This window comes from Meleagris gallopavo, chromosome 1 (assembly GCF_905368555.1).
Source record: "Meleagris gallopavo chromosome 1, MGAL_WU_HG_1.1, whole genome shotgun sequence".
In the NCBI taxonomy this organism is placed as follows: domain Eukaryota; kingdom Metazoa; phylum Chordata; class Aves; order Galliformes; family Phasianidae; genus Meleagris; species Meleagris gallopavo.
The window spans coordinates 49,724,953-50,011,169 of NC_139404.1; the positions used below are offsets into that span (position 1 = coordinate 49,724,953).

Consider the following 286,217-nt stretch of genomic DNA (forward strand, 5'->3'; position numbering starts at 1 on the left):
GTACCAACAGAAGAGCACAATCACTGTTTGCCCAATTTACGCTACTCCTGAAGACCTGGCCCACAGTTTTTAATGTTTGAAATGGAAGCATGAATAAGAAGAAAGTTCCCAGAAACATGAGGCAAGCCCTGGGTGCTCTTCCCTTGCTGTTTACCCCACTTCCCTCCATCCCACCCCGCTCTCCCACCCTCTTTAGTTCTGCATAGCACCTCCTCCAGCCCCCATTCGCTTGGTCCTCCTTAGCACTTTCAGAAATTCATAATCTCTCAGTAAAAAAAATAAATAAATTGATCTCTCTCTATATATGTATATGTATATAACTAAATGGCTGACAGGCAGAGGTTGCCTGGCTGGAGGGTCCTATCCCTCCCAGCCCCATGGCCTTTTCTTGTTGCTGTAGTCTCTGCAGTGATGGTCCAGGTCTTGCCCTAGGGCAGGACTGTTCCCGTATTGCTTGCATTCTCCCACGCCTCTGAGGTACAGTACCAGAGTATTTATTCTATATATATATATATATATTTATGTATATATATATATTTATAATTTTTTGTTTGCCTGGTTCTTTTTCCCCCAAATCCTTTGGAATCGCTGCTGGGGAGCAGCTGCCAAAATGTGCTCCCCGTGCCGGTGGCCAAAGACTCTGCACACCCCACGCCCCAGGGACCCTCATCTGTTCCTCTTGCTGACCCCATCGCCCAGCTCGGACGGCAGCGGGGAGCTACATTCCCCTGTTCCCAGTCTGCTGGGGCCGTCGGGCTCTGCTCCTTGCACTGGCGGAGGGGTGTCCTTGCAGAAGTCCGTCACCCAGGAGGGCATGGAGAGGAAGCCCTTGGGGTCAACGGTGTAGAAGGGCTTGGTGTGGTGGGCAGCGGGACGGCGGAGCGAAGGGCTGGCGTGGAGGCTGCTGGTGCTGCTGCACTTCTTCCCCAGCGTCAGCCCTGGTGGTGGGGGCGAGAAAAGGGAGGTCAGTGAGAGGCTGCTGAGGGTCTCCGAGGGCTCGCTGTTGTTGCCTCCACCCCGCAAACTGCTTCCTGCCCCCTCCTCATCCGAAGGGTCCATGGAGTCATGGTGGGTGCAACCAGGGCTGGTGCTCCCACCACTGCTGTGGCTGCGCTGGTGCCGACGAATGCTGCGCAGGGTGAAGAGCCCCCGGCCTCGTAGACCGCGGCGACGGGAAGTGGGGGACAGGGGGGCTGCCAGGGGTCTTTGGTCGCCAGCAGCCGGCATGGGGCACAGGGCCACTGGGAGGTCCAGGGTACACTGGGGAGAATCACTGAGGTTGAGGCTGTCCTCCAGTGTGGTCTGCAGGCTGCCCGCCGAGCTGCTGCTCCGACTGTCCAGTGACGTGTCGCTCTCAGGAGCCTGGGGGGTGAAAACACACCATGTTCAAATGGGAAGAGTAGCAAGACTATTTTTTCAAAATGATTTGAGTTATGAAAATAAACTCCAGTTCTTCTCTCACTCTCCTCTGGTGGGAATGGCAACTGTAATCCAACTGAAACCTGCTCCAAAGCAGCATGCCAAGGATGTTCCCTTCTGGGGGAGGAAAGTTTCTATATTTTGAGCTTTGATTCCATAGAATCACAGAATCATGGAATATCCTGAGTTGGAGCGGACTCCTAAGGATCACCAATTCCAACTCCGGGCTCCATACAGGACCACCAAAAAAATCAGAGCCTATGGCTAAGAGCATTTTTCATGCCTGTTGGTGCCTGTTGAACTTCTGCAAACTCAATGCCATGACCACTTGTTCCATGTCTACCACCCTCTCATTCTGCTCCAGGATGAACCTTCTCCTCTCCCCTGAAATGCTCCACCAGAGGGAAGGGATGCTGGGTCTGTGAGCTCTGCTGTCACTGCAGGAGGCAGCGGGACTACTTTGGTGTCCATGTAAACCTGCCACATGGACAGGCTGCAGGCACATCAAAATCATCAGCTGGCCAGAAAGCAGATAGGCTTCTGCGGAGACCTCAGGAAGCCTCCTCTCATTAAAAAAATCAGCAATATTTTGGGAGAGAAAAGAGATTTTTCTGACTAGCACAAGCAGAAGTGGCTGTATTTAGGGGAGAAAACTCAAATCTCCTTTCAGGAGGAAGGGAAAATTACCCTAATGTCCGTGTGACAGTACTTAGTTACTTAACCCACACTTCATTTGTTCTTAGGAAAGTGGTCTACATCATGAGATTTGCATGGGCCCACCTCTCAAGCTTGTGCAGGTCCCTGTGGATGGCACTGCTTCCTCCCAGCATATTGACTGCACCACTCACTTTTTAGTGTCATCTGATTTCCTGAACCATAGCTATTCTATACAGTCTATCTCACGTAATGAGAAGTTTACCAGTTTCTCCTTTACAGTGGCTCAGCACTTTTCCTTCAGTGCCATGCAATCTCCAGAGATCTTTTTCTTCATGTCTAAACTTATATGAGAAGTTTCAACACCACAACAAATCAATGGCCTCAGCTCAAGACTAAATTTATCCCTGATGAATTCATACACATTTGTATTGTGCTAACAGTGTCTATCACAGAAAACTGGATAACACATGATTTTATTTTATAGCTTGTCTGGAATAGAGTGTCCCTGGAAACAGGAATTGTTCATGGGGTGACTTCCAAGAACAATAAGAGGGATCACCGATGGACTCCAGTCTCTGTCTCCTCTGCAATTCAGAGACACTTGATCTTCCCTCAGTGCTTTTATTCTTCTTCTCAGTGAGAAATAGATGCCTTTTCAGAGGGAGAGACAGTGTCTTTCTGAGGTGCAAGAGCTGAGTGGCGAGGGGAAAACAGAGCTCAGAAACAGAGTGTGGATGTGATCCAGAGCCACAGCACCAGGAAAAATCGAGGAGGGCCACGAAGATGATCAGGGGACTGGAGCACCTCCCCTACAAAGACAGGCTGAGGGAGCTGGGCTTGTTCAGCTTGGAGAAAAGAAGGCTGCAGGGTGACCTCATTGCAGCCTTTCAGTACCTACAGGGAGCCTTCAGAGGGGAGGGGGAATGAACTCTTTGAAAGGGTTGATAACTGCAGGACAAGGGGAAATGGTTTTAAGTTGAGGGAGGGAAGATTTAGGTTGGACTAAATCAGGGGGAAGTTCTTTACAGAGAGAGTGGTGAGGTACTGGAACAGGCTGCCCAGAGAGGTTGTGGATCCCCATGCCTGAAGGTTTTCAAGGCCAGATTGGATGTGGTCCTGGGCAGCCTGGTCAAGCGTTGAATGGGGAGGTTGGTGGCCCTTCCTGTGGCAGGGGGGTTGGAGATTCATGATCCTTGAGGTCCCTTCCAACCCTGGCCATTCTGTGATTCTGTGATTCTGTGAAACCAAGGTGGTTGTGTGGCTGCCATCTCCCTGGCTCACACAGTGGCTGCTATGCATACAGGTAGCTGTAGTGCACTTGTTGCATGGGGCCCAGGGGCGAGCTAAAACATGATGTGATTCCATATTTACATGGTGCTAGCTGCAGCTGTCAGACTGCTTTTTGATCCAAAGCAGAAGAGTATGTAATTTCAGGGGGTAGAGCTATACAACCCTTCTTTGCTGTACAAAATTATCTCCTCCCCAGCCCTCCTACACACTGTGGTTCCCTATGCTCTTCCAAGTCAGATCAGAGTCACCCAGCCCCTGACCACAGCTGGCCTCTCTTCTTCGTCTGCCTTCCTCCCTATTCAGGCCTCTATTTTTGCATGTGATGTGGAAATCAAGGTTTCCAAGCAGAAGCAAGTAGGGTTCCTCACCTGGTGAAGAAGTGAACAGTTCACGCTCGGAGACCTCAGTGATGCCCATGAGCCTTGCAGAGAGATCTTAGGAAGGTTATGTGCACATGAGACCTTCTCAGGCCCTGTCTGGGCAGTAGAGATGGCTGGGTGGAAAAACTCTGCTGGTACAGGTAACAGAGGGCAAGATGTACCTGGAGAAAAGGGGCTGGGAGGGACTGAGAAAACACCAAAATAAATGGGGAAGAGAACACAAACAAGAAAAAAAAAAAGTTCAGGAGTCCTCCACCTTGATTTGGTGCCTTTGCTGCTGTTACACTAAGAGTCCTGCAAGTCCAGTGTATAGAGGATATCTGACAACATACACTCCTAGCCAAGAAGCCTCAGTCTAGAGTTCACACAATGAATCACAGTTTCTGCACAATAGCAAAAACCTGCATCAGACCCTATAGATCTAACACAGCTCAGAGCCGTAAAGCAACAGCCCAGCTTGCCTCTCTTGTTGCTGCTCTTGGAGAGAAAAGCTGAGCCATAAGGCTTTGATTCAGCCAGATATCATTGCCAGAGGGCTTTCATTCCAGATTCTGCAAAGCAGGGGATGAAGGGAGATAAATAAACTGGTGGCTTAAGAAACCTGTGCTCAGGAGTAGAACAGTGGGACTTCCACAAAGGGCAGATGTCTTAAATGTTCCCTTTGGTTTTATCCAAGGAGCTTGGTCTCATGGGATAGCAATAATCTACCCTGCAGAGCGAACACAGGTTACCCAGCTGGCACGTCACTGAAACCTGTGTCCCTTCGTCTCTTTGATACTCTGCTCTGACCACAGGCAGGTGCACTACTGCAAATAGGAAGCAGCTTTTTCATGATGCTTCACACTGGCAAGTCTGAAGGAGTGTGTAAGATCTACCAGCTGAAAAAGGAAATGATCTTCACTCTCGAGGACTGGTGAACTGAAATGAATTCTTTGTTAGTGTAACCCTGCCTCACATTACCTCCATTCCTCGCAGGAAGAAGGAAGATAAGCTGAACCAATCCACACAATCCTGGGGAATGATGAGAGCTGTTCTCACCTTTGGTACCTTCATGCTTTAGCCAAGACTGGACTGAGTTGAAAGGAGTTTTCTCTATTTCACACAGGTAACTGTCTGGGTTTGTGGAGCCATCTGTGCTGGATATTGAAAGCAAGCATTCCCCTAGATCTCCTGCCTCAGTGGAGTCAGGGCTGTCCTGGCCGTCCTGGAAAAAAAAAAAATAAAGACAAAACCTGGTGAAATTTAACGGCAAATCACAGAGCAGACTTGTCAGGAAAGGTCTCTGAAGGTTCCTATGAATTAGCTAAAACATGCTCATATTTCACACTCAAATCCTTTAAATTCAGGGTCATTCAAAGGCAGTTATTAATAGTGATGAAGAGAACATTCAAAAACATACATCCCTTTTTTGTCTTCTATGGAGAAACTCTTGAAAAGTGACCAACTTTTATATTCCTCAGCAGGGGCATACGGATGAACACAGAGCACTTCTGAGGAGCAGGGACAGAAATACAGTGCAACATGCCCATGAGCACCTGAGGCTAACCTTGGTCTCCTTAGGACTCAGCTGAGAAGTGCTGCGATTATCTGACTCATCTCCTAGAAGGATGGAAGAGGACTTGTCTGAATTGAGGGATAATGCTTCCATTTCAGCCAGCTGGACCTGCAGGAAGGGAAGGAGCTGTCATCAGATGTCTAGAGCCCACATTTCAAGCAGTCACACTGCTTATGAAGGATAAGAAAAAGCCTGTAGGCCCGAGATGAATTTTATGTTATATTCCTTGGATACATCAGGTTCTGCCTAACCCAAATTTGGGCTGGACAGAAGAATCCACTTTCTAAGGAAGCTTGAACACAGAATCTGCAAGCAGCCCATCTCCAATCCATGATCTCCTAATGCCAGTATTGTAGAAAGGAGTCCCGAATCTGTCCCAGGGCTCCCTCAGGTTGGTGACAAGGCAGTCTGCTCTATAGAGAGATGAGGAATAGACCCGTCTCTGAAGGTGCCAAGGACAGCCCTCTTCAACACAAAGATGCTTTCATTCCAGAGATAGTCATGCCTCTTGCAGTCCATGCCAGTATCATGCTTTTTGTGTTCTCTTACCTTCATCACTGAAATCCCACCTCCCTCCAGCCTCCCTGCATCTTCTATTTCATCTCTAATCTCAGCTAACACCACCCTCCCTCCTGTACTCCAACCCTAAATTAACCCCTCCAGCCCACTCTGTACTATTCTCTCTTGATTTCTGAAACCAAGTCTGACTATGCATCTTTCTCATCCATGAAACTCATCTTTGCTCTAGCCCTGTGCCTGAGCTTTCTCCATCATTTGGCCTGTCTCATACCACCACACCCCTCTCCCACCTTTCCTGCAAGCTTACAATTCCCCTCTGCCAGATCTTGTCTTACAATACTCCTTTTTCTAGTAGCCTAAGCAGCCACTCTATTTGTCTTGTGCTCAACTTACTGGACTAGATTATTTTAATGGTCTTTTCCAACCTTAATGCTTCTCTGACTTTCTGTAGCTGGTCTCTAAAGTCCCATCAGTTCCCACCACCAGCATCTGACTGAACAGCTATATTCCAGGTTGTCTCAATCAGGAGAGCTTTCTTCCTGGGCAGTAATTTTGTCCTTTCTTGTGTTTTTGTTCGCAAGAACTGGGTACAGCTTCTATGCTGTAAGAGCAGGTGGAATATTTGTAGACATGACTCCTTTGAGCTGGGAGTTTAATGGCTTGTGCCAGAGACTGGAAGAGTCTCCATCCTTGGATAAGGCATTTGGAATAAACAAAAGGGAAAAACAGAGCTGTATTTAAATAAAGGGCACAAACAGCATCCACATTTGGGATATTATTCTGACTCTCGATCGTGGTGTCACTCAACCATGCAGAGAGCTCAAAGTAACCAATGCTTGATGCTTGAGGTGCATACACACACCAGAGAACCTACAAGGATGTTATGTCAAGCACACTACACAGCCACCAGTCAGCAATTAATTGTGTATAGAAACACCATCTTCATCCAGTCCCATTTAAGGTGCATACTCATCCATTACTTGCATAAGTGCTTGTTACATCAGAACAGCCTTCAGCTTGTAGAAATGCGAAATTGAAATGTGACAACATCTGTGACTCCCTTCTCCATCCATAAAAAAGGGTTTCAACAAAAGCCAGAATTTGGCTGTTCTTCACTGAACCGCTTGCTCACAATTTCTGGCCAGCTTGGGATCTACACAAAAAGCACAATCAACAAAGTCAAGAGCAGATCAACTGTGTGTGTAGGAACACAGTTCACTGCTGCTCACTGGCTAAGTATGCCATCAGCCACTGATACACACATCTAACTGTCAACCAGCCCAAAAGTGAAAGGACAGAAATGACAGAAGAAGAGGTTAGTAATATTCTGTTATGTTCTTGTAGCTTCCATTCCTGGAGAATATTGAAAAATATTCTTAACTAAAGATGAAGAGAAAAAAAAAAAAGTGAAACAAATGGCAGTGCAGGGCTAATGGGATGTTCAGTAGAAGCATGAATTGCCTGAGACACCAACCACAGGCACTGAACCACATATCCCTTAGAAAATAACTCATTGCAGGTATAAGCTATCTTTTAAGCAGAGCCACGATTAGGAAAATCCTTAACTTCCAAATAATTGGTCTGAAAATAAGATGTCAGCAGTTTAACTCAGAAGGACACTGAGCACTTTGTACTCCACGCAATACAAAGCTTAACACATATTAAAAACTTGAGCATATGTTTAAGTGTTGCATTCATCCACTCTGCTCAGCATCTTCTCGGATTAAACTACAAATGAAATGGAAAAAAAAAACCTTTCTACTGATAATGTGATCACTTTCACAATGGCGAAGCTAAGGGTGATTTGGTGTGCAGCCAACATCCTGTTTTGTTAAAAAACACATGTACTGAAAAAGACAACATAAAAACAGTACAATTCCATGTGCACAATGTACATTCTGGCAGTGTACAACTGGTACTAATGCACAACTCTGCTTATGTTGATGCACCTGAGTATCCTCTGATTAATGAATGACTGTGTATTGCTGGTGTTAGTGCTGGGCTCAAGTCTAGCTGTGATTTTCTGTTGGAATTTCCTCATTGGTTTTCACACTGTGAAATACAAAGAGAAGATCACAATCAACCTATGACTTAAAATCCTGACCTTTCACTTTGATTCATATAATGAGAAATAAAATAACTACTCTTCACTATTGAAGTTATTCCTATGGATATAGATAATTTCATTTCAATTCCACATTTTAGATACAGTGAAATATCAATTTAGAAAATCAATTTATAGCTCTGTAATAACCATTAGAAAATTTGAACTAAGAATAATTATTTGGTAATGATTATTCTGTTAAACTCTTTGCTGTGGTTGTATTTGAAGATTTTGCCATCCAGTTTCCTAGCTGGGATGGTAAGAAAATTGATGTTGCCTTAATTCTCAAGCAGGATACTGAAGACTATCTGGAAGGTTTTCAAATGCAGCAAACTAGCTGCAAATGACTTGATTTGAGGGCAATCATTCTGGAATACCTTTGGAAGACTTATTTTTCTGAGAAGGCTGAGCATCAACTGCTGAAGATAAGGACTTATATAAAGGACTGGAAAGTGCAATGATTTGAAAACAGTTATTTGACAGTATTAATGCAGTATCCATGGTTAAGTGTTGCAGTATTGAGAAACTACAGCAATTTTCTCATTTTGATACTTCCAAATGGAAGCTATTGGGATAAGTAGATAGCTGAAAGACTGAAAAAATGTAAAGCATCAGAACTAGGGGTCCAAAGCCAAATGAAATATTGTCATCTTCAAATGTGGATATCTACCAATAAGAGCTCTCTTCTCAACTTTCCTGGTTTCCTTACAAGCAAGAGCAACGTATCAAGTTAGTTATGGGGAAGGAGATGGTGTAGACTGCCGTTGATGTAGTGATATACTGACAGATGAGAACAGCTACTGATATGAAACTAATCACGACCATAGTACTTAAATATAAGAAATTGATTTCAGAGAAAAAAATAATTATATTTCTCACCTAACATCTCCCAGGCTACTTTGCTGTGAAGCTTTATAACGTGAAAAGACAAATTGCTTATGAAGTGGTTCTCCAAAGTATCTACGGTCCTGCTCTTAGCAGCAACCCATTTGTCAACTAACAGGATCTACACCAGAAAAGAGGATCTAAAACTTTCTCAGTGGGCTCATTTTTGTTTAGTGTTTTTATCAAACTCATTAACCAGTTTTAACCACAAACCAATCCTGGCTCACAGACAGCAACTCTACTCAATAAAGCATGTAAGCATGCGCTTATAGCTCACTCTCCCCAGCGGGGAATAAGTAAACGCATGCTTCAAATGAAGATGCAACATGCTAGAATCTTCCTCTGAGTTGTCTCCAAGTGCTATTACTGGAGTGTGAACCTTCCAGTTCTTTCTACACCGTGAGCTCCAACCTCTGTTCTTCTTGCAGAACTGAACACAATGTTGTCTTCATCTACATCTCAGTCAGTCCCTCCTGACCTACACCATGGTACATCTCAGATTTCTACCACCTCCAACATCCCCCATGGCTAAGGAGGGCAGGCTCATACCAAAGGCAGTCTCAGCAGCACATGATAGATGACAAACACAGGCCAAGCCCTCTGCCTACACAAACTACAGCCAGGAGCACACACTGGATATCCTGCGGGCATGTGAATGTGGATGTGCAGGTCTTGGGGAAAGAGTCCCCTCACGCATCCTCGTACGCAGGTTACCTCTTGCTTGTCATGGTTACACTTCTCGCACATGGCCGGCGAGGAGTAATGATGGAAGACGGAGCCCGATAGGTTATCGATGATCATTAACTCCCCGTCGAAGGAGTCCTTAATAATTAAAGAGACACTGTCCAGCCATAAGTTCTCCTAGGGGACAAGAAAGGGGGGAGGATGGGAGAAATCATTTTCAGAATGCCGAGCTTTTGTTTCAAAGTTCCTTGTGAATTTGGGGCTGGATTCTCCACCCTGACTCATCTGGAGCAGTATCTTGTTCTGCAGGTACTTGCACAGGGTCACAGGGGGAGCATTTGCTCCTTAGGGTGTGTAAAGGTGCCAAAATCCAATGCAAAAAAGAAGGATGGACTGCCTTCACTCACTGTCAGCGCAGCCCAGCACTGCTCACACCTCCCTTCCAGCTCCGCTGGTGTGCTTCACTCCATCTGCCATTTCCCCTTCTCTTTTCTCCTGAGTTCCCCTCTCAAATTTGCTCCTAACACAGCTTCAGCTAATCTGCTCCATCCCTCTTCTGCTGACCCTCAGGATCCTACATTATGATGCCAGTGAGCTGCCGAGCAGTGCTACAGGACCTGCTGCTATTACATCCTTGCCTCCTCACAATGCTACCAACTCAAAAGTCTACTGCTGAAAGCAAATCTGTCACCCTGAAGTGGAAGAGTCTGCCTGCTACTGCTAAGCCCTCAAGCATCTAGGCCCCTTGGCTTCTCCCCACAGCCACTTGTTGCAGTCTGGTTGGTAAGCTCAAAGGTGTACCCACCTGGGCAGGAGAGTAGCATCTCGTGCACATACGTCCTTCAGGCTCTGTTCTTCCACCACCGCCTCCTGTTCCTGCTCCTTTTCCCTGCCTTGATTTGGAGGAGCCTGACTTGCGGGAGCACAGTCCATGCGCAAATTCCAGCTCAATCTCAGCATCCATCTCTGCATCCTCCTGGGCTTCCTTGTTGCTGTCATCCAGATGTTTCATGAGAACAGCTACCACCACATTGATGAGGACAAACTGGGCTGTGAGCACAAAGCTGACAAAGTACAGTGGGGAGATGAACTGCAGGTTGCTGAGGCAGCTCCGGTCATCATGGCTGCAGTCGCGTAAGGTATCCTTGAGAGGAAGTTGGGTTTGAGAGGGAACGATGGAAGGAAGGAAGGACTAAAGTAAGAATGCAAGCTTGTCTGATCTTTTTGTCAAAAAACACCAATGCCACTGGAAAGAGCAGAGCAGTGGTTCTATCACTTCACAGCCTCTAGAATCACGAAGTCCTCAAAGAATCAAGGACATTATCTGATCATGAGATGCAATTTGTGCTCTCTGCTTCAGAGCAAGTATGCCCAAAGGTCTACAGAATTAAGTCCTTCAGATCATTGCATTTTTCTGCCACTGTGGCCCCAGGTGTGTGAATTGATGCTGTGCAGTTCTGCCCTCTCACATCGCACTCAAAAGTACCATATATTTGCAGAGAACTTTCCTTCTATCTAGCAACTCAGTTCCTGTGCTCCTCCCCCTTTCCAACCAAAGCAACGAACACTGCTGATCTGAGCTCTGGTCAGAATTTCTCACACGTCCCCCTGACCAGTTACCTTCATGATTCCGTTCCAGTTGTCTCCCGTGGACACCTGGAAGAGTGTGAGGAAGGCCATCCCAAAGTTCTCAAAGGTAGCATGACGGCTCATTCCTTCACAGGGGTTCTCATCGTTGCATACTGTAAGAACGGGGATCACAGCTATCAACGGGGGACACACCACATGCTCTGAGATCAACAGCAGGAGCTGGGGAAGGGGACTTCAGGCTCCTCACAACCTGCAGGCCTAAGCTAACGGCCTCAGCACCATGCCAGTCAGTGGGCTGTTGCCCAACAACACTTGACTGCTGTCAAAAAATCACTACTGGTGGTGTAACTCAGTCGCTCTGGGTGACCTTCCCAACACATCACTGTGTTGCCTTTCTCCATGATCAATATTCCACAGCAAGAGACATGAGTAAGCTTTCACTGACTTCTTTTTGTAGCCTTACTGCATTACCCAAGAATGCAGTGAAGAAAAACTGAAGGTTTAAGAATGAAAGAAATACTAGAAACTACTTTTGTTCTTTTAAGCTGTTAGAACAATCACATTTTAGAAAGAAATTCTGCTTATGTCAAGTTCACAAAAAGGAGAATGAAGGACAATGAATAATTCAGTCCCTTTATTGAACGAGTACTGAGCTTGAAAAAACTCCCAGCAGATCTGTAGCTCACACCAGAGCACAGGCTGCTTGAGACTTACCCAGTTTTCCAAAGAGCTCCACTCCTAGAGCAGCATAGATGAAAAAGAGTAGCATGAAAAGCAGTCCAAGGTTCCCCACCTGAAAGCAAACAGCATAGTCAGCCTACCTCATCTGAACAGGCAAGCGTGAATTGCACTCACACTAGTTTCTGTCTTCCAAAGCCAGGAGAGTAGAGCTACAGATTCCCAGGATACAAATGCAACAAAACAATTGCTCAGTAACCTTGGAAATCACCAGCGACTATGCCATCCATGGAACAAGATCCGCCAGCACATTCAAAGGATGCTGTTTCTAGCCAGTACTGACCAAAGTGTACAATTGCTGGTCAGGTGAATGCAGGCATATTGGAGCAGGAGCTCAGAGAAATGAACCCATTTTGACTAAGTGAGAGTCAATCTATGGATAACAGCACACAGAAAGCTGCAGTGCTACATGCCCCACCACGCTGTGTAAATTCCCCAAGGTTATACTTGGAGCAGAGCTCCAGAGAGATGGAGACAGGGATACAACCCTCCATATGTGGAGGGCTGAGCAGGGCTTGGGGAGGGAGATGGGAAAGAAGATGGATAAAGAGCCTCTTTTAAATTGTGTGGAGAGGAGAGAAGGAGAAGAGACTACAAAAGAGTGAAGAGGGGAAGCAGAGCTTCTTCTGCATCCTGTGAAAAATGTAGCAAAACCTGATTTCTGGGCTTCCAGCATTTGATGTTTTAGAAACTCCACAATGGGAGGATTGCTGCTCCATGGTACACAAAAGTAGCAACCAACAATGTGCGCTGCCCCCATATTCTCACTTTCCAAAATCACTGCTCTGCCTCTGAATCTCCTGCATCCCAGCATGTGGGGCATATGAATTATATGTGGAGAGCAGTTTTAAAAGTGGCAGGCTGAAAATGCTAGTAACAATTAGCACATCACTAATGTGGGTGGGGCAAAGGGAGGTGGGGAATTAAGGACCTGGTATTCAGTGTTTTTTGAAACCTGAATAGTATCTGATCTGAATGCTTGTGAGTGCATGTGGTCGCTGGGCCTTTATTAGGATCATCTACTTCAGGAACCTAATTTAGTCATTGCAACTGCTGTGAAATCCAAATTCAGGCAAGAAATGAATGATTCAGCACACCCACTCCTCTGGGCTGCCAGATTCTGGCTCCCTACACATGCAGTAGAAGGAATTATTTCTGATGACTAAATTGGACACCATAGTAAATGCTCTGAACACACACCTTTGTGTCTGTGTCTATAGGGCATTAAAAGAAAGGAGGCTAATAAAATTTAGCTAAGGACTAAATTTCCAAAGGGCTCCAAAATTAAAGCTCTATTCAGTATTAAGAATTGTTGCAGTATAACAGAGAAAGGAAGAGAATTGGAACAGGACAACTGGAGATGCCTTATATGTCATTAGCAAGCCAAAATCCCTGGTGTGAGTCTGTGCTTTAGCAACACAAAGAGAAGGACTGAAATGAGGAAAAAGCACAAGGGAAAGGACAGCTTATTTTAAACTGCTTCTCTTGGCAAAGCCAATAAATCTTGGAGAATAATATTACAGATAATTCAGTTGTCCCCTGAAGACTCAGTGTGTAAAATATGGAGACAAAATGCAATTTTTAACAGTGAAAGTGGGGGATTTTAGCCCTGCTTTGTGTGCAGATTTTGACACAGGTTTAACTATGGAGTGATTTTTTGATCTATTGGTTATATAACTTTATTAAGTGAAAGCAAGCCATTATAGAAGGAAGCAAAATCCAGTCAATAGGAACTGGATTGGTCATAGGCTTTGATACTAGATAGCACTATTCACTTTTACCTTCCAGGAAATACCTAGAAGCCAGACCTTCAGACATATGTTTGTGAAGGATATCATGGCAGATATTAATGACCTCCAAAAGACAGATCATCTTGGTTAGAAAAGGGTCTGGAGGTGACTGTGAGGAAGAAAAGCAAGAATTTGTAAAGCATGGAAGAATATCCTTGTGGTTTGTGGCTCAGAGCAGGGTTTGAACTGAGTTCCAGCTGCACTCTTTGCCATCCTGAGAAAAACCCTTCAATGTCTGATGACTCTGCTTCTCTGCGTGACATGGATACAAACATTTTCATGAGATATGAACAGTTCCATGGAAGTTCGACTGGATGACCTTGAAAGGTCCCTTCTAACTCCAATGATTCTATCATTTCTCCCTCTCCTGTTTATTCACTATATTTTAAGGGTAGAAGTTGAGTTCTACCATTTAACTGCAAATATACCACAGAATCCTTTTACTGAGGGCTGAACACACTTCAGCCAGCTCGTACTATCTGTGTGTATTTATCCGGGCTGCAGAGCAAATGCACCACATCAGCAGATGTTGGATATTTGGAATTTTTTTTTCTTCCCTGAAACAGTGTGCTGCAGTGGCATGGGCTACCACCACCCCACCACCCGTAGAGGTATTCAAAACAAGGGGAGATGTCACATGAGTGACATTGTCTAGAGTGGTCACAGGGATGAGTTGATGGTTGGACTAGATGATCTTAGTGGTCCCTTCCAACCCAAAACATTCTATGATTCTGCGATTCTTTCCAGCCTTAATGGTTCTATGATTCTTCTTTGGATCTGGAGATCTGCTCCATTTCAGATCCTTGCCTGAGCTGAACAGTAGTTGTGGCTCCTGGAATGGAGAAGAGCAATTTGCAGAAGAACTGCACTGAGCCAGTCTAGCGCAGCGGAGCCAGAACTAATAAACTTCAGGGGCACCAAGCTGCCTCCAACAAGAACACTTCAATTTTTACATTGTTCAGTGTATCTCAGTTCCAAACTACCCTGGATGACAAAGGATGCTGTTATATAGCCTAGATGTGAGTTATATCATTAACATTCTACAAAAATACAAATTATTACTGTAAAATAAAAAAGACTGGGGAATCAGACAGTGCTCAGGATTCAGGAAAGATCACAGAATTTCCCCTGGATTTCATACTATAGGTTTTCTCTAATTCAGATTGACATCTCTGTCTGCCACTAACATCAGAGGTAAACTCCTTATGAAACTACTCATGCTGTTTTCAGATTGATTCTCAGCTCCTTGCCACTCATGGAGACTGGCACATTCGCTGATAAAGCAACTGACAAACCCCCGTACATTTTGATATCATGCAAGATAGCTGCCTGTTCAGGGCCTGCCAGGGAAATATCTGATGTGTGATCAGTAGAGAAACTTGGTGCCGTTAGTGCTTGCTTAACAATTGTCTCTCAAGGATCCCCAAGGAAAGGGAATAGTCTCCCAGGTCACTTCTCCATCACAAAGGATCCTCTCACTAGGCTCGAAGCCTATGTAAAGTCAGCATCTCATTCAGGAACAGCTGCTGCTCACAGCTCATGGAATCCTTCTGTCTAGCTGTCTTGTGGTAGACACTTAACCGCCGGCTGCGTGAGCCACAACAGAGCGCGTCACTGCTTCTCATACATGAGAGGCTCAGAATTGTGAAGGGATCCAGGAGGAGAAAGAAAGAAAAGAAAGCAGGAAGAGGGAAGCACTGGCTAAGAAAAGCAGTGACGGGAATGCATGTGAGAGAGAGGAGGGAATAGGGGGAACATGCAGAGAAGGGTGAGAAGGACAGAGACCTGTGTTCCTCCTGAAATGGCTGCCAGTTGCTCTCCCTTTCTTACAGACAACAAATGACAGACACTAGCTAGACATGGTGGGAAGAATCCTGCCCTTACCCAGGATCAAGATTTATTTCATTCACCCACTGGCAAACTGGGATGTGAGGTAAGCCGTATTCCCATGACTTAACACTAAAACTTGTGCATCCCTTTCAGGCAGGTACGTGTATGCCACAGTAAACCCAGAATCATAGAATCACCTAGGTTGAAAAAGACCTCTAAGATCATCTAGTCCAACTGTCCACCTACCACCAATATTGCCCACTAAAGGGCATTGCCTTTGAGAAACCAAGAGAATTGACCATTTGGGAAAAAAAAAAGTGCAGAAAGATTTTTGGGGGAAGCTTGTGGTTTTTACCTGTGGTAAGGCTTGAACGACTGTATCCAGCAATGCTCGCATTCCAGTGGCCATCTTCAACAGCTTCAGGACTGTCACAAGAAAAACATGAGAAGTGTCACTCAAACTCAGCTCAGAAGGTTCATCCTTTTGCATACCTTACTAATGGCAGTAGAACAAGACAGAAGCCTTGATTTCCTTTGCCCTTGAAAAATTGAAATGTACCCCTTGTCCCCACATTCCCACATCTTTGCAATTTATATTCCCAGTTCCTTCTCCTCCAGTCTATCTGCTCCTTGCTAAATACACTATTTCTGCCACCCATGCCTATCAGGCTTCTTCTTTACCCAGACACATTCTGGCCAAGATTCCTCTTTCTCCAAGCAATGTGTATCACAATTACTCCTTTCCATTCTCTGCTTCCAGGGCTGAGGACAGCAGGAGTGTGTGCCTCTACAGCCGCTGCTCAGTGAGTCACTGCTGTGGGTCCCACCCCATGGCCACCTCCATCCCTGCCTCCTGCCCGTGCCTCTCTCACCACGGGCGATGCGCAGCACTCTCATGATCCTGATGATAGTGGGGTTAATTGGGAGAGCCGCATTGATTTCAATCTCTTCCAGGGTAATGCCCATGACAGACAGCAGCACAATGGCCAGATCTAGCTGGTTCCACCTTAAGAAGAAAAATCAAAGAGAATATGGAAAAGAGGTTTTCCACTTCCCTGACAAATAAAGTGAATTGTTTTCACTTTAACCTAAACATTTCTTCACGTATAAATCCAAGGCCCCACTCTGAGTCAGCCTGTATGGGCTTTTGCAGACAAACAGAGATTCACTTTGCACACAGCCTGAGCAGCCAGAGGCAAACCAGCCTGATCTGAAAGCATGGAGCTGTGTTACTATGGTGCTATGCTTTGACTAATGGGCTCAGCTTTTTATGGCCTCACTACTTCGTATCAGCTTCATTATATACGTTCTGCTTCAGCATGTTCCCAGTTTGCCTGAAGGGCAGGAAAAAACTGGCAGTTTCTAAGCCCACCTACTTTGCTTTCTAGCCTAACTAGCAGATGCCAACAAAAAGACAGTTCTTGGACAAACCTTATTATTGCCCAGGCATTGTATCTCTGCTATGCAGAACTAGGAGATAGTTGGGACTGCTACTATATTCCAGATAGGGATTCATCCTCGAGGTCTCCTCCCAATGCCCAGCTGTCCCACAGAAATGTTTTACACAACCCTTTGCTCACCTGTCCTTGAAGAATCGACGTAGACCAAAGGCCACCAGCTTGAGAACTGCCTCCAACACAAACACAGTGGTGAACAGGTAGTTACAGTATTTAAGAGCAGTCTCCAGGGACTGTCAGCAGAAAGAAAGGGTGGAAGAATTGAGGCAAGAGCAACAACAAGTTCATAACCTGTGGGGTCTCTCTTGAGTGCCAGTGATTCGTTACAGGATGGGGAAAATGCCCCATGCTCCCTATACTTGAACATGGAGGCCTCCTACTGAAGGCAACCATCAGCAAGCCCCTCCACCCCATGTTGTTCTGGGGATCAGTTACTGCTCCTTTCTCCTACACTTCTCAGCATAATGGGAAGAAGGCGGCTATTGCAAGGAGATTCCACTGAGGTTTCATCAGCCTCCTCTTCAGCCAATAGCACACGTCATCTGGATGCCACCACATTAATGGCATTGGCCTAGCTATGGGCAAGGAGTGAGGCAGGAGGGTTGTTCTTCAGTCATGTATAAATGCCATCTCTAATGGGGGGAAGCTCCTGCGTGCCTTGTTCTGGGACTAACACGAGTCATCTTTCAGCTGTGAGCTTCTCCACCACCAGGGACCAGTGTGACCAATGGGCAGCACTGGTGGCACCTCATACTGGAATGGTTCAAAGAAGTTGGACAGGATTTATAAGCAGAGCCTGACTGTGTTACAGGGAAAGGAGCTGAGGAGTAAGAAAGGTCCAGTGACATGTTCTGACATAAGCAAAGGTCTGACACAAGGGTGGAAACAGATAAGGGCTGGAAGTTCCTGCAAAGTAAAACTGGGCACCACTAGGAGCGAGACAAAAGGTGGGCAAGAAACAGAGGAACTAGGCAACATATCTGAATGATAACAGATTCAGTTCCTGACCTACCTTAGACAGCATTTGTTCAGGTACTAGAAGTGTCATCTAAACTACGAGTCTCCTCAAAAGAAAACTGAAATGCCATTGTGCAAATATCGTAACGAATGCATTGTCTACATATAAAGGCAAAAAGCGTCTTTGATGTAAGCAGAATGCTTTTATTTTATCAGAAGCATCTAGGGCTTTGCCCACAACACTGAGAGGTACCTGGTCTTCTCCAGCCTACGTAAAAAACTCCTTTAGCTCACCATGTCCTTTGCTGGGAATCACACTCCTGAAGCTGAGAGAGGCTCTTTTCAGTGCTTTACCCCTTCAGCTCCTCTTACAGGAAAGAGGTGGCTGGGTGACCACACAACCAGCCAATCCAATCCTCACATCTCAGATCATATGGCAGGAGAACTGGAATTTCATTTTGAAATCTGATGCAAAGCCTGAAGCTCCCAGGGCACTGCTGCTTCCACCACACCTTTTGTTAGGGTCCGGGAAAACATACCAAGTAGACTAGGCAGTTAAATTTGGGTGACCCACTTATCTCATTAATAATGTAAAGCACAGAGACCTAATTATACAAAACTTTTTAGGGACCCTACTCTTGCTTATATATCTAATTTCTCTTCATTTCAGGTGATTACAGATATCTAAGTGGGGCTGCCTTTCTAAGCACATACCAAACTCTTCACATATCTCTGCCTACTACATTAACTCTTGCAACACTTCAACAGTATTTTTAGAGACACAAGCATCCTACCTCTTCTAGTATACAGTGAGCATTAGAGAGCTGCAGCAAAAGAGCATAATTACTCTCCATGATCTCACTCACCACAGGTTGGTTGTAGTGCTCCAAGGACATGGTGACCACGTTGAGGCAGATGATGAAAGTGATGAAGATGTCCAGATAGTGGCTCGTGCAGACCGAATGGATAAGGAGGCGTATGGGGCAGTAAGTAGCATAGTACGGCAAACGCTGCGCCTCTTCAGTGGAAAGAGGGAGATGGGAAGAGTTAGGAGGAAATTGGAAGAAAGAGAGAGATGGGTAAGAAACACTGAGGAGGAAGCAGGCATAAAAGTGGTAATAAATGTTAAAGACGAGGGAATGAAGGCAGGAGAGAGAAAGGACAGAAAAGCATAGGTAAAAGAGGGCATAGGAGAAAAATGAATCACAAAAAAAGAGGAAAGTAGAAGGAGGGAGAAAAATAAATGGAATAAAGAAAAGAAAACGAATGCTTAAAATCTGTCAGTCTGTGTTTGTGGGAATGGTGCTAAATCAGCATTTCATGCCTCAACAAATTAAGATCATAAATGATAAAAGGGAGCAGATGGTTCCAGGAGAGGCCCCAGGGTGTCACAAGAGAGAGGTAAAACTGGAGCAGAGGAAGGGAAAGCATGCCTATGGGCTGTGAATGGAAGAATACCATCAGTCTGGGGTAGTAGGGAAGATACCTAGGGGCAAGTATGCTTTTGCAATTTTTGTTTAAAAGTAATACAGAAGAGGACAGATAAACCAGGAAGAGGGCTTACTTCACTTTAGAGGGCCTGGGACTCCAAGAAGTAACACTGCAACACTAACGGAAAGAGCCAGGAACAAAACACAAGTGTCTTCCTCTTTTTTTTCCTCTCTCTTTTCTTGAAATTTTGGTTTAAACACAAAGGATAACTTCAGTCTTCTCCCTAACACTAGTTGAGGTTGCATGAAGCCCAGGAGGTCTACTGAACTGTGTATGTCCTGTGCTGACAGTGCATACCAGCATGTACACGGTATATTTTTGGTACACTTTATTTCCCTGGGGACTGGATGCTAAAACCTCATGGCTTCTCCAGCACCACAGCTTCCCAACAGACTTCATCAGCCACCCCCTCTTCCCCAGACCACTGGTGTGGTGCATAGCGGGGCGGCAGTGACGCAAGGAGGAAGGCTCAGAGCACGGCCACAAGCGATGCATTTTAGAGACCGGCCCATCAAGAAAGAAAAGGAAGAGGAGAAGGTTTTTCTCAGAAAACCTTGGCCTACGAACCAACCAAACATTTAGGCTGTGCCTTACTCCTTCGTTTCTTCTCCAGGCGCCGCAGGCGCTTCTCCTCTCGCCGGCGGGCCTCCTCAGCCTCCTGGTGCTGTCGGCACTTGTGGAAGTTCTCCACCACTACCCCCACAAACATGTTGAGCACGAAGAAGCTGACAATGAGGAGGAAGGAGATGAAGTAGAGGAGCATCCAGGGGTTGTTGTTGGTCACTGGCTGGAGAAGAACAGAAAGGCTATGATCAGATGGGTGTTGGTACAGAAATGATAGGGATGGGTACAGCCACGATGACTGGCTGCTGAGAAGGTGGGATGGAATTATGAAAATGAGAGGAGTGGGATGGGAAAAGCAAGAACTATGGACAGTAGTGCATTTTGTGCAGAGTTTCAGAGGTAAATAGAGCGTCAAATCCAAGGTTCAGGCCCACAGCTGTGCAGCCAATGGCAGATGCCTATACCAGCACTATCAAGATCATAGCCTTAGCAATGGAGGAGTAGTGTTATAGCAGGCAGCAGCCCAACAGTCTCTTCTTACGGGGTATTAAAGCAACCATCTGTGGGCCAGAAGGGAGTCAGCATGTTCAGAAACACATATGGCACTGTTGCTCTGTTGTTATAAAGACCTGCCATGTGATCCAGACTGGTTAGAGGGGTCAGAATTACTACAGACATTCACTACATGGTCATAGAATCATTAAGGTTGGAAAGATCATCTAGTCTAACCATCAGCCCATGCCTGTGGCCACTATAATCCATGTCTCTCAGTGCCACATCCACACAGTTCTGGAACACCTCCAGGAACAGTGACTCCACCACCTCCTTGGGCAGCCTGTGCCAGTGCAGCACTGGTCTTTCTGAAAAGAAATTTTTCCTGACATCCAACTTGAGGCCATTACAGTCACAGCTGTGCTTCACTGCATGGACTTGGCACAGCCTGGACCACTTGCAATGGGAAGAGCGAGGGATTGAGAAGGGCCCTAGAAGGAGAACCTGGCTAGAGGGAGGTGTCCAAAGCAAGATATTAGAGTACACTCTCACCTTACTAGCTACTAGCAGCAGGAAGTGAAAAAGGTCTTTTTACAAGGATGTATTCATACCTGCTGGTCAACAGCCACAGCATCTAGTCCATTATACATAATATTGACCCAGCCATCCTTGGAAGCCAGAACAAAGAGAGACATCAGGGCCTGCAATAAAAAAGCAAAGCAGATGTGGAGCAGGTGCATCTGGCAGACTGGGAAAAATAAGTGAGTTTTTACGCTCTAACACACACACTGTTGAAATACTCTTTCTGCCCGTGTCTCTGCACACATCAAAATCTGCTCCTTTTAGTGAGGAAGAGGGGGGTGGAGGGGGGGACAGGAAGCCAGATCGACCAGAGTGAAGAGGTCATGAAGAACATCTGCTTCACAGCATGAGCTAAACAAGAAAATCAAGCTCTCTGCTGCCACCCTTTTCTTTCCCCACTACCTGTACACATCATGCTGTTACTAAACCACCAGCAACAGGCTCTACATGGATACACATACCCAATAACTGCTCTTCCTAGCCCTAAGATCAGGCTTTTCGGGCACTCAGAGAGGTACGTATAGGAGGAGAGCTGAGTTCCCATCAGAGATGTGGGCTGCAGGCATACTCACCTGTCCCAGGTTGTCGAAGTTGTACTTGTGGTGCACCCACTTGTAGTTGGCAGCCACGCAGTCAGACCGGTTGGTGATGTTCCTGATGTCAACCCCTAGGCAGTGGTAGAACTTGCCCTTGAAGAGCTGTGGAAGGGGAGCAACTCCATCAGCCCCTTTCCCTCCAGGGCTCACCATGCACCTGGAATGTGCAGAAGCTCCCAAGAAAGTAGGTGGGCGGCAGGGCTTCCTCCAGGAGAGGAATGGGGGAACAACAGAGCATTACACAGCACTGGTTGATGCACTGGTAAGGAGACAGGGCCAATCCTGCAAATTCACATCTGGCTTTTCATCTTCCTGTATTGCTCCAGGCAGAAGTGACTGTAAGTCTTTGCTATCTGACAGCTGTTAGGGCAGTATTTGGGGGCCCAATTAAAGCCATTAGCCCAATAATCTTCTATTCGGCCACTAAGAGCAATCACCCCTCCCTGCTTCCCAGTTACCAAGAAAGCTGATGGGAAAGAAAATCATCTGTGGGTAAAGAACCAGAAAATACATCCCCTGCTTCTCAGATACTATTTTTTCCCACAAAGCTGCACTGCTCTATCTCTCTGCCCAGGGCTCCCTTCCCCATATGGAAGGTACTGGATTGTGCATTTGTACAGATGCATAAGAGCAGACTAAGTATAGCGCATTCCCTGAGATGGAAGTAACGCCCACACCCTCGCTCCTCTCACCAAAAATAAAGAGAATTAAATAAAAAAATAAAAGGAGGATGTGGGTGGACTTAGGGTTGATAGCAAGGGGGAGGAATGGAACTGGCTGGAGGCAGGGTTCGTGAAAGTAGGAATGGAGCTGCCTGCCCTTTCTGTGTGGCATAGATGTGCCCAGTGAGCCAGCTCTGGGCTCTCCCTGTAACACTGACCCAAACCCTGACTTGATCCTGCCATGCATGCACAAGCATTAACTCCTGTCTTGCACATTCAGCAATGTTTGCACTTGTTGAAGACCTGGATGCACTTGCCAAAGGCCATGGGGACACTTCAGAGGGAGACATTTCATGGGGCTGAGCAGCTGCAGAAGTTTCCCAGCTTGCTTGCTCCTCCTGCTTTGTTCAGTTTCCTGTGCCTGTTGTAGCTGGGGGTACAGGTGCCCATGGTAGGTATGGGAATGCCAGGGCTGTTTGAGGGCAATAGGAACCCTACCTGTACACCCAGGATGCCAAAGATGATGAAGAAAGCGCAGCAGATGAGGACAATGTTTCCTATGGGCTTGAGGGAAGAAATGAGTGTCTCCACCACCAGCTTGAGGCCAGGGGCTCGGCTGATGACTCTGGAAAGGAAGGAAAGGGAAGGGTGACAGACAGAGCAGGAGTGTTTGGCCACAGATGAGCGTTTTCAGCAGCAGAGGGTCCCTGCTCTCCCTGTGCAATTGCTTGTAATGGGAAACACTCCTACCAGGGCCCCCAGTGCTCTTTTATCCCATGGGTTGGATGTCTGATGAAATATCTCCATGGTCAGAGCCATATGACTAAGGTTTGTGGATTGTCAAAGACCACCTTTTGACCATTACAGTGGGGTCTGAATCCAGGACCCTTCCTGGGGGAACCAGTAAGAAGGAGGAGTAGAACAGAACATGGTGGGACTCTGACCGGAGTGGCCGTAAGGTGCGCAGCAGCCGGAGGACCCGCAGCACCCCTAGGATTTTGGCACCACCAGCAGAAGCCACTGAGACCACAATGTCAATGAGAGACACGAAGACCAAGAAGCCATCCAGGACATTCCAGCTGCTGCGGAGATAAGCTTGATCCCCAAAATACAGGCCTAGAGAGACCACCTGCAAGAGAAGGAAGAGGATGGAGTCTAAAGTGGTCCTCCATGTTGCTTGATAGAGGACATCCACAGAAGAAGGGAAGATTGGCAAATGGTTATCACCTCCTTGCTCCTAATGGAGCAGCAAGGACTCATTCTGAATCCTATAACCAGTCTCATCACCTTTTCCTTTTGAATGAAAGGTTATGAAGGAAAATGTCTTTGTCCAAAGTGGTGGCACCTAACACTAGAAAAAACAAGGCCAAGCTCTGGAGTAGCATTTCACTATGATTGCCATGGTGTCTTCTCACCTCTTCTCTGCATCCCTGAGCAACAGAACTCTGTAGAGGATGTTCCAATATCACATACCTCCCAGTACAGAGATCAATTTTGTTTTGAGAGCTAGAACCAGGAACTAAAACCCATACTTTGGCTACTAAAACACTCTAAAAATCACGCCAGTAGTTTAGGAATTAATTTTAGGGAGTTTTGCCTTAGGCTTCTAGTTTTGAGACTTACTTTCCCCAGTATTTAGTCTCTTTCCTCACCACAAGCGGATTAACCAGATTTCTCTATTGTTGCAGTGACACCTATTGAATAATTATCTCAACTAATGGCAATTCATTAATATTATTGTAATTATTCCTTCTCTTGTTCCAGGAGGAAGGGAATGGACTTTTGATATTATTACAGAATCCATAGCTGGAGACTAGCTATTCCTCCCAGATACCGAGATCCCTTTGGTTTTAAAGCTCAGGTTAAGCATCTCCTCCATGCACAACTAGAGGGGACTTAACTCCCCTTTACCAAAGCAGGGAGAAGGACTGGGACATCAAAAAAATGGAGAGATTTTGGAAAAGTGCCGAGCAAACATGAGCCATGGTATTCCTGACACTGGGGAAAGGCTCTGAGCCATTCATTTCCATTAACTTACCTTCAGTGTCATCTCAGCTACAAAAATTGCTGTGAAAATGTAGTTGGACACAGTGAGAAAGATTCTCTCCTAGAAAAAAAAAAAGAGAGAGAGAGAGAGAGAGAGAATGGCTTTAAATGTATCTTGACTTCTTGTTATTCCATGAGGCCCCTGTGGTGAACTTGATATCCTTTTCTTTCCTGTTAAGGGTCTGAAGCTTGGAAGAATAAAAGAAGCACTCCTGGCAAAGGTCAGCACTGACAGCTTTGGGCTCACAAGCCTCAGCTCTACCCCACGCCACAGCTGGCACAGGATGCCATACAGCTCTTGTGGATAGGATTTGCAGTGCAGAATACAAATCTGGTTCCTAGGTGCTTGCTGCATCACTCTGCCAGTGTTGCTCAGTCCTGATCTACTGCGCTGCCCTGGGACTCCTTCCCAAAGAGCTGCTGAGCACTGACTGACTGCTGAAGGGTGTGTAAGTGCCACAAAGTTGAGGGGTCAACTAAGGAAGAGATGCAAAAAAAATCACTTGTCAGCTCAGTTTCCTTTTTGACACGTCAGTCTGAGCCATCTCCAAAATAGCTCAAAAGCAGCATACATGATGACATACTGCACGTGAAAGGTACTTCTTTCATTTCCCAATCCCTGACCCTTTGGCAAATCATCTCTTAACCACGAGACTCCATCACTCCCCAAAAGGGAGCAAACTAGGATTACCCTATTATAAAGGAGGGTGACACATTATAAGACCCTGCAGGGGAAGAACATATGATGTAAATAGCTAATGCATGGACGTTTGAATGGATGAATTGGAGTTATGTTTAATGCTAAGTTATATCCAAAGACCATTATAGTACCAGGAGTGCCTACACACCTCTGTCAGACATTGTGTTAAAAGTTAGATGGGAGGGAACAGTGCTCACCGTGCTTCTGTGTTCAATCTGTGGTCTCTCCAGTGCAATGGTGATGCAATTCAGGAAGATGAAGGCCAACACAACGTAGTCAAAGAGTTTGTGAGCAATGATGGTTTGGCAGAGGAGGCGAAACCTGCAAAAGAGTTCCAGTAGGTACCTGTACCTTGAGGAATGAGAGGTTAGAAGCTAGAAGCACGGAAAATTGAGTGGTTGATAATGAGTTTCTGGTATAGCAAACCCTTCCAGATTCACACTAGCACAATGAGGCCACATCTTGAAAGCTGAGGAGGGGCAGGTAATTTGGCTGTCAGAACACAACTCTGCCTGCTCTGAAAGACACAGTGCCCAGGTGTCACATGGAGCAAAGAGCTCTCCTCCATAGGCTATAACAAAATTCCCTACTCCTCAAGAGGTAATGGCACTTTGGTGAGAATGCTGTTGGCTGGGGTATGTGGGCATTTTCTTCTGGTGGGAAGACCCTCTAAGCAGGAAGAATATATCTCTAAATACGTGTGGGGGTTTTTTTGTTTTGTTTTTAGTATGTGTGTGTGTTTGTTGTTGCTGCTGTTATTTTTCTTTTCCAGCAAAAAGATTTCTAATGTTACCCTAAAGGGTATGATATTGCTGATAAGTTGGCAGTGGGACTGAAAATGGAATGGAGAGGCTGTCCTGGTACCAAGGGAGAAAATATCAGTGTTACAGAGTCATTAGTAATATATTCCTTCTCCTTTTTGGTTTAATGTCAGTATTCCCTGCCTCACTTTGCTATAAATATTTATAGTTACACAAAAGAAAAACGGGATGTTCCAAAGGGAAGGAAAAGCACAACAGGCATTTAGGATTCTCGTCCTCCCTCTCATCTGCAGAATCAAGGAAGAGAAATGTTGTTTGACTGTAGAAGGAGAAACAAGGGAGAAGAAATACATTCCTAGATGCTGAGTTCAAAGTTACAATCTAACGTCCAGCTCAGGGAAAGCAAATGGCACAGCAACAAAATCTGTCCCATCTTCTCAACCCTTTTATGGAAAAAAAATGCACAAACCTGTTTTGTGGAGAGAAGAGATATATGGACCAGTCTTCCCGTAACTCACACCAGTCTGGCTTATAGACTTCCATCATCTTCCGGATGCGAAAACACAGGCTCTGGAGGGATGCAGGAGAAGCAAGTGTCACCAGTTGACTTCTCGTTACCTAACAGAGGCACTCTTACTTCCTCATGTGATCTCCAAGTACCACTATCAGGTGTTCCTCCCCATGTGAGCTACCTGCCTTTCTTTAGCACCTGGATGAGAGAATGGACCCAAAGAACAACACGCCACTATAGAGGAGGTAGGTACTTCTTTGCCAGGTCGTGTTCACCTCTCACCTTCAGATTTCCTCCTCGCATCATTAAAAATAAAACTGCTGGTCTCCTATCTACAGTTGGATGTTGCCCATAATAGGATCACTGGCTCTATTACATGAGTATGATGTTTCCTCAACACCTCAGCTGAATAAGAGGCAGGGACAGAATGGTCTTCTGCTGGCACTTGGACTCAGAGTTGATTTAATTTCATACACACTGTCTTCCACCCTTCGATATGCTCACAGATTAGGTATGGTGGTCTCCCGGGCTGGCACAGAAAAACACACTTGCCTTGTCTCTTATGCATCTATTTCCAAAGCAAAGCTCTTCCTTTTCACAAAGCCTGACCTTTTCTAACCTGTGACAATCACTGGCTGCAGTGCCCTGAAATAACAGCCCTCAAATGCCTGTGCATCATCTCTACTCTCTTCCCACCATCTATCTGCACGACTGCCTTGTGAGCAGCCTGACGATGTGGTGTGGGCTGTCTGGACCCACCTACATTCAGAGACATTCTCCACCTGTACTTATAGCACTTCTGCAAGCTCTCCCATCCATATGGCAGGGAGACTGAAACTTGAGGACGGAGTTGGGGTTTCCTACAGCACTGCATTGTAACCCCAGGTTCCCCACACCAAGTACTCACATAGTCTATCTCTTCATCATCCTCTCCCCGTTCCTTGCGGTTGTTCATTTTGGGGAAGATCTCTTTCGCAATACTGGGCATTTTGCCATTGCAGTCTTGATGCTCACTGCCCCCTGACGTTGTCCCTGGCCTACAGGTCCCTTTGTGGCCAGATGGGATGGAGGCCAACTCTAGCAGGTCGCAGGAGCCTTTGTTGTCCAGAGAAAGCGTCCGGCGGTGGTGAAACACTCTCTCTGTTCCATCCAGCTCCCTATCTCCTGTCCTGTGCCTCTCCCCAGACAGGAGGGACTCATGCTCGGCAGAGGGAGGTTTGTGCTTCAGGCTGTGTCCTCGGGCCAGGCTGTTCCAGCTGGAACGACGGCTCCCCCAGGCCCCGCTGCGGCCCCAGGCACCATAGTGGGAACTGCGAGAGCTGGACTGTAAGAGAGTGGGTTGGGACTCAGCCACACAGAATTATGGAGGGAAGGCACTGCTTTGTGGCAGACATCAGATACCCTCCAGGGGTCCTAAGCCATGTGCACCCTTTTTTACCCCTCAAAGAAGATGCATAGTGGGGATGTAGCTGTAATTGCTATAAATCTAACAACAAATTAATAATAAGCTAGCAGGGGTGTTGGCTGTGATCACTTTATAGCAGCATCTGTGTGCAAGGCACTTAAAGGGAAGGTAAATAAGGCTAGATGCCTGATGTTGTTACTTATATCAGCACAGAACAAGAATAAAGATTTCCAAAAATCTGATTGGCAGCATTTTACGCAGCCCTAGGGTAAAGAATAACACAAGGTACAGGGAGATGGATAATCTGACACAATACCTTTGAGCACAGTCTTCATAAAAAGAAGAAATGAGAGAAACAGGCTTGTTGGTTACAGTCTAGTTCAACAACATCAGCAAGTTATCATGTAGTACGTGGCTGTCAGCTCTCCCTTTTTAGAAATAACAGGGGCATGAATGCTTCTACTATCAATGCACTTCCTTCAAAACCCATGTGTGGTAGTGCGTAGGGGTCACAGAAGCTTACGTTACAAGGTGGACAAGTTTGAGATGTGTTGACTGGACAGCTAGCAGTGCTTGGAGAAGGACTGGGGGACAGCAGGACCTGATATGAGTAAGCTCCAAGCCAAGATTTCTCTATTCATTGTAACAAAAGCTTCCAGAAAATGCATCCACTATGAGACTCTGAAGTTTTGGCAGCACCTAGACCTTTCTATGCTCTCAGCTCGCTTTGGGCATGACTTTTTGTACTGGGCAAGAGGACAAAACATAGAATCACAGAATCATAGAATTCTGGAATCCTTATAGATGTAAGGGATATTTAAAGGTCATCTAGACCAACTATGTTGCAATGAATGGGGACATCCATAGCTAGATCAGGTTGTCTACAACCTGGCTAGCCTAGCCTTGAAAGTCTCCAAGGGCAGGGCATCCACAATGTCTCTGGGCAACCTGTTCCTGTGCCTCACCACCCTCACTGTAAAAGACTTTTTCTTTATATCTAACCTAAATCTCCTGTATTTTAGTTTGAAACCATTTCGCCTTGTCCTATCACAACAAACCCTATGAAAGAGTCTGTTCCCTTCTTTCCTGGTGCTCTCCTTTAGACACATCCACAGCTAGATCAGGTTGCCCAGAGCCTGGTCTCCCTAAAAGAAAAACTCTGTCCCCATGGTGTTCCCCATCTCTCCCCAGAAGAATATAAAAGCTGTAACCTACATTCAATGGAATACTGATCAATAACCTGCAAATATAGGTCAATAAGGTCAATAGATCACTCAGAGCAGTGGCACAGGCTGCCCAGAGACCTTCTGGATGCCTCATCCCTGAAGGTGTTTAAGGCCAGATTGGATGGGGTCCTGGGCAATCTAATCTAGTGGCTGGTAACCTGCCCATGGCAAGGGGGTTGGAACTGGATGATCTTTGAGGTCCTTTTCAACCCGAGCCATTCTATGATTGACTGATTGATCTAATCTGGAAATACAGATGAATTATATGAACTGGCTTCCTATGGGCAGGCAATGAGGTTGTGTTACAAGCCTATAGCAGCAATGCAGTTCTTCATAGTAATCCAACAGATGATGAGAGAAAGGCCCTTGAACTCCAAAAGAAGGATATGACACATGTTCCTACTCAGTCACTCACCAAGGATCGCTGATCATACGTCATTCTCCCCAGGGACATCACACTGCTCTTCCGGGAGCCAATAGCAACACGGATCTGGTCAGGCTGCAGGGAGTTGCGTGAGGAGTTGGAAACTCCCCCAGCAGCCACTGGGGCATTGGAAGAGGGCAAGGATGGGTCCAAGTGGCCATTTGGTGTCACAGAAATTGCACAAAGCTTGGGATCTGGGTGGAAAGATGGAAAAAGAGGGAAAATGAAGGAGGTTGGTTCCTCAGCACCCAGTGATTGTTTCAACATCCAAATTGTTAAGCATGTTAGCAGCTTAACAGCGTGTTAACTGTTTAGCATCAGTCAGCATTCATTTCTTTTGATTTAGAGTGTTATGGCAAAAGTAGTGCAATCTAGCAAGACTTTGAAATGTTCTCTTCATTCTCCAAAACTGGCAGTGGCTCTCCTTGAGGCTAGATGGTTGAGTAGAGTGCTGGTCAGGAAGAAAGGCAGAACAGAACAGCCTGTCCTATGCTGGGCCTCTTCAAATGACTGCTCATTGACCTTGAAGATTCAGGGCAGCTTCGAGGGCTGTGTTTGCTGCTGTGAAAAACCACTGACATTTGTCAAGATGGATGGAGAGGGTGGGATGCTGGCTTTTAACACCTGAAGGGACTGGAGCAATCATTTTTGTTTGACCTATTGCATAATGAAGGTCACATACCATTGCCTGCACTCAGCATCACTGTTGTGAGTACACCAACAGACTCCACAACCTTTCTTCTTTCTGCCCTTCTAGGATTTTAGCTGCCTACATTCAAGATAAGCCCTGGCACAGCGTAGCTATTCAATCCAGGATCATACTGCTGTGAAAAAAAAGCTAAATTGTGAGAATAGGCTGTGACAAGCAAACCTGGAGCCTCTGATCCTCAACACAGAAGATACATTCAAGCTCAGACCCATGCCTATGATCCTTGCCTGGGTTATGCTGTGAATATGCTTCCGCCCGTCCTTACACCTTATGGATGCTGACCTTGTCTTGCTGATTGAGCTTGTTGGCTCCCTGTTGACTTGCATGGCAGACTGTGAACCACTATTAGAACCTGGATACCATCAGCAAACGTGCCCTGCTCACGTGTGCAAGTCCTATGCCTTTGTTGGTGTGGTCCATGTCCTGCCAGCTTGGATGCTTCCCCCCGCTCCCGACTCACTATTCATACTCTTGCTGCTCCCTGCCACCAAGTCCTGCCTGAAGTATAATACCTTTTGCAGGAAGACCTGCAGTCTTCAAGGGGTGGAAACCTTACCCGGCAGCTTGTGGGCAGACTGTTTCAAGAGTTAATTATCCTTCCTTAAAAATATGTGGCTTTTTGCAGTCTGAGTTTGTCTAGCTTCAGCTTCCAACCTTTACAATCTCATTATGCTTTTTTCTGCTCAATTAAAGAGCCATCTACCATCAAAAATCTCTCCTTATGGCCGGCATTTACAGAGTATGTGATCAAGTTACTTCTCCAGTTTCTCTAAGCTTCATTAGCCTCACACTATGAGGCAGGGCTTCCAGATTTGCCTGAGTCCTTTTTAATGTGTTGGTATCCCCTCTCCAAATGGGGCCTCCAGATTTGGACACAGTGTTCCTGAAATGGTGCCCCCAAAGCTGAGCAGGAGTGCCATCTTCTCACTCCTCTTTGCTGTTTTTAGGCATTCAAAAACTGCTCCCTTTAGCTGTCACTTTTTCTCAGGATGCCAGTGCAGCTCCAAAATTTCCACATGTAACACCACAAACATTAAGTTCAAAATGAAAGTAAGTTCTGCCTTGGAGGTGGGAGCCAATTTTCTGCCAAATCTGCTTTCAGACTTCCCACTAAGCAGCAATGGGATGTGAGCAAATGAGATAGTTTGAGCTATCATACCTGAGCCTTCCTGGACCTCTTGGAACTGATCTAACTCCTCCACGTTTGACGAACTCTGATCTTCCTCTGAGTATGATCGGTTGGCATCACCCTGTAATAATCAAATCAAGAAGGTAGGAACTCAAACAGAAAAGGCCACTTTTTCTTGTATTTTGTTGTTGCCAATCTTCCTTGGCAGCCATGCGTTACCATGACCACTGGGGAGTCTAGTGTGACCTGTGACGGCTGAGATCCTGCATTCTTGCTTTAGGAGATGGAAAGGACTCACCTTAGCTGATGCAGCATGGGATGGAAATTGTGAATTACCTTCTGGAGGGTTTGTCTCTTTCACTGCAAGGATTAATACCGTCATCTGTTTTTTTAAAGAACTCCACCCTGAACTTAAGAAGGAGAACAGCAGAGGTGTGATACTTTGGGAGTTCTTCACTCCAGTACCTGCCAAGTATCTCAGAGGTCCCTTTTAAGTACCTCTCTTCCTCCTCTCCATAGGAGTAGCATTGTTGATGACTTACCTCAGCCTGGAACCCCTCCACGAGGATGGCAACCAGCAGATTGAAGAGCACGTAATTGCCAAATGTCATAAGAGCCACAAAGTAAAGGGATGCCCATGGTGATGTGGAGGCCATGCCATTATAGAGCACAACATTCCAGTCCTCCTGGGTTAATATCTGCAACCAGAAGCAGAAATGATGTAAACATGAAGGAAGAACACAAACAGTATTCCCAAAAAGGACACTGGAAGCATACACTTTAGAACACATTAGGCTTTTTAACCTCCCCATAATCACACAGCTACTACCCATTGCTATTGTCCAGTATGCTGATACTGCCCCAGTAATGCTAGCTGAACAAAAAAAAACAAGAACAAATATGAGGGCAGCCATGTTATAGGTGACAGTGTTAAACACAGGTGTTGTCCCAACAGAAGTGACCTTTGCAAACTTCCTATTAGGAAGGAAGGAGCCCCTCTGTCTGAGAGATACCAGTCACCACGTTACAATATACAATTGCTCTTCCTTTGATGTCACATACTGAAGCCTTCAGTGCCATTAGAAATTAATGAATAATCCACAATGAGAAAAAAAACTCATGATCCTGGTGATTGCTTTTTCCACCCATGAAGAACAAAGTGAGCTCACCTGGAAGACAGTGACAATGGCCCACAGCAGGGAGTCAAAATTTTTCCGATCAGGAACTGTATCACCTGTATCCGTCCTCAGGCTGAACTTGCAACCAAAGATATGCATTCCCAAGATACTGTTGGAATAGGAATTGGTGCCAAATTTAAATATCTCTGCCATCACAATAAACTTGTCAGAGTGACACTCCATGGCAATTAATCATAGAATTATTTGAGATGGAAGAGACCCTTAAAGGCCATCTAGCCCAAATCCCCTGCAATGAACAGGGACATCTACAGCTGATCAGGTTTCTCAGAGCCCTTACAACCTGACCTTGGATGTCTCCAGTGATGGGGCATCCACCACCACGCTAGGCAACATGTACCAGTGCTTCACCAACATTATAAAAAAAAAACATTTTCCTCATACCCAGTCTAAATCTCCCATCTTTTAGTTTGAAAGCAATTCCCCTTGTCCTATCCCAACAGTCCTTGCTAAAGAGTGTATCTCGTTCTTTCTTGTAGGCCCTTCTTTCTTACATAGCACACAGGTGCTAGAACAACACAGACCACTAGACTTATCCATAAAGAAAGAGCTTTGTGTTGCAACCCTTTAGCTTATCACAACTTCCTCACTTCTCATCTGCACTGCCTCAGAGCCCACTTAATGCCTTCAGACCTGCTTTCTCTATCATTCTCATTTGCTCTCATTTGTCTTCATCTCCCTACTAGTGCATCCATAAAGTCTGACAAATTTTCTTGGGTGCTTCCTGTGACCCTTCCACCAAATAGCTTCCAGGCTGAGCTCTTCCTGCAGATACTACTGATTGCCAAGAGACATCACCTGTCCTGCAATGGGACATTACGTTCAGCACACACATTTGGTGGCAGCATTTCTCTACCTCACCATAACAAGTCTTCAGCTACTGAAACCAATTTAGGAGAACAAGAGCCTCAAGCTCTTGAGCAAATGTCTGCCAATGATCCCCAAGCCTAGAGCCATAAACAAGATGAACCACGTGTTCACGCACTGATGTTCATAGCAATATGAATTGTGCAGTGCCTCCTCAAAACACTACAAGGCAACTGCCTCCTCACCTGAAAATGAAGATGAAAAGCATGAGAAGCATGCAGAAGGTGGCTACGTTGTCCATAGTCTTCATCAGCACCACAAGCTGGCGACGCAATGCAGGCATGAAACGTACCAATTTCAGCACACGCAGGAGACGGAATGTCCTCAGCACTGAGAGGCCCCCATCTGACTGACCAATGATCTCCCAGATGCTATGGCCAAGAGAGACCCAGAGAGCAAGAGGAACAAAATGAAGAAGAAGTGAACAAACAGCAGGGAGAAAATAACAATTCTGATCCAAATTATCAGCCCAGCATTGGCAGCATGTGTATGGAGGTCAGAGGGAAAATTTGTTTGAACAACATATAATTAGAAATATATACTAGAGGTTTGCACTTCTACTTTCTTGAAGCAGGAATGAGGGAAGGATTTCAGAACTAAGACCCAGCAAGACAGGTCCTTCCACCGCACATTAAATTTCTGTAATATCCTTCATTTGTGTAGTCTGAAAAATATTTTGCAACTAGTATTTGTTGTGGACTTGCAAGACAATCATGATGGCTTCCATCCAACATAAGTGAAAAGTGAGGGACAGAAGTGCTCAGGATTGTCAAAAGTATTGGGAATATGGTCTCTCAATCCTTCGCCTTATGTATCAGCTCATGCCCTTATTTTTCTGTTAAAGCTGCTAACTTTTTTTTTTAAAAGGCACATGAAAACATGCAAACTTTGTGATGCTCTCCTCTATATGTATTTCAGTTGATACCCAAGACCCTTATCACCTGATGATGACGATGATACTGTCAAAAATATTGTAGGGGTTGCGGAGGTAATCAAAGAGGCCAAAAGCAGCAAGTTTCAGGATCATCTCCAGGGCAAACATGCTTGTAAAGACAACGTTGCTGATCTCCAAGATGTTGGTCAGTTCCTCTGGCTGGGGAGAAGGCAAATTCAGAGTCAGAACTGAAAGAGCCCTGAAACTGTGGTAAATAAAATGCCAACATTCCCATGGGACAGGCTCAGTAGTGAATTGTGAAGAACCATCGGTGAGATAGAAATGAGGCTGGGCAGAGTCGCCTTTCTGCTCCAATTCCTTCCTACATTTACTACCCTTATCACAGATTATGTCCCTAACAAATTAGTTTGCAGCAGTCAGGGAACTACACAGCCATTCACATGAACCAACTTCTTCCACATCCTATTCTAAGCATTGCAGCACTGGTTAAAGGCTGTGTCACTGCGTGCAAAGAACTTCAGTATTTTTAAAGCAGGGCAAAAGTGGCTGATCTGTAGTTGGTCTCTTCCATCAAAGCTTTCCGTATACTTGGCACAATTGTTTTTTTGAAATTTTGAAAACAATTGAATGTCAGAACACAGTTTCCCATTCTCCTCTAAACCTCACTGTCCCTTTTCCACTGTTTTTTTTTTTCCTTTTCTTTCCTCATTTTCTCTCCCCTAGCTCCTCACTAAATCCTTGATATGTATTAGTTTCCTGGTCTTGTTTCAATAATTACCAAAGTGCATATCAAACTCTATGAGTAAAGTAATAGCAAGGCCGACAGTGCTAACACCTACCTATAAGGGATAGGAACAGCAAGACAACATGAGAAAAAGAGAGTGTAAGAGGAGAAAAACAGATGTACATGATGGAAATCTTCAGAGATGACACAAAATTACTGTGTTGAAAAAAGAGAAAGGAAAAGAAAAAACAAAACAAAACAAAAACACATAACCTGTCCCTGCCCCAGGTATTTTCTTCTGATGGATCTCTGACACATCTTTCAGCCCTTGTGAAATAGTCTCCTCCAGCAGAGAATGATGTGTTTGTGCATAAGGGAGAAAGTGTTTTAATGACTCCATCAATGAAACAAGTCTGAGCAAATTAAATTAGCCCTTCTTTTGTTTTCTGAATTAATGACTTTTTCTACACTGTGTGCAGCCCTGGAAACTTCCCTGACAAGGTTGGCAAAGGATCTACAACGTTTCCTCAGGAATGGTGAAATGCTGTTTTAGAAGGAGACAGAGGCTGCATCGATGTCATTCGTGAGGAATGCCAGGTTGTTGCTATCCTGCTGTGTGAAATAAAGGCATTCCCTGTGCTGAATTTGGGATAGAAGAAGCACCTCTCAGCAAAAGTCGAGGTCTGAACTTCTCCTGAGAGCTCCTCTGGTCCAATTTTCCATGTTTACCTTGGGGCAGGTCTTTCACACCCCATAGAAGGTTACATATTTGATGTTAACCTACAGTGCCACTGAACCCAAGATTCATGCCTCTGTGGTAGCAAACAGAAGTCTCTCTCTGGTTTGTTATCATAAGATCATAGAATCATTAAGGTTGGAAAGACCATTAAGATCATCTAGTCCTACTATCAACCCATGCCTGGGACTGCTTTAGACCATGTCACTGAGTGCAACATCTACACTTCTCCATGCCAAAATCATGGCCAAAGACTGATCTCTTTCTTCACAGTGATCTGAGCTATGCCTGGACATCAGGACAATGTTTTAATCATCACCTTCTGGTTTGGGATCTGAACCTCCCCCTAAATCTCGAGATTGCTCAGGGAGGACCCCCCAGAACCCTAAATCTGTTTGTTCTTCTTCCATATGAATAAGTAGATTGGAAGGTGCTTCTCACAGTGATGTTGTGTCTACCCTGCGTTCATTGGTAATTTCATGCATTCTTCAGTGCAGGTTTAATTGAAAAATTCAATTTCTTTTAAAAAAAAAAAAAAGGAGATAGCTCAATTTATACCAATAATTACATTTGAATAACAAAACCATCATGAAAATGAAGAAGAGAGGAGGGGAGATAAGAATTATGAGAGAGGAAGAATGAACAAGTGCACAAGGGAAGGGAGAGATGAAGATCACTTTACCGAGAGCCAGGCAGTAATGACACCAGCTGGGAACATGAGGCCCATATGCTAAGCAGAGATGCCAATTTCAGCCTGATTATGTCGGTGAGAATGAGGAATGCGAAAAAGCAACAGGCTATAATGGTGGATTATCCTTCTCTGCTGTCCATGCTTTCTCTCCTGTGCTGTCGTAGGGAGCAATTGATGTTTGAAAAGCCATGCTTGCATCTCACTTACGGAAAAGGTCACCTGTTCTCCCGTCTCTCCTTCCCTCCCTGACATCTGTTTCTCTAGTCGAGCCTCCACCTGTTAATCTTTCTTCTAATGGGCTATCAATCAGACCCAGAAAAGCATCCTTCTTAGATAGAGGAGCAGGAAGAACAGGGCAGGGAAAGAAAGGAAAGAGAGACACAGGCAGCAAAAAGAAACTGCAAAATGAGAAGGAAAAAAAAAAATAACATAATGGGTTCCAAAAAGAAGTAAAGAAGACACTGTTAAAAACGTAGTAGGAAAGAAATACCAGCTAGGGAGGGAAGAGAAACACAAAAGAAAGGCACTCAGGAAAAAGAAGGGAAAAAGAGAGAAGAGCCAGCTGGAGAGGCACAAGGCAACACACGCACAGGCGACAGGCAGATCCTGCACTGCAGCCATTTCTAGAGATACAGATAAAGAGGCAGAGTGAAAAAGCCATCAGCTAGGAGCTGGGGCTGCTGTTGGCAGGGCAGGGGCTGTGTTCTGCACAGGTATGCTTTCACATCTAGGTCAGCGTGGTCAAGAATGACAGTGGATGCTGCTGAAGTGGGAGACTCTGGCCGGAGAAATGTGAACTTGGTGAAGAGGGCAATTGGACAAGAAAAAAAACAGGAGAAAAATGTAATTATCTGACAGCAGCCAGAAAGGTGTACGTTATGGGAAAGGCTGAGAACATGCAGACCGCCCTGCAGGAGTTTATTCTAACCAGGAATAAATTGGCAACTCTCCTAAAAACAAAAGAGTAATTGATGTGATCTATGTAAACCAGCCCTACCAAACTCCACCTGCATTGTCACTCCCTTTGAGAACACGAGAGAGAAAAATACATACACAGGTCTCCCCATTCTGTCCATTTTTGACAATCAGAAGACTCACATAAATCAGCTATGAAACATACTGGCTAGCTTTTACTTTCTCTACCATCACCCCACAACCAGATAGGATTTCGTAATATTTTGTTATTCCCCAGTTTTACAAGACTGAAGTGATGTGGCTTCATCCAGCACCCTGGAGAGACTGTTCCATCATTTACTAAATGTCAGCATGATGAGCTGGCTTGGACACTTGCTGAATGTTTCTGACAAGCAGCAAATAGCAAAAAGAGAAGCAATAAGTGTAAAATATGAAGTAGTGGATCCAATAAATGCTGGTATAAAGGGAAATCATGCAGGCTAAAGGATGTGAAGGTGTCAGTACGTGAGGCTGGTTTAACTGGGAAACAAGTGATAGTTTCCTGATCCACACCTCATAAAGTATTGCTCTGATGCACAAAGGAATACTGGAAGTTGACACAACAGGAGGGAAATCAAGTTTCTCTGTAATTGTCTTAATGGCTACTAATGGCAAAGATGTGAAAGTCCAACAGGCTCAAAGAAATATATGAGAAAGGAGCCTGAAACATTCAGCTGGGAACAGCCTTTCATCCTTGTGCTGAATAAGGAGAAAAGCGAGCCGCACCAGATCCTCTGCAAATACCAACAAAAATTAAGGCTATTTAAAGGATCCTTCTGGACAGTCACAAGCATCTAACATCTTGATTTTCTACACTGGATTTTAAAAAGCAATTCTTCCAAGCAGAAGCAGATCTGAAGAACTGCAAAAAATATTTCAAGCAGGACTAAGCTTGAAATGATGGATTTTTGCCTGTGCCATGTCCCAGCAATATCTGAAGACCTAATACTAAGGGTATTATACGTTATAATGCACACTGATGGTTTTGTATAAACTAATCTGTTTACAAGTGATAACTTCTGATAAGCTTAAGGATTAAGAATGAGTCATAGCAATGCAGTTTGTCCCAAAATAATTGATTTCCCTCACAAGAAATGTATACAGAGATAGGAAGGTGCCTTGGCCACACAAGCAGAATGACAGAAAAGACTTGATGGATGAGCCCAATTTTAAGGTGATTTGGATGCTGAGGTTAAGTTTCCTGGCATAAAACAAACAAACACAACAAAACAAACAAACAAAAACAACCGCCAAACCAAGCCAAAACAAAATACAGTAAAAGCACCCTGTAAATATTAAAAAAAAATAGAATATGAACTGTAACAGAATTGCACAATGGTGGAGGTTGCAAGACACTTCTAGAGGTTGTCTGGTTCAAACGCCCCTCACTCAAAACAAACAGGTAATTCCAATTTATATTCTTCTTTCCGCTGGTCAGGAATCAAAAGTTAGACGTGCACATTGGCTCAGTCCTCAAGACACTTCTGATCCTGACCCCTCTGCCCAGTTCCTGCAATCTCCCCCATTAACCTGGTGGTTTGTGGGTCACAGAATCATAGAATCATAGAATCATTGAGCTGGAAGGGACCTCAATGTCCACCTGTCCCACCCCGTGCAGTGGGCAGGGCTGTCACCCAGCAGCTCAGGCAGCCCAGGCCCCATCCAACCTGGCCTTGAGCCTCCAGGGATGGGGCACCCACAGCTCTCTGTGCCAGCGCTTCACCACCCTCTGAGTAGAGAATTTCTTCCTAACATCTGACCAAAAATCCCTCTTTTAGTTTAAAGCCATTCCCCCTTGTCCTATCACTGTCTGCCCATTCAAGAAGTCCAAAAAGTTGTTTTCCCCCCCCCTTGCTTATGAGCTCCTTTCAAGTACTGGGACGACGTTCTTCATCTCTGGGCCACCTCATCTGTATAGTCCTTGAACAGCCAGAGCAACACAAAGCTGATGAACCAGACCACTCAAACCTGCAATACTTTCACACATCCCCTTTCCCAGACAGGTGTGTCCCTAGCAAGTGTCTGGGACTGTGATCTCTCATGCACCAGAAAATCTAAGCTTGAAGGGTCTTTATTTCCATTAACTCTCATCTGGGGGAGATTCACATGATGAAGTAGCTGAAGCAACCAAAACCACTTCAGTCATAGGATGGTGACAAGCTGCAAATCACAGATCTCTATAAGAAGAGGGGTTTTGCTGAATATTTTTCTGTGAAAATGTATTTTTCTAGAAAGAAAGCAACAGGAAAAAGAGAACGGAAGGAAGGAAAAAGAGGCAATGAAGCATCAGATTGAGCTATACCAACAGCAGGACTTGAGAAACATGGAAGAGCAAAGGGAAGTGTGTACATGCTTATGTAGTCTTGAGGTAACTTCTGACAGAAAAAGACCTGGAATTCATGTCAGAAGCTAAATATTCTTTTTAAAAGAATCTTGTGCTAGGTAAACAGAACTCAATGCACACATTTTAAATAAACAGCTGCACCACATTTTTCAGTTATGATCAATACAGTCAACTTTTTTTTTTTTTCATACTAGAAGCAGCCCACAGGGCTGTGAGCTCTTCCTAGATACTTCTAGATAAAAAGTGATAGCATAACTTTAAGGATGCGTCATTAATAACCAGCTACCAGAAACCCTGAGGCTGCAGGCAGACCCTGCTCTGCCGAGGGCTGTACAAACACAGCAGAGGTGGCCCAGAAGAGCTTAAATCTGCACACACAATAGTCAGAATGAATTTTCTACCTCTGGTTCAAATATTCCTCAGCTAAACTCTTAAATCATCCTGTCTCCAATAATGCAACATGAACAGTACCTCTCTCTACTTGGTGCCTGCATCTTCAAAACATCAGTGGGCAGTTTTCACATTGTCCTAGGTTTCAGCCCTTAGTCATCTCTCTGCTACATGATAAATACATCGCTCTTTTTTATCTGTTTTCATGAGTCAACCTCTCCAGTCTCTTCTTCATTCCCCCTTCTCTGAGCTTCCAACAGTATTTTTCCGTACTGGAGCATCCTAAGCAGTTTTGCATTCTGCGATCAAATTAAGGTTTCCCTTCCTTGTATCAGAAATCAGCTGGGCTTTGTAAAATGGTCTAATGCTTGCAGTGTGGGTGGGATCCAGGCATCTGAGGCTTCAAATATTGGCTCAGCCACTGAGTTGCCTCAAACAGGGAAATTCATATACTCTGGGGCTCAGGATATTGAACTAGATGATCTTAGAGGTCTTTTCCGACCTTTATGATTCTATGATATCTCCACCTTGATAGAGCACAGGGCAAGTTTAAGTGCCTGCTTAAACCACTCTCGTTGTCTGTTTCTTTGCTTCCTGAGATTGTATTTGTGGCTAAAATTTCCCTTGGCTGCAAAATTCCCTGATGTAGTTAGCATCTCTGCTGTGGGACAATCTCTTATTTTTTGTAATCTTGGCAGACAAGTGGGGTCAATCATGGCCACATTTAGACCAGCAGCACAGATTTGAAGCACAGATGTACATCTGTCCTTTAACTCAACATGCAATAGAACTATCAGCCAGCAATGCAGATGCAAGGCCATGGGTACACTGAACACCCTCTCAAGCCTGCTCTGTACATCACAAGATAGACATAGCTTCTGTTTCCCAGCTATAAAATGAGGGCATACCATCCTTCTCCATCTCACAAGTCTGTCGTTACGATAAAGTGCACTGCTGACTCAGAGATGCCTGCAAACTATTGGCGTGAAAAGCAGAACTGTCATCACACGTGCTATCTATGCCTTGACTTATCTATCACTTCTTGCTGTCAGAGTAAAGGAAAGGTTCAAGTCATACGAGCCCCCAAAATGACTGGAGGTGGGAGGTAGTGCCTTCTTGTGCAGTTAGACAGGCATCCCTTAATTAAGCTGGAAAGGCTAGCAAGCTGATGGATTTGAATTGAGATGCTAGTGAAGTGCCTGTGACATCCCGAGAGAGCACATTAAATTAACCAAATAGACTAAGGATTCAGTAAGCTAATGAAGAGAGAAATGAGAGAGATGAGGAAGATGGAAGAGGCAAGGGTGAAGGAGAGAGAAGCAGATGGAGAGAAAAGACAGAGAGAAAAAGAAAAATGGAGGGATAAAAGTGAGAAGGGAGAACGAAAAAAAGAGAGACTGAAAGAAACTGGGAAGAAAATACTCGGAGACAGTGAAAGTGATTAGGTGCAGGGATAGGCAGGAAAAGATCCTGCTATGTCCTCAGGTACAAATTACTCAGTCTCTGCCTCTAGCAGATTTTGCTGCTGTTTGACCAGACATTAACCCCAAGCATGACCCTCTGTACCCCAACCTACCTGCTCGTGGTGCTCGATGCCCATGCTGATAGTGTTCACAAGGATCGCGATCATGATCCCACGGTTGAAGTACTTGCTGTCCACGATCCCTCGAAGCTTCACCCTAACTTCCCGCCACATGTCACTACAGAGCTTCATCCTCCCACCTTCTTCCACCTCTTCTTCCTCTTTCTCCAGCGCTGAGGCACTCTGGTCACCTCTGCAGCCTTCTCCCTCTGCTTCACTGTCTCCTCCACCTTCCTGGTCTGAGTCAGCGCTGTCCAGGACAGACAGCCTTCGGGATGTGTCATGTTCCTCCCTATGGCATCGGGGGCAGTTGGTGAGATCAGAGGTTGCTGTCACAGCAATGGGCTGGACCAAGCCTTGAGGAGGGCAGTCAAGAGGGTTGTGCTGTTGGCAAATTCCTGGGGAGATAAATGATTGCGCTTAAAGGAGAAAGCTTTGTTCCCTCCAAAAAAATGCATCCAAGCTGGGTACTTTTTTGGCTTCTAGTTATTTAGACTCTGTAACTGGGCTTTTTAGCTGTAAGGATGACTAAACACTGGCAAATCATCTCAAGGGCAGAAATAAAAGCCACTGCCGCTGGGTGCTTTACACTGACTGGCTTTGTCACCAGAAGGCATGGTACTGCTCATCTGCCAGTGATTAGGCTCAGTGGGGGTTCATGAGGAAGAACTGTTTTGTCTGATGCAGGAATCATAGCTAGAGATTTAGACATTTGAATTAAGTGGGAACTGAGGGAAAAATGATCAAGAGGGCTGCAATTGGCCTAAACAGTTGCAAGTGGTGTCCAATAATCCAGATGCTGAACTCAACTCTCTAAGTGAGGGACACTATGTTAGCAAAGTATCTCAAGAAGCCAGAAAAACTAACATGAGAACGGTTCCTCCTGATAGTCAGTGTACTCTGAATGAGAACAATTTGATGACTTCAGTGAGAAAACCAAGTTCCTCAAACCTCCAGTTGTGCCTGGAAGATCAAACAGACACTGGAGGGATTAATCAATTAATTCATTAACTGCAGAAACCTTCTTCCTAGCAAGTAAAGAAAATGAAAGACTGAGCATGCAAGACTAGTTGAAGGAAAATCCATCTTTTCGCTTGTTAACTGAGAGAATTTCTTACGATAGGTATCAGCAGGCAGTTAATACTAACTCTATAATACCATTTTTACAGTCACTTTTCAGGCCAGGAATCCAATTTAAATGGTATCTCATGTCTAATTTTACACAACAGGATGTGCTCCCATCAAGAGAAATTGTCTCTATTGCCCTAGCACATCAAACTGACTTCAGTAATGCTCTTCTCCCTGGGCTCAGGGGACACTATTGCAATTCTACTCCCTTTACTTTTTACCTGTAAACTCACTTTTGGAGGAGAGCTCTGGGAGACATGCTGTGTCACTCAGCACAATCCTTAGTCACACTCCTTCATACTCCCTAATACATCTCTCTCCCCGGCTGTGATCATTCTGCTACCAGACCTGGAGCCCTTTCTAAGCCTCAGTCAGTGCCTTCAATATTGTCCATTATGGTTTCAGGTCTGAGTTTCCAGCATTTCTGATTGATCATCTCTGTTTCCATTCCCACTCTTGCTGGTCACTCCTGCCTTACTGGTCTGGTGCACTACCCATGACCTCAAGCTCATTTATCAGTATTAATTCTAACTCTTTGCTTTGTGGACCAAACTCCTTTGGAAATATAACACATGGAGATGCTCCCAGTTACGCACCCATTTCCACTATTGACATTTTCAGATTTACCCGTGCAATCCTTACTGTAGTGCCTGTGTTTTTTCCTGTTGGCACCTCGCTGGGCATCACTCGGCTCCACGTGGCCCTGGCGCCGGCTCTGTATGCTGTTGTACAGCCCAAGGGTGCGGCGTTTGGCTTTGCGCATGATGTGGCAGACATACTGGAAGATCTCCTCGTAGCAGTCTCCGGGCTCCATGTAGCTGGCGACGGTGCTGGAGGAAAGGTACCGGGCCCGCTGCTCCTGCATAAGCTGGTGCTCCCGCTGCTTGGTTTCTGAGAACTGTGTGGCGATGACCACCAGGCACAGATTGATCATGAAGAAGGAGCCCACCTAGGAGCAATGGAGAAAGAGGGACAGGTAATGTTGGTGTGAAGAACATGTGGGAGGAGGAAAGAAGGGAGAGGCGAGGAAGGAGAACAGGAACAAGAGCTAACACCAGTCTGTTATAGAGATGGGATTTCAGAGGGAGCCAGGACTGGCTGAGCTTGGTCTTGAGAGCTCCCTCAGTGTCACTTCCATGCAGAATTTAGACCTCTGAACTGAAATTCAGCGAACAGAAGCCCAATTTTTGGCTCTTTTGATGGGCTTTAGGAACTTTCACAAGTTGCTTAGAACTTACCTACAATGCATTTGATGAAAATTGGGCTTTTTCTTTCCCTCTCTTTTGTGTTAAACAGAACGTGGGAGATGGAGGATTGTATTGGTTTGCTTTCTCCTCTGCTTACTTTTTTACTACTGGAAAAATCATGTGTTGTTGTTTATTGCTTTGAGCTCTTGGAAGACACGTCAGTGTTCTCAGGGAATTTTATTTATTTCTGTTATTTACACTTTAATTCACTATACAGAGAGATTAACTTTGCTGAAATGAATGAGCTCTTGAAACCAGACAAGTTTGGAAAAACTAATGATTTTGATAAGGACACCAAACAATCTGTCAAAACAATACTTCTGATTCTTCTGTTACCAGGCATGTATTTTATATTATTTTGTCTTCCAGACCTTATCAGTTTTCCATTTAATGTACAAAAACAACCACAGCCCACTCTCCAGTTTCTCAGAAATAAAAAGCCCAAGATCTTGTTCTCCCCATGAAAGCCAAAAGTCTACCAGGCTTATTTTATACATTGGCAAGTTCCCCTTTAGCTTTCTTTGCCTCAGTTTTCCTAGCTGATAAACTGAGACAGTTCTTGGTGCTGAGAGATCTGGAAGTGAATATCTCTCTCTCCATGTATTATGAAATTATAGATTAACTCCCACTAGGAAATCTTTCCACTGCACTCAAATGTGATGATGCTATGATTGGTGGCCATTCCCTGCAGAGCTGTAAGTAGTATGGCATTGAGAAAATGTAGGGTGTAATTTCTGAACAAAGATCACACACCTGCATTGCTCTGATATGGGCCTTGTGGGGCAACTCCTAGGAGGAAAGGCAGCTCCACCTTGGGATTTCTGCATTCTCTGGATCAGCGGGTTTCTCTTCTAAGGGGTGTCTTTGCACTGTGCTTCTCCTGCATGACTTGCCCAGGACCCAGTTTCATCTCCATGTCTCTCCTTTCCAAGCATATAGCTCGGACTCAGGGCTGGACCCAGTCCTGCCTCTATCTTTTGACATGTGCCCTCCTTCATACAACCCTTCCAGCGAAGGGGAAAGGACAAGAAAGTTGGGTGATACAAAGATCCAAACTCTCAGGCATGGAAAAAGTGGTGTGTTTTGTTTTTTCCTGAAAGCACCCCAGCAAATTTTACCAATCCAAGAAGCCTTCCCCTCAGTGTATAGCCTTTGCCACTCTACCCACAAACCTGTCCCTTTGGACATCTTTTTCTCTTGCACACAGGTGCCTAGCAGCTCCAGCCAGAGGCTCAATACCTTGGCTCTTCGTATTTCAAAGAGGAGACATCTCTGCTAGTATCTGAATAAACCTTTCAAACATGAAGCCCTTACAACCAGATTCAGAATAAGGACAATAAATCATTTCAAAATAATGGCCTTTTTTTTATTCTCCTCCTCTCAACACCTTCAAAGCTGTTCTAATTCTGTTCCTCTTCATCACTGAGCCCTTCTCAGTGATGAAGCTTATTTTCCCTTCAGCTTCAGAACATGGCCTTGAAAAGGAAGACAACACCTCATTCTGATCCCTTCTCTTTCCCCCATGGATTCCTGTAGTCCATGATCTCTTGCCTGTTTTCACTGATGAGACTATAACTGGGAATGTGAATCCTCCTCCATTGTGCTCTCCTGCCCTCTTCTCCCTCAGCACTACATGACCCTCTCACAAGCTTCTCTCTTCTGTTATCTCCTCAGGCTTGCTCTGAGTGAAGTAGGGTTGGTTTGGGAGTTGGATGCTCGCTATGCATTTCTGAAATGCAAATTGTGACACTCCTGGTCACAATTTTGCATCTTCTTTGAGTCTTCCAGCACCTCCAGAAAAAAAACCAGCCGATTAAAGCTTGCAACATCTTCTCTCTAGGTGACAAGCAGAGAAGGCAAGTGCAACAAGATGACCTCAGCAGGGTCATGATGTAAGCCTGAGGTCGAATCCTGAGAGGAGTTCAGGTTTATATCACCAAGTCCTGTCCTCTCAGGAACTGTTTATTGTGATCTCCCACTGACAACAGGAAAGGGGAGGAGTGGGATGACTGGTTATAACAACGAGCCCCCATTCCTTGAACCTCTTAGCAAGAAACATCAGACACAAAGCAATAGAGCTTGCTTCATCCTTAAGATGACAAGCCAAGTCCACAAACTAATGTTCTGCTGAGCTTGACTCTCTCTCCAATTTAGCAAAGGGCAGGAAAGGTCCCAGATGGATTGTAATTGAGTGATCCATCTCAGCTAGCTGAGCAAAGAGATCACTAGTGTCTGATGTGGAGTCAGACAAAGTGTCTGACAGAACCAGAAGGGGACCACTGATTCAAAGCCCCACACAGTCATCTGGTTCAGCCCTGACACCAAGTCATACGTTGATTGAGCTGATCTTGGCTTTGTTCAGAGCAAGGCTTGATCCCTGTCTCTGCAGTATTTAATAAGAATTGACTGGTGCTAAAGATGCTAACTTACTTGCCCATTATTTTTATTGCTTATTGCTGAATAATTAGGTTGTCTTCTGAAGCCCACACATGTAAGCATTTAAGGAGGTCTGAGTATCCCTATGTGGATGAGAACCTAAGAAGAAGAGCCGGTAGTTCAGAAGCAATGCTAGTGGGCAAGTAATGGAGCAGTGACAAACAGAAAGCTTGTCTTCAAGGATGAAGACTGAAACGGATCATTGACTCAAGAAGGGAAAGTAAGCCTTCCTTGATGTCACCTCCCTGGTCTCCAGCAAAACCAGGGAGCTATTTCCTGAATACACAAATGTATTTACCAGATTGCTCTACAAGGCCCTTCTGAGTGCCAGGGTCAGCTGGTGCTCTTCTCTTCAGGGACTACATCAATGCAGGAGCCCTAGAAAATGATGTGAATACACCCAGGTGGTGGAGCTTTCTTCCTGTCTGATGTGCTTAACAGGTAGTGCCCTTATGCAGATGTTAGAAGGTGTATCTGTGAGGAAGGCAGAAGTCACCAATGAAAGCATAGCTCTAAGGAGGAGGCTGAGGAGATCTGGCCTCAGAAGAATGAGTTTGAGCCAAGGCTAAGCTGCATGTGGGAAAGCAAAGAGTCAAGACTTGAACTATGGCTGCCAGAGCAATCCTGTTTAGAGAGCAAGGCCTTTCAACTGTGGAGAAGGAGGGCAGGATGAAGACCACAAGGACTGTGCTTCAAAAGACTTGAAGAGGGAATGTCATTGCTATAAGACAGCTTGGAGGAGAAATGACACCAGGAGAAAGCAAGTTCACATTGTGGTTTTGCTAAGTGCTGCAACAGTATATGGGAAATATGGCATTACATGTGAAATAAAAGTAACAGAAATGCTAAATCTTTTCTTGGTGTAACTCCACCTAAGACGAAGGAAATATCCTACCTAAAGCTCCAATGTTCTGAGTGGTCCCCTTCTGAAGTTCTTGTGCTCTTGTGTTTGATGGAAATAAACCTACATGGCTTCTGCAAATGAGGAGGGCGTGTCTAGAAATGTCAATGACACTCCACAGTAAAATCTCAGGTGGAGTGTTTAATTGAGGGTTTTCAGCTGCCTGCAAATTCAGAGACAAAGTTTGAGTCACTGGAAATACACATGAGGTGAGCCAACACTAAAGGATACTCCTGTTTCCAATCCAAAAATATGCCATCAGAATTTATGTAATTTGGAGGTGGGGCCAGAGGGCACAGTTTTTGAAACTGGCCATCAGGAAATGGACATGCTCATCTCAAAGGTCAAACACTGGCTCTGGGAGAGATGGCATGTGAGGCTGGGAGTGAATTCTGCGCTGAACTACATGTTACAGAAATATAGGTCCTAAATATTAGTTGTGTAGTTGGAGATCTGAAGAAACTATAAGGGAAATAATGGTTTTCTGGATTCACAAAAAGCAGAGGATGTTTGGTTTGGCTCAGGGAAGAGAGCTGGAGAGAGCTCCCCACCCATCCTGTGCAATCATGTTTCTAGATTGTCCTCACTGGGACTCTCCAGACTCAAAGCAAAAGCAGCATTCTTCAAGGCATATTTCACCCTTGCTGTCCTGGCTCATGCTTCAACCCAAGGGAACAGGTGACCTTTCTGTTGTTCTCTTGTCTTTTCCTTGTGATAGTAGAAGATCAGGAGGTGGGGAGAAACAGGGGATACCACGAAGATTCAGCTTTTTCATAAAGCCTTCAACCTCAGTGGACCAGCAGATTTCTTCTTGTGCTGCTCCCCATACATCCAGTCTACAGAATTTCTCCCAGAAACTACTAAGGTTTGTTTGCTCTCAAATAATGACATATCAGTCTGAATTTAAACTAGATCCTAAGCCACGTAAGTCTGCTAATGTTATTGGGCAACTGCTCTAAAGATCTGTTTCTAGGAGATCATGACTATGTAGGACAAATAGTAGATGAAGAGAGCATCTAAGCCAGGTCCATTCAACAGTCCGTCCAAGAGCATGTAGGCTTTGGGGATGCACACTGAGGTCTTTAGTGGTGAAGTGACCTAGAACTGAACTGTGTTCACCATGTACATTTTAAACTTCCCACAATACATCCTGAGTTCTTCCTTTCTACTTTTAACTTTGGTCCCCATATAGGAAATTTAAAAGTGAAAAGTGCAAGTCTTCATAAATACGGGAAATTCTTCCTTGTTAGAAACATGGCATTTCTCCCAGGGAAATCTATTTACATGCGGGAAGAGGCCTGAGGAAGGGAAAAGGCAATGGCATCATGTTTGTCAGCTCTCCTTCCATGCACAAACAACAAATCTCCTTACAATAAAACAGCCATCTTCACCCTTCACATGTATAAATCCACAATGCTCACAAACTGCTTATGAAGTTCTCATCACTGATACACTGCTCTCCTTCCATCTCCTTCAGCCACAAATGATCTCACACAGCTAGTTTATGTTGGACTGATGTCACTTTGGGAGCAGCAGCTCCTTCTTGTTCATAGTGAGGAAGTAATTCAGCATGACAGACCCCAAACCTGACAAAATCTGAATTTGAGACCCTGAATCTGAAGAATCCAGGTGCTGCCAGAAGCCATAAAACAGGAATGACTCAAGCGCTTCAAATACACAAAAGAAAAAGTGGGAATAAAGATGAAGAAATGGTTTTCTCTACTTTTGGGTCCACTGTTTTGAGAGGAGATGTGTGGATGAGCACATTATCCTACACTGGTATTGATTTTCAATCCTGAGTATATTTCTTTGAGTGAATAGGAAGAATCTGGGTCACAAGTACATGATCCTGCCATAGAATCTTGGTGAGAAACCTCAAGCTGGATTCCTGAGGTTCCAAGAAGAAATCCAGATAGCCAGTATCTGTGTTGACCTAATGCCTGACTTTTGTAGGCTCTTAGCTTGCAATGCTGAGACACAGCAAGTCTTATACTTACAATTATCAGCAAGATAAAGTAGATAAAATTGTAGAATGAATGGGCATCCATCACATAGTACATGATCTCCACCCACCCTTCCAGTGTGATCACCTGCAAAATCAAGAAACAAAAAGAGAATCAGGAAGGAAGTGGGCATCCAGAGTTCTTTTCTCAGTATACACAGGCAGATACTGGCAAGGCTGTTGTATTCCAAGGAAGGTGAGAAACAAAAAGTCCTTTCAAGGAGGCCAAATTTCCATTCCAAGAAATCAGCGTGGTACTGCTTGGTGACACTGGCATACTGTCAAAGCCTGTGAGATCATGCTAGTCCACAGCAGGAATATTTCATTAAAATAGTTCATTTCCCTGGATCACAGCAGGGGAAAACCCACAGCAAGTTTTTGTGTCCCTTGTACTGGACACTGCGTACAGCAGGTGGAAAAGAAAAAAGGCAAGGATTTTAGCTCCCATCTGCAATGAGTGCTGGTAATTAAAGAAAAAAAAAAAAAACTCCTTTGCTACAGTGATCTGTATTGAAAACAGGTACACATCAGCCTGAAAGGCATAGCCCATTTCAGTGCCTGGAACAGTTCTATATCCCTACCTGTCTTCAGAAACACTTTGTGGTGAGCACTTGTTCTCACTTGCCAAAATAGTTGCAATGCCCCTTTCTCTCTGCAGCTGCATTACACCCTGTAGAAACCACCATGGGAACAAAGAAAGACTGGGCTGTAAAAAAAAAAAATAGCTTGAGCTTTGTTAGGAAGGTCTTACCTGAAATATCACAATCCAGGCATACCCAATGTTGTCAAAATTGATGGCACCCTTGTGCGGATTGGCATTGCCTGTACGGCACACGTTATAGTACTGGTTCCAGTTGACACACATGCCACTGACGTTGAACTCTTGCCGGACTGAGTTGTAGTAATAATAATCATCTTTGTCCAGACAACACTCGTGGCCCCGTTCCTTCAGAGGTGGGATCTCATGACAGCCCATGATTCCATTGTCTCCTGACAGTGAGCAGATAAAGGGCATCTCATCATCTTCCTCGGGCTGATAATACGGGGGCAGGACAATGTCACCTTGTCTGTAAAAATTTTTAAAAAGTCATAAACTTACTGTAGCAGATATTTTCTCACCAGTGATATTGGTGGAACTGGGAGCTGCGATTCTGACATAGGAACAGTAGCGAGTAAAGGATTTCCAGGTTTACTTCCTCAAGAAAATAGAAGGACAGAGCTCCTGGAAACCAGGGATTTTCCAGGGGTGAGTCCTCCATTTTCAGAGCTCTGTCCTCCACCAGACCACCCCACCCCAAATTACAAAATCTGCTTGCATGGAAATGAAGAGAAGTTGAAATGCAGGCATTTGCATTCTGATCACTCTCCCCACTAGCATCAAAGCTAAATCAGATGCAATGATATTAAGGACGTTCATGGGGCTTTAACATAGTGTGCTTGTGTATGTAACCACTGATGGACATGTTTTATAACATTTGGCTCTGAACCTTCTGTATTTCCAGCAAAGTTAAATAAAAAATCCAGTTCATGCATAATTAAGATTGCACAGCTATGCCTTAAAATCAGGAATTGCAGAGCTGAAGTTGACTTAATCTTAACTTTGACTCCTCCTTGACAGTTGGCATTATTGGTATAATGTTTAATGAGAAGTTCATGTGTTTTTTTCCAAATAATGCAGGCACCTTCCAAATGCTTGAATAATTAAAATCATCTATGCTTGCCTAGCTGGAGATGAGATGATGAGGATATGAAAGATGGAGATTTAAATTTTTCCATTAATCTCTATCTGGTGCACTTGCATTCCTTGCAGTGGTACAATACGCAGCCTTCACACTGCATGAATGCAGACTTTTTCACTGCGTATCATTGGAAGGGGACAGGTGTTGATGACAAAGAAGAGAGAAGAGGTCTCCCATTCTGAGCTAACTGGGACTAAACCACAAACTTCTGTCATTACACATCCACATCACTTGTGAACTGGCTGCCTGCAGACTTTGCTTCTCGAGTAATGGTCAGCCAAAGATTATTCAGTATCTGTCACTTTGCAGCCCGTAGCTCCAATCCATTTCTCAGTTACATCGACTCTGCTTGGATTTAATTACACTCATTAAAGTGGTACCACTCTGATTTACATAAAGGCCAATCATCCTAAACATTCCTTTCTCCCAGAGGAATATAAAAACACTGTAAATGCCTGCTTTAAGCAGCTCCTACTCCCCACCCCCATTGCTGTTCCACAGATCATGTTTTTGCACTGATTTTTTTTCCCCAATTTGAGATGGTCTAAAGCTTCATAACTATTTAATCCGTTTAAACTGATCTACAGCTTTTTTTAAAGCAGTCTAAAATGATCAAGAGTCTGGAATTAGTATGTGGTTTTAAGAAAACATTTTAAAGCCTGCAAGTCAACAGGAGGAGCTGTGTTCTGCTGAGGGATACCTCTCCCAGCAGATCTCCATCCTCTTCCATGGCTCTTCCCAATGGGAAGTCTACTGCTTTTCCAGTGATTTCCCCCACCTCCCTCCAGAGCATCTGGAGGTGAAGCACTATGTCCAAACAGTGACCTCAGCTCCAACCCAGAGGTGCCAAAGGTGTCCCTGGAGGCATTGGACAGCAGTACAGCTTTCTGTAAGATTGTTTGTCTTATGAAGAGGAGAAGGACAGCACAGCCTGTGTTCCTGAATATCAGCTATTTCTGGGATAAGGAGCATGTCTCTTCATAGCTGGAAGAGGCAATTTTGTTGACTTTTGCCTAGCCGAATCCCAGTGTGCCAAGGCATCTATGCACTGTGAAGATGAGCTAAAACCAGATGCTTCTGCCCTCCCTTCCTCTCCAATCACACTGCAAGACACAGCCAATGTTCTGCACTCTACCACCCTCTGTCTGTTTGGAGAAAGCAGTTTGCAGAGAGCCAGACAGCAGAAGCAGAGAGAGAAGGGAAGAAGAAAGAGAAACATCTTTGGGAGAAAAAAAGGGGACATCATCTCTCAGGCACTCACATTGTGAAGTTCTCCTCCATGAAGCAGCGGTTGCGGAGCAGCCCAGCCCACAGCTGCACCCCAATGATACCGAAGATGAAGAAGACAAAGAAGCAGAGCAGGAGGACGTTCCCCAGCATGGGCAAGGTGTCCAGGAGCAAATTCACAAGGATGCGCATGCCTGCGGGTGGAAGAGAACCAGAAGGAGCAAGTGTACGGCGGAGGGAGAGGGAGAAGAGGAAGGAAAGAGTAGGGAAGCAAGGAAAAATTTAGGAGACAAAAAAAAAAAAACTACATAAATACAAAAGCAGAGTGTTGGAAATTAATTACTGCCCAAGTTGGGCTAGATTTATGATCATTGCCCTTTCTTGTCCAAACCCCTGCTGATAGGCAGCCAGCAGAGCTGCTGAGATGCCGTGATCTCTTAACCCTAGGCCTCCATCTGCAACACTGAGAAGAAAAGGGAATGAGACATTCAGCATCATCAGCCACATAATTGATATTTCCCCCTCCCCTTTTCTCTGCAGAAAGGCAATGGAGTGAAAACACTGTCCCAAACGTGGACAGCAGCTCAGTGACCCCATTCTCAGAGTGTGATGACTGCATTGTGTAACCTGTGAGAATTGTGCTGGCCTAAGGCCAGCCTGCCCGGTGAGATGGACTTCTACAGCACACAGACTGGAATAAACTGGTCTTCTCGGTGGCAGTCTCATCAAACGCTCTCCTCTCTTGGCTAACCATCCTTCCCAAGCAGGGCTGATGCATACAGGCAGTAGACACAGCTCACCATCTGCCAGCATACCACCTCTGGCCAGTGCAAATGTTTCTAAAATCATCCCCTTTTTTCTTTTGTTAAATCATCTGATGAATTCTTTCTCTGGTTTTACTTCTTCCCCGGCTCTTCAGTTCATACAGCTAGAAGTAGGGGTGAGACAGACTTGTTTCTCCATGGTGCTAATGACTTTTCCACTGCTCTCCAGGGATGATAAAAGCCTAGAAATCCTTCCAAGCATCACTGTACCACCTTCACCCCTGCAGTTGTCTCTACTCTCCACCACAGAGGGGTTGCCAGGGAGTTCCTTCACTGAAGATGTTTCATGTAGGCCAGCCAATAATTAGCTAATTAGGTATTTATAACCAGTTCATTACTTCAGATGGCAGTGGAAGGGGAAAGAGGAGGGGAAGATAAGATTAGGCTTCACTGACAGCCCTTTGAGGCACAAGTTAATCCCCTCTGTATGCCCAGCATCAAGTAATTAGCCACATGATGCTGTGCATTAAGATGACTCCATTCTCCAGCTGCTCTTGTTGCAAACAGGGAAAGGAAAGAAAGGGAAGGGAAGGGAAGGGAAGGGAAGGGAAGGGAAGGGAAGGGAAGGGAAGGGAAGGGAAGGGAAGGGAAGGGAAGGGAAGGGAAGGGAAGGGAAGGGAAGGGAAGGGAAGGGAAGGGAAGGGAAGGGAAGGGAAGGGAAGGGAAGGGAAGGGAAGGGAAGGGAAGGGAAGGGAAGGGAAGGGAAGGGAAGGGAAGGGAAGGGAAGGGGTGTCTGTGAGGCATGTGCAGGCATAAGGTGGGAGAAAGAAAAGGTGCTTTGAAAGGGATGTCAGCCTGGTTTAGGTCAGGAGGGAATGTTTGGGGATGGGATAGGCAGGAGTGATATTTGCAAGAAGGTGATGTGTAGGCAGGAGAAAATGTTTAAGGATGGATTATGAAGGAGAAGAAGTGATGGTGTCAGTTCCTCCAAGGGATGGCTAAGGCCAGGCTATGGGGCAGCTGCTAAGTCCTGCTTGCCTGGCTGCCCAACTGTATGACCAGTCACCAGCTATGGCAGTTTCTAGACAGTACATCAATAACATCAGCAGTCCAGCCACTCGCTGGGGATCGCAGACATGTCATGAGTCACTGATGGCTTTCTGATCTATCACCATACAAAGCCCAACAGTACAGACACGGTGCTCTGCTGCTTATCCCCATGACCTCCCATGTTCTGCAGCAACACACCGTCACTGCAGTGCAGCATGTTACCAGCATTAACGCTGCTTCACAGCACAAGATCACCAGTTCCCATAAACTGCCCTGGTCAGTACATGAGGGAGAGCCAAGTAACACAGGAAGCTGTGCCAGTAACGCTGTAAGAGACAGTGATGTTTTTCAGAGCAGCTGATGCTAGCTCCATCTCATCTCAAGCAGAGGCAGTGGGAAGAATGAAATTGCCCTTCAGCTGAAATGCAGAGCAGACATCCCTCGGGGATATTACAGACAAACACGAATTGTATCAGGATTTGCTGATTTTGCAAAGATTGATTTTGTTTGTCAATGACTTGCAAAACTTGCATGCTTTTTCCTTGAAAGCATCCTGCCTAACCGTATATTCTTCTTTCTGACTCTCAGAGATTCTAGTGATGATACAGGACTGAGTTATCCATAGGTCCAGAATCACAGCCATTGCCCTCCTGCACCCTTTCCTGGGTCTACAGCCCAATTACCAGGCAGGTAACCCCAGCATTTGGCATCTTTTCCACATCACAAAGAATTTCAGCATTAATAGGTTCAATTCCTAAATCTAAACAAAACCCCATTTTCATTTGCCCATCCTTCCTTGCCCATCGACACTGACTGTGGATAGAAGAAAGAACACTGAACCTACACCCATCCAAGCAGAAATTGTAACTCTCCTTTGGACCACCAGCCTCTTGACAACTTACATTGCTTCACTTTGGGCAAAACCTTTTTCACTTCCTAAACTGCAGAACAATTGCTTTGGGAACCCATTTTGAGTCCCTTGGCCCTGCACAGGGGTGGACTGGTCTGGCAGCCATACAGGGCTGTCTGCTGTGGGTCTCCAAAGTGAGAGGCCCATTGCCAGGTGTCTCAGTGCTTCCACAGGAAGGAGGAGTCTGTACAACCTGACCAGGGTCCCTGCAAATGGTTCCTGGTCCCTCAAGCCCTCACAATGTGTGGGGAAAAGAGAGATAAAGGTTGAGGAGCCTAAGGATGGAACATGGTGATTTATTGGAGAACCTGCCTGAGACGACACTGTCTCCAAAGCAACCACAGAGCCATGGAAATTGACAAGGCAGGACGGCAGCACGTTTGTCAGCATAGCTTTGGGAGCACCCTGCCCTGGAGAACCACAGTGAGCTTGTTCTGGACAGCCCCCATCTATGGTGACATCAGTGTTTTCTGTGCAACAGCTTCTAGAAAGCACTGGAAAGCCAATTCTTCACAATTTTTTCAGCCAAGTCCTGCTGCTGCCTCTCCCCCTTTATCTTTCTGTGCTGTGAATACATCCCATCTCTGCCTGTCCACCACTCCACAGCACCCTTGCGCAGCAATCCCCGCCTGCCTTCCCCTCTCCCACTGCTGCCCTTCCCCACATCGCCATTTTTCCTTTACCATTGGCAGAGCAGAATACACGCTGGCTCACAGCAAGGAGGGAATATGAAAAGGACAATGACCTTTTCTGAAACAACCTTTACAAAAAAAAAAAAAAAGAAAGAAAGAAAAGAAACGTTCCTTGAGAAGAGAAAGGAATAAGGGGCCAGGCAGTCCAATGGAAAAGCAGGGAGAGAAAGCATTGATGAAGCAACATTCAGCGACCAAGAGGGCTCCCAGGGCATCAAATATGAAAAGGTTTTGCTCTTCGTGGAGAAGAAAAGCTAGAAACATGAAATATTCATGAGTACCAGGTGTGGGCTCTGAAAGGCCTTTTCTCCTCCATGCTCATCTTCACAAGGAAGCCAGTCGAAAGTAGGAAACAACACCGACATCAGCTGTAGGTATCTGAGGAAGGATCCTCACAGCCAGGTGTACATAAATGGGCCTCAGAAAACCCATCCCTGATGTCCTGTGCCCACAAACAAGTATGCGGAGTGGGGAAAGGAGTGTGATGCGACCCCTCCCCCATAGCAAGGCTATGAGGACAGCAGAGATGAGTTTGCAGCTCCAGCATGGCAGAGGGCATTGGTCCCAGGGGTGAGAAATAATAGGAGGGAGAGGAGTGCCGGCATCCAGAGACCCTTCCTACCAAATTCTGCAGATGCTACAGCAACTCTCACTCCCTCCAGACACTCACTGTCAGCTCTCATTAGCTCTGCTGCCACAGCTGAAGCTTCCCTAAGCAGACTCACCCAGCATATGGCAGGGCAGGGCTGGGGAGGAGGCAAGATCCCAGTAGGGCCACCAGCCCTGCATGTGCAGGTATGCCCAACTGCCCACTGCCCCTGTCCCAGCTCACTGTGCTTTGCCTTCTCTCCACCTGCCTCTTTGCTGGACTGAGGACCTGCAGTTTTCTTTCCATAGCACTAACTGCAGGTGCTCTGAATGATCTCAGCTCAGGATAGGGTGAGAAACCCAATTCTTTCAGAATTCTTTTACTCCACCCATCTCTGAGGATTCTGATACCTCCCTAGACAGTTTGATACAATCCTTCCTTGGATTAAACCAGACAGAGAAAAACACAATGCTCAGCACTGCTATCAATTTGAGGGCATTTGAGGAATGCCCTCAAGTTGTGCCAGGGGAGGTTCAGGTTGGATATGAGGAAAGACTTGTTCTCTGAAAGAGTGGTGCTGCAGTGGCACAGGCTGCCCAGGGAGGTGGTGCAGTCACCATCCCTGGAGGTGTTCCAGAACCGTGTGGATGTCGCACTGAGAACATGGTCAGTGGGCATGGTGGGGATGGGCTGGCCATTGGACTAGGTGATCCTAGAGGTCTGATGGTTCTGTGATTCTATGATCATTTGCATCATGGGCCAAGCCACCAATTGTCATTTTATCTAGAGCAAAAGCAAATCTGTTTCCATCAGTACTCATGATCATAATTGGCAGGACATTCTGCAGAGTGCCTGAAGCTTTGCTCTGTCCCTCAGCCAGGCAGCTTGCCCAAGCATGCCTCCTTTCCTTCCTCTCCACCCCAGGATGCATGGCAGTCCACCCAGATAGCATGAGGCTGGCAAGATTTCCCCATGCATAATCTCTGTGCACACAGTGCAAGCTGGTGCTCCAGCTTGTGGCCCTCCTCGCTGACTTCTTGCTGATCCTGCACTCAACACGTTGCTTTCATTTACATCAGTGAAAACACAGGTTTGAACCACTGCAAAGAGAAACTTATCAGCTGTACGAGCACTGCCAATTCCACCATCATCATAACCCATAGCTTCCCTTGCCAGCCAGGACATGCTCCCTTGGCTGCATTCCTCCTAATCGATGCTTCTCCTGCAAACACGTGTGAGTGAGAGGAGCTCAGCCACAATGATCAATGGGCAGCCCCACCAGATTTCTAACAGAACCACAGAATGGCTGAGGTTGGTAGAGACCTCTGTATCCATCTGGTCCAAACTCTGTTCCAACAGGGACACCCACAGCAGGGTATCCAGTGCCATGTCCACATGGGTTTTGGAGATCTCCAAGGAAGACACCCCACAGCCTCTAGGACTACCCCTGCCAGTGCTCTATCACCTGCACAGACACCAAGTGCTGCCTGGTATTTTCTTCTCAAGCTGTAAAAGCTTCACAAACACTGCAGACCATCACCCTCTGCTTTGTATCAGTGCTGCAGAGGACATGCTCAGATATCTGCCCTGACCCAGATAAAACAAACCCTAGATAATACACAATGTATTGGGTTGTGATGCACAACGTATTGGGTGTTCGTTAGCCAGCTCTGCTGCTAAGGAAAAGACAGTTGCCCTAGGCACAAATGTGAAGCATTGTCTGCATTTAGAGGTGACTAAAGTCACCTAATCAAACCATCAACCCATCCCCACCATGTTCACTAACCATGTCCCTCAGTGCCACATCCTCACAGTTCTGGAACACCTCCATGGACAATGACTCCACCACCTCCGTGGGAAGCCTGTTCCAATGCCTCACCACTCATTCTGAGAAGAAATTATTCCTAATATCCAGACAGAACCTCCCGTAAAGCTTGCCAGCATGACCTATGCTTTAGGAGTAGCACTAGGTCCCTCACCAATGCCCCGTTCCTGCTCTGACAACAAGCAAAGATTTCTTGCACCTCTGTCTGGCTTAGAGACCTCATCCCATTCAGCCTAAGCTCCAGTTATCCAAATCTTTGTACCTCCTCAGCTTGACCACAGACACAGAAAATATCAAAGCATGACATTTCCAGAACTTATAAAGCTTCAGCTGATATAAAAAGCTGCTGTTCGTTTTCTCAGCAGCATGGGCACATCAAGCCCTGTCTCCCCTAAGGATATTGCATCAAGTTCAAGCATTAAGTATCATTGCTCCTTACCTTTAAAGTACTCTTCAGCTTAAGCCTGAAGTAGCCAAAACAGAGACTAAAGCTGCCTAGCCACAATGCTCAGCACACTGGAGGGGCACAGGTGCCAGGGCTGAATCTTGATATTCTGAACCCCTTCATACCTGCCCATCAAATGACAGAGGCACGTCTGGGAAATAGGTCCCTCCTAGTGAGACTGAGTGTGCAGAAGTGTCAACAACCTTGAAAAAGCTAATTTCCTTTAGCATTATTAACATGACCCTACTGCACCTTCACACCATGATGGATGCTCTGAGCCCAGCTAAGGTTAGCAGACAGCAGTGAGCTCAGCACAAAGCCCTTCCACCACTGATACTCATATGCAAAAAGTGCCACCATAACATTGCCGGTAGCCACACAGCCAGTGACATAAGACATTCCAGTACTCGAAGGGAGCTTATAAGCAGGAGGGGGACTAACTTTTTACAGTCTAATAGTAACAGGACAAGGGGGAATGGCTTTAAACTAAAAGAGAGGGAGATTTAGGTTAGATGTTAGAGAGAAAGTCTTTACACAGAGTCTGGTTAGGCACAGGCTGCCCAGAGAGCTGTGGTGCCCCATCCCTGGAGGTCAAATCCAGGTTGGATGGGGCCCTGGGCAGCCTGAGCTGGTGGGTGGCAGCCCTGCCCATGACACAAGGTGTCCTTCAACCTAAGCCATGAGACCGTTGCATTCAGGAGACCATTTTTTGCCCCCTTATCTCGTTAACCTGTACAAGGTTTGGTCTCCATATTTTGGATAGCGATGCCAGCTGTGGGATTATTTCTAGAGAGGTGGCTCTGGGGGTTTGCTGCCATTCTGTTTCTTTTTCTACACTGCACGTCTAATAATCAACACCTACTACCACCTGCCACTGCTGATCACTCACTGATCAACTCTTTTTTTTTTTGTAGTTATAAATGCAATGATGACTACATTCAGTGTCAGCAAAAATTCCCTTAGAAATATACAGCTCCACCTTCTCTTTCCGAATTGCATGGGTCACACAACACTGGGGACAAAAATGAACTCTAGTGCTGTGGCTGCGAGCCTCTTTCTCATTCCTATAAATACCCTTAAGTTCTTACACGTATCCAGCATTGTATAAGTAGGACAGTATAATGCAAAAATATTATGTAAAGCAGTGGTAATGCAACTCCTGGTTAAGATTTAACAGCACTAATTTCCTCTTGCTGTCACTAGAGTGAATCATGTTCCTTTCTACTGCAGGCAGCGATGTGACATTAGGCGAAACGTGCACGAAGGGGAGAATCAGGCCCTAAGTACACAAAGATCAAGGAACTTCGGGCTGTGGTTGTAAATCACCCTGCCCACACACGCAGAGCGCAATCTGCATTAGTGCATGCGACGTTATCTTTTACCTGATAATACACTGTCATTACTGCTCACATTTCCATGGTATCCATCGCTTGATAGGTCCCATGGGACAGATTTTGCAAAACAGCTCAGCTCCCATTTAGGCAGCAAAATACGTGGCTGGGCTTTGGAGAGCACCGTGTCTCCTGAATGCTGAGCTTGTTTGAAAAGGCAACACAATTGGCACAAGGGGAGCTGTGCATTTTTTAAATTCTGTCTGTGCCAATTCCCTTGGAGGAGAAGGGAGAAACAAAGATTCCAGCGAAGCTCTCTTTATGACTGCTTTTTTGTTGTTGTTGTTGTTGTTTTGGAGTGTGTGTGGGTTTGTTTCTTTTTCTCCAAGTTTGCTTTACTTCCAGTAAACCCCAAAGTGCTGTTGTTAACTCTTGAGTTTTTTATCAGGAGTCTTGAGATGTGTGGCATTAACCTTCAGGCGTGAGATCTTGCTATGACTTGATAATCTCAGATCACATTAAAGAAGAGGTTTCTATTCCTCACTTCTATGGGGAGAAAGAGGAACACAGGATCTGAGTCACGGGGGTCTAAAGGTCTACAAACCACAGGAAAAATAAAAATAATCTGTGATTTTCTTATTCCTTTTATTCAGCTCTCTTTATTCTAAACCCAGATGACGAGTTAAAAAGGACACAATTTGTGTCTTTTGAATACTTGTTTATAATAACAGTGAAATTGAGCAGACTGGTTCAGAGAGGGAAAATTTACTTTCTCCCATGATCTGTGACCACAAAAAAACAAACAAACAAGAGAGGCTGAACATGTGGCACAGAACAAGGCTTTATCAGTTGTACATTCTGTGCACTTCAGTGTCCCCCACGTCTCTGCCATGATGTTAAATTAACACAGGTGTAATTTTCTTTTTGCTTTTACCCAAATTTACCTTGATTATCCATTAAAAAACACGGCAATATTCTGAACACTGTGGAAGACACATGAAAAATGATGTTGAGATCAGATCAAAAATAGATAAAATTGGAACCTGTTTTCAGGGCTTGAAGACTTCCTCCAGCACTACCACTAACCTGGTCAGTTGGTTAAGAAAGCCTCAGGCAAGCACTGATTTGCCCATTTATCAGGTGTATTCATCAACAGACTTCATAATAGTGCTTGCCCTTGTTTCACTTTTGATTCCTTGTCTTCTCCCCATGCTTAAGTTCTCCACACTGCCCTACACACAGAGGTGCACCACACCACACTAGGGTGCGAAAGCCTTCACATGCCATGCCCCCAAAACCCTGCTGCTTGCATCTCATGCATCTGTCCCACACCCCCAGCTCCTTTTCTGTCCTCACTCTGCTCTGTTCCCTCCCATGCTATTTTCCCATATCCTAAAAGTTTCTGTTGGATTTAGTCTTGATTGACTTGATAAAGAGCTGTGCTGCTCGAGGAACAGCGCACATGGGGGAAGTGTGGTTCTGAGTTACTTTTCCATCCCCAATCTGCCCCCTGTCTGAGGAAAGGCATTCTCTAATGGCCTGCTCCAGGCATAAATTGCATTGCTCTTTTCAGTGCTTCGCTCCATTTGGCTGTGAGATTGGGTTTGGAAGGGAAGAGATAGGCTGAGCTTGACCTCATCAGCACACCCCACACAACGTGGCAGCTTCATCCCTGGATGCATTTGAGTCACACATGTCCAACTAGGGCATAAAGAGGGCTTTGTGGCCTCTTAACTTCTGGGTATTGTCTGAGAGAAACATAGAATAATTTAGGTTGGAAAAGACTACTAAGATCCCTTAGTCCAAGTTCCAGCCCATCACCGCGGCACCCACTAATCATGTCCTCAGTGCCACATCCACACAGCTCTTGAATACCTCCAGGGATGGTGACTCCACCACCTCTGACATCACTCCTGTCCCAGAGCTGATCCTAATCAGGACGATGCATGTGTGTGGATAAACTTGCATGCGCACATTTGCACACTGTTGTAATTATGGTTTCTATGTCACTGAGATGTGATTATAAACAGTGTGTCTTATATGAATTGAGGATGGGTTAGGTTTAAGTATTTGGGAAATACAGTAACATCTGAGTTTCATTTACCTCTTCACAAAGGAAGTCATAAGAAGAAAAAAAACCCTCAAAAATAGTTAAATGAAACAATACAAGGTAATCAGTGTTGGAGGAGAACAAGTGACAGTCCTCTTTCAGAAAGACTGAGACATCTGAAGCAAAGGACTGGGTCTTAGAAGGGGATTCTCATAATCCCTTTGCATTTCCAACTTCTAGGGCAGGACTGTGTCCATCAAACGCTCTTGCCATTTTGTCTGATCTAGCTGTGAATGAGACTGTTTTACAGCCTAATATATCTCCATCAGAAGATAATTTCACACATGCTCATCAGTGAAATTAGTTCTTCAAAAACACATTTAGAGAAGTAAATGTCATCACTTTTCCCCTGTGCCAGGTATGGGGTTCAGAGCCAGATTGCTCCATCTCCAGCACGGTTACAGAACTGAACACAGGTAGCTCATTGTACAATCCGGATTCAAAGCACAAAATTTAAAACACCACCCTTTCCCACTCCAGAATTCAGCTGTTTCAGACTATTTCTATATTGCGGGATGAGCACAGGGCTAAGGAGGCATCAGCTGGATTCCTGATATCGCTGATGACACTCCCTGAGCCTCACTCACCCACTCTGAAGCATGAAGAAGATTAAACTAACAAGTCTTGGTTTATATTTCTGAGATCCGTAGAAGAAAAATAGAGAAATCTCATCTATTTGGACCCATGGAGCTACTGTAATAATAATAATAAAGAAAAATAGGGTTAGACCAAGAGTTTTGTACACAGCAGTTTTGCCGGTAAAAAATGCTATTTCATTTAAATGGAAACACTTCGGGTTGTGCTTTGTGACAGCTATGGTTCCTTTATCTGACAGAAGGAGCAGGAGGATGGTAGTAGGGGAAAGTGTTTTGATAAAGTTGAAATATTCTATTTCTATACTTCTAGAACGGAATGGTTGATGTTGTTTGTTTTGAAACTTCTTTGTCATAACTAAACATAAGAAGCAATCAGAAATCCAAACAAACCACCTAAAAATAGGCAGAGTAAAGCCTTATTAAAATGAATGGTAAATGCTTATTCTTGTTCTGAGGAAAAAAAAGAAAAAATAAAAAGCAGATCTTCCCACAAATCTGAAATTCTATTTCCTGCGCAGCTAGAAATAAGCATGTAACATTATATTTCTAATGCCTATACTTCCCCACTTAAGCATCACTGTGCTAACACCCCAAATATTAAGCACATGTATACACTTTCTATTCAATAAAGTTGCTATGCAACACTCTGCAACAGACTCCTTCACTTCCGCACAGTGTGCTCAGCTGAAGTAATCTGCTTCCAAATGATGAGTCGGTTACTAAATTGCAAGTGGGAACTGGAAGGCATCAAACACAATGCAAAGGCTATTCCTTGCATGAGATCAACGCAACAAGAACGAGCAAACCGAAGAGACATTTTCTGCTCCGACGTCGAAAAATGTAACAGCAGAAGTGAAAGAAATTCAAATGATCAGATGTGACTACAGACTCCCCGCTCTAAAGAGGGTAGAAATAAAACAAAAGCAGCCTTCCTCCAAACCTGGCACAGGCAGAAAGGCTACGGCTCACCTAGCAACCTGCCGCGCTGTTGCAAAAGGACAACAACAATAAATGGAGGTAGAATTTAACCCCAAGCCCAGGACACAGGCATGCTCAGAGCAAAAAGCCTCTGACACAGACCTGAAGGGTGTTTTGTTTCTTTACACTTGTTTAGTGGCTTGTCACATCAGCTAACTGCTACAAAATTGAATCACAAGGCAGCAGGACCAGAAGCAATCCATAATTTGTTGTTTCATGCATTTTCAGGCAAAACCCCTAAAGGCAGCACTCCTGGGGCTGTAGTCAGGAAAGCAAGAGATAAGGTGGAATGCTAATAAAGCTATGAGATATATTACAAAAAACAGGGCACTCATGTTTTCTCTAGTACCCTTTAAGTATACTTTGAGTGTAGGAATGATGAGGCAGGTCAGAGTAATAAACTGCTTCCACGAATCTGAAATGCTCAGTAGCACATCCTACTGAGAATTACAAGAAATGCAATTAATTGCTGATAATTGGCAGCTAAACATCAGCTCTGACCCTCAAGCAAAGGAGTCTGGAATTCAGAAGAGTCACTGTGTGAACACTCATCCCTTGGGCAATCCCCTTTTACTCACTGTGCCCACACTTAGTCTCGACCTGGGACTGGAAAGATTTCCCTGGCAGCAAGCTTCACAGTCTAATTATTAACTGGGTGGAGAACGTCTTCCTTAATGGACATTTGCCACAGTGCTGTATGATAATGGACATTACATTTGCCACTCTTTTGTTTACACACTCAATATCATTTTCTTCTTAGGTAAAAAAAAAATTAAATACAAAACCCTTTGAGATAGCCACTGGGGAATGCTAGGCCATGTTGTCCTATTGTGGTCACATGAAGATGGCTGTGTGTCTGCATTCGGGATTATCTCCTGCTCCTCCCCAAATATGTGGAATGCTTCCACCAAGACCTCAATCCCACTCTGCCTCCAGCTGTGTTATTTCCTCTTTCTTTGCTCACACCTGCAACTCCTCCAGTTTGGTATCATCAGCATGTCTCACTAATAGACTTAGCTCTTTCCTCAGATCAGTAATGAAGAACTTTAAAAAGACATTAAAAAAAGATTTGTGGCCAAAGGTCCTATTAATTATGTTTGCCGTATCCCGCTGGGCACCTTCTTCCAATGCAGCACATTCCCATTTATCATAAGACTTTGTTTACAGCCTCTTCACCAGTTTTCAACCCACAAGTAAATGCTTCCTTTCCCAGGGACTCTGATTTTTTTTTCTTTCTTTTCTTTTAATTAATAGCAGGATGTCTTTCTTCCAAAAACTTCTCTCCATATTACCACAGATTTATGTAGCGAGAAAGATACATAAAGGTTTAACCACAGAGTGGAAATTAAAACATCATCAATTTCACACAGGTGGAGCTTTATACCAATAAAAGGAGCAGACAGACAGCTTCATGGTCAGGACACTTGGGAAATTCAATGGCTTGCACTCCATGGAGGTCAGCCAAGATGATTGAAAGCCTCTCCGGGGCCTTCACATCTACAGAACAGGTCTCTTGTGGGCCAGTTCTGGTCTCGCCTACACCACTCCTCCCAGGCATAACACCTGTGAACAGAGGGTGTTCCAGGCTATGAATAAGAATAAAACATGCCGTTGGCTTTTTGTCAGTCAAGCTTTGCTCCTGACCACTGGTGCCCAGCAATTGACGTCTGCCTTTGGCAGACGTCTACAGGAGTCAGTTGGGTATCATTCAAGATGTTTCCACTCATCGTAAAGGTTAAGTCTACCCTGATAATAGGGATCAGCCTTGAAGTGATCTCTGAGCATAGACTCACAGGACTCCTTAGGAAGCAAGGAGGAAAGTGAACTGCACAATAGCAGGATGGAGCTGCCTTGACACAACCAGCTGTGCATCCCAGAGGGATGAATAAGCCATGCTTCCACAGCATTCCCCTCACCTCACCATCAGTTTCCCGGAGAAATGGTCCCATGTTGTCACCCCCATGGTGGAGATATTAAATGCTTGAGTGTGTGGTTAGTGCCCAAAACAGCTGCTTTTCCACCTGTTCTCTTTCTGCCACATTGGGTGAGCAGGACTGTGCCTCAGCTCCTCAGTCACACTTTGTAACGGTCTCTGTCCCTGGCTATTGTCAAGAAATAAAAACACACCCAACAAGAGGGACAAGACCACTTTCTAGATGGGCATTGCATGGAGCCACACATTCAGACATCTGTCTTCAAATAAATGTCATTGTGAAAGTGACTTTGGCACAAAGAAAAAGGTGTATAATACAAATCAGGAGGACAACTGTGCAAATTTCCCCAGATCGGGGAAAGAAAAGGGAGAGTCTGAGCTCAAGAAAAGGATTAGGAGAGCTCTGGCAAAGTCTTAGCCACTGCAGCCTGCCTGATTAAGGAGATTATGGGGAAGAGCAAAGAAACTTCCTGTCATTCTGTGAGACAGAAAAACGTATGGAAGAAATGCTGAAAGTCTCATCGCTGCACACGACAGCTGCTGTCTTTGAACAAAGAAGAACCAGAACATGGAGTGAAAGAGAAGGCTGAGGTCAGAGCTCCTACAGTCCCTGGACCGCAACAGCATGCAACCTGCCTACTGGCTCCCCTCCTCCCACTTGGATACAACCAAAGCCTTCATCGATACCTCCTGTGGTTAAATAACAGTGACAATGCCTGCTTACTCCCTCCGGGATACCAGTGAGAGCAATGCTGACTTGAGAAAAATGAGAGAGGCAGAAGAAGAAGGAATCAGGGTTCCCCCATGATGAGGAAAAGCCTGCACACACCATGCAGTACATTCATTTAGTATCTAAAGCCAGCATGGAGAACATCACCACACAGAGCCTTACTGGTCATGTATTCACCATGTACAATCCCAGCTGGCCATATATGAGAGGCAAGCATGACTTACTCGGCACACGGTTGATAGCTTTCAGGGGTCTCAGGACGCGGACAGTACGGATTGCAGACAAATTAATGTTTTGGAGATCCAGAGAGTACTCCACCATCCTGCAGAAGAAGAGAGAAAGAGTTTAAACAACCCAAAATCTTGGCTTGAAGTACAGGGTAGGGTTGTTCACACAGTCAGTGTGGTGCTGAATTTCAGTGCCACTCTGTAAAGCTCTTCTGTAGGTGTTCTGACAGTGCAGGATGAGGTCCCTGAAGGAGGCTCGTATTAACCTGTTCTACCTCACATAGAAGTGAAACCCTCTTCTTAAAGAGGTAACATTTTCAGCTAGATGGGATGGCTTCTCCCATAGCTGTGAATCACTCCTTTTTGTCAGCAACCAAAAGAGAACAATCCTAATTTTAGGACATATGCTAGACCTCGGTTTTTCTAACCCAACAGTATGCTCCCTAAATAACCTTGCATTGCAAATAACTATGACCAATGTGTTGGCTTTGCTGCGTGAGAAGCAGGTGCAGGTTACAGAAGTGACCTGGCTCAGCATCCCTTAGCCCAGTGCTCCTCTCCTTGCCCACTATGGCAAATGCCCAGGTAACTTGTCTATCTCTGGGAAACCACTAGGAGATGCTGGATTCTAATAACCATTTACCTTGGCCAGCAGAATCCACTTAAGGATCTCAAATTATTTTGCATGAAGAGTTAAAGTGATGCTGAGAGTAAAATGGGGGTAAAGTCACTCCATGAGAAATATCAGGGAGACAACTTGAGTGAAACTTTCGGATTGTGTGCATGCAGCCCTCTGTTCAGGGCAATCAGCTTTTCTTTCTCACAAGCACTGACTTCTCTCCTCTTTCAATTACAGACTGACTTTCTCACAGTCCTTCTGCGCATCTTGGCTCTTACATTTCTACAGACTGCAGCAGCGGACTGATCCTTCCATTGATCACCCTCTCGACTCAAAAGGACCTTGAAGAGCAAGTGTCAAGTTATCTGTCTACACCTTTCACAAAAGGGACTTGTCAGAGTGATAGATTTTCAAACACAAAAGGGTAAACCTGTCGAAGTGTTGTGATTATTCTCCCTCATGCTCTTTTTCTTTCTCTCTCTCATTTCTTTCACTCTATTCTCTCATAGACTTTTAGGGTAATTGCATGAAATAATTCTTCCTCTGAAATGCAGTGGCATTCATTTACCTCCCTGGAGCTGTCAGTTCCACATATACCGAATGCAGAAGCAGAGAGGAGGGATTCCATGTAAGTCACACACACAAGATGCAACCAAAAAGATACCAAATCCAGAAGAAAGACACAGATAGCCTACAGAAAATTTAGTGATAGACAGAGGCTCGGGATATGATCAGTTGAAACTGGGAAGTGAGTAATGAAAGGAGAAAGAATATGCAGTGTTATGCATACACATACACAACTACAGGGCATCACACAAAAGAGATGAGGTGTAAATGAGCACAGTGCAAAGGCTCTTGAGTGAACACTGATAGGCCTCTCTACAAAAGCATAACACAAGATTGCCTCATCAGTGAGATGTTGCTCCAAAATCAGACATATCTTCTGGAAGGATGGAACTACATTTAAAGGAGAGCAATGTACAGACTGGTTGTATTGCTCCCAGGACTTGAGCTAACACCTTGTCACAGCAACAGAGATCTGATATATTAAGGCAGCTTCATGGCTGAAGGAGTCTATGCTGTAGTCCCTTACAATAGGTAGATCCATGCACAGAAACATAAAGGTCTCCAAACTTGATGAGGTCTCACAATAGATTCTTCCCTCTCCTAGAAAGCCATGTCCCCAAAAGAATCAGATTGAGGTCAGAACTCAGTAGGAAACAGAAAAATCTGAACGTGTTCTGTCAGATACCAAATTAGCAAATCACCCCAAAATATGTCTAATTTTGAGAAGTGGTCATCTTTGAACTGCAAGTGACCAAATTAAAATTCCTGAGGAACATCATGACCCATATGAAACTGGAGCACAAGGGAACAGCACTGAGCTATTGAGAAAAGATCAGTGAGCAGAAGTAGTATCTTTCCTTAGAGTCAATAATGTACAGTTCAATTAAAGGTGTAACCTACATTTACAAATTGCGTGGGGTTTGCCCTCTTGTGGCTACAGCTGTGTTGCCGGTATTGTTATGGGAGAACCCTTAACCATGTGCATGTACTAACACTACCAAATGAAATGAGCTTGCCACCTATGTGACACAATCCATGTGTTACTGGAGAAGTGATAATCACCAAAATAACAGATGCAGATCCTTTTGAAGCAAGATAAATGTTGCCTCAGCTGCAACTGTTCAGTTCAGACAACTGGAGAGCCAACCTCCCAGATCCCTCGAGGCCTGCAGATTTGCTGCAGTTGTGTTCCTGTTTAGCTAGAAAAAGCGTGGAACAGTCAATCGCTCTGCAATGAAAACAGCAGGCAGTTCCCTAGGATGGGTCAGAGAAGGGCAACTCTTAAATTTTTCAGTGAGCAACTTCTAACAAAAATGAGTTCTACCTAGCAGGCCCCAGGACTTCTGCTCATTCAGCAGACCTTTTCTGCCTACAGTTCTTCCTATGCCTCTGGTCTTGGCTGTAATAATGGAAAGATATCCAAGATGCTTAAATCCCTGCAAATTGGTTATGCCTATCATAGCTATGTAAATCACATCCAGAACAACTCCAGTTCAAATCCATTGCAATGATTGCAGTAGGGTCATTCATTCTTGCCTTTTCATAGCGATACCTATGAGTCAGCTTACGCTCACGCTTACCTTTGCACAAGGGTAGCATGCTTGTACAACAGTAGACTGGGATGGCTCCAGCGATCAGCAAAACAAACAAACAAAGAATTCTCTCTGTAGGCAAAACCTATGAATCCAGATGTTACTTCCTTCCTCTATTGAAACAAGATCTCTGACTCTGGGCAACATTTCAGGAATTGTCAGCCCAGCAGCATTTGCTCCTGCCTTTCTCCAGTCAGCTCTCTGCTGCTTGGAAACTCAGTACGTACATGCAGCCTAAGACATGTGGGAGATGGCAATGGATAGACAGCAAGTTAAAAGTGGGTGTCACAAAAAGTGATCAGCCAGAAGCAGAGCAGGAGGGTCACATTTTCCCATGTTTGTGTCTCAAGATCTTGTGATAATAGAATCATAGAATCATTAAAGTTGGAAAAGACCTTTAAGTTCAACCATCAGCCCATCCCCACCATGCGCACTGACCATGTCCTCAGTGCCACATCCACACGGATCTGGATCACCTCCAGGGATGGTGACTGCACCACCTCCCTGGGAAGCCTGTTACAATGCCTCACCACTCCTTCTGAGAAGAAATTTTTCGTAATATCCCACCTGAACTTCCCACGGTGCAACTTGAGGCCATTACCTCTTGCCCTAAGTTGCAAGCCCATGGTGCTTATCTGGATTCTCAGGCAGGTGCCAAACTTTAGTGCTTCAATCTCTTATCACTCTAGCAACTCAAGGAACCACACGTTTACTGAGTGTTCACTAACCAAGAGCACAGCAGTGTTAAAGGCCATTCAAAACAGTTGCAACCTTATTAAATCACAGGAGATTTCCGGCCTCCTCATCCTCCTCACACCTGTGGAAACTTGGATTGGATATTAGGAAGAATTTCTCTGCAGAAGGAATGATGATGCATTGGAACAGGTTGCCAAGGGAGTCACTGTCCCTGGATATGTTTAAGGAAAGGGTGGGAAGAGTACTTAGAGACATGGTTTAGTGGACGATATTAATGATAGGTAGATAGTTGGGCTACATGAACTTAGAGCTCTTTACCAACCTTCATGATTCTATGCGTTCTCAGCATGGTGAGCAAGGGCAGACCCTATAATCTGACTGCCCCTCATCTCTTGTCCCCTGTTCCCTTGCTGCTTTAGGTACATTGTTTGTAAAAAGCTTCATTTCTTTTTGATTCAGAGGTAGCTGGACAAAGTCTTGGATGCAGAATGGCTTGTGTGGGTTGCGAGCTGTCCTTTCTTCTTATGGGGCAGAAGTGGAAAGCATCTCTCTCAAGGGAAATGGCAGCTCATTTCTAGCACCACTAAAGTATTTTGTGGCCTCTGGCGTGGGTTGGCGAGCACAGGGGCAGGTTAGGAAGCTGGAACTATGCTAAATTAGAGAGCAGCTCTTGATCTGTGATGGAATTTGAGCAGTGAGCTGTCAAGATAATTGAATTTATACAGTAATTCTTCTTTCCTCAGTAGAGATTTGCTTCTTCAAAACTTTCTGCAAGAAATTCTTCTGGAAGGAAGGAGGATTGAGACACTCACTGTCCCTGCACTGCACAGCTCAAGACTGATGCATGGTGAGAATGCTACCATAGTGGGGAATAGGACAGAGGCACCAGCTGTGTACATGGGATTCACCCCACAGAACAGGAGGATGTTTGGTGGGGAACACCTCTCCATTTAAACTCTGCCTCTCCTCATTCTCAAAGCATCCCACGCCCTCCCTTCCCCATCTCTCTGACTCATTCATACCTCCAACATTTCCACATTCTCCTTTTAATCCTTCTGACTCTCCTTAACTTCTAGCTTCTCTGTTTGACTTTCCCTCTTTTTTCTTTTTTCTTTTTTTTCTGCTTTACCTCATGTCCTTCAATTCCCTTGCCAATCCTTTATTTCCTTTCCAGTCTCCATCTTTGTTCCTTTTGCACCTTTTCCTACTGACCTTCTTAATGGGGCCTCCTTCTGCTTAGTCTCTGTCTTGCTGATAAACATTAGCCTATACCTCATCAGCTCTACTTAGCTGAATACACAGGAGACCTTGAGTTTAACTTAGATGAGTCCAAACTACCACAAGGGGACAAGCTAGCAATTTGTTAGCACAGTGACCCTGTACAGAAAGCACCTGGCCTTGAGTACCTCCATTCCATGCCAAGCAGTGGAGGAGACAGAAGGTACATGGGGAGCAAGGGGGCATGCACCCAGCACAGAATCACACCCACACTGCTCACAAGACCTCGACCAGAGCAGAAAAACTTCATTAGCCGCAGCTTGGCATATGCCAGCAGGTTTAGATCTGCCTTGGCACTCTGCTTCTTGCGCAGCGACAAAGCCCAGGAGAGAAGAGCAATGCTTGTTGCTCAACAGCAGCAGAATTGCTCAGCCAATGTGGCTCTGTGCCAGGCCAAGAGAATAGGCTGACCAACAGGACCAAGGAATAAATGTATTTTAAAGCAGACATAGAAAGAATATGAAAGCCACACGTGAGTTCCAGAAAATTCAGACTTTATCTTGCTGTACAGTAACCAAAGGTAATGTACTCATGCAGTGCCTTGCTAGCAGCTTCCCCACAATCACCTTCAGTGAAATCCATGATTAAAACAGTTCAAACATTACCATTTACCTCTTCATATTTACATCTCCTTACACCTTTATTATGTACTTATTATCTTTCTTAATCTTTGCTCTCGGACTTCTATTTGCTGATAATTAGCACCCAAAAATTAATATTTAAAATGAATTCTGAAAGCATTCATGAAAAATACCGAGGCAGTATTTTTCTTATGACACAAAACCAATATGTTTTTGTTAAATTCAAAAGCTGCCTAATTCCCCTTCTCTGATAGGGGTTTTCAATTGAAATCTAATTAACTGCAGTCTAATCAATTCATATTTCTTTGTCAAATAACTTCGGGTTTGGCACTGAAGCCAAAATCTTTATGGCTGTGTCTTCTGAGCTACAGCCTCCGGCTCACTGTGAGTCTTTGTGCAAAGAGAAACTCTCGTTGCCTGAGGACTTTGGCCATTTGTTCCTAGCATCTGTGAGCACTTGGGGCAACGAAGACAGAAGACAACTTGCTTGCTCCTCCCTGAATTCCTTCAGCTAAGTATGCTCAATTTTCCTGATTTTTTAGTACAGATATCAGCACCAAAATCTGCTCCATTTACCATGGCATTGCTCCTTTTACCCAGGTGCCCCCCAGCGCACAAGCCTATGGAGGTGGAGAATCCCACAGATCAATACCTCTGTACATTCTATAATAACTGCAGTTTGTGGGGGGATGATGGGAGGCAGGTATACCTCTAAACCTTCCTATGCTGTGTGAGGCACCAGAATGAGCTCTGGAAGGTCTGGGTATCTCTGCACTGGCTATATAACTGTGGCTGCAGTGCAGAAGTGGAGCAAAGTTGGTCTCATTCCCTTCTGATGGAAGGGGAATAAAAAACGCGTGCATTGCTAGAAGTCCAACCCTCCTGCTAAAGCATTTTCCCTATAATAGGTAGCACAGGAAAGCGCCCAGTTGGGTTTTGCACAGTTTGGTGCCTCTATGGCTCGCCTTGAACCTTCCTCCCCGCCAAACAGCTGAGTTGAAGTCCTTTCGTTACCTACTGCAGAAATTATGGGATAACATCACATGGGATGTGGCCAGACATTACACAGCAGGACCTTAAATTGCTCTGCAAATCGCAGTGCATTCAGCTAAGTAGTCCTGCTTATCTCTGTTAAAGTTAGAGCTCATCACGCTGCATAAAGACAACTCTCTGCTGACATAAAAGCTGGAAGTTAGAAGCAAAGGGGAAAAAAATGCCTTGCGAGTAAAATGAGGGCTGCAAAATTATATCTTCTTTTTTTCTCCCTTAAAAAAAAGTTAACGAGGCTGTAACTCTGTTAGCAAAAAGACATTTCTTCAGGGAGTAATAAATTACTAATTACACAGCTCTGGAGCTACAATGCTTAGTAATCTTTAAAAAGAAACAACAACCTGCAACCGTTCTCCTTGGTACAGAACTTTATTTTATGTTAAGTGTTTCTACCAACAGAAGCTTGCTGAAAGCTTGCAGAGCCTGTGAGACTGCTCCCTAGCTGCCTGGGATGTGATTATTTCACACCCCTGAACACTCAGAATTCTCTCCAAACTGAGCACTAAGAGAAAACGTCAGAGTTTCTTAACAGTTTCAGAGACATGATATGAAAAGACATAAGCAGGTTTTCACACTGTGATAAGAAAGCCAGAGGGACCGGGCGGGCTCAGATGACTGAAGACGAGTGATGGGGCTCGCTTCTGAAAACAAGGACTCTGAGCACAGCCTCCTAGGTCTGTGTTTCATCGCTTAGCCAAAAAATAAATGAAAAAAGAAAGGAAATAGAAGCATTTCTTGCTTGGTCCTGCAAGCTTCTGGTTGTGCCCACTTAATTTACTTTCGTAAAACCAAGGATTCATGCAGTAGGGAATCAGTTTTTAGGGAGGCGAAGCATTAGCAGTAATAATTGAGAGCTACACATAATGCACACGGGGTACCGTTGCCTCCTTGTTTTGATTCCTCTCTGCTGTGATTCATTTCGTTTTGATGACTCTTTTCATTTCAATATGTTGCACTTCTAAGGATAGTTTTACTAGGGGAAAGCAAATGAAATAATTAGTATCATTAAGGAGGAAAAAGTGAGCGCGTGTTGGTGGGGGAGGGCTGCAATTCTGATATTTCTGCCTCTGGTTAAGATGTTATTTATCCTGCTGCTCGCTGGTTTCCATCTTTCTCTGATCGCTGCTTGAAACACCTAATTGCTGTATTTATTACAGTTTTTCTTAACTTGCCATAATTTTATACAAACTTCCATTTGGCAGCGAAGATCAGCTGAGATTTTCTGACTACTCACTCTGTTTACACTGCTGCTAATAAGCATTTAATGGTCTGAGATTTTAAAGTCGTAACTATGCAAATTCTGGCCAGGTCCCCGAAGGATCACTGTTAATTAAAAGCAAAGAGAAAACAGAAGACTGGCAGCCCACTTCCCCATAATGCAAGATTAAGGCCTATCAGCATCTCAGGCACAGCAACATCTTCCCAGCTTGGACAACTTTTTTTCCTAGGCCTGGGTGGGCATTTGAAGAAAGGGACTGATACCTCTTGCCCTTCAGCCCCTTTACTTGGGCTGACATTCTGTGGGATGAACTTGCTGTCCCAGAAGTGTAAGTCAGGGTTTTTGAAGTAAGGAAAGAGTCACTGCTCAGATCTATATATGCATAGCATGGTCAAGAAGAAGGGAGAAAATTGCTCAGGAGAGTGGATTTCAATTTGGGAAGCAGCATCACTGCAGGTCTATGAAAGAAGGATTTAGAGGATGTAAAAATCTAAGACTATAGATAACCACTAGCAAGACAAAGTTCAAATAATGATAGTCACAGATTATCAGATAACACAGAGCAATGCATTCCAAGTCTCCAGCGTGGATGCTGCATAACTCATTTCTGAAGAACAAACTAGCTAAGAGGCCAGTGAGGAGAAATGTTCTGCTCAATCTAAGGGGCTACCAGGCAAGACCAAGATGGAATGTCAGATGTACAGAGATGCCAGAAAACCTCCTCCAAGGGCTATATAACTACACAGAATTGAATGGATGCTCTGGAAAGGAAATTCTGATACCATGAGAGCTGTGCTGCCATACTGTGACTGAAATGAGAGAGAGAAAAAAACAATCTTGGGAAGGTTTAGAAATTTCTGGGGCAATATTTCACCCATGATGTGTCTTGGAATTAACTGTCTTTCTTATCATGCTATGCCACAGGTAATAGACAATTTCTAGGGGATGGATAAAAAACTTAAGGAGCTCCAGCTGAGCTCCTTAAGCATCCTGAGCAGAAGTGAATGGAGAAGATGGAGGAATTTGGTAACAAACTACTGGCTGGGTCAGCAAGGTAGGATGACAGAGTTGCTAAAGCATTGAGTGACCCCTGGAGAAGCAGAAACATTAACCAGCATTTCATTAGAAATTAATACATTTTTAGGAAATTGAGAGATATACCAGTCAGTAGCTTGTTAAATGAAAAACCACAGGAAAAAAGTGATGAAATTAGGAAAAAACTTCATCCTTGCAGGGCCTCTGTCTCAAGAATAAAACTAATGAAGGCACTGAAAGATGTAGAGATAGAGAGGAGAGGGGGAAAAAAAAAAAAAAAGTATCATCTGTACAGCAGTGCCAGGGGCCGAGTAATAGAGAGAATAGGAATTGTTCATTTTATGAGCATAAACAGACTAAATGACATTAGAAAGGACTGGTGGGAAGATCTGCATGAAAGGAATATTAAAGTCAATGATTTTAACCTAGCTAGGAAGGCTGAAAAGGACAGAAAGGAAGGGGGAGTAGTGCTTTTTGTCAAAAAAGGCATTTTCAAGTACAGAATCAATGACAATTTTAAAATTAATAGTTAAATTGTGGACTAATTTCCTGTCATATAAAGAAGATAATTCCTTCTGGCTAGAGGGAATGGGCTGACAAACTTCATGGAGTTCACCAAAGACAAAGGTCCTGTACACAGGACAGAAAAATCCTCTCCCTCAGTGCTGCGTAGTGGCTCTGCTGTTAAGGACCTGGGTAACAGCAGGTAACCCATGTCCCACAGTGCAACTCCTGTAGCAAGGAAGGCTGATGCCATACCAGGCTGCACCAGCAGGAGCAAAGCCAGTGGATGACAAAAGGGATTATCCCTTTTGCTCTGCTTGCAGCTAATAACATAAAATGTCTTGGGTAGGACGGAAACTAAAAAACCATCTGATTCCAAACCCCCTGTTGTGGGAAGGGCTGCCAACCGCTACATCAGGTTACCAAGAGCCCCATCCAACCTGGCCTTGAATCTGGTTCAGGGAGCAGCACCTGCATCTTCTCTGGGCAACTTGAATCTAGAATAGCACATTCAACTTTGGACTCCCTTGATGAAAGTGGCAAATAGGATCAAGTTCAGCAGAGGGCCACCAAGATGTCCAGGGGCTGGACACAGCAGGCATAAATCTAGCAGGGAAATGGGGCTCAGACTAGATATACAGATAAATAAGTACTGCAGAAGCCTAGAGAGGTGGTTCAGTCTCCATCTGAAGGGTTTCAAGACCAGAGGACAATTCTCAACAACCTAACCTGTATTTGTTGTTTACCCTGCTCTGAGCAAGAGATTGGACTATAGGCCTCATAAGGTACTTTCCAACCCGAGTTATGCTCTGATCCTATGAATTTCTCTGGGCATGTCCAGATCACACTAGAAAACAGCTCTCCTGGTATTAGTCTGTAACTTATATTAAAAAAAAAACCTCCCCTTATCCATCCTGCTGGAGTTAGGTTAGGCCAATGTGCTGAGGACACCTAGATCTCCTTACAGCTTCTCAGCATTTACAGTGATATGCAGTGTAACTCAAAAATTGCATTTAAGGAACAAAGATACAGCAGTGGTTTTTGTTTTATTTGGTTGGTTGATTAGTTGGTTTGGGTTTGTTTGTTTTGTGATCAGTAAAATTAAATCTGGGACTACTTGATTATGTCTTATGTACACACCAAGTAAGGCCATCAGCACTACTAGATACACTTGGTGGAATAGAAAGGCCATATGCATGAAGCTGAAGACACATGGAAACAGCCATGTATCAAACAAGACAGGATAAAAAATTGTAGTCATGAACTCTGGGTGACAATCAAGTATTATTCAAAAAAATAGAGTCAAGAAAGCCAAACTGGTTAAAAAAGGAAGTAGAAAGTAAGCAAAAGCAGCAATATAGCGAAAGCAAGAGAGGGGAAGTTGGGAAAAATGAATACTAATTAGAGATGACATTGTAGAAAATTTGTAGGAGAACGGAAGGAACCCAAAATGGTACAACAAACAAGAAAACATAATTGTCGTGAACTGTTTAAAAAGGCAGAAACCTCAGTTAAAAAAAAAGTTTTATGGGGAAGGTCAGATGGTACATTTGTACTACAGATGATAATGAGCTGTTTTCAACTGCAGCTGTGATCAAGTATTTGCAGCTGTATCTATCAAAGTAGGGATATTCTAAGATAAGCAGGCCTGATCAACTTATATCCAAGAGTTTTAAAAGAGATGGCCAGAAAAGTCCTGCACCAGTGCAGTTGGTTTTTGATTAGTCTCAGAAAACTGGGAGAGCCTCCAAGGGCCAGAGAAATTCTGATGTTGTGCCAGTGCTTTGAAAAACACAGTGATCTCAGTAGACTGACTGGACTGATGCTGGTCACAGTACAGCAATGAAATCACCGATACGTGGCTTTGATAGATTACGGATTAAAAGTGGGTAATAAAATTAGCCATAATCAACACAGGTTTAAAGAAAAATAGACATCATCAAACTAATGTGCTATAATTTCTTATGAGATTACAAGTCTGGTTCACACAAGTAATTATGCTGATATGATTGGAATGATATGAAATCATCATGACATACATTAGAGAGAAACAGGCTAAGTAATAAGCCTCACATACAACAGTAAATGGGGACTTATTCGTGAGCAGTTGTACTGCAATACACAATTCTTGCCACACTGTTCCTTATTTATTTATCACAACCTAGCAGAAAAATTTAAAAAAAACATTAGTGATGGATTTTGCTGTTGAAGCTTATTTTTGAAAAAACAGAAAAGAAATGAAGAGGATAAGTCAGCAATACAGAACAGCATGAGCTGCTTTGGAAATGCAAATAACATGTATTCCAGTATGAACAAACCTAACACCACACATCTGGGAACAAAGTTTTCTGTCCCTATAATAGGAAGGGATTTTCCTTCTTTAGAAGAGGAGATTGTGAGGGGGGAAAAACCTACAATCAACATGACTTGGAGCACTGGAGAAAGGAGCTGAATGACTTAACAGGAAGATGCTGTGATAAGATGGGCTGCCACAATCCTTGGCTGTAGGAACAGGAAAATGTAAGGTTGGAAGAGATAGGCTGGATTACCACTGTATAATGCATTCAAATGACTACACAATGTAGTGTGCCTTACTCTGCTGTCCACTATGTTGTTTTTTTGTATTGTTGTTTGTTTGTTTTTTTTAATCTATTGAACAAGCCTGCAACTCTATCTTAAAATTACAAATTACACAAGTCATAGAATGACCTGGGTTGAAAAGCACCTCAAATATAATCTAGTTTCAATCCCCCTGCCATGGGCAGGGTTGCCGACCACTAGACCAGGCCGCCCAGAGCCACAGCCAGCCTGGCCCTGAATGCCTCCAGGGATGGAGCATGCCACTCCTCTTCAAAGGCAAGTTTGGGATAGGATTTGATCACAGTTTGCAAGACCTACATGGAAAGCTGTGGTATGATGGTGAAGAAGAGGCAAAGATGAGACATTCTGTGAAAGATATACCAGCCTCTTCTCAGATATTGAGCTAGTTAAAGAAAGACTTTGGATATATTCTACTCACAAACTTGTAATCCCCTGGCCATGCAGTGAAGATTTCTCCCCCTTAAACAACCTACAGTTTGTACAAGTATATTCCATACTAGAACATATCAAGGGGATGCTACAGAAGAGGTCAGAGACATTTCCTGCCTCTAATCACTAATTAAAGCACTTGGCTGAAAAGTACAAGAGAGGCCAAACAAGCAGTCACTGGTGGAATTGACATCCCAAGGCCAGGCAGGACCCTTAGGACAGAGTCATGTAAAGGGATGCCTCTTTCCCACACGGACACTGGCATCATCTCCAACCACATGTAAACGCAACTCCAGTTCACAGAGTAGAGCAAGCAGGAGAAATTGTTCACTCTTTGTTGCTAGAGAAATGCCTGATTTAAAAAGCTGATGAGCACCAGCCTAGAAATAATTGACATCTCCTAAATTCACACATGTAGAGATGCTGGCCTAAGTTTCCAGTGTCAGTGGTGTCCAGATGATCTCAGCTTTAGGAATCTGCCCCTTAAGTTGCTTCACAGCAAGCCCTCCAAAAGCACCCAGCACTGTGGGAAACAAATGATGACAGTCACAACCTAAACACAAATGCAGGGGAAGAGGGTCTTTCACCAAGAGAGCTGGTGACAAACACTGCCTGCATGAAATATCAGGGAACCTGCAACCTCCCATCAGCAGTGAGCAATGGGAACTAAAGTGTTTGCAAGCCAAACGTGAGCCCCTGTTGCTTGTGTGCACAAGAGATTGGCATTCAACCCAAATTACCCCTCTTGGTTTTAGGAGCACTGAGGGGAACAATGGAGAATGCTGAGATAGGACTTATTCGTTTGGGGGGTTTTGTGCGGTTTTTTTTTCCTAATCCTTACTGAAAAAACGTGTTGAGGGTTGTTGGGGGAGGGAGTGTGTGAGAGGGGAGAAAGTTCTGGTGATGTCAGCTCCTATTGCCATGGAAACTGAGCATTTTTAGTGACAATTGAGTCTTCCTCAAGCTGCTGGGTTGCGTGGGGGGCAGGGGCAAGCAGGGCAGGGGCACACAAGGGAATTTAGCTAACTAAAACTATAGCTTTCCAAGGAAGTGAGGAGAAACTACATATGAATGCCTGAACACATGGCTTACGTAACCAAAGCACCGTCTGGGGCAATAGCAGCAAATAATCATTATAATGATTATAATCATTATACTCTTTGATAAAACACACTGTCACACTGAAAGCCAGTGGAAGTACCTCAGGCACCCAGGACCACCCAACAGAAATATTCCTAACCTGCACTATGCTTTTCGAGGCTACAGTTCATCCTCCCAACCTTTGATGCTTTGCTTGGGGTGCTGCTGAAGTGTATATTTGGAAAGGGAGAAAGGCAGAATGAATTGGGAAGTACAGTCCCTTTCCTCAAATTTGAGAGATGTTCAAATGTCATCTAGGCAGTGCATTACTTTTCATCATCTGGATGTTTCTTAGGGGGTTGAATTTATGACCTCTCTTGCAGCCCACGAGAGCACAGGACCATGGAAAGGAGGAGGCCTTCAGAAAAATATTGATGAGCTTCTTTTCAGGATCTACCTCATCGGCACAGAGAAAATATGCAAGGCCTTATGCAGGAGGCTTTGAAGGCTAAGGCATAGTTTGGACTCAGAACAAGCTAATCCAGATGTGGGACCAATCAGGATGAAGCCTGGGGCTTAAATCTGAGGTTAAATAAAAGCCTATGTTCTGTACATAAGGGCAAATTTGAGCTTCTGCTTGGATTTGACTCAAGCAGTGCCAGCAATTTTAATGAAATTCAAAAAATAATGAATTAATAACCACAAGCTTTTATAACTCAAAATACATTATATAGTCATTAGTTCTATATAACTAAATGGGAAAATCTTTCTTTAGCAGATGAAGTCTTTTGAGATCAGATATTCTAATGAGATTACTATCATTTCAGCCTGACACCTCATGAGAACAATTGTATAGAAATCAGGAAACAAATTTCTTTCAGTTCTGGACCTGAAATGAAAAAATCCTCCGCAGTGATTATTTTATACCTAAGGAGTTGATTCTAAGTCTCCTTGGCACTGAAAGGAGTCCAGATATGAGCTTCATTTCTAATACTGCTATCAGATGTGCAAAAGACTCTCTTCTCAAATTTCTCCCAGCAATGATAGCAGAAGGTATAAATGGGTATAAAGATACAAATTTCTGATCTAGGTAGAGAGGATTTCACAGAATCACAGGCAGGCAGGGACTTCTGGGTCCACCTGGCCCAACCCCCGCACCAGCAGGGACACCTAGAGCAGGGTGCTTAAGGCAGTATCCAGGTGGGTTTTGGAGATCTCCAAGGAGGAGACCCCACAGCCCTAGGGCAACCTGTGGCAGTGCTCCACCATCTGCCCAGTAAGGAAATGTCTGATGTTCAGATGGAGCCTCCTATGGTGCAGTTTGTTTTGTGAAGGAAACAAGTGAAAGAGGTAAGCACAATTCCTTGTTTTCATTCAGCATTGCCCCACCAATTTCTTCATCATTCTAGACTACACTGCTTACACACCATGCTTGCAGGGATGCCAGGCAGAGAAATACCCCCCAGTTCCTAAGCCTTTCCTTCAGTGTGATGGCTGTCCATCACCCACCTGGAGCAGAGCTATCCTCTCATCCCATATGTGCAGCACATCCCAATGGAGGAGTACCATGGGCACTGAAGTCTCCTTTCCAAACAGTTCCCATAATGCAGGCCTCTTCTAAATCACATGCTAATCACAGCACTCAGCCACAAGACAGGTTCCCATCTCATGCACATTGCTTATGTTCACAAAAAGCTGCAGCTTTCATCTGCCCATCCTCCTTTCACATACAAGCCAGCTGAGGATCAGCCTTCACACTTTTACAACTGAACGGGGTTTGAAATTTTCAGCTCCCCCCAGAAGCAAACAGTTATACAGCCCTCCAGAGGAACGACTTCCAAATCTTTCTGTAGAACAACTGTGTCAGAAGCAAATGTAAAGACAGCGCTGCTCTGCACCTCAGGGAAAAGCTCTGCAAAGCGAGCTTGAACTCACTGTTGGCTCCTTCAGCAGTGCACTTGCAGGTGACAGCAAACGCTGGTAATGCTTTGGGGAGAGAGAGAGGTAAGTCGGGGAGGCTTCTCTGAAAAGATTTTCACCCATTTTCTGCAAGAACATTAATATTACATAATTTTTCTGACTTCTTTTATTATACCACAAGGCAATGTGATTGAAAATGGACAAATTCCAAAAAAACGCATGCCCACTGATATCACAGAGGGACGCTTTGCTGTGATTTAATAGCCAAATCCTGATAGGTTTTCCACTTCACACATGCAGAGGGGAAATCAGAGCTCCTCTATAGCAACTTTGTTGTAAAAAACACTCAAATGTCAGCTTGTTCCAGCAGTACCACAATTGAGGCCAATACAATACAAAGACAAAAGGACAAGAGTAAAAAAAAATATTATATATATATATATTTCTACACTGAAGCACTAGTGTTGGAAACAGAGAAGCTGGCTTAGCTCTGATAAAGGTTGTTCCTCCTCCACTAACAAAATCACATCTGGGCTAGCTCTTCAGCTAGTACAACTTAACACTCTCTACTGAAGTTGTGAGATAGACAGCTGCACACCAGCTAAGCTACCTAGCCTACTGTTTCTTCCCCAGGATGCCTCATTCAAGTTTTGCAAATTTACCACAGTAGGAGCAGACTGGAAACTTTTATATCAGTTGCATCATAGCAAATCAAAAGTAGCATTCACTGGCTTTGCAAGGATTTACTTTCACCCTGCCATCAGGATTTGAGGGGCTTAACCTGTCTTGGTACACTTGGGGAAAAACATGGACAGTTGCCAAAAACCTTCATTTGCTTTCAGATGGGGAGCACTTCTCAGTTTCAGAAAACATTTCAACAAAGAGAACAAATAAACACAAACTATCAACCTACCCAGCCATGACAATGAAGAAATCCAGGCGGTTCCAGGTATCTCCAAGGTAACATTTCTTGCCAAAGATCCCCAGGGCCACCATCTTTAACACCATTTCCATTGCAAAGAAAATGAAGATGAAATCATCAAATACCTGCCAAACAGAGAGCCAACAAGTGTGACACACATTCCCAGCTTGAAATTTTTCAGTGCAGATAGTGAAATAAACATGAATTTCAGTACTTCTGAAAACGAGTTAAAAACAAGGCTGGACAAGTTTCTTCTGTGCAGTGCTGGCATCATAGCTACCTGCTGTCAAAGCAAGGAAGCAGGGGCTCTATTTATTCCTCCTACATGAAGTACTTGATGTAGATTCACAGCCTCTTTGGATGGACCTGAAAGCAGGTGTTGGCTCAGCAACAGCAGGTCCTTCCTGTGTCAGGAAGACATGTTTTACTCACAGGATCAAGAGGATTAGCAGCTAGTCTGTATTGCCTGGTCACAAGTAGACTTCATTTAATCTCCCTCTCTAACCCCACATTCAACTCCTCAAAGCTATTTCTCCCCTTTTTTTACAGGAAGCTACTTTTCTGCCAGGGATGTTCTCACCAACCTTTTGGTAAGGTATTGACCACACACCGAAAGAAAACATGCATGAAATTCTGTGACTTGTACTAATGCACCATCATGACAGGAAGGAAGTCTGCTTACCTGCAAGATTTTACACCTGTCAGAAAGGCAGTCCATATCCTCACATGGTTGGTACATCCCCAGGGTGACACAGTTTAGCAAAATCACCATCATGCTGACACACTCAAACCAAGTGGAAAAGAGTCAAGGAAAACTGCTGCAGAAGTGTCAGGGCTGAGATAAGCTTCCTCGAGATTTGGGATGACAAAACAGGAAGATTAAGGGAAATAACTGCTGATAGGCTCATCTGTCATAACAAAATATAACAAATATACAAAACATTTGTTATGTTTTTCTCCTTCAGTTTCTCACTTCTTCGCTCTTTGGTAAAGCCCATTTTGTAAATGGGAAAGTGCAGGTAGCGGAAAACCTTAATACTTACACGAGTCAGACTGTTGCCAAACACAAGCAGGCTCAGACTCCTCTCCTGTTGGCTTATAGATCTCACAAATACAGTAGGGGGAAAAGAAAAAATAAATCCTTCCATGGTGCCCTAAACTCATATGCAGCAGAAATCTCTGGGATCTGGTGAAAGTCTATATTGAACACTATGACATTTACAGCTGGATCACTGCATGAGTTCAGTGAGTAGGACCCTTCTGAGAAGGCAGTAGAGCATAAGGCTAGAAGTCTCCTTCTTCACTTCTGAGAAGAGCTTGGAGATAAAGGCATGCCATATTGGAACAGGCCAATGGTCATCCAATCCATTATTCTGCTTCCAGCAGTAACCCATGCAGGATAGAACATCACCATGTGCCTAATTAAGTAATTCAGTAACCGTGGGGGGAAATTGTGTTTCTGACCCCAGCTGCTGTTCTGTTTGTGCCCTAGAGCATGAGGATTGATAGCCCTTGTAATTGTTTTCTCAGCTACAGTGGTGTCCCTGCAGATGCTTTGCTTATTCATTTGAATCCTTTGTCGAGAATCTTTCTAAAATAACTGCCTCAATAATAGCTGGCAGCCGTAAGCTACATTAGCTAATTATACTTTACATTAAGAAGTATTTCCTCCTATTTATTTTTAATTTGTTGCCTTTTAATTTCATCAAGTACCACTTTGATTATATGTTACAGAAGAGGGTAAAAACGGTGCATTTGAGGAACCTCTCTGTGCCCTTCGCAGCCTCTATCTGCCTCTTCCCTACCATCCCACTCTTTCAAATGAAGGAGGCTTAGGACTGATCCGCACTTACCCAGGATTCAATTACAGTGTTTTAGCTCTAAAACTGGGCACATGTTTCTGTGACTTTTTTCCAGCGTTCACATCGCAAACCAGTGATGTAGATCTAATGAGAACAGACCTCCAACCTCTGGCAGAAACATCACTCATGTAATTTCACATGCCTCCCAAACATCCCTGCCTGGTTTCCATTTTCAGACAAAGGTTGTTTTCCTTTTTTTGTTTGTTTGTTTGTTTTTAATTTAAACTAAGAGAGCTGAGAAAATACCTATTGAAAATACAACCTACTTTTCACTCCTCACAGAAATGAACCCAAAATGGCCGTCACTTCTGAAAGACACTCAAAATCCATGGTTTGTTCTGAGCAATTCTTCCTTGCTCATTCTGACAGTGATTCATGACTAACTCTGCACAATCTGATCTGGAAGATTATTAATTCTTTCTCTTCTCCTCCACCTGGTTTTCAGTGAGCTACCTTCAGTTGCAAAATCAGACAAGAACAAGACGCCAGTTCTACTGTGCCAATCATGCTATAAGGTGATTTCAAGAACACATTATCACTATCCCTTACAAAGTGAATCCAAGCGCTGTACAAAGTAAGCACATGGAGCCCACCCTCACTGTGGGCTGCAAAAACAGAGGCCTTGTCAGAAAAGGATAACCAAAATGGCATGAATGAAAAGACTGCCCTCCAAGGTCTATATGGCATAGCTTCAGTTTCCCACCTTTCTCTCTCTCTTTTATCTTTCTTTTATGAATCAATTCAAAGCCCACAGAAGCACTTAAAGAGGTCTTCATTAGCTCTCACAGGACTTTCAGGTAAGACTACAGCTCTTTTCTGGACTTTCCAAACTGTTTGTTGTTGTTGTTGTTTTAATCTTTCACAGAACCAAAGAATAGCTGATTCTGGATCTCCTCAATAGATATGAGGGTGATCTATGAGATCTGTCACCCCATTGACCACCAGGGGTGATTTGGCTGATCTGGCTGTCTAGGCGGGTGTCTCCTTCCTCTCTCACTGCTCCATATGCATCCCTTTCAAAGCTGCATGCTTGATTGAAGATGACCTTCCCTGATAGAGATGTACCATTAATAGGTATATGGTAGCTGCACTCCCCTTCTAGAACCTCCAAACAAGCTTGAGGTCCATTTGTAGGAGAATACAGAGTAGACAAGCTTCCAGGACTGTGGACACACCCATACAAAGCACTGCATGGGGCAGTGCCTGTAGGAATATTGTGGCAAAGTGAGTGTCGGCCTCTTCTCCCATGTAGCTAGCAATAGGACTAGAAGGAATGGCTTCAAATTACACCAGAGGAGATACAGGTTGGATGTTATGAAAAACTTCTCTCCAAGAGTGGTCAGGCTTTGTAACAGGACGTGGTGGAGTCATCAATGCTGGCGGTGTCCAAGAAATGCTTATGTGTTGTATTGCAGGACATGGTTTAGTGAAAAATATTGGTCATAGGTGAATGGTTGGACTGGATGATCTTGGAGGTCTCTTCCAACCTTGGTGATTCTATGACTCTCTGAGGATTTTTCAGTGTCTCCAGAGATGCATCTCCACTAGAACATCTCTGGGTAGCCTGCCTCCAGTGCTTGACTGCTTACTCAGTTTTCGTACATTTAAGCAATATTTCCCATATTTCAGTTTATGCCTGTTCCCGTCACCAGACACAACTGACTGTAGTCCAGCTCTGTCATCTGTAGTCCCTCAAGCATCTATTATTCCCATCAACACTCACAGCAGCCCTACCTGAAAAAAACACGTGCAAAACAAAAAGCAGAAATTGCTTTAAAAGCTGGAGTTTTTTCTTCAGCATACAGCTAGAAAATATGACATCAGAAACCTGATGGCACAGAGTACTCTCTAACCATGACTAGACTCAGGGAGTTGAGGAGAAAGGGCTTGAAGTCACATCTTTATATTTGTACAATCACAAAGGTTGGAAAAGACCTCCAAGATCATTCAAGTCCAACTGCCAGCTCATCCCCACCATGCCCACTAACCATGTCCCTCAGTGCCACATCCACACAGTTCTGGGACACCTCAAAGGATGGTGACTGTTCCAGCTCTCTGGGCAGCCTGTGCCACTGCAGCACTTCTCATTATAGGAAGAAAATGTTCCTAATAGTCAACCTGGACATTCATACATTTATACAAATCCATGTTTCTGTGCATATGCTTTGGCTGCAGCACAGCATACATGGCCAAGATGCTCGCATGTTACCCTTGCAGTAGCCTACCCTGGATCACACAGACATGGCAGGGCACCTGCAGGCAGCTGGTGAGATCCTGAGATTCACAACCTCCCAGACAGTCAGACAAAGCACTCCCTAAAACCTCGCAATTTAAACCAGAGGTACAAAGCCATGAATCTTCTTTCTCAGAAATCAGAGGCTGGCTGTACAGTTTCTCCTCCCCTGTTTTTCAAATACCAGCTTTGAGAGTTTGCCAGCGTTGTCCAGGCATTTGAGGACACTGCCGATTAAAGTGACATTAGGAAAAGCTTTCCTTCTGCCACCACCTTCTTTCAGGGCAGGTGGGGGCCCCCCAAGAATGCAGGTCCCACCTGTGACAGAGAGAAAAAAAGCATGAGGAGTAAATGAGAGCCTCTATATTGAGCTAGGAGGGAGGGCTGCCCGGTTGGGTCAGTGGAGGGGGTAATTCGAACTACCTGCTGCCTTTGATGTGTCACAGCTGTCAAATACCATGACTGCCTCTCATCACCACGGCAACAGCCTGGAGCCAGGTTTGTCATCATCCTTTCGGTGATGCCTCCCCCTCCCCGCATCCTTCTCCCCACCCCACTTCTCCCTGTGTCTGAGCCTGTAATTAATTTCAGCTGCTGACAAAGCCAGTCTTCACAATCTGCATCATTCAGTCAGAAGTTTCATTACTAATTAACTTCTTTCGAAGTTCAAGTGATTTAATTATGCAGCTTGAGCAGGGCCCATCCAGCTGCTGGCCAGAGGCAGCTGCTGTGTATCCATTGACCTTTCTCCATTTTTCCAGCAGGGATGGGTAGATACTCAAGGGGAATATGATAGAATCATCGAGGTTGGAAAAGACCTCTAAGATCACCCAGTCCAAACACCAACCCATCCACTCCATGCCCACTGACTGCGTCCCTTAGTGCCACATCCACACGGTTCTGGAACACCTCCAGGGACGGTGACTGCACCACTCCCTGGGCAGCCTGTGCTGCTGCAGCACTGCTCTTTCTGAGAAGAAATTTTTTGTAATATCCAACCTGAACCTCCCCTGGCACAACTTGAGACCATTCTCTCTCATCCTATCACTGTTACCTGGGAGAAGAGGCCAACCCCCACCTCACCACAACCTTCTTTCAGGTCAAGTCACTGTAGAGAGAAATACCAACCCCCACCTCCCCTGAACCTCCTCTTCTCCAGACTGAACTGAATGCCAGTTCCCTCTTACATTCCCTGTAACACCTGTGCTCCAGACCCTTCACCCAGCTTCATTGCCTTTCTCCAGACACACTAATGCATCACCAGCACACACATGGGATGAACTACCATCCACCTCAAACCATCTGAGATGGGCTCAGAGATGGAAGCCACAAGTTACTGGACAATTAAGGAGATATGCAGGTGTCTCTGAGACCTGGACACATTGCCACAGTGCTTGATAACATGACTACGCATAATGCGAGATGATGCACTCCTAAGGTAGAGCCTTGCCAACTCAGGTATTGAATACCCTGGGCCCATTTAACCTGCTGTAGAAATGCATTAGCTACCAAAGGACATACAACAGGAGGGAAAGGTCAGCTCACTCTGTGGTATAGGCAGTCAAGGCCCTATCCCAAAACAGAGAGCATGCCCTGAAGGAGAAAAGAATCTCAATGGCTGACACAGTAGCAGCAGGTTCACCCTCCCAAACTGCGTAAGCATAAATGATGAAACCACATGTGATGCTTCCCAGACAAACACTGGCCACCCATGCACACGTCTTCTTGGGGCCTCCCACCTCTGATCTAGCTCCAGGTGGGCATATCTGCAGTCATCCTGCAGATGAGACACCATGTTTGCATGATCATTCCTCCTTTTTCTTCCCGTCCTTTGGGATACTCTCTACCTCCTTCTTGTCTAAGCATGTTTTCCACCAGGTAGCTGGCCCTGCCCTGTCATTCCAGCTTGCAGTGACTGGATTTTCTTTCCCTGCTTTTGAAACAAGCTCTATGAGGGCTGCATTTCTTCCTTACTTTACTGCTTTGTGACCCTCCTAGCAAGAAGCAGTAGGATGCTGTAACTGCTGCACGACAGTTAATATTTCATTTATAATGGAAGGAGTGATTTGTGTTCTGAAGGGCAGAGACACAAGCAGCTCCAGGGAAAGAAGTTCTCATTTTCTCTTCCTCGGTGCTGTTGGCTTTTGCAGAAGCCCTCAGAGGTGAATCTCATTTTTAACTCCCTCCCACTTTTTTCTTAGCACTTACTACTTTTTCCCCCTTCTGTTATGTTAATGTATCTCAAAGCATCAGGATTTCATGGCCTTTTTTTTCCTATAAAACAAGCCGAGAGAAGCAACAGGCTTCCTTCTCTTCAGCCCCAATCTGCTAACCTAGCCCACTAGAAAAAGCTGAGTGAACATCAGATGTTACATTCAAAGGAAAATGCATCTCAAAACGTATTTGTGTTCAAATAGATCAAAACAATCAAAACATTCCTCAGAACAAAAAGCCTTAAAATCCTTTTTTTGGAAAGGCTGAAACATTTCTTCTTCAGCTTTTTATAGTGCAGAGTAACATTTCAACATCAGAGAAAAAAGACTGTGGGTTTTTGACCTGACTTAGAACTCTCCCTTTTTGAGTTCTGAGTAAACTGGAAATTAAATGCCAACACTAAATGTTGCAGTGCTGGGATTTCACTGCAGCCAAGCCATATAGGGCAAGTTATAGAGGCTTTTTTTGCAAGCCCTTAAGGTCAACATGCTCTAGGTCTTCCTGTGTCAGGCAATCTCTTGTACACGTTTGTTTTCGTCACATTGTCATATAAACACTCTTCACATGAAAGCAGGGCATCTAAACTTTAGATGACTGGCATATGCATGCTGAGGTCTTCAAATCTTTCACAGCATTGATGCCAAGGAAAGGACTGCAGTACTGCCAGAGCATGGCAGGGCTGTAACATTGATTTGAGAGGCATTAGGGAAGACTTACACAACCCGTGATGGTGATCCTGAGAGGAAAAGCGACAGAGCATGGAAGGAGGAGGAGAAGAGAGATTTCAAATGCTTGACAAATGCACCCATGTTGCTGTACTTTGGAAGGAGGTTTCCTCCAAAGCCACATTTATTGGAAGAGGAAAACCTCAGTCATATCCAGAATAAATGAGATAAAAACCAACAAAAGAAAGCACCACAGATGAGCATCTCTGATCAATCTAACATCCCAGGTTCACTCAAAAGGAGGTCCTGCATCAGGCTACATGGGCATCTGGCTGCATAACTCAAATTCAGAGCTGACTTAGAAACTAACAAAACCTAAGTCAGACGTATCTCATACACCATATCATATCCCCTATATATGCAATGAGCATGGAAGAGAGCTTTTGGAAAGGATTTTTTTTTATTCTGTTACAGAAACAAAACAACGAATTTCTCATTTCATAAAACTCTTTCCATAATGATTAATTTAGACCTGATAATTGAGTCCATTAAACACTTGAGTTCTGCAAAATGAAAACTAATAGAAAGAAATTTCACCTGTCAGGAAAAACATACGATTGAGATTAAGAGGCTAAGAAGGAATCTGAAGAGCAAATATGCAGAGGTATTAACACAATGAGACAAATCTTCTGATATTCTAGGAACAGAAAGAGGAAGGAAGAGCTCTTACCTAGCATAAGGCTGCCACAGGCTACTGAGGGCCCCTAATCAAATGTAGGGCTGCAGAGATAAAGAAAGATTTGTTTACAAAACTCTTCAACACAGCAAACACAGGAGAGCCCATCGCTCCTAAAGCCAGAGCAAGTCACACCAAAGATTCTGGCTGGCTGATCCCAACAATTAGATGAATATCTCAGTGTTCTAAAGCAACCTGTTGTTTTCTTCAGCAAATGTGTGCAGATGAGATTCATTATTCATTATTACTTATTCAAATACCTCACAAATACCATGCATCTTCATCAATGCTGCTACAGCTCTACTATCAACAGTTACATCCCACCTGAAGCTGCTGGACCCTATTGCTTCTCCACTTATAACTCATTACCCACCTCCAAATTGCATCTAACTCTTAGGAGGCAATGGAGCATCTGTTCAACAGTGTACAACATTCCTACAAAGCTCTTTACTATAGGAAGCGTGAAAAAAAATACAGCATCTAGGGGAAAAAAAAAAAACAACAAAACCCAATGATTTGTTTTTAGGTCAGAAGAAAGTAATTATCCAAATTTAAACTTGAGCAGGGTATTAGAGGTAATGACTGTTCCTGGAGAAAGAGATTTTTAATATCCTCAGATGGCTAGGACTGCCGTTGCATGTCTTTCCTGCCAGCAAAGCAATACTCCACCATGCTGTGGGATCAGTTCAGAACTGACTTGAGGAATTGCACCTCCTGCTGACCCCCAAATGGTGCCTCCCGCAGCATTCTGGCTCTGTCCTGGAGATCTTTGTCCAAAACCTGACCTGGCTTCATATTCAGAGCTTCAACAAGGTCACAGCAGGAGGGGATATGACTGCAGCTTGAAACATAATTATAATACAAGACAGTTGAAAGAACTGTGCTCTAAAATCTCCTAACAGAAGGTTCAGCAGCTGCTTTCCGCTGCAGCTGGATCTGCAGGGGTAACATGGTAGGGAAGGGCCACCAGAGAAAGCCCCCTCAACTCAAGCTGGGTTCCATACCTTAAAGCTCTTACTGCTTTTTAGATTTCACTCTGTAGAGTCGATTCTCTGCTGGAACCAGTGGTTAAGCAGACACCTTAATAGAGTTAGTCTTTATTTTTGCACTCAGCTGGAGAGAACTTCAACTTATGAGCAGGGCAGGCCAAGCCAAGGAGACTTTGCAATCCAGGAGCGATTTCCTCCAGAGTTACATAATTTGAATTTGAACTGAGCCGTGGAATGCTCTAAAACACAACCACATCGTGCTTGACCCTGGGAAGTGAGGAGACAGGTCGGAAAGTTTGGTAGTCACCATTCTCAAACCAAAGACAGATGCATAGTGGGTTTCTTCTGCTGACATTTTATCTGATTTAATCTGGATGTGGTCAGACTTATTTGGCAGAAAGTTCTTGCCAAAGTGTACAAATGTGAAATGCATTGGAAACAAATCCAAATCTCTCCTGCTCCTTCTCTTTGCTTCTGTACTTGATCTCCCTACCTCCCAGAAACACCATCCCAAGTCACAGAAGCCTTCGTCCAGCACCTTTCAAACTGATGTCACAGTCCTGATGTGTTTGGCAGTCCCTTCCATGGTTACAATAGGTTTACATGAGGTCTTTGCCTTTTGTGGGACCACTGGACACATCCACCAGATAAACATATCACTATAACAGCAGCGTCTATGCAACTAACCATCAAGAAAGAGAGAAGAAAGGAACCAGTGATAGATATAGAAGAAAACAATCAAAAAGAAGGAAAAAGAAGCATCACTCTTGAGATTTCACTCTGTAGATTTGATTCTCTACTGGCACCCGTGGTAAAGGTAGGCACCTTAGAAGAGTTGATGCTCCCTACCACTCCCAATGTTTTCAGTTTTTGTTTGTTTGTTTTTCCCTTCTGCCTTGCCTGGGTGTTCTCTTTTGCTTTCCAGAGCTCTCCCTACACTTGCACTAATGGAAAGTGATGCTGAAATGAAAAAGCGTAATGGAGTAATTGTTTCTTCAAGAACCATAGTGACAGGTTCTATAAGACTCTGGCCTGTAAGGATATACCAAAACTATTCTGTGGGACTTTTCCAGCATACCCATGCCTGCCTGCTGTTCATTTTTGTGATACCACGTTATGCTCCCCCAGCCTACCAGGGGGTCTGATGGCTCATGAAAGCAAATGGCTAATAGGTGGGCAATATTGGTGGTAGGTGAACAGCTGAACTAGATGATCTTAGTGATATTTTTCAACCTTAATGTTTCTCTGATTCTACACTCTACACTGTTTCTCTGATTCTGCACTCAACAACTTCCTGAAGGGAGGATGTGATGAGGAGAGTTTTGGCTTCTTCTCCCAGACAACAAACAGGACCTGAGGAAATGGCCGCAAGTTGAATCAGAGGAGGTTTAGGTTAGACATAAGGAAGAACTTTTTCTCTGAGAGAGTGGTCAGGCACTGGAATGGCCTACCCAGAGAGGTGGTGGAGTTGCCGTCCCTGGCTGTGTTCAAGAGGTGCCTGGATGAGAAACTACAAGATATGGTTTAGAGGCATAGTGGTAGCAGTGGTGATGGGAGGACAGTTGGACTAGATGATCTTGCAGATCATTTCCAACCTTACGATTCTATGATTCTATGAAAGGAGAATTCGTGTCAAGGGCAGCAGGAGTTAGCTGCAAAGTGCTGAGTGAAATCTAAGGATATGGATGAGGGGTAGTCAATTCCTTCCATTTCTGGCACACTGTTGTCTTCCCAGTAAAGAGATTTCTTCTCTGCTTCCTTCCTAGTGTTTTACGGGTGTGAAGTTTGTCCTCCCCTCCCAATTATGGGTGTTAGACACAGAGAGCCTTAGGAAATGTTCTGTGGAGCACAAGGTGGATATTTCAATGAACCTCCTGAAATGGACACTCAGGTCTGAAAGGTCAAGGCACTTTGGCAAAAAAAAAACCCTTTCCTTTGCAGGAGGAGCATGGAGAAGACAATAAAAGGATTATAGACCTTCTCACAGCTTTAATGGACAGTCTCTAGTCTCTGCAGGTAAGTGCACTGTACTCCAGAACATCACTTGAAAGATGCAGAAGTGAGCCAGTTTCCTCCTCTGACCAGCCAGTTTCCAAGGCTAATTGATCTTAGAGGATACTCTGACTTTGCTAGCATTCCTGAATTAGAGAGGAGGTAAGATGGAGTAAAGCCTCTTTGCCTTTTTCTCTTCTCCCAGCTAAGCAATGCTTTCAGTGGATACAGCATCGTGCAATCACGTGCTTGGTGCTTAGCTTAGCAGGCTTTGCTGAGGAGTGCTTCAGCACAGAAAAGAAAGTGATGTGGTGACACAGAGCTCTGCAGCAAAGCAAATAAAGATTAATTCAGAAATGCAAGGAGCGCTCAGTAAGGTCACTCTGAAGAAATTGCACACAGTCTGAGTGAAATGCAGAGCAGTAACAAAAAGAGCTGTGGATGAGCTGTTGTTAGTTTCAATGCATTCATTATTGGTTATAATTAAATAAAATTCATTATTTTCAGGATGTTATCCCCTCCACTTTGAATTCATTTCTTTTTCCTTCATGTTTTCCCGTTTTTTTTTTTTTTGTTTTGTTTTTTTTTTGTTTTTTTTGCAGGCTTGTAGCTGGATGCATCCCAGAGCCCTTCACAGTGGTTCCTGAGGGTATGCTGGGAGAGCTGGCACCAATAGTCTGTAGGACACGTGTCTGGAAGAAGGGCTGATTGCAAACAACCAAGCCAATCTGTCTCAGCAGATAACTGGAGGCCAGGAGCACGAGCCAGTTCGCAGCCACACAGGTTCACAGTGGTTGGTGGCACCTCCTCTAGGAGGAAAAAGAGCTGTATATAAAGATATCTATCTACCTATCTATATATAGATAGATACTATCTACCTGTCGATAGATATAGATGGCCTCCTGGAAAGGGAGACCCTCACAGGTACACGTGACAAAGGTATTTGTGAGGTGGGGATGATGCTAATTAAAGTTTCTTCTCATGTAAGAGGAAGGAACTCAACTCAGCCAAGAAAAATCACAGAATTATTAACGTCGTTGGAAAAGACCTCTGAGATCATCTGGTCCTACCATCCACCTACTGCCAATATAGCCCACTGAACCACATCCTTAAGTACAACATCTCCAATGCTCTGAGCACCAGGCTCACACTGCTTCAAATTCTGAAGTCCCTATTCAAAAAACAATACCCAGAGATCACACAGTTAATGGACACAGACTGCATTAAAATTCAGGTGTTCCTGATACCCAGGACGTATTCACTGAATGCCTCAGCTCTTTGGCCATCTGACAGATCACACCATGCCAGGGAAAGGAGCCAACGTGACTCATGCTCAATCACCGTGATGCCGATAGTATTGAGTGCTGTTTTAGGGGAGGTTAAATGCTGTGAATGCACTAAGCATTATCAATATTAAAATATTATTAGTATTATTTATGAGGTATCTCTACATGTCTTAGATGACAGTAGCTGAGATCAAATACAAATTATGCAAAATGTTACATAAACATGCGGAAAAAACAAGCTGCCTGCTCCAAAGAGTTTTTAATCTAACCAAACAGGACAGGCGAATGATGATTACAATCTCTGCTTTGCACACAAGAAGCCACAGCACAGAAAAATAAACAGATTTGCCCCAGGGCACCTAGGAGATGTGGGGCACAGCTGGGAACTGAGCAAGAGTCTCCCAATTTGTTCTCCACTGTCTTTGACCTAGGATCATTCTCCATCTCAACTATAACTGCATTTGATGAGGGTGGTACCCACGGGCAGAATCATTCTCCCATAAGTCTTTTTTGCAAACAAAAGGGGAAAAAATCTCTGTAAAGTAGAATTTTGAGGTAAGTAATGCATTGCATTTTAACTACTGTAAATGTAGGTCTTCTTTGCCCATTCAGAGCGATCTCTTGCCGTCTGGGTGCATAGCACACAGACTGACTGGAGCCAGAAGACCTGTGCTCTCTACTTCCATCTTCTGCCAATACATTCGTTGGGATCAAGATTAAATTAACCTATAGTTAGAATAACATAGCACTAAATCCAGCCTAATACTCATTCATCTCACTTCCCTCCCGCACCCCCCATCTGCCAAAGCATTTGCTATCTTCCAAGCACACTCCAGGTTCCTGCAATAGGAATGTGCTGTGTAAGCACAAATAATCAACACGTTTGACTGCAAAATGAACAGCTCAAAAAGGTGGTTCCTACACAGTACGATGCCAAAAGGACTGGCTAGCTGGAGCCTCCATCATCAGCACAGCGTATTTCAGCTACCTTATGCCTTTCTGCCCGTTGTATTCACCACTTCTCTTCAGATTTAGGACTAGTAGTACACTGCTTTTACTGCATTTATATTCCTGTGACCTATTTGCTTTCATATAGATTCATATTCACAATATTTTCTCAGAAGTTTCTGACAGCCTCTGGAAATATATGCCTCCTCCTCTTATTTACAGCCTGACTTATTTTTCCTGTCAGAAACTATGGACGTGCATTAATCTCATTTCAGTTTGGACATTCTGCTTGTAGCTTTGCTCCTTACTCCATCCTTCCCAGCCATGCCAAGTATCTCCCTTTCTCTTTTCAGAGCCCTTCCCATGAGCCTATTGTTGTTGGGTTTTTATTTTTAAACACCATTCCCACTTCTGTCACCCTGCAGGAGCTGTTCCTTTATTGAAATACTTTCCACTGTTTCAAAGTCATCCGTCTTCTAGTACATTAATTACCTAGCACCAAAGGACCACTTGTGTTTCCTTTCTCCCATGCAGGTTTCAGTGCCTCCTCTACTCATCAGCTACCTCCACATTCCTCCCTCCACCACAGTACATACACTGCTTAAATAGTCCCCACTTAACTACTTGATTTCCAGCAATTTATTTCCCTTTTGGTTTTAACAATAAAGTGTCATACTGTAAAGACAGCAGGGGAAAAAAAAAAGATTCTTTAGCTGGCAAAAAATGCCAGTAATCAGAACATAAAACCCATCCATCCCTGCCCCATAGGATGGGACTGAGGTAAGTCATGACCAGCCTGCAAAGACCCACAGGCAAGGCTGCTATGTGCTGTGGTTATTTCACCTCAGAATTAGTGATAATAGCGATAGGTGAAATGGCTTTAAAGTAAAAGAGAGGGAGATTTAGGTTAGATGTTAGGAAGAAATCTTTTACCCAGAGAGTGGTGAGTCACTGGCATAGCTGCCCGGATTGCTGTGGTGCCCATCCCTGGAGGTTCAAGGCCAGGTTGGATGGGGCCTTGGGCAGCCTGAGCTGCTGGGTGGCAGCCCTGCCCATGGAGCACGGATGGGGCTCAGTGATCTTTGAGGTCCCCTCCAACCCAACCGGTCTGTGATTCTATGAAATCTACCAGGTTAAAAGATTACCACTCAAAACTGTATTGCTTCGACTTTAACAGGAGACCCCAGATTACTGATATCCTGGCCCAATCAGCAAGCAGGGACAGTGCTGCTGGGTGGCTGCCAGCGGCCAGCTACCTGTGATAAATAGATTCTTCACACATTTGAACAGATGCTTTAGGCTCACTGCAGCCCTGCCAAGGGCCCGTCATATGCTGCTCTGTGAGATAACACACCCGCTACCACCAGGCTCAGGATACCTGCTGTTAGCAGACTCATCACCTGCTGCAAATTTATTCTCCCACCTCTTACATGCAGCGTATCCTTTCCCAAAAAGGTTTAGCACTGACTAACAAAGCTCAAGTCTTTTCTACACGGTCTTTTCATTCATCAGAGAGTAATTCTTCTTGTCTAGATGTGATCAAATACGAAGCCAGCAGTGTATTGGAAAAGAGGACCATAGAAATTTTAGCTTTACGCTTTCTTGCTAGTCATCTGCTCCTAGTTCATTTCTGAAGATTCTTATATCACTGATACCGAAATTCAACGAGACCATAGGCTCCTCCACAGCTGTTTCTAATGCACTTACGTGCCTCATGGGATATGACACCCTTGTATCTAGTTGGCAAATTATCTCACAGACCTCATGGTCATCACAGATCCAGCTGTCTGCACAGCAGACAACAGAATTATCCCCCTTCCCCATAGCCCATTTTACACAATATATGCTCTCAGCTTACACAACCAACATAGCAAGTATCAGACCCAAACCAGGAGCTGTCTGTGCTACTGCACAAGTTGATGCTTCTCAAACCTAGAATGCCACCTGGCTGGGAAAGCACTGCAGATGCAAAGCAGTACCAAGTGCATCTTCATCATCATCATCATCATCAAGGTGATGCTCAGCTCAATAGGCACTCTGGAGAAGAAAAAAATGACCATGGAATCACTTGAGTTGGAAGGAGTCATCTAGTCCAACTCCCTTGCAATGAGCAGGCACATAAACCAGGTTCCCAGAGTGGTGGCGGATGCTCCCATTTCTGGAGACGCTCAAGGCCAGGCTCTGAGCAACCTGTTCCAGTTCTTTACCACACTTACTGTAAAAAGCTTTTTCCTTATATTCAATCTAAAAATGGGTATAGAAGATGAAAGAGTCCCTTTCTCCAACTGGACACCTAATACTTGGCTGATTACCTACATGTGTTTCTCCAAGAGTGGTAGACCATAGCCCTTGGCTTGTTCCACTTCAGCTTATGAGTCAGCGATGACAGGACTTGAACAGGGACATGAGAAGAATGCAGAAAATATTAGTCTTCTTGGAAAGTCAAAACTATGAAAAAGGATTGGAGGTTGAGAAATCATTGCAGTGACCAGAGCCTCCAGATCCACTCATTTTGTGATGAAGGTATGCTTTGCTTCCCATGTCTGTTCCCAAGGGAAACAGAGAAGAACAAAGAAGAAAAAAACCCTTTGCATCACCCTTTTTTGGAAAAGAGGTTTCCGTGCCCATCAGCAGGAAGCATCTCTCCCTTCATGTGTGCACAGCCCAGCTCCTCTCAGTCGCGTTCTGAGAACCCACTTGGGTTCACTGTATTTAAAAAGCTTTCGTATTATTTAAAACAACAAGGAAGAAAAAGAGAAGCCAGAGATTAGGTTAGGATACTAAAGACAGCACAAGCATGCCTGGGAGAGCCAGCCACTGTGGACCTGCTGTAAATCTCGAAAAATGAGTGCAAATGAGCGCCCATCACTTTCCCAGAAAGAACAGCCTGTCCCTGCACCAGACCCACTCCCACCCCTCTGCTGCTGGGGAGGATGACAAATTGCCAGCCAAGGGCCAGGTGGCTGAGGTCCCATATCCCAGTGAGGAGAGGGATCCTGGCCAGGCAGGCAGCCAACATTGTGCCAGCACTGGTGTCAGCTATGCATCCCAGCCCTGCATGCTGCGTCAAGCTGATAAGGCATCCCTTCCTGCTCCCTTGCCCTGTGCCCTTCCCACCAGCTGCCACCATGGCTGTGAGCAAGGCAAGCATTACAAAACACAAAGGAGGAAAAGACGCACGTTTTCATCAGTATTTCTGCGTGGTGCCCCTTATTATCTTTTTTTTTTTTTTTTTCCTCAGCTCAGCTTCATTTCTCCAGTGTAATTAGTTCTAGTGACCCTTCAAACATACTTTCCAGCCGCACAGAGCCATAGATATCCAAGTGACAATCACCATACTGGGCTGTGCTGTCATGTATAAAGCTCTCTGTTTCTCTATCTCTCCATGAGCTTGAAAGCCTCTCCACATGCACATGGCTGATCCCTTCCTCCCCCAGTCACATCTTACACCCCTCCTTTCAGCTTTCTGGATGCTGCCTTTCAGGGTTTGGTTTGAAGATGTAGGAAAAAAAGTAAATGATAGACTTACATTGGCCCCGTTATAGGCTGTTGCTTGACAGCTTTCCAGAGAACGCATGCCAATGTATGTGTAACTTATAGAGCTATACAGACACATGCACGGGGCTGATACAGGGCTGTCATGGAGGAGGTGTGTACACTCAGGCATTTTGATAGTTTGTCTAGTGTTATTTCCTCACCTAGCATATCCAAGCTTTTTGATGACATATTTGATGCAAGTGGGTTGGTTTTTTTTTTTGAAGATGGTCAAAGTCCTCTATTTTAAGCTAGTCATATCTAATTAGACACAGTCTTCCTCTTAAGAAGGCTTTCTCTTACCTTGCTTAAGAATTCCCATAGTTTCTTTGATTAACCCTAATTTTTTAAAAAGGCAATAAAAGAGCTCATTATTCTCTATCCCTCCTTGCAATGAAGTCCTATGCCCTGTAGAAAGAACTTCTGTGAGCGATCCTTCAGCATCTTCCCTCATGTCAGCTACCATCAAGGTCTGAAATAAACCCACTGAAGTCAATAAACTCCTGAAGGCACCGCAGACAAGCTCCTGAGCAAAACAACTCCTTTTAGACCACAGCACTAAGACACTGAATGTCTCCAAGCACAGGGAAGACCTTCACAATTTGATGTGGGGCTATACGACAATTTCCAGCTCACCTTTCTAGGTCCTATCAAATCTTGGCAAGCATACCACTGGGGAAGACTGGAGCTATCTTCCAACCTCTAGATCCACATCGTGCCAGTACGTTGGGTTTTCATGTCTCAGTTCATGTCAGTGACCCCACGATGGTTTCACCACCAGGTTGGTGAGACATGAAGTAAGAACACATGAGACACAAAGCATTCCCAGGGAAACTCAGCAAGTCTGGAATCTGATCCAAGGAGTAAGCATTGCCCTCCCATGGAAAGGAGCCTCCCACTTTTGAGCCTCCCACTTTCTAGCAGTGCTTCTGGTTTCCCAATGGCTCTGAAATGGCTCAAAACATTGAAATAATAAAGCAGTTTAGCATTGGATCACGTCATAAAAAAGATGATGGCTCTTTCGAGCCCCATTAAAATGATTCTGATGGCAAATTACACACCTGACCCTGCCTGGCAGAGATGGAAGAAACAGCTGCAGGAAAAATCTGAATTCCCCAAACCCTTCCTCATGCAGCTGCTTTCTAACGTGCATTGGAGCATGTGGTGGTGTGATGGAAAGGTTTTATTAACACAGAACCTGTATAACTCAATTGTAAGTTTTAATCCATTCCAAATCATGTCAGTAAAGCTCATCTGCTTAATTCAGCCAGAATAGAAGAGGACAGTGGCTCAGCCTGAAGGAATATCCACTGAGACATTTCTAGGAGGGTTAATGGAGGGTTGTTTCTTTTTTTTTCAAAAAGGGCACTCTTGTTGCATCTGAGAAACAATAGCCTGCAAATCCATCAGTCACTAGGGCTCTCCAGCACGTTGTGTGTCTCAATTCACAATCTGCAGATTGCTATAGCAGAGTGACAAGTCCTGCTCAGTCCTTCTTGATGGCAAAGAGCCTCCAGGAGAGGGCCAAGGTGGAGAATGTGCATGCCATTTTACCCTCTTAGTGCTACATACAGGCAAGGCCACAGTCAAAAGAGCTCCAGTTTGTTAGTCCATCTACTAAGTCACCTGGACAACATACACAAATCACATTTTCTGTAATTCAAAACTAGCTTCATAGTTCCTCAGCCTGGTTCTGACGCCAAATACACACTGATGACTGCACAAAAACTTGCCTTGTAGTACGTATGGAAAAATGATCTCACATCTAAGAGAGCTCCCAGTGTTAAATGGAGAAACATCTAGCATGTGCTCTGTAGTAGGGAAGGGGAAGCCAGCTGGTAGATTTGAAAGACCTTTCTCAACTCTAAGACAGTGAGACAGGGGGTGATCTGTTGTAGAGACTAAAACTTGGGTGGATTTGGTGCTTGTGACAACATGATGGAGAGCACGCTAAAAATCCAGGGTAGGGCTTACAAGGCCCAATTCATTCACTCATCTCTGTCACTTCTAACTTCTGATTAAATCTTAATCTCTAACAGCACCTCCAGCTGGCTCAACCTTACACACAGACTGGCAAAATGTTTGATTGTGGATAGAGTTGCAATCCTAGGAAAAGCTGTCTTTGCTGCCAGGCCCCTTGTGCTGGTGTCCTGCATGCAGCATCTCTGCTGTCTTCACCTTGAGGTTGCTGTTTCTAGACTGCATAATTATATTATGAAGGATTATTTCTGAAAGCTCTCAGCTGTGGTACCATTTTATTTGTAGATGACCAAACCTAAGTAAAAAGAGAAAAGAAAAAAAAAGCAAAAAAAAAAAGCAGATTCCTATCACATTGCTGGATGTGTAGAGAGAGGGGAATTGTTTCTTTTTTCCTGACCCTTTAAAACAAATGTTTTCCTGTCTGGATTAGGAAAACATGTCACCTCTGAGTAAAATTTAACATGAATCTCCTTTCTGTTTTTTGTTGCTCTTGAAACAAGAAGTTTCAGGGGCTGCTTCACTGGTGAGGAAAAAAATGGATTTGGTTTATTTCAGGAGCGGAGGCTGTGCCTTGGTTCTCTCTGATATATGAAACATCTCCCGATTGTGCAAATGCATCCTGATGGTGTCTTTGTGTTCCTGTCACTCCTGATTTATGGGGGCCTTTTCTGCACTCAGAAGAAAAATTTGCATTTCAATTTCCATTACTCGTACCTCTCCCCACATTGCTCCAGCCCTGAGAGGGAGCTTGTGCCTCACATCACCCCAGCTACCCAATGCAGCACCAAGACAGTTGCAGGAGCAGGGGTGGAACAGATGATGCTCTTTGGAAACAAGCCTTGGCCACTGAGAATTCCAGCAACACCTTTTCTTGTGCCATGGGCACATTTTATCCTGTTTCTTAGCCCCTTGTAGAATGGTTTGGGTTGGAAGAGACTTTTAAGATCATCTAGTTCCATCATGTCAGAGCAATGGGGGAAGGCAGCAGTACCATGTCCTGCCTGTGTCATAGAATCATTAAGGCTGGAAGAGACCTCCAAGATCACCCAGTCCAACCACCAGCCCATCCCCACCATGCCCACTGACCATGTCCTCAGTGCCACATCCACATGGTTCTAGAACACTTCCAGGGACAGTGACTTCACCTCCTCCCTGGGCAGCCTGTGCTACAGCAGCAGTGGTCTTACTGAGAAAAAATTATTCCAAATATCCAACCTGAGCCTCCCCTGGTGCATCTTGTGGTCATTCCCTTTAATCTGTCATTGTTATCTGGGAGAAGAGGCCAGCCCCCAAACATGGCCTCCACATTGCCTCACTAACTCACTGCTCTCTATGAAACAGCAGAGAAAGAAATAATTTGTGTATGTTCAGTTTTTCCTTGGTAGGTCACTCACCTGCTACCTTCCCTATTCACTTGAGAGCAAGAAGATGAGCATGAAGACTACTCAGAGGCCTCATCCTTATCTCATGCAAGGTTGCCCCTGCTCTGACATCAAGAGCTTGCAGGCAGATGCCTACACCAAATAAACTGAGAGCAAAGGAAACATCTCAGAGCAGCAGAGGTCTGAGGCTTCGTCCTCATCCCTCTTGCATCCCTGGCAGTCATGAGAAGCTGATGTGTCTGCCCAGGCCACCCCCAGCCATACTCTGCCTCTTCTTGTGTATATAGTCTGGAGGTGCTGTCACAGGCAGCCTGAGCTCAAAATGAAGCCCGTGACTCTATGTGGATGTGGAGCCAGCAAAAAGAGCTGCGTTACAGACCCCACTATCCAACCTTAGAGAATTGTAGAACATCCTGAATTGCAAGGAACCCATAATGATCATCGAGTCCAGCCTTACAGCTCAGATCATGCGTGCATTGATGGACACTGTTCATGCCCAGCTAGAAAACTCCACAAGCCTTGAAAGAAAGGGAAAAATAGCTCCAGAAATGGAGGAGAGGTTGCCAGGACATATCAAGCTTCAAGGATGCGAGTCGCACAAACGCATTAAGGCTCCTTCTTCAGAGCTGTCAGCCTTGCAGCCGTCATGAGATTTGAACTCCATTAAAAAAAGAAACAAACTGAACTGTATTGAGCATTTGCATTAAGGCTGTGGACTTCTAGTAGGCTCTCAGAAGTCAGACATCCTGCCATGTGCCATAAGCCTGTGTCTTCCTAATTTGCAATGGCCTGAAATGATATATACACAAAGATAATCCAAACAAGTCAAAGCAAAGTATGTTTTTTGACCTAAAGGTTTTGACTATTGCCTGTTACCATGTAGACTTCTACATTATTACACAAACCAAAAGGAAACACTCTGAGCTGATTAAAACAAGCACATCGTTTCCAAAGGATAACAATTTATGTATGCTGATTACACCAAATCTGCAGTTTCTAACTGAAGCCTTTTCCAGGGCAAATATCTCCAGAAGCACCAGTAGGAACTCACGTGTGCTGTTCCCAGCACGCATCTGATGCATACATGGACAGACTCACACAACCAAGCTTGATCTTTTTCTCCATTGGCCTCCTTTTTGGCACCTAGAGTTTTTCCAGAGTGCTCAAAACCATTACATTCGGCAGTATCTGCCCTATTTACCTAGCTCACAGCTGGCTGCAGAAGAGCTTTCGTCAGTGGGTCTAAGCTCATGAATGCTGACACAGGATTATCTGCCCTGTGAAGGATGGTTTAACCAGATTAATCAGCAGGAGACCCCATCAGCCCCTTCCCTGCAGAGCCCTACAAGAAGAGGAAGTTATCCCAAATCCAAGGAAGGACCAGCTGGAAGGTGTGGAGGGGCATAATAGAATGGGGCAAGAGAAGACGCTTTGATTTCCTGCACCCTTTGGCAGCCCTGCAAGAACACAGCTTGCTATCCCCATGGATAAGCACTGGGGCTGATGTGCACTGGGATCCATGTGCAGCATGTGCTGAGATAGCAGGGCAGCCAAGTATGGGGACTGCCCTGGTAGCTAAGTTTGTGTTACAATGTGGGAAGCCACAGCAGTGGCACACAGAGCCCCACACTTATAGGGATGCAAAGCTCTCAGCCCCTTCAACCTACCAGGTTCAAGTGGCAGAGAGGAGGAAGGGGAGCTGTTATAGGTCCCACCTCACACGCCTGCTTACAGCTCACTTGCTTTCGTTACAGCAGATAAAAATGTAAACCCGTTAGCAGGCAAATGCAAGCCCAGAAATCACATTCCCTCACCAACTCACAGAGCTTCAGAGGAGACAGGAGCAGGAAAGACACATCAAGCTGCATCTTACATAGATTCTTAAATCAGGGAGGAAGGTTAGGCATTAACATTTCTACTACCGGCTTTTTCTTTTCCTCTTCTCACCAAGCCTGGCTTCAAACACTTCAAAATGGGCTGATTTTAAGGTGAACTAGAAATCCTGGTGATGGATGATGACTAATACGCTATGAATGACAGAAACTTGGTGGAACGCTAAAAAGCAAATGGGATATTATAATACCTGGCTGTAAGTCATAGAGAGAAGTGGGATTAAGCCAAAGGGTTGGAGGAGTAATGCAGTCTTTTAACTACCTCTGTGGAGTTAGCTCAGAAACCTTAGAACTCTTAAGGGGGAAAATTGGTAGTGCAGAGGATATCATCTCCTCTGTGCAGATTCACAAACTCATGAACTGTAATATCTTTATAATCCCACACTGCAGAGTTATCATTAGGGCTCCAGATAAAGACAACTGGGTGTGCAGTTTTGCAAGGAGCAGTGGCAAACTTTGACGAAATGAAAATGGGGAAATCCACCTGTAAGTTGGCACAAGGAGCACAACATCTTCTCAGTGCTTTAAGCAATTGCTTCTTGGAACAACTAATTCCAGCGCCCACGAGAAAAAGCAGCTATTCCTGACTTCATTTTCAGTAGCACGCAGAAACTAATTCACAAAGTGACAATAGCTGAGCCGTTAAGTAATAGGGTTCACAACATAATTAAGTGCAGCATCCGAGAGGGAGGCAGCGAGCGAGGAGATACACAAGCGACACTGGATTTTAGGAAAGTGTTTAGAGCACAAAAGACTCATTCAGAAGGACACTGGTTCAGAGCAAAGGAAGCAAGCGCTGTGCAGATGGTTTGAATAATATATGTGATGTGGGAAGGGAGTTCTTTGTGGGGTCACAGGATCTGCAGAAGGTACAAGTTATTTTGGGTAGGTCAGAACAGCCTCTCAAGACAAGAGAAGGCACTTGGGTATCAGAGTGAGACTTAACTAAGCAAGGCAGATGGCAAAGACAACGATAAGTGACACCACGTCAATAAAAACAAAGTGATTATCTCAGAAAGCCTGCATTGAAGCTATTCAAAGTCATCTCAGTGTGCCCAGGTGGCCGAGAAGGCCAACAGCATCCTGGCTTGTATCAGCAATAGCGCAGCCAGCAGGAGCAGGGAGGTGACCGTCCTTCTGTACTCATCTCCGGTGAGGCTGCGCTTCAAGTGCTGTGTTCAGTTCTGGGCCCCTCGCTAAAGACAGACATGGAGGCCCTGGAGTGTGTCCAGAGAAGGGCAGCGGAGCAGAACTGGGAGCATCAGACTTGGAGCACAGGTCTGATGGGGAGCAGCTGAGGGAACTGGGGTTGTTCAGTCCGGAGAAGAGGAGCTCAGGGGAGACCTCATCACTCTCTAGGACAAACTGAAAGGAGGTTGTGGTGTGGTAGGGGTCAGCCTTTTCTCCCAGGTAACGGTGATAGAATGAGAGAGAATGGCCCCAAGGTGCATCAGGGGAGATTCAGGTTGGATATTAGGTAAGATTTCTTTTCAGAAAGAGTGGTGCTGCACTGGCACAGGCTGCACAGGGAAGTTCCCTATAGTAGGTCACATGAGAAAGCACCCACGTGGGTCTTGAATAGCTCCAGGGAAGGAAACTCCACAACCTCTTTGGGCCCTTTTACTAAGGAAGTCCTCTCCCCTGACCTCCAATCACATCAACAGTACCTTTTGATTCCTCCTAAGACTGTTGCCACAGTGTATTATCCATCAACAATTTTGATCTGCCATTATGTAGGTCTCACATCTGCTGTAGAGAGCACAGAAATATTTCACAACCTCTGATGTAAGAGTACATTTCTAGTGGCCCATTCTGGTCTTAATAACATAGCGGCTGATGATTGCAGGGTGCTGGTTGAGGCAAGTCCAGCCGTCCCTCCCTTTCAGTCCTGAGCTTCTCTGGACAGAAATAGGACAGAAGTGTATTAAGCAGCACAGGTTTTTGGGGAACTTCTGTACTGTCAGTACAGGGCCAAGTGGATGCACAGAGGCTTTTGAAGATTACAAATCCAAAGCTGGCAGATGGAAAATATTCACTCCTCTCCTCTTCCCCATTTCAAGGTACATTTCCACAACAGAACTCGCTGCCACTGGAAAGAAGCAAGACCAGAATCCCATAACATGCAATGAGGAATTCATAGAGAAATGAAACCATAAACCACAGTTATCATTACTATAGAGGCTCAAAACCCCAGCACTTACATCAATCTCTAATGCACACCCTCGGGATTAGCCCACGTTGCCTGCAGCAGGGTCTGGATGCCTTCCTGGGAGGTACTCCCTGCCAGTTCATCACCAGCATCTATGCACCAATCAACCCCAGCCCAGTCATTCCTCTTTCATCCAAGCTAGTTTCATGCTAGGCTAGTACCCCAAAATGGTAGGGACAATTTCAGACAGCTGGCACCTTCTACACCAGTCACTGTCAAAGAAGTCAGAACAGCAATTCAGACTTACTGGAGATGCCTAACATTCTTATCCTCTTCACATCCATTTCTTCAATACAGACAGAGGAGAATTTGCTTTGCTCGGTGTCCAGGGAAGACGCGGCTACAAGACTATATTGCTCAGGGAAGCTGCAGTGACACAAGCCAGTTTCAGGATAAGTACATTGCTTTGCCAGCCAAATTTTTTGCAGAGTTTTATCTAGCTCAGTTTGCCAATGTGCCAAGTATCCAGGCACTCTCTGAGCTCCAAGCTCCTTTTCAGTCATGGCACTTGACCATCTTCTCTTTATGGATTGCCAGCCAATCTTAACAGCGCTCTCAATTCCTAATTAATTTGCTACTCATTTCCTTATCATTGAAAAAGCATGTGCATGCAGGATTGCAGCTTCCACGCATGCATTATGAGCAGCATGTGTCATTGCCTTTCAAAGTGAGATCATTCTAAATCTCAGCGATGCTGGTCCCTGCTTGCCATTGCCTTTAATTCCTCCCAGGCTATTGTTTATTCCTTCTCACATCTCTGAGAGCCTTCTTCATCTCTTGTTCCTTTTGCACTGCTTCCCACTCCTTCCATACCCCCTCTCCTCCCAAGCTCTCCTGCTCCTCCATTGCAACACTGAATTTCTTCTCTTCCATCACTCTTCCAAACCTTGCTAAAAGATACCACTACTCACACATTCTGCACATCCCCACCTTTGCCCTGACACATTCTCACTTAGCCACCTTCCCTCCTCTCAAGAAAGCAAGGGAAAAAAAATCCACTTTTCACTTTAATCTACAGTATGGACCTGGCCTGTTTTAGACCAAGCTCTGGCAGAGCCACAGCATTGAAGCTGCTTGGGATAGTTAATGATCTCATCTTCTGCAAACCATGAGCTTTTCTCTTGGCTTGTTCTCTTTGACCTTAGCACAGCCTTAAATATTGAGCTGCTGTGTCCTCCTGGAATTCAGCACTGACATTGCTTGCTCCTGCCTGGCTTCTCCTTGTTTGTGATACATCAACTCCTTTCTCTAGCGCTATTTTCAAACGTATTCTTGCCTGCCATGGCCTTCTGGTCACCTTTGTTTAAAAAGGAACTGTAAATGGCCCGTCCTGGATTGCAGCAACAGCTGGAAACCGCTGCTATCACTCGTGGGAGTACTCCAGACTCTGCCACTCCTGATGATTTGCACCCAGTTAAATCCAGGATACTCACAGAATGGTTGGGTTGGAAGGGACCTCAAAAATCATTAAGCTCCAGCCCTGTGCCGTCAGCAAGGCTGCTACCCACCAGCTCAGACTGCCCAGGGCTCCATCCAACCTGTTCTTGAATGTCTCCAGGAATGGGGTACCCACCATTTCTCTGGGCAGCCCGTGCCAGTGCCTCACTGCCCTCTAAGTGAGTGTTTCTCTCTAACATCTAACCTAAATCTCCTTTTTTTAGTTTAAAACCATTCCCTCTTGCCCTATCACTATCAGTGTAAAAAGTCCATCCTCCTCCTGCTTATAAGTTCTCTTCAAGTACTAGAAGGCCACAATGTGGTGAAGTATTTCTTTCCTGTCTATAGCCAAAATCCATACTAGGACTTCCAATCTGACTCTCTGATAATTGCCACACTCCTTAATTTTGTCCCTGAGCTGATGCTTCTCTCCTTGGGAATATAGGAGTCAGCAGTGACAGAGGCACACTCAGCAATCAGGCATTTTCTCTAGGCTCTTACCAGAAGGATCCTAGCAACGCTGTTCCTGGTGCATTTAGAGATGGGTTGCAAGTGTCACAAACCATGGGGCATCCATCAACTTAACAACTTCACAGGCACAAGGCTCTTTTGAATATTCAAAATAGTCTGTCCCTTTCCTCCATAAGCCTGCAGCATTTCTTACAGTCTTAAAGCAAATACTCTCCCTCCCCAGGAAAAGAAGCTTCCTGTTCTTATCAATTCCTTCCAGGTTCCCCCGAGTTGTTGCTAAGTTAAACAACCTACAGTTGGTACTTTTAATTTTTCCTGATGAAAATTCCTCGATCCCTCAAGACCATTCAGCACTTTTTCCCTTTTTCACCATTTCTCTTCCCCCTTTTCAGAATCATCCCTGAGCTCAGAGTAGTGCTCAATGTAAAGATCCCAGTCCCTTAGGAATAAATGGCATTTTGCATCAGGTCTACAGAGTGATGTCTTGTTCTACACTTGGACAAGAAGCTCCACACACCGTGTTGCACCACAACATTTTACTTCTTATGTTCTTCAACTTTTCACCCGCTCCAAGGTCTACATCCATTCCCCACTCCCTCTGGTATACCTCACTCATCATGCCATGCCCTACCAGCTCAGCAAGCTGAAAGCACCATGACTGCCCCTGTACTGCACCAAGAATGGATTGGGACTTGGTTTTGCCCATTCTTCTCCCTCCACCTACAACAGGTTATGAGATTAAAGTTGGCCAACAGGTTCTTCCAGAGGGCATCAATCACTTCCCCTTCTTCCCTTAGCAAAAGGAAGCAAAACATAACAGTAGCATAACACTAACAAAACAGCCCAAGATTGTGTTGAACTTCCCTGATGCATCCATTTATAACTTTGTGTCTCATCTACTTACCTTTATTACTTGTCGGAATCCCTAAGTGCATGCTGCATATCTGAGCTGCTTTCGGGATGTACAGATGGGAAATGTTATTTAGCAGAAGAACCTTATTAATCACTGGCACAGTTTCCGCGTCGCCCTTCACTACAGACTTCATCCACACTTTTATTTCCTCTCATCTTGACCCATTTCCCTACTTTGCCTCAAGTCCCACTTCACTTTAGCATGACCCCAATATCACTTACTGTTCACATTGTACAAGGAAAAGCTATCATGTTTCTTGCATTTCAATAACTCTATTAATCTTCAATTCATTTAAAAGGAGTTAGTTAAACATTTCCCCACATTACAGTTTCTGTCCCAGCTTCTTTTCCGCCTTCTCTACGTTCAAAGTGACACAATGCTGCTGAAGATTAAAGAGCCAAGAGAAGAGGCTCAGGAACAAACCTATATTGCTTAAAAATAAGCAAGCAAAGAAAAAAAAAAAAAAAAAAACCACCAAGATGCTACTTCTACGTAGAATGGCTTGGGTTGGAAGGGACCTCAATGATAATCTACTTCCAACCCCAGTGCTTCATAGATGGATCTCCAGATGACTTGCGACATGAGGCAACTCCATCACTTACAAATTTAGTCTGAACAACATCCAGACTGAAAATTAACATGTAGCAAAGGCCACACAGAATATTTGGCTTGAGATACTTTCCAATCCAGAGAGCACCAGACAAGGGAGTCTTCAATTCAGGCCCAGCAAATGGGATAAAACAACCTTTAAAAGCAGAGTACCATGACACCCAAAAGAAATATTCCTCTATAAACTATAGAAATATAGTTTCTATTCACAAACTATAGAATCATAGGTGTTTTTGTTTTTGTTTTTTTTTAATATATATGTAAACGCTAAAGAAAATCATGACTTACCAAACCCACAGAATATTTTCAAACATGACAACCTAGTGAATGAAACTGATCAATATATACACCTGGTAGAATTAAAAACCTTACTATGATAGTAAATTATTTTTGTGATTGATACAGTTTCATTTCTATGTTGTCATGTTATTTAAACGTACACACTCCAGAAAACATCACATGCAGTGAGTGACAAATTCGCAGGCAACACCAAGTTGTCTGAGGTACCCAAGACCAGAAGGAGCAGGGAGGAGCTTGAGTGAGATTTAAGTAAATAGACAATGTGATAATAAGTTATTCAATGCGGGTAAATGCAAATAATACCTCTGAAGAGGAGAAAACTGCACATTATTCACATATCTTTCAGATTTATGAAATAACTGTGTTAGGCGAAGAAAGGAATTGAAATGGCAATAGGAACAGCTGAATGCTGAGCTCAGCTCACTGTGCAGCTGTGCCAGAAAACTCAACCACAATGTCAGAACACAGCAGGAATGGAATAAAGGGACACAAAAACAGTGCTGAGCCCTCCATAGTTCAGGGTCAGGATCACACCCTGAATATCATGTATGGCATTTGGTCACCATCTCAGAAAGGAAAGAAATCAGACAGGGAAGTTGGGTAATACACTGCAATGAGCATGAGCATACTATACAGAGGAGATACACTGGCAGCTCTTGTTGGTACCATACCAGTCTGGCCTAAGTTCATTCCCCACATTCCTACCTTCACTGCATTTCAGGAAAACCAGTCATCTGGATTCCCCATACATCACTGTTTGCCAAGGTTTTTCAGGACCAGCCTGCAGGAATCAATCTTGCATTGAATTTAGCTCACATGAATATTAAAACTCTTAGCTGGAAACATCTCTTGTTTTTCCAGTGGTTGATTTCCCCTTCCCTCCACTGTTGCTATTATTGAATTCCCTACTTCTGTTATGTAAAGTAATTTGTGCTATTGTGTTCAGAGAATACGGCTAGTGCAGCAGATAGCACACAAAATAGGTTGATATTGTATCACTTATCTGAAAATCGGCGCTTACAGAGAGAAGAGGGGAGAAAGCATCTACAGGAACAGAAAGCAGGGGTTGGGCTGAAGGCATCAGGATCAGATTGATACTGGGGGGTGGGAGGGGCAGTGGCACTGCACATGCTGGTTGAACAAGTGACCCAGAGAGACCCTCTGGGAGAATGGCACCCGTGATCACAGGTCTTGTGTCACCACCATCCCAGGCACTGCTTGTCAGTGAGCAAAGCAGACACGCATAGCAAAAAGGGTCTCCAATCCTCCTTTCCCAATCCCTGGAAACTGCCTGCAGCAGCACAGGCTCTCAGCATTGCCAGCTACTGGCTCCTGCTCAGTGTATCCAAGAGAAGCTGTGGCAGAAATGATAAAGCTGTCCTCCATTTGGACGAAGGAAAGGATTTTGGAGCACACGGGTTTGCTTTGGCTAATTAAAAGCACAAGGCCATGCAGGAAAAGCAGTGCTCTAATCACTGAAAATAGCTGGAATTAAAACTAATCACAAGCATTTAGCAAGCCACAGATAAAGATATTTTAAAATCTTTCTATCGGGGGCTGCATGCTTCCTTGACATAGGTACAGGATAAAAGGTACAAAGACTGACACAGCATCACATAAGCCTGCTTGCCACCCTCCTCAGGGATTCCAGAGCCCTACCAGAAGGCAGAGAACCAGGGCTGCACTTCTCAAGCAAAGCTCAGTTTCCAACCTAAAAAAAATAAAGTCACCTCACTCCTGGCTCAAAAAGCACCTCCAGACAATGTATCAAAAAGGGGAAAGCAGGACACCCCCAACGACAGAGAACACCCTCCCCTATCAGCCCTTCCTTCTTCTTCACCATTCCTTGAACTCTGAGCAATGCTTCCAAGATCTTCCTCTCCTTGCACCCAACACTGGTGCTTTCTGCTCTGGAAGGTGATACCAAAGCAGCTCTGATAACAGTAGTCCTCCACTCTCTTAGCCAACCTTAAGAGACAATGTAAACGAAAATCCATTGCATTCACTGAAGTATCTGATAGGTGATTGCTTTGTAATATGGGCATGAACAAACTTGAAGCTCTTAACTCAACCAACTACACGAGAGAGCTTCCAGACTGCCAAGAGAGACCGCATACCTCCTGTTGCTGACAGAGTATGAACTGTTCATCTCCAACCACTTCCTACCATGAGGTGAAGCCTGACTCGCATTAACTCCCATCAACAAAACCCTGCTCTTTGATTTCCAGAATTAGAAGCACAAGCACACTCGTACTGTTCATCAGCCCTCAGACGGTCTACCTAACTCATCAGTGGAGCCATTCCTCTTGACGTGGTAGTAGATGAGATGCCTGCCTCCATTAGAGACTCTCCAAGGAACAAATAAAGAAAGAGCAGCTTCAGCAAGTCCTATCTCTGAGCTTTGAAGCACTTTAGGTTGCATCGCATTGGAAAGTGCAGCAACAACAGCAGAGTAACAAGGTCCTAGGCTGTGACAAGTGAGGATTTACTCAAATGCAACAGCCATGGGCATAGAAATAAAGGAAAGAAGCTACTTACCTTCAGAAGGTCTCAGATAGGCAGGGATCTCCAACAAGATACCCTTGCCTCCAGTGCCAACCCTTACATGAGGTCTGGGATGCAGCAAATCCTGGCCTTACTCCTTCCCATCACTCAGGTGCATTGCATGCAGCTGAGCTCTCCTGGGTTGACCCTGCCTTCCTACCAGGTGCTCAATCACTGCTTCAAGCCATGACTTAGCCTTGCTGCTACATAGGTCATCGATATAGTGCTTTTCCAGCTTCCTAGGAATTTCCTTCAGCTCTGTTTTCTAGTATCCTCCCACAGACCCTAATCATGAGTGATTTATAACCAAACTCATAAGAAAGGGTACTCGGCTTGCACTTCTACATGGCTTTCCCTTACAATATGTCTGTAATTCCTGTTGCTGAGTATCCACTATATTTTTCAATACTCAAACTGATTAGGAAATGCCCTGTAATTTACTAATATATGCTTTAGCTTTAGCTACTTACACTCAAAAATGCAGAACTGAATAATTCTAGCCCATAATATTTTTAAATTCCACTGCTGAACAAAATCAGCAATGGAAGTAAAACAGCTTTTGAACAGCTACTGCAAGTTGTATTTTCACAAGCCCATAGCCTCATCGGTCATGCCATGCCATGCCATGCAGGTTAGGAGAGCTGAATAGTTACAAGCACCCTTTGTGTGAATGGCAAAGGTCTGTCATGCTACATTGAAATTTAGAGTTTAAAGTCTTCTAGGGTCTGAATAAAGAGATTGTTTCAGTAGCGTTTTTTGCAGGTATGTTTTCTACTCTTAACCATGTTTAGAAAGGCCTGTGGCTACTGGAGGATGGCAATCGTTTAATCTGATCTCACATGTCAGAGATAGACATAACAGTGGCCTCATGGAACCAAGTGAGATACCAGTGGTTTAGCAGCGCCTAGTGGAACACATTCAGCCATGCGTAGAAACTCAGACTGCTGTGTTTCCAGTGTGTCAAAGTTAACAGATGCCAAAACTTCACTGTTTCCAACTGAGTGATTTTGAAAAGTTATTTTTGTTGCCTTTTCCCTAAAAGGAACAAGCTAGCCTTATTGAAGTTTCCCATTGCCCCTAGTACATACAGCCCCCTAGTACATACAAGATGGAACATATCTCCCTACTGCTGTACATAGTAGAATGTGGTCATTAAAGAAAACCAGAGGAAAAACCTTTTTCCTACGAAGGTAATTAAGATATGACAGGTGTTGCTAAGGGAGGTAGTGCAGTCTTCATCCTTAGAGATTTTCAAAGCCCAGCCAATGCCCTGAACAACCTGGTCTGAGTTCAGGGCTGACCTGGCTTTGAGCAGGAGGTTGGACTGGAGGTCGCTCCCAATTTGAAGGACTTGACAGTTTTTTTCCCCTCCAGAATTACAACACTCTCTTCATCTTTCCCATCCAGGCATTCAACAACAGTGGGTGAATCAGTAACCAAATAAAACAGGATGACTTTGAAAAATTAAATCTGTTCCTTAATCACAAAACGCAAAAGAATCAATAGAGAAATCAGTGGGAACCTTCCTTTCTCTCATCCTTCATGCAGGCAATGTCCCTCTGCCCTCTGCAGTGTCCTTTCCTGAGGATGGATGCTCCATTTACTCTTTCAATCTTGTTTATGAGATTACAGCTCTGCCACTAACTTTGCTTTAGGATTTTGCAGCCTTGTTAGCTTGCTGGGCAGGGAAAAAGTTTCTCTTCTCTGACATGGGGAGTGTCACTTTTGTATTCCTGTCGTTCTCCCCAGATGCGCATCATTCTCGGTCTCCAAGGGAATGTGCATATTCACACAAAGTTGGAAATGAAAATGCCTGGATCATCCCCCAGACCAGGCACGCATACACAGCCTGGTGCTAACACACCCACCCACTCAAAGATTAACTAAATTTTGACCTGATTGCATCCAATTAACCTGAATTTCTCACTTTCTTGCAAAGCAGTTTCCTTCACAAGCCCGTTGGCCTTTACCTTGTGGCTATATTATTAGTATGATGCCCTAGAAAAACTTGAAGGGAGAAGAAAGTAAGAAGTATGGAAGTAAAAAAAAAAAAAAACAAAAAAAAAAAACAAAAAACAAAAAACAATATAAGATGCCAGTATAGGAAAAAGACAAGAGAACATGAAATTATCAGGGGTATAATTTTCTTCCCCTATGTACAGTTGCTAAAACAACTATTTGTTTCATGCCTCCTCTCCTCTCTATATGCCTGTAATTCCAGCCATGGGACAAGTACTTCACCTTCTAATGCAACAGAAAATCATCTCCTGTTCTGCAGTTGCCTACTGAAGTACAGCAACATGCCAGGCAGACCCTGCAGCTCCATACAGGATGGGAATAAAATAAGCAGAATATTAATTGGAAGAAAAGACATGAAAAAAAGAAAAGAAATAGGAAAAAAAAAATCAGAAAAGAGAAATTAAAGCTAAGTAAGACTGGAGAATGAAAGAAGATGTGTATATATGGCTGGTGAAAGATGTGAGAGGAGCAGTGGTTAGGGTATGAGCAGCATTAAAATATGTTTAGATCAATAGAAAAAAGCTCCTGTCCCAAAGCAAAAACATCAAGCTGATTGGAAGAGAAAAAGATACAACAAAATATAGAGCAAAGTCTCACAGCCCACTGGCCCCTTCACTGTAGTGCAACTCAGGACAGACCCAGTCTCAGCTGGGGACACAGTGCCCCAAAATACATCCAGTAGTCACGGCAACATCACAGAGAATGGGGGCAGGTGGAGATGAAAAGGGAGAAAACCAAGAAAATTGGATGGAAATGAGACGATGGCCATTTGTCAAACTAAGCAGGAGGAAGAAATAGGGACTTATTTTTGGACAGTGCTTCTGAAGCGAGCAACCCTACCCCCTCCTGCCTGGTCCTGTACCCCAGCACCCTCCCTCAGTTCACTGCTCTATTTTGGGTTTAATTATATGCCACACACAGGGACTGCAAGACACAGTGATCATCCCTGGTGCAGAATTAAACTCTTCTGTTTTTATCTTTTTTCCCCTTTTTCATTTTGTGCATAAACTTATTAAAACAAGAAATTAAAAAAAATAATAATTCCTTTGTTTCTCAGAGGAACAGGAATACCATTTGTTTTCTCCCTCCTTCAATCACACTCATTCTCTGTGCGCTAGTGCCAAGAGAGTCCCGTCAATTATGAGCAAAGGTTTTATGGGGCAATTTTTTCTCCTTTCAAAAGGGAAGATAGCTTGAAAGGGGAAAAATGCAAACAACTGAGAAGTAGAACAAAGTGGACAGAGACAGAAAGGAAGAGAGAACGTTCATATTTTTTATAGAATAGTTGAATCGTTAAGATTAGAAAAAAGATTCTAAGATCACCCAGTCCAACCATTTATGTAAGAAAGCAAATGACCTCACCCAGATACAGACAACCATTTCTCCATTGTGGTCCCCTTTGGGGAGGTACACCCTAAACACCTGATTCCTGGATCTGGGAGTGTTAGTTGACAGCCAGCTGAACATGAGGCAGCAGTGTGTCCAGGAGGCCAAGGCCAACAGCATCCTGACTTGTATCAGAAATGGTGCAGCCAGCAGGAGCAGGGAGGTCATCGGCTCTAGTGAGGCCATACCTTGAATGCTGTGTTAAGATCTGGGGCCCCTCCAGAAGGACACTGAGACTCTGAAGCATGTCCAGAGAAGGGCAGTGAAGCTGTAAAGAGGTCTGGAGCACAATTCTGATGGGGAGCGGCTGAAGGAATGGGGTTTGTTCAGTCTGGAGAAGAGGAGCTCAGGGGAGACCTCATCACTCTCTATAATGACCTGAAAGGAGGTTGTGACAAGGTAAAGGTCGACCTCTTCTTCCAGGTAGCAGTGATAGGGTGAGAGGAAATAGCCTCACATGCACAAGAGAAGGTTCAGGTTGAATATTAGGAAAAGTTTCTTGGAAAGAGTGGTGCTGTACTGGCACTGGCTGCCCAGGGAGGTGGTGCAGTCACCATCCCTGGAGCTGTTCAGGAACCACGTGGATGTGGTGCTGAGAGACATGGTTAGTGGGCGTGGTGGGAATGGGCTGGCAGTTAGACTGGGTGATCCTAGTCGTGTCTTCCAGCCTTCATGACTGTATGATTCTACAGCAGAATATGCCAACCCTGGTGCCATTGTTTGCCACTAGGGGTGGGAGGTGATGTGGGGAAGGACCTGCAGCCAGCAATGTACCAGCCGTGAGGCTGAGCAGAGGTTACAGAGATGGGGATGGAAACTGTCTGGCAGTTGGGGAGCAAGAGTCTGCCTGCAGACCTCCTGCTGCCACCCTTTTCTCAAGGGAAACCCAACAACAGTACAGCTCTTTTGTTCAGAAGTCAGGACATTTTGTCCAGTCAGCCCACATTGAAGCATCCTCTGCTGCTTGAAAACATGCAATTAGTGCTACTGGTCATTTGCATTATGGCAGTGTGCTCATGTGCTCTGATCAAGATCCATATGTCTGTTACAAGACAGCATGATTTCTTCCATCCACCACAGAGCATCAAAGGGACCACAGCTGCAATGGCACGTGAAGCAGCAATACAAAGTGATGGTGGAGGGGTCTCTTCTCTCTGCAGTACCCACAGGCATGTAATAATTCATTCCTGCAGCAGGCTTCCAGCAGAGCAGGCATGTGGAGTTTTCATGTGAAGGGAAGAATGACAGAAAGCAAGGGAGAGCACAGATGGATGCAAAGGCAGCAAGCTTCTTCCATGCAGAGAGGTATCACTGAGGGACTTTCCTCCCTTGTTCTAGTTCAGTGGAAAGATGAATCAGGTGATGCATGACAGACTTAAAGCTCAGATATGTCAATATGAAGAAATACAGTTACTTAATGAAATTGAGTTCATCCATGGAATACAAAGGAAGCAAGCCAAACACTCATATATAGGAAGTTGATTTAACCTTAGCCCAAGCCAGAATTTGAAAAAAAAAAAAAAGTTTATATGAAATGTAGATTTAGGAGACAGCAGAAACAGTTATTCCAGGTGATATCATTCCTCTCCCTCCAAAAAAAAAAAAAAAAAAAAAAGAGGAGGGAGACAAAGAAATCCCCAGAGTTGAAGAAGACAGAAAATTAGTGCAACATTCAGAATAATCAGGTCTCCAAACCACGAACACAAAGGGTTGATTCCACGCCCTACCCATAATAGCCAACCAAGATCCTCCAGTGTCTCAAAGCAGCTGTACCAGGCCTTACAGAACGAGGAACCAGAGCATGCTCAGCATTTTGCCAGTTATGCCATCAGCACTTATGTGAAATAAATGTCTTTTTCTTTTTGCAAGTTTTTCATAGCTATAGCCAATGCCTCACATACACCTGGGGTGCAGCAAGGCACTGATCCATATCTCTTGGTAATTGTGGTAACCGTAGCACGAATTGCTCCAGATTGGCAGCTACAAGAGAACAATAGAGACACAGCTCTATCTTTTTATGCCAGGCAGCATTAATCCTACAAAATAAACAGCACAGCTAAAGAAAATGCACAGAAATCTAATGCAAAGCTCACTGCTCATTCTGGACTTGAAGGACAAGAGAAAATTGTTATTACCACCCTGCTCAAAAACTACAACAACAAAAAACAAACAACAAAAAAAAAAAAAAACAAAACCAAAGCAGTAGCACTTAATGACAACTCCCCATATAGTGGATGCTGATTAACACATGGCAGCTAGAAGCCTTCCTCGCTGCAATGCCAGGCACGAGGAGATCGGCTGTCTCCAAGGCCCTGCGGAGGAGTGCAGGGCTTCTCTGCCAAGCCACCCTCCCTTCGTGAGCTGCATGAAGATGGAGGTAATCACTGCTGAGTCACCGGCTTGGGATAGGGAAGTGTCTCCAAGCAGAAGGTAGAGGAGGTGACTTCAGAGGCAGAGCACCAGGGGAAATAACATTCTGAAAAAAGCCATTGCTTCAGATTTGATGTTCATCCCCATTGTGGCCAAATACTCATCTTCCAAGCTGTATGGACTGCCAAAGGGTGAAGATTCCCTTCTGTTAGGGGAACTTGACATTAATGCATATAGGGCTTGTGGACCTGCAGATCCATCCAGAGGACACAGAGAGGGGCTCTGCAGAGAGTGGGGTCTCTGCTGTCCCAGAGCCAAGCACATGAGTCCCTGATGTCAGATTTCTGCAGCAGGAACCTTTCTATGGTCTTTTAAGTCTGCATTGGGTGGTGAGGCACTGGCACAGGCTGCCCAGAGAGCTGTGGTGCCCATCCCTGGAGGTGCAAGACCAGTTGGATGGGGCCCTGGGCAGTCTGAGCTGGTGGGTGGCAGCCCTGCCCACAGCATGGGGTGGGACTGGGTGGGCTTTGAGGTCCCTTCCAACCCAACAATTCTACAATACGTAGCCTCCTTGCAAGTGCTTTACATTGCTCCTCTGTCAGCATGAATAGAAGTAGGTCCAAGGGGTTCAGGAGGTAGATAGTACACACATGCACAGTTCCCTTAAAGAAACAGGGAAAAACTCAATTTTTTCTAACATGCAAAAAATATGTATATATAAGTCTGGGAAGTTGAAAAAAGTTAAGCTGCCTACAAAATCAGAGCCTCTGATAGTTACTGAAGGCAGTCTTAAATATGGGTATCCAGTGATTCATGGAATTTACATAAAGCCATCAAGTATGAACACTGCCTAAGAAACCCCACTGCTAAAGAGAAAAATCAAGTTCCCAAGAGAGAGACAGGAGATTATATGTACATACATACAAGCATCCTGGCAAATAAAAGAAGGGTTAAGCTTGAACTGTGAACACTATTGATTGTGCATGCATTCTGCATGTCAGAATGCTTTCTACCTGGTTTTAAATCATTTCTTCAGGCCTTGCAGAGTAACTACTTAGATTGTTACAGAATTACAAAATAGTGCATTTTAATTATTTAATAACACTTTTTTAATTAGGCTAAGCCATTAAGGGAACAATTAGAGAACAGGGTCTGATTCTCCCCTGTGTAATTCCACTTTATTCATGGCAGAACCTTGCAAAAGTGGCATTACAAGTGGTTAAGAACACCCTACAGACAAGCTCTGCTGAGAATATATATGTATTAACTAGTAAATGCATTAAAATTGTATTTATAGAAAAGTATCCATGCTCTGCTAACAAAGAATCCCGAGATGAAGCAGCTTTCAGCAAGTCACACAACACAACAACCCAGAACTGGCCAACATACACTGCCATCACAGGTTTCCCAAGACAAGCGTCCTGCTAATTTCTGCCATCTCTCAAACCCACTTTCTAAGATGTTACAGAATTTAAGATGTTCTCCCACAGTAAGAAATCTTACTGGCTTTGGCTTATAATGCTTCACTTATCCATTTTATATTCAGACTACAAGATGGCAGAACTTTCTGGTCCCAAGAGGTGTCAAAACATCAATGGGTTGGGAAGGCTTCATTTTTTGGAAACAACAACCCAACATTTATGTCTCCTCAAACACACAAACTCCCTCACATGCTTGTGTGCTTTATGCTCCCATACAGACATTTAAATCTTGCACTGTGTTTAGTTCAAACAACCCACATACAAAATCATAGAATATCCCAAGTTGGAAAGAACATTAAAGGATCATTGAATCCAACTCCTGGAATCCTGAACTCCTGGACCAGGCTCAGAGCACCCTGATCTAGATATAGGCATCCCAGTTCATTGCAGGGCAGTTGGAATGGATGACCTTAACTCCTGAAAGGGACTCTTAAAGGCTATCTCATCCATCTCTCCTGCAACTAACAGGGTGCTCTGAGCCTGGTCCAAGAGTTTAGGACTCCAGGAGCTGGATTGATGACCCTTACAGGTCCCTTCCAGCTCAAACTATTATATGATTCTATGATTGTTCGAGAAGATATAGGCTGATGTGTTCATTCATGCAAAAACAGTGAAGAAATGCATCTTTTCACATGATAGATTTGTGCACAGCATATTTATGCATACATGAAAACAATCATTATATGGTTGCACATGCACAGTAACCCAATATGGATAGGCATGAATTTATATGCAAAGCTTTATAGTATACATAGAATCATAAAGATTGGAAAAAATGTCTCAGATCATCTAGTCTAACTGTTTCCCCAGGTCCAGCAGTACCTTAGAGCAAGAAGCTATATGGACATTTGTTAATTACTCTTGCTTGTGGGGCAAACTTATCTCTGCACAAAAGTCATACCTCAGCTCCGTTTTGAGAGTCCAAGTAAGGATGACTTCACATGCACAGAACTTCCTGATGAAATCCAGGCAGATCCCTCCACCCACATCCACCTAGGACTCAAGCAACAGCTGTGCTCTGGTCAATCACCCTTCTGAGATGTGTCTTGCATTGACTGAAGGTGACTTAAGAAAAATAAAAGAGCAGAATAAAAGCCGTGGAGGAAATAGCCACATCAGAGCATAAACTGAATCAATGAGGATTTGTGAGTGTGATAAAGCGTGGATGAAAAACCACAGCAAATCTACCATTAGACAGTAAAACCACTTCAGGAAAGCACTGGAACATGGCTTGCCTCCAGCAACTGCTTTGAGAGGGGTCAAAAGTACCTGGGCAGTTCAACACTGACCAACTGCCCAGCTTAGTACTGTGTCTTAAATAAGTTAGCTGCACTGCCAGCAACTTTCCTCCAAAAAAGTACTGAAATTTTTTCTCCTCCCTAAAGAGCAGCAGCCAGTCTCCACAGCGAGCTAAAAGGAACCATGTCCAGGTGTTTTGTTATCTTGCTTTCAAACACAGTATTATATAGGAGAGAGAGAGAGAGAAAGATTTAAGTGGTTGAAAACCTTTTGAAAGGTTGTGTGCCCTTTAGCTTGGTTTATTTTATGCCTGCCTTTTAATATAGAATAATAAATTCCCTGATATAAAATTACAAGCTCATAAATATCAAACAGATTGCTGCAGGCTCTTCTTAAGTGCATGCTTTGGAGCAGCACCTCGACCAGAATATATGATGCCAAAGCTGAAAAGATAATGGAGCTTGTTTCACCTGCAGTTCAATAAATCCACTTTGCACATCCAAAAATGACTACGTTGTGGTGCAAGGGGGGGCGGCAAAAAATGCCTTTTATTTCCAGATGGAATAGAAACTGAGAAAAGAGCTAAGACACGGCATAGACATGCCAGCGTTATTTCTGAGTGAGCTGCACGTGGCCAAGATATTCTTGGCAGAGAGACAGAACAGAGGTCATAGAATCACAGAATCATCAAGGTTGGAAAAGACCTCTAGTATCACCTAGTCAGCCATCAGCTGATCCTCACCATACCCACTAATCATGTCCCTCAGTGCCACATTCACACAGTTCTGGAACACCTCCAAGGACAATGATTCCACCATCTCCCTGGGCAGCCTAAACCTCCTGTGATGCAACTTAAGGCCATTACTACTTGTCCTATCACTGTTACCTGGGAGCAGAGACCGACTCCCACTTCATCACAATCTCCTTTCAGGTTGTTGTAGAGAGTGATGAGGTCTTCTCTGAGCTCCTCATCTCCAGATTGAACAATCCCAGTTCCCTCAGCCGCTCCCCATAAATCGTGTGCTTCAGACCCCTCACAGCTACACTGCCCTTCCCTAGACAAGCTCCAGGACCTCAGTGCCTCTCTGCTTTGGAGTGGGCAGCACCTGGGCATCTTCTCACTGCTTTGGGAGGACCAAGCCTTCCACGGCCTCACTGGTGCTCAGCTCTGAGAAGTTTTGCCCAAAAGCAATTTCTGCACAGTATCTGGCAAGCAATGTTCACACTGCACTGGTGCTCAGATCCAGCTGGAAGCTGTAGTATCACACCAGCACAGCACTCAGCCCTGCGCCCTCAACATGACTTAATGCTCCATTTCATGCCAGATGTAGCTGCATGGCTTTGACTTTGCTCACAGGAGGCCAGTTGAGAGTTCAGACACGCAGAGCTGTGCCCACCTCCCATCTATGTGCAGATACAGCCCTCATAGTGCAGCTGTCTCTCCCCACATCCAAATGTGCAGCACTTCAAGCTGAATGACAAAGACACGCCTGACTTTGCATAAGCTGCAATTAGCAGTTTCCCAACGGTAGCTTGCAGCAGAAGCAAATGGGGATGGCATCAGCCATTGAGGGAAGAAATCTGAGGGGAATGTTCTGCTAAATGGAGCAAAACAGATTGCTCCAGCAACACCTAGAAGAAAAAAAAAAAGCACTCACTCAAATGCATAGCAGTCAGTCTTGACTTGGAAAACGCACCTAACAATTGATTCAATTCTGCAATGGGGAGAAAAGCTCCAACGGCAGACTTGATCATTTGCTGCAAATAGAAACACAGGAGTCCAATTCTCAGCTAGGAAATTTAAGATATTCCTCTACAGCACAAATTTCATCCTTTTACCTCCTCATCAAGATGCACACAGAGAACCAGACATCCCATCATACAGCAAATATGTATGCCTAAAACATAGTTAAAATTGACAATAAAGAGCTGCATCTATCTCTGCTGGATCTTAGAAACGCTCCAATGGAAGGATTAGCTTTTTTTTCCACAGATGCCAACAAGTAGATAAACAAGGACTTGTTCCCCACAAGACATCTGTTATCCAATCCAAGCAAACACCAGAGTTGCAAATACAGCTGGAAGAGATGCAAAATAAACTAAAATTTTACTATGACATATAAAGCCATCATTTAGACAATCAACCAATATGGCTGAGATCAAACAGCAATGACAAGAAGCCAAAAAGTAAAGCTGCTAGCCCTGAAACAGCAATGCAATTCTATACTGCAAAGCGCAGCAGGTCAGAAAATGTTTCTTCACCTCCCCAGGGAGAAATCCACTGTTTCTGGCTTGAAATCAAAATATTTATTGGAGCAAAATAGATGAACTTTTCAGATTCTGAAATCCTGCTCCATGGGTTTCTCAGACACTTGCTCAGCAAACTTTCTCTCTGCTTTATGATCCCTGTTGACAGCCCTTCTGTAATGCAGGAAAGCTGGCAACCAGAAGTAGCAAGTCCCAACATCCAGGTGAGCTAAGATGTCTCACTGCCACGGGAAGGGCACCTTGGGAAGACCAACCTTGACTGTAGGGCAGGATATCTGCTTCAGAAGCCTAAAATCAAAGTATTCAGATTTCACTGCTCTACTCTGAAATTTTTAGAGTAAAATAAACCCCATTAAGAAGTTTCCCATACAGTCACTCTCCTGTGCCAGCACACACAACCCAGGTCAGTCAGAGAGAACATGCTATTCTGTCCCAAGTCCATCTCATAATTCATTGCTACGGTGGCCAAGGGACTTCCTTCCAGATGTTACCAAGGGGTCAGAAGAGTGCAGAGCATGGAAAAATGTCTGCTCCAAGGCTCCAATCTTCAGGACAGCAGTGTAGAGAAGGACCATTCTGTTCTGAGTGCAGAGAAGAAAACATCTAAGCAAAGGGAGGGGGAAAGAATGATCCTGAGAGTCTGATGAGGTTGAGGTGAAAAGGAAACACACATGGGATCTGAGGAAAAGACAGAGACTTCCTTCCATCTGAATAAGAAGCGGGATTGCAGGGAGCAGACAGAACAGGCAAGATAGGAGTGGAATGAGAATTAAGGGTGAGCAAAGAACAGAGCAGGACAGACTGAAGGAGAAATCAATCCATGAGACCTGTGCTCCCTCCATCACACCGCCGGGTACAGCTAGCAATAATTTTCTCTGCCTTCCCAATACACTTCAAAAAAGCCCTAACAGGCAACAAGCACATCTTTCTGCTTAGCCACGTAAAAGGCATAAATTCAACATTTTTATTAAATGGCTGAAGTCTACTGAGGGCACATACAAGTTTTAGCCAAGGAACTACATTTGCATTCCAGGATGGTGCTGTGGGTTGGCTTGCATTTTACTTCACTAGACGTAGAAAACACAGAGGATTACCAGAATTATACAGTCACATACCTTCTAATGCTGAGAGTATTGTCAGAGCTGAATGCCTGACACACAAGTAAGGAAACGCTAGAATTTAAGGTTGTCTGTGTAGCCCCAGTTGGATCCATGTACTCACAGTATTGCTAGTGGTGCCAAGCTCTGCTCCTTTACTATTTTTTCCTTTGTTCAGCATGAAGGACTGAAACAGCTAGAAATGAACTAGGACCACACAGGTAAAAGACATTAAAAACAGGCATCTTTTTACTGTTACAGAGTATTGAGGAAAGACCAAACACAGAGCACTAAACTGCAGGAAGGATAGGTGTATTGCAGCTGAAAGTGAGTATGAAGTTCAGATCTTCAGGCCTTGCCTTCCTGCACAAAATAAGACACTTTAATCTGTGGTCACCAACTCTGTTATTTACGTTATGCTCTATGGAAGTCCTGAGTGCAGTGCAAGGGAGTACAGACAGCTCATTTCTGCACCAGAATGGTTTCCACTTTGAGCATAAGAAGTGCTGAAAAACCTGTACTCAGGTATTTCTAATTAGGATTTCAAAATCACTGGATGGTTTTAATTTCCATCCGTGCACACTGCCATCCCCTCTGTATAAACAGTGAGCTGGGAGCAGCCCTTTCCTCCCAAGGGTGTTGTAAAGATAAATTAATGTTTGTGAAGTGCTTGGGTTCTACAATGATGAGCACTCAGATACTACTATGATAAATAATAAAAAAAAAGACCACAAGGAAATCAATAATCCTGTCTTGAGCGCAGCACAGGGCTTAAATAGATGTCAATAAGGCCTAGAGCCACACATCGAACAAACACAGGAAAACAAAGTATAATCTGGCTGCTTATTAAGTGAGCACATACTGAAAGGCACCAGCACTTCTGAATGCTGGAGCACTTGGTTATGCAACGGTTCCTTGTTTTTCCATCTTCCCCTTTTTCCCAGCTTCTTCAATTGCTCAAGAGCATTTTAATTAACCATTACAACAGGTGGCAGAGCATGATGAACTTTTTTTTAGATGAGTGTGATATAGAAGAGTCCAATGATGTATCTAAGGTTAACCTCAGTTGAGTGCAACAGAAGAATTTGGACAGCTCTGGCCCTAACTTTTTCCAATGGTACAGCTCATCCAGCAATGAGTGTCCAGCTGAAATATCACTCTTGTGCATGGGACAGTTTTAAACATTGAATCGCTGAGGTTGGAAAAGACCACCTAGTCCAATCATCCAACTTTCACCAATATTGCCCACTAACCCACATCCCGTAGTACCACATCTACACATTTCTTCAACACCTCCAGGGACCAGTGTCTCCACCACCTCCCTGATTTAGGCAATACTGAAATATTAGCACTGACATTAATGTAATTGTCATAGAAGAATGAGCAACTAAAGTCTGAAAATTATTTTGATGCTGGAGAAAGCCATCTTGACAGCATTTTTGAGTGGCAAGCCCATAGAACCTTTCCAATCATTGAGGTTGAAAAGACCACCAAAATCATCTAGTCCAACCTTCAGCCCATACCTGTGACCATAGGTCCACTGTCTGAACGAATGCAGAACTGAGCTCTGTCACTCTTGCCGAAGCTAAGTGTGCCTGTCTGGAAAGCCTTGCTCCCCAGACAGACCTGTGCTTCCCAGTAAGAGGAGGCCAGGTCCCAGTGGGCTGCCATTTCTTCTGCTGGCAGATTTACTTTGTAGCAGGAATAAGATTAGATGGGAAAAGATGCTTCCCTGACCTTAGTGTAAAGAAGAAAATGCTATTAATAGAGCCAAAGTAGGAAGTGTAGAAAGTGGCTGTGTATGACGAGATAGCTATTCACCAAGGAGAGCAGCAAATTAGAAGGAAAGTGCCAAGAACAGCCACCATGCCTTGGATTAATGACAAGAAACAACATCTTTATGTAATAAGATCCAGTGCGTCTAGCGCTGTAAACTGCAAGGAAAAATTGAAACATGTATAAAAAAGCTGAAATGTTTCCAATTTTGCTTATGTTTTTTCAAGCCTTGAGCACACTGGAACCCCTCTTCTTGCCAAGGCAAAATAACAGAGAGGATCTGGGGAATGAAGACAGAGAAGAGGAGCAGCAGGAAGAGCTCAAGAGATGGAAAAAGTTCCTTGCATCTCTATGCCTGAGCAGACCCATGTTCACACATGAAGGCTGCCCCACCAACAGCTCTGTCGCCTACTGTAACCAGTACCAGGGAACAAAGCACTCAACTGCTGACATCCAAAACACCACTCTTATCCCTGATAAGAGCAAATGAGGACAGGGTGCCCACCACCGACACACACATCACTGGTGCAGTGTTGCTGTTAGCAGTCAGTAAGAGCAGAGCTGCCTGCTGTGCAACAGGAGGATAACCAAGTGATACGCATTCAGCACTGATAATGGCACATACCTCCCACGCACACACCAATTCAGATTCCTCTCACATTGCTCCAGCCAGAAAGCAGGGAGCCCAAGAGAAGATAGGGATGCAGGTACAGATAGTAAATCAGTCTCCCTTCCTCATCATTAGTGGGAAACCAGCACTTCGATGAGCCATCCAGTCTACCTGCCTTGGGCATTAGCAGAGAAGACACTTGTTCTAGACAGTTTGCCTCTCCCACGGTAACAGACCTGCCTGAATTTCAGAAATCCACTCTCTCCCAAATGCAGTGCTCCAGGGAAGCAGGCTTACTGAAATGACTTCTGTCTATTAGAACAGCACTCACCTGAGCTCAGGGGAAACCACTGTGACACCAAGGTGCCTGCAGTTTCTCTACACTGAGGTCATGGCTGAATAAAAAACTTTCTCCATGCACCCATGTCTTGCTAGCACTGCTGGTGGGGCCGATACAAGAGGGAACCTTTGCACAGGCTGCAGGTAGATAGCCCTGTCATTTCATAGAATCATTAAGGTTGGAGAAGACTTCTAAGATCATCAAATCCAACTGCCCACCTACCACCAACATTGTCCATTACTTTTTGGGAAGAGGAATCTCTACCCATGCCCTGGCCACCCATGATTACTGCAGACTGTCTTAACTTTGACTGTGAAGCCCTCTCTTCCTTTAACACACTGTAATCTGCTTCTTCACTACCACTCAAACTGCCCTTGTACATCAGGATCTGAAGGAGAGGGGACATCTGGAGAGGGCCAGGACAAAGCGGTGGTCCTCCTATCATCACTGCAATCTCTTGAATCATCACCTGAGGGCAGATGCTGTCTCCCATAAATCTCCCTCTCGCTTGACTGTAGAGTGGAGGCCTTCAGGACTGGTTTGTCCATGTCACCAAAAGTCAGAGATGGCCTAGGTTTAAAGGGAGCTTGAAGGGATCAGTTCCCAACCCAGTGGACACCAGATCACCATGGTATTGCTTTGTATCATGCTGTATCCCTTCCCCCTACCCACCACACAGCACCTTCTCACCACTGTTCCAAGGGAAAGCAGAAATGCCAACAGAGGCTAAAAGATATCAGTGAGGGGAAAAACAAATAGGAGTCACAAAGAACTGTATAAGAGAAAGGAGAGAGCACCCAGGGGAGGTGATGTGAAGAGATTAGAGAGAAAAACAGACATTCTTAACAAGGTAAGAGCTACCAAAGTGATAAAACACTAGATAAGAACCAAGGTCCTAGAAAATAAAACAGATGGAGAGATTGATTTTGGGAGAGGACAAATATGTTTATACTCTACTACAAGAGAGGCTTCAAGGCAACGTTGCATATAGACTATAGCACTCTGCCTACAAGCCTCCCTCTCTGAGGAACATGATATTCATCCCTTCTAATCAGGGCTTCTCATCTTGCCTCCTTCCCAGTTAGGAATAACACAGGGAAAGCTCAGGCAGATGCTAAAAATCAACTGTGTTCCTACCCCACTGCCCATCAAGCTGTGCAACCCACCAGCAAGCGAACCATCTCTTAAGCCAACTGAGCTTGTACCATCCTCTACCTTATTCAACAACCATTTCCATCCTCTAAAATTAATCTTAATACTAGAAAGTACTTTTTAAAACTTAGTATTTCCTTTTTAAGGAAATTAGACCCTTTTTCCAATTTGTGTGTCTCATCCCATCAGTACAGAATCACAGAATCATTAAGATTGGAGAAGACCTCTAAAATCATCCAGCCCGACTGCTAACCCAACCCCACCATGTGTACTAACCATGTCCCTGAGTGCCACATCCACACGGTTCTGGAACATTTCCAGTGATGGTGACTCCACCACCTCCCTGGGCAGCCTTGCCACTGTAGCACTGCTCTTTCTGAGAAGAAATCTTTCTTAATACCCCACCTGAAATCTCCCCATCCTCCTCAGATTCCCTCCAAAGAATATTAACTTTGGCTTAATCTATACATTTTTTTCATTTTCTTTCTCTACCCCTATAAGCTATTTCTGTTAAGAAGGTGGATTGATTCCACTTGTGACCTCTCTGAATTCTTAGTCATCTTTGTCACCACTCCCTTTTTTATGTTATTTAATAACTACCCCTGAATGTCTCTCAGTCCTTTTTAGGGTTGTTTCCAGATGCCCATCAAAGCCTGTGTTTATTCATCCCCACCCTTTCAGGTCACCAACCTTCTCTCAGCTTCAGGCTCCTACAGTATGCTTAGGTGCAATTCTGGAAATGATGCATGGCTCTAGAAAATTGATTAGTGAAACTACAAACATTGCTCAGTCTGAAGAAGAGGGCGTGAGAACTGTACTAAATGCTAAAAAAAAAAAAAAAAAAGAGAAGCCTTAGGCTGGAAGGATAGGAGGAGCAGTCTGCAGGAAGTAACACCTAACTAATTCTGAGTACAACTTGACAAGGAAAGATAGAAGAACTAAGAAACATTTCTCATACAGATACTCAGCAAAAGCAGGAGAAAAAAAAAAGCAGTTGTCTGTGAAGCACATGCATCTTCTGCTGACAACTACTGGTGCTATGACTAAATCAGAACTTCACAGTCTGTGGGAGCTTGAGCTGTTGTGAGAGCACAGAAAATGCTGCAGGTCTGGTGCAAAGCCACAAGCAGGACATATAAAAGTAATGCAACAGGTCTGGGCTTTTGTGCAATGAAAGTAAGTCTTCTGTCCAGGCAGCATGTTCCTAAAGCAGCCTCAGGCTGCTGGATTGCCTGTGCGCTCATTCTCTGCGCAGGTTTGTCCTCAAATGAACTTCAAGGCATGGCTGAGCCTCCAACTAGTTAGTAGGTTGATATAGATCTTACTTTGTAACCATAGTCTGTATCACAGTCTAAAAAGAAAAGGCTGTAGAATCACAATGATTGGGTTGGAGGAGACCTCAAAGCCCACCCAGTCCTACCTCGTGCTGTGGGCAGGGCTGCCACCCACCAGCTCAGACTGCCCAGGGCCCCATCCTACCTGGCCTTGAACCTCTAGGGATGGAGCACACAGCTTCTCTGGGCAGCGTGCGCCAGTACCTCATTGCCCTCTGAGTAAAAAAAATTCCTCCTAACACCTAACCTAAATCTCTCTTCTTTTAGTTTAAAGCCATTCCCCCTTGTCCTATCACCATCAGACCACGCAAAATGTTGGTCCCCCTCCTGATTTTGAGTACTGGAAGGCTGCAGTGAGGTCTCCCCAGAGCCTTCTCCTCTATATTGAAGAAGCCCAGCACCCTCAGCTCGCCTTTGCAGGAGAGGCGCTCCAGCCCTCTGAGCAACTTCATGGTCCTCCTCTAGATCCACTCCAACAATTCCGCATCCTTCTTGTGGTGAGGTCACTACTTGAATTTTTAGACCAAAGGTGTGTAAGCACTTGAGAAGAGGCATGGCAAACAAATCCAAAACAGGCCATAACATAGAATGCGGTGTGCCCAGATGAGCCAGAGAGGGCCAAAATGTCCAGCCAAGAGAAGTGATCTCCCACTTGAGGGGTCCCATCCTGCTGAAGCAAGCTGTTCATCTACATATACTGCATCTATTTAGAAAGCAGTGGGGAATCAGAGCCTGTATTTACCTCTCTGGAAAGGCTACTGATCAGGAGCCAGAAATTATTCCCAACAAGTACTGAGCAGACTGGAGCAGTTTCTGCTTTCTCCAGAGCTGGAGATCTGTTGTCCCCTCTACTGGGAACACTAAGAAGGGCAAGCAGCATGAAAGTGAAAGAGTGGAAAAGTGATGGAGAGAATTAAGCAGATGATGTTTACTGAAGAAAATGTGTGTTTACAGACTCCCAAAAAAACCTACACAAGTCAGGGAGCACTCAGAAGAGTATAAGTAAAACCAATGAGCACGTCTTGCCGTTTGATGAGACACCAGGGCTGACCAGCCCAAGCATTAACATGGCTGCCCAGGGAAGTGTGAACAAATGAGATGAGAAGGCACAGTGCTTCCCTTAGGCACTCCTCCAGCCACCAACAGCTGTCAGCTCACCAGCACCCTGAGCAAAATCAGGTTGTGTGTATTCACTCTCCCTTCCTGAGTTCCTCCTAATGAGAGGCAAATGGGAGCAGACAAAGAGAATATGACACTGGAGAAAAGCTAAAGCAATATTGATACCAACCTTGATATAGTATAATTGAGATACAGCATCAACACGAAGGCTTCCCATATGTAATCTACTCAGATATGAACAATGTGAGCTGCCATACTGCTCTTGCAAATGCAGATGCACATCTCATCTTCAGAAGAAATTGAACAAGGTACTGCTGTCTTGCACCGTGGATGTTTCATCAAATGCCTTAACCAGATATTTCAGTACTTTGGATCCTGTTACAAAAATCCCCTGTGAAAAAAAAAAAATTCTATATGTTTTCTGGTTGTGATTATCAAAGAGTGGAAAACCAGCTCAAGCTTATTGGAAGCCATTACTCCTAGGGAAGGGTGTGAGTTCATTATTAAAACCTGCTATTTTGTCATCTAAGATAGCATTTGCTTTTTGCTCACTCCTTCACCTTTATTAAACTCATGCTAGTGTCATTCTGTTCTTCTGTTGAAAGGACCTATAGCACATTTTGCCTTTAATACAGTAATATTTGTCTACTCAACTGTGTCTTGTGATGTTTGTGATGCCAGGCAGAGCAATCACAAAAGCTCGAGATTGACAATCCAGACTCTTGCTTTGTGAACCATGCCAAGTGTACTTCAGATCCTCCCTGCCACCAATAAAAGGGTGAACGTGCACTTGCTGACCTGACATCTGCAGAACATGAGTGAATCAGTAGGAAAAACAATTTCACACTCTTAGAAAAAGTCAAGTGTGGTTCATATGAAGGTGGAAGGCAGCAAATTGATGTGTAGGATGCAACATGCACAGAAAGATTACAGAAAGCCAGGTGCAGTAAGTCACCTCTAAATGGAGTCTCCAGAGCTGAAAGATTCAGAATTAAGCCTGAATAGCTGTCTACTTTTAAAGCAGCTGGCACGCTCATCCTCTTGTAGGACTGAGGAGGAGAAAATGGCCTCTGCCATTGCTTGGGTCCTCCCTGACTCCATGACCTCCACTTCTTCCATAGCTTTGCCTCCACCATCCAAGTCAACAAAAAGTTCATTGTGAATACTTTCATAACTGGATTTTCCTCCTGCATCTTCACTGTTATGGTGCTGTAGTACTGACACAGTTTCACAGAATCACAGAATTGTAGGGGTTGGAAGGGACCTCTAGAGATCATCGAGACCAACCCCCCTGCCAAAGCAGGTTCCCTACACCAGGTCGCACAGGTAGGCGTCCAGGCGAGACTTGAATATCTCCAGAGAAGGAGACTCCACAACCTCCCTGGGCAGCCTGTTCCAGTGCTCCGTCACCGTGAAGAAGTTCTTACGCACATTCGTGCGAAACTTCCTGTGCTGCAGCTTATGTCCATTTCCCCTCGTCCTGTCTCCACGTACCACTGAAAAGAGACTGGCCTCACCACTATGGCCGCCACACCTCAGATATTTATAAACCTGGATCAGGTCCCCTCTCAGTCTTCTTTTCTCAAGGCTAAACAGACCAGTTCACTTAGCCTTTCTTCACAGGGGAGATGCTCCAGGCCCTTCACCATCTTTGTGGCCCTCTGCTGGACTCTTTCCAAGAGATCCCTGTCTTTTTTGTACTGGGGAGCCCAGAACTGGACACAGTACTCCAGATGAGGCCTTACCAGGGTAGAGTAGAGGGGGAGGATCACCTCCCTCGACCTGCTGGACACGCTCTTCTTAATGCACCCCAGAATGCCATTGGCCTTTTTGGCCACGAGGGCACACTGCTGGCTCATGGCCAACCTGTCGTCCACCAGGACGCCCAGGTCCCTCTCTGCAGAGCTCCTCTCCAGCAGCTCATCCCCCAGCCTGTATTGGTGCATGCAATTATTCCTCCCTAGGTGTAAGACCCTACACTTGCTTTTGTTGAACCTCATCCGGTTTCTTACTGCCCAGCTCTCCAGCCTGTCCAGGTCTCGCTGAATGGCAGCACAGCCTTCAGGCGTGTCAGCCAATCCTCCCAACTTCATATCATCAGCAAACTTGCTGAGGGTGGCCACTATCCCCTCATCAAGGTCACTGATGAAGATGTTGAACAAGACCGGACCCAGTTTGCCCAGAGAGGCTGTGGAGTCTCCTCAAAGATCTTCAGAAGCCACTTGGGCGTGTTCCTGAGCACTCTGCTCTGGATGTTCTTGCTTAAGTAGGGGTTGGATCAGATAGACCCAAAGGGTCCCTTCCAACCCAAACCTCTCTGTAGTTCTGTGATCACCACAAATGAGCTCCAGGCTTCATTGCACTGAGTATTATTCAAATCTCCTGACTCCGCAAGAGTAAACAGACAAAGGAATGATGCACCACATGGTAGGAAGGAAGGGGTTGGAGGAGGTAACTCCCAGTTTTGCCTCCCCTTGCTGCAGTACAGGGAAGAAAGGGAGAAGGGAGGGGTTATTGCCTAAAGGGGACAGAGGCATATCCTGCTTTAGCAATAGGAAGGAGGGAGCAAGACCTCACACTGATGTTATTAATGGTCGGAGGAATGCATTCAGTTTAGGGGATGGGGAAAAGGGAAAGAAGGGGAAGAATGAAGGAGAAGCAAAATAAATCTTCAATGTCCAAAAATTTTCCTTGTGTCTGATGTGAGGAAGAAGTATGTCACCTCTATAGAAGATTAAACAAAAGGCAAGAAGAAAGATGTAAAGCAGAGCTGCATGTTGGCAGAATATTTTCAGTCTTCCCATTATCAGCCAAACCTTTTTTTGTCCTCCTCCTGCCCAGAATCTCACCGCTACCAAGAAGCTAGTTCTATGGAGCATCTTAAATATTTCATGCAGCCTCCAGACTCACAGTTTCTCTCCCCATCTGTTTCCCCTGCCAAAATCTCAGCAGGCCAAAGGCCCTTGGAAGCCTGCCTGGGCTCTCCTTTCCCTCAATTCACTTCCCTTCTCTCAGCTCTCCTACCCTATTAAGCCTCCTATTTTCTCTTTTTCTCCACTCTGCCTCCAGAGTAATCAACTCTCAAACTCAATTTCTTCTTCCTTGCTTTCACACTTCCTCCCAGTTCCTTTCTAAACTTCAGCCTCTTCATCTCCTTTTTGATTCATTTTATGTTTTATTTTCATTCTTAATGAGCCATTGCCTGAGGTCAGTATTAATAATCCACACTTCAGGCACCCATTAAATCCCTCAGTAATCAAGTATGGGCACAAGGAGCTCAGCAGCCTGATGTGCAGGAGAGAAACCCATTGGCAAAGTTGCACAGGGAATCTGTAGATATAGGGGACAGGTGAGGGCAGCCTGAGACAGGAGGATGTCAGGGTCTCCAAGGAGATGGGGTTTGGCCTCTTCTCCCATGTAAGAGCAATAGGACAAGAGGTAATGACTTTAAGCTTCACCAGGGGAGGTTCAGGTTGGATGGTAGGAGAAAATTCTCAGGAGTGGTGCTGCAGTAGCACAGGCTGCCCAGGAAGGTGGTAGAGTCACCATCCCTGGAGGTCTTCCAGAACCACATTTAGTCCTTCCTTACAGATTATTCCTCTTCGATGCTCAAGTAATACTGAGTCTCAACTGCTTCCCCACTAAACAGTAAGACTGAACAAAGGAAGCAGTCTTTCAAATGGAGAATGGGGATGGTTGTAGGCACAGATGAGTCTATACTTTGGCTGTATAGACTCCTGTATGTGCAGCAGCCATCAGCAACAAAAAAAGACATGCAGTAGGGACACATTGGGCCCCAGTCAGAGCAGCAGCATAAGCAAGATATTGAGGGACTAGAGGTGAGGATGCCAGTCAGATCTCATAGGGCTGGTCTCCAACACTCTGCAATGGCTCATCCAACTGAGGAGCTGAGTTGGGGCCAGAATTGGAGCTCAAGTATAAGAGAGGTTGTTTTACCCAGAAAAGTCATAGAAATATCCAGTCAGGGGAAGGTGCAGGGGCCAGGGGTACATGCTACAGCAGGAAATGGTGTAGCTTCATTCTGCTTTGAATTCCCTCACAACTCTTCTTCATCCGAATAGGATTAAAGAAGCAACAAGGGATTTTCACTGCCAGCCACATTCCATGGAAACACATCAGGTTTAGACACACATCTCCTCAGTACACTGGCCTGTCCTATTCCCCAAGTCTCCTCTCTTGTGCCTTCTCTATGCTCCAGCTCTCTTGACCTCACCACGAGGTCTTGCCCAGCAATTCTCCCCTACATGGACAGATACACAGAGGACCAGCAAAATACCTGAAGCAAAACTTCCACTACTCTTGCTATCACCTTTTCTGTTGTACCTTCCCCTTGTCCTCCAGCAAGTCCCACCACCCGAGCATCCCCAGAGCAATGTCTCACCATGTCACAGAAAGCACAGCACAGGCTCAGCTGGGAACTCAGCTCCCCACTCACAATCAGAGGAGAAGGCAGGAGATGTTCTGCTCTGTCTCCTCCTCCCCCTGGGCATCTTAAAAGCAGAGAAATGGCAGCTCAACAGCTGCTTCCCTGGCTGGGGGACAGGGTGAGAAATAGGAGTGTTTTGAGGAAAGGAGATTGATGTGAATAAAGCACAAACCAAGCAAAGCTGAATCTCAAATCCAGCTCAGATTTCATTGTATTTCAGTAAATGCCTGGTTCAAACAAGTGCATGAAAACAGCACAAAGACTGTCCCTTACGGTATATTCAGCCTGACCAACACAAGAAAGGTGGATAAAGTCATGCAAGAAAGAGCTCATTCCCTATTGTAAGATTTATACTCCTCTTTGAGAAACTCCAGAGTCTCTTAGCTGGGGTTAACAAGCAGAGCTCTCTAGAAGTTAATGGAGCTGTGTCAATTTATTATCCATGCTCACGTTTGAGCACTCACCTGCCTTGAGTTCCATATCTTGTAAGGAGGCTCAGCCTACCTTGTGCAGCCCCACTCCTGCCTCTGCCAAAGCAGGGTCTCCTCACCACTGGCCAACTGAGCACTCCCCAGATATAAACCCCAATCCTTGTAGCTCAGTTTTCAAACAAATCACATTTTGCATCCCTCACTGGCTGCCTGAATGCACCACACCACAGCATGGTGTTGAAGGAAGGGCTGGGGAGGGCTACACTGCAGCCATCAAAACACAGCTCCTTGTACTAGTGATCTAAACTGGGATCCCACCTGAGAAACAGTTGGGATCCCACTGGTTTTAACCATCTGATGCATTTTGTTCACTTTCGCCCCCATCCTTCAGTGTCCTTCAGGTGGCCCAAAACTCATCACACCTCTGGATGTCCTCCACCATGACATACTCCATCAAACTTCCTCCACCATGACCTATTCCCATCGTAACTCCACACTTTCCCCCCTGCAGCTCAAGCAGGTTTAAATTATCAACTTCCAGACAAAAAAACTGAGATATCTCAGGAATTTAAGCACTAGTGGAAACCTCTCCCCCTTCTTTTCCCTATATCCCCTGACATCACCAAGCCTGATACACAGGGGAAGGCACAATGAGTCTCTCTTAGTGATAATTAGAGAGGAACTTGCCAGTAGGTTAAATATTTACCTAAGCTTCATCAATGCAAATGTCTTCTAATCCTCCTGTAACTTTCAGGGACAGCAAGAGGAGAATGGTGAGTACTCCTTCAATTTATATAGAAGCCCATAAATTAGAGTGATAAAGAGCTCATTTAGATTTATTGTGTAGTACTTAGCATTATTATTCAAATACATTTATTCTGAATGTATCACCAGTGCAAAGGGCTAATAATACAAGCAATATATACACATTACTGTAGTATTTCACACATTCCTCTGTCCAATTATCAGGGCACTCTGACCATCTGATCACTGCATCATCTGCTAGTTAACCCCTGCCCACATCTCAGTGTGTGCATGTGTAGTATAGAGGGGGAGAAGACATAACTGTACTTGATGGTGCATATAAGGCCTCCATATCATTGCCGAACGCAAGCCTGCAGCTAAGTGCTTCAGAAAGGAATAATCCTATGTCCAGTTGAGAGGTGTCACAGCAATGAATAAGGAAATCACAGACACACAAGAGTTTGTAATGCCACAGGTACAAGACAAAGCCTCAAGTGCATGACACTAATCTGCCTAATTACATTCAAGTACCCAAAGAAATCAAAGGGCCTGGGAAGGAGATAATCACTTAGTGCTCTCCTGCTAGAGCTGCCCAACTTAACACACCTCTGCTTCCCTCTGATGGGGCCACAGACATCCTCTGTCCTATGCGAAAAGCCCCCGGTCATTTGGACACCACCTCTTCACCCTTACATAGCAGCCCCATGGTATACATCCTTAATTCAAGTGATATACAGGCCTTGCTGACAGCATTGCATGGGTCTATGCTCTTCTGTCCCTTGGAAACGCTGCTCAGAAATGTCTCACATACACATACTGCTACAGCAGCAAAATAAGCCTTGGGACTTCCACTTTCCAGAAACTCAGCTCAAGCTGAGCACAAGGAGAGAGGCAGGACAAAGAACTCAGTTGTCCCACAGTGAGAAAGCACTTGCATTCTCCTCCTCCAGAGACAGCTGTATTCATCTCCACTCCTTTTATCTCCAAGGGAAGATGCCAACATAAGTCCTAGGTTTAGAGGGGGTTGTTCCAAGTGTGGTGTTCAATCTGTGTCATAGAATCACAGAATGATTTGGGTTGGAAGGGACCTTAAGGATCATGAACCCCCCTGCCGCAAGGGGGGCCACTAACCTCCATGTCTAATACTAGACCAGGGTGTCCCTAGGGAACAGAAGAAAGGAAATACAGGGACATGATTATCACAGTGCAAGGACAGGGGGACAAAAAGCCACAAACATAGCAGAGAGGAAGAGGTGTCAACACAAACACCCACCAAACGTGAGCAAAGTATGGCTAGCGAACTTGGATCTGTCCCTAAGCCACATGCAACTGCATACAGTTATGGCCTGACACAACCACAACAACAACAATTTGTGACTCCATTCAGGAGTCAAATTCAGCAATACCCAACCCTGAAGTGCTGGCTTTGTTCTCACCTCAACAGCTTGGATCACTTAAATAAGGAGTCTCCTCAAGGACAGAAAAACATCAAAGCTGCCATCTTCCTACTCCTCTGGAAGGTCCCAGTTCACAGTTAACACTACTTCTGGAACTCCAGATCATGCAGAACAGTTTAACGGAGAGGATATCCCCATTAGGCCTCCCCAGTCTGTTCTATTCCCCCTATAGTGCTTGGAGAAAGGTGAGGTGAACCCAGGAGCACGTTTCTCTGGGTGAAGGAGAACTTCCCATGGAGAAGGGAAAACATTTTGCTTTCTGTGGTCTACCTATGATCTCAATTCACGTCTCACACCCAGATAGAGAATCCGTGGTGTGACAGCTCAGGGAATTCAAATGAAGTGCCAATCCTATTTCATTTTTCAGTAAAATAACCCCATATGGGAGAAAACACAGTTCCTCCAGACATCTGCCACACATTCCAGAAGAATGTGTTACAGGCATTCCACTAAGTGTGAAATAGACTTTTTTTTTTTTTAAGTTAAAAAGCTATTGGATATTTAAAGGACGTGTGAGATATCACAATATGCTATAAATGCATGTTAAAGAAATAACAGCATCTCAAATACACTGTAGAGTGATGCAATTAATTCTGCTTAGAAAAGTCCTGGGTCATTGTTCACAAAGATAGAGTGTGGAGTTTTTTTTACTGTTGTTGTTTCTTTAAGTACCTACTTTAATAGTTAATTATTGTATTGTAAGGGAAAGACAAGGCTCCAGTTAGAGCTAAGCTACATGGCAGAAGGTTGTACGTAGCTACACTGATAACACTAATTTTAATTAATCCCACTCTAAGCTCTTTCTACATTCAAGCAGTCAGTCTTACAGAATCATAGACTCATTAAGATTGGAAAAGACCTCTAAGATCACCTGGTTCAACCACCAGCCCATTCCCACTGACCATGTCCTCAGTGCCACATCCACACGGCTCTGGAACACCTCCAGGGATGGTGACTGCACCACCTCCCTGGGCAGCCTGTGCCACTGCAGCACCACTCTTATGGAAAATAAATCTTTCCTAATATCCAACCTGAACCTCCCCAGGCACTTAAAGCTTCACCTGATTGGCAGCTTGAGCTAAAACTTTCATAGCTGGCATGGCTATTTTTTTTTTTTTTCTCTTTTTTTGGTGGAAAACCAATTTCAGCATTTTTTAAATAGCATTATTTTGCCCGTGCAGAAGAGTTACTGAGGTTTGTTTTGTTGCAGGGTTTTTTGTTTGTTTTTGGTATTTTATTAGGTTTTATTTACTATTTAACCCTCAGTCTTTCATTGCATATTGACATGGTTTTGCCTCAGGATCCCTGCATCCACAGGAAGGGGTGGCATTCAATCAAGACCTAGGCAATCTCTACTCGTGCCCATTGCCCCAGCCTTTATTTTCACAGCCAGTTTCTTCCCACCCATATACACTCTTCCCAGTTATTCACCCCATATCAGCCATGCCCAGTCCCATCACCAGTTCCTTCCCTCTGTTGCCATTTCCTCTATCACACTATCCCTCTACCTCGGCTCCAAGATTCTCTGAGCTTATTGATCTCATGAGCTTCTTGGTTCCCCATTCCAGTACCCCATCTCCCATATCTCAAACTAGAATTTCTTTATGTAACAAAGTAACTTTTCCCTCTTTAACAGTGGGAAAAGTTGGGCATCCTTAGAAAACTGTGTTGCCACCTCACGTGACAATAGAAAAGCAGAAGTCTTTCTTGTCTTTGGTTATGTTGGCATGGGCACACATCCCTCGCATGTACCATATGATTTCAGAAATCCCACTGGACAGAAGACAAGGGGAAAAAAAAACACTCCTGTGCACCCAGCAAGGATGAAACTATATTATCAAGATGTCCTCCATGCAAGGGAAGAAAACAGGGTCAACCTGTAGGAGAAACTAGGAAGCAGTAGTATGAGAGGAATAAAATGCTACAAAGAAACAGTGAGGAGTCTTTCATCTGGAGACTTCCACCAGGTAAGGAAGTGAACTACAGTCTAGGCCCCCTCTAATCACTAAAATCTTATATCCAAAGAGAGTTCCAGATAAGATGACAACAGCAGTTGCCAGCAGAGAGGCTGCTAAGCAGTGGGCTACACTGTGGGGAAAAGAGCAAACTCCAAAGCAGGGAATGATCTTGCAAAATCAAATGAGCCCCAGGGAAAGAAAAAAAAAAGAAAGTAAAAACAAGTGCTACAAGGAAAAAAAAAAAAAATCTTTCATTAAGAAATATCAGAGTTGGCCAGCGGCACTGAGCATCAGGCAGTACCACGAAGGCAATGTATTATTACTGCTGCACTTCTCTGAGCGTGTCTTTTTTAATATAATTCACTTGTGACACAAACACTTTCAAGGCCTGGCCTGAAACTCACACATGCACAGAGCAGAGCCTGCCAGTCCATCACAAAACCAGGGGACATACTCAAAGTAAAAATTACATCATAAGGCAATAAACGTGTGAATAGAAACAAAGACTGTAATACATCACAAAGCATATTTTGTTTGAACGTGGTTTAACTTAATTATTGATAACAATGTTTTCCAGCAATGCTTGCTAGCAGGCTGATAGAACATTTTACAGAAAATAAGGACCTTGTATTCTTATGAGGACTTATTGCTACACTTGAGTGCTGAGGTTTTGGCTGAGAACCAGGACACAAGGTATAGGTAAGCATCGGGAGCATCCCCTTGGGGTGTATGAATGATGGGGCATGAAGATTTGCCAAGCACACTTTCATGGTATTTTAGTGTGCTGCCAAACGACAAGCAGAGCATGGAAGGCAAACATTTTGGATCTCTGACTTCATAGACTATCCACCTCTGCATGGAAGAAAATAATCCTCCACCTTCAAATACTGAACTGCTGCAGCTTCCATGCCATGAAACAGAACAGCTGCTGTTTGTTATGAGCTGCCTGTCACAATAGAAAGGTCAATATTTTACCATTTTCTTCCCATTCCTTACTTCTCCTTGTTTGTTGAGGCAAATCTCATAGCCAGCATTACAAGTACTGGATTCAGCAGCTTTCTTTTGGATTAATTTGTACTGATGTTAGTCCTTTTCAACCGTGACTCTTTAAGAGCTGAAATCTCACAAGAGGTGCATTTGGTTCAGTCTGCCTCTCAAGACATCCAGTTACTTCAAACTACAAGCAATCTGGAAGCCCTTGTGGTATTTCAGCATTTATGCTACTTTTGGGAGGCAGCAATAAACAAAACTGAGTTATTAAAGTAAAGCTGAAACAGCTCCCACAGCTGCTTGGGGGTCAGGAACAAAGCTGGGCTTGTTCAGCCTGGAGAAAAGAAGGCTGCAGGGTGACCGCATTGCAGCCTTTCAGTATCTTAAGGGAGCCTACAAATAGGAGGAGAATCAACTCTTTGAAAGGGTAGATAACTGCAGGACAAGGGGAAATGGTTTTAAGTTGAGGGAGGAAAGATTTAGGTTGGATGTCAGGGGAAATTCTTTACAGAGAGAGTGGTGAGGTGCTGGAACAGGCTGCCCAGAGAGGTTGTGGATGCCCCATCCCTGGAGGCATTCAAGGCCAGATTGGGTGGGGCCCTGGGCAGCCTGGTCTAGCGTTGAATGTGGAGGTTGGTGGTCTTGCATGTGGCAGGGGGGTTGGAGATTCATGATCCTTGAGGTCCCTTCCAACCCGGGCCATTCTGTGATTCTGTGTGATTCTGAGAACAAGGTTGGCTCAACCTGCGCATGCAAAGCCTTGAGCACCTTGCCCAGCTCCCAAGCCAGGGCACAGAGCCAGGACACCACAGCCACATGGCTCATGGCTAGCACGCTGATCTCACATCTGCCTGCATCTGCACATGAGAGCTGGGCCCCAGGGAGTGGGGTTCAGTAGGGAGCTGGCTATTTCCCAGAGGGGAGTGGGACAGATGCTCCAGCAAGTCTCAGCTAAACTCCACCAAGACTCCACCACCATACAGCCACCGAGCTTGGGCCATCACCACTTCAGACCACCTTTCTGCAGAGCGCCCTTCTTAGCAAGGGTGGATGGAAAGAGCCAATTCAAGGACAACAGCAGTCAATGGAGAGAGGCTGCTAGCAACAAATGCCGAGAATGACAGTGAGGGAAGGGAAAAAAGTAGAGGGAAAAATGACAGACTGACACAGATGGAGAAAGGAGAGGGGAGAGACAGGGTGGCTATTGACAGGAGGGACTGCCGAGGGAGTTGCGGGGACACAGCATCTCCAAGTCACACTCAAGAAGTGGGAGCGACAGGAACAGCAAGCCTTTATAGATTCCTGCACAGCAGGCAATGACAGGAGGAAACAAGGAGAAAGAAAACTAAAGAAAGGATAAGTAAAGAGTGTGGCTTTATATCATGAGCAAGGACAGATTTCTCTTTCTTCCTGGATGATCCACAGCACGTAAGTGCAAATGGCACCATTGTCCCACGGGACAGATGGTCACCCACATTACAGCTCTGTTCATCCCCCACCCCAAGGGAGCCTCTTCCCACTCCTGATCAGCACAGATGAGAGAGTTGGGGGAGAGGGAGGAGGGATAGGTATTTCTCCATCCCCATCTGCTGCCCTTGCAGATAGGATTGGGAAGGGGAAAGCAGCCAAAACCCCACTCTCAGGCTCCAGCCCCCCAGCACACCACGCTCCCACACAGAACTGCCAGCTGGAGGGGGGTTACAACCACCTCCATGCTCTGCCTCACCCATCCATGATGGCAATCAATAAGGATCACCCAGCGCTCACTGGCTCTCTCAGATCTATCGGCTACTTTTGATAACAGATGTGTGGGGATGCCTGCCAAGCTCAGCAGGGATTTGCAGCACTGTGCCAAAGTAGCTGTTCCCAGCTTAGATAACCTCCATTTACCACTCTCCATCACTTTGGGTCTCACATCTTCATCATCACATTTCATCTCTTCTTTAAGCCTGAGTCGATGGAGTAGATATGAGCTTGAGCCTGGTCCATCCTATGTCAGGCCTCACACTTGCAGCTAGAGGCCCTACATTTCTATCTACCGAAGAGCTTTCCCTCTAGGGCTGTAAAGGTCTTGCCAGCACAGAGGCTGAATGTTTGGCAGTCTTTGCTTGCATCCTCTCCAGACCTGAACCAGGCCAAGTTTTTCATGCAGTCTTTCCTCCTAACCATCCCGGATGCAGATGTAGGCCATTTGCTGCAGAAGGGCTGAAGCTCTCAACCATTCCACACCTAAAGTAATTCCAGCTAAGCATTCCATTCAAGATGCATGCAAATTCAACTAATTGCAGGCCCTTTCTCATCATCCAGGGTGGGAACAGCATCAAGTCTTCAAATTGGCAGCTGGACAATTTGTTAGCAGTTAATTGCATTATTTAATTCGAATTGTTATGGCGGAACATGCAATTAGACGTCTGGTCAGAATATTTTATAGGTCTTAAACTCAAAATGAGTGTTTTTATTGCCCTCTGTGTTACATCAAGAGCCACATCCAGCTCCCTCACACACCCTGCTCCAGTGTTCAGTGGTTGAAAAAGGCAAATTGACCATTTCTCAGTGAGTAAATGTCTTTCATCTCCAAGGCTGGATATATTCCAGTGAATCCACATAATAATCTTCAGAAGGGTTTTCAGTGTTCTGTTTCAGCAGCACACTTTGAGAGGGAAGGGGAGGTCCTCAGCAGCAGGTGCTGCTATCGTCCCCATACTCAGCAGAGAGCATCATTCCTTTCCTCCACTACAACTGCATTCCTTCCCAGGCTGGCACCAACTACGCCATCTGCACTGGGTAACAGTGTGCAGTGCAACAAAACCAATCCTTCTAAGCTACTCTGATGAGCAACAGCTAGTGTAAATATGTTTGTTTCTATTAGGCATAGCAGAGTAATGGGCATTAGATTCTATCTTTGAGGGTCCCTTGAAATTTGGGATATTCTATGATTCTATAACATCAATTTGCACTAGACAAGAATGAGACTTCCATCCCCTCCTACCTGTTTCCCCCCCACTGTCCATTTACACTGACCACAAGCCCAGCAACCACCTTGTTAAAACCTTCTGCAGTAAGTCCTGGCACCACTTTTCTGAAGCACCAGAGCATGCGGCATTAGTTGGTCTTTTATTGCTTTTGGCACTTGCTGGGGAAACACAGAAGTAGAATAGACACACAGCAAAAATCACTCCTCTTCTAAAGCAATCTCTCAATATTTTGCTGTCAGTGCTTCCGCCAAGCACTGGGAATCTATCCTCCAGAAAAGAGGAAAAGGCACAGGAATTTGCATCAAAACAGTAGAGATGCATTCAGACTTTTTCCATCCTTACCGAGGATGTTAAAGCTTCAGTCAGAGCTCTGGTTTAGTTTGTCCTGTTGCTCTGTTTCACTTCCAATCCATGGTCTTTGACATCTCATTGTAAGAATCTCCAGGGAATAAGCTAAAGGGACAGGAGGCAGTGAGATATCCTGAATCAGCATTCTTGCTTAGACATACAGGGTCAGCTTGCAAGCCAGCCAAATTTAGACCTCATCCCTTTACATCTGCCCACTTGCCTGGAACTGTGTACATCTCACATATGTGCAACCCAGTCAATTTCACACAGATCATAAGCATTCAAATCCCTTTCAAATATATCCATCCCTTGTGTGCCACTAATGACAATGCAGGAGTTTAAATTCAATTTACAGCATGTCTGACTGTGCAAATGATCCCTCTAAACTTCCCATTGCAAACTTACACATCAAATGACCCGCGCTAATGATGCTTCCCTGACACTAGCTTTGCAGAGGCAGATTCCTTTCCAGCTATTGTGGGAGGGTCCTGAGCACTATCATGCCACTTGCCTTTGCCCACAAACTGCAGCTGGGTATCGGGGTTTCTATCTCAGGAGATAACCTGAAATTTATCGCAGTATCGCTTTCCAATCCAGAGTCCAGGCTGATAATGCATTTCCCCACTGTCACTACAAAGTAAGCCCGGAGAGCACCCAATATTTCATTATGGAAATTCTAAACTACACTATTCCCAGAAATAAGTCTGCTGCCTGCACTCTCCTTTGCTTCGCCTCCATAGTATCTGGGAGGAGCTGTGCACTAGCCCCAAAGACAGCCCGGGATGCCAGCCAGCCAACTCTGCGACCTGCTATCCAGAAACTCTTTAACGAGAAGAAAAAACACACAACTCCAGAGAGCAACTTCACCCTCTGAAGATAAGAGTTAAGCTTGTATAATTTTCCACTACAGATGGCAGTCCATCTAATAACAAAAGCCTGCATGTGAGGCTTTCAGACAATTAGATGAGATGAACACCAGCCACCTTCACAAGTGGAGAATTAACAGGAAAGTTCACAAGTGTATGAAACGAGTGCTTTAAAGCACATGTTAACATAAGGGGAAGAGAGTAGCTGAGGATGGATTAGAATCATACAATCACTGAGGTTGGAAAAGGCCTCTAAAGTCACCTGGTCCAACAACCAGCCCATCCCCACCATGCCCACTGACAATGCCCTCAGTGCCACATCCACACGGCTCTGGAACACCTCCAGGGACGGTGACTGCACCACCTCCCTGGGCAGCCTTGCCACTGCAGCACCGCTCTTATGGGAATAAATCTTTCATGATGTCCAACCTGAGCCTTCCCAGGTGCATCTTGAGGCCATTATCTCTCATCCTATTGCTGTTACCTGGGAGAAGAGGCCAACCCTGATAGTTCCTTGGGGGAGATGGTTGTGTTGGCCCACTATATGCATTGCCTTCTGATGTTAATGAAGTTAATAGGCAACCAATTTATTAAAAGTTACCTTAGTCACTAACAGTAAACTTAATTCCCCCCAGAACTGAGCCTGACAGAGTGGCAGAAAACCCTGACATGAGGCAGGTTTGTCCTCTCTTAAAGCTTGGAAAGCCTTCAATGAACACCCAGGAGAGCACTGATGCCACCTAACCCGCATCCTCTGCGAGTTCTGATCAGGTCAGTTTCCTAAACAGGAGCAGCTCTAGCATTGGTTTAGAACATTGCAATGTGTAGAGGTTATACAACCTCTTAAACAGAAAACCATCTTGCACTTGTTGCTTCCCAGTATATAGACAGATATGTCTGTTGGCTGAACAAGTCTGAACAGAGCAGTGTAACCCACATAAATCAATCCATGCCTAAGGGCAGAGCAGCACCTTCCTGTTGACCTAAAACAAATACATATCTACCCAAGACCTCAAATAAGTGCCAGACTCTTCACCTGCTCAGTGAGCTAAATTTGTAAGGAGAAACAGGAGAGATCTTTCTGAAATGGAGAAGCAGGAATAACATAGACGTTTTAGTGCTTCCAGCTATGCACAGAAATGCTGACACTGCTGACCCCGAGAATGAAAATCCACGATCCCTCCCATCCTCAAGAATGATGAATAGTGCTTAAAATTCATAAGCCACTCAGTTTTTGATGTATTGTAATACCTTCCGGTCACAGTTTCAAGTTTTTCTCTACCTACTAGAGTGGTAGGAACCTTTCTTTGGTGCATGTGTGGATATGAAAATAGAGGCAATTAAAGTATATTTTTAATTGCATATAGTTATAGTTAAGTGCATATATATATATACATAAATAATAAAAGTAGATACATAAAAAGTAAACACAATCAGAAGATTGCTGAAGCTCAGGCTGTATGACAGCAAATACTTAAAATGTTGCAATAAATTTATTAATTAATAAGCAGACAGCTTATTAATTAATTACATCCAGTTGTCATAAGGACTGCAGGCAGGGGTTTAACAGCACACAAAGCAAAAATAAGCCTTTGCTTAAGGCAAAAACAAGTACAACGCAATTCAGAAACTGCAGATGGAATTTCACTCACACAAAACAAATTGCCCAAACTGTAATATATAACACAACCGGACACCAAAAGCCTATTAACAAGCAAAAGATTTGTCGGTCCCTCAGCTGCATCACCGTGTCCTCATGAACCACAGCTCAGCGTCACAGAGAGAAGTACCAACTGCTGATCCACACCCATCGCTCTCCCTCCTCCTCCAGCACTTGATTTTCCACTCTGTTCACACTGGGCAGTGCCTGCAGGAAGCACGGCTATTGCAACCTGCAACTGTTTCCACATGAGAAAACGGAGTGTGAAGCGATGCCTGGGACACCAGGCAGGGAGGAGGTGGGGAGCAGTCCTCTGGGCTTCTCTAACTCTCCCGTAAGTGTGCACAAAGCTGGTCCTGTTTCTTTGTGCACTTAACATACAGCCCAAGATGAAAAGTGCCTTGATAGCTTATAGGAAAGATAGCTCCAGAACCATAGAATCATTAAGGTTGGAAAAGGTCTCTAAGACCATCCAGTCTAATCATCAGCCCATCCCCACCATAACCACTGACCCTGTCCCTCAGTGCCACATTCACATGGTTCTGGAACACCTCCAGGGACGGTTACTCCACCACCTCCTGGGCAGTCTGAAGCTTAGCAATGGGAAATTTAGAGACATAAGGCAGCAAAATCCCTATTTGAGAAATCTTTAACAAGCTACAGGGTTGCCCTCAGTACACATAAGCATTCCTACCAGTTTTGAGTAGCTGTCCTGACTTATACGCCATAAAACAGCCTCCAGTACTAAAAATTAAGTGTGTACATCAATTTTTTTTAATGGCAGACTTCATTCTCACTCTTGCTGTCACATCAATATTATAGATAGGACAGCAAAGGGAGGTCTAGACCCCTGTGAAGTGCTTTTTAAGGAAAGTCTCAGAGGATAAACCAAATCTATTGCGCTTGACCCTAAGATGAGTGAAGCAAGCAACCTTCCTGGAACCCCAAGGAGACTAGCAGAGATGCACATTGCAAATTATGAGAAGACTGAGAGATGCCTGAATGTCTGCATCAGACACTCTGTGCAAGGCACCATGTGGCATAGCCTTTATTTAGTTCCCAACATTTTATGAATTCATAAGATGAATGCTACACAGTTGTTTTGGAAACACGTTTCATACTTTTCACCCTATTTCCGCTTCAAGCTCAGCCTGAAATCTTATTTGACATGGAGTTCAGGTTTTATATAAGGAAAAAATCTTACAGCCTCTCTCATAGTCCTATCTCAAATACTGACTGTGTTAGCACTTCGGCTGCAGCAGTCCCACCATCTGCAATTCTGAGCAGCCAGCCTTGTGTCTGGTCATTAAAAGAGAAACATTAACTAAAGTAGCCCGCTTTCACAGAATCACCAAGGTTGGAAAACACCTCAAAGATCATCCAATCCAGCAATTCAAGCAGTTACTCACCCCATCCTTAAAACCATCCCAGTCAATATTTCATAGGGGGAAAAGCACTGCAAATTCTACCTGGAACAAAGTCTGTATCTTAACACTGAGTTGCACCCACAGTTCTTGTTGGATTTTTCCAATTCATTTGCTTTGTTTTGCAAAAATAGCATCACATATCTGTGTGCTAATATGCATCTAGAAATGACTTTAAAACACAGACATAAGTTTGGGGTTTTTTTCCTCTCCTCTTACTGCACTGCAGCAAAGGACTATGGCAGTTGTTTAATAGCACATAAAATTGCAGGACTGCTCATGGAAGGAAAAATAATCTTCAGGGGAGGGGGGTTTAAATAGGTGGAATGCAATTACCTAAATGGAAATTTGGTGGTTAATGACCTTGTGCTTACAAAAATTACTACATAGTCCTTAATGATTAGAGCTTCCATTTTAAGTCTCATTGACAGCACTTCCAAATATAATGATCGTGAAGCTCTGCCCTAGTAGAAAGTCAATGAGAAGATGAAGAGGCTTTTAATTAATACCTCCCTTTTTTGCTGAATCTTCAGGAGAGGCCAGATGTTGCCCTGTGGTGTTGACTCAGCTTTCTCCTGGCTTGGCACAAAAGCCCTGGAAGTTGATAGCCCAGTATAAAAAGGTGAAAAGGCTTCAGAATGCAAAAATCTAGCAAGCAAATTCTTAGAAGACACGAGCTGACTTTCATAGAAACACCCCTTACAGATGAACTCATTTCCTCATGGAGAAAAGACCACAGTGAGCAATTTGCAGCCAGGGCATAGAATCACATGATTTCTATGATGCTGTCAAAAACATATGTGATGCCAGAAATATGCGATGACCTGTAAGCAACCTTGAGGCTGTAGCAAAATTCTCTCATTAAAAAAAAAAAGCAACTATTTGCTACATGATTCATTCCAAAAAAGGATTAAAAGAGGAAAAAAAAAAAGAAGAGCAGAATCCTCCCTCCTCAGTCTCTGCTTTTGAAGTAAGCAAACTTCACACAGCTGAGCTGAAATCACAGCTCTGAAACAATTCTTTCAACAGGCTTCCAGCAGCCCCATCATTGCCCTTCACGTGTGCCACAGATGGCCATAGAAGGCGTCCTGTAGCCTCTACCTTGAAAAATTCCTCTATAGTCAATGTCATGCATGTGTGCTTAAACACAAGCATGAGCCAAACTCCTCAAAGAACACGATTACAGGTTCTCAAACTCTGTACCATGCAGGGATTTTTTTGACTGAATTAAGCCAGCAACATGGATACTACAGCCTCCTTCCTCCATTCGGGAGTAAATTTGGATCCCAAATCTGGCCTATTGCTTTTCTCTCATCTTCTAAATGCAGTCTTTTCACAGACAAATCTATCATGCTTTGCTCTGAGCCCATGACACGTTGGGAAGAGATTCCTAGGACATATAGCTAGAGCAGCCATGCAGTGATTGAAAAGCAATGCATAATTCAGTATGAAGTTCCAAAATTTTAAGAAGCAACCAATAAAAAGGAAAGCAGAAGCCCTGAATCTCCAACAAACTCTCAGCCATAACTACTGTTTGAAAATGCAAAACCTTTCCAAGAGCTTCTGAACTTTAAGAGCTCAGATCTGAAACTCAAATGCTACGTTTGAAGTTGAAACAAAACTCCAGATTCATCTGCATGTAAGGTCACCTGTTACTGCTAACAGCACCTCCAGGCTTCACTTGGGTTTTCAATCCTGAAGCTGAAAAGTCTCTTGGTGATATTTTCCAAGCCTCTGCTGTACAGCCACCAAGATTTAATTAGAAGCCAACGCATCAAAAACATCCATATAAAAATCATCAACGCATCAAACTCATCCATATAGATAACAGCCACCTAACTATGAGCTAAAAAATTCCAAGCACCACCACATGAGATTTATGACCAGAAAGATGTTTATATAAAATTTCAAACCAACCTCTTTGACGATTCATCATACCCTCCACTTCCTCCTCCTTTGAAGGGTCTCACAATCTAAAAAGCAACAACTGCCCTCTGCCTGCTTTATATAGCATTACTATCAACCTTGGTACTAATTAGCCATGCAGGTGGTAGTTGTTTGTGTGACTGCACTGTAGGATCCTCCTTGCACTAAGAGAGAACAGGGAAATATGTGTATGACTGGTGGCCTCCCTTGCATGGAAAGGATTTGCTTGCGTCCCAGAGAATACATGAAGCTCACCAGCGCACCTGTAATACATTTTTGGACATAAATCACAGCAAGATGCCTCCAGGAGAGCTCATCATAGTACCATTAAGGCTGGAAAAGACCTCCTAGGTCACCTAGTCCAACTGCCCACCTACCACCAACATTGCTCATTAAACCATGTCCCTCAGTGGCACTTCCACAAATTTCTCAAACACCTCCAGGGATGGTGACTCCACCACCTCCCTGGGCAAAATCAGTGATGTTTGCTTGTAGGAAAAAAACACGGGTCACCATGGTACTTTGCAGCCAAGGACTGGTGGTTCCCTACTAACTCTCACTAAACCTATATGCTCAGAAGCAGGAGAAATCTCGTCCACTCATGGTGGCCAAGCTTCTGGGCCAAAAGCTTCCCCTCTCTGTCCCAGGGAGTGGAGAAGGAGAAGAACAAGCACTTTTACAATATTTCTCCCTATCCTTCCTTCTTTCCAATCCATTCTGCCATGATCCGTGCTGTCAGTATCTCTCTCTGAAGTTCTTTCACAAGCAGCTTCTTTTGATCACACATTGCAACAGCTGAGGTTCTCTTTAGAAGTGAGCAAGGAACAAAGTGGTTCATTAAATACGTAGGAAAGTTCATTGCTTACCTGGAAGGCGCCCTGAGGGGACAGGGAGAGAGAAGGAACGGGGCAGGAGGTGAGGATGGAGAAGAGGCAGCTCAGAAAGGATATGGATTGCACACCATTTTGATGCACCAGCTCCGTGGGCTGGTAGTCTGCTTCAAGCAAAAGAAGACGACCGGGGCCAAATCAGGATAGGGAACGTCAGGATCTGGTGGGGAGGTGACTTCCTCATCTTCGCCCAGCTCTGGGGAGGATGGGGGCTGCTCCAGTGGCATTTGCTGCTCTGAGACTCCCATGTTCACAGTCTCTAGTGGGCAGGCAGCGGAGGTGTTGTGGGGCTGCGGGCCCATGGGCCAGCTGGAGGGAGGCTTGGGGATGCACTCTGCCATGTCCGCTGCAAGTGAGAACCCCTAGAGAGGAGGGAGAAAGAGTAAAGAAACCCAGATGAGAAACCAGCAGCCAGGGCACTGCATGCCATGCCCTTTTTCTACCTTCTGGCTAGGCTAGAACTAAATAACTAAATCTTCCCCACAGCCCCTGAGATGCCCTAGCATGGTGCTGCACCTTCTCGGCTGACTATGTCTGCTCACTTTGGAGAGGTGTGGACACAATGACACATCACAGCCAGCCTGCCCTTGCAGCTTTTCACATGGCCCTCTCAGCTGAGGAAACTGGGCTGACATCACACCACAACTTGTGTTAAACAGTCCCCTTAAGACCAAGAATGGGAAATGTATGTCAAAACCATACAGTCCAGGCACTCATTGATGGTTTGATAGATGATCACTGTGGTCTTTTCCAACCTTAATGATTCTATGATTCCAAGAAGTGGATGTAAAGCAATCTAGAAGAGGGCATTCAATTAATCTCTTTACTAGAGATTGTGGATCTCTTCTATATTACAGCAGTGGAAGCAAGGGGTAGGTGGGTTGCAAAAGTCATTTGACTAACTAGGAAGGTGGGCAGAGGAAAAGCAAAACAACAGGTCTCATTCAGTGGCACCTGTATGCTGGTTGGGTGTACTTAACAGCAGCCTTGCTCTGAGAAAACACAAAGCCAAACGTTTTCTACTGAGTAACATAGTGGAAGTGTCAAAATGAGGGAAATTAAATAAACTCCAGGGCCTCCATTGAAATAGTGTTAGTGATTACTCAGGGAGTGCTCGCCCAAGGACTGCCCAGTGGTGGCCAGATGGTTTTTTTCTACATTTGACTCTTTTGATGTACTCCATTTATGGAGTACCCATGCTACAAGCACAGGTCACAAGAGCCCTTAGAGACATCATGTGGTAGAAGGAGCTGACCTGCAGCAGGAGAGGCTGTGTCCATCACCATCACCCACAGTACGAAGCTGATCACACCACCCTCTGCCTTCATAGGTTTTCCTGCCAGACACCTGTCTCAGGCCCCTTCACGTCAGGATCTCAGAGTCTCCACACATCTCTGCTGATGTTGCTCTGCCTTGCCATGCTGCATCCCTGATATTTTAGCCTGAACTTCCTTTTGTGCCAGTGCTGTTCTTGGATCCAATCAAACTTTCCACCATGGGCTGCACTCCCCTATTAACCCTTGGTTAAGATCCTGAAAGCTCTGCCCACCTTATTCCCTCGGCACCAGCTTCCCGCAGGTGCTTTGATCTAAAGCTTTGCTTGTTCTTCGAAGCTTAGCATTTGTCAGAACAAAGAGTAGCAAGTGCAGAGGTTTAGCAAGCAGACATAGTGTCCCTTAGGGGATAGTATTGAGACTCTTTGAATTCATTACCCCAAAGTCCTGCAGCTATTGGAAAGAAACACACATTGTGTCTTCTGACTGGTTTGGGGACTTTTCTCTCCCTGTGACAAAATCAGGAGCACATCTTTCCCATCACCCAACATCTCTGTTTTCACTTTCACCAGAAATTTAACCCCAAGAACTAACGCAACTCCTCATACCACTTTTCCCACTCCCTATTACCACCATCTCTCCATCACCTGCTCTGAGCTAGCTCCATTGCAGATCATTTACACGATGTGTTTGAACCCAGCTTTTTTTTTCCACTAACAACATGGAGGAGAAAGGTTAGCAGGGACAGCCAGGAGGAATGACTTATTACAGTACTCAGAGCACCCACACTGACGAGGGCACGACAGTTCCAAAAAGTGACATACAAAGCTTCATGATTAATAATACAACTGAACAAAGGGATGGGGAAACATCTCCATCATTTCCCTGCTTTGCTTCCTAACAAACATCACTCCTCTATCCCACTGTTGCCAGATGCAGCTGGGATTTTGGATGCAGATCTGTCCATGGCACCATAGCAGTTGTACTCATATCTAAAAAGGGTGGCTGGTGGGCTGACATGGGCTGACAAACCGTCATAGATCAAGCACACACACAAATCAAGTTGTGGCTGCATCTCAGGCAGTTTATCCACTTCAATCCACACTACTTAGCATGACTCATTCAGGCCCTATGGATATGGGGCCAGGTAAATCCCTCTGGGAATCCAGATGCTAAATGCAGCCTTGAAATGACAGCTGCCCCTTTCCTTCTTGAGACTACCGGCCCTGAGGCTGTGATCACAGCGTGTTTCCTATATTAAGCAGGATTCTCACACTGTGACACAGGAGGCAGAGGGAAAACCCAAGCAGTGGGGCACTCACAGGCACTCCCTGATCACCACTCGTGCCCCTTGCTTGAGGGTGCTTCTGAGTGCTCAGCCTGTACATACGTGAAGATAAACCAGTGTGCATGCCAGTGAGGAACTGAGCGACTGATTAGCAGTTAGCCCATGTATGGCTAATGATATCCTTCCGACGTCTCTCTGATTCGGAAGAAGAGCTGCTGCATCACAATCTTCACAGCAATTCCTCATGCAAAGGAAGAATGTGGCAGAATTGAGCAGAAAACCAAGACGAAATGGGTGCGCTCCCTGAGACATATCACCTACAGCCTGTACCATGGACAGCACCCCATGGCTATGGGAAGAGCGAGCCTAGATCTCACGGCTTCTCCCACCCACTCTTATCATTACTGCACAGCAAAGTGGGCATCTGCTGACACTGCTGAAAAGCCTTGGCCAAGCCTGCAGAGATCACTCAAGGAATTGCTGGTGAAATGGAATTAAAACAAGGCACAGAATTAGCACAGTTCTCAAATAAACAGACTCCCAAAAATGTGCTTTTGGAGAAGAATCTCCAGTCTAGCAGACACGTGAGGAAGCTCTTCCCCTTCCAACTTGCTCACAGCAATGCCTCCCCTGGGATGCTGGCTCTTTCCAGGTGAGTGGATTCCCATCATATCCTTTCATTTAAGCCAGCTCTCAGCCAAGCTGCACACCTTTAGCCCTTAATCCTCACTCATAAATTAAACTCCCAAACCCTAGAGCCATTCTGTACAGATCCTCAATGGAAACTGCCTCTCAGTCATGCATATGCTCTTCTGATAATGATGTGCTAAGCACCAAGGGGTGAGTACCTCAACAGCCACAGAGGCGGGCTGCCACCTGATGTCTCCATAGTTGTCCCAGTCACAGAATCACAGAAATGTAAGGGTTGGAAGGGACCTCTGGAGATCATTGAATCCAGCCCGCTGCTCATGTAGGTTCCCTACAGTAGGTTGCAGTTACTCTGCAAGTCCACATCTGACATGCCATCTGCTGTCACACCTTGGTCTAGTTGCACACATCATCCCTTTTCTGCAAGTGCCAGCCCTGCAAACCACCTCTTTCAAGCTGTGTTGCCATCAGATGCATTTGATTGTGTTTTTCCCAAAGCAAATCTCACTGTATCTTTTTCTGCATGTGTTTCTGACCTCGCTACTTCCCTTCCTGTTGTTTTTCCATGTCCTCATCAGCAGGTACAAACCCATTTCATCATCATCTAGGAAAGTCATTAGCATGTTATTTACTCCCTTATTCACATCAGCAATGAAGGTGCCAGCTAAGACAGGCCTGATGAGGATGGAAAATTTTTTAAGAAAGCACTCCTGTGGGCTCCCAGCTATGTTGTCCTTGGAGCCATCCTCACATCCTCAGCCTTTGAGCTGAAACACAAAGCACTTGCAGGAGAGGTAAGGTGTATGAATAACTAGTTGTGCTCCAAGGTGAACCTCACAGAAGAGGAACAGAGTCGTGGCTGGTGCAAGCACAGATGGCGGCCAGTGATAGAGAAGCACTGTCGTTTCTTCCAGTGGACTCATGGACCAACCTTTTCTGATCCGTCACTAGGCAGTAGGTAGATCTATACCTTTTAATGGCATCCTGCATCCCACATAATTTGCGTACCAGCTCTGCTATTCATTGTTATGAGCCAGAAAATCCTCTTCTCTCTCCACTGCCACCAGGTAAAATAAAAACTTGGATGGCTGCTTGAATAGAAATCACTGAAAACCAACAAAGACATCAATGCAAGCCACTCCCATACCTCATCCCTGAGGTCCAAGTCCAATTCCTCACCACAATGGGCAACAGTGCAAGAAAAATCAGTTTTAAAAAAGGCCACAAACACACAATATTGCCCCATCCCCCATCTTCTCTCACCCTCACTAGCAAACTTAGAATAGCTCTGGAAGCAAAATAGCAAAAAAAGAAACACATCCACAGAAAATGAGCAGTTGAGTGCATCACCATCGTCCCAAGTCTCTGCACTGCGAGGAGAGGTGAGATCATAAAATCATTAAGGTTGGAAAAGGTCACTAAGATCACCTAGTCCAATCGTGATGAAGCTGGAGATGATGCTGGGCAGCACACACTGCAGCAGAAGTTCCAGAAGGTCCGATCCGCCCCTGCCAGTCAGGCCTGAAGGTAAATCCACTCCTAAGCATGCTAGCAAGCAGTATAATTGAGTCTGTCAGTAAAGTGTGTTTGCCCAACACCTGAGAAATGCTTAACATCACTAAGGCCACCTGTGCTCCCTGTACAACACTGTTGTTTTTTTTTTAACCGCAGCCAAACTCTGACACTTCAAAGAAACAAAATACCTCCTATCCTTCCCAATGATCTCACCATGCAAATACTCTCAACATCCAAATCGCAGCTGCAAAATCCCCAGCATTCGCACCTTCTCCAGCTCCCCGCAACACAGCACAGCAGCTCCTCTCTGTCCCATCCCACGGCCAACCTCCAGTGTCTCACGTGGGAATGTCACTCACTAACTGTCCCTGTCAAGCTTCATGTTGGGGAACAGCAAAGTGGGATCCTGTGGAACCCACTGCTGCAAGAAAGCAGCGAGGAGTTATCTCCCACTATCAGCATGTCCGCTTGCCCACAGGCTGGCTCTGACCCACCAAGCCTGGTTGGCCAAGGGATCGACTCCCTCCTGTGCCCTCCCCAGCAGCAGGATCCCTCATCACAAGCAAGCACTCAGGCATTTGCTGACATCTCCTCATCACTATTAGTCCCTGATGCATGGGGCTGATTGCTCTTCAGGGCACACTGCAGCGCTTCAAATGCAGTGGGCTGATGAGTAACGGGAAAGCAAGGAGTTTATTACCAAGTTAGCGGGTTGATTTATGGAACCTGAGTTATGATTAGAGGGCTTAAATAAATTCAGTATCAGCATAAGACATTTTTCAAACCACCACACGATTTCTAACAGCTTCAAGCTATGCATTTCGGACACAGCTGAATAAACCAAATCGGTTGACTCCACTAGGTCATTATAAACAACTGCACACGTTTGCATGGCTGGGGAGAAACCTTTGCTTTCCAATAACAGGTTGGGGTTGTGTGGACCTTAAACGCTCTTAAAATCACCCCTGTGTCATTCCGTCTTACAGATTAAAACTACACAGCTAAGAGAGGGAAATATTTGCTCTCACACATCCACCTGCACCACTTGGTTTCTGAGCCCACTGGTGGACATGGCAGTTTCAATGAGGCTCTGTGCAAGTGAAGCCATTCACCTGCTCCATTGAATTTGCAGGATTAGGGCTTGGATTTAATAAAAGATCAAACTGACTTTAAACCAGCGGCCGGCCCTCTGCAAGGGCCCTAACACTGCGTGAGCGTTCCATGAGTTTCCTGCTGCAGATACTCATTCCCTCTGAGGAAAATGAAAAGAAATCAGTCTCGACACTTTTTTTCCCCAGAAAAGAAAAAAAGGCTGACCACGCATTCTTTGCAGCAGAGCCTGGGATTGCAAGATTTTACCCAGATGAAACATGTCAGGCTGAATCGCCCTTGGTTTGGGATGTCCCCTTGGGTGGGACACGGCTGAGTTGCTTTGGGAATGGATACGTGTGTTCTCCAATCCTGGATCAGCGGGAATGCAGCTATGTATGAAGGGAGTTCATGAATGGATGGAAGGATCTGGGACAAGAGGAGAGGCCATAGTCACAGCCATAGCACGGATGTAGTGCTTGGAGGATGCTTGGGGCTGGACCAGAGGGAAAGACACTGCTTTGGAGGGGACAAGAATGGGAACAGAGAAAAGCTTGCCCAGCATCAGTGGTGCACAGGAGCAGCCCAGCCACTCTCCTCCAGCTGAGGCCACCCTGCCCATCCAGAAACAACCACGCAAGCAGTGAGCTCCTGGTGAATCAGCATGCTTCTCCTCAATGGCTGCGGCAGCGCTGGCCTCGCTCCAGACATGTCCACTTCTGCCTGGTGACCTCCCACTGGGATCTGCAGGGATCCGCTCCTGCCAGCCTCCCACTGAGGTACTCTCCCTGCCAACCCCAAAGGGAACCTCGGTGAGGGGCCAGATCCAGCCCTGCCCACTAGTAGAGAAGTTCACATGTTGGAGGGAAAGCATCAACGGGTGGGGATCAGCAGACCCCTTCCCCCTCCCAGAATCACAAACCCTAAACCAACAGCCCGAATGTCAGACCTGTGCTCTGCCACAGCACACAGAAACAGCTGACAATTAACATAGCGGAGCAACAGAGACACAGAACCACGAGCAACCCCCAGATCAATGAGAAAAATGTTCCCTATTAGCAGGGAGAAAATGCAGAGCAAGTTCTGCTTTTTGAGATTTATCATTTTTCTTTGTAATAATTTGCAGGGAAATTATGCATGTTGCTTTTCTTCTTTTCTCCTTCTGTTGTTTCCAAAGCCCCTGGTACTTTTCAGCCAGACGCTGTTACCAAGAAGCAAAAGGTCTCCATCAAGTGTGTGACAAACACCAGTACTGGCAGAAAATATGCCAGATAATGGCCAGTCACCAATGTCTGATATTATTTCTGGTTCTCTTCCCTTTTAATTCTCTGTTCCTCAGCCCCCCCTAGTCCTCCCGACTCCAGCCAACAGTGATGTACAGAAAATGATGCATTTGCTGTATTAAAGTACATGCTATTCCCTGTCCCTTTTCAGACACTTTGGATGTTGTACACACAATTGGAATGCAATAATAATCACGGGCAAAATAGGGAAAGGCAATTTATGAAACCCAGACCTGCGACCCAACTCTCACTTGGCAGAGAAGCAAAAATTATCCCAAACCCAAGGAGCCCCTCACCAGCGAGATGCTTTTAGGAAAAGTTATATATATATCCAAGTCTGAGACAGTTATCTCTCTGGGGAGGAGGTTTTGTAATCCTTCCTCTTCCTCACTGTCCTTCCCCATCACAACAGCACAAACTAACCACGGCTCGATTCTAAATCCATGGGATTATTCACACTCTGTGTACCTTTTATAGCCATATATCAAGAGAAACGTGTGATGAACACATCCCCTCCTGCAATCACCCATGGATGTGGATTGCTGGACTGGCGTTCATCGCCCTTCCACCACCCCCCCCCTGCCCAAAGCACACACCGAACCAATTCTCAAGACTTGTTGGGTAAACAGAGGCAGCCTCACATACATGGGCACAGCACACATATGCACAGAGAAACAACTTTCCTCTCTGGAAAGCCGGGATCGTTAACATGACAGACATGTCTACCCCAAGCCTTACTTCTGTCAGGGAGGAAACAGGTAGGAAAGAGCAGAGGGGTGATGCAGGTACAGTGGTGGATGCAAGTTTTCCAGGAGAAGGGAAGAACAGACAAGCGGAACGAGACAGACACAGGGTCAGCCAGGTGTGCATGCGTCTCACCTACCTTTGCATGGAAAAGAAATCTCCAAGGGAGAAGTGTCCGAGGCGGAGAAGCAAAATAAATTACTAACAAAAACGGTTTGAAAAATTCCCCACCAGGAAAAAAAAATTAAATTAAAAATAAAAAGGCACCCCCCGCATCCCCCCCCCCCCCTTGCACACAGACACACTCACGCGCACACACGCACCTCAGCACCCAGGGGGTGGGGGGAAATAAAAGGCAAAGATGAGGATCAGCTGAGTGATGGGGAGCACAGGACCTGCAGGCGAGGACCGGGGAGTTGTGTTAGATCCGTGGCTGCGAGGACTGAGCGTGTGCAGGAACGAGATGGTTTAAAAGGAGAATACATGGTAAGAAATTGTGGCTGCTCAGGCTGGAGTCTGAAGCTCCGGTGTCCAAAAAAAAAAAAAAAAAGAAAAGAAAGAAAGAAAGAAAACCCCACAAATAGGACCTCTTCCTTTGCGGGAGGGCTCGGGGGGGCTGTGTGTGGCTGTGTGAGTGTGTTTTCCAGGCGGGTGGTGTTAAGAAGTGACAGAAGCTTCCTTCTGAAAAGCCCGGAGGGTCAGCACGATGGTGGGGTGCTGGGAGGCGATGGAGGTGCGGGTGGGGGCAAGTTCGGAGGCTCCGCAGTAGGGAGGCGAGGAGGAAGGGCCGCTCTGTGCTGTCTGTCTGTCTGTCTGCCTCTATATGTGTCTTACGGTATGTTCACCGGCAGCTCACAGAGCGGCTGCACAGCGAGGGAGAGAATCAACGTACAGACATAGAGGGAGAGAGAAACGCCGTCCTTACAGTGACACCAAATGTCTTTAGGGGAAACCTACAATTAGAGGCACGTAAGGTAGAGATTTCAGAGGAAAGGGAGAAAGCTCCTCGTGCACACAGCTGTGGGGGTCTCAGGACACCTGCTTGCCCCCTGCCCTCAGCCCTCTTCCCTGATAGACACTGCCTTTGGCATGTGGCTTTGTCCTGTGCTGGAAAGCAAGTATCCCAAAGCAAGCAGAGAGCACAAATACCTCCTGGGGATGTCTAACAAAATAACCTCAACCCCCTGTTCAAAATCAGCCTTCATTCTATCCCCACACCTGCAATGGACGTGTTTTCCTGCTGTGTTTTGTGACGTGGTAACAGAAGGGTAACACAGCAATGCAACCACAGAGTGCTGCAGCCCCATTGTCCCCACCAGCCCCATGGCTGAGCAGCCTGGTCCCACAGCAGCACATCCTCCTCATCCTTGGAGCCATTCATTTGGGTGCTGAGTGGACCCAAGCTGTCCTGAAAAGGAGACGCAAGGTGAAGTGCTGCACACAGACAGACTTTGTGGGGGTTCATCTCAAGTTATCTCAATCCTTAAAGCTGGTCATGAGTTCTCATTACTCAGATCAACAAAGCCCCAGGTATTAGAAGAGATGGAGGTATTCTTGCCAGATGGCTTATACTGTAAATAAGCAGTTAAGTGATGCCCAGCTCTCTGTTGTAGTGCAGTACAATAGGGATTCTGTGCCCCAGAAGCTCCTCATTTCCCTCTCACTTCTGCATGGATCCTTCTCCAGACCTTCCAGACAATGACAAAGCATAGCTGGGTTAGGGTAATTAACACTTCAGACCCAAAAATGGCCATGAAAGCCATCTCACTGTGAAAGAGGCCCTCTTATGTTAACTGTCTTTGGGATGGACATGGATATGGTTACGACAACCTGAAAGGAGGTTATACAGAAGTAGGGGTTGGCCTCTTCTTCCAGGTAACACTGATCAGATGAAAGGGAACAGCCTCAAGATGCACCAGCAGAGGTTCACTTTGGATATGAGGAAAGATTTCTTCTCAGAAGGAGTGGTGCTGCAGTGACACAGGCTCAGGGAGCTGGTGGAGTCACTGTCCCTGGAGGTATTCAAGAAATTTGTGGATTTGGCACTGAGGGACATGGTGAGTGGGCATGGTAGGGGTAGGCTGGTGGTTGGACTTTGTGATCTTGGAGGTCTTTTCCAACCTTAATGATTCTATGATTCTAAGCCTACTTTCTGGTAAAGTCACAATCTATGGTGGAAAACACCCATGGCACCTCCATCCCAGCACAGCTTGGATTTGCCATGGCACTGAGCAGAAGACATAGAACCTAGGGCTGGTTCTGATATATAAGTCCTTTGAGCCCCAACATGTTGTTTGCACTGACACAGCCTCTCACGAGGCTCTGATACTCCTCTGAAGCAGAGGCAGCAGTTGCTGCCTGCTTTCAGCAGAATTCAGTTGTGTTTACCACTGGGCCATAGAATCACAGAATCACTAAGGTCACACCACTAAGATCATCCAGACAGCCCATCCCCACCATGCCCACTGACCATGTCCCTCAGTGTTCATCCACATGGAGGAACACTTCCAGGGATAGTGACCCCACCACTTCCCTGGGCAGCCTGTTCTGATGCTTGACTTATGCTTTACTTCAGGTTGCAGGGTAACAGCTCGAGGGTAGTGACTAGTGCTGAAGCAAGAGCAGACTTCCTAGCCAGAGAGCTCAAAATTGGCATGAGTTATTCCCACTCCCATTCCCACCTACATACACCTACGTGTGCCTTTCTCATTCCTACATATATTGGAGGGGCTGGTTCACCCCCCCATGTTCTCATGCCAGCAAGCCCACCCTGGCTGCCGAGGTTAATTCCCTTGGCTCTCTGTTTTCCCCCCCGCCAGTCACAGGACATTTGCCATTCCTTCGTCTCATAAAAAGGCAGATGCTCTTTCTTCCTGGGAAGAAGGGCTTCAATTCTGTCCCCGAAATGATGAATCTGAGCATGATATGATTTCAGATGCCTGCAATTCACCAACAAGCCCCTTCAGGGGGAACAGGGAAAAAATGCAATTGAATTTATTCATGCATGAATATCAAATGAGAAAGAGAGAATGAGGAGGAGGGCAGGAGAAAGAGGGAGAGGGTGAGGCAGGCGGAAAGAAACAGGGCAGCAAGGAGAGGCAAGAGAAATGAAATGAAAGAAGATGCAAAGAACACACAGAGGGGGACAGGGAGATAGATGCACATGCAGAACAACCTGTGCGTCATCACTGATGCTCACAACCCAGGACCACATATATTTGTTTTCCAGCATACCTACACCATAAGGATTAGACAACATTCGAACTCTTGCTCAAATGAACCCTACAGATTCATAAAACCATGCAACACCTGGGAGGAGGGGAGATGGAAAGGGACCAGGAAGGGAAACAGCCATGCCATGCAGCCCATCGCAATTTCAGTGATCACAAGAGCAAGCCTAGGGCAGCTCATGCTCCTGCAAAGATGTTTTTGATCTAGATCAAAAATCTAGATAAAAGCCCCTCATCCCAATACTTCTTCCACCAGGGAGGACTTCTGCGGGCTGGGACTGTGGCAAACCCATCTTTGTCATAGAGTCTGGGGCTGAGACACCATTGCCCTGTCTGAACAGACCCTCCTGTCCCCAGCCCCAAGAAAAGTGCTGCAGACAAGCAGCTCCTGATCTTGCAGCTCAGGAAGTCACAGGGCTCCATCTCAAACCACCAGAGCTCCTTTAGGGAGTTCTGTCATCTGCTCTCAGGCATGGAATGGAACAGGATGGGATGAAATAGGATGAAATGGGACAGAATGGAATGGGATGGAATGGGATGGAAAACAATGGAATGGAATGGGACAGGACAGAACAGAACAGAACAGAACAGAACAGAGAGGAATAGAATAGAATAGAATAGAATAGAATAGAATAGAATAGAATAGAATAGAATAGAATAGAATAGAATAGAATAGAATAGAATGCCTCAATTGGAAGAGTCTTGCAATGATTACCAAGTCCAACAGCAAATACGTATGAGGTCTTCTGGGATCAGCCTGGAGGTGGGTCATATCAGGAGTATGGATGGCACACACTGGCCCTACACATGCATGCACAGCATTTCTAAAGGTCCCTCCCTGTCTCCTCTGCAATTTTTGAGAGGAACAGTAAAGCCCAGGTCTGGCATTGTACGAAGGAGAAGCTAAACCTGCAACACTGGACTTAGAAGCATCCTCTGGCCATGTCCCAGCGGCACCAACCAGCCACAGCATGGGCTGAGTTCATCCCAGACCCACAGGAATGAAGAGGAGCAGCCAGGCAGACAGCAGACTCCTCCATGGCATTCCCAGGTAGGGCAGCAGGTCCAGCATCTGTTGCCACCATGGTTTTGTGTTTGCTGCTTCCAGGAGACAGTGCTCAGCTTTTCCCACAGCCTTCAAAATAGAAAGAGAAAAATAAAATGAGGGAGAGAGAGAGAGTGTGAGCTCTGACGTGAACCTAACTTTAGATCCAAGAGCTGATGACTCACTCTGCTGGGGGAGAAGTGGCTGAGCTGGCTGTAGGTTTCTGTTTATATACCTCACTGAGCTAAATATATAGACTGAGAAGTTCTGTTCTAGCCCAACAGCTTCGATCTGCATATTATCCCTCTCAATCTTAATGTTCCCTTTCCTTCTAAATCTCTCCCTTTTTTTCCCCCAGCACTGCATTCCTAATCCCCTTACGCTTGCTTTGTTGTAGGAGATGGAAGCAACACGTCTCCCTACCTTCCCCTCTCCTTGCTGCTGGGGGATCTCTGGGAATGATTCAGTGTTGTGGCTCTGAGGCAGAGCTCCTCACGTGGAGCAGTCAGAGCCTTCCCCAGCTGGCCTGGCACTCCCTCACTGCTCTTTGATGGGTTGATGGTTGGACTAGATGATCTTATTGGTCTTTTCCAACCTAAATGATTCTATGATTCTATGCCAGCTGCAGGGCTAGTATTCAGATTTGAGCATCCTCTCCTGGTCCTGGGGCCACCATTCAGATCCAACATCTGTTCCTGGTCCTGGTAGTCCATCTGGGATGGATGATAAAGTAACAGCATCTTATGTTTTGGAGAAGAAATCCCTGTGGTACCCCCACACTTCTCCTCTCTTCACCCCAAATGGGCTGAGACAAGTGGAAAAGGGAATCGTAACAGCTTGGAAAGAGGCCAAGGGAAAAATATCAATCCCTCTAGCAGAGGAGAGGAGCAAAGAGAATGCAAGGGAAAAGGAGTCTCTGTCCCTTAAAGGGCAGCCAGAGGTACAGTGGCAGACGGCTTTCTAGATGGGAGACAAAGACCATGTGTGAAAAGATGATGCGTAATGGAAAACAGCAGCAGAGAGGAAAAGCGTAATGAGGGGGTGTGTGTTTGAGGGAGAGGTCTCTGAGGGATGGAATTCAATTTAGCACAACTCAGCCTAGGAAAGGAAGCTCATCACTGCAATGTGCCAAGCAGCTGCTGCGAAGATCAGCAGTGCCTTCAAAAGCTCTGGGTGAATTTTCTCCAGATGTTGATCTGTGGGATACGGCTGGGGCACGTGTGCTTCCCCAAGGCATTCTGTGGGGTCAAACCGAGCCTCTAAGGGGCTGTTTCACCCAGCAGAGCATCCTCCCTTCAGCAGCTCCTCCGGGGAGCAGAGGATGAGGCTAGAGCTGAAAAGAAATACATGCTGGACTGCACTTCCAGGTACCCTCACTTCTCCAGTGGAAAACCAAATGAGCGTCTGTAGCCATACGAGTGGCAGAAAGCAGCAATGGGCTCAAAAGGGAGAGGATGGCTTGGGGCTAGGATGGAAAATAAAGAGAGGATTTATAAAAAAAGAGCAACAAAGGCAATCTTGTGGTGCCACCTCGTGATATGTTTGCGCAGCATAGACCTGGGTCCAAGAGCAGTCATCTTCCAAGGCACAAGAACTGGAACAGGACCAAGGTGAAAGCCCGTAAGCAGTTAGAGCTACAAACTGAGGCTCATTCACATTTGCCAGCCTCAGAAAGATGTGACTTTGGCTCAGATATTGCTGTTGCTGACTGCAACACAGGAAGCAGGTAACCAAATACAAACAATAGAGTTTCCACTGGGACACCTAAAATGCTGATGGATACAACTTTTTCTATTTATATCATGTCCTGCAGCAGAAAAGATGGTGCAGTAAAGGCATAAGATGATACAGAAACAAAGAACATGCTTTTTAGGACTGCCTGTGGAGCTCTCCACTGCAGAAGATGGCTGAGATGTTTCTTTCTTCTCAATTAAAAGCATAATCCAGGACAATAGGAAGGGTTTGAGATTCAGTTGACATTCAGATTGGATATTAGGAAAAAGTTATTCCCAGAAAGAGCGGAGCTGCAGTGGCACAGGCTGCCCAAGGAGGTGGTGGAGGCATTTAAGAACTGTGTGGATGTGGCACTGAGGACATGATTAGTGCGCATGGTGGGGATGGGCTGGTGGTTGGACTGGGTGTTCTTAGAGGTCTCTTCCAACCTTAATGATTCTATGACTCTATGGTGGAAACTGACAATACCCAGTGACCCTGGTTCTGGGCTCCAGAGCAACATGAAACAGGATCAGATCCCCGGGACATAAACTGATAGGGTCCTTTCCCCTGTTCCCTATGTCAGCCCTTTTCAGTTCTCTGGGAAGCATGGCACATGCTGATTTGCCCCCTCACTGATCAGGATATGCTCTCCCACATCTTTACTGCTAACAGTGAGGAATTTTCTAGGTCTGAAGGTAGCTGATGTACTTTTATATTGTTGAGATACAAAACAAGGCATCTTCTCCAGCATTTTTCAGCTGGAGAGGCATTATATAAGTACTTGATGAAGGGAACAGATCTAATTAGCTCTCCTCTCAGAGATGAAGAACTCGAAGCCCAGCAATGAAAGCAATTGATCAAACATCACACCAGCTCAGCACCAACTCAGTGTGACCCGATGGATGATATTACATCTCACCAAACAACAACCAAATCTCAGGCTGCAAGGAGCACATTGCCAAGGGAAGGGCATCCCATTGCACCTTGCACTGCACAGCTGCATTCACACTGGAATAGAATCATAGAATCATAGAATGGCCTTGGTTGAAAGGGACCAAAATGATCATCTAGTTGCTATATGCAGGGTCACCAAACACTAGACCAGGCTGCCCAGAGCATATGAGACTGACGCAAGGCATCTGCTCCACACCCTTCTGGAGACATCGCCTTCTCCTGCTCTGCACAGAGACACACAGATGCAGCCCATCAGTGGGCAGTGCGCTCTGGGCCGGACAGCACAGTCAGGGCCAGGACTAAGCAAGACATATCAGGCAGAGATTTAGGTTGTCCATATCTTGCTCCCAGCTCTGGGCAGCAAGTGTGAGTCACATTGCTCCTCTGCACAGAGAGGATATTTCCATCCTTCTGCTCTGAGTGTGTTGGAGAACAAGGGTGAAGAATAGCATGTAAGAGCTGAGTATTTGTTGTATATCTTAAGCACATGCTTGGTATTTCTGCATGCGTCATTGCCCACCAGCTGAACTTGCAGCAGAGGGAGGGCATGGGAGCAAGGGGGGAGAAGATGTGTGCAATTTCAGCTGTGCTCAGCAGGAGGAGAGGCAAAGCAAAGCAATGCTGATGTTCTCCCAGCTGCTGCAGTGAGATGGCAAGCAAGCAGAGCAGTAGAAGGCAAATCAAGCAGGGAAGGGAATGTCTTTAATGTGCAGAGAGTGATTTGAGAGTGACCCTCCACTGCAAGCCAGGCAGATGGGAAGCAGGATGAAGAATGCAATTGCATTCTTGAATACCCAAAAAGATTGCAATCGTCCAGGGGTCTCATTCATTTGTGCTTTGTGTCTGTTCCAGGTGCCTGAAGAGCATGGGAATGGCAAGCTATGAGGGCCAGAAGGCTGAGAGGAAGGCTTCGTCTGGACGCAGCTGAGGAAGTGATACCTTAGGACGAGCCCTCAGCTGTTGCAGAAGGCAGATAGGCAGAAAATGATCCAAAGATAAAGAGCAGCTCACAAGTCTACATTTGCTCAAGCCTCGTTTGCTGGATATGCTGGAGGAGAATGACCTTCCACCAGTCCCAATGACATGTGCTTCCTGATCTTCCACCTTCATGAAGTAAAACCTGTGGGCAGCACGGCAGAATCCCAGTAAAACATTTTTGGTTTTTGTTTGTGCTCTTCTCTGTACCTCAGCACAGCGGAAACAAAATTACAATGCTGAGGTGTGTTGGCTGAGGGGACCTGAAGGCGGCTTTCAAAGACAGCCTCCTAGAGACTGCTCATCTGTTTGCTGACTGTAAACCTCCCCAGAGATGGCAGGGCTAGCTTTCCAAGAGCTGGTTTTCACTGCAGAGCTATTTTTCCAGGCAGCATGGGTACCACACTGCAAAAACTGTAAGGTTCTCCACCTCTTAGAGCTACACTACAGCAACTTTGTAAAGGAGACACACAAACACACACAAAATCACTTTTCATTCAGACACCTTTTTGGCTCACATCTAAGCCAAGATTCAGCTAGAATTAATTGCCTGAGAGAACAACAATGCACTCCAGTCCAAGTCTTGTGGGGAAAATCTGATGAATGATTTCAGTTGTCTGGAAAAATGACATGTCGTCAAAGTTATATTTGAGGAGTGAAGGATAACGTGCGTCTCCATCAGGGCTTATGGTTGGAGGGGTGAGAGAGAGGTTTTCTGCTGTCAGTCTGAGAGTGATGGGGGAGGAGAGTAAAGCACTCCTGCAAATAGTTAGGAGAATCGTGCCAGCTTGATCAGAGATTCAGAAAATGCAACCTACCAAGAAAGGATGGAGCAAAATGAAGCTGTTTAGACTGCGGAAGATTGAGAAGGGACACAGTAACAATCTTCACATACATAAAAGGTTGCTACAAAAGGAGAGTCCTCGGGTCTTAGTGTCCAGAGTGGGCAGAGGAGGAAGTAATGGGCTTAAACTGCACTACAGGCCTGCACTTGAGGCCCTCAAAACTTGGCCAGACAAAACTTCTTGGGAATCACACATACATTGAGCCTCATGGGAAGGACATGAACTCCTGAGGACCCTGTCTTCTCTGGGTCTCTAATCCCAAGCGCATGCGGCCACTGCCACAACCAAATATTGCTACTGAGGTTCTTTCTGGGGAGAAACAGCAGCTGCCTACCCCCTGGCCACTCCTTCCCCAGCAAAGCCCATTTGTCTTCTTGAGAGTCTCTTGGAGCCCAGCATGTGTTTGCAATGCTTTGTGAATAATAACACTCATATATCTCCAGCAAAACAAAAAACTGGGTCAGCTGAGGCACGTGCTGGTATACATTGGGAGCAGCCAATGCATTTGTCGATGCAGTGCCATGGAGTCCGACTCACCATGAATACAGGCAGTGTTCAAATATAACTGGGGAAAAAAAAAACACAACCATTTTAGTGGCATTTCATATGTGAGACCATGAATAAAACAGGACCTGAGAGAGGTTCCTAACAAATTGCTCACACTAATTTCCTGGCCACCAGGAGAGAGGCAGTGAATGAGCAATTACACCAGATCCACAGGCTGCCCCCAGTGCTCCCTACCTGTGTGCATACCTATCAAAAAGGGCTGGATGCAAACAAAGCAACAGATGCATACTGACCTGCTGTAGTCTGCAGGAGGAGGGATGTTCTGAAAGAAAAAGTGAGTGGTGAGCTCTGGAGAAGTGCAGGGGCAAAAGGAAAACACAGTGCATTGCAAAACAGAGACTTTTATTGGGGATAATTTAGAAAGAGGGGAGAAGCCTGGCTCAGAAAGTGAAGAGTGGGTAAGAAGGTCTCAGGCACCATAACCTATCACCTGCATGTTTGGATGCCAAAGCATCCATGCTGCATTCGAGAATAGCAGAACTTGGAATGCTGGCTAAGAGACCAAGCATCTGTCCATGCTGAGCAGGAATTCGGGCCACCATACACATGCACACATACATAGTACATCTGTTCTTTCCAGGACAAAACCCAGAGAAATGAGCCCATCCTCTCTCAGTCATCCCCAGCCGCCTCAGCATAATGGGCCTGGGTCAGTAACCCCGTGAAGCAGCTGGGGGACAGGAGGGAGTCATCGCCGATTGCAATGCGTCCGGTGATAATCAGTCTGGCAAGGGATGCATGGAGTACAAAATCAGGCAGCAGGAGCATGCAGGCAGGGAGCCGGAAATAATTACCATGATACTGTAACCAGAAAATGCAAGGCCAAGCTATTTACCACACTAATTACTGTTTATCCCTATTTATGGCTCCACATGGTAGTGGGACTGGCGGCCTGATTGGAGGTGTAAATGCTTAAAGGAACAAGCTCTGGGTATCACAATTAGAAACCAGATCGGTGGAAAACCTTTGTTGAGCTGAGGACACAGTCAGGAGATCCACGTCCCTCTCTCTCCATTTGCAGAAGAGAAGACCCAGCTGGCCTGAGCCAGGCACAGTGATGAGGAAGTGCCCAGAGTCCACTGCTAGCTATTTATCTGCTAATGCATCACCGCGCCTTCATCTCCCTCAGGTCTTTTTCTCTTACACTATTTCTCTTGGATGCTGCTACCAGATTAAAGATTTCCCCAAAGTGTTCCTTAATGTTCCTTCTTTTAAACTGCATCTGCTCCAACAAAATAAGATAGACTTTTCCCCTTATTACAGTGGAGTTATTTTTCCAAAGTAGTTTTCCTATCTGCTCCCTTCTTTTCCTTTCTTTTCCTTTCCTTTTTTCTTTTCCTTTTCTTTTCCTTTCATCTTCTCTCCTCATCTCTTCCCTCCTTCTTCTCTTCTCCCTTTGCCTCTTCTTTTTTTCCCAAACAGGTTTAGAGTAAAGGCACAGAGCAATGAGAGAGATGTGCTACAGAGTGCCTGGTGTCACCAGCATGGTGAGCATGGGGATGAAGGCTCAGAAGGGCCTCTGCTTCCAACCCTGATCTTTCAGTATGATCTCCTGCTGAGATGTCCTGACTGGAAGCAGCCTAAACATCTTTTACTGGCCTCACCTCTACTTGCTGCAAAGCCTCCTTGACAATAGCCAGAGGCATCCTAAATACTTCCCTACTCTTTTTTCCTTCTTTTATTTAACTCTATGCTATGCCCTGGGTGCCATCCCATCCTTGCCACTGGTGGGAGGACAGCAGCAATGACCACAGGCAGGAAACAAATGTGACATGGGGAAACACAAAAAGAAAGAAGAAAGCTTTGTTGGCCCCAGTCTGTTCCATACTTCTCTCCACAACACCTTGACAGATGCTACTGTGGATCTGGGCATATCCTGTTTGCTTCCACTGAGGCTGTGATATCTGAAAACCCCTGGGAGAGAACAGCTTTCCAGTATGGAGGATCTGTCTCCCTCACTGCATCAGATGTGTCAGAGAAGCATTTCATTTACCTTTTCCAGCGATTTTTATCCATCTGGTTATTAATGAAGAAGCTTAACCCACTCCTGGGCAAATCTCCAAAAGATAAACAAGCCAGGATGAGTGGAAAATGGTCTGCAAGTGGAATAAATGTAAAGAGAGATGGACTGCAAGCAAGCATCCTGCTTTGGGGGCACAGCCATGGCCAGGGCACCTACCCTGGGTAAGGCATTTAATTCCATTCTGATAAAATGAACTCATACAGTCCACTATAGCCCAGTTCTTCAACAGCCTTTGCCTGTCTTCTCAATTCCCTCCTCTGGTAGCTTGAATGAAGCCAAACACTACTCAGCCTTTCACATAACACGTCCATAAGAAAAGGACATAAAACTGTTAGAGTGAGTCCAAAGAAAGGCTACAAAGATGGAGAAGGGTCTGGAGGGCAAGACCTGTGAGAAATGGCTGAGCTCCCCTGGTTGGCTCAGCGCAGAGCAGAGGAGCTGAGGGGAGGCCTGATGGCGGCTGCAGCTCCTCAGAGAGCGGAGGGGCAGCGCTGAGCTCTGCTCTGTGTGACAGCGACAGGGCCCGAGGGAATGGAAAGGAGCTGCGTCAGGGGAGAGGCAGCTGGGGGTCAGGGACAGGGTCTGCACCAGAAGGTGGTGGGCATGGAACGGGCTGCCGCGGGCAGTAATCAGCCCCGAGCTGCCAGAGTTCAAAGAGCGTTTGGACACTGCTCTCAGACTTATGGTCTGAATGCCCATGTGCATCTCACAGGTTCAGCACAGCTGGCTTAACAGGCAATCTGCTGGGAGGCAGCTTGGGGAGGAGAGAGAGAAAGGGAAAGAGAGGAGCTCGAGGGAACACAAGCCAAAGGGAAAGAAAGCAAAGTGAGTGAGAGCCTCTAGAATAGAAAACAGCATTGCCAGGGAGCGCGGTGCCTGAATTGGCTGTGACAGTCTGGCCCTCTCTGCAGCTGGGATTCAAGCTCAAGCTTATTTTCCCAGTATCTTGGCCAGACAATGAGTCCTGACTACCTGTCAGCCTGCGCCACAAGATGTTACCAGCAGGAAAAGGGCTCCAGGTGTTGGCAGCTGGTAAGGCCAACAGGTGTGAAGGCTCAGGTCAAGGGTGGCCTTTCCCAGGGATTGGCAGTGAGCAGTAGAGAAGGAGAAAAAAGATAAAAGTGAGCAACAACTCATCCCCACTGCAACAAGTGATTGCTGCCAGCTGAGTACCGCTGCTTTTGCTGGTTAAAAAAGAAAAAGGAAAAAAAAAAAGTAATTGAAATTTAATTTACTCAATGACCGAGCAACACAGGAGGCTGTGTGAAAATGAGCCAGGGCTGGCTCAGGTGCCAGCAGGAAAGAACTTGAAGCAAAAACACAGTAAGACCAGGGGGAGATCCCTACAAGAGGTTTTGGATCAGGGACTCCCAAGCCCCAAGTCTCAGCCAGGAGAGAGAGCAAGCCAAGATATCCACTCCTGTTGGTACCCACGGCCCCCACTGACCACTGTCATGGCTCTGGGAAGATGCTGAATATTCAGTGAAGGGTACTTTTTTTAGACCCGATGAAAATGGCAAAAGAAATTCCACTGACAATTTAAAAATATATATTTTTAAAAGAAAGAAAGCTATGATGTCTCTTCTAGAGGGCTCAACCTCTCTGCCACAGTTACCACCAGACAACCTCACCAGGGCAAGGCGAGCTCTGGGACAAGATACTGCAATGCCAGTCTGTCAGATGAGGTTGATGATGCTTGTAAGCGTCACAGGAGCATGTGACTGCGCTGAGCGACTGCAGGGGTCAGCGAATCTCTCTATCTCCCCTGAATCAATGAGACAAAAGCCACCTCTTGCTGATGTTAGCAAATCTTCACCAACGGCTCAGACCTCAACTCATGTCTGGGTAATCCAGACCTGTGCTTCACTACCTATAGCTTTTCCTGATGTCTCCCCTAGCAATCCTCTGGCAACAGCAGGATGAGGACTCAGAGGATTTTGTGAACCTCTTAACAGGGCTGGGAAGACAGAAAACAGACTGCAGTCCCATCTTCCCTGCCCAGCTGTCAGCATGGTTTGGGAATTAACTCATCATGCTTTATGTATCATCAAAACTGTTACATTTTCAGTCAACAGCCAAAACAGACACACATGTTTCCCCAGCAAAATTTTCTCAATTGTATTCTGATCTCCCTCAGCATCTGCTTCCACCCAGCATCCTAAAACCTCTTCACTCGACTCTGGAACAGGAGGGAGACCAGCTCCAGGAGTACCAGCTATACCTGTTGAAGGGAGGAGGAATGAACCAAGAAGGAAGGCACAAAGTCACATCTGGATATGTAAAACAAGCACTGGAAGAAGAAGGGCCCCAAGGATATGCTGTGGGGAAGGCTACTCTGTGTCAAGGATGGTTGACCAAGGGAACTCACTGCTGCAGGACTTCAATGACACAGACAGCTATACCAGGTGTTTGCCTGGAGGTCAGTGACTCTAAAAGTATAGACGGTTGTTAGATCTTCCAGTAAGTGGGAGAGCATCTAAGGGCTTTCAGTGGGGAGGTATGTGGGTGTCATTAAAGGTGTCTCTTCTTCCTTCCCACTTCACAGGAAGCACAGGTAAAAGGAAAAAGTTTCACCTCCTTCAAAAAGACCTGCACACTAGGTCTTCCACTTCCCTGGCACCTGGCCAGCAGCCTGTCCATGTAATACCTTGCCCCATTATAACAACTAAAAGAGAACCTCAGTGATGCCCCACACTCACTAGTGGGAAGGTGCCATGGTTCATGGGGAACAGCGCTGTGATTTCCATCACCTGGAGGCAATGAAGAGGGATATGAAGAGAGATGCATGGTCCTACCTATCCCAATTCCCCACCCTCAAGCTCCAGTTGCCATGGCAATGGCACTGACAATTTCAATGCATAAACTCAAATTTGCATTTTAATGGGACATAATTAGAATGCTGAGATAAAAGATTCTTCCTCGCTAAAAGGTAACACAAACACCATATCTCACAGATGTGCTATACCAGAAAGCATTATAGGTACATAGACACATGTAAGGCCCATACACATTGCTGCACTATAGAGTTGGGAAGTTGCTTTCAGGTCCTTTGTGCCTAACTGGGAACTTTTCTATGCACAGCACAGAACCACAATTTCCAGAGTAAAACAACAGATTTTCCAGATGCCCACCACAAATGGACATCACCTCCTCGCCTCTCTTCTGCCGTGCCATGCTTTCCTTCCCAGCTCCCAGTGAGTCAGGCTGCCTCTGAACCCAGAAATGCTCTGAGTCACAACTCCCAGCTACCTAGCAGCAGGGATGTTTTCCCAGAGCAGATGTAAAACCTATCCCACTTTGAATGACCTAATACATATATTTTGTGTGTGCGTGTGTTTTTGTAATTAAATGTGATCTCACTTGGTTGTCTACAAAATAGCCAAGCTCTTCGATCAGGAAAGGAGTACTGTGTTAGCACCTGTCCCAGCAGAGAGGCCAAGGATTTATGAGAGGGCATAAGGAGATTTAAAAAAAAAAAAAAAAAAAAAAAAAAAAAGGAAATGTTTCCAAGCATCTCCCTTTCCTCCAGAAACAGGCAGGGAAGGAGAACGGAGGGAGAAGAATCCATTCTGCACCAAACAGGAAAGCAGAAAATGAATTTCTCCTGCCCTTGATACAAACTAAATTCAAAGCAGGCAGCTGGCAGGAGTAAATTGGAGACAGAAGAGAGAAAGAAGAAAAAATAAATTAAAAAACAAAAAAGGAAAGAAAGAGAGAAAAGCAAACAAGTGCATCATAAAAACTGCAAACCGCCTGGAAATTTCATTTGGTTTTTCAATTGGGAAGTGACATGATGTCTGCTTGGGAGGAGGCAGCCACATCTGGGAGAGGCTGACAGCAGCAGCCCAGCTCTCAGAGACAGCAGGCAGCTCTGCTAAGAAGGGAAGGGAATGGATCCATCCTAGCCTCATCAACTTGCCTGGAATGTGGAAGCAAAACCCAAAACACCAACAGGAAAGTGCTGAATAGTGTTGCTTGGAGTACTACAAAAGCATCTGCTGAACTGGCCCTGCATGGTGCAAAACCATTAGAAGGAGCCTGGGAGGGACAAAGGATTCAGGACATGTAAGCTGTGGGGACTTCGCTTCGTTTGAAGAGCAAGGCCCCAACAAGCTTGTGGCACCCATGGAGCTGGGAGAAGTAAGAAGGCAGTGCTGGGTTATTAAAAGTAAGTCCCCGTAGCTCATACCAAATGGATTGTATATTCTGATAGTTCGTAACCAATCTCTTCCACATTCTCTACACCACTGATGCATGTATCTATGTAAATGCATACACCCCAGTTACACAAAAATGCACATATTTGCCTATAGCTATCCAAATCCTAAGCACAGAACCATAGAACCATAGAATTTTCCGAGTTGAAAGGGACTCATACGGATCATCAAGTCCAATACCTTGCAGTGAGCCTGTAAACTGTCAGTGAGGATGCAAGGTTGGGAACTCATGCACTGTACACTCAGAGCATGATTTCCATACGTATGTATAGACACAGAGGTAGAAATTCAAAGGGATGTGCAAACAGATACATGGAGCCTTACAGCTATCTAAGTCACAGAGTCCCTAGGAGAATGTAGGTGTACCGACAGGAGGCTGTACTCCTGTGCACGAGCAAACCAAAACGCTCTGCTGGCACGGATTGTTTTCCACGTAACACTCATTCCCATGCTCCTGGCTTTTAGATGATTCACTTAAAAATAAAAAACTTATCATTTTCTTAAAGACCATTTGTCATGGACAGCACAGTTCATGGAGCATTTATCAGCCAGTTCCTTTTCCCCTGTAGTAGCGAGAGGAGAGAGATATCATTGCAAAGTCCAGTTCTCAACACAAAGGTTAAGGAAAGCAACAAAAAGTAGAGGAAGAGGGACAGGGGGTTAAACCATCCTAGGCAGGAAATGGCAGGGTTGGTATTTCCACTCTAACATTTTGCTGAGTCCAGGGGGAGAAGGAAAGGAGTAAGAGAAAAGTAGAGAGAAAGACAACAACAACACCAACAACAAAAGAGCTAGCCTTATAATGTAGAGGAACTCAAGTGCTGGCAGCCAAGAACAAGACATATAAGCTCAGGCTGAGCTTTCTTCCACCCAGAAATCATTGATCCCAGTTGGAGAAGCAAGAGCTCAAAGAGAGAGCAGTCAAGAAGAGAACAAAATAGGCAACAAAAGGCAAACGAGAGAAGGAGGGAAAGAAAGAATTCAAAAGTGAAAAGAGGAAAAAAGAAAAAAATAAAAGAAGATATAAAAGCATGTGCCACAGTCCTCTCCTTGCAGCCCGGCCCAGGCACAGCCATTTGCTGCAGGGAGTTGTGCTGCAGCCAGGGCACAGAGGAGGACTCACAAAGTGCATAGTGAGGGCTGGCAGCAGATGGGGACAGTGAACAGTGATCCAGGGTTGAGTGTGAGCTAGGGACTTGCTGCCAAACCTGTATCACGACCAGCAGATGAGAAAGTCACGGTGGCTGAATCACACTGATTCACACACAGGTACAGGCTGGAGCATTCAAAGGAGTTATTATGGAGCTGCACTTCAAAAAGCCCTCTTGCATCTTGCCAAGGTTGAGGAAAATCAACAGCAACACAGCGTTTGCCCTGGAAACTTCTTCTGTGCCCTTGTCCTGATCCTCGCAGGGCCTTCCTAGAGCTCAGCACCCATCTCAGCACCTATCTCACCTGAGGCAGCTAAAACCCAGCCTCACAGTGACATCTAGTGAGGAGAGACCTCGTGGCACCACGAACTAGCCTCACAAACTGCAGCCTGGCCTGTCTCCCCACCTCTCCCCTTGCTTTGTTCCCCCTCCTCCCCAGACATAAGGCAGGGCAGAGCAGATGTGGCCCTGGAGGAGAAGATGCCCCGACCCAAAGGATACAGTGTGGTGAGATGAAGAGTGCCCAGTAACCAACACTTTCAGGGTTGCCCCTGCACCCCAATTGAGTAAGGGTTGTGTGGGTGCCAGGATCTCCCTGGGGATGCAGTTCTACACTGTACAGGACAGTGACACTCATTGAAAGAGAGATGGATGGTGAGGAAAAGAAAGGAGTGAGGGAAAGGAAGAGAGAGCCAGCAGGTTATTTAGAGGGACTCCACAGCAAAGAGTCACAAACAAATGATAAAAGGTCAGGCTGAACTGTCACTTTTGCACAGCCTCAGAAACTGCTGATCCTGGCTGGGGAGGGTGAGAGAGAGCAAGAGAAGTCAAGGAAACAGGGATTAACACGAGGAAGGACTAAATACACTGTTAGAGAGAGAGCAAAGGAAGGAAAGGAAGGAAAAATAGAGGAGGAAAAATGACAAAGCAGAGTGAAGGCAGAAAGGGGCCTGGCACCGCGCTGATAAACACAGCTATAGGACTGAATATCTTGCTCTGTACAAGCCTCATGTACAGTTCTGTGTGGTTTTGAACAATTCTGATGGGAAAAACAAACAAACAAACAAAAATCCTAGGCTAAGAAGCCACAAAGTATGCATTGTGGCAACAAGCAGCCAGCTGCCCTGCTGCTTACAGCTGAATCCACAATGCGGCCTTGCTGTCCATCCCCACATCAGTGACAACAGGGAGATTTTCTTTCCTGCTGTTCCCAAGTGGTCCCTCCCAAGTCTGAAGGGACACTGGGGAACAGGAGGGGGCATGACAAACCTTCAGCCAGTATGGGAAGATCAGATGGGCTCCAGCAGAGGATGGAGCAGACAGGAACTGCAGCAGCCAGCAATGCTGTAACAGCCCCATTCTACATCAACCATCAAGCTAACAAGGCCTGCCTAAGGCAGCAAAAGCCTGTGACAGCTCCAGCCCATCTCCTGTCTGCCTCCAAACCCTTAATGGTAGGTGACAAGCATAACTAGCTAAACTTCACTGCATACAGAGCCAGCTCTGGGGCTTGTAAACATTTTATGGCCCTAGAGCAGAGAGTCTGGGAACAAAACACAGAGCCTTCCACCTCTTTGTCACTGCTCTGAAAGCTGCAACATTCAACAATGACTGACAGACCCCAGTTTCGTATCAGCACAGCATGAGGGTGCTTAAGAATGCTCAGATCTCACACTCTTTACATGAGAGATCATTATTTCCATTGTAATCGTGGATAAAATGCATCTTTCCCAGAAGAAACTAGACTTCGTGTTACCAAGGGTTACAATATTTACCAAATTAAGAGCTACAGCCTTTTTACAAACCTCTTTAGTTAAAAAATCTGTGTTACTCTCCATATCTTGATGCAAAATCCCTTTTTCAGTTTCTATCCATTTGCTCTGTACTCCACAGTGAAGTGTTTTGGGGGGCAAATTTCACAGATTCTGGCATGAAAAATCTGTGGTTCTGAATGAAACAGAAGAGAAAGATAAGAAGGGCAAATCAAGCCACATAAAGGAGAAATAAAGAGTTAAGCTGAAAGCCATAGGTGACACAAAGTGTCAGGATCCTTCTACTACTTCCTCCCTTTCTTGATATTGAGGATACCAGCGGGCAAGAGAGAGGGAAATTGATCCTCTCCAGCTGCAGACCTGTTTGCCTGCTCCTCTCTAGAAGGTGTGCAACAGCAGCAGATGTCCCTCAGAGGTAAGGCGTATGAGAGTACTGGAAGTTTGGTAATTTTTTGTGATTCTGGATGCAAAATTCTGTTATTTCTGATCACGAAAAAACCTTGTGACACCAACTCTTCATGGGCATGCAAGATTTGCTATTAAAATGTTTTCTTCTGGTAATCTAGGCCCTAAGGATTTATGTTTTGGGTTTGGTTTGTTTTTTTTTTTTCCCAAATTTAACATTTGTATTCTTAAAAATATTACTTCTGTCTACAAAGTCGGCTCTTAGAGCTTCAGCAAAGGCAGTATCTTTCCATTCGGAGTAAAAAGCAGAAGATGGAGAAAAAAGGGTATGTTTAAGGTTAAGGCCCCACAGTCTATCTCAGATATTTTCCGAGTTGCTTAATCTTTATGCCTTCTTATCTCATCTATATAGGAAGGATAATAACTCTGCCTTGTTTGGAGGCAGAGTTCATTTTGTACTACGGCATCTAGTCCAGTGGGAAGCTGATTTAGTCCCAGCTTGAGCCAATATTATTTGCAGAAGCTATGCAATGCAGAGACGGTTTCTCAGTGACCTGGAAAAGCGCACTGAAGAGGCAGGTATATGCACTGTGTTAAGACAAAATAATAAAAAATCAGAATAAAAGGCTTTCTCTCCATCTGCAGTAACTACAAGCTTAGCCATGCAGGGATATGAATCAAGGCATTGTCCAGCACTTGTTCAAACTCAGCAGGCCAGAAAGTCAAATTACTTTTCAAAGGCATGTCACACAGTTAAAGGACAAAAGTTCCTGTGTACTTGAAGTACAGGGTAAGCAGTGATCCGTGGGTCTTTGTAGAAACAATGACCGCAATAGAAACCGTTGAGGTTAGCAAACACAGATAAGTAGTAATGACAGCAGCTTTGATTAAGGCATCATCGTGTATTGCTGTTCAGAGAAAATACAGAACAGTGGATGTGGTGAAGCTGGATAGCTGTCTAAAGCAAAGCACATTACGTGACCCACATGTGAAGGAAAGGTGAAAATCTGTTATCAATCAACTTGAAAATCAGTCTGTTTCATTTTGAAAGAAAAATAAAACACAAGTCTATGTGTCAGTACAAACAATGCCCAGTGTTTAATCATCAAAATCCCATTTCCCAACATTATAAGAATGTTCAAAACAGTCCTAAACTAAGTAAATCCTTGTGATTGTTGTATCTTACTTCTATTGCAGCTCTCAGCTTCTGTTTTCACAGAATCACAGGGATGAAAGGGACCTCAAGGATCATGAATCTCCAACCCCCCTGCCACAGGCAGGGCCACCAACCTCCCCATTCAATAGACCAGGCTGCTCAGGGCCCCATCCAATCTGGCCTTGAACACCTCTAGGGACGGGGCATCCACAACCTCCCTGGGCAGCCTGTTCCAGCACCTCACCACTCTCTCTGTAAAGAACTTCCCCCTGACATCCAAAACGTTCTAACATTCTTCAGAATATCCCTTCAAACTGAGACTCCTGTGTAACCCCCCAAATCCAGAAGCTAGAACATAAAAAAGAGCACACAAACTATTAAGAACTGCCACAGACAGCAGTATGATATTTTTATAATATTAACCAGAATAACAAGATGGCACAGACCAAATATATGATAATCTCAAACATCTTCCAAAGCTCAGAATAACATGGAGAACAGTCTCTCCCAGACGAACCAGAATCTTGTATCAACTTATTCAAACAGGGAAATTTTCCATTTTCAATGTCATAAGAAATAAAGCAGAAAGTAAAATTGTAATGGCCACATAAGGAAGTCACTTAAAACTTCAGCTGATCTGTATGCTGAGTTATTTGTAATTGAAAAGCCAGCTAGCTCACAGGTAATCACTGAGGCATGAAATTTAGAGAAAGCTATAAAACATGAACATTAGCAGCAGAAAGCTTTCGAAGATAGCTTAACTCTCAGAAGCAAGGACATTCTCCATCTGAAAGGCAGCGCCTGTGGTTTTTGCCATCACAAGTTAGATTATTCAGGCTCTAAGAGAGCGATTTATTTGGATGTTATACATTTAAATGAATACTATTTGACATTCATTCTGTCCCCAAAGTGTTCCAAAGAGCTAACTGCACTGATTTTTGAGGGATTACAAAGTGATGAAGTTTTCTTGGATGAAATTTTAATTTGAGCAGAGCCTTTAAAGAGTACAATAAAACACTGAGTTATTTATTTATTTATTTATTACTGACATAGGCACAAAGTCTCCTGACATTAAATTTTTAAATGTATGCACCAGTCAGGAAAAAAAGCTATTTTCTGGGGCTTCTCATCTGCTCTCGAAGGTGATTCAGGTAAAAGAAAGTGAGAGTTAAGTGTATATACTGTGATGAAAAAAGGAATGTATCCTCACTGTGAGAGTGATAAACCCGCCAAAGCTCCTGCAAAGAAAAATACAGCATATTATATGCTGTGCTCAGCACAAAGCAGATTTCTCAAAGGTTAGTGGACTTAATCTAAAGTCAACAGAGGAAATTTTATGGTTTATGACATGTGGGAGATGAGATCATGTGATCCAAATGCCTAAATTCTACATCAGTGAAGGTTTAAAGGAACATACAATACACAAGCAAAATACAAGACAATAAACTGATCTTGTTTAGCATTTCAGGAAAAAAGAATTGTAAATATAATTTTCTATTAAAGTCAAAGAATATGGGAAGAATGTGCAACTATATCTGCAGGTGTATGGCAGGTATTAGCTGTACCAAAGTCACCCAGAGACATGACAAATGCTGTTATCACCATGTCTGCCAAGACCAAGCATAGCTGAAGCCAGAATGCAGTTAGGAGAAACACTAATGATCATCCCCTGAGAAAGGCTGCCAGATCCTGTTAAAAAAAGTGGAAGAAATATAATGTATTAATAATAGCTATGTGGTTCCACAACTTGTTAAAAAGCCATGGCTCACGTCGGATGGTGATCTTTGTGCAGTTCTGGGGCAACAACAGATCTAAACCTGGGGAATGCATTTCACCAAAAAGCATGCACCTATTTAACTTCTCAGTGCGCTAACTAGCTCCAAGAGCCTGAGCAGACTCCAATGCAGGAGACTGTGAATGCACTTGAAGAAAATATCTTGCCTTTCCTCTTCAGCAAAATGACCCCATGCACTCGTTAAATTTTATCCTGCAGGTAATTGCAGACTAAAATCATAGCAGGTTTGCACTCAGCCTTGCTGGTCAAAGGAGGTGTTGTCTGTATTAAAGTTTCTTGCTACAGAAGATATTTAATAAGAAGGGGCTCAGATTTTCTCAGAGACCTACATAATTGACAGCGTTATTAATTGGTACAACAGAAATAGAAATACAATACTGTTTGCAGAGGCTTACTTTTGAGATAGAAAAGGGCATATGTTTTCCAACAATGAGACAATAAATCAGTGCAGCTTGTAACGCATTAATTTGTTAAATCGAAACATGTTTAGCAGTGTAGGCAATTACGTTTTTGCATTAGGAAGCCTCATAAGACATTGATAAGGTTATACTGCTTTGACACTAAACACATGTGATGATGTATCAGGTGAGCATGATAAAGTTAATTGATGTAAATGCCACGTTTGACTAATAGAAAAAGCTATACTGTGTGATATATGTCTATGAACAGCTTACAAAGAACCTGTAATTCTATTTTACAGGCTAAAGGAGAATGTTTGACAGATAAGGTATAATTGGAAATGTTTTCCCCACAGTCGTATCACTGGCAGCTATCCTTTATCTGACCAAAATATATGCTGTGCTATGTTCAAGTAAGGACAAATATGTCAGAGGCTAGAATGCTCACTTTTATTTCAGCAATAGGCTATTAAATCACTTCTTGTTCAGTTTCTGCTTTTCAAAAACACAGTATCATCCTCACAAATATGCTAACTTATATGACTGCACAGACAAACCCAGCTCAGAACAAGGAGCTGAGCAGCCTCAGTCTTTGCTAGCTTAGTAGAAGACAAGAAAATGGAGAAATATTCATAGAATTATAGAATGGCCTGGCTTGAAAAGGACCACGAAGATCATTTAGTTTCAACCCCCCTGCTATGTGCAGGGTCACCGACCACTATACCAGTCTGCCCAGAGCCACATGAGGCTACACACCCAGCCACTGCCCACCCAAATTAGTCCAAAAAAGTGGTTTGAATTTCTTTAAGAGAAAAATCACAAGTGAGAAGTGACATGCTGAATAGGAAGTAAACAGCTAATATTTCCCAAGAATGAGCCCGAGACAGTCTTGTCCAGAAAGATGCATTTGCACGATCACAATGACAAATACTGTCACAGGATGCCAGGAATAATCCAACAAGACTTCAAAGAGAACTAAGAATAAGATTGGCACTGACATCTGCAGGGGCTGGAGAACAACCTGCAGAGAATGGATGCCTGTTAATGAGCCACAGATTAACTGCTATCAGCCACCACTAGAGATCATTGCCATGCGAAACAAGCGCTGCTTGTACCACTCTCTCCCCACGGGACTCTATCTGAGGGAGAATAAACATCTCTCCTTCTCCTCCAGCACCAGCTTGTTACTGCCAGCGTTGGCTGTAATTGAATAAGCTTTATTCAGATGATAGCTAAATTTAGCAGACATTAGCAGCAAGTCTCTGGAGAGGCAAAAACGGGGGAGGAAAGCTTTAAATAAATACGCAGAAGTAATGCGGAATAATAGATGCAATTAATGGTGGAGCAAAGCCCTGTGCCCCAGGAGCCAGGCACAGTTAAACCCGTTTTCGGGGGCCTTGCAGAGACAAAATGTGACAGCGCTGATAGATGCTCCCCTTCCTCTCAGCCTGTAATTACTGCCTCCCTTGTAATCACCACCACAGCAGGGTCTCAAAAAGCCCGCTCTCAATACAGAAATTCAGTAAGGATGCACTACAGAGGGCCTGCAGACCAGCTGCTGCACAGGCAGAAAAGAGGAAAGCGAGGCAGCAGCGTTGCGTCTGTACACAAAGCCAGCTCAGGGCTGGCCTGAGGCACCTCCACAAAGCACGAAGCCTCAATACAGCTCAGCATTCCTTCCTTCCCGCCTAAACCCTCTCTCAGCTTCCTTCGCGCATGCGCGCCCAGCCAGGGGAAAGACGGCAGTATGGCCGTTCAAAGGGCGGAAGTGGTCTCAGGAAAGGGCGGAAGTGCGTTTGAGAGCCGGAAGTGGGTGAAAGGCGGGGGTGTGTGGCTATGTCTGCGTCGTTGCTACGGCGGGGCCTGGAGCTACTGGAGGCACCAGGTGGGCCCGAGGGGCCGGAGGCTGGGGAGGAGGATATTGTCGCAGTGTGTGGCCCTGGTAACCTCCCTCATATCATCTTTCAGGCCGGGGGAAGGCCCCACCGGGACTCCAGCAGGGGCGTGATGGCGACAGGCCGGCAGGAGCCACCCGGCGGAGGAAGGTAAAGGCGGGACCTGGGAAGAACAAGGCCACGATCAAGGGCAGAGTCGTGAAGTCGGCGATAGGTGAGTTCTGGCTTAGCTCTGGTGGAGGGCAGCCTTATTGCTCTCTACACTCTCAGGCCAGGTCCCTTCGTGGTGTCCTGAAGCTCCTATCACGATCACCTGTGGCTATCCCTCCCCATCCTCCTTGTAGCAGATCTCAGGTGCTGCCTGGGCAATCAGGTGATGTGTTTTGTCTCACTGTGCTCTGACCTAGAGGAGTATCACAAGAAGAAAGCTGTAAGTCACCTCAAAGCGAATTTGCAGTACATGACAAGCAGACGATGTGTTGCCGACAAAGCCATAACCCAACAGGTAAGGATGACGCTTCTTTTTTCCTCTGAGAAGCATAGATGAATGGGAATTATTTTCAGATCTTCCAGCTTAGTCCTTGTGCAAAGAGTTAAGTTTCTGCGTGGTAGTGGCCTTGAAGTGTTTCTTTGTGCTCAAGCAAAACGCCTAAGCTTTAAATTTTTGTTGATAGATTATTTCTTACAGTGTTCTCAGCTACTCGTTAAAATCTTGTAACTGTTGATTTCTCTTGGTTACTAAAGTTATTTCACAGCAAAGAAGCCCTGGTTCAGTCTTCCCTTCTGTTCTTTGAACTCTCGTCTTCTGTAGCTAGAGGCTGTTTTAGTAGGGAACCAGACATGCTGCTGGCTCACATGGTAGGAATTTCATAGCATCTTAAATTATGTTTCTCATAACCTGAACATTTAACCAATGGTCTTTCCCAAATAATAGTTCTGAGCCAGGATTTGAAGGTAGCTAACACCACTAGATTCATAGGCTGTTTTTATAACAACACTTTTAACTTAAAGAAACTAAGTGATTTAGGCCAGCGTTTTTCAGGTTTGAGGTTGTAAATGGCAAGGATGACATATTAAAGAATGCCAGGGGAATTCTACCAATTTCTTGGGTTTTCTAGTTGTCTCATGGAGACACAGGACAAAAGAAGGCTACAGTTTCAGAGAAAGTTTGAGTTAAAATAAATATTGCAATCTCAATAAGAGTTATCAGAAAGTAGCTTCCTTTTTTGGCTCTGAATACCACCTGGGTGCTTGCTGCTGTTCCAGTGACCTGCTTTAAGATAATGTTTGCCTCACACTTCTCTGGAGGCATTTCAAAATGTAGCAGGGTACTAGCAAATAATAAGGGTGTGGTAGGTGAGTTCAAAAACTGTTTTGTGATTTGGTCTAGATTACAGTGAATGTTATTTTTCTTTTTGTTTTTCCCAAAGGTTCTTACACAGAACAGAGGCAGAAAGTCAAAAGATAGGCCTGCAGAGAAGAAGGAAAAGAAGAAGCCTGAGGGCACTGTCTTTACCGAGGAAGACTTCCGTAAATTTGAGAGAGAATACTTTGGAATCCCATAAACAGCATGAAAGGAACTCTTGCAGCTCCGCTCCATCTGCAGCTGAGTGCTCAGAACACAGGACTGGCCACTTCCTCAGCATGTTTGATAATGGATGTAAGAGATCCATCACTTTGTCAGCAAATAAACTAACATCAGACTTGCAGAGTAACTGCACCTGTCCAGAACTCACTGCTGGAGCCATGGAGGTTCTCTTTGGTCGTTGCAATACACTGCCCTTAGAATTACCTCCCTCCAGCCAGCATGTCTTACGTTCTTGCCATAGAAAGGTGGACTAATCCAAAAACAAATCTTGTTCTTCAGTAAGTAAGGCATCTGCTGTCAGTCTCCAACTCAATGGAGATATATTTTGGACAGCAGAAATAAATCATTAAGAGGGAAGGATGCTTCAAAAGACTGAAATCCAAGTACTCCTGCAGTTTCTGTCATTATTACAACATCTGTCAGGTTTTTCTGGCATTGTAAAAAATTTTGTATGTATTGTACGATTAAACAATTGTTGTTACAGGTGCTGCCTATCTTTGTCTTTGTGATAGCGATTGTTATGAGTGGCTGTGATTGAAGAAGACAGACCAGATCATTGTTCTGATCCAAGCATTCCTGTCACTAGGATGACTCAGTTGTGTGAATGTCCCCTCTCTGATTCCTCTTGACACGTGTATTAATCTTCTCTCCTACATGCTCAGGCTTTCAGAGTGCAGGTTGGAACTGAGATGACTTCTGTTCTGCCTGCTCAGTCATGCCTCTCCAAGAAAGATGTCATAAATGGAGAAAGCTATTTCTCATGCTTCAACCCAAGCTTTTCTTCTGAGGTTACAGCTGCCCTAGGAGGGCACTGCTGCTGGATGCTGCCAGCTCCTGTAGGCAGGAATGCTTATGACTCAGAAGTCAGCTCTCTATCTAATCATCTGAACCAGAAGCTGTGGTGCTGGACTGAAGGGATGGGGTTTTTGTGTAGTTTGTGTTTTTTTTTTCATACTGCTAAATTCCCTGCTGCAATAAGTAGATGGCCCAGCAGGTGGGAGTGTTGTTCCAGATGATCTTCCTTGGTAAACTACTGTAAATGTGCTTTTTGGAGCTCTTTCTCTGCCCCTTCCCACCCCTTCCTTAAGCAAATAGGAAGTGTTCTCCCTTTAGACAAAAAAAGAGACGAGTACTAATAATGCCAGCCCTCGGTTAGAACTAACTCCTGAGTCTCAGTAGCTTGGTTCAGATGTTAGCAGTGGAAGGAATTTGGTATCCTGGTGCATCGTTAAGTCTGTACCACCTGTGTTCTGTTCTCTCCATTGTGTCTACATGGAAGGGAAGGTCACACAGATGTACTTTGTCCAAACAGGGGAAATAGTGAACATATTAAAGTATGTGTTCTGGAAACTGTGTTAACAGCATGTGGGAGGGGATTTCTTGTAATAAGATCACTTCATCTGTTTGCAGCCAAAAGTGGTAAATAAAACAGTTCAAGGACCAGTTTCTCTCTTTTTCAGTTTGTCTCTACTCCTAAAATGGGGAGATGTGTAGGAGGGGAGAGAATGACTGTGTGAAGAAATAGTTGAAAACAATGTGTATGCAGCATACATCTTTATAAAACCGATGCACTCCATGCTGGCTGCTGAGCACGTTAGTTACTCTAATACATATAGTTCTGTGTGGAGCTGTTGTAGAGACCATTAAAAGTGTGGAAAAGCCTGTTCGGCTATGGCATGACTTGAAAGGGGCAAATCTTGGGGGTGCTACTTTGTGTCCTACCCTCACTGTCAGCACTCAGCAGTTACTTTGACCTTCAGGAAGTCCTTCTCAGCCCCCGCATCTCCTCTCTCAGCTCCTCCTATGCACTCCTGTTCCTGCGATCGTTCAGCTGCTGGGCCAACTTTCTACACCTTAAGGAAAGCAAAAACATCCTTTGTTGCTGCAGAAAGGAACAGTAGGGAAGCATGGTTCATTCTGTTTGCACAAAACCCAGCTTGTTTGTTTGCAAACATAAGTAAATAGGGAAGTTGCTCTTTCAAAGTCAAAAAGGAACTTTAAAGTGAACTCCAAAGCAGTGTTCTCCAAGGATAACAACACCCAGATACCTGGTATTTTAAAGTTGGATGGGAGCTCTAATTACTGGCAGGGAAGACTATTAGGGCCAACACAAGTAATCCCCATACTTGTGGCTATATGCCAAGAGGTGTGGCACTTACTTGAGAAGGTAAAGCCAACTGTCAGACTGGGTTTTGCCAGCTGAAATTAAAGTTGCTTTTACAGCCAACAGTATCCCCAACTAAATTAAATTTTACCTTGCAGGTGGGAGAAAAAGCAAGCAGAAGAAAAGTGTGGTTCTAGATAAACCATCCTTGGCAAAGATCTGGCATGTCCTAGCCTTGATTTTTTCACCTTTCTCACAGAGCTGGAGCTCCAGGAGAGAATGGCAGTTCTTCCTGCTTGTCATGTAAGAACATGAGCTGGCCTTTGAGAGGAATGTCTTCATTGCCATTCATTGGTGGTAAGATAAAACTGTGTTCTCACACTCCCAATCATCTATATATTACAGACTAGTCATGCTTAGAGCATGCCAGCTCCTCACCCCAGCTGAGACTCCAGGCAGTGGCTATCTGAGCTTCATGAGCCACCTCTCTGTTGCTTACTCACAGATAGACAGACTTTGCTGCCTCACAGAAGAGAGAAGAGGGATTAAGGAGGGAGCAGCTCCCACAGTTTCTTTTCCTACTGAGCCTCCGACTTGTCTGGTTCCCACACTGGGAGCGAAGATGCTGCCCTCAGACCTGCTGGACAGCATTTCTCTCCTGCGCAGCTGCAATCCAGGGAGGCTGAGCTCATTGTGCTGCTGGCTCTCTTCCCAGCTCTGCGACATCAGCCAAGCATCCCACAGCAAAAAAAATAGAAGTGGTCGAGCTGAGAAAGAGAGGGGTGCCATCTTCCAGAACATCTACACCCACAAGCAGCTGGGAATCAAGATGAGAAGGAGCAGCTTTAATATAAATGCAAATATAAGCTCTGGAGCATTAATAATGTGGTCAAACCTTTCCAGGGAAGTGGTTTAGAGGAGGAAGAATAGTTCCCAGATGCTCAGTGCTGGGCTGGCTTCCTGTGAGTAAGATTCACAAAGCCATTTAATGGCCTTCCTCTGTTCTGCGAATGGAAAGCAAACAGGAAAACTTGTTTGAGCAGGTATGAGTGGCTCAAAGCTTCTGCTGTATCAGCAAATGTGTTCTTCCTCAGCGTGGAAAGCAATGACAGCCAGTATCAGCATAGAGGTGTATCAGGAAGGCTGCACGTATAAACTAATAAAACATGATTACCCAGGATACTCAACAATTTCTTCCCTCTGAAATAACAGAGTGAAACAAGCCCAGCTGCAAATGAATCAAAGTAGCTTGGCATACAAGACTTAAAATGCTGAAATGACCACAGTAGGGAGAGAGGAAAACCATGGTTGGGAGGGGTCCTAGAAACCTTTTGGACTCTCAGTCCTTGGCTAGTTTTTCAGGACTGACTTCCCTTTCAATCTTGCTGATGATCCACGCCTACAAAACTGATGGGCTCTGAACACCTTGGGTAAGGGGCTGGTCACTGCAGAAAGGGGAACACAGCAGCAGTACCCTATATAGCTCACAAATGTAATGGTGAAACACGTGGAAGTTTTTCACTTTGAAGCAAGAAGAACAATCAAACAAGGAATGTAAAAGAAGGCAAGCTGCCTAATGCTTGCTTAGGGCTCAAAACCTGGAACTCCAGCTAAAGCAGGCTGAACAGTTAGTAGGTTTGAGACGGATTAAAGGTTTGCATGACTATCCACAGTTACACTAAAGAGGATTAACAGCACCAGCCACTAACTGTTGGGGGCAGGGGAAATGGAAATCATGAAGGTTGCTCTGCCCGCAGGGTTATGTACACCTTGTTCTGAAGGAATTAGCTGTTGGCAGGGCTGACCAGCAATCTACCTAATTGAGCAGCACCATTTGTATGCAAGAAAGCTCATTTATCTCCTCCACTAACTTGTCATTCATGGAAGGGAAAGAGTAGACCTTCTTCTCTGGTTGTCCATGCACTGCAGTGGTGATGCAGAGGAGCCAAGCTCACAGCAGGCAGCATGTGTTTTGGAAATCCTCTGCCCTATTTAAATAAAGTTGATGTGGTTGCTGTACTTGCATCTTGTTGCCTACCATTTTTCTGAAGGGAGCTATAATGCTATAATGTGATGGAAAGCACAGCAACAATAGCAGGGTAGCAAAGTCCTAGACTGCAGCAAGTGAGGATAAACCCAAATGCAGAAGCTGCAGATACAGAAGTAAAGGAAGAAAAATCTGCTTACCCTTGGAAAGTTTCAGGTAGACAGGGATCTCCAGCAAAATACCCTTGCCTCCACTTCCAAACCTTACATGAGGTCTGGGAAGCAGTGAACCCTTGCCTCACTCCTTCCAGTCACTCAATGCATTGCTTGCACCTGAGCTCCCCTGGGTTAGCCCTGCCTTCGCACCAGGTGCTCAGTTGTCGTTTCAAGCCCTGACTTATCATTTCCACTACAGGTGTGAACATATGAAGGAGAGAAAAAGGGCAACTGAAGGAGAAACGAGAGATGGCTAACCATTACTTTGAGAACACGTGACTGTATAATACAAAAATTGGAGCTTGTGGGTAGAGCTAGCCTCATTTAGTGGCTTCTGATGCTGCGTGAGTGCACTGAAAGAAGTGCAAAGCTGGGATAGCTGAGTGGCTGAAACAGTACTGCCTAGGTCTGATCCCTTGCATCTGTGATGGTTCTGTCACCACGATACATGGCCATCATTTCCCTGACACCAGCACAGTGTTGAGGAAAACTCCTCTCTTGAAGGACACCCTGTCTTTGCTGCTATTCTGGGCTTTCTGCCAGGGCTCTTTGGAAGCATTTGCTATCATTCTGCTTTCATTCTCCAGCACTGCAGATGGAGGTTATTTTTGCCCCTTTGGTTACTCACAGGGGCAAGTGGTGGAGTCCTCAGTAGCAGCGGTTTCCTCTTCTTGTTTACAAAGAGAACTATGAGCACCTGGGTCTCCCTAAACGCAGGCTGAAGAGGAAGGTAGCTATGAATACTGAGCTTTTATAGGGTGCAGATTGGGAAAATTCCACTGTTTCCAAATATGCAGGAAAACTGGCTTCCTCTGGAGGCTGGTAAAGCCTATATTTCATGCACCAAAATCTATTTCTGGGAATGGTGTCACCATGCATGTAAACCATTGAGATTGTTGAATCACATTTTTTCTGAGAGCCTGTGAGAAAATGAAGAGGCTCCTAAAGCCTGCAAATGTCAGATCAGTCAGGAGACTGTCTGCTGCTCAGATGCTTTCTCCCATCTCTTAATGCAATGATCTTATAAATGCTAAATGAACATACAGAGGACGAGCCAGCCCTAACCTTCAGCCAGTGCAAAGTCTTAACTAAGTTACTAAGTATGGAAACAGCATCATTGCAAGAGGCGTCGCATAAGATCAGCTCGTTGGCTGCCTCTGAAAAGCTGCAAGCACAAAGACACCAGCTCCATGGGGATGCCTGAGCTGGGCAATGTGCTTGGACAAGTCAGTGCAAGTGAGCAGGAATTAACACCTCGGGGAAGGATGCATACATCTACATGCAAAAGCTGTCCCTGGCAGGACAAGCAGGGATTAAGGAATGTGATGAATCACTAAATCTGGGTATCAGTGGGCTGAAGAAAATAATCATCAGGCACGTGATTATAAAGGGCACATCCCAAATCCTGAAGGTATTAGCAGGTACAGCTATGCTGACCACAGTGCTTACTGAATTTCTGCATCTCAAAAGAAACAAAAAAAAAATAATACTTAATACTGCCATAAATTAAAGCACGCTAATAAATCTAACAGGCTGAAATCACCCTGCTATGCAGGCTCATACCTGCCATTTTCACATTGCTTCTTCAGTATAACAGATAACATCACAACACTTTCCCAGTTGCACCTTCTCTCCCAGCACTCCAGTATAAAGATCATCTCACATAGTGCAGGCTCCAATGAGAACCACTACCCTAGACAATAGGCTGCAGCCTACAAACCTCTACTCATACTCCCAAGTACCTGCACACTTATGTTCTGATGGGTTATCTTCCAGCTCACCACCTTATTTCATAACTATTGTACCCTGCACCATTCACCTCCACCAGGAATTGTACTGAACTCCCACAAGAACCTTTTCCAAAACCCATTCATAAACACTCTTAAATGGCTCCTCTAGAGGCTCATAACCTTTATGATTTTGCCTTTACCATTAAGGATCTGAAAGTATATCCATTTGGTCCCCTCCATCTTACTAGATATTTGAAGTATACACTCAGTTGTATGTTAGCTGTAACGTGTGCACTATCACTTGAACCACATTAACAGTAAATGCTATTTGCACACTCCACAGTGGAGCAGCACACTCTAGCTGGTTGAAGCCCCAAATGACGTGGTGTAAGTTAATGCTTATTTTACAGATACCCAATTACCACACAAAACTGCAAGTTTACTATAAAATAATTTATTAAGACACCATACACAGCTTAAGCAGCAAGCATATATACATGCACATGAACACTACTGACTACCCTACTCAGGGACTCTAGCTCTTTTGACTTTGGCCTTCCTCACCTCTTCAATCAGATCTTTCAAGTACTGGATTTCCTTACTCAAGGAATCTGCTTTCTCTTTCAGGGCCTGATTCTTCTGTTCCAAATCTCTGCACTCCCCTGACAGTGCCTCCTGTTCTGCCCTCTTCTTTTGCCGGTAACGTGTGGCAGCTGTCTTATTTTGCTCCATCTTTTTCAGTTTATCTATTTTCTTTTCTCCTTTCACCTTTGCTGACACTACCTTCTCAGCAGGGTGGTCATATGGTTTGGACCGCACAGAGCCACAGGTGGCATCTGCAGGGAACTGGTTGTCATTGGGGGATCCAAGTGAATTGGTAGGACTATGCTGGGGTGTTCCCAAATAAGAGTCTGGGCTCATGCATATTCCACTATCATCAGAATGGTTCTCCTCCTCTTTCTCCGACTTGGTGATCACTACCAGAAAGGTGGGACCCTCCTGTTTCCTTTCACCTTCCAGAACATCCACTTCACTACCTAGTTCTAAACTAAATGAATGGTCTGGAACAGAAGTCAGAGACTCTGGGGAAAGGGGAAAAGACCAGAGGGAAGCTAATGGGGCCATGGGATCTGCTCCAATTGGAGATTCAGGGAGACTGGTGATTAGATCAGGTATGAGTGGAGGTTCTTTGTTGTGAAATTCCTGGGTGGTAGGGTTAAATAGGAGATCACACGTGTCTTCCAACGTGGCCATCAGCTCGTCTGGTGAGACGGTGGCTTCCAGATGTTCCATACCTAACAGAGCATCAAAATCAAATTCCTTCAGATCCATCTTCTCCACCATCCACTCCATGCCAGAGAAGGCATCCTCTAAACAAGGGAAAAAAGAAATGCATATTTTTCAGTGAGCTAAAAAAAGTAAGCTTCTAGAAGGTATCAAAAAAAAAAAAACCACCAAAAAAACTAACTTGTTACACCTTCCCCCATTCTTCTTAATGGTACAAAAGATTAACTACCAGAACCTCAGCCCACCATGAGCGGGGGAGGACTGCATGATACGATGTAGCTGTCAGCTGTTATGACATTCCATCCCTCTTACTCTCAACTCTGTAAGAATTCAGAGCTATTTGAAACACACGACCACACTTGCTTCTTGTGACTCTTCCAAGGAAGGCTACTCTAACAGCTGGCATGTTATTAAAAGGGCAACACAAGTGTCATTTTCCCACAGGCCAGTCTAGTAACTAGCCATTTGCTACTATGTAATCAGTGTTGTAGGGATGCTTTCCAGGCGAGTACACACATGATGTTACCTCTACATTTAGAGCCTGCACAGTGTATTTTCAAATGGGAGGGTTACATTGTTTATTATTGCCATCACAACTGATGTATTTTCTGCACATGAATTAGTGCCTTACCCTGGCTGCTATCTATGGTGTTGCCTAAACTGTCCACAGCGAGCCAATTGGAGGAGACTGCCTTAGCCTTGTCGCTGGAGAACCCATGCGAACTGAGGGGCTCGGCCACCTCCAGGTAGTCATCGAGGAGTCCCAGACTTTCCTCAGCCACCGAACACGGCTGGCTGAAGGGGGAGGACTCCCCCAACAGCATCTCGTTGTTCAAGAGGCTCATCTTGGTCAGGTTTCAGTGCTTTGACGTCAAAGGATGTAGACAAGGAGAAGGTCTTTTTGTCGACTACAGCAGTGCTGCTGTGCGGTGCCTTGAAAAACCTGTAAGACAGACATTTTTCCACACGCATCAGTGCCTGTTCTACTGGAATAACAGCCTTCACAATAAAACACAACACGCAGGGAGTGTGGTGGTACACTGGACATTTTCCGGGCTGTTTGCCTCCAACTCTTGTTTTTGTTTTTTTTATTTTATTCCTTTTTTAAAGGTTCTTCTGTTCCCATCCTCATCTCCAGCACAGCAGTGCCAGCCCCGCGCTCCCCACGCCCCGCCCACCGCGCCTTGACTCACGCCCATGCCGCAGCCATTTCGCGATCCGCCGCCTTCTGCTCCTCACCCGGCCCCGCCGCCATTTTGTGCCGTGCCACGTTTCCACCTCGTGTCGCTGGGACCGCCAGCAACGCGGGGGTGGGGGGGGAGGGAGGGAGGAAGGTGACAGGACGGAAGGACAGGGCACCTTTCTGTGCCAAGCTGACTTATGGAGCAGGGGGATTCGGGTGAGAAACGCCGTGAGAAGCTCACACTCTTATAATCAGGCTGATTTCCACACCATCCCCCCCAGTGCTGCGGCATTAGGGATCCACTCATACCTCAACGACCGCTCGCTGGAAGCCCCGTGTAACTCCTCCATCTGCTATTCCCAATGCCCCCTATAAAGGCATTCCCCTACACGACTAGGACACCCGCATAGGGAACTAATACTCACAAAAACCTTACAAAACTGGAAAGCTTTATGTTTTCAGGATGTGGGTTTTTCTAAAATATAGGGTGTTACGGCTCGCTTTTCCTCTTCAAGTGTCACTTCCTGCAGTTTCCATCACTCCCAAGTAGGCTTTTAGCCCCCACCCCCCACACTATTACCCAGGCAGCTTCTCCTTTGGGGGTCCGTTTCGCACCCCAGAGCCCCGCTTTAGGAACCGGGGGAAATGAGGGGTGTCACACAGCACGCGCTCCCCACACGCGCTACTCACGCCATGGTTGCAGATGCCGGGGATGTGCCGAGGCCGCCGCCGCTGCTGCTGCGCCCGCTGCACTGGCCGATGCCGCCGCTGGCCCTGCCGCCCTTAGAGAGCCATGGCGGCTGGGGTGGGGGAGGTGCTCCGGTCAGAGCCGCGCGGAGATGTGCTGCGCACGGCCGCTACCACTAATAACCACCTCAGCTAAGGGCACACAATGAGGTGGCACAGCGCGCGCCGTGCTTTTATATGTGACCGCACTAAGCAGAACGAGATCCGGCCTGATGTGTCCTTCCGCTCTTCGTCACCCGCTTCTCGTCAGCGCCCTCCGGCCTGTAACCCCACTTTCTGAGCTTCTCTCGTTCCACCCTGCTTCGGATTAACCATAAAAGCCGTCAACAATAACTTTCCCTCCGTCGTGGGCTGATAGACAGAGGGACTATATGGTGTCCCTCCGCGCAGACACGTCCCAGCCAAGAAGAGCGGTCACGTGACGAAGAAGCTGCGGACGCTCCTCCCGCCCGCCGGCGAGCGCGGGGGGATTTGGGGGGGCCCCTGCTCCTGCCCGCCAACAAAGCCAGGGCGCTCCGACGCTGATTGGCTGGCGGCGTGGTATTCATGTGCGCGCTGAGTCGCCATTGGCTGAGGCCCGAAAGAGGACAGATGGTGAGGCGAGAGGCACGGAGGACAAGGAGCGGTAAAAATGGCGGCAGGAACGGGTGGTTTTGTTTGGTACCTCACGTTTCCGTGGCCTGACCGTCTTCAGGCACCATGTCTACTTTGTTCCTAGCTGCTTCTTACGCCCTCCACACGAAGTCCTGTCCCCCTCCAAGCACTGTTCCCTCTGCATTCTTAACAGTCTCTCCAGACGAAGCCCAGCAGAGTTGAGGGCAGAAGTTTGCTGAGGAGAGTCACTGCTCCCTCAGATAAGTGGGAGCCTCCCTGCCTGCTACCTGCTCCTCGGAGATAGGGCTGTGTGGGGCATCGGCTGTGTGTTGTGTCTCTGACACCCTGGTAGCCTTGTAGCTATGGCGTAACATTGGCCTGGGGTGGTTTGTGAGGAGACCCAAGGGCAGCCATTACTCAGATGGAGGAGAGTATTAGTGGGTCATCTACACAGCCTCACAGCTGTAGCAAGCAGCCTCACCTTGGGAAGACTTTCAAGCAGTTTTGCATTATGTTTTATCTGAACTAAATCAGCCAAGTGAAAAGGCAGCCCTGCTCCCTCACCTCTAGCCCAGCCTGTATGTTTCTAGCAGGTCCTCTGGCCCTCAGCTGGTTCAACTAACCCCGTATGAAACCCATGGGGGAACAGATGGTTTCAGTCCCCTCATGATTCTCTGAGGACACTAAAGCACCATGTACAGCTCTGAATGAGCTGGAAAGGTTGCTATCCATGTACTCTCTCACTACCCAGCCTTTGGTTGCTTTCCCACATTGTCAGCTGTACAGCACACCATCAGCTCTGAAGGTTAATCATAGAATGGCTTAGGTTGGAAGGGACCTTAAAGATCATCAAGCTCCAACCCCCCTCCATGGATCCTTGCTTGCTCAAAACATGATCACCCTGTCGGTCAAACTCCTCTTGGCTCCACTGCAAAAGGCTTCCTTGTTTTCCAGTTAGGGTTTGGTAGTATCTGTGTACAGCCATGGCCTTGGCTCAGTTTACACAGGTATAACTGCCTGGAACTCATTAAACAACTCCACTGATAATTCCAGAGGACAAGCATGGCCAGGGAGGGCAGTCATGGCCAGGTTTCTACTTTTAGCAGCAGGATGTCACCATCACCGCTACAAATCAGGGTATGTCACTCCAGCTCTGTAAACTGAACATTGGCTGCTGAGAGAAAAAATGCAACTTTTCCTCTCCACTGTGGTGTTTTTGTTTGGTTTGTGTGTGTGTGTGTTTATTTCGTTTTTGCTTTTCTTGAATCAAGCATCGATTTTTAACGGCTCACTAAGATGGAAGAGGCAGCAGAGAAAAATGCCCTCTAATGCCAGAAAACACGATAGCAACTGAGTGATCTCAGATGACTGCTCTGATACATGCGCCAATGAGCAGGCAGATCTTGCTTCAAAGCAAAATTCAGAGGATGGATGCAGCAGCTTCCAAAGAAGCCCAGTGGGTGATTGGCTTGGGTGGATGAAAGGCAGCATCTCTATGTTTTCGCTGGCTGAGGGAGGGCTCTCACATCCCTCATACTCAAGTGCGAACAAAAAGGTGATTGTACCATTGTAATTGTAGTAAAATAAACAGAAATGTTCTACCCACCCGATCCTTCCTCTTGAAATGGTAATTATAGATTTCTGCAGAGAGGACTCTGGGTATGTGTGAGCAAGAATCATGCAAGCAAAAATGATGTATGTAATGAGGAACTTAACCCAGATCTGCCTGTTTCCTAGCTGCCCGCTTCCCTTTTTATTTTGCAAATGTGGAAATTTGTCTGCGATTTGAGCACCAGGTTTTTTTTTTTCATCATCCTCAATTCAGGAAGTGAAATCAGGTAACAAAAAGCCAGCCATTTAGTAATAATTAGTGTTATTTCTCCCCGTTTCCTGAAAGAGACTGCAGAATTAGCATTGTTACATAATTTAATGAGATACGTCTCTAATTCCATTACAAAACATGTCTCTGCTTTTGCAGATATTACATCAGAGGTTTCTCCTTTGAGGTTTGAGTTTTGTGACTGAGCTAGAAGATAATTCTTCAAGCCTAAATAACAATTCCTTAGGAATTTTTGTGCAAATAAAATAGCAAATGTTTTCTAAGCAGAGAACTACCAGCTACCCACTAACTCAAATGTTCCATTTTCAATACCACAGAATATATTTGTGGCTTAGATGTGTGGAGAGAAGCCTGATAGCTCTGAAGAAAATTGAATTTGCAGCACAAAAAGATGGCTTCTGAATGAAGATTAGTGTGTGTGCATGGTCAATAAACTCCTGATGACACGTTAACAGCTTTAGCTCTGCTGATGTTATTTTTCTGCCTTAGGCATGGTATCTCAGCAGAGAGCTCCTGTGATAAGTCGGATCCATTCCTATCCAGAAGCTAGGGGCCAGCTGCAGGCAAGAGGAGATGCTCATGCAGAGCTCACAGCAGGATAGAGGCCAAAATGACCTTGCTGGGGAGTGACGAAATGCTCACATATTACAGCACTGCAGAAAGCACCAGGAAGTAAACTGATTCTCCTCCATTAACCCTTCTTTTTCATTAAGATGGAAAGTCAATATATGAACTTGCTTTTTTTCTGTCTGTCTGCCTGTCCTTCTTTCTGTCTATCTTTCATTTTAGAAGCTAACGTTGCAAAGGAAAAGAGTTTTTCTTTTATCAGCAAATATACAGGAGATAAACATGCTGTATGCTGTGTTATTAAATACACAAAGGGAAGACGTAAATGTTTCCATAGTAACATCTCTTTGCACAGTCTAGCTGGCCTGTGTATGACGCTCAGGGACTGTCAAGGGGGAGGCACTTGTGGTGCTGCATAGCGGGGAGCAAGGAGGGGGATGTGGGGGATATGCATTGCCAGGGCCCGGAAGAAGATAACCACCAACAGTAATGCAGATTGAGATGCTGGCCCCTTCCTGGAATGCTGAGGCAGCCAGGAGGGTTTGCAGGCCCCGTGGTGGCTCTGTCAGAGCGCTTTGGGCTCCTGCAGGGTCTCACACCCCAGGAGGGGTCCTTGTGATAATTTCTGTCCTTTGAAGTTTCCATTCATAGGCGGGACAACAGGAAACAAACCCCAGGCATGCAGCCTAACTGCACTTCAGTGAGCAAAGAATTTCCAGACACCAGGAGGAAATTTTCCGGCAGAGATTGTTGAGGGAAACACAAAGATGGATTGAGGCAAAGTGCTTATAAAGTCTGAGCAATTCTGAGGGAGAATTACCTACAATCTCTGCAGCTCAGGGTAATTTGCAGTGCTTGGTTGCTTCTCCCCTCATGCGGCACAAACGGATAACTGGAGAATTGGTTCTGCCAGATCCTTGTTGTAAGCTCTTTAAGGATTGCTTTATAGACATTCCATTTTAAAACCGGGTGGAGAGATGAATATATGTGATTAAAGATCAAGCTGGGAGGTATTAGTGTCCATTTTTTATTATGTACAAACAATAAATAAGTTAGCCATATGCTGTGCCTCGTTTGTTTTGGACTGGTGCACCAAATAGAATCTCTAATAAATCATTCATTACTTACCCACCCCCTCACTTTCTTATGTTTCCATCCTGATATGTAAATATCACTGACATTTGAAAGGAGACTAATAAAAAAAAGGATTAAATCTGCAATTTACATTTGCAACTTGCAGTTCAATAATTTCAGACAGATATGGAAATACTCCTGGTTGTCCACCTACATTTTTCTCGCTGAGCAAAAGCAGGCATGCCAAGCACATACTGATAGCTCACAAAATACATTTCTCCAGAGGCTCAGTTACTCAGAGCTGGACAAGCTGTGGCCAGCTGCCATGAGGAAAAACATTGTGCAAATCCAGTAAGAGGGAGGTGAGATTTAACTTGTAACTTGCCCAAGCATGAATTTCCTGAGCAAAGCTACAGCGGGTTGAAAATGATGTTTAGCAAAAAATATGTGTGAAGGGGGAGGGAGCTGACTTGTGTTTGGAGCATCCGGGGATTTGGGGGTTTTCTCATCTTCCAGCCGTATTTTATTATGATGAAAGGACTTGAGGGTCGAGTATAATCCCTTGTGTGTATTAGCACACATGGGAATAGTTTAGCACACAAACGAAAGACTTCCAGTTGTCCAAACAATAAAGAACTGTATCTCATTGGAAACTGCTGTTATTCACCAGGACTCAATTATGCAGACCCGATGCAGATATGTGTGCACTCAGTGCCCACCGAAGTGAAGGTGCATCAGCAGCAACATCTGCTGGAGACAAACATGTGTGAGGTGCCTTGTGCCTTTCTGTGAAGCAGGATGAGAAGGAGAGTGGCAATGCAAATTCCCTTTTTTGTTTTTAACTTTCCAGGAGTTGAGCTCACTGATCCTTGTGAGTCTCTTCCAACTCGGGATGTTCTGTGATTCTACAATTCTTCATGTAACTTCAGAGCGTATTGAAAGGCAGGGAAGAGAAACTGCAAACGTGTGTACTCTGCTAATGAAATCAAGCAGGATCCTGAGGGTATCTTGTATGCATTGAGATCACTTGGTCTCTGCTGCTGGCAGGCAGATTCAGCAGGAGCACAGGCATACCTGGCAGCTCAGGTGGAGCTCCTCAACTCACCTGGGGATAAATCAGAGTTGAGGCTGTAGCTCCCTGGATTCATAGGGAACACTGCAGCCATTATTTTGTAATCCTTCTCCACTCTGTAAGCAAAAGCTGTTGGCAGCTGGAATTTACCAGCAGACTTTAATCTGTTTCAATATATGTGTTTGTTTATGGGGGAGGAAGGGGAAATTCTTGGCGACTGTTCATGTGTTCAGGATACCAAGCCGATAACCTTTGCCTTTGTGACTCTCATTTTCCTTCCTGAGGTCTCTGTGCTGGGATATTTGGCAAAGAAAAGAAGATTCTTCCTGAAGTCTGCTCTGCTCCCTACACTTCAGCCTGAGCTGGTGGCTGGCATGGGCAGCATTGGCACAGCTTCCTCAGGTGTGTTACAGAGCGATTGACTACGGACTAGCTGGAGAATAGTCCCCCTAAATACTTTGTAGCCAATGCATTGCCTTGAGTGTTGTGGTTCTTCAGCCTACTGCCCCTCTTACTCGTGCCACTGTGGTGCTTGGTGAGGCAGCTTTGCAGTTCTGCCAGCAGAAGAATGTTTCTGAGCTTGACTTTTGTGAGAGTTCTGTCTGAGGAATCAGCCACAGCAACCCATCTCTGCCAGGAGGTATTGCTGGCCTGCTCTTTCAGCATTCAGAGGGTGAGAACATTCTTGGGATTATGACAAAGGTGGGCATCTCCTCTGGGTCTAAGGCAATGTAGGCACCGTTCAGGAAAGTAACATCTGAGCGTCTTGGTCAGGAATTCTCAGTGACACTGATCTGCAAGCTGAACACTCACCAGAAAGTCTCCCTGAGGCAGTGCAGACTCCATCTGACCATAAAAGGGCTGAGTTTGTCTGAAGCCACATGGTTTGGGAGAACATTGTGCCCACAACAGCACACATCTTCCTTTGCAGTGCATAGTGATGAAGATGGATCATTCTTCCTGCTTTCTCTTTTATGCAAGAAAGCAATTAATTTTTTGGTTTTTGGTTTTTTTTAAGAGAGTTCTTAGTACACGTCCCTAGTTTGTCGTTCAATAAAAGGCATTGTCCTAGATGCTTGCTGCTGTCCCTTTGTGGTGATTTGGGAATTAAGGGAAGATTTGTGCCTTGGTCACGCGCTTGCCTCAGCAAAACCCAACCTCCACTTGAATGCCAGGAAGCTGGGAGCCCAGCCAATGCTCTCTGACAAGCAACGTGGGAGTGCAGTTCTGTGGGATTACTGCATCTTCTGTTATCTTTGCTTCTGCATATCTCAGACCCTCTGACAGCATGTCACCACAGCTATAAACAACCAGGAGCCTGAACATAATTCAGATGATATTATCTAGGTAGCTGCTGGTAGTTATGTCCAAGGCCATAACTAACCACCACGCTAAATAAATTCAAGAATTTGAAGACAAAAATGTCTCTTTGCCATACTCCTTCCAGGAATAATTGCTGGTGAGGAGCCTGCCTACAGCGCGTTGTGAGTTTTGACAAAATGTCTGGCATGGGACCAGGTAAAGAGCCAATTTGCTCTTTTACTCAGAGCTCTGTCATTTGCCATTTATGCCTTTGTCTCTGTTGCCTACAACGCTCGTGTCCTTCGCAGTGCTGAGCAGAACGAGACAAGAAAGCCTTACAGGACTGGGATCATTGCAGTGGGATGTCTAACAGGGTAGTATGTCACTGCTGCCTTTGCTTCTGTGGAAGGCAATGATTCTACCACGAGAGGCAGGGATAGGGGTGGGCTTAAAATCTTAAAAAAAACCATAAAACTCAGAAAACTCATAGAAGCAACTTTTGCTCGTTATTTAGATGGAGAAGCCTTTTCTTGAGGAATGTGGATAGAAATCATATACATATATATACACATACATATTTCCCCTGAGAAGTTTAGCCGTGAGTTTGAAAAGACAGATCAAATTGCTACTTAGCTACTGGAGCCAGGGAAACTGAACCAGCAAAATAAAAACTCATTTGACTTTTAGTGTGCTTAAAGTGATTGTGTTCACAACTCATTACTGAATGAGTACTTTGGAAAGCTTAAGATGGAGAAAAGCTTGAATTCCATGTGCCAGACTCCTCTCTCCTGCTACCCATAAAATGCCAAGAATACTTTCTATAAATGGAATGACTTCAAGATCTCTGTTTTACCCTTTGGTCTGACCAGTCTCTTCAGCCATTTGCAAGGTTATTGCACAGGATCATATACTATAAAGATATTATTAGCCTGCTCACCACCCCATTTCTGGCTCAGTGACTTGTGAATAATGCTGTCCTTCTCAGACTATGCTAATAAAACTGCTACACCATGCTATCATCAATTGTTTAGAGGACATATTTGTTGCATGACAACTATTTTAAGGTTTTGTATCTTTTGAATTTTTAAATGTAAGCTTGGCTACATTCATTTCTAGGCCAGGACTGTGCTTATTTAACAAAGTATGCTCTCATAAGCTGCTCGTTGATTAGGCTAAGAATAAAAGACAACCGGAGCATTTGCAGAAAGCCATTTGTGCTGTTCTTTGCAGCAACCTTTTGCATACATGAAATAATTACCATGACTCCACTCAATTATTTCTTCTCTCCATTAAACAAACCCTATCTTTTGATCTCACTGTGCATGCCAGGACAACTTTTATGCAAAAGTGCAAACTACTACATATATTAAACATGGATTGCAAGCCCTAAGCTTTCCAAGGGCATTAATGCGAGGGGTGTCATAGCTGGCACAACTTCCACAGAGCACCTTGTATTAGCTGTTCCCATAAGAGACCATACGATGTGAAATATGCTTGATCTCACCTGATCTTTTTCTATCATGGAACAGATTAAAGGAAAAAAAATAGACAAGGGGTATCAGGAAGAATAATGCTAGAGATGGAGACTCCCTTTCTAACACAACATATTCTCCAAGCTAGTTAAATGGTAATTGCTTAGCCCTCATTAAAACAATTCTCATAGGATGTCTTTACCCTAGCGTGTCTTTTGAGAATTAAGGAGCAGGGATTCATCAGAAGTGGCATCACTTCATGTTTCTCTTTATGTCAAACACTTCCCCCACCTCCCAAAGCAGACACATAAAACTGGGGCTCGCTGCGTACTGGAGCTATAGCAGCTTCCTCACCGCCCCGAGGCTGATGCTTGGATAAGAGAGGAGCACACCGGGGCATGTAGAAACAAAGGCGTCACTGAGCCAAGGGCAGGGAAAGGCTGTGCAGGAAAGTCAATATTAAAAGATGCACAGAAGCCTGTGAAGTCTGGAGAACCACATGAAGCGTGGGTCCTGCCCAGGCGTGTGAGCTGTCAGAGAAAAGAGAAAAGGCAAAGAGCCATCATTATCTTGTGACTGGTGCAAGCACTGACAGGAGCGAGCGTGCTGCAGCGCCAACCTACTTGTTCTGAAGGCAGCTGCAGAGCGCCCCAAGCTGCAAAGGGAAAGCAGTGAATCAGCAAGGGGCATGACAGTCCCCTGAGAACGGTGTGGTGCAGAAAGCTGACAGCAGAAAGGTGACGCCCCTCCCTGGCACAAAAGCAGAGACGCTCCTTTGTTTATAAACACATCGGAGACAATCAGGTTACTGTGGAAAGTCATTTTATTTCAGAATTTCACGCACTCTGTCACAGACCATGCACTTGAGACTTTCCCCCTTACAAGTTCACAGCCTCCAGACCTAGGAGCAACGGGGCATCATCTCTTCACTGCACACTGCAAGTACCCACACAGAGTGCGGGTTGAGAGGCAGCAAGCAGCCTCTTGGTTCCGTAATTGCTTCTGAACACTTTAAAAGAAATTCATCTGAGCCAAAAGATTAGTGGTAAAGCTCAGCAGCTGTGAAAAGCCACTGCTGAGCGAGTTGGTCCTTGCCCCGCATGTACAGAGAACCAGATGACAATCTTGTGAGAAGCTTGTGGAAGCTAAACTACAGCAGAACACACCAAGGCATTCCGGGAGCCCAGGCAGCAAGCAGGCAATGCACGCTCCGGGCCCCCTTACAATCAATTTGTCTCTGAGCTGCTCTGCCAGGAAGGTGGCCAAGAGCTGCCCTTTTCACATTCATCTTTAGGTCTTCCTGCTCTGTGCTACAGCTCCGATGAGAAAGGAGCCTACCTGTAATTCAGCCCTCCTGGCTGTATATAAACATATGTACCCCATTTAACACTGAAAGGTGCTGATTCAAAAGACTCTGCAACAATCCATTTATCCACAAGCTTCATACAACTTTAGTGTAAATTTCCTGCATAGTTGCTCTGCTCCTTCTTCCCTGCTTTTATCACCCCTTCCACTTGACTCTGCTCTTGAAACACTCCTCATTGCAAGTGTCCCTCTGACCCATTACATCTTTGGCCTTTGCTGAGACCGCCACTGCCAGGGCAGCTGCTGCCTATGGTGGTGGCTGTCCATAGGAGGGGAGCTTCTGCCTCCCAGGAACAGGCTTGTGGCTAGCTCAGAACAGGGAAAAACTGAAGGGAAGAAATGATGGACGTGATTCAAGTGAAGTGGAGCAGAGTCTACAGAAAAGGCAAAAAGGCAGCTTCAGTCTCCATTTGATACACAAATTGAGCTCAATAGCAGCAAGAAATGGCCATAAAATATTAATTCATTAGGTTGCCAGGAAGAAGTAAAAGCATTCATGTGAAAAATTCTATATACAGATATGTACGTGGCAGCTGTTCTTAAGCAGCTCAGACAGTGGCTTCCTGCTGCTTACGTCTCACCTTTGCAATTATAGTCTCTATCATTCCAAACCATGCTGCTGCTCAGTTCCACATGAAGACCATGGCATTGGATTCAGCACCGAGTGATGGTGAGATCACACTGAATAAATGAACAGAAGGGAAATGCCTGACAACCCCGATACGTTAATATTTTTCTTGACCTTCAAGTAATGAGAAGAAAGGGGAATCTCCCCAAACAACCTGTGGGCTCCAAGTCTTATCCATCTGCTTCTAGGGAAGGAAGGCTGACAGAAAAACAGTGGAGGGCTGGGAAAAGTGGGTGTAATCTGGGAACCAGAGTGAAGAGCAATCAACACGTGAGCAACAGTGACTGCTGCACAACATACGAAACACAAAATCATACAAAGAGAATTTGTTTACCTTTTACAGACTACAGACTTTATATATATACACACATACACTTTAAAAAGTATGCATCTGGCAGTCTAGAAAATACCTGTAACCTAAGGATTAAATAATTTAAAATGCATTGTCATGTTATCACTGTATACAGAATACTATCTGACACACTGTCTAAAATGGACGGATCGTCCGAGAAAGATGCTCCTACCTCATCTCACCAGCCTGCCTCTAAAAAGAAAACAAGGTGTAAAGACTCTCCTCCTCGGTTCCACTCCTGAAACTCACCTTGAAACTTCCTTGTCAAAGGGGAGTCCTGAGAGGAAGGGAGGAGAAAAGGATACCTGCTCCCTCTGAACTCTGCCTCATTGGCTAGGGAGGCTGGATAGCAACAGAAAAAAAGGTACTAAAGATGGGTTATGTTTCTGTAACACTGGCTGTGCTTATCATTAGATATGCATAGCCCCAGACTCAGGAGGGCTCCCACTCTTTGAAGACAGGAGGCCAAAAGACTGACAGCAGCACAGAGTACAGCAGCTAGTGTAAGAGATACCCACAGTGCATCAGCTGTCCCTGAAAGCCACACCACAGTCCAGCAGCAGATGAGAGGACAGCCAAGGAAGAATGGCCTGATAGCAGAGGTGAACAGGAGTGGGCAGAAGTGCATGATCAATAGGTCCAACCATACAGAGTGGGAAGGTGTGCCCTCACCAGCTTTCTAATGGTTAACTTTAAACTAGGAACACTGGAAAGTCAGCACAGGGGAATGAGGAAAGGGAAACTGTCTCAGCTCTGAGATGCCAGGGGAGAGAACTAAAGCACACAGTGAGAGCAAATGGCAATGACAGTTCCTTTCTAAATGCCAACTCTGCATATGAATAATAACATCAGCATATGGAACAGACCCTCTCTGATGACATCAGTTTAGCCCTGTCACCCTTACCAACATACAGCTGGTGAAAATCTGGCTTACATGTGCTTACTACAAAACCGTTTGAGGCATAAAGTCCTGCTTCTATAAACCAGAACAGCAAAAAACTCAGAAAAGATGAAAAAATAATCTCTGTTCCCATGTGCACCTCCCACCCATCTTCCATAATCAGCCTCTCTTCCTCTAGGCCAGGGAGACATCTGAGGAGCTGCCTACCTCCCAATCCCCATGGCCATTCCCACCAGTAACACGCAGCAAATCTGGCTAGGCCGGAACAACAAGCCCTACTCCTTTGGCCTCATCACACAGACACCACAAAAGCTTCTTCCTCCCTGTAGTAACACCTGTGAGAAGTGCCTATACTGGACAAGCTATACTCCTGAATCCAGATGACAACGGGTAAGAAGGCTCTGTAGGAGCCAGAGCCATATGCACTCTCCTCTTTAAAGAACTACTGCACTAAATACTGTTAATCATGATGCACTCAGACATACAACATACAGCCTTAACAAGAACATTTCATTCAGTCTGCTCTGCATGACTTGGTAAAAAGAAAAAAAAAAAAAAAAAAAAGGGAAAGTGAGACAGTGTGGTACAGCAGAGAAAAAGAAACACAAGGACAAAGTCTGACCCAAGGAAAGGAAAGGACCTCAGTGCAAGTCTGCTGAAGTTGTCACTGGATTCACCAGCCCACTTCCACCTTCTTCAGACCAAAACGGATTCACTGCAGCAAGAAAGACTCGCTGCAGGGGAAAGAAGTGCATAGTTGTGTTGTTGGTTGGGTTTGTTGTTGTTTTGTTTTTGTAGACACTTAAGCATCAGCAAGATTTATGCAGTGATCTTACAGCTGCAGTGTAAGCCTCTTTTCCATAGCCAATAGGTACCTGCTGGGGCACAGATGGTGGAAATGGACCAGTAGCACCAAGAAATCCAGCGGGAGCAACAACTCCACAGCAGGAAATAAAAATGAACCAAATGAACCAAAAGTAGATAGTGTGAGAGAAGGGGGAGTGGTGCAGGAGGAGACGCATTTCAAAGTCCACCTTGCCTAAATCCTATCAATGTTTCCCCAGTTAAGGCCCCAATTACGTCTGGAGTAAAACCTCCGGCTCTGAGAGAGAGCTGTAGAGGGTGTAGCCCAATTCATCCACTTCTTCTGGGGTGAGCTCTGAAAACAAGTTCACCTTGGGGTTCAGAGCACTAGGGAGGACACCTGCCTCCAAGTAACGGATCAAGCCCTTCAGCGCTTGCAAGAAGCGATCAGCCAGCATGTCCTGGGACCAGTTGGACTCCTCTTGGGACAGGTGCAGGATGACATTGGTGAGCTGGCTGGCAGTGAGGTGACCCAGGGCTGGGTTCAACTTGCATACCGCTTTGAAGATCTTCAGGCACAAGCAACGGCAGCCAGAATCGCACTGGTCCAGGGCCCTGAGGCGAGCTGTTTCTGCTGGCCGCAGACTCAGTCGCCAGAGGTTGTCATTCTGGGCCAGTCGATGGGGTTTGGCCACAAGGACGATGTCACCCAGAGTGAGGGATGGTAGGAAGTCAATAAAAAGACGCCGTTCTGGATCATACTGGACTTCCAGTGTCAAATCTGCTGGGGGAGCTGCTGGACGGATCACGTAATCCAAGAGAGACCCAATTGCTGGCCAGTTGATGGATCCAGCTACAACTTTCTCAAAGGTCTCTGCTACAGCTTTGGGGGAAAGGTAACCTCCTACGACACAGCGGTCCCAGTAGCTGCTCCCACGGGGAAAGTACTCTGGGTTTTCTCGACGCACCAAGTAGAAGCCAGGAATGTTCATGATAGTTTCCTCTCCAGGAATGCACGACCACAAGTTCTGCTCCAGCATCAGAGGCACAATAAGCTGGATATGGTCAGCTGTCACTACCTTTCACAAGAGAGAAAAGTCAGTAAGAACGAGCTTTCTCTCCACACCATTTTATTCACCGCCTTTTGGAATGCCTTCTGTTCAAAGAAACTTGGAATAAACGTTCAGCTGCCTCAGTTTCCTCTCTGTGTGGGATTCACAGCCTCTTGTTGTCAAAAGACATTTTGATAGGCTATTTCCCATCATTAATAAGCAATTCCAAGTTATAATACAAGATAAAGCTTATGTGGTACTCACTATTTAGATATCTTCAAATACTTCAGGATCTGACATGGACTATATACAGAAGAATCACTTTATCTCCTATTACTCAAAGGTACGAGATGCAGCTGGCGCAAGGCACAGCAATGCCACACAATAATTAGAAACTGAAGGCATTTCTAGACAAGTTTAAGTTGCCATGTTTTAATTATTCCATGCAAGAGCTAGGTGCTACCCTCACCTTGTCTGCCACATTGATGAGAAAAAGGTCACTAAAGATCTCTTTTCACCAATGTGATTAAGAACTCAGATCTAAGTTTCACTTGACACTCAGCACTCCATTTCAGAGCTCTGACTCAAACAAAAAAAAAGTGTGCCTCTGAATCACTCACTTTAGCCATGGGCATTTTTCCACCGGGCAGATATGCAGCAGGGACTGCTGTTCAGTCAAGGTCATGCATTTAATAAAGAAAAGAGAAAAAAAAAGGAAAGAAAGGGAAAAAAACGAGTAAGGAAGACCTACATGAATGCAAAGGAGTTCTAAAGGAACTATCTTCTATCTGAAAGGAGAGAGAAGGAATGGGGAGAAAACAGAACTGTACTGAAAAAGCAACAAGAAAAACACAGCAAAAAGGAAAAGGAAAGAACAGCCAGGACAGTCCAGAGAAATGAAAGAGCAAAAATCAAATGCTTTGCAGACAAATCCAGAGCAGCTTGCTCAAGCTTGTCCAAACAGTACTGCAGTAATCAATGCCTGGCTTCACGGTGGGAAACGTGACACCAAGAGCCTTATTACAGAAGAATGTTGTGCTGAGACAGCACTGCCAAGAGGGACGCCTGAAACGCTCCTGTCTCATCAGCCTGCTGAATAACGACCCATCACGTGGCCCCAGGAATTACCTGCAGATCGTCATACAGGCTGCCACTGAGATACATGTCACGCAGGGGCATGTCTGGCAGCTTGGCACGGAGGAAGCTGCGCAGCTCAGCACAGATGTCCACAGCTGCTTGCTTGGCCAGGGCCTGCTCCTCTGTGGGGATAGCTACCTTCCTCCTGTAATAAGCAAACAGCTTTTCTTGCAGAGACAGACGAAGGCGGGATTTTTTCAGCTCCACTTGACTCCTCTTGGCAGATTGCTTGAGTTTTGTGGGTCGGAAAAAGTCTGCGAGACAGAAGGAAAACTGTTGATTGTCTGTAGTGTTTCACTGTGCAATGATCAGCAGAAGCACGTCACCTAGATCTCAAAAAAGCTTACAGCAGATATTTTGCAAGCTTTACACAGGTATCAGTCAAAAGAAGAGTATGAGAATATTCAAGAACATTAATGGCTATGTGGACAGTTTCTTAGCTACATTTCATAAAAAATGCAGCACCGTTAGAAGTTCAGCTGCTTTGAATATGATGCCAGACCAATAGACCACCAAAATATCCCTCAACAACCATCATTACATCATTACATTCTTAACCTTACAATGGATTTTTACAACACATTTGCTAAACCCAGTTGTAACCAGGGTAAGAGATCTGAAATCACACCATCAGGAAAAAAGCAATCAGGTTTCTGATCATCATACACGAGAATGGTAAGGTAAATGGTAAAATGATGGATTTTGGAGCCAGTAGAGCTCAGGCAATCATGGCCTTAATTGAAAACCTCCTCAAATTTTAACTGAATGAAGAGCTAAGAGCATGCTCTTATGTGTATAACAACATCATAACGCTTTACATCGCTGCTCCAATTATAAAGCAATGTCTAATCTGCACTTTTTCTTTAATACCCTCTTTTTCAGACTGATTTCCTTAAGGAATGATCTGAGCACCCCTCTCTCTAAGAGCACAGACCTAGACTTTCAGAAGTCATTAATAAGAATTAAGGAATAATTACAGATCTGGGGGATCCTTAGCCTTTGGAAGGGCTGTAGGACTTAACAGAGTGCAGGAGAATCTCCCAAATCAGTGGTACTGCTAAGGCAAGCAGCTGTCACACACTTGTTTGGAAACAGACACATGGCCACCTCACAACACATACAGAATGGTTTACCAAACAACACACAGATCCAGCTTGCTTAGCCTCAGCTGCTGCTGTCTTTTGTCTCACTGGTGTCTTTTGGATAGATCTCAGGATTTGTGTGACGAGGAAGTAACCCACAAAACCACAAAGTCATTTTATTGACTATTCATCAAACAACTTATTTTTTCACCTTGCATTTTAATTTTTAAGCCAAATACATGAGACAGTCTTATTAAGTATTTTGGGCCCCAATCCTCATCTTTGGTGGGTCCGATCAAATGGTCTTCATTCCCCTTTAACAAAGCTGTCTAGTTATTTAATACTTCCTCAGCAGAAAATCTATTGCCATCCCAAAGCTGAATTTCTTGTAGAATACCTAGGAAGTGCTGATTGTTATTTTGCAGTTTTAAAGTCAGTCAGCCTAATAACGTCCCACACTTTTTTGTTTTAAATCAAAGTGTAAAACTCCCAAAATCTCCTAAAAATCAAACCAGTGAGAACAACAAACTAACACAAAAATTCACATTAAAAAACACTTAAGGATTGAATTGCTTATCACTGCACTTGGAAAGACAACTGCTGAGCACCTTTTTACAGCTTGATGAAGACTAGCTTAGTGATAAGCAGCACTAAAAAGGCCAAAAGTGTTACAGAAATTATTAGAAAGATCATAGAAATAACATGGAAAATAACATCATAAATGACTAGCACAGTCAAACTCAAAGAGGGGAGATTTAGGTTAGATATAAGGAAAAAATCTGGTGAGGCACTGGAACAGGTACCTAGTGATATGGTTGATGCTCCATCCCTGGAGGCTTTCAAGGCCAGGCTGGATCAGTCCCTGGGCAACCTGAACTAGCTGTGAGTGTCCCTGTTAATTGCAGGAGAATTGGACAAGATGGTGTTCAGAGGTCCCTTCCAACTCTAAGGATTCTGTGATTCTACGATTCGCCGTTTAAGTCTTCTCTTAAAAAGAGGCAAATGAATTGGAAAGGCCCAAAGAAAAGCAACAAAGAGTTTCAAAGAAAAGCCTGAAGAAGAATAAAATTCAAGTCCATGAAATGAAAGAAATGAATAATGCCTATAGAGATGACTATTACTCACTAATTCCCAATCTGACTTCTAATCCTGGAAGCTAACAATAGATCAACTTAAAACAAAAGCATCAAAATACTAGGCTAGAGAGAGCATTCTCTTCTTCCATATTCCTTTAAAGGATTAACAGGGTAGACAGGCCAAGACGATTCTGCAACACAGAAATGCCACAGTGCTCTGTACCTGTGTCTGTGGATGAAGTGTCGGTGGGAAGGGTCTGCAGGGAGCGGCTGAGGTTAGTCTTCATGTCCTGGCTCAGTAAGCGTGAGGAGGATCCCAACCAGTTTGGCTCTTCCCAGCTTCTCTTTCCTGACTGGTTCAAGCGAGTAGGGCTGCTGGGAGCACTGATTGCACGGTCATACATCTAAAGGAACATCACCAGGCACGGTTTCAGTTGATAAGGGCCCAGTGTTTTTGCGTTCCTCCCCATCTAATGTCAACATCCCATGTCTTTTCACTTCCCTCCCCACATCACCAGCTCACCCGTTTGACAGCCAGCGTGGCAATGCCCAGCATCGCAGCTCCACCCACGCCCAGCACCAGCCGGGCGTTGGACAGCACAAAGTCGATGGCTGTGCCAATGCCATTGTCGTCTTTTTTGCCTTTGCGCGGCCCAGCGCCCGCCATCTCACCTGGAAAGGAGCATCAAACAAATGGGTCACGACAAGGCAACTCTAGCTGGTGCTTTTCAGCTGGAGCACAGCCATTTTACACCAATTTATCTTCTTGGCCTCCGTCTAAGGCCTGCAACTTTGCTCAGAGATATGGCTACACAGACTGCCAACCTCCTGTCACTGATAAAACCTCAAGAGCCTTAGAGCATCCACTCTCAGACTTATTTCTGACAACAGTTGGTACCAGGTATTTCAAAGACATCCAGGAGTCAGCACTGCAAACCACAGCGCACCACAAAGGGAACAACTCCTCGCTTCCACCTGATATTTACTTCTGCCCTCAAGGCTGCTGGGTTTGGTTTTCATACAAGCCCTGTATAACACAAATGTTAATGTCCTCTTATGCATGCACTTCGTTTGTTTGTTTGTTTTTCCAAATCCCATTTAACCTCTGACCTTTATGTTTAAATTCAGAGAGACTCCCTGGTCAACCACACATGCAAAACACATTCTACCACTGCTCTGCATATGGGTGGATTGAAACAGAAAGAAAACACCAGAAAACTCTCCCAGTTTGATTTAAGATTACATTTCTAAGGTAAAGGCAGCTGAAGGGTCAGAGCCTGATTGAACTTGTGTGTTTTCTAAAGTGAAGATACTGCTTAAAATTCAATGTGCCCACCTCATCTGATCAGGAATCCAGGCAATCTTCATTCATCACAAGGCAAAATATAATGTGCTTGCACAAAGCTAACTGTCACGTAACCATGAAGAACAGGGCTATATCAGCATAAGGGACCTACCTGTGACCTAAAGCATTTGTTCAGAGAACAGGAGAGCCCTCCTGGTGTGGCTGTGGAGGCACCTTCTGGCCAGTTTCAAGGTAGCAATGGGCAGGAAGCAGTCATCACCCCGCGGTAGGTGAGATTTTAGAAAGAAAAGGGAAGTGGGGGAGGCGGGGAAGCTCTACACTAGGCCCCCCAGCTTGCTCTGCAGGAAAGCCTGCCCCTTCTCCAGCTGCCTCTCCTTATCCTCCAGCCGCTGCAGCCCCCGGTTCTTGCGAAACTCACGGCGGATGGAAGCCAGGTAGAAATCCCGGTCGGTATAGCGCAGCCCGCGCCCCTCGCGCAGCAGAGCCCGGTAAAGGCTCAGGACGACCTGCCGGGACCACGCTGCCATGGGGAACGGCCGGCCGACCGAAGGAGAGAGGAGGAGCGGGAGGCTGCGGCCAATTCTCCCTTCCCGGAGGGATGTTCCGGAGCTGCCGAGGCCGTCAGCTGAGGGCCGCGAGCCCGGCTACAGCGGAATCGGCGGGGCCCTGCGGCCTGGTCCGGGCGGCCCGGCACCGCTCTATACGCCCACTGCCGGCCCGACCTCCCGCACGAGTCGGGAGAGGCGCCCCGGGGCCTCACGGCAGCCGCATCCTCTAGACGCCGCTCGCGGGGTCACCCAGCAACATGGCCGATCCACCTCCGGGTCGTGACCCTAGGGCCAGCCAATCCGAGCCGAGGCTCCTAACGGTCTCCGCGCGGAGGACTTCCGGCCGGAGCGGGAGGCGATGGCGGCGAAGCGCTGCTTCCCCCTGGCGGCGGGGCTCCGCCGTATGGCGAGCGGGAGGGGACATGGGGCGCCGCCAGTGCGCCCCCTGCCGGCCGGGAGGAGCACACTAACCCAGTTCTCCCGGTTGAGACTGGGAACGGCCCACCGCCGGGCTGCTGGCAGGGGCTGTGTCCTTCAGTCGTCTGCCACAGCGGGCAGAGGGTGTGCTGGAAAGGGCTGAGGGGGCGGTGGGGAAAAAAAGTCCTCAGACCACCGTGCTGGCTCCTCACATGGGGTCCTGTCACAAAGGAGTCCGGCGTGGCTGCAGCACGCACAGGTATTCCCCAAGCATGTGGGCTCAAATGTGCCTGAAAGCCACCAGGTGTGGGAAAAAAGATCACGGAATCATAGAATTGTTAATGCTGGAAAAGACCACTGAAGTCATGGAGTCTAGCCATAACCCCATGCCTATAATCTCTTTAGACTGTGTCACTGTTGGAGAAGTGAGAAAAGAAGGCTGCGGGGTGACCTCATTGCAGCCTTTCAGTACCTAAAGGGAGCCTACAAACAGGAGGGGAATCAACTCTTTGAAAGGGTAGATAACAGCAGGACAAGGGGAAATGGTTTTAAGTTGAAGGAGGGAAGATTTAGGTTGGATGTCAGGGGGAAGTTCTTTACAGAGAGAGTGGTGAGGTGCTGCAACAGGTTGCCCAGAGAGGTTGTGGATGCCTCATCTCTAGAGGTGATCAAGGCCAGATTGGATGGGGCCCTGGGCAGCCTGGTCTAGCGTTGAACGGGGAGGTTGGTGGCCCTGCATGTGACAAGGAGGTTGGAGATTCATGATCCTTGAGGTCCCTTCCAACCCTGGCCATTCTGTGATTCTGTGATTCTGTGATTCACTTGGTGCCACATCTACCCTTTCCTTGGACATCTCCAGTGACAGCACCTCCCTGGGCAGCCTGCTCCAGTGCATCAACACTTTCAGAGAAAAAAATTTTCCTCATATCCAATCTGAACCTCCCCTGGTGCAACTTGAGGCCATTCCCTGCTGTCCTATTGCCGTTACCTGGGAGAAGAGCAATCCTCACCATGCCCAAGCCTCCTTTCAGGTCATTGTAGAGAACAATGGGCTCTCCCCTGAGCTCCTCTTCTCCAGACTGAACAACCCCAGTTCCCTCAGCCACTCCCTGTCAAACTTGTGCTCCAGACCCCTCACAGCTCTGTTGCCCTTTTCTGGACACACTCCAGGGCCTCCATGTCTTTCTGGTAGTGAGGGGCCCAGAACTGAACACTGTACTCGAGATGCAGCCTCACTAGAGCTGAGTACAGAGGGAATGTTTCACTGCAATGGTCTACCTGGCCTGTGTACACAAGACAAAGGGCTGACTGTGTGCTTTTGGAAATACTGTTTCTCTGAGGGTATCTTCAGCTGCCCTGGTACTTTTTGCGGAATAATTGATCAAATTCTGAGACTTTACCTCCATGTCTGGAAATCCCTATGGCCACTGAGGGCACTGGAAGGCATCTGGCAGAGCTGTGCTCTGCCTGAGGAAATGGAAGGAGCCCCCCAGCAACAAAACCCATCTCCATCTCTTTTCCACCATTGCCTTCTCTACTATAAACCTACTCTAGGGAGCACACATTGTTTCTCCTTCACCATCTTCTCCTCAAATCCTACCAAAATATAAAATATATCTACATATGCTGTGCCTCCTCTGGGTGAGAGGGTGAGAGAGAGAATAAGCTGTGTGCGGCAGAGGAGAGCTACATCACTTCACACTGTCCTTAGTGACAGCAGATATGATAGTGATAGAACTGAATGGGAAGAAAACCAGAAGCTCTGGACTGGCTTGCTCTGTGCCAACCTCCTCTTGTTGATTTCCTTTCTGAGATAAACAGCCCCAATCATTTTGATCTCTCTTTGTTAGCGACTTCGCCATGCCCCTAATCAGCCCTTTCCGAGAAAGGCTTGCTTGAACTGCAGACAGTATTCCCAGAGAGGCTACGCTGCTGATTTACATAATAGCATTATCATATTTTCCATATTATTCTCCTCTTCTTCCTTCTGCATGCTAATATTTTGTGTGTGCTCTTTTCTAACCTGCATCCACTCACAGATTCAGAATTTGTGTGATATTCATACCCCTCCCTAAGTTGCTACAGACAATCTGGAGCTTCATAATATCTGTGTGGAATTTTTTCTTTTTTTTTTCTTACTTGGCATTTGACAAGTTAAACCTTGGCAAACACATGTTGTTGCCCATTTGCCGCATTTGCATTTTACTTACAGTTCTTTCTGATCTCCTAAAGAGTCTATAGCTTTGAGTCATCTTTTAAAAATGTTTAGTATATTGCTCATCCTTTTTTTCCAGATCATCTGCTTAGACTCTGAGCTGTATGGGACATCAGAGGCAGCCTTCATATTCTCTACCCTTAGCCTTCTGCCAGAATGAACATTGATTCTTGAACTCTCCACTTGAATTCCCCCTTGGGTTGCCACGTAAATACTTTGCTCCTCATAACAGTTCTCTGAACAGGTGCACTGATAAGTCCAGTCCCTGAAACTCCAAAGTCTGGTTTAAAACTTTCAAATCTACATGTGGCAAATCCCTGATGCAGTACAAATGGGATCAAACTGCTCCAAGATGTGCAGCAGGGTGGGCTTTGAACCAGAGGCACTGTGTTTGGTGATTCCAGCCTTGCTCCCCATGCTCTCCTTCACCCCAAGTCCCAGGCAGAAGATTTCAGGCTGTGCTTCCTCTCAGGATCCACCTGCATGTACTATGAAGGCTGAGTGTGAGAGCTAAGTTGCGACCAGGGCACGGGAGAGTAAGATCTCCTTCCTCTGAAGTATAGCTCCTTGTTTTGAGCCACTTAGAACGTGCCAAATGTGCTGACCTTCCTGGGCAAGGTTGCTTTTAGGGACTTTCATGGACTTTCTGTCCCTTCTTGTTGTGGGAGCCAAGGACCATGGGCTTCCACAAGCACCCCTCCCCATCCTGGCCCCCTTCGGTTATGCCTGTTTTAGTGTTTTGTTCTGTTTTTTTCTCCCTGGGCTGCTTGCCAGCTCCTGGGCCCTTCGCCAGCAGCTGCGTGCGTGCATTGTGAACTCCTCCAGCCGTGTTGCTCTGCCTGCCCCCAACTGCCCCAGCACCCCAGGGCTCGCTGTGCCTGCCACCACTTCACTGCTGTGTGCTCCACGTGTCTGCGTCGCATTCAGTGTGCCCCTTTGGTCTTGCAAAGTGGGCAGGTGCAAAGGCAGAGTGATGTGCATCCATTGCTTTCCCACTGCTGGACTGCTGACAGCATGCTGGGGTTATGAACTTGAATTCTGCCTGCAGACTGTGAAGCAACAGCCCCTTCGGTGCTTCCCAGCCCAGCCTACTCCTCTGTTGACCCCATGACACACAGTACCCATGCAGCCCTGGCGTAGGATGGACTTGTGCTGCTATGACAGGACGCTGACCCCTTGTCCCACTGCCTGCAGTGCTGCTCAGTGTCTGTCCAGGATGCCCTTTCTGCCTTTTGCCTCCCCATGGGCCCTCTGGGAAGGTGGTACCCCACAGTGGGCTGAGGGCCCCATGTCTTCAGCCTGCATCCCTGCAAAAAAGCCCTTTACTGCAGGCAGAGTAGAGAGTACACCTTCACTGTATGCTCAGAGAACAATAATGACTTTTGTTTCCCCAAACGACAAAGTGAGCTTGTGAAATATCAAAGGCAGCATGGGTTACAAGGCACAATAACCCAGGCTGTTACCTGGGCGTAAGGCCAGGTATACACCTTCCCTGTTTCTCCTGGGAGGCTCTGGAACCACGGCTTTGTTGCTGCTCTTTAGGAGCAGGGAAGATAGGTAGTGACCTGCCAGCACCATCTGAACGTGGGCGTAATATCCGTCATATCTTATCATAAAGAGACCTTTTGGACCAGTTCAACAGCTTTCTCTTTTGTGCTCCTAGTTCTTGAGCAATTGCAAAGAATAGTGGCATTTGTGCCCTAAATGGATGCTTTGCATCCTTCTGCATTTTTATGACTTTCCACGATCTGGCAGACTGGAATTTGGTGGAAGGAAAGAAAAAAAGAAAAAAAGGAAACAAACAAACAAATAAACAAAAAACAAAACAGGGTTGCTTTTAATAACATAGCAGAAATAATGATATCTTGCTCTTGCTTTCCATCTATGATGTGCCAGCAATGGAGAATAACCAAGGCTGGTGTTGATGGCTTCTTTCCACTGAATCCATCAGCTTTGATGTTGAACAAACAGCTGAGAAGGAACACAGGTGCTGAGGGAGGAGAGTCCGCTGCCTTTCAAGGTACATTCCTGACACACAGCCCAGACCCAACCTTCAGTCACAGCTTCAGAGAGCAGCTGGGGAGGAATTCTGGGGGTCTCTTTTTGCCAGGGGGAAGATAGGAAGAGCTCACAGCCCAGCTGCTTCCAAAGTAGGGCTTTCAGCCTCAATCCCTGGAGCCCAGGATCTGCATGCACTGAGCTGCCACCTCACCAAATTCACATTTTGTCCCATTAAATCATTTGTCCTCAGTTAGATTAATTTCTGTCCCATTTAGGGACATCTGTCTGGTTTGGGTTTTGCAGCAGTTTGACGTCCAGTCCTGGGCAACAACATGTGCCAAATCCTTTAAAAACACCGACAATCAAACAGAAGTGGGTGGATGTTTTCAACATTCCTTTATTTTTGCATGTGTGCCTGGTTCTTAGTAAGTGTCTGGGGAAAAAAAAAAATATATATATATATATATATATATATATATATATATATGACTGATGATTTGTTGCTCTCTCTTTGGAAAAGGTCCAGACTGTAGAATAGGGCTAAAATGCCAGGAAAGAGCTTGCTGCATAGAGACAGGCTTACAAGGTCTGATTTTATGCATTTTCTGAGCAACACAGTTTCTTTAATTCGAGCTCCTGTAGAAGTCATTTCATATCTTTATTCGGCACAGCTTTGCCACTCTTCTCAGTTTTCCTTATTTTTAGAAAGGTGAAGTGTGGCTCCCAAATTAAATCATTACTGGGATGGATTTCAGCCAAGGGAGTCATGGTCTGAGCCGTAAGGCACAGGAAAGATAAGCAGAAGTGAAACAATGTGGGATTTTTTTATTTTTTATTTAATTTGGCAGAACGAGGGGAGAGATGGCCTTGAAAGATTTGTGGCTTTACATAGACATAATGTATTTCAAACAATGGTAAGGACTATGTTATCTCTCTTTGCTAGAAAGGAAAGAAAGAAAGAAAGAATGGAAGAAAGAAAAGCACACCCAGGAACATTTGAAACGTCAAGATTGCCAAATTTTCCTTAATTCCAAGAAAGCGTCTATGTTTGGAGTTCTCAGAGATGCTTACAGTAATGGCCCAAACACAGGCTGGAAGGGGCTGATCCTTACCCTTTGCTGACGTGCCTCTGCCTGCCACAAAGGCACCACTCGTGGCAGCCTGGCCCCCAGCCAGCTCCTCTCCCTAGCACTGCCATCCCTCGGGTCAGTGCCTTGCTTCAGTGACCCGGAGACCTTTCCCCAGATGGGACAGCTTTGCTCTGCTCTGCTCCTTGGATGCCATTTCGCAGTGATAGAGCAAAATTGGCTCCCATGAGATTTGCTGCAGCTGGGGTATGAGCATGCTGGTGAGCTACACAAACACGTACCAGTGCTGGAAGCAAGCACGTAGCTCCCTTCTGCCATCACTATGGCCAAATCCTCTCTGTCAGGGCACTGGCACCTGCAGCTGAGCACGGAGCTGCTCGACATGGCTGGGGTGGCTGTTCCCAGCTGCTGCCCCAGCTGAGCCACTAGGCTCAGGAAAAAGAGGCAAGCTAATAATTAAAAATCTACTGTCCATGTGAAACAGCTTATTAAGCTTTGCCCTTGTGCTGGGAACAAATGTATCTGAGCAACAAAAACAAACAGCCAGCAAGCCAGGCTCTTGGTATCCCCCTTTCCAACTCTTTAAGTGATGCTGTAAGTTTATATTAAAGTCATTTTGTTTCTAAGCACTCTGTTGTTTGGAAGCAGCGTGTCTATCCCCCACATCAGCAAAGCCTGGGCAGCCTGACCTGGTAGGTGGCAGCTCTGCCCAGGGCAGGAGTTGGAATTGAGTGGGCTTTAAGGTCCCCTTCAACCTGAGCCATTCAGTGATTCTGTGCCACATGCTCTGAACGTTCATGGTTCAATGCAATGTTTAAAGCTGCTTATCCATATCCAAGATGCAGGCTGTGTGTACCAAAATCCATTCCAATGCATTTTGAGGGATGCAGGGGCTGACTTTGAAAGAGGGCACAGCCATGTGTCCCCATGCTCAATTCACCAGCTCTGCAAACGTGCGTCCCCATCATGGACCAGTTCATGGAAGAGTTAATCCCTCCTCTAGCTCACATAGCAGAAACTGGTGCTTTCTCAGGGGAAAGGTCTTGGTGTTTGTCAATGTCTTTTCTTAAAATGTTGTAAGACATCAAGAAATACCATTTACATTGCTTCTTGATATAAATGTCAGGAAAAGATTTTGTACTAGAGGCAAGAAGAATCCATGTGAGAACCTTTGACCAAGTCAACTCTCATTTTTTAAACTGTCTTCCTAAGTTGCCATGGGCCCAAGCAGTCAGACTTGTCTTTCCTTTTTGAAAACCTGCAAGTTCATAGAGTTTTTGGTGACCACCTATTTTTAGAATACTCCCTATTAGGGTGCAAAAATACAGCAACCAGTAGGAATGCTAAAAATTCTTCATATAAAATGTTATCTGTTAATTTTGAGCGTGTGTTCATTCCAGGCTCTTTGCTCCAGAAAGGAGAACAGAAGCAGAAGTAAGGCATCAGTGATAGATGATGAAATTCCAGTTTGATGGAAAGCCTCTCACAAGGGGGAAAATAAAAGCATCAGAAGGCTGTAGAAGAAAGGAAGAAGAGAAAATGGATCTTGATCCCTACAACAACCTGAAAGGAAGTTGTAGTGAAGTGGAGTTGGCCTCTTCTCCCATGTAGCAGTGATATGCTGAGAGGGAATGGCCCCAAGGTGCACCAGGGGAGGCTCAGGTTGGGTGTTAGGAAAAACAACTTATCTAAAAGAGCAGTACTGCAGTGGCACAGACTGATAGGGAGGTGGTGGAGTCACCGTCCCGGGAGGTGGTGGAGTCACCATCCCTGGAGGTGTTCCAGAACCGTGCGGATGTGACACAGTTGGTAGGCATGGTGGGGATGGGCTGACGGTTGGACTTTGTGATCTTAGAGGTCTTTTCCAACCTCAGTGATTCTGTGATTCAATCTAAGAATCATAAGGAAACTAGCCAATAATGTCTACTTTTGTTGTCTCTCACTGAGACCAGGAACAAACTCAAAGCACAAGGCACTTAAAAACACTAAAAAATGAAATAGTTGCAGATTCCACAGGAGCTCCTGAAGGTCCCTTGCCAAAGCCAATGATGAGACCAGATGCTCAGGAGGATTCAGGGCAAGACCAGGTTTTGATAGGGAGTAATGAGAACAGCCAAAATTACCCTAGATGGCTTTAAAAATAAGCCAAGGAGGTCATGCTCTCTCACACACTGCACAGAAAACGAGCAATGAGAGAGACGTTTCTGTAGTGGAAAGGTTTCAGCTGAGGCTCCAGGTTTTCCATGGCTTCATTTGAAAGTGAGGACATGAAGGGACAGGGCATGGTGGAATGTGACTATTTTGTGAGTGGTGATGCTGTGCTCCCCAGTCACATCCCCACATGTGCTTGTACTCACCCGACACACAGAATAGGGTTGCCTTGGGCACAGGAGTCATCCCTCAAAGCACTGGGGCTGCCCCTCAACCTCCCTCCTACAACCTCAGTCCCACTGAGGAAGGAAGCAGCAACCTCCCGTGCTCAGAAATAAAAGCTACCACACACATGCCTTGGTTTCCTTTCAGACTTTGTAATTTTTTTTTTTTAATTATTATTATTTTTATTATTTCCTCCTTTTAAGCATCCCTTTAAGGGTGAAATGAAATCCAACCATTTACAGAGAAAATGATTTCAGAATGTACATTTGATTTATCCTTACAAAAAGTTCATTATTACTTGCTGTTTATAAATTACAGAGTGGAAAGGAGCTTTGCAGATTCTTTTTTTTTTTTTTTCTTTTTCTTTTTTTTAATTGTTTTTTGGCAAGTCCACGCATTCTTTTGCCAATACAGTGTCCTGGGGCCACCCCAGTGGCAATACCACCAGCAGGTCCAGGTGGAACCCAGCATCAGTAGTGCTGTTGGGCCTCTTCCAGGACGATTCTGCATCACCATCCTCACAGGAAAGAAAAAAAAAAACAATAGTGGCTTTGATTCTTAGTTTCAGAGCATTTCAGATCCCTTTTAAAGCCATTATCTGTAGTCCCCAATGCTTTAGATGTTGGTATATAGCATCAGAAACAGCTCTCCTTCGTGCTGGAGTCAAGCCACTCCTGACATCTCCAGCTCCCCCTCTTTTTCATTAAGAGCAGATTCATCCAATGTCTCAGAAATCAGAAGGAGATTTTTTTGGTGGAGAGGGGAAACGCAGCAATAGAGGGATTTGGGATCCATTCTACCATACTTTTCTCGCTTCTCACCAAGGCTTGAGGTCAGTGAGGCCAGGATGAGCCATCCCTTCCCTCTTCACCACCAGTGTTCGCTAACAGGACCAGGAGTGACTCCCGACACGTCTTCACAGTGCAGAGGCATAGCAGCCACGGAGTGCTGGCAGGAGTAGTGGGACAAGAAGAGACACTGCCACCCCATAAGGACACACCAAGAGGCACCAGGGGAACAAATACCTGTTCTGCACTGACCCTGCCCCCACCCTGACTCATAAGTTACCTGGAGGCCACAAGGTCCCCTTCCTTTATCCAGCACAGAGGCACAAAGAACAGGCTGCACAACAGCAAACACCTCAGCAGGACACAGGGATCAGAGAAAGCAACAGTGAGAGCAGACTGTTGAGTGTGTTGTCCTTCATGCAGGCACAACCCCATCCCATCCCTTGCTGGGTATACTGCACCACCTCACTGCCTTTGTTCCTCTGAAGGGGCAGAGGCATTAGCCCACATCCTCTCCTTCACCTGGGAAGGAGGAGGAAGAGAAGCTCCTCCTCAAAGCCACGCATGGGCACAAAGGAAGTAGAGCAGAGTTGGGCAGAAAGAAGGGCAAAGTATAGGGATGCACCAATTACAGGTAACACCAATTAATCTGAAGGTGGAAAGGTTCTGGAGAAGAAAAAGCACACAGCTGTGGGGAAAGGTTGGTGAACCACGGGCAACGTTGGTCCCAGAAGGACAGTGGGCTCATGGCTTCGCTGCAACAACCAGTCCTGGGGCAGAATGGGATTTGGTTTTCAGTTCATCCCTTTCTAAACTTCATTGTCTGGCTCAGACAGGGATGGCTGAGGGCAAGCCACCATCTTGGGAAATCGCTGTGCAGAAGTCATCGTGCTTATCCCCATCCCTCACGGGAGGCGATGGAAGACTTTTAATGACAAGCACTCCAACTCCCTAAGGATAATAAACACAGGGCTTACAGAAACAACAGGAACATTAACTGGTTTGGCCTTAAATCAAAACACTGGATGATTCTTGAGAAAGAAAAAGAAAAAATGCATTTCAGCTGTGAAGTCCCTTCCCCCATCCACAACAGAAGCCTGTTTTAAATTTGATTTCCTAAGAATAAGGAAATGGAGACATCCAGGAGGTGGACCGGGCCAGAGTCGTGCAGAAGAGCCCCACTGCTGCTCTCGCCTGTTCCAGTGGGACCTTCTCAGAAGGGAGAGGAGTGGAACAATGGAGCAAATAATTGAAGAGAGGGGAGGGAAGGGAGCAGGCTGAACTTTGGGAATAGGAGATGCTGATAACTGCAGTTACAGCTTATCTGAATCTCCTGAGATGAAAACCATACCCCAGTGATGAAAACACAACTTGCAATGCACTAAAAATCCCCACGGGAGCCCATGTATGGGAAGGGCTGGTAAGATGGGAGAGGCTGCTGCCACTGCAGATCAGATGGGGCAGCCTCAGCATGCGTGCGCTTCAGCCTGTTTTTCATGGGGCTCTGCTGTTCCCAAAGCACCCATGCAATGACTGACTTCTCTCTTGTCTTCAGGAATGCCTGACCTGAGGCTTGTGTTGCTGTCACCAAGGTAAGGCGATGCCTGAATGTAGGTCCTAGATTTAAAATGAGGAATAGCTTCTTCCCTTTTTACTTTTCAAGTTACTGCTACCAAATCCCTTGTGTCAATACACTGGGCTCTCCTCTGGCTATCCCTGGGGAAAGCTCTCATGCAGAATTATCAGTGCTATCGCTCTAATCTTGCTAAAAGTGACTCCTCCTTTCTCATCTGAGCCATCTGAGCCCTGATTTCTCTACAGTCTCCCCCTGCCTAAGACCTCCCTGTGACCGTGGCAAAATTCCCTCCTGCATCAACAAGACTGAGTTCGGCACAACCACAGCTTCTCTTTGAGGGGAGAGCATTCCACTCACCAATCCTTCTCCTGCTCAGTTCTCAAAGGGAATTTCCTCTTCTTGGGAGACACATCACAAAGGAAAACAGCGACACATATACTAAAAAGAACACAAAAAAAACAAAACAAAACAACAAGAAAAGCGGGGATCCCTCAGTTCTTCCAAGCAGGCATTGTGGCACGTGAGATGGGGGTGAAGGAACTAAGATGAACTCCAACTCAGTTTGATCAGAAAAACGACATTCATCTTTCTGTTCAAATTTAATTCTTCTTAGGAAACCAAATTATCTTTCCTGATGCTTTTCACTTCTCTAGAAGCAAACTGAAAAGAGAGAAACAGAGATAGGAATGGAGTGCAATGGAGAGAATGAGATAGATGACATAGGAATATGAAGCCCTGATGGAGCGAGTTGAGGTCAGTGGAAACCCTCTTCTTCCAGCTGGCCTGATGGCAGGGTCACTCTTCATTATGACAACATTCTCCTCCTCCACATGATCCTCACTTATTTGTTTGGAAGAAGAGCCAATATTTCCACTGTAAGGCCAACAGAGCACATTCATGTTTTTCTCCCTCTTCCCATCACAGTGTGGGCTCTGGGCACCCTGTCAAGCCATCTGCTAAGGAAGGGTGGTGAGGGTGGAGATGCCAATCTGCTTCCTCAATGAGCTGAACCAGTCTACTACAGCAACAGGCTAATCTTGGCTACCCATCAGTGACCAGCTCTGTGTGGACACTGGCTCATCAGCTGCAAGGAATGTCATTCTACATCTCCTCTACTCTGCATGGCCTCATCTGCACAGCCCAGGCTGCGGATTGCATGATTGTCCAAGAAAAGTCTTCTGGCTCCAGAGGGATTCTACCCACAGCTCCATTCTCCACAAGCTCCCAGTGGGTCCTGTGCCTCGACATGCTTTGTGTTTCCCCACAACACCCATCGGTGACTCAGAACTTTGCCCTTCTCCTCTCATTTCCCCCATGGCAAGAAGAAATAGCCAGCACATGTAAACAGAATCCTTGCAGCAGGCACAGCCCACAAGGGTGCAAAGGCAGCCAGAGAGGCATGTAAGAGCTCCACATGGCACACCCTGCTATGAAGAGCTGATGCTCTCCCCAAAATGTCATCCATGACAAGATAGATCACAGCTTACGGATGCCACCATTTCCTGAAAATACGCACACCACCCAAGACCAACTTTGACCCCTCCCCTCCCAACACCAGTAACAAACACCCACGTGCATACCAGAACCATGCATGTTAGCACTCATGCACATAGGAAACCATGCACTTGTAAACATATACTCCCACCATCTGATTTAGTCCCCTGCAGCTTATCCCAGACCCAAACAAAGCACATGCTGCAGGGAAGATGCTTCAGCCCCTGTGGAGCAAGCCAGTGCAGCATTGTGGGGGCAGGGTGAAAGGGGAGTAAACAGAAAGAGGAAAGAAAAAATAAAAGTAAAAATAAAAAAATTGGCTTTCTTCTCTGCTTCCCACCTGCCTGCTTCAGGTCTGGTAGAGCATCAGGCCAAGAGAAGCCGTGGACAGATATATTAAAATTTGTGGGAGGAGGCAGCGTGTAGGGGAGAACACCTTGGAAGCAAAGGATTTGCCTTCCACAAAATATTTTGAACACAGAGGTATAAAAAAAAAATGCATACTGAGATGCTTTTGCACATTCACTCATCCAAAAAATGCCTGTGACACACCTCTGCACACGTGACCCCTTGCATCGCTTTGTGCCTGCTGACTCAAACACTCAATGAACAGCTCAGGCTCACATCTGTGCTTGTTCCGATCCACAACAGATGAAGGTGGATGGGAACAGCTGCCCTCTCTCCTCAGGAAGCCCTCCCAGCCCCCCAAGGAGGAAGTCCCACTAGCTGGATGCAGCAAGTCTCTCCAGCCAGCAGAAAGGTCCAGAAGATGCAGGGAGGTCTTTATGCTACTGCCCACACCTCTCCCCTCCTCCTGACCAGGTCTCCCTTCATTTGTCTAAGGAATTTGTCCCCAGGCATCACCCTGGGAAAAAGGGAAGGGAGGGAGGACAGAGACCATGGAGAAATGGCACATCCCATCTGGAATCAAAGAAAACAAAAAAAGAAAGGAACAGACAAACACTCAACTCTTTCCCTTTGTCATGAAGTTCTGATTTCCCACATGAGTCCAGCGATCTCAACCAGCACCCTCTGCTTTTCGGTACGGGTTCTCCAGCAAGTAGTGGAATTGCTGGTAGTTCTTGAGCAGATACTTGGGAGCATACATGTGCTCCTTGGGGTCAGCAGGGGGATATTCCTGCGTCGTACCATCAAACCAGCCACCAGTCCGGATCAGCTCCCGGATATAATTGAGGTCTCGTTTATCCTCGTAATCACCCCAACGGGGGAAGTCCCCATTCTGGGCCGACACCAGTTTGAAGTAGATCCCCTCTGGAGTGAAACACCAGGAGCAGTGCCAGCCAGCAAAGTGGAGGGGGCTGCCCAGTGACCACTGCACCAGGATATGTCCCGTGCTGTTCTCATACTGCCGGAAGCCAGGCATGGTGTAGTATTCACGGCGCCGCAGACGGATCCCATCAGTAGCATAGACAGCCTGGAGCATCCCCATAGTGCAGCCTGAGACCACCTCCAAGGTGCCCGGTTGCTTCCAGAAGAAGCCGTAGAGAGACTTGCGCATGTGAAAGGCGAAGGGTTCCGTCCAGCCGTCGTAGAGCTTGAGGAAGAGCACGCCATCACGAGCTGGGATCTCATCAGCATCATCGATGATGAAGACATCATCTGGGCGCAGGTTGCGGAGGCGAGAGACACCATCTCGGGTAAGGAAGGTGCGCAGGTAATCGTCAGCGATCCAGCCATCCTGGCGCCCACCAGCAGGGAAGTGGTCCAGGAAGACATAGAGCACTTTGTGGCGGATGTACTCATAGGAACCGTTGAGGAGCATCTCGCGGAACTTGAGGGGCCGTGGCTCTCCGTAGGCTGTGAAGTTCGATTCACACACCACAAAGACATCCACCACATCTCCCAGCTCGTGGAAGCGGACATCCAGCAGGTCAAACTCATGGTTGATGTTGATAGCGTTGATGACCCGCCGGGGGATCTCCCGTGGCACCAGGCGGTCCTTGGTGGGCAGGTTGGAGTACTGGACCACGGTGGGAACGCCACAGCTGGGGCCGTGCCAGCCTGGCAAGCACACACACTCCACCCACTTGCGCCGCTTGGTCCCACCGGCGCTCAGCGGCTTGCGAGCAGGACGCCCTGAGGCCGCACCATCTGCGCGCTCCTCCGGCCGCCCTCCCACTGGTGGCTTCTCCAACACCTTGGTACCTGGTTTAAAGCAGACACCACCGGCTTTGGTTCGGACAAAATATTCCGTCGTGTCTTCCGGCAGCACAAACTCGACTTTGTGCAGCTCTTCGCTGGCTCTGCTGGGTGGCAGGGGCTGGAGCAAGGGAGAGTGGGAGTACAGGGGTGTGCGGAGGAACTCTGCACCCCCCGGCTCAGGGCTAACCTGTGGCGTGACGGGGGCATTGTTCCAGAAGAAGCTGGAGACGAGGTTGGGGCTAAGTGAAGCCAGGTCCCGGGGGAAGGTGACATAGGAAAGGGCCTTCAGGAAGTGCAAGAAGGAGATGAGGCAGAGACCAGCCATGCAGAGAGTCAGAAAGAGCTTATGGCGTCTCATCTTCATCCTGTGGAAAAGCCATGAAAAGGAAAGTCACGTTCGGGAATTACCAGGGTGCAAAAAAGCTTGCTAGTGGTAGGAAAATAGGCTGGGGATGCTACAAAGCAGGTCCAAACTCAGCATGCATCTATCAAGACTTGAACCCAAACCAAATCCCCTACACTCTGACATTTTTAGTGGGCCTTTTGCTTTGGATGGGTTATACCAAGCTGAACCTCCTCTAGAGACTTATAGTCTCACAAAGAGAGGAAAGGTGCTGGCGATGGGGTAGAAAGATGAGAAATCTGCAACAAGAGGAGTTCACTATCCAGTGAGGCACTGCACTTAGCACATTTGTCCCCACTCACTGATGGGAACAAATAAACACAGGCCTTGAGTCAGGGAAGATGAAGAGAGAGCAGGTGAGCAAGAGGGATGAGAGGGAGTACAGGGTATGCAGCTGAAACCCAGCCAGCATAAGAAAGGCAGTCTTAAGGGATTGAGCTTATAGCCAGGCTGCCAGGACCAGGAAAACACCTACGCTTCTCAGATCTTTCCAGTGTTTACTCACAACACACACCTTAAAAACCCCTTGTTCCTAAGAAATGCTAGCCAAGTTTGTACGGGAAATAGAGAAAAAGTGTTAAGATTTTCGCTTTTATTCACCTCCCATCCCTCTGTGCCCACTATGTTTCCAGCTTTCTCCCTTTGCTTTTCATCTTCTGTGGATCAGATGCTGAGGGTTTTTTTGCATGTGTATAAAGGTGGCTATAAAAACTGCCTAGCTGTCTCTGCTGGCAATATAGTGCTGTCACGATGGATCCACATCAGGCTAGCAAAGAGCCAGCAGTCCTCAGCCCTTTCTTCAGAACAATAAAAAAAAAAAAAAAAAGCCTTCATTCTCTCCCTATACCACCTCCCCTCTGCCAGTCCGTGCTGGGAACGCAGAGCTGCTGTCAGGCAGAAAAGTGATTGAAGACTACAATCCAGAAAAAGGAAGAAGAGAAAATAAAAAAGGAAGAAAAAAACCAACCTCACCCAACACTTCACCAGGCAGAACAAGGAAAGGCAGCTGCATGCTGCTGCTTAGGGAAGGTTGAGGCAAACAGGCAAGGGAACAAGGTGACCTAAACACCCTTGGCAAGGTGGAGGCTCTCCCCCCAAAATCGCAAAACCCTCCATGCCCAGGAAACCCACCAGCTTGCTCCCGACATGTTCCGATGCGTTCCTCAATGGCAGCTCTCCACCATGGTATGGCGCTCAAACATGTGCCTCAGTGTCTCCTCCCTCGGCTAAAGGTCCCCATGACAGGTGTGCCACATCCCATGCTATTGCTTATAAACCCCACACAGCCCTCAGAGGCAGCCCAAGCTCTCGGCCCCATGCCAGGGTGCTCCCCTTTCCCAGCCTGGCACTTCCCACAGCCCACGTGCATCCTGGATGGGAGCAGAGTGGAGAAGCGTCCAGCCCACCCAAGGGGAACGAGCGAAATACAACAGGTCACGTTTACTGATTAACTTGGGGAGAACTTAACGCTGAAGGGAAAAGCCATAAATGTAGGCAGATGGCAACCACTCAAAGGAAATCATATCTGGCCGCCTACCGAGGGCTCCAACATGGACTTTGATAGAAAGGTTGTCCACGTTCATATCTTACAGTTCAGCAGCAAGCGTTTCTAGAAGCTTCGCTGTTGCCTTTTTAGTGACATTTTTAGGACATTTGCCAATGTCATCCCCTGCATTCTGGCTGTGGCAACTTCCTTATTGATGGGGTTATTTCATCTTAAAAACAGAGACTGTAAGCCTGAAGCCAATGGAAGAGTTACAGGGTTTACTTTTGATATATTTTGACACAGCACAGTGGAGGAACCCACCACGGCCATAGCCTAGCTCACAAAAGGCTACCTTTGTGGTGATCCAGCGATGGAGGGCCTGGTGCTGTTCCCTTCTCTGAAGCTGTAAAGGACCATCTTGCTCTTCCTCAGGTGTTCTTCCTGGAGCTAAAGCAAGAGGCTATGGAAACCCAATGGCATCTCATTGTGCCCAGAGAATTTTATCTTAAAGTCTTTGTTATTGTCCTTCAGGAGCAGTAGGACCACCCACAATATCAAGAAGGAGTATCTGGCACCTCTTCCTTCTACTCCACCAATTTTGCTCCGTCCTGACATATGGGGAAGAGAAGAATAAAAGGAATCTGGAAAGACAGCAAGCAGAGGCTGCTGGAAGACATCCCTTGCTGGTACATTAGTGCAGCTTTCTCCAGTTGAGCATCCTGTACTTCCTCCAAGGTGTTACCTCTGGACATCAGGTCACCAAGGCTCAGGTGAGATGAAGGGCTGCCTTGTTCCAGTAAGGCTCCAGTTCCTACAGGACACAAATGCATGGCAGCCAACATCCTCTGAGTTGGCCCAGCACACAGGACAAGTGCTGGAGGAGTCACATTCAGCAGGTCTTCATCTTCTTCCCAGATGACCTTAATCCTCCACATGCCATGGGAAACTCCCTAACAGAAGTTGTAGCTCCTGACATTTAACAAACTGCTTCACTTTCCAGGCTCTGGTGTGCCACGTCGACCTAGCAGGACACGCAGTTTGAAGAAGCAGAGCTTATTTTCATCACTTGACATTTGCATACATCACTGTCCATCAGGCTCAGCACAAGCTCTGCAGCTCCTCAGCCCATGCACGGCTGCACTGCCTCTCCATTATCGCAGCCTGCCCTACAGCTCTGCCAAAGCAAGCTAGCCCTGCAGTACCCTCTGCTGTTCTGCTGCCGACATTTCCCAGGAGGCAGTTTTCACTGCTCAGTTGCCTTTGTGAAGGAATGGAAACATGAACCCACTCCTTATCCCTTCTTAAAAGGAGGGAAGCAAAGAATAAAGCTGTGTCCTCTTCAAAAAACTCTACCCTGGGAACCACCTCCGTTCTCACATGCCAGGGATTCCTCTGCCAGGGAGTGGAGAGCTCATCCACCCCTGGGTGGGCTGAGACGCTGAGAGCCATCCGTCACGTATCCCTTCCCATATCATCTGATCAGCACTGCAGGAAAAGATGTGCTTTGAGCAGTGGCTAATTGGAGACAAAGGCCAGCAGGGGAGGAAAGCGTTATTACCCACCTTCCCCATCCAGAACATTTATGTGTAGCTGAAATGAGGAAGGAGGTGCTGGGCAAGGAGACATCTCAGCTTGTCATAAGGAACCCCAGCTGCTCTGGCACAAAGCAGCCATCAGTTACTCGGAACACAGAAAAGAGCAAGAGGAGAGATTTCCCTTATGACAATTTTGAGTGAGGAGGGGAAAAAAAAAAAAAAAAAGTGAAGAGAGATCAAGTTACCGTCAGGTTAAAAACAACAGCATGAAAAATAAAAGCTTTAATGTGCAAGCAGAAGAAAAAGCTAGGAAGGGCACGGACAGCTAGCTCCTTTCAAAGCTTAGGGAACATGCAGTTATAAACAGCTTCAGGAGCATTCAGTCTCAGCAAGAGGAGCCGAAAGTTCCTCTTTGAAAGGGACAACCTTGGTATTTTCTTGCATGAAGATGCACGTCTCTGCCATGCAAGGGAATGGCTTTCAGAGGAGGAGAGCTAGAAATGGTTCGCATATGAGTTATCCCCAGGCACCTGTTACAGTTTTACTTTGCCATTATATCAAGTAACCGGTTGATTTATACCATCTTGAAATCATATCCTGATTTCAAGGAGCTGGAGAAAGATATGCACAGCTAAGAGCTGGCAATTCACCAGTCCTAATGTTCTCCTCTGGAGGACGCTGGCAAAGGGCCATACAACAGGGCACTGTGTGCACAATACCCAGTCTCTGGGGCACTAGCACTTCCTCAGTGCTAAGTCTGCCTTTCATTCCCCTACTCCCAGAGCATCATACATCATCAGGGTCACAGTATCTCAAAACACTAAAATCTCAAACTGCTTTTGATCTGCAAATAGCAACAGAAAGAAGAACTACTATTTGTTTGCAACAGAAATGCAACGAGCTCAAGAACAGCAGGGCTGTGCTTTGCTTAAGGATAAGAAGAGAAGATTATCCTGCAAAGCTGGGCAGCAGGGAAAGTGAAGAGAAGCATGAATGTAGCAGAAGTTAGGTAGGGCTCAGCATTTCCCTCACGTGAAAGATGCCTTGATGTTATCAGGGACTGCAAGCTACAAGGATGTTAGCAGGAAGTTTCTTGCAGGGTCACAGTACAAGGTGGTTGGAACATAGGCAGGCCCATATCTTCCATCTACATTCCAAGGATGGAATACAATATTCTTCCACCATCTTCGTTACTAGCTACTGCCCACAGTGCTAATGCAAAGCAGCAATACCTCATCCTATGCATTTCCTTTGCAACTCTGAGGCAATTGACCACATGGTGCCACTGACTTGCTGCCAGCACAACCAGCTGGAGCGAGCCGTCAGCACAGTTACCCTTCCAGTGAGGTCAGGCAAAGGGAGAACTTAATTATCTTCTTTTCCTTTCAACAAGGGGGCAAACAGAAAGATTTGTTCAAGGCTAGTCGGGATGGAGGCTGTGCAAACCGATCTATTGCCTGGTTGGTAGCCCTGGCCATGGCAGGGGGTTGGAACTGGATGATCCTTGAGGTCTCTTCCAACCTGAGCCTTTCTATGATTCCGTGATTCTATGATAAGGTGTCTGCTCTCAGTCAGGTGTTACCACAGCAGTTGGCTTCCAGAGTTGCCATCTCCTCACCAATGGGAGTCATCAAAGCAGGAAGGAAGATGGATGAAAAAAAGAAAACTGAAGGAATGAGTCTATACAAGGCCAAGGTAAGGCTGTTCAGAACACAACTGAAAAACCAAGGCGCTGTTTCCCCTTCCCACTGAAGGAGAACACATGCCATACATGATAAGCACAAACAGAGTTTATGCACAAGGCTTTGCAATGCCTCAACTAATCAGTAGCATCGGCAGTGAAAAAGAAAGGCTTCTCCTCCTCCTCTGTGCACTCTTATAAGAGACCAAAGTGCTCCAAGCCAGCAGCTATGATCTGGTACATAAAGAAACTAAAATGGATGCAACGTAGAGACCCGAGCTTTTTGCATTTTGTGTCTGCCCAGCTCTTCACCCTTCAGAGGAGCATTTACCTTTGGACTCCATACATTCTGTGGTCTTCCATTGTTTTGACTGCTTTTACCTGTCTTGCCCTGCTCTTTAGTGGGAAGCCTTGGCTATTTTAGATACCACATCTTCTGCAACAGCAAGATAGAATCATATAATATCCCGAATTGGAAGGGATGCACAAGGAGCATCGAGTCCAACTTGACAGCTAAATAGTCTGCAACAACACAGCTCTCAACTTTCAGAACACAGCGTATGGGACCTGGAGATAAAATGGTCTTTGTTGACAGCATTCTGTCTCAAGACTGATCTTTCAGAAGTCACCAGAATAAACCAACATCTAAACACCTTCAGAGTCCATTATAAAACCCTTCACTTGAACAGATTGTTCTTACTGTAACTACCATAATACTAATAGCAGCATAATTATATAATTCTCCAGCCCCCGGTTTAAAAGAAGATCAGCTCAAAGAAGACTGAAAAACTCTACTGAAATCCAATAACGGCCTACGAGACACCAATTTAATTTTATCCAAGAACTACTTGGCCATCACAAGGGTATAGTACTGCATGCTAAAGAAAACTTCAAGCTGGATTTCTAACTCCATGGGAATCTAACAAATATTCTTCTCAGTATCCTTCAGCCGTACTAGGCTCCCTTGTAACTAATGTTCTCTCTCTAACCAAAGCCAGTCCCACCATAGGGATTTCCATGATTCTAGAGATGCCTCAGCACGCTCTGATCCTTCAGATGCTCTCAGAAAGCACAATTTTGATTTCTCAGCACCACTAGGCTAAGCATTCTTTCCACTAAAGGGAAAATAGCACTTTTGTCCTCTTCTCTCCTTCACTTACGCCTGATATCCTGGAAGGACTCTTCCTCAGCCTCCTCACAAGATCTAGTTTCCTGAAGAGTGTTGTGATGACTCTGCACGCTGCATCACCACTTGGCCCCAAAATCAGGTCCCAGGACACGTGCTCACATACATACACACACACCCAAGGATGCAAAGCCTTTCTGCCAGCCAAACACAGTGCTGCTGCTCCTTGCTTCACATGTGCAGTGGTTATGGGAACACAAAATGGAGTCTGCTAGTTCAGTTGCTTTCTGACTGGTTCCTTACAAGGACGGAATGCTCCATCATGAATCCAAAAGGAAACAGGGACGAGACTACACAAAAGCAACTTCTGTCCTCAGGGAGGCTGAGGCCATGGGATAATCAAAGAAGTATGTGAGAATTCTCAGCTAGTCTCGATGTATTGCAGACAGGGACAGGACACGGCCACTTTGAGGATAAAAAACTATGCTTTCAAAGACCAAGCAGTGCATTATGGAAGCAAGGAAGTGGTTTCATAGGTTCTCACTCTTCACTCACCACCTTCACGGCTCACCACCCCTAGGCTGTCAGTATAAAAGTTCACATTGAAAATCCAAATCAGCAGCCAATCTGAGTTAAAAATAAACTTCAAGAGAAGTGCCTAAGGATGAGAATAAGCGGCTGACAGCAGAAACTTCCTGGATGACAGCTATTCACCTCTCACCAAAGCTGTTGCATCATATAGTTGCATCCTCAGACACTCAAAGGGACAAGCCACTTTTTGAGCAGGGTTCGTCTAACCAAGACTCCAGTGAGGCTCCCAGTCAACTGCTGTGAGCTAGTCAGTTTCTGGAAGCATCAGGGAAGAAGAACATCTCAAGGACAGATCTGGAAGACAAAGTGCTTTCAAAGCAGACCCTGGTAGGCAGTCCACATATGCTGAGCAAGTCAAGAATCCCAAGAATAGCACCAAAATGAGCAACCAAGATTGAACTCAGAGCTGAGGGCACGTGGCAGTCGTGCACCAGATCATACAAGAAAGAAGCACCTGATGCCACAGTTCCACTGTGCTTAGTTCGCAGGCCCAGTGGCAGGAATAAACCACACTGCCTTTGGTTATTTGTGAAGTGAGTGGCAGTTGTTTGTATGTCCCCAGAATAAAAGCCCTCCAAATCAGACTGAGAAGGTGACTCATTAAGACCCAGAAAGACAATAAATAATGAGAGGCCATAGAGCAGCAGTAAGACCCTAGTGACCACAGGGAAGAGTCGGCCCTCCATCCCCGCCTTCCTTCCTCCCCCATCCATCACCAACCACTTGGGGTTTGGCAGGGCGCTCACTTTCCCACAGTAGCTGATCTATTACTCTTCGGAAAAGCGTTCCCAGCCCCTTCCTTCCCCTCCCTTCAGGCCACAGGGGTCCCCCACTTGGCAGCCCCCAGATCCCCCTCTTCTCTGAATGTCTGGTGACCAGCCAACCCCATGCAGAAAGCATTAACCCCTCTTCACCGGGAGCAGCCAGAGAAACTTGACTCCACACTGAGAGCTTTCTCTGGGTGTCTCCCTCTCCTCCTCTATTTCCTACCCCCAATTCCCTCCCACACCCCATTCTCCCCCCTTTTGCTTCTCAAAAACCAACTCCAGCCCCGGGAGTGTTGCATCTTCCCAAGAATGCTACACAAACCCATGGGAATTTTCCTTGGACCAAGAACAGACCCTTATTTATTTGTCTCTTCTGCCTTTGTTCCTCATTTCCTCTTTCAAGACTTAGGCAAGACCTCGACGCAGTGCCGCCCGGATCCCCCGCTGCCACTTCACTTTGTTATTATTTTCAGGAGGAGAGCGCTGATAGGCAGAGAGCTCTTCAATGCCTTGCCCCAAGGCAGGAGCGAATCAGCCCAGACACCCACCTCCGGGCTGGGCAAAGGGCACGGGGCTCTGCAGAGCACCTCGGGCTCCAGCACACAGAGACAACCCCCTGCCCGCGTAATCCTTCTGACTGCAGCACGACAGCCCTTCGGATTAAATCTGCACAAATCAAATCGTGGGTAACGGCTCTATGCCGGTAACAGGCATATGGCACCATGAAGAGGGGCAGTTTCCCGGAATGAAATCAAAAGCCTCCTAATGCACTTAGCTCAGGGTCACATAAATCTCTCTTCTGCCTCCCGCAGAGGGCTGGATCTTGTTTACAGGCGTTGCAGCAGGCCTGGGTCTCAACAATATGTTTATTTCTCTGTACAAACATTCCTTTTCACAAAGCAAAGCAGTGTCCTGATCCTCAGATTAAGCTGAGCAGAGAGGACTATGGAGCACATCTTTGGAGAAAGAGAGCTTGTTGTCATCAGTGAAGACAAATGCCATAGTGGACATCACGTGGGCTGCTGCTGTAACACTTCTCTTCCCACTCTTCGGCATTATGAGGCTGCACCTCAAGTGCTCTGTTCAGTTCTGAGCCCTTCACTACAGGAAAGACATGGAAGTGCTGGAGTGTGTCCAGAGAAGGGCAGCGGAGCTGTGAGGGGTCTGGAGCACAAATCTGATGGGGAGCGGCTGAGGGAACTGGGGTTGTTCAGTCTGGAGAAGAGGAGCTCAGGGGAGACCTCACTGCTCTCTTCAAGAGACTGTAAGGAGGTTGTGGTGAGGTGGGGGTCAGCCTCTGCTCACAGGTAACAGTGATAGGATGAGAGGTAATGGCCTCACGTTGTGCTGGGGGAGGTTCAGGTTGGATATTGGGGAAAATGTTCTTCTCAGGAAGAGCAGTGCTGCAGTGGTACAAGCTGCACAGGGAGGTGGTGGAGTCACCATCCCTGGAGGTGTTCCAGAACTGTGTGGATGTGGCACTGAGGACGTGGTCAGTGGGCATGGTGGGGGTGGGCTGGCCATTGGACTAGGTGATCTTAGAGATCTTTTCCAACATTAAAGATTCTGTGATTCTTCCCCAAGACCGCTTTATGTCTTGGAGAAGGGTGAAGAGGAAAGCAAGGCTTTGTCTCAGGCTGAGACCTAAGTGGAACCAAACAGCTCATTGCAAGGATGTCTGGTGGTTATCTGGCCAGCCCCTTCCCAACGCAAAAACCACAAACTTACAGCACGCAGATAAAAACAGGGAAGCTGAACCCTTCGGTTCAACAGTACAACACAGGGCAGTTAATGCTCAACCTCTTGATCACAGACCAAGTTCCTCTTCCCTTTATGTATTCAGGGACATAAACATTTATTTTGAATTCTGTTTCTGAGAAGTTAGCTGCCTGCACAGCCATGCCAGAAAGAAAGAAGAGGAAGGCACTAAAATCTCTTTTCTCAACACTCCATGGGGAACAGGAAGGAGGTGCAGGGCAGAGGGGACCACAGTCACACTTTGAACACCTTGCAAAATCTGACTTACTGCTAAGAAACACTTAGGACAGGACTGCATGGTCTTTCAACAAAGAAAAGGTTTCAAGCATCTGAATATTTCAGAATCATAGAATCATTAAGGTTGGAGAAGACTTCTAAGATCATCTAGTCCAACCATCCACCTAGCACCAATATTACCCTGCAACGTCCATCCCAGCTCCACTGCACTGGCCTGTAATTGAGTCAGGGACCAGATCCAAGCATCAGATTCACCATCTCCAGCCTGACATCATCTCCTCACTGCAAGGACAGCGCTCTGAGCTCAGGGAGGCCATGCCACAGAGATGCTCCACACTTGAACGATGCAGAAAGTGAAACTGCATTTTTTTATTTTTTTTATTTTTTTTCTTTCAACGAGAGCATCCGCAGGGCAATTCAGCTGCATCAGGACACATGCAGACAAACAGGGCCAGAAAGGAAACCCACAGCACTTCCTCACTGTTCAGTGATAGAACCTGGATGCCTGACAAACACCCTTCCCTCCCCCCCAGTGCTCACGGGAAGCAAGAAGACTCTGTTCCAGAGCACAATGGCACCATAAATAATTCAAGAGACTGCTAAATTATGCAGAAGCAATTCCATCATCCCCCCCCGGCCAGGCTGGGTGCAGGTGTGGTCAACCCTTCCTCCAAAAGTTGCTGCGAGATGGGGAATTTGAGGCCACGGAGGCTCAGTGCCAATGGCGCATATACGGGAACACAGTGACCACTTGCATCACATAACAGCACGACAGGAGGTATTTGGGGACACCCAATAGGGAAACAGCCATTTCTTTGGGCCACCTCTTCTCCAGAGACCTCACACAGTCCTAGGAGGGAAGCAGGACCCGCAGTTCTCCCAGGCTGCGTAGGACAGCGAGGCAGAGGGAGAGGAGCTGTGGGGCAGGCATAGAGGAACGGAGCGTGTTCAAAGAGGAAGCAGCTTGTACTGATCACTCTAGGGCAATGCTCACCCAACCCACCCTTGTTTGCCTGCCCCGCACTGCACAGGCACAGGGCTTATCCGCAGCCCCTACCTCTTCCAGCTCCTGCAGGCTCTGTGCTGTGGCTGTACCCAACATGCTCTGTCTGCAGGAAGCTCTATCCTCCTCCTCCTCCTCCCCAGTGTCCAGCTTCCCCCAGAAGCATCCACACTGGCAGAGGAGGAACTGAAAGCACTGCCATTGCCCTCGCTTCAGCCTCAACTGAAAATCACAGGGCTGCAGCTTACCTTTCTCTTCCTCCTTAAAGGACTCTGCATCAGGGAGCGGGGCTCCCTTCAGTGCCACGCTGCTGTCTGCTGGGCTCCACTATCTGACAGCCAAAACAGGGGATGCTAACGCAGATAAAGTCAGCGGAGCAGCTCCCTGCGTTAGACAGAAGCTGCTGAAGGCGTTCCGCAGCGGCACACATTTGCATTGGTCTCTCGGTCTGCCTCAAATCCGATTGCTGCGGTGCTGCTATCATGCAAAGCACATGCAAAGCAACACCCCCACAGACTGAAAGACCCAGAGGAGTGGATGGCAGAGTGACTGTGCTCACTAACCCCGGCCCAACCTGCAAGGATTGGCACAACGGCAGGATACTACTAGGAAAAAACAGCAGATGGAAAGGGAAGCAATTGAGTGAGGCAGCGTGGAAGTGGCAACCCCCAGCTCAGCCATGGGGCACTCCCCAGGGCCAGCATCATGCTCCCCAAACTGCCTGAGCACCCCACTCCTGACCCTGCAGCCCCACCATGCATGGTCACGGTGGGTCAGTGGTTGGACTAGATGATCCTAGAGGTCTTTTTCAATCTCCATGATGGTATGATTGTCTACAGGCAGGGCTGATAGCCTGAACTAGCCCTCCCAGGCACCTCACACTGTACCAGCCAGTGGCCACCCCCCCCACTGCCTTCCCTGCTGACTGCTGTCAGCTGTGCCAGTCTTCATTAGCACCACCTCCTCCAGCCACATCCCACTGATTGGGTCACAGACTCCAACAATGTACAAAAGGCCCATTTTAGAGCCAGTAACCCCACCTCAAACCTCACCAGCCTGTAGGAATGAGCGCTGGCCCAGTGTGCCCCATCCATCCATCACTGTGTTTCCCAGCTGCTTTCCTCCCACTTTTACAATCCAGTGCATGAGGAGGGTTAAATAAATAAATAAATAAATAAATAGAAAAATATAAGTTTTGGATGGCAGGTGCACTTTGAGGATGCTGTTCGGTGGACAGGAGGAAGCTCAGGCACAGCACACTGAGAACTCAGCTATAAGTCCTGACACGATACTGAGTTTATCTCTCCCTGCTGACAGGTCTAAGCAAGGGAGGGTCAGAGAGGGAAACTCATCTGAACTAAGTGTCCTTCACACACACAACAATATCCCCACACACTGTCCTGAGTGGCTCCTGATGCCTGTACTCGTGGCTGCGTACACACACCAGGCTTACCGTGGCCATAAGCCCTATAGAAGGGCTCATGCTCATGTAAACATCCCCAGCAGGATCTTGTTGCACGTACTCAGCAGTACTCAGCTGAGCCTCACACAACCACCCCATAAGAACACACGATGCGATGTGACACCAAGCAGAGTCACACTGTGCATCACCCAGTGTGCGTGGGAATGAGGAGAGGAGGATAAACAATGCAGAGGAGAAGCACAAACACCAACTCCATACCTACAGACCCGGAGGGCAGCTGTGATTGCAGCCTATACACTGAACAGCCCCCACAGCCCAGCTGTCCCCATCCCTTGCTGTGGATACGAGGCCACAGTTAGAGCTGTAGGCAGCTCCTGCAGTGCAAGTGCACCCATTGGCTTCTACCTCCTCTTCCTGACCACCTTGCCAGGGTGATCCCCATGTGCTACACAGGTAGATCCCTCTTCCTACAACTTTACCAATAAGTGGACGGAGGGACGCTGATGCCCTACATACCTCTGGTGGAGATGATCTCCTGCAGTGCCTCATACCATAGGTGGGCACAGCACTGGGAACCAGGCGAGAGCTCGCCTACAGCTATCAGAACTCCTCCCATAAGAAAATAATTGCTTATTTATCAAGGACACTGATAAATAAGCCGTACAGGTACTGGCCTCCCTCACATGGAGGGAATGCTGTACCTTGCAGTGCATTTCTTACCACTGCTGCAAGATCACCCGAGGGCACTGAGGAGCTGTAAACCTTCGGGGGACTTTTAGGTCCCATTCCCCATCCCCTCAGCCATTGTCCAAAGGCTGAGTTGTATCGCTATGGGCTCCCCAGGAGCAGCACACCAGGCTCTCCCCTCCATCCCCAGCCCAAAGGGTGCATTCCCATCAGCACCCTTTGAGGTTGAAAGCACAACACAGATGCTACAGCTGTGCACAGGGAGCTCTAGTAACCGGGGGAGTGCTGGAAGGTGGGAAGCCTGCGGGTTTTCCCTCCCATCTGAGACAGCTCTTTGCTGTCCAAGGGTCAAGCATTGGCAGATCCTACAAGATTTCAGCTCTCCCAGAGGAGCTGGCTCCAGCAGCAGGGTCTTGCTGGTGACTCACAAGTCACAGGCTGCAGCTGGACTCAAACACCACTTCTAGGCAGGGACCTGTGGGTCACCCTTAGGGAAGGGGGCTGAGAAGTCCCCGCTGACTCATGTCCTGTTGTGGTCGGGTAAAGAGGGACAGGAGTAGGTGGGCAAAGAGGGATGGATGGGAATAGAAGGGGATCTGGAATGTAGTCTGCACAGGGCTGGGGTCTCCCTGGTGACTTGAATGCTATCATGGGCTCAAACTTCCCACTGGAAGAGGGATCCAGAGGTGAACAAGGGGTTGTTACAGGGAGGAAAGGTGCTTGGCTCCCACACAGTGGCCCCTAGGATAGAGGGGACACAAGAGACCCCAGCTGTAGCGCTGGAATCAGGCAGGGCTCCGAAAACTGCAGCCTAAGGACCGAGGCACCGAGAGCCTCTCCCTCCCTTTCCACATTCCCTCCCTGAGCAAGCCCAGAGCCGCAGCAGACGCACACTCCCCATCACCCTTGTCACGCTCATCCAGAGACCAAAACTCACAAGGACAGGGCTGCGCCAGCCCGTGCCACCCCTGCAGGAACACACAGCGATTCCCATCTCACAAACAACGTGGATGCCCACATCCCCCCGCAGCCAATGCTCAACTGGAGGGGCTCAGTCTGACGCGGAGCTAGAGCGGGGGGGGAGAGGGGGAGTGAAAGAGGCTTGACGCCGATGGCACACATGTATTTGTGTGTGTGTGTGTGTGTGTGTTTGCCCTCCCACGCACGCACTCCTGTTACTCCTTCTCGCTCGCTGCAGCCTTGGCACGCGTCCCCAGCCCGTGCCCTGCTCGCAGGCAGCAGCTGGGCCTCCGCTGCAGTGCCCCGGCCAGAGGCTGCCTCGATCCATCCATCCATTCATCCATCTATCCATCCATCCCCGCAGCTGCGGGCAGGGGGCTGGCGGCATCGCATCGCCTCCCTCCTCCCCAGCGCCGCTGCTCCCTAGCAGGGGATGCTGGGATTATTGGGAGGGAGGTGAGGGGGAGAATAAAAAAAATAATAATTAAAAAAAATCGCGCTCGTATAAATAAATAAGAAAGGGAAAAGGGAGAGAGGGGGGCGGGAAGGCGAGCAGAACTTGCAGGTGGCGGCCGAAGGGGGTACTAAGGGGGGGTCTCACCGCCCCGGGGTAACTCCAACGGGTGCTGCGCGGTGCGCGTACCGGGCTCCCCCGCCCCGCTCCGCTCCCCGCACCGCCCCGCGCTCACTCACTCACCCCCGCCCGGCGCAGCGGCGGTGCCCGCCGGGCCCCCGGCGGGGCGAGGCTGCCGCTCGCCCCCGGCCCGCCCGCCGCCCCCCGGCATGGCTCGGCGCCGGAACGAGGCGAGGCGAGCCCGCAGCCCCCCGCCGCCTTCCTCCTCCTCTTCAGCCCTCCGCCTCCTTCTCCTCCCGCTGGAACGGCCGCGGGCAAAGGGATGCGGAGCCGAACCCCGCCGGCAGCGGCGGGCAGAGCTGCGGCAGCCCCTTTTGTGCCGCCCTCCCAGCCTGTCTCCTCCCCCGGCGCGCCCGCCCCCACCCCCCCCGGGTTGCCACCGCCCGCCGCCCGCCGCCCCCCGCTTCCCGCACAAAGCAGCGCGGAGCTCCGCCGATGGGCTGTGGGAGGGCGGCGGGGCGGCCCTGCGGTGCCCTGCTCCCCCCCGCAGCATCTCTGCACCGCCGTTATGGGGAGATGCGCCCGGCGACGTGCAGGAAGTTTGGCTGCGGTGCCAGAAATAGAGCTTTGCGTCTGCTGACTCTCCATCCCGCGCCCCGACCGCAAAAACTGCCTTTACTCTGTTCAACTTTTCCCTGCGTTCGAGGCCGGTTTGTGGAGAGGGAAGCAAAGCCAGGCGGAGCCCGAACAAATCAGCGAAACATGGGCGTGGGATCGCACCCCTTGCAGCCGAGAGCTACAGAGGTCAAAAGGAAGCAACACTGGAGAACACCCTTCCTTGTGAGTTGCTGGGAATTTAGAATAACAGTGTGTTCAAAACAAAGTATTGGTGCCAGTGCCCCTCCAACCCGCCATTATCTGACGACTGAGCCATGCTGTGCGCCAGTACAGGCGGCCCTCACACCATTCTTATGGGAACTCAGTGAGGATCTACAAGAGATCAGAGAATCATGGAATGGCCAAGGTTGGAAAAGACTTGCAAGATCATATGATCATAGAATGGCTTGTGTTGGAAGGGACCTTAAAGATCATCTAGTCCCAACACACCTGCTATGGGCAGGGTTGATCATCAAGTCCAACCTTCAGCCCATCGCCACCATGCCCAGTGACCATGTCCCTCAGTGCCACATCCACACGGTTCTGGAACACCTCCAGGGACAGTGACTCCACCACCTCCCTGGGCAGCCTGTGCCACTGCAGCATCACTCTTCCAATAAAACCATTCCACCTTCACACTTAACAGAAAGAGGCATTCTGTGGCAACCAGTACTAAGGCAACCCAAGAGGTTCCTCGCCTACAGGGCTCAGCATCACTCAGCATCTATATGGATAACAGCAGTGGAAGAGCATGAGGAAGAAAAGGCCTAAACTGCTCAGCCAGCAAAATCTTCCTTGCCAAAGGGCTGTTCCAGTGTTAAGGCCAAGGTTGAGATGGTCCTGGAGGCAAAGAGCATAAGTGAAGGAGAAATTTCCCCTCCACAACCTGAGCTGGAGGATGACTGAAGGCACTTGGGGGTGAGCCGGGTTCTGTATGACTCAGTAGCTCTGCAGAAGTACTGAGAGAAAGGAATGAGGCTGGAGGAGGAAGGAAATGGTACAATAAGTAAAGTTCTTGCCATAGAAGAAAGGTGATTTTGTGGCAGAACTCAATACCACACTAACCAAGTCCTTGAGGAACAGCACGTCAGTGAGAGCACCCCTCTGAGGTGACAACATCTCCATCTCCACGTTTGGGATGACATTGTCTGTCCACGGGAGGATGCTCCCTGGGACAACCCAACAAAGAACTGGGCTTGGATGGAGCCCTCAGCTGAATTTCCATCAGATCCATGACAGCTCTGAGTGATGGCAAGGGATGGTGTTAGTTTCGCTTGCAGGGGTGATTTCAGCTCTGGGAGTACAAATCCCATTAGGGATGGGCAGCAATCTCCCATTCCTTTCCCACAGCCAGCAAACACCCATCACAGAAGGGGAAGCTGGCACTGATGGGAAGAGAAGAATGCTGGTACCCTGCTCCCAAGTGGGACCTTGCTTCCAAACCCCTGTGACTCTGGGGTTGTGGACCCAGAGAGCAGAAAAATCTTTGTTTTTTCCTTTACTATTTTTTCATGGTCTTATGTTCTTTGATGGCAGCAGACTGAGGCTCAGATGTAGCATCCAAACGCCTCCTGGTTTTTAATTTACGTAGCCACCGTACCCTCTCCCAAAGGTAAAACCCCCAAACCTTTAGCTCTATTTTACATAAAAGCAACTGAGGATTAGAAAAATTATGTGATTTGCTGGAGGCCAAACAGAGAGTCTGTGGTAGGGATGAAATTTGACTGTGGCTCCCAAATTAGCATCACAACCATTGCTGTTCTGTAGCGTTTTCTCTCTGCTTTGCATACTTCAGTCTGAGACATGCTGGACAAGCTGCCTTGGGATGAGGAGTCATTTTTAGCCATGTTTCTGCAGAAATGAAGCTCTCACCATCACGTTGTCTATCTGCCTGTCTATCAGCCGCCCACAGCATGGTGTGAATCCGCTGGCCAACTCCAACCATGCTGCAGTGAATGGCAGATCTTCCCGCACCACCACTGGGATGCACTCATCTATAAGTGGGAAGAGGAAGGGAAAGCAGAGGATGCTCCACTGGGGAGTGAGGTTCTGAGCTCCAGGCATGATACTCAGGGCTGGGAAGAGAGGTGGTACATCCTGGAGTGCAGCAAGCGTGGTCGTGAATGAGACAGGGAATGTTTGTCCCACACTCACAAAGCAAGTTTTTTTCCCTAACCCCCAAGGGCTGCTCCTGGGGGAAGAAGGCAATGAGTTCACCTTAAATGGTCTAAAACCCAAACCTCTGTATGCAAATGAACTCTGATGAGATGAGCGAGATGAAGCACTGCCAACCCTGGCTCAGCTCATTGACTACCCAACACTGACAGCAGTCCATGCTCGTTGGCAATGCATTCAGCCCCACAAACATTTCTGCCTCCCCCAGCCCCATGCTACAACCTCGCCAGGTGCAAAGCTTTCAAGCAGAACCATTACCACGTGTGTTTTCTGGTTTAGGTGGCCCTGGTTTCTTCTAGGGCTGGCCTTTTACAGCAATGCCTAGCGCCCATCATCTTGCAAAGAGGAATTACGAGCACTTTCCTCCCCGACACTGTTACACATGCATTTTCTACCATGTGGCCATTGCTGATAAGGGTGGCTCTTGGGCTCCACACATGCAAAAAGCCTAACACTCGGTTAACTCCTTCCCACTGACCCATGGAGCCCTACTAATGACCCAACTTTCACTGCGTAATGTCACAGAGAGGTCACCTCATTTCGCCCTTTGGGATTCCAGCCCTTATAACGCCCTTTCCAGTCTGACTCTGCAAACAAAGTGCTCCTTTGAGCAGGGCACTCCTGAAATCTGATGCCCTTATTCGTATTGAACTGCTGGTGGCAGGGTGGAAAACAACAAAGCGACATTTCTATTGCTGGTCACCAAGAAAGTGGGGTAGGACAAGGGTATTTCTCTCTTCTTCAGATCTGAAAAAACAACAGTCGCTGGCAACCACCATTGCTAGCAATCAGGGTACAGCAAGAAAATGAGATGAACAAACCCCTGATAGAATGCTCAGGGACCAGAACTAGCAGGACCCACCCAGAAACAATGCCTTGCGCACAGGGGAAACAAACAAATGCCGTTTAACTCTGCTGTGAAGTAACATAAAACTCTGCCAGATAAGGATTGTTTGCTCTCACTGAGGGCAGCCCTACTCCCTGGGCTGTTTGCTGAAATGCATTTGTTTTGTTTTGTTCTGTTTTGGCTTGGTTTAATATTCTTTTCCTATTGATGATATTAAAGACAGCAGTGAGGTTTCATAAAGCAGTCACAGATCATAGAATCATACAGTCATTAAGTTTGGAAAGACCGCTAAGATCATCTAGTCCAACCATGATCCCATCAATCCAACCATCACCCCATCAATCCAACTGTGAGCCCATCAGTCCAACCATCACCCCGTCAGTCCAACTGTCATCACCCCATGAATCCAACCATCAACCCAACAGTTCCACCATCAACCCATTAATCCAATCACCAACCCATCAGTTCAACCATCAACTCACCATGAGCAGCGAACACTGTGAGTCCTGATGTCACTGGGCGCTCTTATTCCCAATAGCCTTTTCTGAGTAGTACAGCCTTTCCCACAGGGAGAAAACCCACGTGTGTGCTCAGGCTGGCTGCTCTACCACTACATCATCTTCTCACTGGCCTTTGTCCCATCCATGCCCTCCTGCCTGAGCTCCAATGCCACCTGCAGGGTGACAGCAGTTCCTTCCCCCGAGGGTCTGTGAAGATTTTTGTGTTAAAGCACTCTGGAGCGAACATATCCACTAGGGTCATATCAATTTCCCTGGCCCCTGTGAGTGATACAGCATGTCCAGATGGGGAATTGGAAAGAAAACAGCCTCAAAACCAATTTCATTGTAATCGGCGCCAGCTGCGTGTGTTGATAAGGCCCTGATAACACTGCAGAGAGGAGATATCGATGTCAGACAGCCTAACAGCTCTGACTCTGGCTGGAGGCAGGTACCAGCGAGTGCCCCAAAATCATCCCCTACAGTAGTGGCCAGGCAGTCTGGGGCCAGCAACTGGTGGGAGCAGAGCTTTGCAAAGAGGCTTCAGCACTTAAGCATGCCCAAGAGTGCAAGGCAGCAAAAAGGAGCCTCCTGTGTCCCAGCGTGTGCTGGAGCAGAAGAGTGGCTGGTGTTGTCTCCAGATAGAACTTTAACTCCCAGCCATTCCTATTTGTCTTTGCTCCTTGCATGTTGTGAATAGATATTAGCTCGAGCTCAATGGGCTCCACGCAGGTCTTGGAGCCAGATGATTCAAGCTGGGATTTGTTCCACATCTCGGGTTTCGCGTGTTTTCTTTAGCTGCATTTTAATTGTGGGGTTTTCCTTCGGTGAGCCGTGCAACAACACAGGCGCTGCTGTAAATATCTCAAATAAATGCTATGCTCTGATCATGGCAGGGTGGGCAAGAAGTGTCCTACAACAGGACAGGTTGAGGTTTTATCACAGCTCTTTGTCTGGAAGGCCGTTGGAAATGTGTCCGCACAAAATGCCTGATGGTGGTCTGGAAAACAGTGCAGAATGTCAGCAGAGAGAGGAGTGTAGCTGGTTAAACAAAGCCAGGCTGGGCTTTAGCTCACCTTCACTTCCACCTTGAAGCTACAAACTTACAAAGGGCAGCCCAGCTCAATGCACAGGGAGAGAAAATTATTGCTTCCCATTATTGCTCAGTGGTCAATCCCAATGGGCTGCGTTGCATCTTGAGCTGGCTGCCAAAAGTGAGGTGCTCTCATGAAACACTGACCCACCAAACTTCATGCAACTGATCCCCATTTCCTGCTGCTGAGATCCTACATGGATCCACCAAACTGATCCCCATTTCTTGCTGCTTCCAAGCACTGTACAGCTCTGTGCTGTGGTGCCTGAGGGGCAGGAGAGGGGCTGGTTGGACATCAGATGGGGTATGCGGGAGAGCTCCCACCCAGACTAGTGCTGCAGGACCTCTAGGAGGTCTGGTGCACAGCTGCAGGCGCACATTTGAGCACCATCCCCACGCCAGTTTAAATAAATAAGTGGCTACGAACACTTCGCTTGGCTTCTTATTCAGCCACTCAAGCATCAAATACCTCCGGGATTCTTCGGGTCTTAATTTGCAGAACTATTTCCTTTCTGAGTGCTCTTTTATTCTTTTATTTTCCTTTTTTTTTTTTTTTCCCTCATTCAAACCTGTTTTTCCTGTGGTGAGCGATCCTTGTGGGTGAAGGGAGGCGGTGGGACTCTGGTTAGAAAAGGGTTTTGGTGGCTGCTGCTGCTTCAGTGGGGACGAGCGTGGGTCTGAAATACCACGGATGCCTCAAGGACGGAACAAGCCAGGGCCTGATGGAGCAGCCTCACACGTCAGCATGAGTGGGGAAACAATGTGCAGCCCCCCCTGTGCTACCCACGCTGCTTTTCAGGTTGCTTCAGGCGTTGGGGGCTGCGGGGAGACGCCGGGAGAGGCCCCTGAGGCACCTCCAGGACTGCAAATGGAAGGGATGGAACACAAACGGAAAGGAGACGGCGTTGTTTTCTCTTTATTTTAAACCAGAGATGAGAATATTAAGGGATCTGATTCATAGTGTTTGAACACCTGGGAGTGATACATAGCACAGCCTGTTCACAGGCACGAGATCTTCACTGGGTGTAATCTAAAACAAATGTCATCCCAGCCAATCTGTAATCAAGGCCTCGTGGATCAGTGAGTAAGTATCGGGGCTTACCAGAATCAGTGAGACCTGCGGTGGTGGTGGTGAGGACTTATGGCTGCCTCCTCCCTTCACCCACGTACCCCTAAGACAAACCTTCCCTCTGGTCCCCAGGTGTCTGCTGAAGGTGTCCCACGTGGGTCTGCACAGGGTGCTCTTTAATATCTTCATCAACGACAGGAGGACCCTCAGCAGTGTGCAGGATAACACCAAGCAGACTGAGCTCCTCAGTCAGGACGTCAAGGTCTGGCTAGTACTTAATTCCCTGGCACTTTCTTAGGCCCCACACCCTAGATAACACTCAGCCACTTATCATGGCGGGTTGGCTCTCCAGCAACTTTTATTCAGAGGTGCTGAAATAGTTATTCTCTCTGCTGAAATATCCCATCGTCCTGCCACGCATGCACCAGCTACCTCAAAACACAGATTGTCACAACATACCCTCTTCTCGTCCCTTGATGTGCTCCAGTGGAGCCACACCATTTGCCTTCCTCATCAGACATGGAGCTGGGTAACGCTTCCTTCTGCAGGAACTGCAGCCCCACGTGCTGCCTGGGTAGAGAAGTGGCTCTAATTAGAGGAAAGCACGTCGCTGCACCTGCTTGGAGAGCTGCAGGTCCCCAGCCTCCTTACAGCTCGGTGTAGGGCCATTAGCACGACAGCGCATCTCCCAGCACTGCACACTTGCTCTCACTCTTGGCCACCTGCCCACCAGATGCCAAAGGGAGGTGCCAAGCACAGCAATTAGCGGGCAATGTCAGCAACCGGCTGCAGGTTGAGCTCCTTAGTGGTGACAATGAGGGTCCCTTGATGGCCGCAGGTCCTGCTGATGTCCCCCAGTGAAGGGCACCAGCGGGTAACGTCTGAGCAAAACTGCTGAATATTGCACCGTGCTTTGCTCTGCTCATCTCTGACTGGAGCCGCAGGCAGGCAGCAGCCTCACCCAGGTCCCAGCAGGGAGCCTGCTGCCGTCGTCGTTTGCAGCACGGGTGCAGCCGAAAGCTGCTCTATTAGTCCTTAATTACATCCTCGCTATCCCAAATCCTTAAATTCACCACTAAAGGCAGATCGAAATAAAAATGTCACACTTTTGCAGCTCAGATATTTGCAGCCATGAATAATACACTCGCACACTCATTTACTAATGGATACACTTCTCTTCTAATTTCTTTTCCCCTCCAGACATTTGCAGAAGCTCTTTCCATTCCCATCACACCTTTAGCTAGCAGTTAGACATTCTCTGTTTTGTTGCTCTTATCTCTTCCCTGAAAGCTTTTATTGACTGCCCGTTGTTTTTTTTTCTCCTCACCTTTTCCATTTCCCATGCAGCTTTTTTTTTTTTTTTTTTCCTGTTGTTGTTTCAAGGCTTCAGATCTCTGAGCAGTCCCTCATGTAGCTATTTTGGAGATCTCACTCTGCAGCAGCTGAGAGCTAACACCAGGAGCCATGAGGGAGTGCAGATCTGGCACCAGAATTTCAGGGGATTGAGGGGTTCTCAGTAGATCACAGAATCATGAAATCATAATGGTCTGAGTAGACTTCTAAGATCAAAGAATCTTAGAATGGCTTAGGTCAGAAGGAACCTTAGAGATCATCCATTTTCCAACCCTCTGCCATGCACAGGGTTAATCGCCTTGTCTAACCTCCAGTCCATTTCCACCATGCCCACTGACCACATCCCTCGGTGCCACATCCACACGGTTCTGGAACACCTCCAGGGGTGGTGACTCCATCACTTCCATGGGCAGCCTGTTCCAACACCTGAGCACTGATAGATTTGCCTGCTTTCTGTCATTTCTCCAAGCACAGAAGAGGATTTAGGCATTGAAGAGGATAGGAAAAGAGCATGGTGGAGAGCCATTACCTGCTTTGTTTCTGCGGCCAGCTGCTGTTGGCTGGAGTGAGGGACTTTCCAAGCCACTGATGCACGAAACCACTAACAGCTCGGCTTTGATCCCACTGCTTTGAAAGCAGTCCTGAATTGGCCAACAACACCAGCTCCAGCTGTAGCTTCATGCAGTGGGTTGGGAAATGTCTGGCCACTTCTAGGATCCTGGTGTTGAATGGGTGGGAACCAGCCACAATGACAACCCCAGGTGCCTTCAGAGAATCATTATGATTGGAAAAGACTTTTAATATCACCTGGTCCAACCATCAGCCCACCCCACCATGCCCACTAACCATGTCCCTCAGTGCCACGTTCACACAGTTCTGGAATGGCTCCAGGGATGGTGACTCTCCCACCTCTGTGGGCAGCCTGTGCCACTGCAGCACCACTCTTTCTGAGAAGTTTTTCCTAGTGTCCAACCTGAACCTTCCCTGGTGGTCCCCTTGAGGCCACTACCTCTTGTCCCAGCTTTGATGGCTGTTTGCTGCTCAACAACTGGAAGGTGCTTGGTGGCTCCGGAATGTCCTACCTAGCTGGGTGCACTTCCCCTGCAGCTTGCTTGGGGCACCCTGGCTCTTATGGCTGAAAGCAAAGCAGCTGATTTGCTCTGCAGAAAGGGGCTGGTGCTGATCCCCACCACCACGCAGTTTTTGCAAGGCTCAGAAAAGCTCTCTGCTCAGAAGAAATGCCGAGTTTCTAGGTCATGCTGTTCTTGGGAGACAAGACAGAAAGCAGGTTAGGAGAGTCAAAACAGGAGAGGAGGATGGGACCAGAAGCCCAAGTCATCTCCTCCAACCCTGCAAACACCCTATCCAAGCCGCTTCTTGCTATGGCCAAATCCTGGTGTGGGCTCCTGCAGCAGGTGAGGAAAGCAGGGAGTAGAGATGCTGCACCCACCCTGCTTGCCCCGTTGCTCTCCGAGGGCTGCACAGCCCTTTGCTTTCCATGCTCTGCTGACGGCTAATCCTGCATGCCGGATCCTTTGCGCTTCCCGTGCTGATTCCTCCCGGGCATCTGCTTTCTCTTCCATTCTGCTCGGCAGCCTGAACTCGGTTGCTCTAATCCCTCCATCTTCAGTCGCGTTCGCAGCTCCACATAATAAATATTAACAGCTTACACGTACCTCGGGGTTCTTATGCAAGGACTCCAAACAGCTTTATGGTTCGGATGTGCATGGGGATGGCTTTATACAGCCACCGATGAGACGGCAGTTGTTTAGCAACCTCCAGCAACAACACACAATGGTTAAGACGGGAAGCAGAGATAAATATCGCATCCACTTGAAACTCCGGGAGGGGATTGGAGTTGGCAGAATATAAGCACTCGTTTTGAATTTTAGCCAGAATACTCCAAACAGCATTCCTATGCTTACAGAGAGAGCTGTAGGATTTAAAATACCTAACCCATCCCCCGTGGTTTATTTACAACTCGCATTAGCAGCGCTGACATTTCAGGATGCCGGAGATGCTCTTTGCTGGACAGAGTTCCTCCAGCAATGAGCTGCGCTGGGTTCCTCTAACGCCCTTCTTCAGAATGTGGAAGGAACAAACAGACCCCATTGGCTTGAGCGGGGTTTTTTCCACTGTTGTTGCACAGCTCCCTAAGGATAACGTTAAATCCTGACATCTGCTTCCGAGCCGCTTTCCCTCATACACACTATTCCTGTGACCTGGACTCCTAAGCCATGGTATATTGCATGCACAGAAAACCTATTTTCCTCTTCTTCTTCTTCCAGTGGCCATAAAGCTCTGTACGCTCCTACTTACTTCAATTTTTGTTACCTAGCAAAGCAGGAGTTGTGTTGAAGGAAAAGTTTGTTTTGTGTGATCTGCTTTATGTAAGGGCGTTTGGCAATTCTTAAACTTGGTCTGCAGCATCTGCATGCTGGAATATTTCCCATTGGAAGCATTCTCAGTATAAGTTAGCAAATACCATAGATGGATGGGATAGGGGAATAAGCAAGAAAGACTTGTTTATACAGCTCTCAAAATCCGTGCTAGGTTGGGGAACACAAAATAGGATAAAATATCTTCAGCTCCATTTTAGTCTGCACTAGGATGGCACCATCCTTTTCAGGTTGGAAAATAGGAAAAACTTCTTTTCAGGAAGAATGACAGTGTAGTAGCACAGGCTGCCCAGGGAGGCAGTGGAATCCGCATCCCCGGAGGTGTCCCAGAACCGTATGGATATGGCACTGAGGACATGGTTATGGGCATGGTGGGGATGGGTTGGTGGCTGCACTCGGAGATCTCAGTGGCAGAGAAACAGAGCATCTGCGGGCAGCCCAGCAGCCCTGCTGTTCCCAGGGAAGCCCGCAGGGCATGGGCAGGGCCTGAGAAGGCAGTGGCAGGGAGCCAGTCACGGGTGTGCAAGGAATTCCTCCTGTACCTTCCCAGGAAGCAAGCACTTCTCACCGCTTCGACCCTGCCCACATAGTTCTCAGTAAACTCTGATCTTGGCTCGGGGCACTCTATGCTATTTGATTTATGGGGAGGGAGAAATCTCCCTCCACTCCTCCAAAACCAGCATGCCACAAGCGCCTCGAACCTGCACACACCAGAGTTCGCTGCATGCTGGCTTTCACTGCAGCAATGCTCTGCTCCTTCCCTTCTTCCCTTAATCACACCAAAGGCTTCGCCGCATTGCCTACACCTTTCCCTAGCAAGGCAGGCTGCAGCGGGAAGGCTGCAGCAGGCAGGAAAGAGGCACGCTTGCCGCCTGCTGTCAGAAACCTGAACTGAAGGGGAAAGTTGCTGCGATTCTGACACCTTCTCCAGCTCCTCCAGGCTAATGCTCAGCTGCGCATCTTCTCTCCTTGCTGCCCACTTCTGCTTTGACACGAAGATGAACTCCAGCACCCGTAACACAACTGCACTGCAACACAGCTGTAGCTTTAAGGTCATCAACACCTAACTTCCTTCTAGGCATTGACAAAAGCCTGTTAAGAAAAATGCATTACACTCCACCCTCTACAAAATCTGGATTTATGTTTTAGTACCGGTGCCAAAGTTCTGCCAGTAAGCGTAGGACAAAGGCTACAGAGGCTCTGAATCCACACGCAGAATGCTTCTACAACTGAAACCTGCTTGCTGCAAGTTGCAATGCTGGGAGCTGAAGGTTTTCAGTGGGAAGAGCTGTCACACCCACATCCTTTTGATTTAAGGAAGAGAGCAAGCCACACAGGTGCCAATGAGTGTAGCTATAAGTTATTTATTCTGCAAAATAGAGGTATCTTCTATGGAGTTGAACACTGGAATCACAGCATTATGAATTGTGGAAACATTTTGACAGCACACACACACGCAGGCACACACGTACACCTACACACGCACACACAGCCTTTGTACAGGCCTCTACTCTTGCATTATCAAGGAGAGAACCCTCTCTGCAACTTTATTTGTAAAAACCTGCAGCGAGGGTTGCATTCAAGACCCCTTCCCTTGTTCACTGGGCTTCCAAGGGAAAGAGGTCAGTCAGGATTAGGTGCATTGCACAGGAAACACGTATGACAAGAGCAAGGCAGACGCTCCCCAGCCCGGTGTTCAGCACATCCTGGATAGGAGTTAACTCTTGGCAGAACACAGAAGTGAGCCGGAGCGCTCTTGCTCTCCTCAGTCTTTTCTCGCACAGTCGAGCACCTGGGGGGTGGAGGAGGCACGTTTCCACGTTAGGACACAGTCAGTGCTCCCTGCTCACCATGGTCCATGTTCCAAAGCCGGTAAAACTCTGCAAAGTCCACATAGGGCTCTACGCGCCCGTCTTCATCTGGCTGGAGCGAGTGGGAAGGGCGGGAGCGAAACAGACCCCCATCCGAACTTGAACTGCTACTCTGTGTGTGAGTGTTAGTGGACTGGAGAGTCACAGTGGGGCTTTGGCTGTGGAGAGAGAGAGAGAACAAAAGCAGCTTTATTTTTCCACATCCACAACCTTGCACAAGGCACCAGAACAAGTGCCAGCTTCTTTAAGGATTAAGCTATCAGGTAGAAGAAGTTACAGATCCTTGCTCTGTCACAGCATTAGGTGTGTTGAGAACAGCATGCTACTGATGACTGACAAAGATACCTGCCTCACCTTTAACTGGACAGCTTTAAGTACAACCAGACATCTGAGAAACAAAGGAGAGGTAGCAAAGAAAAGAAAAATAAAAAAAGAGGGACACACTCTGCTGGCTTTACAGGAAGAGTCTGGCAGCAGAAGAGCTATTCTTGCATGACCCACACTACAGCCAAAGCAGCTCTGGTTTGTCAGCCTCATTGTTTCTGGAACTACCAGAACACAATAAGCATAGAGCTTCTTCGCTTTGCAGAACGTACACACTCCACCCTGTGCCAAAGGCTGAGATCAAATCAGAGCCACTACTAGGATCCTGCACAGTAGATTCACACAGGATCTGGGTCTAACCTTTATCCCTTCTTCTACCCTAACTTCCCTCCTCTGAGCAAGCCAAACTGTGCAGCACAACCTCTTCAGCAGCCTCTGTTCATTATTAAAACAAAGGGCACCCATTTTCCCTCCATGCACAGCATCCAACATCCAAAGAGCTGCTTTGGTCTGCCAGTGTCCTCTGGTGACAGCAGCAGATGCTTCTCACAAGGCACGTTCCCAGAGCTGGCTTCAGAGCTGCTTGCTTTGCTCATTCCCACTCCTCACATATCACTTTCCAGCTAACAACTTACGCTGGCTGTCAATACTGCAGTCAGGAGGGCCATGCTGCAGATAAGGGAATGAGTGACAGGTGTGCCTCTGCCTTTCAACCACTTCACACAGCGTGAGCTGCAGGGAACTGCGGGATATCAAGAGAACAGCATATTTACTTAGTGAGGGTGGGGGTGGCTTCATCCAGAGTTGAGCTGCTGTGGGCACCGTTGACCATCTGGCCTTGGGAAGGCATGACAAGAGACAGCGTGACGCTCGTTTTGCTCGTGCTTTGGGAGCTGGAATATGGCACAGAGACTGGGTAGACACGGCCCCCTGAGAAGGAAGAAAACAGAATTATATATGCAGGTGAGGCATGAGTGACAAGGGGTGCAGAGCATCAAAGAAAGGTCAAAGGAATGGTCAAAGATCCCAAGGGAAGAATTTATATTAAGTTTCTTTTCTTAGATGCAATAATGCATCATCAAGTTTAAGGACTCTAGGTCTCAGAAGCCAATAATTCCTCTAATAACAAAATTCCCTCTACACTAAAGTATCTACTCTCCCAACATGAGGTCAATGCCAGATCAAGGGCTCTTATCTTCCACCCTCTATTCCATTTCCTTCTCTCTGCAGCATACCTTGTGTTGGTGTTAGCGTGGGCTGACTCATCTCACCCAAGGGATAGCCAAAATTTCTCACAAGCAGGGTCATGTCTTCATGGCGGGGACAGAACTTGGACCGCTCCCCACCACTGGCAAAAGTGTCACAGTGGATCCGTTTCACCCGGTCCACTACAGCTTGGGCCACGGCATCCAGTGACGTCTGCTTGGCAAACTCTGTGGCTATCATGGCTGCAATTTCCTAAGCAGAGGAGGAAATAAATGAAACAAGGTTTAAGAGATTCTGGAGGAAACCTTTCCGGACACATGACCTAAGTTTTACTGCAATTTATCTAGCTACAGTTCTTGCCAGTCTCACTTGCTGATATGTGCTTTGCACCTAGAATCATCCCATCCTCTTTAACAGGCTCCTCCTAAAAGGAGGGGAAGGTACGTGGCCGAACTGGCTTGGCGAACCAGCTCTCACATTGTTACTAACTGGAATGGGGTGGCACAGGCATCCAGTTCAGGTAGCACTCACACGACAGATGTGAAGGATGGCCTATATGAGAGCAGCCAACACCCCTTAAAATAGTCAGTAGCTGAGAGAATAACTCCCCTGTAAACACTCACCTGGTTGGCCTGCCCAGGCCCATGAGCTGCTTCCAGAGCTTTGTAGAGCCCTTCAGACATAAGCACCAAGAAGCCAGTCACTCCATCCAGAGAGTGCCCTCCATGGATTTCAGGCTCTGCTATAATAGGCTTAGATTTAGCAGCACTGGAAAGAGACAGTATTTTTAATAACCGGTGGTGTCGTAGTGAGTGAGAAGGGTCACAAAGAAAAGGGATTGAAACTACAAAGTTGAGTTTTTCTGACCTGAGGAGTTCAATATCAGTATAGCCATATTTGACTTTGTAGTCTCCAATGCGCCGAGTGCTTTCCTGCCCACGGATAGTTCCCACTTGTTTTATCTTCCCTGCATCCAAGCCTGCCAGATTGAAAACAAAAAGTAAGAGAGTATGGGAAACTCGAAGGACTTACCGCAGTTGCACTGTCAGGAAGGAGAAACACAATATCCACAGCTGAAAAAAAATAGTTACAGTAGGACAAAACAAGAAGCCAAAGAATCATCCTTCTTCACAGGAAGGAAAGAAAGAGCAGTTCGCTCTGTTTCCAAAGGACACGTTCTCATTAGCTGTGATCTGGGAGTGAGAGAGAAGGAGCAAGATGCACACAGCTCAACACTCCCACTCTGAACGCAATGGCTGGCCCTGGGACAACGTCCAAAGCCACTGGTGGCAGCTGGCCTGGGAGCACAGGCATTCACTGAAAAGGCAGTGGAACATCTGTGCCTGTCAGCTCTGGACCATGTGATGGGAGGAGGAAAGCGAGAAGAGGGAAAATATACGTGAAGGATTCTGCTTTTTCTTCCAACAATTATTGATCCCTGTTCCTAAATTCCATATGACAATTTCAGTAATATGCTAACTAGGAAATCAACAAGAGGCACTGAATTTATTCAAATGCTCAGATTGGTGCTGGCTACTCCTAAAACAAGGCCAGTGAGCAAGCAGGTATTTAGTTTAATTAAGTTTAAGCGGATAACTCAAACCTGTCAGGTGCTAGGGAGGGATCTTATCCTGAAGAAGGTCCTAACAGGGACCATCTGTGAGGGGCCATTATTTGAGGCAGGACTCAGAGCAGATGAGTCACTTACCTGGTCTGTTCTGGCAATCCCCCCCTTCCTGGTTAAAAGTAGAGCTAACAGGCAGAAAGTGTTATTTTGAGATTTTTATCTAGGGATGACTGTCCTCAGTACAAGGTGAAGGCAGAGGTCCAACTGAAACTCTCCCCCTGAGTCAAACCAAGCCTCACCACACAGATGGCTCCACACCTACCCCAGCAGTAAGATACAACTCTTGCCATCTGCTGCAGACCAAAGCTGACTCATCAACATGGCCTGGCTCATTTGCCAGCTCCTGGCAGGGGGATACAAGCTAACGACAGACACAAACACAAGGAGGTTTCAAGCACACCAGAGAGCTTGTGTCTAAATCACAGTGATGGTCCAGGAGCACTGAACAAGCTGAAATGAGCAGGGTGAAGAGCCAAGCAGGTGTAAAAAGTCTCTCCCCAGGACAGGTGAAACAAATATCATGACAAACACCATCCCTGTGACTTCTTAGCACTGTGCTTCAACTTGGGCCTACAACAACCTCAGGTAGGTCCCCAGAACAGCCTGTACACGCTAGCTTGCTCCACAGGCTGTCCCTTCCATTAGCGTTGCCAGCAGGAGAACCACTGCTGCACCAGATGAAGAAGGTCAGCATATCTAGCAGAGTCTCCTGTCCCACTATAGACCACAGCTAAATTGAACCTAGTGTTTTAGGCAGTAGAAAGGCAGTCAAAGGCTCTTTTTCCCTGGATTCCTGTGGTCAGTCCTGTTTCATAGCACACAAGACTACTGCAGGAATAAGAAACAAAAAATGAAAGAGAAAGGAATAAAACAAGACCTAGCAGCAAAAAAGTTATCACACTGACAGCCTCCCCAGATAACAACATTGATCAGGTGAACCTAATGAGAAATGCCAAGTTACATATACCAGCACAAAGGCACAGAATACAAGTATCTCCATATGAAGAGTTTGGTGTTAACAGCCACACAAGTGGCCTGGCCTAGTTCCAGACAAAGAAAAAAAAAAACAACAACATGTCAAATATTGTAAAGGAAAAGGGAAATTGCCTGAAGCACAATGTCAGTATAGGCAGAGTTCAATAGTTACTGATGTAAGAGCACTAAATGCCGAAGTTTGGTCTGCCTCTCTCAGAAGTGTACTTGCTGTTTTGCAGCAGCTTGTACACAGGCAAATCAAAACCCACCATCCTCGGGGTGTGGCATCGTGCAGAACTTAACCCAGACTAACTGTGGTTTGCCTCCAAAGGGGCAGTCACACTCCGCCCACCCTGCTTCTGCCCTCTGGCTGCATGCTTCTGTTCCTGCCTTCCTATCCACTCCAGCAATCACACAGCTGCAGGGCAAATCAATGACACCATGGCAGTGGGACACAAAACTAACTCTCAAAACGAACGAAAAAGGAAGAAGAAAAGGACTGTTTTCTGCTGGTTCAGCAAACTGAACTTACTCTGAAGCTTCAGAGTGGCTAGGTATGCAGAAAAAGAACTCATTCTTTGAAACCACAGCCCACAGAGAGCTTCTTTTTGTTGTCACTTATTGTTTTTAGGGGCTTAAATCATTCCTGGTACCCCAGATAACCTAAGACATGAGACATTTCATGTTCCTACCTGAGAACTGAACACTCACCCAGCTGAGAGAAGCGAAAAAGTTCATCCTCATTCTCTGTAGTATGGTCCACGTTTAGCTGAGTCACCTGCAGCCCATCCACTGTGGACTTACACAATAGTGCACGATTGGTACCTGCAGCAGGAGTAGTGAGATGAGGCACCAGATAGCTCTGCCGTTAAGGGGAAGAACATATCCAAATGGAAAAGGAACAGGAGAGGGGAATAAGGACAGAAAAGAAGAGAAAAGCTCATGTACTCTCTCTTCAAAATCTCCTAGAAGTAGACTTGCTTACAGCATACTAGGCCTGTTAGGCAGCTCTTCACTCAGCCTTGAGCCAGTACCTCACAAAACAGTTCTTCACTTCCCAGTGAACCTCCGCTACCTCTCAACCCATTTTCCCCTCTTCTTTGGTCATTAAACATTGTATCAGCCAATATCTGTAGAGATAATGACTTGGACTGATTTGTATATCCTACAAGTAACAAGCAAATCACTCCTTGACCAGGGAAACTGTCCCCAGCATTCAAATTGCTTCTGCTTCCTCACAAACTGCATCCATCCTCACAAACACCTGAACTGGGATGCTAACAAAGAAAAACTCACCAACATTGGCAATATAGAGCTTATTGTTGAGAACAACAGCCACGATGGCCATGGCTCCTCCAGAGATCTCCTGCTCTACAACCTTCAATCTCTCCACGATCTTCTGGTATTGAGGAGGCAGCTGGTGGTGAGGAACACCCTGGAATCGAAGATTATGGAGGAAGCTTAAACACTTAGTCCACAACACTGAAACCACAGCTACAATCAACACTTGTATAGAGAGAGAGGCTTCATTTTGACTGCCTTGCCTCGAGGCCAAGATGTGCAAGTCATACAATTATTTGTTCGATCCCAACAAACCGCATGGGTTTGATAAGATTCTGGAGATGACATTCCAATTCACCTAAAGACCAGAATTCACATCTGCCCATGTACCATGCAAGTTTGAAGCCTTGCCTACCATCCACATCATATATCTTTGTCCTGGAAGAGCCATAAGTACAGGGCTGAGCACGTTCCCACAATACTTTCAGTTCTTTACTAAAAAAAACAATGACAGCTCTGGTAGTAGTTCCAGTGGGAACTCTGCAGAACAGACCATGGCACTTGCTTCATTTCACAGTGGCTCCCAGGTGAGAACTACTGGGACAAAGATTTCAGGTTCAGATACAACCTCCTTTGGACAACACTGACCAGTAGCCCAGTTCTTAAGGCTACATTACCTCTGGCAGCTGGGACTGCAGGCTGGCCTTCTCTGCCAAAGCATCATCAATAGACTCCAAGAAACTTCTTTCTACCACATCAAAAGCCTAAAAAAGACCGTAAGAAAAACTGAACTCTTATCCAGTACTTAGAGAGCTTCGAAGCTACCCATCCCCACCTCCTAAGACTAGTTCATAAGAGCAGCTGATCACAGTTCATATGGATATTAAAAGATCACAGCATCATACTGAAATGTAATTATTTTAGTGCAATTATTCTTGTTAACAGCTTGTGAAAGCAATCTGCTAGTACTCAAAACAGGAGACAAAACACACAAATTACAAACCCAGCAATGTCAGAGACCTATCTGATTTTGTATGTTAATTGTAAAAATACTCATCCATCACTCAAGAGAGTGAACTTGCACATGCATCCCCCCACGCCTTAATTTCTCCCTTTCACGCATTGTCATCTCCTTCTCAGGCTGACTTGCTCCTACATGTCCAGTGAAAGCTAGCTGCAAATTCCTGGAGAGCTGTCAGCAGCACACTGACAGCCAGGGAGACAGATGGGTGAGAGATGGAAGTAAAACAAAGCACTGCAGCTGCTCAGGATGAGTGCAATCACAACCACTGGCAGATATTTCAATCCCCTCAGAAACCAGATGCTGCTCCCCAGTGGCAAAAAGTGGAGAGTATTGTGAGAAGAAGGAGCTGTTTCCAGTTCAAGCTGCTTTACCTGAAGCAGAACACGGCGCACATCAGCATCACTGTGATCTGCGTGCAGCTGGCCCAGCAGCAATTCTGCAGACAGCCTCTGGCCCACAAAGTTGGTGACTCGGTTGCCATCATAGCCATTGAAGACACCATAGAGGTAGCAATTGTTCTCACTCCTATCAGAGAAGGCAAAAGAATTCAGATGTCTATGATACAAAAACACACATGACAAGTTTCTCCAGAATCTTGTATGCTCTGAGTCCTCTGTGAAAAGCTAAATATCACCTGCAGACAGAGGCAGGTAAAGGACACTGTGACCCAGGTACAATCAACCTACCTGAATTTCAACCAGTTATCTTCCAAGGGGTGACCCTCTGTACCTTTGCCATCCGCACTGTAGGAACGGTTTGGAGCTGAGCCCACCCCAGAGAGATGGCAGGACGGCAGGTCATCTGTCCAGCTGGGCTGCTGTTCCTGAGAGACACAAAGAGGCCACATAAACCCTGAGATGAGAATGCTGCTTCAGGATGAGCTACAGGTCCATTCCCACTCTCTCTGCTACCAGGGCAGTGCGCCTACCAGAGAACTTCACGTTCCCTGCCGCAGAGCTGCATCACTTACCCCTTGCTTTCCCTCTGAAGATGAGCTCCGGCTGCACCTCCGGCTCTTTCTAACAAGTAACCAGAACTGACGCTCGCACCCGAGCCCGACACACGGCACAGCACAAATGGCGAGTTCGACAGATGGGACCCTCACACCTGGAGGACACCCGCTCAGAGAACGGGGCCTCGGGGCTGCCAACACCGGCGGAGAGCCCCCGTGCCCACACGGGCCCGCCCACAGCGGCTGACCCTCATCCCTCAGGCAGGGCCCCAAAGCCCCACACACGGCTGCGGGCCGGCCCCGGGGCAGCACGGAGCGGAGGACACCCACCTCCCCTCCCGGCGGGCACCTCCCCCTTCCCGGGCAGGAGGGTGAGGAGGAGGTGCGGGTCCCTCCTCGCACACACAGAAGGGGATGCGCGAGCGGGGAGAGGGGGGACGGCGCCACTCACACTCTGCAGCAGACTCCTCCTCTGCGCCGCCATCTTGCAGCAGCAGCGCCCTCCTCCCTCCAGAGCAGACAAATCTGCCGGGCAGAGCGGCCGCTCCACACAACCCCGCCCCCTTTTCCCTCACGCAGAGAGCAGCGCTTGCAGCCAACGGCCGCTTCCGGCGGTTGCCCCGCCCACACGCGTGTGTTGGCCACGCCCCCTTCCGTCACCCCGCCCAATGGGGAGGCGGTGGGCGCGGGACCGCGCCCGGATGGCTGCGTTGGCCCCGCCCCTGCGCGTCGTTGGGGTGATGCGATGCGTGGCTGGTGCCCTTCAAGGTGCGGTGTCTGCCCTGCTATAGTTTGCAGTGTTTTGGCTCTGGAGGGCACTGCGTGGTTCTTTGGGTCCACCAAAGCAAAATATTTTTAAATTTCCTTCTCCCCACACCTATGTTAGAGGGAATTGAGGTGTTTCTGTGACTTGTCCTGAGGCTTCTAAGAGAAAGGAGCAGAGACTTGAGGGATCCTATGAAATCCTGTGAGCTGAGACCAGCGGCCCTGTGTTGAGATTGGTTCTTAGCACCATGACTTTATAAGTCAGCCCAAGTGCCCAGCTCTCAGCTGTGTTGCCAGTGCGTGGACATCACAAGCCTCCTCCTTGTGTATCAGCCCGCAGTCTGTAGAATCATAGAATAGAATCACAGAATCATTAAGGTTGGAAAAGACCTCTAAGATCATCAAGTCCAACCGCCAGCCCATCCCCACCATGCCCACTGACCATGTCCTCAGTGCCACATCCACAAGGTTTCTGAACACTTCTGGGGATGGTGACTGCACCACCTCCCTGGGCAGCCTATTCATCTCCCACTTGAAGTAGCCCAAGGCCTTTCCAACGCTCCTGTGGACTACAAGATAGGCCAGGACACTATGAATGTGCCCTCAAGCCAGCCATCACTTGAACTTTGTCAAAGAACTGTGGAATGGTTTGGATTGGAAGGGAGCTCTGGGTTCATCTGGCTTATAAGTGACATCCAGAGGAGGGTGCCCAGGCCCATATCCAGGTGGCTTTTGAAGACTTCAAAGTAGACCCCATGACCTCTCACGACAGCCTGTGCCAGTGCTCAAGAGTCATTCCCAGCATTTTCTTACACTGTAAGTCAGCAGAAGAACCTTGCAGGTGTGTGAGTGGCATGTCTCGCACTGTGTGATGACAGGCAGACAGCCTGCAGCACTGGGGGGAAGAGCACAGTTCTCCCAGTGAACCCAGGCTGAAGGAAGGGGCTCCAGTGTGAGAGGTGTGTAGCAAGGCAGTCGTGATGAGAACATGGGTACTGAGTAGTCTTGACTTCCAGCAGTCACTTGATACTCTTTTAATGACATATTTGTGGCAAACAGATTCAGATGTACTTCAGAAATAATTGCTCATTAATTAACCTCATTCTATGGAATGATGGGTTTTGCTGCGGGGGATCCTGTCTGAGGATTCCAGCTCCTTTTCTTCTAAATCCTTTGTTTATTGTTTTGTTGCTTCTCTTTCTTCTGTATCTACAAAGATTTCGCATCCTTTCCTTTCACACAAGACTGACAGAAACTCAGTCATTCTGGCAGCCTTAGGTATGCAGGCTTTTTTTAAAATTATTTTTAAAGATTATACTGTTGAAATATGGAATAAAATGCTAGATTTACAACCTCAATCTACACACAAGTTTTTATATGTTTAGCTTTATGCCTAAGCTTGGTTTCACCAATGACATTTAAAATATTCCTGTGGGTATAACTGTAAGTCGGTAGAAATAATTCCAGGAAGGGGGTTCAAGTCTGCGTTAAAATTAAAAGTGAAGTGGATGGATTTTATACTAATAAAGATCTGTTTTCTTACAGCGTCAAGAAGAATTCCTTATGCTGCAGAAATCCATGTAGAACAGCATTGTCTGCACTGCTCAAACACAACAGGCAAGTTCATCTGCTTTAAAACACAATGTCACTTTTTCAGCATTGCAGCAAAAGCTTATGCTTATTTAATGACATTCAAGGTTGCAATCCTGCACTTTGGTGAGCTCAGGCAGCCCGGGTCCTTGCACAGAGCACCACTGATATCAGCAAGGCTTCCAATGTGCTCAGTGACCACCCGTGTGTATCACATTGCAGGACTGGGGAGTTAAGAGTTATTGCTGTGCTCTTATATTGTTAAGCGTGTCCTTCTGAGACTAACAAGAGTGGAGTCTGCATGTTTGTCCTCTTCCTAATTTAAATGTTTGGCTGCAGCTCATCGTCACTGAACGTTGTCATCGTGTTTTATTTTCTCCTCTGTGTTTGGGCTGGAACACAGAGCTGATACAAAATATTTTGTCTTGGTGAAAATATTTGTCAGTTTTAGGATGTTTCTGTGGCACTGTCACTGAGCCTCCACCCTAACCTTGAACAAAGGCCCTTAACTACCTAGTTTGCAAAATGAGAACAGTAGGATTTGCCAAACAAGGCTGCTTGCAATGCTAAATGCATATCTGTCCAATCTTTTGCAATCTTCCAAAGGAAAGTGCTGCTGAAGCTTGCATGCTGCCTCACGAATACCTGCTTGCAGAGATCAACAGCTTTATGCAGCACTCAGAAAAATGGAATACTGCAACAGTTTCTGCTGCTGTATTGATGGAGCTTGTTTTTTTTTGTTTGTTTGTTTTATTTATGCTTTATACCTTCGGTAAATCTTCTCAGAAATTACCATGCTATATTTTCATGCAGCAAAAATCTCCCCAAGCATACAGAATATCGGTCACTGAACCTCATCCATGCAACAATGAACAAATTGCATGATTCAGTGAGTACCAGATTTCTAGCTCCCTATCCCTCATTAAACTCCCATATTTCTCATCCCTCCCTCTCTCTGTCTGTTTCTTTGTACTTATTGTTTCTCATGCTTCTCTGTTCCCAATGACAGGGATTATATGCACAGTATTTCTAATGCCAAGCCGTACTATTGCCTTCCTGTTTTTACAAATGTTTTCTCTGCAGAAAGGGAAGAAGCATTCCACCGGTCACTCTGCTGGACTAGCAGATAAAAGATGAACAAACATTATTGACCAATGTGCTATGGAGAACAGGGAGCATGGTGCAGCCCCATCATGGTGCTGTTGTAGGCATTCAGAGACTCCCCCAGTAGAGAGAGACAGCTGTCACTGCGAAAGAGAGTCTGTGCAGAGCTTTAGGCTTGGTTTTGGCAACATTTGATCTCATCAGTTTTTAACTCTTCTTGTTGTCAAGACATTTGCCTTTCTGGGAGCATGGCATCTGTAGAACACTTTCACCCCCAAAAGTAGGATGGTGGGAAAAAAGGGTCTTTGTCCAAAGAAAGAAGGGTTGGGTGGGTATATCGGTACATTTAGGTATACACTTAGGTGCAGCTACAGGGTGTATGTCTCAGCTGTGTACCCAAGAGGGGAGACAGTCTGGAGGACTGGATGCTGCCAGTAGGTCATCATGTGCCTGTGCTTACTGTCCTCAGGCTACACAAGGGTAGGCACATTAGATCCCTGGGTACTCCGGTGATAGGTGCATTAAAAGGGGATGAGAAGGAAGCTCTATCTAAGCACTGGCGAAACATAGTATTTTGAATTTTATTTTGGTCACAGAGGAAATTGCAATGATATCCTTTTCAGTGTTGAGGTATTACTGAAACCCAGTCAGCAGTGTCTTGAGAGCTCTTGTTTCCCAATACTTGATTATGTTTTGAAAATGTGTGCTATGCTAGACACCCAAGCAATGGTCACACAGAGATAAATAGAAGACACATCAAAGTAATAAACAGATCTTCTTCCCTGGGTGTGAAAATAGTGATGTTTATTCCGTATTCTTTCATGTCCCCCCTCCATACCTTCTATGACTATAGCTGTTTCACAATAACCCCTAATACAGTACTTCAAGCTCCTTCTCATGTTTTCCTCCTGATAAGCTAAGAGACACTTCATGGTAGGTGTGATTTCAAACAAGCCAAGCAGAACAAGCCACTCTTAGCACCTCCTCAAGTGTCTCTCTCAATAAGGGCAGCTATTTAGGTCTCTCTACACCGATACTGCCAATTTTCACTAAGCCTGGAGGACCTGGGTTCAAATGGAAGAAGTGTTGGCATGGGCAGTCCTGTTCCTTAAAGTGCCCCAGCTTGTATCCCAGCTTCAGGAAGACCTCCCAAAACCCTCTGGGGCTAGAAAAGCCATCCAATTGCAAAGAAAATCAAGACCAATTTTTCATATCGTTTCATTATTTTGAATGTTGTAACTTTATTGAGACACCAGTAGTTACCACCTTCACTTTGTTAACCACAAATATATAGGATATTGTAAACACGTGCCGAGGTGGCGGGGTTTGCTGTAGTTGAATTTGAGGACGGATTGGGACGAGGGGAGGAGGGGTGAAGGTACACTCAGGCTTAGACAAGACCACTCAGGGGATCCTGTATGCGGCAGGCCATCCGTGAGTCATCGTATATACGTATATATGTATAGCTTTATATTATACATCTTTTAAAATATATATATATATATAATATATACTATACACAGGCAGTAATGTGGCAGGGGAAGGGGCAGGGCAGCCCAGATGGTGTGATGGATGCCACAAGGGCAGCAGGGAGGTGTCTGGATGGATGGTTTGGACTTGCTGCATGAGGTGGCCTCGCTGGGTTCCCTGCCTTGTACCTGTTCTGGAGACCAGAGCCAAGGCTCCAATGGAGACTGTCCCACTACACTGCCTTCCTGAGTCCTCCTGAGTGCTCCTGAATGTGTGGAGACACACTGCCCTCCTGCTCTGAAGGGACTGCCAGGACTAATGCGGAGGGGACGGGTAATGAGTAATGTGTAATGAGGTGATGAACAAGGTGGTGGGGACATAGGTGAGCAGGGATGGGGGGCATGTCAGGATGCTGAAGCCACAGGTAGATCTGGGGCAAGGTTTCTTTACCCCTTTGACCTTTGCAGTCCCTGCTATCATAAAAGTACCTTACTTGGGGACTCGGCAAGATAAGACATCAAGGGGCCATTGCTCCCAACAGGGGATGTGTAATCCTCTGTAATCCGGACAAATGGCATGGCAGGGAAGAAAGCCTTCTTATCGTTTTGCTTATGCAGCCTTCCCTCTGATCTCCTAATCCCTAGAGTGGGACTGATCTCACACTCATTTAGGATCTAAAAGGGACATGTTCCAGCCAGGTGCCCAGGCCTTCATATGATCACCAGCAGCCCCTTATCAGAAGTTCCCACGATATGACAACCAACCCCTTAGATAGGTCCATCTCCTCAGAGCAAGCCATATGCCACCAAAATTGCATTTTCAAAGGCTGTGTGCTAACCACATGAGTACCATCCTCAGGTTTGCCACCACCAACCCTCCCTTGCAAAGGCTCAAAGGAAGTCAAGCCAAGAAGAGTACACCTTCTCCCATGAGCAAAGGCAAGAAGGTGCCCAAGCGTCTATTGTTACAGTGTCCCCTGCCATACCAATGCCTTTGCCATAACACAAAGCAAGGAAGAAAGAGACAAAGATGGGCAATAGCCCAAGGTGAAGCTACCTAGCTCATGTCCCACTGAAGGGCTGGCTGAGGAGGAGGCTTGTCACACCTCAAAGCCACTGAAGCCCACCAACTGGTTACATGAGGGAAACAAGCAAAAGAAGGATAAAGAAAAGCTTTGTCATGAGTCACCCCCACGTGATGTTTAGCCATCGATGTAGCTCCACTGGGAGAAGGGGCACTGGCAATTGTTCCGTGCTACACCATCAAAGAGACCCCAGGTAAACTCCCTCCCCCCCCCCCCATTTATGGCCTGTACTTCTCATGTGCCTGGTCCCTCACCTCAATGAGATGGGACAGGTGATGGGCAATTCCCAGCAGCCCAGCAAATCTTCATGCTGAGAGCTTGTTATTTATAGCCTCCTCCTCTTGGTACCCAACCCACACATCCAAAATGAAAGCATGGAGGATGACACAGATGACTCTGGGCAAGTACAACTAGTTTGTCTCCTCCGCCTCACCGTTCTTTTGTTTCTCTCCCCTGGTGAGAGAAGTGGATTGGAAGGAGCTTCCCCCACACTGAATCTCTCAATAAAGTAACCCCCTCCCAAGCCTAAATATTAGGCTGATCCCATCGAAAAAAAAAAGCCTGAGGGGCTTCCCTCTGAAAAATATCCCTCCTATGTACAGTATTGCTTTTGCTCAGAGCCCCAGAGAAAGCTGTGGAGCAGGTAGAAACTGTGCCTGCATGCAATGGAGAGCTGTCCTTCCTTCCCCCTTGGAACCCGCAACTCTGTTGTCTACTCCTTCTCCATTGACGTGGGGCAGCTGGAAAGGAGCAGTGCTAGGAGGAGGAGGACTGGTGACCTGGGTGAAAGAGGACTGCGTCCTCCAGATGAGGTGTTTGCATGGCCAGACCTGCATCCTGTCCTCCTGGCTCCTAAAGATGCTACAGAGAACAGGCTGAATGCTTGGGGAAAGTACCAGTGGATGCTGGATCTGTTCTTGATCTCTGCTTCTTGGGCCAGTGCCACGTGGACCATGGTGGCTGCCCAGGGGACAGAGCTCCTCAAGACATAGCCCACTGCTTGTGCTCTGAAAGATGTCTGTGCTGAAGCGGTCCAGCTGGCTACTGCTCAATCCCTTACTTCTAGGCACTGACATTAATTCTATTCTGGAATAAATACTGTGCTTCCAGAGCTGTCTCTTGAAGCAAAATCGTGAGAAGTGTGGAGTAACATCAGTATGAGCTCTATCTGAGATTCACTACTGCCACCTAGGTGAGGCTTTAAAGACATATCAGATGCTGCAGGAGCACTAAGGTAACTAAAAGTAAAGCAAGACCAGTGTTCAGAGATCCCACCGTGGCCCCAAACCATTGGAGGGTGGAAATTGAGGGAATTTTCCCATCTTTCCTGAGCTTCCCATCTGAGTGGGAGGTGAAGACCATCTTTGGACTCCCACCACTCACTGTACCCCAATGTGATGTCTGGACACAACAGCTGCATCTCTTTTGGGGGTTCCTGCTCTATTCCCATGTGCACAATTTGGCCAGAGGAAGGGAGGGGGATGCAGCAGTACCCAAGCAGTGAAAACACCTCTGCATGGAGGAGTGGCTCTCATGGTACTGCCTCCCTTTTCTGCTCTCTCAAGCCCTCCTGCTTTCATCTACAGCAAAACCTGTGAAAAACACTGGTTTGATTGTACCTGCAAATATTCCTCTTTCCTATCCCATTCTGTCTCACCAAAACTTATCAAAACAAAGCATCCCCTGACTCACAGTGAAGAGCACTCTCTCTCCCCATCTCTCCCTCTACCCTCGCACATCTGCATGCCAGCTCAGCCTGCCCCTTCCACCCTCCCCTCCCTGAACCAATTCAGATGCTCCTGCAGCATGGAGCAGCACTGCAGCATGTAGCAGCACTACCTCACCTATGAACATCCTGCTCCCTGTCACCTCTTCCACCTCTGCTGTAGCCCCTCTTTCCTTCTCTCTTCCAAGGAAGAGAGAGAAGGGGGAAGAGGGGGGACCTCCCTCAGTGCCAGATTTTGGAACAATTTGGTGCCGGGTAGTTCTGGGGGGAGTAGAGGGAAGAGGCAATGGGGAGCGTTTTTTCTTTTTGTTAAAAACAATAAATAAAAACAGATGACCCAGAAGGCTGGAGCATAGCTGAGAGCCACCTCCTGTGCCACTACGCACGTGTCTGGCTTGTGCCTCGGCTCGCTGCCGGCAGTGGGAAAGAGGGCAGAAGGGGAAGGGGAAGGAAAGGGGCATCGGCGGCTCAGTAGTTCTGCGTTTGGTACCCCTGTGTCTCGGTGTCAAAAGCATCTGCTGCAGGGGGCTGCTGGTATGTCCCCACCGCGTCCGTCGCGTCCTCCTCGTTTGTGTAGGGAGCGTAAGGCATGCCGGAGTCCTGGCTGGGGTCCATGTAGTCCTGGGAGAAGAGGGCCGAGTCGGCACCCAGCCGGAAGCGCTGATACGCCAGGAACGCCTGGCCCACCTTCAGGAGGATGGAGAGAGATGGGAGGCAGAGAGGGGACGGGAAAGAGAGAAAGGGGAACGTACCAAGAGAGAGAAATAAACAAAAGGGAGGTTAGTCACGGTTACGGGTTAGTGTATGAAGCCCATCTGGGAGACAATCCCACAGAAAGCACCGATCCCTTGGCAGGGAGAAGAGGAGGGATATGGGATGGGGCTGTTAGCAGGGGCACGTGGGCACTTGGACTCCAGCAGTCTTCCCAGAGCATCCCCTGCAGAGCTGAGCAGTCTGGCAGGCTATGAGCTGCCCCTGGGGGCAGGGTTTGGGGAATGAGGGCTGGCAGGAATAGAGAAAACACAGCAATGGGGGGCAGAAGGCATCTTCTGGCTGAGACATGAACAGTCATCAAAAGAAAGGCACGAGTGTTACGCAGCATTAGTTAGGCTGAGGGAGAGAAGGGGCCAAGGAGAAACACACAGATGAAGCCAAGTGCTCAACAGCTTCCTCCGTCTGCAGCCCTTGTCCCCAAGCTGCTCGTCACTGAGGGGTGTTAAGGCAGCAAGGACGGGGAGTTGGGGAACAGTGTGTTGTATTCTTCCTGAAAAGTAATGTCTCTGAGCCGTCGGACAGCCAGAAAGGCAAGGAAGCCCTGTGAGGAGAGAGAGGGGTGGGAGGAGGATCAGTCAGAAAGATCAGAACAGAGCATTTGAATGAAACTGAAAAACAAACACAAAGATCCAGGGAAGAGGATGCCTTTAGGCACCCACAGCCCATGTGTCAGGAGGACCCTGCAAGTGCTGCAAACACCCCTCTCCGAAAAGGTCCTTGCACAAGACTTGGTTCCCAACATGCCTTCTGCTGGAGCTTGAGGAATGCTGCTGCTTGTCTTTGGCTCTCAAGGTGGGGGTCACACTGCTGTCCCTTGTCTCTACTGCCACCCACCTAGGTGCAGTGCCCAACTACTGCAGTCACAAGTGCAGACTGCGTCCCTAGAGATGGGAGAGATGCAACTGCAGCCTCTTGTGGCCACTGAGGACATTTCATGTGAGCCCCCAGCCTGCAGCTCCCTTCTCTGCTTAGCTTCAGTGACCTACAAGTGCTGTTCAAAATCCTTTTATGGACAAGAAAATGCAGTGGAGTTGCTACCCGCGGGGACCCATGCTGGAACAACTCCGGAAGGATGGGCCCCATACTACAGAGCCATGTTGGAGCAATGCTTGGAAAGCTGCAGCCCGTGGGAAACGCATATGGGGTCAGTCCGGAAAGGATGGTATTCCATGGGAAGGCCCATGTGGAGCAGGGGCAGGGAGTGACCACGGAGATGACAGTCAGATGATTGACCACAGCTCCCATTCCCACCCCTCTCTGCTGCTTGAGGAGGAGGAGGTAGGTGGGGTGGACGGGGAGGAAGGTATTTTTAGTTCACTTTTAGTTCTCACTGCTATAATCTGTTATTAGTAGACAACAAATGGTATTAATCTCCATATGTTAAGCCTGTTTGGCCCGTGACTGTAACTGGTGAGTGATCTCCTTGTCTTTATCTCAGCCAAGCAGCTTTTTCCAATGTATTTTCTTCCCCTCTTCTTCAGAGGAGGAAAAGGTGGTGTAAAGGAGCTGTGCAGCCTGAAACCACTACCCTAGGCTTCCCTCCTAACTGCCTCTGCTCCTCCATTTCCTTCCCCAAGGCCATGTCATTTCCAGAAGGAATCACTTATCTTGTCACCTCCCATCCCCCACAAGCCAACACAATTGTAGAAAAGCCTCAATCTGACACTGTGATTGCTTTACTCACCCAGGTGAAGATGGAGAAGAATGAGAATGTGATGGCTGCTCGGGCTGCATCTCCTCCCTCGTTCATTGGGTTGTCTTCTTCTTTTGAAGCTTGCCACTGATTAGTCAGAAAGCAGAAGCCAACAAACCAGAGGAATGCCCAAAAGGCTGCAGGGGACAGAGATCAAGAAGATGCGTGTGAGCACAACATAAATACATCACATTGATCTGCAAACTACAACACCAAGCAACCCATCATCATGCTGCAAACTGGGCCATGTGTTGGTCATGAGGGTTTTCTAAGCCCAAGTGAGCTTGCAATTCACTGAGGTATCATATCAAGCTGCGCTGGGTCCGTCCCCTTTTCTGCCCTGTTGGCTACGTGTAGGACTGCTAGGCTAAACATGAACCAACTTGGAAGACAGAAGTCCTTGACAAATTCAGATGCTGTGCTCTTGCTCCACTTGTAGTCCCATCACACCACTGTGGATATAGGGATCTACATAAATTGAGCTAAGCTTCAGGGCTGGAGGAGATCCTGCACAGCTATCAGGATGGGGAACGCCAGGGATCTGGCAGCAGCCCACCATCAGCAGCAAGACAGCAGGGAAAGGGCAGAGAAAGCCATTTGGGAAGCACACCTGAGACGCCAATGTCTGAGAGCACTGCCTTCTTGCGGTCCTTGACGCTGCTGATCTGTGGGAAGTAGGCATCCAGAGCCAGGTAGAGAAGGCAGCTGAGGAAGGCGAGGACACCCACGGTAATGCCATAGTTGCAGGCGTTGCGGTTGCGGTTGAAAATGCAGTGCTCCTCTGATTCGTCCAGGCGGTTCACATACCCCTCATTGACAATGGAGCCAAACACCACGATGGAGAACACCTGGGGGAAAGGCAGAGGGACATCAGGGCAGGTTGCTCTGGATGAGCTCCACGAAACTTGGGCGAGCCCCCATTCCGCTGCCTCTCCTCAACTGTGGTAGTTTAGCAGGGGTGGTTTTATTTGATTTCAGAGGACTAGCTTAAAATAGGGCACATCTAGATGGAGTCTGTTCATCCATCTGATCCAAACCGATGTGAAGCAGCCTCAGCCTGGAGGAAGGGCGGCTTCCCGCAGACACGCAGCGAGGCGGTGCAGAGTGTAAATGCAGATACAGCTTTGGTGCGGGTGCCTGCGTGCAAGGGCTCCCAGCAGCAGAAATCCGCTTAGTCTGCACTTATTTTCCCACCCACTCCTTTCCCTTCTAGGAATTCCTTGTCTCACTACACATTTACGCTCCAATTTTATCCATCTGGCCACTGTGCTCCTTTCCTTCTCCACCTTCCCACAGCCCCAGCTCTTCCTGCTGACCCACTAGGCTCCTGCTCTCCCCATCTCCTTGCACATAAGCCCCTTCTCCCCACTGCCCTGCTTCAGCCCAGCCCATGACACATTCTAACCTTCCCCACAGATTTTGCAGAAGCACAGGAGTCTTCCCTACCCACCAACAACACTGCAGCAGCGCATTATGTTATATCAGGTAGAATTAAGGATGAGGCCAGGTAGAGATGCCATAATCCACACCTGCCAGTTTAATCTTTGCTCATCGAATTAGCCTTTGCCTCCTGCTGCATGGCCAGCCACCTCACACAGCAGGAGGAAGAAGGAAGGAAAAGAAAGGAAGGAAGAAAAAGAAAGGAAGGAGAGAGATGAAGGCAGCACGCACAAACTTCTCTTTGCAGGGTGTCTTGAGATCTTTAGGTCTCAAGACAACCCAAAAAGCAAAGAAGCAGCAGCTTGGTGAGTGCAGGGAAAATTAAGTGCTGATAAACACCCATACACAGTCTCAGACTGCCTAGAGAAGCTGTGGATATCCCATTTCTAGAGGTGCTCAAGCCCAGGTTAGATGGGGCTCTGGAAAGCCTGATCTTGCTGAGGGCAGCCCTGCTCAGGGTAGGGGGTAGATCTAGCTTTATGGTCCCTTCCAACCCAAACCGTTCTATGACTCAGTGATTTCCCACCGGTGGAGTGGATGTCTCTGGCCCAAAGCCCAGATTTCTGCTGTTTGGCCAGTGGCATCTCTGTATTCGGCACTGTTGAGGCTGCACCTCAACTGCTGTGTTCAGTTTTGGACCCCTCACTATGAGAAAGACATGAAGGCCCTGGAGTGTGTCCAGGGGCAGTGCTGTAAGGGGTCTGGAGCACAAGTCTGATGGAAAGCAGCTGAGGGAACTGGGGTTGTTCAGTCTGGAGGAGGCCCAGGAGAGACCTCATCACTCTCTACAATGACCTGAAAGAGGTTGCAATGAGCTGGGGTTGGCCTCTGCTCCCAGGTAACAGCAATAGAACTAGAGGGAATGGTCTCAAATTGTGCCAGCGGAGGTTCAGGTTGGACATTAGGAGGGATTTCTTCTCTGATAGCGTGGTGCTGCAGTGGCACAGGCTGCCCAGGGAGGTGGTGCAGTCACCATCCCTGGAGGTGTTCCAGAACCGTGTGGATGTGGCACTGAGGACATGGTCAGTGGGCATGGTGGGGATGGGCTGGCGGTTGGACTGGGTGATCTTAGAGGTCTTTTCCAACCTCAATAATTCCATGATTCTATGATTCCAAGAACCAGAGGAACCCTATTCACTAGCCCTCAACTGGCCACAATGCAGCTGCCAAGCTTGAACAAGTATCTACTGATTCCAGTGTTGTTTTTTTTCACCCAAAGGCTCATCATTCAGTCCCATTTGGATTGCTGACCCTAGGCGTGTTTTTGACAGCAATATGACATAGATGGGAATCCTGCTCCTAACCATTGGGACCACATGGTTTCTTTGAAAGAGATTTTTATGCTAGGAAATAAAGTGACTGATTTGCCCTCTTCCTTCTTCTATTTGAAAATGAAAACTGTTCATCCTTTACTCAAATCGCCATGAAAACAAAACCCAGTAAAAATTATTTCTTCCTGAAGCAAAGTTTTGTCTTCAAAATTTTGGTCTGAATGGTTGAGAAAGGCAGCAAAATTGCTGACAATTACACACATGGTCTTTCACTGGGAAATCTCACACACCTTAACTGCCAGCATGGCTGGCTGATCTGCCTGGCATCATTTGCAGTAGTTGCTTTGTTCCTCTGACTTACAGCAGGGCCATCTCCTAGAGGTGAGGTCCAAGTGCTCCCAGGACTCACATGACTATGGTAGGATTAGATGATCTTGGTGGTTTTTCCAGTCTTAATGATTTTATGATTCTATGACCAACTAAGGTGTAAGCGTCCTAGTACTGGGACTACAAAGTGGGTGCCTGGTTTTCTGCAGCACTAGGCAGAAAGCATACCTTCTCTTTGGAAGATGAAAGAGACACAGTCCAGTGTTCACTTTCAGTTTAGGGCTCAAAAATGGTGAAATGCCAATTCTCCGATTCAGGCCAACTTTTGCAACAAGCTGCACTCAGTCTCTGCTTGGTCATTTTTGCTTGAGTGAACCTCTTACTCCCCAGAGACACTTCTGTTTACTCTGATCCTGCCTTGACATACATCTCTCCTCTCTCATCTTCAGGTTTGCTGCTGACCCGGAAGGGCTCTCTCTGAGCAAAAGCAGCAGAATTATTCTTTTTTGCACTTGCTCCTTCACAGCTGTCCATGTCAACACTTCCTGATGAATCAGGTGTGTGCATGAGACTGAAGGGACTGGTTGGAAAAGACCTCTAAGATCACCTGGTCCAACCGCCAGCCCATCCCCACCACGTCCCTCAGTGCCACATCCACACGGCTCTGGAACACCTCCAGGGATGGTGACTCCACCACCTCCCTGGGCAGCCTGTGCCACTGCAGCACCGCTCTTTCTGAGAAGAAGCTTTTCCTAACCTCCAATCCGAACACAATTTGAGACCATTACCTTAAGGCCATTCCACAGGTTGGGAAGAGAAGCTTGGCAAGATGTCTCCTTACCCTGGTGCCACTCCCCTGGGGACTGAGTCCAGAAGTTTTACTGCTGCACACTTAACCCCAGCTGTGTCTTTGGGACAGGTGGTAGGTGGAAGCTCGCTGTCTTTGCAAGGCATCTCAGACCAATTAAATACTCAATATTTCCTAGGTTGCACAAGCTGTGCATGTGCCAAGATAATCCAGGCAGCAGGTGCAGTGTGAATGCCTGCCTGGATTATAAACAAAGCGCCACAAGCCTGCAAGAATAAAGCGTTTATGTTTCTGTCATCAGCACATCTGCATCACTTACAAAGAAATGCCAGCCACCCTCCTTCCCCTGTACACTGCCATTCCTCATTATCTGTTGGACTGCAGCACCCTCGTTTTCTACTGCAAGTGCCTGGGGGCATCCAGGGAAGCCCAGAGCCAGGCACCTTGTAGAGCTGACACAGACAGAGGAACCAAAAAATGAACTGCATCCCGCCATACAAAGCCTTATTTAAATCCTGCTGGATCTGCTCTGGCTAGGCAGAACCTGCTGAGCATCATGTGAGGTCTGTGCAATGCGCCCATCCCCATCCCCAGGCATCATGTGATGTGCCCCGGCACCCTGCGGGGATTTTCCGGCACCTCCTCCCAGGAATTTGCCACAGTTTCTTCCCCAAAAGACCTATGACAGCCTCAGTAGGGACAAGGCTGTTGGGTTGATGTGGTGCCCTCCAGCCATGAGCCCTGCTGCTTCCTCCCCTGCTTTATTCCATTAGGGAGAGGAAACAGTTCAGTGACATAACATCACCCGTGGGACTTCAAATCCAATCCACCTCAGGCAGAATAAAGCGATGACCTCTCCCATGCTGATCTGGCAACGAGCAAGAATAAATCTATTTAAAAACATGAGGATGAGGAAGAGAGCAAACAGCGGAGATGATGGGGTTTTCATCTGAATTCATTCACCCACAAATACAGCTTCTGGAAAGCATCAGAGAGCCCAGCACAGACGTGGATTATTATTATTATCATCCCCGTCGTTAAATCTGCTTGTATTTAGCTCATTTTGAAGAAAAACACACACGGCTTTGGGTACATGTGGGAGCAGCAGCCTGAAAGCAGAAGGCCTCTGTTTAACCCCCAGCATTCTGGTAAGCCCTGACCCCAGAGCACTGCCCACCCCTGTCAGTCCCCCCTGCTTTTCTCAGCTCCTGGAGGCAGTCCTGGCCAGCAGCCATGTGGCACTCGCCTCCCAGCTGAGCTGGAGCAGGTGATGCTGGAGCAGGGAGCAGCTCCACATCTCTAATTCCTGCCCTGGGATCAGAGCAAGGCTTTCTCTGCCAGGCGGCTGTTGTTCACCATTAACCCTTCTGCTGACCACCGTCACCTCGCCTCCATCATGCTGGGACCACATAGCACACCTTTTTCCATCAGGGTCTGGCCCTCAGGACCCTCTGGAAGGATTCATTTTTATTTCAGAGCAACCACAGCTATTTGCTTTGGCTCCAAGATCCTTCCTGGCAGTGCTGTGCTGGGAAAAGCACTACATGCCATACTCAGCCCCAAATTGGCTGCACACATCCATCACCCTTCTGCTGGCACAGCCTGGTGCCCTATCCCCAAAGTCCTCATCTCACCATGAGTTCCACCAGCACAGAGTGGCCATGGCAGCCAAAGCCATGCACAGGTGCACATAGTAAGGGCAGGAATAAGGTGGGTACTGTAGCTGGCCCCAGACTCACCTGCTCCAATGCTAGGACAGTGTTTCAGTTCACACTTTACTTATTTATGGAGTTGGTGCTATGTTCAGAGCCTGAGGGTTGCATCCTTCCTTTGGTGTCGAGCTGCTCTGTTGGCCAGCTCCATGCAAAGCACAAGTGGAAAATTTTGCTTAGCAGGTACTATTTTGGACAAAGTCAGCCACAAGCAAAGAGGCAGTTTGGGCAGTAATGCCTTAAAAAAGCCTCCAGAGCATCCATGTAACCTGAGCTTGCTGGATGGGCTCTCCAGAATTGCTAGCCTTTGCCACAGCTTAGCATCCTCCTTTCCAAATCTACCCCATCCCTTCCTCCTCTGCCAGCCAATCTGCTCCTGACCCATAGCCATCCACTGCTGGCAAAAGCCAGCATGGCCACCTGTTGGTATCACGCCCTACACTCATCCACACCTCGATGTCGCAACCAAGTCTGCTACAAGGCACGACCCAAGCACAAGGTCACTTCCTTGGGAAGCAATCATAGGATGTTCTGCTCCTTATTGAAGCTCATCACATGAAAGCAGCTACAAGGAGCCTTCAGCCCTGAGCATTTGAACTCCCTCCCATAGAGAGTGAGAAGGGCAAAACAACCGTGAACTTGTATGTTTTGAGTGAAATTACACCAATTCATGGAAGGGCTCTGGAAGTGTTCAAGAACCATGTGACACTGAGGGACATAGTGGGCAAGGTGAGGATGGGCTGATGTCTGGACTAGGTAATCTTAGAGGTCTTTTCTAACCTTAATGATTCTATGATTCTATAACGGTTCTGGTTCTAGTCACAACCTGAGACAGGACTTCAACACCCATTAGGACTCTTCTTGGTCTCAAGGCTCAAAGACAAATTTAGGACTAAATACATGGGAGGCAGCTTGTGGCTCCCTGGCCACGAAAAGTAGGAGGAGGAATCCATGGCTGGGGAGGATGTGCCAGTCAGGACCACCTGGCTAGGTCCTGGCTGATCCACAATGGGATGTGACCTCCTCAGTACCATGCAAGGCTGGTGAGCCCCATCCTGTCCTCTGCCAAGGTCAGAACAGCAGCCATTGGGGAATGTTATGGGGAGATGCTGGTCCTCAAAACATTCTCCTTGCTGTGGGCTAAGGGAGCACTGAGATACTCTGGAGCAGAGCAGATGCCTATTAAAAATACAGATATCCTGCTCTCTCTCTGCCTCACCTTTGGGAAGCCAGAACCCCGCAGCGCTCGAATGAAGTCATGAAGGAAAAAAAAAAAAAAAAAGAAAGGCAGAGAGAGTGAGAGAGAGAGAAAGAGAGAAGAAATTCTGCCACAGAGATTAGAAGCGGGAGAGCCTTTGTAGGTCACACTCCACCCATCATACTCGCGCAGGCAAAGGGATGGGGCTGCGCGCCCCATCACAGCCCCAAGCCTGATGTCAGTAAATCCAGACATATGGACAGATGGATAGACACCTGCATTAATGACATCCTCAGCCATCCCAGGGCTCTACAGCCACCCTCCCGTCGCAGCACCCTGAGGGACAGACAGCATATCCAGCTTCAATTCATATCCCATATCCCATATCCAGCTTCAATTCCCCATTCCCCCTTTGGTGCTTATTTCATTTTATTTCATTTATTTTGCCCCGTGGGTGCCAGCACGCATGTGCCCTCTCTCCTCCGCCTGCCCTCCCTCCTCCGCTCCCGGCCCAGACCTCAATCTCTCCCGCGCCGGCTCCTGCCGCAGCTCGCTGCCTTAATCCCAATGACCTTCGTACGGAGACGCGCGGGGCCGGCAGCCATAGGATGGGGGAACGTGCTAGGAAGAGCAGCAGACTGAGAGGGGAAAGGAAAAGGAGGGAGCACAGACCCCCTCAAGCTCACCTCTGCCACTCTGTGTACCCCAAAGCATCACCCCCAGCCTGCTGGTACCCCGCATCCCATAAACCCCCCAGCCAGGGGGAAGGACACATAGATCCCCCAAGCAGATGGAGATGGAGGGAGAGCCCACCCTGGCTCACCCCATCCCTCCCCAGGGCTGCAGTAGAGCGCTCTCACCCTGTATGGCCCTATGTCCCTGCACATCTCCGTGCCTACGGCTGTGCACCTATGGGGCTGTATGTATATGGATGGAGCTATGTACGGAGATCGGCACACCTGGAGGCAGACGCAGATATATGTCTATGGATGGAGACGGATCCCTATGGAGACGTGCGTGTGCACGGATATGCCTCTCTAATACATGCGGAGAGCTATGCGTGCACGCACGGCTGACAAGCAATACGTATTACAGCATATATAACATACACCATTCGAAGCAACACGATCATCTGTATTATATAACCGCACACACACGCACATGCATGCGCGGGGGGAGCCCAGGGCCCCGCCGCTGCGCCCCGCACCCCCGTCCCGCTCCCCCCCGCTCCGTGCCGCGGCCTCACCCAGGAGAGCAGCCGCAGCAATGTGTGCGGCTGCCGGAGGAAGGCCTGCGGATCGAAGGCGCCGCCGGCTTTCCCCGCTCCGAAGGCGCCCCCGTCCATGGCGGGGCCCGCGGTGTGGTGCTGCGCGGGGGGCTCGGCGGGGCCGTGCCGTGCCGTGCCGAGCCGGGCAGCGCCGCGCCTGGCAGCACGGCGGCGGCGGAGGCGAGCCGCGCGCTCCCGCCGCGGGGCCGCGCCGCACGAGAGCGCGCACTCCCCCCCACCTCCCTCCTGTCTTGCGGCCGCGCGCAGAGCTCTGAAGCGGAGGGCTTACATAGGAGATCCCACCTCGCCTCACCGCAGCTCCAGCCCGCGTGGGCCCGCGTTTCCTGCGGTGATGCGGTCTTAGGAAGTTAGCATTAAGGTTTGGGACTCTTTTGGGGGTGTCCCCAATCGTCAGCCACCTCTGAGGGGAGTGGGAAGAGGTTTGGGCTCTTGGGGGGCATCTGGGAGATGTCACAGCTGTCAGCGAGGTGCCCACACTCTCCTCTCCATCATAGAGAATCATAGGATGGTTTGAGATGGAAGGGACCCTTAACAGCCATCCGGTCCAACTCCCCTGCAATGAACAGGACACCCACAGCTCGATCAGGGTGCTCAGAGACCCTCCAGCCTGACCTTGGAAGTCTCTATAGATGGGACATCCACACCTCTCTGGGCAACCTGTACCAGTGCCTCACCATCCTTAACATAAACACCTTTCTCCTTTTATCCAATCTAAATCTCTGCTCTTTTAATTTGAAACCATTTCCCTTTGTCCTGTCCCAACAGACCCTGCTAAAGATTCTGTCCCCCTCTTATAGTCCCCCCTAGAAACTGAAGCATCCCTACAAAATGGTGGCAGGTATGGGGTGGCCCTTCATTATGTGAAGACACTCTGCACCACGTCTCCACTGGGCCAGCCAACCACACCTCCAGCTCTTCTGAGAAACTGAGCTCAAAGGCTGATGAAGCTGCATGACAGGTCGGACCGCTTCTGGGCCTGTCACCTCCAGGTCATGCCTGAACACAACCAGCTCCATGAGGAACGTGCTCAGCTTGCTCCGAGCATGGGTTTGTGTTTTTGGCAGAAAACCTATGAGCCAGCCCTGCAGTGTGACCCAGCTGCGCTTTGTGTTTAGCTCTCAGAGCAGGATCTGGCTCTATAGGTCGGTGTTTGTTTCAACTCTTTAATTAATGTTTGCACTAACTCGGTATAACCATAATGTGCAGCCCTTCTGCTGCCATCAGCATCCCAGCAGTGGGAATACAGGTGGCTTTGGCAAGAGGTGTGTGCAGGGAGGAGGTGGCTGGTCTGGGGGACACCACCAGCTTTGGGGATGCTGCCTCAGTGATCTCCCTGCAGGACACCCCTGATGTCTCAGCCACCCAGCCCCAGGATTACAGGCTTTGGGACCTCTATCAAGCTGTTTTTGTCACCTGCTCTGGAGCTCCCTACTCCCTTTGCTTTCCATCCAAAGGGTAGGTGTCTTGTGTCTCAACCATGTAAAAAACATGATAGCCACACACTGACCATTGTTATTGCAAGTGGTGACTGGTTCCTTGTGCTTTTACTGTCCAGGTAGCACTCGGGATTAAAGATGAAAACCCTACAACCCCACACCAAGGATCAGAGCCACTTCAGGTCACATTTCAGCCAGAGTCATGTGTCAAATCAGTTATCCTGCAATGGCACTCACACTGTTTCAGGTCTAGGGAAGTCCGAGTTTCTGCAGCCTGGTCCTATCTGATTTCCTGGTGCCCACAGCGGGAGAGTGAATAATTTATCTCCCATCCTCCATCTCCCTTCCTGTTCAGGTTTCATCTCTGTTTCACCCCTATGCTGATGTTTCTGTGGAACAGCAGAGCCAGCGTCAGCAGTACATGGAGCAAGAGAAATAATGTGTGAACAGTATGAATGATAAGATCTCCAGACAGGTCCCACAGTAAGCCTTATTTTTAGTTCCTCTTCTGAGGCATAACTTTAGCACTTACATTGTTGATATTGTCTATTATTAATTCAGCAGTAGCACAAAGAGGCCCTAATTGAATTTGGAGCTGTGTTGTACCGAGCGCCACGGAAATACACAGTGGGACAGAGTTTCTGGAGAACACACAATCTGCTTGAGAACGTGTCCCTGCGAGAAGGAATTTATTTGATCTCCCTTGATGTTTTAAGATATGCAAATAAACAAAACGGGTGCCAATGTTAGCAGGAAAACCTATTTTATCTTATGAATTTTTAAATATCGTGTTTCCATTTCTTTGTTGTTCCTATGTTTCTTCACATTGCCTAACATCTTTTTTTTTAAAGTGTGATGCAGATTGTCAAGCATCGCTTCAGTTACAGATTATTAGGAGATTCATTTCAGAAGTTGCAGGTGTATACTTCTCTTTTTTTTCTTTTAATGAAAATATAACATTGTCTGTTGTTATCTGTATGTGTATACACACATTTTCAATAAATTCAGCAAGGTATTTAATACTTTTGTCTTTTTTTTCATGGTTCTGTTACAGAAGCTTCATTCCCCGAAAGACTTATTTGCTTCAATGCTTTTTCTTTTACCTAAGGCACTCTTCATTGGCTGCCCTGTATATTCAGTGCTGTGGAAGAAAACCAAACACATCCAAAACTAATTCATAAAATTCAGCTAATTCATATTTCCAAGCTGGCTCAGCAAACTTCGTTATGCTGTGACAACCGTGGGTAGCTTTGCATAAAGCTTCCAGCAGCACAGCCCGCCTCTGCCTTGGGCTTTCCATTCTAATGGATGCTGGTGGGCAAGTTACAAACCACCAACGCCAGCAAAGCTCCTGCTGCTCCCTACCTCATATTCTCCCACATTTCATAAAATCATTAAGGTTGGAAAAGACCTCTAAGATCACCTGGTCCAACCACCAGCCCATCCCCACCATGCCCACTGACCACGTCCCTCAGTGCCACATCCACACGGTTCTGGAACACCTCTAGGGACAGTGACTCCACCACCTCCCTGGGCAGCCTGTGCCACTGCAGCACTGCTCTTTCTGGGAAGAAATCTTTCCTAATATCCAACGTGAACCTCCTCTGGTGCAACTTGCAGCTCCACAGGCTGAAAACCTCCCAACAGTCTGGCTGCTTCCTGCTCCTGATACCACCCAAAGTGCAAGCAAAAGAGCAGAAGGCCACACCAGTGCCATCCTTTTTCCATGACACTGGTATGGGAGAGGTGAGTTGTGCATTCATGGTGGGGTCACCATCCCTGGAGGTGTTCCAGAACCATGTGGATGTGGCACTGAGAACATGGTCAGCGGGCATGGTGGGGGTGGGCTGGTGGTTGGACCAGGTGATCTTAAAAGTGTTTTCCAACCTCCATGATTCTGTGGATGCATATAAAGGCCACATCTGCATGAGAGACGCTGCTACACTCCTGTTAGGAAAATTTCTGCTCCAATCAGCTTGGTCAATCATCTTTATCAAAAAAGAGACATTAGACTCTTCAGCTCTCTTCATCTGAATAAAGAGAATCCACAGGGGGCATCCTCTGTGTGTAAGTTTGTTTAACCAGATCCCTGTGACTGAAATTCTTCTTCTCAGCTTTTTCTTTACTTTGCTTTGCAGGGACCTCCTATCTTTCCTTTTCTCTTCCCATATTTTATTTGGGAGGATATTCCCGATATTTATTTGGCAAGGACACCTTCTCCTTGTTTTTCCTTTACCCTGCCAAGTCTTACCGCCGCCTGGAAAAAGCAGGTTGACGGGAAAAGATGGACGCAGATATAGATGCGTAGCAGCAGCAGCGGGTGGAGAAGAAGAGGTAACCACCCAAGAGCTGTCAATGTTCTCTTCAGGACAAGATGGCGCTCGCTATCCCAGTGCGAGCCTGCTGCGCCTTAGCCACCATTCTGACCCCGTTCCCCTCCCGTAGTGCCGCGCGCCCCTTGCTCTCGCGATATCTCACACGCGGCGTGTTGCGTCACCTGAGGCGGGGCGACTATAAATAGAGCGTGCGCATAGTACCTCGCTCCTTCCGGCCCGGCGCGGGGACAAAATGGTGGGTGCATGTAGTAGCGCTGACTGGGCCTGGCATTTCCATCCCTTTGGTATCACTGCCATCCCTGCCCCAGTGGCTGCCAGGCCCTCATCCAGCTGCCCCCCGCCACTGCGGGAGGTGGTGCGGAGCTCATTTTGGGGCTCTGTCACCCTGGGCGGGTGAGGCCTTAGCGTGGGGTCGCGGGCGGGCCTGGTGCCCGCGAGTGTGGGATCTCTTGCGAGATGGTGGGAAGATGTGGGCTCGTGGTCACTGGTGAGGCTTGCGTGCCTCTTTCAGAAGGGGCCGGGGTGTTTTTCTGAGGAACTGCCGGCAGTACAGACTGCTTGCCACGATAGCCAGGCCGCGGTGTGCTCCAAGGTCAGGAGCGCCGATGTCAGTGCTTAGACTGGGGCTTTGCCCCTCTGTTTGCTCCTGCTTAAATGGCGTGGCTGCGGAGGGGAGCCGAGTGCCCACATAACTGCCTAACGATCTCTCTTTCAGCTGTGGGATCGAATTGCATGGTGGAGTGTGTCGCTCCCATGCAGTGGTATTGTGCTGGCAGCCTTTAGTCTTACTTAAGTATCAGAACTACATTCTGGGCCTTGCCATGAGGCTCACAACCCCAGCAGAAAGCCCTTTTGGAAGCTGCTACACTTCTTAATGCAACTTCTGTACTAGTGCGTTTTTTTAAAGCCTTTTCATTCTTACTGTTTGTATATTGGATATTAGTGAATCTCTGAAGTGTAATATATTTATTTTCTCTTTTTAGTCTCACCGTAAATTCTCAGCCCCCAGGCATGGGTCCCTGGGCTTCCTGCCCCGTAAGCGCAGCAGCAGGCACAGGGGCAAGGTGAAGAGCTTTCCCAAAGATGATCCCAGCAAGCCTGTCCATCTCACTGCCTTCTTGGGGTACAAAGCTGGGATGACTCACATTGTCCGTGAAGTTGACAGACCTGGGTCCAGTACGTATGAATCTTCCCTTATAAATGGCAAAGGATAACCTACTTCTCATAGGTAGCTGTGAATTTTAATCCTGCCTTAGCTTCACACCTTGTTCAGTAGGTGTTTCTGCTGAGTGGGTGAGGTATAAAGAAAGCATCCCAAAGCATTCCTACTTCATCGTGAATGATATCCTAGCAGTAAGAGTTCACATCTGGCACTAGTTGTGTTATTAGTGGTCCTTTTCTGACATGCATGACAACTTGCACAGGAGCCTCATGCTTTAGTTTAGCTGTACTCTAACCTGCTACTTAAGGATTTTTCTTGATGGACAGGTCTAATTAAATCACCTGCATCATACCTTTGTGAAAGGAATTTGTCTCCTTTAAGTTTGAAACTAACTGAGAGCGAGGAAGAGCAGCTGCTGCTGGTGTTAACCCATATTTCTGTTTCACTGCAGAGGTGAACAAGAAGGAGGTGGTTGAGGCAGTCACTATAGTAGAGACTCCTCCCATGGTCATTGTGGGCATTGTGGGCTATGTGCAGACTCCTCGTGGTCTCCGCAGCTTCAAGACCATCTTTGCTGAGCATATCAGCGATGAGTGTAAGCGTCGCTTCTACAAGAACTGGTAAGAGAGCAGGACTTTCACTTGTTGACCTATTTTTTTCTTCTAGGTTGCAAATTACCATAGTGGAGCTTCTTGATTCAGCTTTTCCATTGGTGGCGTTTGGCCTTAGTGACCTGGTGTAATAATATGGCGTGCCAGAGCAGAGGTTTCTGGGAAGGTGACAGCATAGCATTAGTGCTATTCTTGACATGGGGTGACACTACAGTTTTTGCCTGAGCTCTCCTTACTAGGCTACGTATGATGATACTTCGACGGGCGGACATAAGGAAATCGCCTTTGGCGTTTGTTGTTGAATGTCGAATCCTGACTGTAGCCCTGTTTTCTCAGGAAAGGGGAGGATGAATGTTACTTTTGATTACTGTTCCGGGCACTGTTGTGATTTCAAGTATGCACAATTTGCCGGAGCGTGGCTCCAGCATGTCTAGAGCTCACAGCTTGTTTATGAATTTTGCAGGCAGGGAAAATGTCAGAGTAGTGTGATAATTGTCTCACGGGTGTTACAGCAATGACCTTACTGTCAGGCATAGCTCAGGCTTACGGGGGGAAATTGCGGTGTTCTGTAGCAGATAGCAGTCATCTGACGCAATTGCTTTAAAGATCTGTTTTTCTGTTATTGTTCGACATCTCTCTACAGTCTTTTGTCTTCTGTACTGTGAATATTAATGTGCTTTGGGATTCATGGCAGCTCCGCTCAGCTTTGGCAATCTTGCCTTTGTCTGATGAGCTCCAGGCTCCGCTTGCCAGTGGAAAAGATTGCTTAGAAGCTGGCAATGAGCCACAACTGGCTAAGGTGGCAGCTCCTTCCGCTCGTCCCCCTTCCCTGTGGGATCGATGAAGGGCTTAGCCAAACCTTGTCTCTGCTCTGCTCCTGAAGGCACAAATCCAAGAAGAAGGCCTTCACCAAGTACTGCAAGAAATGGCAAGATGACGAGGGCAAAAAGCAGTTGGAAAAGGATTTCAATAGCATGAAGAAATACTGCCAGGTTATTAGAGTCATGGCTCACACTCAGGTAAGTTTCCAGAATTCAGGTACACAGTGGAAACAACTAAGGATGCGAGAATAAAGCCTGGTCTATCTCAGCAGTGAGATTTCTACCCACCCCACAGTGTAGTGATAACTGTTAAGCATATGATGAATCCCAATGGTCTTCATTCTGTATTAAGTGTACACTCACAGTGTACATGGGTAGCCTTGAGGGGAACCACAGGCAGTCTTCTACAGCTGTGCTCAAAAGAGGCTGAACCATAATGGGCACTACTTGGACTCGGTCCTTGTTGATGCCAGGCTCTCAATTCAGCTACAGATGGAAATAGTCCAGATACTTTGTGTGGTTGTGGAGTTAGAAGCTGTTCTGCAGGTGCTGGAGTTACTCAGGCTTTCAGTGGTTTCTCCGAGAAGCCAGTGGAGGAGGTGTTCTTCTGAATGGTGGTGGTGTCTGCCTAGCTGTCGAGTGTTGTCAGGCTTTCTTGAGGTGTAATTAAATGTATGAGCTATAAGCACGGTAAGATATTTAATTTCAACTTTGCTGATTTTAATAGAACTAGTTTCCAATATTAGACAGCAAAGACACCATTGCAGCTGCTGTTAGTGCTCCTATCAATCCCTTCATTCTAAATATAAACTATAAATGCGGCTGCTGTTCAGTTACAAAAAAAAGATCAGGCCAGACTGGAATGGTACTGGAATAGTTGATACAAGGTCAGCCTGGAAGAACAAACTAAATTTCATTCTTTGTTTTCCAGATGCGTCTGCTTCCCCTGAGACAGAAGAAGTCTCACCTGATGGAGATCCAGGTGAATGGTGGCACTGTTGCTGAGAAAGTGGATTGGGCTCGGGAGAAGCTGGAACAGCAGGTCCCTGTGTCAAGTGTCTTTGGCCAGGATGAGATGATAGATGTCATTGGAGTCACCAAGGGCAAGGGATATAAAGGTAATTACATGGAAGCTCAATGTAGTCAGGGTATGCATTTTAATAAAATCCTGGCCTTTGGTTCTCACAGTTGAGTGGGCCAAGAGCTGAGGAGGTATTGCTGTCACAGTTCGGTGATGAAACCATGGAATAAGCGCTGGGCACAGCGCCTGACATCCGTGAGGAGTCATTCCATGCTGCCTTCCTTCTGAGAACAACACTTCTTAGGGACAGCCAGGGAGGGAACATGCACAACTTTAGGACAGTGTGCTTCAAGAAAAGCAATTCCTGGAGTGCATGTCTAGGTTTCCCTTTTGTTGCTCAGGGATCTTGCTCAAAAGATCTTCTGAGCTCTGTTTGAAAACTGAAGTCATCACAGCTTGACAAGAAACATAAACACTGCTTGGGTTTCTTGTTCCAGGTGTTACCAGCCGTTGGCACACCAAGAAGCTGCCCCGCAAGACTCATAGGGGTCTGCGCAAGGTGGCCTGTATCGGTGCATGGCATCCTGCTCGTGTGGCTTTCTCTGTGGCCCGTGCTGGTCAGAAAGGGTATCACCACCGGACCGAAATCAACAAGAAAATCTACAAGATTGGCCAGGGTTACCAAATCAAGGATGGAAAGCTGATCAAAAACAATGCGTCAACTGATTATGACTTGTCTGACAAGAGCATTAACCCTCTGGTGAGTTGTAACAGCTGTGTGGAAAGAGTTGCTGTCTTCTGAGGCAATTGGGTGTGGTACAAGATGTGAAATGATTGAATGAAGAGCACTTGAGAGAAAACTCAGCTGCTGTAGGTGGTATGTAGGAGAATGCTG

General features: G+C 46.3%; 9 protein-coding genes, 1 long non-coding RNA gene and 1 other non-coding gene across 18 annotated transcripts in view; 4 read left to right on the forward strand and 7 right to left on the reverse strand.

Moving 5' to 3' along the window:
• Nucleotides 1-213: 213 nt before the first annotated feature.
• CACNA1I (calcium voltage-gated channel subunit alpha1 I) lies at nt 214-151,344 on the reverse strand. 2 transcript variants are annotated; one of them, XM_031554341.2, is made up of 36 exons: nt 151,049-151,344; nt 83,168-83,279; nt 82,477-82,610; nt 66,390-66,487; nt 52,247-52,406; nt 49,998-50,313; nt 49,242-49,334; nt 43,303-43,609; nt 41,527-41,930; nt 34,158-34,309; nt 33,402-33,587; nt 32,323-32,440; nt 31,696-31,851; nt 31,184-31,274; nt 29,307-29,509; nt 27,168-27,584; nt 26,219-26,319; nt 25,186-25,309; nt 24,281-24,349; nt 23,187-23,371; nt 22,741-22,867; nt 21,557-21,682; nt 21,014-21,103; nt 19,941-20,133; nt 18,722-18,873; nt 17,022-17,131; nt 16,314-16,447; nt 15,797-15,867; nt 11,798-11,876; nt 11,114-11,235; nt 10,299-10,637; nt 9,524-9,670; nt 5,293-5,409; nt 4,785-4,950; nt 3,735-3,931; nt 214-1,362 (listed from the first exon to the last, which is right to left on the reverse strand). In XM_031554341.2, exons 1-36 carry the CDS (start codon nt 151,327-151,329, stop codon nt 667-669), a joined length of 6,573 nt encoding a protein of 2,190 aa, XP_031410201.2. In that variant the 5' UTR covers nt 151,330-151,344; the 3' UTR covers nt 214-666. The 2 variants fall into 2 exon arrangements, with proteins under 2 accessions (XP_031410201.2, XP_085082238.1); XM_085226112.1 differs by having other exon boundaries at nt 19,914-20,133; nt 151,049-151,329.
• A 31,464-nt stretch (nt 151,345-182,808) lies between these two features.
• RPS19BP1 (ribosomal protein S19 binding protein 1) lies at nt 182,809-185,044 on the forward strand. The gene is made up of 4 exons (XM_003202259.5): nt 182,809-182,963; nt 183,047-183,187; nt 183,381-183,478; nt 184,404-185,044. The coding sequence occupies exons 1-4, from the start codon at nt 182,915-182,917 to the stop codon at nt 184,536-184,538; spliced, it is 423 nt and encodes a 140-aa protein (XP_003202307.1). The 5' UTR covers nt 182,809-182,914; the 3' UTR covers nt 184,539-185,044.
• Nucleotides 185,045-191,035: 5,991 nt separating this feature from the next.
• Nucleotides 191,036-193,984, reverse strand: ATF4 (activating transcription factor 4). The gene is made up of 3 exons (XM_003202258.5): nt 193,758-193,984; nt 192,516-192,827; nt 191,036-191,967 (listed from the first exon to the last, which is right to left on the reverse strand). Exons 2-3 carry the CDS (start codon nt 192,727-192,729, stop codon nt 191,120-191,122), a joined length of 1,062 nt encoding a protein of 353 aa, XP_003202306.1. The 5' UTR covers nt 192,730-192,827; nt 193,758-193,984; the 3' UTR covers nt 191,036-191,119.
• An 8,556-nt stretch (nt 193,985-202,540) lies between these two features.
• MIEF1 (mitochondrial elongation factor 1) lies at nt 202,541-211,736 on the reverse strand. Its single transcript, XM_003202256.5, has 5 exons — nt 211,590-211,736; nt 210,656-210,804; nt 210,356-210,536; nt 207,966-208,228; nt 202,541-206,864 (listed from the first exon to the last, which is right to left on the reverse strand). The coding sequence occupies exons 2-5, from the start codon at nt 210,797-210,799 to the stop codon at nt 206,058-206,060; spliced, it is 1,395 nt and encodes a 464-aa protein (XP_003202304.1). The 5' UTR covers nt 210,800-210,804; nt 211,590-211,736; the 3' UTR covers nt 202,541-206,057.
• Nucleotides 211,711-212,291, reverse strand: MIURF (mitochondrial elongation factor 1 upstream open reading frame). The gene has a single exon (XM_085226170.1). The coding sequence runs from the start codon at nt 211,963-211,965 to the stop codon at nt 211,753-211,755; it is 213 nt and encodes a 70-aa protein (XP_085082296.1). The 5' UTR covers nt 211,966-212,291; the 3' UTR covers nt 211,711-211,752.
• Nucleotides 212,292-213,345: 1,054 nt separating this feature from the next.
• Nucleotides 213,346-224,904, forward strand: LOC146545312 (uncharacterized). The gene is made up of 2 exons (XR_014883881.1): nt 213,346-216,638; nt 217,563-224,904. It is a non-coding gene; the product is annotated as an uncharacterized LOC146545312 (long non-coding RNA).
• MGAT3 (beta-1,4-mannosyl-glycoprotein 4-beta-N-acetylglucosaminyltransferase) lies at nt 220,216-240,738 on the reverse strand. 6 transcript variants are annotated; one of them, XR_014883859.1, is made up of 3 exons: nt 228,346-231,887; nt 222,805-226,469; nt 220,216-220,600 (listed from the first exon to the last, which is right to left on the reverse strand). XR_014883859.1 is itself a non-coding variant. In XM_085226129.1 (3 exons), exons 1-2 carry the CDS (start codon nt 228,408-228,410, stop codon nt 224,960-224,962), a joined length of 1,575 nt encoding a protein of 524 aa, XP_085082255.1. In that variant the 5' UTR covers nt 228,411-231,920; the 3' UTR covers nt 220,216-220,600; nt 224,911-224,959. The 6 variants fall into 6 exon arrangements, 5 of the variants coding, with proteins under 5 accessions (XP_085082255.1, XP_085082269.1, XP_010709132.1 ...); XM_085226129.1 differs by having other exon boundaries at nt 224,911-226,469; nt 228,346-231,920; XM_085226143.1 differs by lacking the exon at nt 228,346-231,887 and adding an exon at nt 240,459-240,738 and having other exon boundaries at nt 220,216-226,469.
• Nucleotides 240,739-251,769: 11,031 nt separating this feature from the next.
• On the reverse strand, nt 251,770-260,290 carry TAB1 (TGF-beta activated kinase 1 (MAP3K7) binding protein 1). Its single transcript, XM_010710848.4, has 11 exons — nt 260,137-260,290; nt 259,420-259,556; nt 259,105-259,258; nt 258,387-258,473; nt 257,725-257,863; nt 257,140-257,253; nt 254,694-254,805; nt 254,450-254,594; nt 253,856-254,078; nt 253,394-253,550; nt 251,770-252,454 (listed from the first exon to the last, which is right to left on the reverse strand). Exons 1-11 carry the CDS (start codon nt 260,167-260,169, stop codon nt 252,247-252,249), a joined length of 1,509 nt encoding a protein of 502 aa, XP_010709150.1. The 5' UTR covers nt 260,170-260,290; the 3' UTR covers nt 251,770-252,246.
• A 4,070-nt stretch (nt 260,291-264,360) lies between these two features.
• SYNGR1 (synaptogyrin 1) lies at nt 264,361-278,145 on the reverse strand. 2 transcript variants are annotated; one of them, XM_085226203.1, is made up of 4 exons: nt 277,894-278,145; nt 270,502-270,739; nt 269,883-270,028; nt 264,361-268,111 (listed from the first exon to the last, which is right to left on the reverse strand). In XM_085226203.1, the coding sequence occupies exons 1-4, from the start codon at nt 277,990-277,992 to the stop codon at nt 267,893-267,895; spliced, it is 702 nt and encodes a 233-aa protein (XP_085082329.1). In that variant the 5' UTR covers nt 277,993-278,145; the 3' UTR covers nt 264,361-267,892. The 2 variants fall into 2 exon arrangements, with proteins under 2 accessions (XP_085082329.1, XP_085082321.1); XM_085226195.1 differs by having other exon boundaries at nt 267,961-268,739.
• Nucleotides 278,146-281,847: 3,702 nt separating this feature from the next.
• RPL3 (ribosomal protein L3) overlaps nt 281,848-286,217 on the forward strand; it is a 5,831-nt gene continuing 1,461 nt past the window's right edge. The window contains exons 1-6 of the mRNA XM_003202254.5: nt 281,848-281,942; nt 282,691-282,883; nt 283,321-283,489; nt 284,364-284,499; nt 285,233-285,419; nt 285,820-286,082. Of these exons, the coding sequence (XP_003202302.1) occupies nt 281,940-281,942; nt 282,691-282,883; nt 283,321-283,489; nt 284,364-284,499; nt 285,233-285,419; nt 285,820-286,082 (951 nt within the window). The 5' untranslated portion in view covers nt 281,848-281,939. The remainder of the gene's footprint in view (nt 281,943-282,690; nt 282,884-283,320; nt 283,490-284,363; nt 284,500-285,232; nt 285,420-285,819; nt 286,083-286,217) is intronic.
• On the forward strand, nt 285,525-285,617 carry LOC116216255 (small nucleolar RNA U83B). Its single transcript, XR_004158708.1, has one exon. It is a non-coding gene; the product is annotated as a small nucleolar RNA U83B (small nucleolar RNA).

Bases quoted from the DNA above. Each gene is read 5' to 3' on its own strand.
- MIURF (XM_085226170.1), bottom strand. From the start codon at position 211,965: ATGGCAGCGTGGTCCCGGCAGGTCGTCCTGAGCCTTTACCGGGCTCTG.
- MIEF1 (XM_003202256.5), bottom strand. From the start codon at position 210,799: ATGGCGGGCGCTGGGCCGCGCAAAGGCAAAAAAGACGACAATGGCATT. The intron at 208,229-210,355 runs GTACAGAGCACT...TCTGTCTCGCAG, and splicing joins CACTTCATCCACAGACACAG to ACTTTTTCCGACCCACAAAA. The intron at 206,865-207,965 runs GTAATTCCTGGG...CTCTTGTGAAAG, and splicing joins GCCTGTATGACGATCTGCAG to GTAGTGACAGCTGACCATAT.
- RPS19BP1 (XM_003202259.5), top strand. From the start codon at position 182,915: ATGTCTGCGTCGTTGCTACGGCGGGGCCTGGAGCTACTGGAGGCACCA. The intron at 182,964-183,046 runs GTGGGCCCGAGG...ATCATCTTTCAG, and splicing joins GGAGCTACTGGAGGCACCAG to GCCGGGGGAAGGCCCCACCG. The intron at 183,479-184,403 runs GTAAGGATGACG...TTTTTCCCAAAG, and splicing joins ACAAAGCCATAACCCAACAG to GTTCTTACACAGAACAGAGG.
- CACNA1I (XM_085226112.1), bottom strand. From the start codon at position 151,329: ATGGCAGAGTGCATCCCCAAGCCTCCCTCCAGCTGGCCCATGGGCCCG. The intron at 52,407-66,389 runs GTAAGTCATGCT...TTCCACCCGCAG, and splicing joins AGCTATCAACCGTGTGCCGA to GCATGCGCATCCTTGTGAAT. The intron at 31,275-31,695 runs GTAAGTCATCAA...TGATTATTACAG, and splicing joins TGGAGGGGTTCCAGGCTGAG to GGTGATGCCAACCGATCATA.
- SYNGR1 (XM_085226203.1), bottom strand. From the start codon at position 277,992: ATGGACGGGGGCGCCTTCGGAGCGGGGAAAGCCGGCGGCGCCTTCGAT. The intron at 270,029-270,501 runs GTGTGCTTCCCA...TGTCCCCTGCAG, and splicing joins CTCAGACATTGGCGTCTCAG to CCTTTTGGGCATTCCTCTGG. The intron at 268,112-269,882 runs GTGAGTAAAGCA...ATCCTCCTGAAG, and splicing joins TCTTCTCCATCTTCACCTGG to GTGGGCCAGGCGTTCCTGGC.
- MGAT3 (XM_085226129.1), bottom strand. From the start codon at position 228,410: ATGGTCCTTTACAGCTTCAGAGAAGGGAACAGCACCAGGCCCTCCATC. The intron at 226,470-228,345 runs GTAGCCTTTTGT...GCTTTTCCACAG, and splicing joins ATCGCTGGATCACCACAAAG to GATGAAGATGAGACGCCATA.
- ATF4 (XM_003202258.5), bottom strand. From the start codon at position 192,729: ATGAGCCTCTTGAACAACGAGATGCTGTTGGGGGAGTCCTCCCCCTTC. The intron at 191,968-192,515 runs GTAAGGCACTAA...TCCCTTGTTTAG, and splicing joins CACCATAGATAGCAGCCAGG to AGGATGCCTTCTCTGGCATG.
- TAB1 (XM_010710848.4), bottom strand. From the start codon at position 260,169: ATGGCGGCGCAGAGGAGGAGTCTGCTGCAGAGT. The intron at 257,864-258,386 runs GTAATGTAGCCT...CTTCGATTCCAG, and splicing joins TGCAGTCCCAGCTGCCAGAG to GGTGTTCCTCACCACCAGCT. The intron at 253,551-253,855 runs GTATGCTGCAGA...CTTCCTTCTCAG, and splicing joins CACGCTAACACCAACACAAG to GGGGCCGTGTCTACCCAGTC.